This window comes from Perca flavescens, chromosome 3, assembly GCF_004354835.1.
Source record: "Perca flavescens isolate YP-PL-M2 chromosome 3, PFLA_1.0, whole genome shotgun sequence".
Classification (NCBI taxonomy): Eukaryota; Metazoa; Chordata; class Actinopteri; order Perciformes; family Percidae; genus Perca; species Perca flavescens.
The window spans coordinates 3,753,223-4,041,580 of NC_041333.1; the positions used below are offsets into that span (position 1 = coordinate 3,753,223).

General features: G+C 40.3%; 3 protein-coding genes and 1 long non-coding RNA gene across 6 annotated transcripts in view; 2 read left to right on the top strand and 2 right to left on the bottom strand.

Moving 5' to 3' along the window:
- The window catches only part of rwdd2b (RWD domain containing 2B), a 3,091-nt gene extending 1,851 nt beyond the window's left edge, over window positions 1–1,240 (top strand). The window contains exons 3-4 of the mRNA XM_028573115.1: window positions 475–843; window positions 949–1,240. Of these exons, the coding sequence (XP_028428916.1) occupies window positions 475–843; window positions 949–1,201 (622 nt within the window). The 3' untranslated portion in view covers window positions 1,202–1,240. The remainder of the gene's footprint in view (window positions 1–474; window positions 844–948) is intronic.
- A 17,017-nt stretch (window positions 1,241–18,257) lies between these two features.
- On the bottom strand, window positions 18,258–208,163 carry cadm2b (cell adhesion molecule 2b). Of its 2 annotated transcripts, none has more exons than XM_028574644.1 (9): window positions 208,069–208,163; window positions 57,299–57,448; window positions 47,066–47,218; window positions 45,980–46,117; window positions 30,640–30,798; window positions 30,259–30,349; window positions 29,892–30,070; window positions 19,790–19,912; window positions 18,258–19,692 (listed from the first exon to the last, which is right to left on the bottom strand). In XM_028574644.1, exons 1-9 carry the CDS (start codon window positions 208,133–208,135, stop codon window positions 19,574–19,576), a joined length of 1,179 nt encoding a protein of 392 aa, XP_028430445.1. In that variant the 5' UTR covers window positions 208,136–208,163; the 3' UTR covers window positions 18,258–19,573. The 2 variants fall into 2 exon arrangements, with proteins under 2 accessions (XP_028430445.1, XP_028430446.1); XM_028574645.1 differs by lacking the exon at window positions 208,069–208,163 and adding an exon at window positions 78,800–78,881.
- A 53,563-nt stretch (window positions 208,164–261,726) lies between these two features.
- Window positions 261,727–263,398, bottom strand: LOC114553179 (uncharacterized). Its single transcript, XR_003692265.1, has 2 exons — window positions 263,212–263,398; window positions 261,727–261,946 (listed from the first exon to the last, which is right to left on the bottom strand). It is a non-coding gene; the product is annotated as an uncharacterized LOC114553179 (long non-coding RNA).
- Window positions 263,399–276,765: 13,367 nt separating this feature from the next.
- The window catches only part of gbe1b (glucan (1,4-alpha-), branching enzyme 1b), a 144,215-nt gene continuing 132,622 nt past the window's right edge, over window positions 276,766–288,358 (top strand). Inside the window, exon 1 of one of the 2 annotated variants that reach the window (XM_028573736.1) lies at window positions 276,766–277,097. In XM_028573736.1, coding sequence (XP_028429537.1) covers window positions 277,000–277,097 — 98 coding nt within the window. In that variant the 5' untranslated portion in view covers window positions 276,766–276,999. The remainder of the gene's footprint in view (window positions 277,098–288,358) is intronic. The other variant, XM_028573737.1, reaches the window with a different exon arrangement.

Below are 288,358 nucleotides of genomic sequence, written 5' to 3' on the forward strand. Positions count from 1 at the left end.
ATCTGCTCATTATTAGCTGTAGACTGTATGTGATCACTTTATGGAGTTGTTAAGAAGTAACATTAATACATTTCAAAAATCATATAAAATCTGCCAAAGGGATATGGTGACACTTATCATTCTCGGTTGATAAACACATCATAAAATCAAATTTTTATAATTAAGATAAGGAAACTTAAACTAGAAATTTTGCATAGAGATCTATCAGAGAAGAGGTACAGTATCCCAATGCAACACGCTGCAGTAGCAGTAAAGAAAAAACACATCTTGTCAGTTGCTTTCAGACAATATTGTATTGGGGAGTAGTCATTCATATTGATTAGCAAGCCGATCAACCTCCTGAAGATCTGTTGTAGTTAGCTTTTTAAAGATTTCTATTCAAAGTTTTTGCTCCCAAGGATGGAAACTTCCAGCTCCAAGTGGCCTTGAATGTTCGCTGAATCCTGCTCACAGCATGTTTTATGCGTGCCCTAGGTGTGCCGGTCTCAGCAGGGCCCAGCAGACGCAGATCCACACAGATCTCAATGCATACCTCATGGAAAACTGCCAGGGGGAAGTGTGTGTGCTCTCAGCTGTGGACTGGGTGAAAGACAACCTGCAGCTCTTCATTAATAATAGCTTATCAGCAGCACCGGCTCCTAAGAAAGAGTCTTCCTCTCCACGGCCACAGGAAGTGTTCAGCCGACTGTGGATTTACAGTCATCACATCTACAACAAGACGAAGAGGAAGAACATCTTGGAGTGGTCCAAGGAGCTGGGCCTGTCAGGATTTAGCATGCCCGGGAAGCCTGGTATTGTGTGTGTGGAAGGTCCTCATTCTGCCTGCGAGGAGTTCTGGTCCAGGTATCTTGAGTGTTGTTATTTTTAGCAGCTGATGTCACAGCCAGACGCCTGCCGCTGAGGTCCCTGGTTGATTATTTCCCAAACTTTTTTTTCCCCATTTCACAGAGTGAAGGTTCTGACATGGAAGAAGATCATGATTCGACATAGAGAGGATATTCCCCTTGATCGTCAGCTAGAGGACAGCAGGGCTGTTGAAAGTATTGACTCACTGCGCAAATTCACAGGCTTTGAAGAGGCAATGTTTGACCCCCATGGGAACAGAGGTAATCACATGGACCTTGGGCAGCTCTACCAGTTCTTAAATGAGAAAGGCTGTTGTGACGTCTTTCAGATGTATTTTGGCATTGAAGGGAGGTAGTGGTCATACCAAGAGAATAAATAAAGGTATTTGACAGGTGCCTTGTCATTAAAGTCTCTCATTAAAGAAAATAAGCGTTGACTTAAAAATGAAAATGCATTCATTACTGTTTAAGTTTCCTTTGTTTCACATACAAGCACACAGATGGATTGGGAGCATGCGGTCACATGTGCCTGAAAAACTGAAATAACCTTTTTATGGATGCTGCTCAGTCGTCACAACTGGGACTTCACTGGGATAAAAAGCAGAAAGAACATTTCTGCAATTTTGAGAAACTGAAACTTAGTTTATTTAGCTAATAGGCATGTTTTTCAAAAAGAAGCATTAAAAAGATGTTTATCTGAGAGTTTTCTCAAGGACCTCAGTTATATATGCAATTTTAATACCTCTGCAAGGATCACACCTTGCCTTAGGTGTTTCTTTCCTCAAACGGCCCCACTGCGTATTACTACCAGGCTATTATAGGATTTTCAGAACTGATACCACATTAATAATTGGACAACATAGGCAACAATATGCTAGATATCTGTTTATGAAATCTGTTGATTTTCCTCTTATGAATTATAGATAACATAACCGTGGAAAGTCGCTCTCCAATTTTCTTTGAATGATTCGTTCTTAGATAGATTGTGCATAATTGTGGATTGTGGTAATTAAAACGTGTTGTTATTGAACATGGATCTTATTTCGAACCCTACCGAGACTGATATGGGTCTGGGTGTAAACATTCATGTAGATTTTTATGTGGGTTTTGTGCCTCTGGGGTTTAGTGGAAGGTTATCATATGATATATATATCATATGATATATATATATATATATATATATATATATATATATATATATATATTACATACATATATTATTAATTATGTGATTAGCAAAGAGCACTCCTTACAGGAAGCACTATGCTGTGACTTTTAAAGTCCATTATCAGTTCATTGTTGCCATAAACACTCATATATGATTACAAGACTTGTAAGACGGCGGGTAGCCTTACACAATATACTGTCGGCCTGTATCCTAATGTTGTAGAAAGATAACTGAGATAATCTCCTCAAAGGAGTTTGAACTCTGAGTAAGCATTTCAGAGTTCACACTGTTAAAAATGAAGTGATGAAACTAATATAAATCAGCATGTTGTCCTTTTCAGCACTGCCTTTTCACCAGGACTGTGGTACCAGATCAATAGATGAACTGGTAAAGTCCAACTCAACATCGATATATATATATATATATATATATATATATATATATATATATATATATATATATGATGACAGGAAATCACACCACACACTTGAAGACAAAGCTAGTTCAGTAGTTGCAGGCATTGGATTGAATTTACTTTGGCTAACATTGCCCAGCAGATGGCAGCATTATAAAATCAAAGTTGGAAAACAAGGCATCCTTAGCTGTAAACTGTGATTTCTGGATGTTAACATGTTTAAACTTAATACCCCAAAGACCTGCATTTTCCTAAAATGAAGCAAAAGTACAACAATGAAAATTGCAAAAGAATTGCAGCTGTTATTTGGATCAAATATGAATATTATGTGGCCAGGTTGGTTCAGTGGGTAGAGCAGGCGCACATGTACTTAGAGGTTTATGCCTCGACGCATAGGTCCAGGGTTTGACTCTGACCTGTGACGATTTCCTGCATGTCTTCTCTCTCTCTCTCTCTCCCTTTTCTCACCTAGCTGTCCTGTCAAAATAAAGGCAGAAAAAAGCCCAAAAAAGAATCTTATGATTTTAAAAGAATACTCTCGTTTCGCCCTCAGAGAGTACATACTCACTCCAGTCAGACCTCTAACTTGCTTCTTCAGTTTGTTTATCGAGAAGAGCTTAACTCCCAGGTGCTTCCACAACTCCAGCTTGTCCCCCAGGATTTGAACTCTAAATTAGGTTGGGCAACCTCTTACAACCCCTGATCCTGCGTTTCTGGGTCTAAGATCCCTCTCTCAGTTAGCATTTTTACAGTAAGGTCTTGAAGCTAAATCAATAGGCTGATGCCTTCATCATGAATGTAGTGTATATGGCTAAGACTAAACAGTCTTCCCTCCTCTAAATAGTCAGGGTTAATGCATCTTAAACTGGCTTTTCTGTTAATAAAAAAGAACATATCCACCATAGAGCAGGTATCTACATCGCTATAGCATGGTTGGGAAAACAGAACATCTACCCAATATTTCAAGGACTTGAAATATCAAATATTAAACAAAGATATATCAAACACAAGCATTAAAGGTTCATAAAGCATCAACTTGACACACAATCAAATTATTGAATGAATAGTTGTATATACTACAGTATGCATTACTGGATAAAAAATATATTAGCTAAGCAGTTTCTCTGCCATCGTCAAATGAGCTGGCAGGAATCACGAAGAATACGTCTTTTCCACGTTTAAATATCACCTGCCATGATTGAAGGAATGATTTACATCATTTCATAATAGCTCTGAATAGGCAATGACCAGTGGAGAATGATTTGCCAACGTTTGAAAGGAATCAGTTGTAAAGGCTCTTTATAATGAAGACAGAATTGTTTCTAGATTAGATTAGATTAGATTCAACTTGATTGTCATTTAGCAGAGTCCAGGTACAGAGCAAATGAAATGCAGTTGACATCCAACCAGAAGTGCAAAAGAAGCATTCAATACCCAAGTGCAGGTTGAGTACAGTATTCTGTGCAGTTATGTAGATGATAGAGATTAATTATGTGTAAAGTAAAAGAAAACAGTGTATAGTTGGAGTAATACAGGTTTTCCAGATTACATGTCTACAGTGACAGATAAGGAGTATAGAGGGTTATGGACAGAGAGTATAAATAGACATTCTATATAAATAATATACATAAGATACATACTGCACAGGTTTATGGGCAGGTTATTGTTAATTTGATTAATTCCATGCACATGACTTTCAAAATGCGTCACTGATTTTCTCTTTCATTGCTTTCTGCCGTGACTATACAACAGAAGACAGACTACGCAACCCTTGAGATTTACTTGAAAATGCCAAAGTGCCAATTCCAAGGAAATTAGTGGATGAATGTTTGACTTATGGCTCACTAGAAAACCTTGTAGTGCTCGTTTGCTTACTGATGCACATTGAGAATGTCCTTCATTCCTTGGGTAAGTGAACTGATGAGTAGCACTCGTGATGTTCCAGCAGATGATCTTGACATTGCCAAAAGTGACTGCCGTTCTAACGGAAGCCATGATGAATTTGTGCCTTGAGGTATACTGTAAGTGCAAAATGGCGATAATATTAATGATAATAATACGTTTATTTGATATAGCACCTTTTACAGACAAAGTCACAAAGTGCTTCCCATGATAAACATTTGTCAAAATACAGCAGGATCCGACAAAAAATAAGCAAGCAAAAATAAATAAAATACCAATGGAAATAAAAGATTAAAAACTTAAAACCCAAAGTTACAAACATGAAACAAAAGCGAGTTTTAACAAGTGCGTCTTCAGCTGCTTTTCAAAAGCATCACCAGAGACTGCAGAACATAAGACAATAGGAAGGGCGTTCCACACAGTTGGAACCACCACTTCAAAGGAACACTTACCTTTAGTTTGTAACATACCTTTTAGCCACCTGCTCCCTCCAGGAGAGGTTCATTGCGGATATGTATCTGCCAGATGTAACCATGTTGTTTCTAGTAGTTTTAACTCCATTGTCTACTGATCTTAGGCAATAGAGCAGTGTTATTGACCTGTACTGCAGCTACAGCAGTGGTGCAAATCATTAACACTACCTCTGGTCAATACACGACGACAACACCATAACAGGTCAAGTGTAGACCACTCCTAATCAGATTGATATTTTCTTCTTTGTTATTGTAACTGACCGGCAGCTTCTGTATTCTCCATCCTTAGTTACTAGATGGACATACAGTGCAGTCCATAAGAGGTATACAGTGTCACATTTATGAAATAAAACATTAACCTTCAGGGAAAGACAGAGACACAATTTCACACAACAAATGTGACTATTTTAGGTTGTGTTATTCAGGCTCATCAAGTGCGAGATGTACTGAATCAGGATGGATGTGTGGCTCAACACATTCACTATGCAATTTCCTGGGTGAAACCCTGAAAGGGCTAAGGGTTCTACAATGGATAGCCAATACAGATACAATGTATTATACATAAAAACAGCTGAGAGTCAGCACTCTAACCTGAGTCATTATTTTCTTTCTTTTCTTCTTTTCTATACTTTTTCTTTCTAGAATACAGAACCGTTATTTCGCAGACTGCGCTGTATATATTGTAACAACATTTATCATTTTGTCCTCGGGTCAAAGTTTCTATATCAGAAATGTGGGTTTCTTTACACCAAATTGCCACAAAGTAACAGGGATGGTTCCATACAACGCTTTTCGCAAGTACAATGACGGCTCGGGATCAGTACTTTCATTGAATTCTGGTTTTTTTTATTCACTTTTATAGCATTTGAAAAAAAACGGTTTAAATGGTTTTCAAACAGTATCCTGACCAAACTCTTCCTCTGATCTTAACTATTTGTCAAAATAATTCACAATATCTGCTTTTTAACTAAAAAATTAGGTATAATGTCACATAAATGAGGTTTATTGACCATGAATTAAAAAAAAATGAAAAAATCATTTTCCGTTTTGACCCCGGGAGGACAATAGAGGCCACCTACTGTAAGATGATTATCCTACCTAGGCACTATGAGTTTTGGCTACATGTCAATAAGATGGCTCAGCAGATAGAGGTTATGCTTGGAGTATTTGGAAATCTCTGGGGTGCTTTCCCCTTTCCTCTGATCAGGGGTCTCAGCGACTCTAACATCATTATCCCTAAACTGCAGGGACAAGGTGGTGCAGGTGGTCAAGGTTGGGACAATGGTGGTGTTAATTTCCTTCCACTTTCCTGCCTCACAGCGTTTAATTGTTATGTGACACATTCATATTTTTACAATAAATGAAAGCGGGCAATGGGACCGTACCTAAACGGCTAAGACTCCTGGTGAGACCATTGCGTACTTTTATTGCTTGTTAAATAACTAGGGTGACATTGAGGAGCTGGATCTTGAAAGGACTGAGGGAACAAAACACATCAGAGTCAGCTTTTAAATCAATCAACTTTTATCCTACTGACAACACTTCTGGAATCTCCTGGTTTTCATCATGAAACTCATCATCCGTATTGACTTTACTCTATTCACGCCCCTCGCTTGATGCAATGCCTATCGATCAAAACCCAAACATGTAACCTTGATTCAGTGAGCCAACCTATACAGCATAATAAGCAAAATGCTGTACATTTTTGGTATGTTTCCTCCTCTAGAGCAGTGCATGATGCATAGTTCTTTTTTATGATCAAAGGCAGCTATCTATGTAATCTACATATATGGGTTAGACTTAAAAAAAAAACACACTGTGCTGTGAACCTTTCCTGTTTTTTTTTCCCTACTTGGCCCTACAGCACATCATATTGGTAACACTCTATTTTAAGTAACCATATTTTGCATTTATAAGCATTATACAAACATTTAATTAATGACTTTTAGTTTTAACACATTATGTAGCAGATTGAAATGTTTATTAATGTATTATAAAAAGAACTTGTCCTGTGGACAGTCGTAAGTGGAGGCTGCTGTTGACATTATAGTCAAATACAGTTAATAATATAAAATATGTCTTCATAGGATAAGTGAAAATTGCTGGCAAGTGTTGTACATTAACAAAACACTTGAAATGTCCATATGTATGCTTACAATTACATTATAGTGTGTTATAAACAATTAAACATAAGTTTGTGTACTGCTATGAAGGATTAGGGGGACTTAAAGTTACAATCCCAAAGATCTCTGCTTTGTTCCCTTCGGCGACACAGCACGGCGGTATTTCTAGGTGTGTTTTTGGATCTCACTTTCACTTGTTTCATTATCTGTAATCTCTTTTCTTTCTCTTTCTCCCAACCACTTCTGGATGATGGAAAACCCATCGCTAACTGCTCTGCTTGTGATTTTTTCCCGGGACTGTCGCCACAGACACCCAGTTCATACTGTAATACTGAAAATGTATCATCAGTGGGCCATAGGCTCAGTCGCCGTCATGTTAGCTCATTTGGCGATACATAGAGACTTAATAGACATGTATTGAAATGATAATCTTTAAGATTATTATTTTAAAGTGTTACCACTGTAGTACTCTCCACTATAGGAATACCTTTGAAGATGCAAAGTATATATGATTGGTAGTTGATGCAGAGTAAATAGCTTGGCAAATGACTGCAGAAATCATATCCCTTGTTCTTGAGGCCCATTTTGGCAACTCTGTGAAAATCATTTTTACATTAAACTTCATTCACACATGATTTACTGGTATTTTTCTTTTTTTCATCATTTCAGACAATAACCCAATTCTGTAGGTCTATTGAACTGCCGATGCATATAATTGAATTAGTTTTCAACGTCATGGTGATGTATTTCAACACAGGGGTTTCATCATGTCTTTGTATAGCTGGCACTCTTTCACAGAGCCAAGCTAATATAAATAGTATTGTTTTGGATTACTTCAAGCTGCAAACACTGAACAGAAGGTTTTGACAATTTGAATTTCCAAAACTAAGGCTTAGAAATCTTCACAGTCCTGAAAAAAGATGTGCACCACAGTGGCTTGATCCCACATTGTTCTGTAGCTAACGTGAACGATATTTATTCTTCTTTGAGCTAGTTGCAAATAAGAGAAACAATCCGCAGTTCAAACTGTTCAGACTCCTGGACAAGCATTAATCATACCCAGTCTTTCTAGATGTAGCAGTACTCTATACTCCTCCACAAGTTATTTTGGAGCATTGGTTGAAAACTGTGATATAATAAATGTAGTGACATAAGCAGGTAATTATATTTATAATTAAATATAATCTCCTAGCACAGGCAATCTTGTGCACAATGTTTCACTTTATTTTTGTAAGATGCCATAAAACATGCACACATATTAAAGTTGACTGTAATTTATGCAGTGGATTGAATGTATGAGGAACGTATTCATTTATATCCACCACTTGAAGTTCAGCATTGATTTCGCTGTTAACTCTATCACAATGTCACAAGAGCTGCACAACAGAACTCCTTTTCACAGCATATCAGTCTGTTCATTCGCTATGTGATGCATTACCATTTTCAATTTAGCCAAAGTAAACTTGATAATCAAAGCAATTAAAATCACAATCAGTTGTGTTTCCAAGTGCTATGTGGAAACTTGGCCCGGCAGCTCTTTGGGATTCTGGACCTTCTCCCCTGATGACCCCTCAAGGTGAACCCTTGTATGGCTGTCCTTCCCATGAATACTAACTATGGCTGAATTAAACATTTTCACTCTTCTCACTACTATTTAATCAGTTGTCTTACGGAGCTGTCTCTCTGGAGTAATCCCTGAGGCTCACCAGCACACTGACTGGCTGGCATCATAAAGACCACTGGCATGCTACTCTGGAAGTATTCAAGCTTTAGCAATCCCACTGGTCCTTCCCTATCCTTTTCTATGCATTCTTTAACAGCTACAACCCTATCAATCAAGATAAGTTCTTCATATGTCACATGCCAATTCTCACGTATGGTTTATCTTTGCAACGTGCTTTAATACAGATTAATATTGATGATATTTTCATGTTTTAAATCAAAAATGTAAAACTGACTGTTGGGGTAAATATGCCCTGCAGTATGTAGCCTGCCAGAAATGCATTATGTGAGAAAGAGAAACTCACCTGTACAGCTACATTCCTAAACTAACCATTGGTGCATTTTTGGGGTGACCTAATAGCTCACCCAGCAAGAGCGTGCGCCCCATGTAGTCCTTTGCAGCGGCCCGGGGTTGGAATCCGACCTGCGGCCCTTTGCTGCGTAACATCCCCCCTCTCTCTAGCACCTTCCCTGTCACTACAAATAAAGGGAAAAAGCCCCCCCAAAAAAATTATCTTAAAAAAAAACAACAACCATAGGTGCATTTTTTAAGCAACAAGTGGTGTCTCTGCTCTAAACCAACTGTGTGCCTTTAGCGCCCAACTTCGAGGCCTCTGAGAATCATTCAATACTTACAGAGCTACCGGTTATGACTACCTTCTACACCATTTTTGAACAGCGAATTTAGAGGCAAGCCCAAGCTTTAAGCCTCTGAGGTGCTGTTCCACGGGTAGAGTAATTGACACACTTTTTACCTTTTTGATCAATGAAAGTCCAAGTCATATTTGCAGTTAAAACCTTTGGTTCCATTTATTTCCATGAGATATTAGTTGGGTTTCCAGACAAATCACGGCTTGTGTGTATGCCTGTGTGATGTTGTGGTGTTGTGGTGTGCGTGTGGTCAAAAACTGTATGTGCTTCCGGGTTGCACCCGAGGAACCAAAGATAAGTTCCTATTTATTTAAGGGCACTAATTGGCTCTTACAGCGAGGTTGATCATGGTATTGCGCAATTTTGTTAAACTTGAGAAACCTTGACTTAATAATAGAATATTTGATGTAAATACAATAAATAGTCATGAAATTTTAAAGCAATAAACACAAGCATCATTTGCAAGATGAATTGTGCACATGTAATATGTATGTGTAAGTGATTATTGATGCAATAGATAAAAGTGCACTGCAAACAACAGACAGTGCATCGTGCCAATGTTGTGCTACTGACGCTATTTTAAACCAGGGGCAAGTAAACCTAATGTGGTCCTATGCCATTACTAAAAGTACTGAAAAAAGAAGAGCTATCCAGCGGAGGGGGGAGAGGGGGACTTTGATGATAATGAGACTGATGCCAACGCCTGATGTCCGCCCACATCCAGACAGCTGGCATCCTGCAGGCACAGCAGTTTGTCAGAACCTTTTCAATACACTGTTTACACATTATTATTCTGTTTGCACTGGAGAGTGTTTGTTATTTGAAAATTAAATTTCTATAATAGAATACATGGGAGAAAGAACATTATGTTATGTTCATTAAATATGTAGTTATAATCAGAGGTGTCAAAAGTATTCACATTCATTACTCAAGTAGAAGTATCGATACTAGGGTTTGAAAAGACTTTTGTAGAAGTTGAAGTATCAACTCAAGCTTTTTACTTAAGTAAAAGTGTAAAAGTACTGGTTTCAAAACTACTTAAAGTATAAAAGTACAAGTAATGTAAGGCAGAGATCTTCAACAAGGGGTCCTCAAAGTCATTGCAGGGGCCCTCCAAATTATTGTAAATTTTTGAGTCTTTTTATTATCTTTGAGTCTTTTAAAATTAAAATGCCTTAACATAATTCCAACATATTATTAGCGAACATTTATTCCCACTGATGATAGGCTTACTGGCCTATAGGTAAGGTAGTCCCTAAGATATCAGCCCAAAGATACAGTTAATCCTAGATTTACTGTGCCACATACAGTATGTCACATACAGTATGTAACATTAAAATATGATTTATAAAATCATGCCAACAATTAATATTTTAATAGCTTATGAAAAAAGGGTATGTAAGAAGGCTTTAGGTTGCCCTAACAGTTATTGAAGGCCCAGTTTAATATGCAACTTAATTTCATACAATATGTAGTAGGGGGTCTCTGCTACATCTCACTTTAAGTTAAGGGGTCCTTGGTTTAAAAAACGTTGAAGACCCCTGATGTAAGGGGGAAACAATGCCATTAAGGACAACAGCTTAACCCCAAAACGTTAGGACAAAATCATATGACTATAATAATGTTATATTAAAATCATACCTGCAAACTCAGAAGAGCTGAAAAAGGTGACACATCTCTGTGTCTGTGTTTTTCAGACAACGGCAGCTACAGTCTGGTGTTACAATCCTCTCCAGTGAAATACAGACACACTTTTACACAGTTTAGCTGTCCGTTTTAACCGTGTTTACTCCAGCTGCTAGCTAACCGTAGGCTAACGTTACCTGCTACCAACTGTAGTGTTAACTAGCGTCCCGTGCGGCGATGTTTCAGTTCCCTCTAACGTCCGTTTTCGGAGCATCAGAGAGAAGCGCAGGCATTTAAGTGGCACCTAAATAAGGCACCGAAATCCACGTTGCTATTCGGTCCGGTAGATAACGGTCGTTAAGGCACCGGGTCTGTGCAGGTTTGATGGATCGCGTACAAACCAATAGGGTGTTGGAATGACTATGTTTATACTTCTCATCCAACCACAATCAAATTCACTCTATCCGGATGCAAAATTACGAATCCCACTATGGCCACGCCAAGACCCGCCCTACGAAGCAGCTCAATTGGTTGGGGTTAGGCATTTTACCTCGAGTGGTTAAGGTTAGGGTTAGGGGATTGGTCAGGGGATAGGACCTGTACATGTATGCATGGACGCCTGGCCAATAGTAGTGTGTGAACGCTATTGAAGGGCGGGTCTTGGCGTGGCCATAGTGGGATTCGTAATATCGCTATCCGGATGGAGCGATCTGGATAGGGGTTTTTGTGTGTGTTTTTTTTGAACGATGACGAGCCGGAATGAAAACTGAAATATGAGTAACGAGGCTATTTTTAAAATGTAAGGAGTAGAAAGTACAGATAATTCCGTGAAAATGTAAGGAGTAGAAGTAAAAAGTATGCTGTAAAATAATTACTCCAGTAAAGTATAGATACCCAAAATTTCTACTTAAGTAAGGTAACGAAGTATTTGTACTTCGTTACTTGACACCTCTGGTTATAATTGTTTTTTTATTATTATTATTCCTTAAATACCATTCACTTTCCTCACTACTAACAGTGTTTGGACACGTTCCAGTTGTTGGCAGCACAGTCATCTTTAATCACAAACCTGCTTCTAACTACAGTAATGAAGCAATGTTCCGAATGAATGAACATGAATGAACAGTTATGAATGTTTGAACTACAGTTTTCCGACACATGACATCTTGGAGACACTGAGGTTTTCCAACAGTACGTACAATAAAAGTGAGCCATAGTTGCTTCTGGTAAAAGGTGACAATGAGCTTGTGGAACACCATCTTTCCCAAAAATATACTGCCATTCATTAACTGGCTAATTATCCATTTAGCCACTAGCACGTCTTTTCCACATTCAACATGTCATTTCCTGTGTGAACATACATCATCATTAGCTAGAAATGGCAGACCCACCGAGGATGAATGGAAACTAGAATTTAAAAAAGCTTACAGAACTTTATTAGATTTAACGGCTACGAAAACACCACCGGTAAAAAGCATTGAAATTATATTTATTGAAATGCATTGAACATTTTCTGGTACAAGATATAAATCCTCCACACCAAACTCTCCATCTACAACAAACAATACAACAACATAATACCACAATATATTTGAATAAAATAACAATAATTTCACAAATAATCACAAGTCAGCTTTATAATGACACAGGATATTCTTTGTTGACCAGAATTTATCTAATCAATTTTTAAAAGACTTAGCTGAGTCACAAAGTGTGAAGACCTTTTGTCTATTTTCAGAGAAACATTTTAGCAGCAGTAATGTCTTATGATAGTCTTTAAAGATCCATACTTAAATAAAAGTGCAGCACTGTCTTTTTTGATCTAGAGAAACTCTGAAGAAAATCTGTTCAAATCAAAGTTATGCTAAGAGTTGTCATTTTATTGGAGGAACATTATTTTCCCACTCACTAATATTCTAACTTTAATTAAGTCTCTGGTGAGTTCCTTGGAAGAATCTCAAGTGCTCAAATCCAAACAGATGGCGCTCTATTTATTGCATACCTTATGCCACAGGTACTAGCCCCCCCCCCCCCCCCCCAAAAGACTACTCAAGATAAGGCTCCCCTTTATGTACTCTCCTGGGCCTGCGCAATTCAAAATTCAGCCAAACAATATACAAAAGTTTGTTTTAATTAGATCTAAAAATACAATATAGAATAAATCAAATGGCAGACAAACAATCCCAGGGCAGGCTATTTCAAGATGCACCACAGAGAATGTGAGTCAGTGTGGATGAATGAGTTTAAAATACAGTGGGTAGCCCTGTTTCAGTCATCAATCCACAGGCCTGCATGTGGCCTGATTCGAACAGCGGAGCCGCTGCCTCACAAAGTGGAAGCCCTCATGCAGCAAACAAGGGAATTGTATCTGACTGTACACATTCATCTGACTAATGGCATGGTGATGCATCCAAGGGGATACACAAGCTCATGTTCTTTGTTCCAGATCATTTGACTCCTTCTAACTTCCACTCTGCCCTGTCACAAGTGGAAGTGTGAGTGATCTGTTTAATCTCATCAAATATGATTAGGCAAAACACATCTCATGAAATGATCCTACAGCCCTCTGATTCAGCAGCAATACAGATGGTGTGTGAATGTTGCAGCTATAAGTCAAACTAGGCTACAGAAGGCTCAGCTGTGATCCACCTTTATTAGCTTTACAATGTAAAGAATTGAAATGTGCTGTTTTGAACATACACTCAGCGGCCCCTTTAATAGGTACACCTGTTACAACTGTTAATCTCGCATTGACGTTCCTCCACAGCGCCGTAGGAGGAAGGTCTGGCTTGTCCACATAACAATCCGGGGTTGGGAGAAAAACGTGCTCTGGTTTATTGGCATTTCTTTAAACCAATCACGATCGTCATGGGCGGCGCTAACCCCCGGACACAATGATGTTGCCTCTGCAAAATAGCCTCAGGAAGGAACTTGTTTTAGTCGTGCAACAGAAAACTCAGATTGGACAGATAGTCTAGCTAGCTGTCTGGATTTACCCTGCAGAGATCTGAGGAGCAGTTAACCATAGTCCTCACAAATCAGCCGGAGTTTAGAACGCCAACACAAAGAAAGCAGAAGGTGACGGACTACCGGCCGAAAATGAGGGACATCCAGCGGAATTTTCTGCGGCACCGGAGCAATCCCAAAGTGAAACGTTGTTGATATAGACTAACTGTTAGTTAACGCAAATATCATGTAAGGCAATCACATGGCAGAAACTCAATGCATTTAGGGCATGTAGAAATGGTCAAAATGATCTGCTGAAGTTTAAACTGAGCATCAGAAAGGGGAATAAAAGTGATTTATGTGACTTTGAACGTGGCATGGTTGTTGGTGTCGGACAGTCTGGCTTGAGTATTTCAGAAACTGCTGATCTACTGGGATTTGCACGCACAACCACCTCTAGGGTTTACAGAGAATGGGCTGAAAGAAAAGAAATATCCAGTGACTTTTACTTTCAGCAGGATAACGTGCCATGGCACAAAGCTCAGATCATCTCAAACTGGTTCCTTGCACATGACGATGAGCTCACTGCACTCAAATGGCGTCCACAGTCACCAGATCTCAATCCAATAGAGCACCTCTGGGATGTGGTGGAATCTGCACAAAATCAATCAAAATGGACCAAAAAAAATCTCTGAGGAATGTTCCCAGCACCTTGTTGAATCTATGCCACTAAAAATCTTAAAGCAGTTCTGAAGGCAAAAGGGGGTCCAACCTGGAACAAGCAAGGTGTACCTAATAAAGTGGCCGGGGAGTGTATATAAAAGTAAGAAAACATTCAACTGATCAAGCTGTGGGTATTTTGACAATTCCCTGATGTTCAAGGAGTGTACCTGCAATGCTAGTTGGCATTACCATGAGATTTTTTCTGCAACAACTCTTTTCAAAGGTAGCACCAGTGCTGTCAACATAGCATTATTATTCTACCCACTGCCCCATTAGAATGAGCTGTCAATCAAAGACAAAACCATTTACACAAACAATGCAACCCCCGGCTTCTAAGGGCAACGATAACAGACTCCCAAAACAAAGTCCTGAAAATGAAAAGGAGGATATTGAAAAATTGTGAATTTCATCTCTCGTCTGCTCTTTGCACCTCACCTTTGGGTGCAGAGCAATGATTACACGTAAACTCTTCCTAAATATTTGTCCTGCCTGGCAGGCAATATGAAAGATGACACAATATTAATGGAATAAAAAGAACATAGCTGGATAGATTTTTTTTTTTCCAGTTGGGAATGTTGTGATTATTATTGACAGAAAATACAGTGAAGACTTAAGGTTTGGATGAATCATTGGGGTACTTCACAGTGTCACTAATACCAATTAAATCTGTAATTAAAATCCAGAGGAAAAACATTTCTTCATAGCTTATGTTTAGCATACTGCATTTGCCTCGCAATCCCACTCCATCTTTAAAATCCTTTTATCCTTTTACTTCCTCAGCAAATCGCCTAGTGAATTACACATGGCAATTGACATGCTCGGATAGTGAAAACAAGTGGAATTACTGTTATTTCTGCACCAAACCACATGCTGTTAATCTTAAAGAAGGACCATTATTTGTATCTTTGCCCTTGTTGCCTTTGTAATTGTGTTGTAACTGTGTTGATAACAGTCTGGCCCAAGTTACTGTAAAATACGAAACATTTCTACCAGAGTCTTCATGTGGAGACTAGAAAAAAGGCAAACGCTTATGAAGTACCACACCCAGTCTGACTATTTAATTGTACAGGACTGGAGCTACAACTGCAAGGACTACTAGTTATAGAATTCATGTTCAACATTGCTAAATCAGAATTGTGCTGTAGAACTAATATGATAAAGTGTAATAGTGTTTTTATTTTTTTTATTTTTTAAGATATCAATTTGTCTCTGAAGGATTTTGTCAGAGACTGAGAGTCTGTTCTGCTATGATAAGAGCTTATTGTGAGCTGGAGGACTGATATGGACCATGCCTACAGGATACAGTGGGGATCAGTTTCTTCAGTTTAGTAAGACTTACAAGGCCTCCTAAGAGGTCATGCTGTGATACTTACATTGCCCAGGGTACGGTTCTCACATTTCAAGGGTAAAGAGAAAATCTATTTTCCAACTCACTATTTACGATTGCACATGAATGTTGCCCTCCTCCACATCCAATTACTAAATTATGATGGATTTTTAGCATTATTTTCTGCCAGCCATTATTCAAGACAGTCTATCTCAATTTACATAGCTTAACGAAGCACTTAGGTTTTAATAACGCCAAGGAGTGGGATAGTGGGAGCTGATGTTTATTTGAACTGGCTGGGCTTTTGGTGGTAATGATTATGAAGTGAGCATTGGGAAGCTTCTCTGTGTGGGGGGCGTTGCGTGGAGCAGGCAGATGGCTGGCTGGACAGTGTGTTGATAATGGCAACATTAGTCTGCTGGGGAAGCAACATTATGCTCAAGGTCAATGGGAGTGTCCTGGAACCAGATATCCCTTTAAGGATGTCGAGATATTTAATATGAGCTCAGTAATCTGCACAAGGCTATTATATCCATCCTCAAATTTAAAAAAACTCCATCTGTGTCACTGAAGCAGTAATAATGGACCATAAAAGGTGCTTCCTTTTTCATTCTAAATTGGTAGGGTTTATTGCACGTGTAGTATTCTGATTACTGTTAAATGGAAGATACTATAATCAAAATTTGCTTTAGTCAAATGTTTAGTTTTTATAATGCTCGTATCCAGACCATTACACTTTATGTCCATACATATGGCCCTGTGGATATAATGCACATTTGCTCACCATGTTTTTTTTTGGAATACTAGGATTTTGAATCCTCCCATATGTCCCTCATATATTCACAGTCTTTTTATAAGCACACTTCTGTTTTATGTTGTATAGACAGCATTTTTAAGCATACTAATCCCCATCTATAGAACATATTAATCCTGCAGCAATCCTTATTTCCAGTAATTAGGTAGACTAGGAATGCTAATAGGCTTACCTGTATCAATTCATCAGTGATCCATACTCGTTTTTCTATAATTCACACAATTACAAAGGCAACACGGGATATATATTTGAACTCCACAATTGTATCCAGTCTATGTTATGGTTTCACTCTTTATTTTTTTCTTATTTTGTCATCTATTTAGCACATTTAGGACATTTATTCCTTTTGTCTTTTTTCCTGTTAGATGCTACTATTTGCTACTTGAATGATCTAATTTCCCCTGAGGGATCACTAAAGTTTCATCTTGAGTGTTATCATTTCACTTCAAATTAAAGCAATCAGCTGCATCCGAACATCCTGACCATAAAGTCAAATCACAAGTGGTTTGCCTCCAGTTTTCCTCTCCCAGCCTACTTCCTCTCTTAAGTTTTTATTGAAAACAAGGGCAACAGCCTGCTGCTTTGACATCTGCGGGTAGTTTCATGAAGCCACTTCAAGCACATCGAACTCGGCTCCAGTGACACGGGGGAGGAATTCAGGGAGACTCAAGTCTTCCTTTTGTCACCCTGTATTAACGCACAAATCATGAGCTGAGAGCCTCTCTGGCAATCTTCCTGAGGAGCTTCATGGTTTTTTAATTCTTCAACACTTTGCATATATTATTAATACTAAAGGCTAGGTAATACTCAACAGTTGCATGGAATAACAATAACAGTGCAGCTTTGGTCATTGCGCTGTCCATCAATGTGCTCCCTTTTGTAGAACTGTCGAGCTGCAGACTGATATTGTGATTGTGGGTAATGGTGCCTTAATTCACGAGCTAAAAGCATTACCTTGGTTGCATTTCAAAGTACAAACCTAGTCACAACAAAATGGCAGTTTTCAAGTTGTTCATATTTTAATCCGCACTTAGTCTCTCTTTTTTCTTTTCTCTTTTTTTTTTTACAGTGGCAAAGTTGAAAAATGAATATTCAATACTGAGAAAAAAGCAAACCTCACACATCCCCCATAAAAAGCAAATTAATTACAGCGATTAAAACTTTGTACAAAATGAGTTATTTATAGCATCATACTGAACTAACAAAATAACATGTATGAGCATTGGCAATGTGGTTCAATGTCTTTGATACAGTGACTATATACAGTGAGGGCATGTCTGATTCACCAATGCCTCAACATGTCATTAGTACTGTTTGCAGCAAACTCAAAGGCCATAACGGTGATCCTTGTATTGTTTTTTTATGATAAGTGACAGAATAAAAAAATGGATAGGTTAATGTCAGACAACTACTTTAGTAATAACAGCAATAATATCAATCAATATAGTATTATATAATAAATGTCAATCAATCATAATAATAAATACATATATTTTGACCAGTTTTTTTTTCTTCTTTTTTTTTCTTTTTTACATTTTGAGCAATTTATCAGAATCCCTGTTTGAAAAAAATCTTCAAAAATGTGAAAAGGATCTCATCAAAGTGATGGGAACAGATAAGACCTGAAATGAAAAGCTAAAACCAGTGTTTTATCTTTGACTAAAATTGAATACTTACACAATATTTACATGCCGCCTGGCAAAAAACAACCTCTCAATAGATAAATGGAAAACAAATATAAGACTTGTGGAATACTTTAAATAATGCATATTCTAATATACACATTGTAATATGTCAGGGATCCCAAGATTCAACAGTATTGTTCACCAATATTCACGTTAGCAAAGTATTTTACAGCAATATCCACACATTGAGCATAGTTGTTCAATAAAATTCAACATGAATAATGAACCCCCGGAAGGTTCCACTCACTCAGTTTGGACCTTACATCAAATTGCCAACCAAAATGAAAGTTCCTCATCCACGACGTTAACTGCAAGTGTACTGAAATCTTCATCACCTGTCTGACACCATCTCTCTATCTAGAATCATATTGAATCCTGAGACAAGAAACGGTTGATGTGTTTTCCCTTCCGTGTTAGTCCTCAGACTTTGTGCTTTTAATTTTCTAACTTTTTCTCTGTTGGTACAAATCAACAACATGAGCAAAAACTGAAAGTACCGTAAATCAATGCAGAAATATACAGACAGTGCTGAGAGGGACTTGATTTCATCTAGAGACAATCACACAGATTGTGCTTCAGTTATATTTTGTTTTGTCAAAGTGTCTGGTCAGTTTTATGACTTTTTTTTGAATGTATACAGTATGGCTGTGGTGGGGTAAGCTCCAGGCAACATCCAAAACCACTATTTAATCCTGTTTGTTTGATAAAATTGATGTATTTTACATATTCTGCTCTTAAAGCAAAACATTTCGGAAAGCTAAGACTTGACTCAAACTTCTGTTGAAGCCCATTTCTTGTTGCTTCAGAATACTAATAAAAAAAAAAAAAATTTGCAAAAAGTTGTATAACAGATACAGTAAGATGGTAGAGAAAAAAAGCTAATGCAAGCGATGAAAGAAATGCAGAAAAAGAAAGCATTTAGGCACCGTAAAACTGAAACGAAAACAATCCAATTGTACATGGTTTACATTGGTTACAAAAGGAGAATTGTCAGCAAAGCAAAGCATATCCGAGCATGAGCTTTCTGGAGAAGACAAAAGAATAATAAGTAAAGTAAAACAGCACATGTTGTGATGCCGAGGCAGCTTAAAATTGCATGTCTGCTGTCAAAAATTCTCATGAAACAGAAAAAAAGGAAAAGAGTAACAGAAGTCTAAATGAAGTACTCTTTCTTTTCCTCTGCATGAACATGGTTTCCCTCAGCATTGATGATGGCTGTGTCTGCGTCTGGGGCATCCTCTGCTCCTTTGGCCTCGTGTGTTAGGTACGTCCCTGTGGACAAACAGAGCCATACAGCCAGTTATCCACCCGCTGAAACACACTAGACATTTATACATTTACTCCAAGCAAGAAAAGTGACCTCTTTTACCTTTATGTCTGGCCAGATATCGTCCGAGAACTATTATCAGACACAATGTGATGAAGACCACGACTGCAACAACACCGCCGATTAAAGCGTGGTCAGGTCCATGTTGTCCTAAAGCATTAGGATCTGACACGAGACACAGACAGAGAGAAATGGAGGGAGAAGTGGAGCGACAAAATGAACACCTGCAAGATGTTTCGCCACTGTCTAATGCAGGTTTAGACCTAGGGCTGCACAATATATATATATATATTTTTTTATCGTCATGTGATCTCAATTGGCGCAATAAACACATCGTGAAAGGCTGCGACACATCGTGAAAGACGCGTTGCGTTAGTTAAAAGTCAAGTCAATGTTTAAATTTTTTTTTTGTGGTGCCTTTTAAATGAAATTCAACAATCAATTTGTTCAATAAAAGAATGATGGAAATGATTTCCTTTCATTTGTTTTAAATTCAACAAGCAATCAGTTGTATTTTAGCCAAATACTGAAATCAGCAGAAAGGCGGAACTGAGTACACTTCAATATCTGTTTATTTATCGCAAGTAATATCATCACTGCAATATTAAACATTATCACATATCAAATATTTTCCTCATATCGTGCAGCCCTATTTAAGACCTTTATTGAAAAGCAATGAAAATAAATATATATTTTTTTTTACTCCTGCAAGTAACGTGAACAAATCCAGATGTAGCTTTAACACTTTAACACACACGAACAAAGCACAACAGTCCCAAATGAGCTCCTGTCGTAGTTGGAGCAACCTGACATCGCTGCTTTGAAGTGCTTGGATTGTGGTAAAAAGGATGTACTCATAGGAAATACCACAATTCTCTGCAAAATTCAAAAATGTGGAATTAGCTCTGAGTGATATTTAAGTTTTTTTTTTTTCGCCAAAGCCTCTACACATGCTATCTGTTGTGTTTTCCCCTTGCTCACTGCCACATTCTGCTGCTGAGGACCAGGATTTTTTTTTAAAACAAGTATTATTTAACATCAGGTGTCCTCCGGGCAGAGAGCGAGCTGAAGGTTTCCCAGGCAGGAGCATGCCTTTGTGTCTGTCCTGTAATAAACTGTAAGTGGCTGTGTCTTTACTGTGCACCTTGTGTGCTCTCATTATCTCAAGCTGATGAATGGCTATGGCTTGTGCTCAGTTTTGCAAAGTGACCCTGGGAAATGACGGCGGAGATGTACCTACAATGTTCGCTATACTCCTCTGTTAATGAAATGCAACCCTCATTTCCCTGCACCCAGTATGGGACGTTAAAAATAAAAAGAGATGGCATTGTGAAAACATGCAGTTTGTTTAACTCCATGCAGGATAGAACCACCACGATTGTTTTATCAAGGACTCACAAGCAGGCACTTCACTTTGAAGCAATAACTGTTTTGGTACAACAGTTGAATTAACTTAATTTTGGTTGCATGTCGATGGATATAATGATCTGTACGGGTGACTCCGCTGTCAACAAGGGGCATAAGCAATTTTCATATCACACTCGGCTGATGCACACTGCTCGCAGGAATGAGACAAGCTGAACTGCTCTTGCTGCACTGCAGCTGAATGTGTCATCTCAACACATCTTATTAAATATGCTTTCATCTTAAAGTGTGACAAAATGAGTATTTAAACCAGTTTTCAGCTTGTTTACTTCAGATGTAAATGCACTGATTACGTGTATGTCAATTCTGGGAAAAACTGCAGAGAGGCAACATTTAAAATCAAGATGGTTGCAAAAATTAGAACAACTTTCTTTAAAACACTAAGATTACATTAAAGAAGCTACGCACACTGTCACTAAAGGAAAACTACAGACATGACTCCATTTGCCATATTTTGTCTTATCTGGTGCAATATGTAATATATTTACCGTATTTAATAAAAAATGACCACAATGTGTCATCAGATATTAAGGAAACATGCTAAGTGCAAATACTATGTTTTCTGACAACAATGCTAAAGCCAGTAATTTCTCTATTTTGAAATAGATATTTGAAATATTCCATGATGGAATGTCTGTTTGTGTTTTGGACTGTGTGTTGGTATCAGCTACCGCCTATTTTGACAGCCGGGCCAGGTTGCCATAGCCTGGCTGACACCAGACCCTTCTCAGTTGGAACTGAGAGTGGGTCTGGGAAAGCTTCATTGAAAAAAATATTTAGACTTAGCCGGTAAAGTGATCCTGACTGGTGCTAACGCCGCCATGCTAATACACGCTAACTGCTAATGTAGGATCCATGTGTTATTATGGAACCCACGCAACTTTGAGGCAAAAACCACCATTCAATAGCATTCACACACTACTATTGGCCAGGCGTCCATGCTTACGCAAGGTAACGTAACCCGATTTGTTCAGGTTCTATCCCCTGACCAATCGGCTATCCTGACCTAACCACTCAAGGTGAATGCTTAACCCTAACCAATCAAGCTGCTATTGAAGGGCGGGACTTGCCTAGAAGTTACGTGGGATCCATAATAATGCAGGATCCATGACATATGCCAGAAAAGTTTGACTTCCTCATAATGAAAACATGCAATTTAACTTTGGCAAAACACCCCGTAACCTGAATTGTTGGATTGGGACACAGTGATCTCTACAGGTCGCTTTTGTATGGTCGCAATGTATGTAACTTTATGTTGTGTTATTGTAAATAACGTTACCATCGCCAGCTTCAACGTTATCATATGTTGGACAGTAAGATGATTCCCACTTTCTTACAAACGGGCATGCAACCATAAAGTGTAATGTTCTTACTGTACAGTGTATGGACAAGCTGTATAACGGCTCTGGAAGTAGTAGTACCGACAATCTCCCCCCCCTGCCGAAATTGTTGCCCCGGTTCTGTTCAGCGGGTGTAGCCGACAGACAGTGACTGTGCCCTGGGTACAGACAACAGTGAGGTTGCAGTCTTTTACTAGACTAGCATCAAGCTAACATTGACATTGAGACAACATGAACTGGGAATCTTGTTTCTATCATGCTTTCATTCAGTCTGGAGTAGACACAACCCTAAGTTTTAAACCTTATAATATATATATATATATATATATATATATATATATATATATATATATATATATATATATATATATTATATATCTCACAAATAAATACAATGTCAAACTAAATTGCTACAACCACATGCTATGCACAAAGATTAAATCACGAACGTACCCAGAACAATATGGCTAACAGAAATATTTTTTATGTGATCTGTGAAAGATAAAGAGTTCTGCAAAGAACTTTGGATGTCCCTTCCATTTCTACGTAATATCTTGATCTGAAATTGAAAATTTACACACTGGCACAGATACAATCTCCAGCCCAGCGCCACTCAGATAGAGACGTCTATTTCATTGTGCGGAGGCAAACCAAATCAGAAACATATTGTGTGATAACTTATGCAGCCTGTGACATGGCTGGAGAGAAAGCGGCTGGCGTCAGCAGAGTGAGCATCCATGCATGGTGATGGTTTGGCTCATGCTGTGTGGAGGCTGTGATGTGTCCTGACCCAGGTCCAGATCCACCATCACACTGTAAATCTGGCTTGCAATGATCGTCTAGTGGGATATTTACCTGTTGTAGGCCCTGGAAAGTCTTTGGCTGTTGCCATGGTTGCAGACAGTGACAGCAGTAAGGGAAGACGAGGGGAACAACACCGTGATAAAAAAAGGTGACCACAAAGTTCGTGGGAAACATGAACAATCAGCATGGTCTGTTTTTCTGAGGTTTCACTTTGTCAGCGTGCAGAAGTGACGGAAAGCGAAGCTTGCTGTCACAGCCAAATGCATGCGGAACTGGAGCTACTGGAAACGGTCACTGGGAGAGCACCACAAGATACATCGACAAGGACGAGGTGAAGATCAAAGGCGTACAGACAGAGGTTTTTGGTGTGTAATTGGCTATGTAGCATAGCCTACTTGAGGTTACAAATAAACATTTGTATTTAAATGTATGTACTGAATACTTTGAGCATCACAATTAAACTCCCCTCCATCACCATTGCTTTAGGGTGGAAGCATAGATATTAGATTATCTCAAAACCTGGGCAAATTAAACGGTAACACTTTACTTGAAGGTATCTACATAAGAGTGACATGACACTGTGATGAACACATGACACAGTCATGACACATGAACCCTAACTCTAACCCTAACCCTAACTTGTGATGACAAAAACCGAATGACACTTACTAAAAGAAGCGTTATGTCATAAACGTTTATGACTTATTTATAATGTTTATGACACATTTGTGACAGTATCATGTCACTCTTATGTAGATACCTTCAAGTAAAGTGTAACCAATAAAACCAAAACTATCTGCATGCCTACAACACAAGAGGTAAATGAGAAAATGTGTTTTTTGTACTTTGTGTGGGCCGACCCTTTAATATTGAGAGCAACCAATCCCTTAAGGACTTTTCATTTACTTAAAAACATTCAGGTATCAGGTCACCAGCACCTGAGTATTTAAGAACAGAAATCGGGCAGTCTATGATGAAGGATAGGCAAAAGTATGAAAATACGACCAAATGGCAAAGTTGCTCAGAAAAGTTAAACCACAGCTTTTAGAAGGCATGTCCTTAAAGTTTAAAGGTACCCGTGGAGTTTTTTTTTATACCACTATTAGTGCAATGGAGCATGGTTATTTTATGAGTGGACTCGTTTTGTATGCATGTGCACGTGGTTAACGCAATACATTTTCAAACTATTCCGCTGAAGGCAGTCAGTGTGACTGCAAGCTAGTAAACGGGGGTGTAAACAATACACTATTTCAAATCTTAAAACAAAATTGGCTTCTTGAGTATTTTATGAGGAGGGAAATGCATTCAACATGTTTGCTAGACTTCAAGGATACACATAATCCGTTTTGGTGAGAATCACTGAATATTAACATAACTTTTGTTTATATACAGCAAAACTCCACGGGGCACTTTAAAGGTGACATGCTGCTTTTGGATGCTTTTATATAGGCCTTAGTGGTCCCCTAATACTTTATCTGAAGTCTCTTTTATATAGACCTTAGTGGTCCCCTAATACTTTATCTGAAGTCTCTTTTATATAGACCTTAGTGGTCCCCTAATACTGTATCTGAAGTCTCTTTTATATAGGTCTTAGTGGTGTGCCATTTCTGTGTCTGTAGCTATTGAGGAGGAGTAAGGGGGGGCAAGGTGGAGGGTGGGGGTGTGGCCTTGACCAACTGCCACGCTTCGCTTGTTTGCAAGCCATGATGTCTCTCTCTCTCTCATGGGTGGGCCAAATTCTCTGGGCGGGCAAAGCAGAGAAAGGGGAGGTAACCTTGCTCCTTATGACCTCATAAGGAGAAGATTCCAGATCGGCTCATCTGAGCTTTCATTTTCTCAAAGGCAGATACCCAGGGCTCGGTTTACACCTATCACCATTTCTAGCCACTGGGGGACCATAGGCAGGCTGGGGGGCATATTAATGTTAAAAAACCTCATAAACGAATTTTTCATGCCATATAGGGCTGGTCGATATATCGATATTATATCGATATGGTGAGATGAGACTAGATATCGTCTTAGATTTTGGATATCGTAATATCGTGATATGACATAAGTGTCTTTTCCTGGTTTTAAAGGCTACATTACAGTAAAGTGATGTCATTTTCTGAACTTACCAGACTGTTGTAACTGTTCTATTATTTGCCTTTACCCACTTAGTCATTATATCCACATTACTGATGATTATTTATCAAAAATCTAAGTGTGAAGATATTTTGTATAGATATATATATAACCTGTTTATCATTTATTCATTTGATTTTGCAACTGTTCACTGAAATAGCCGGTTTCTATGAAACTACTTGTGACCTGTCATATTTGGCTTTGACTTTGACTTTGACTTTGAAAAAAAATATCGGGATATATATCGGATATCGATATTCAGCCAAAATATATCGGGATGTGACTTATGGTACATATCTCCCAGCCCTAATGCCATAGGACCTTTAAAGGTTCATGGGTTGATAATCAAAATGAAGCACAACCCAAATCTAAGTAACCTGTGTGTTTCTACCATCACAACACCGAAGCTATTTCGACTGTTAAGGCAATTAGCATGTTTTACCTGCAGAGTGCTCTCGTGGCTCAATATGGGAAAAAAGTCATACACAAACACTGCAAAACAAATTCCATTAGGTACTGAAGTAAACACATGGAGCATGATTTTGGTAAACATTATTCAAATGTAATTGCATGTGTTCTTATTGTTTGGTTGTAATTGTCGAAATCATCCAGCCAAAGAACAAAAGTATAAACACTCATGTTTTCTATTTTCTGCTTCCGCGAAGATGTAAATTTGTGCAGCAGTTTGCAAAACAGTAACTACCTGTTGTGGTGACGTACAACAAAGTCTGCATATTGCCAGCCACCAATAATAAAAACTAATCAGAAACAGTAAGAAACATGCTGGTGAGGTAGCGGCACTGTGTATAAAAAATAGAGCTGAAAGGAAATGGCAAAAATAGACAGAGTATTGAATTCATTCAGTAAAACAATGCTATTTTCTAGCTCAAAGCCTGGTTGTTACCTCATCAATCATAGACTGTGTTTTCAGTGTCATGTTTGTGAGTGCATGGAGCATTGAGGCGGGGCCAAGGAGGGGGTGCAAGAGTTCCTGCGAACGCAGCTGTGACTGCCTATGCCTGATGTGGGAATGTCGTCATTGGCGGACTGAAAGAATAGAGGCTAGAGAGGGAGGCAGGGGATGAAGATGAAGATGGAGGGATTTAGGTGATGACGTCTGCTAAATGAAAAACAGGAACAGAGGGGGAGCAAAAACCAACCTCTCTGTGGGCTCACCATGAAAAAAGTTGCAGGAAAAACAAACACAAATCAATTACTGCACGTGGCTGGTGCAGGTGATTAATTCTGGTCTATCACCTCAGTGAATACAGGCAAAAATAATGGAGAACAAATGCACAGATGATAAAATACAAATGTTGCACAAATGGCTCTGAATGGGTATAATATCTTTGGGGAAAGGATGAGTCCTACATTTCTTACATCTATTACATTTTAAAGCAATCGATGACTGGATGGTAAATGGGCCACACACCAGACAATGTAAAACTCATTGTGTCATGCTTGTTGAGGTAAGTGGTTAATGAACGAGTGGCATGTGAGGGCAAGGGGGTGAGAAGCAGGGCTGCATCTTCACAATCAGATAACGCCTTTTTTCAACTGTATTTAACCAAACTACTATCAGTTACCATCTCTCTAACATCTCACTCAGAGTAATTACCATATATGGTGTTCCTTTGCTTTAGTTAATACAGTGTGATAAGGAGCATAATTGCAGACGGGGATAAATTGCGGCGGAGCGATGACATTTACTGTTTCTCAGCTCTCCTGTCATTAGCAAATTAGGCTTAGAGGCTGAGATGATCCGAAGTGACCCGGTAAGTATTCACCCAGACACGATGTAGCTCTGAAGAATGACTGTCATCATCGGTGGAAATGAGCCCATCTCGCCCATCCTTTACCTGCTCGACTCCATTTTTTATTATTCCCACTAACCAGGACCTTTGTGTTGAGCGTGAGAGGGCTGCCGAGGGTTATAAATGTTCTACTTCCTTTGTTAATCCATCAAAAACTGAGAACCGACTCCCTGGCACATACACGTATAACTCTTAAAAACCCAGGCTAATTCAACTAATTTGAATGATTCTCTTTGAACTAATTTGAACTAACAAAAAAATCTTTCTGTCTGTGAAATGTGAGGCTCCCAGATATGACAGGATGATAGGGACTAGCCTGACATCGCTGCCTAGCCCTCAATGAGCATGCTGAAAGAAGAGACTGAGATAACAAAAGCTGAAAGGACGAATGTGTCATCCTACTTTTCCTTCCTTTTTTCCCCAATGAAGGGCTTTCTCCCCCCAAAAGCCTCTGCCTTTAAAATCGCACAAAGAAGCTGCTGTGCATCCATTAGCTGCCTGTGAGCTTGAATAAGTCCAGCGTCTGAGCTGTGATAAGTCACTCCCAAACAAACTGTGGGACTGTTTAATTGTCAAAAATGGAAACAAATAAATCCATGTTGAATTTTAATATTCTGTCCTTGTTGTTGTATTTTTTTTTAACTTGGCTGTATTTGATAAACGTTATAAACATGTGCTGCAGAGGTCTTAATGATCCGTTTCCTGCACCACGCTGTCTTTATTCTCTCTGCCGCGCCACTGTCTCAGGATTAACTTATCTCTCCTCCAGGCAGTACTCAGCAGCTAAATTCTGCATCCTTAACACTTTGTTCCCGGTTTCCTCATAGGAAGAGTCCAAAAGCTACACCTGTGTAGCAATATGTAGAGTACTGGGAGGTAAACTGGATTATCCTGCACTGTGCCAAGGCAAGATTTGCAGGTGAAATCTTGAGGAAATGGTCTGCAAACTGGTAGTCTACATCCTTGCTGTTCCACTTCCGGGATTGCTCCGCCGGATTTCACTCATTTAGACCAGATATCTGTTGCCTTGGGCTTCCTTTGTGTTGGCGTTCTAACCTCCGGTGGATTTCTGAGGACTATGGTTAACTGCTCCTCAGATCTCTGCAGGGTAAATCCAGACAGCTAGCTAGACTATCTGTCCAATCGGAGTTTTCTGTCGCACGACTTAAACAACTTTTAAACGTACACGTTCCACCAAAACAAGTTCCTTCCCAAGGCTATTTTGCAGCGGCACCGCAGCCTTTCTCCGGTGCTTAGCACCGCCCATGACGATTGTGATTGGTTTAAAGAAAAGCCAATAAACCAGAGTATGTTTTCCTCCCATCCCCGAATGCTATATGGAGAAGCCAGACCCTCCTCCACAACGCTTTGGAGGAGGGTCCGGCAATGCGAGACTAACAAACTGGTGACCTGCAGGATTAAAGATCACTGTTGTACTTAAGTGCTGGTCCTAAAAAGGTATTAGCCTTATTTTTTATTTTTTATAAATTTTAACCACTAACATATTTAACACTTAATTTACAAATAAAATAAACTTACTATCCTTATTTTCACATTTGTGGTCAGTCAGTCGAAGCCACCTTTTACTCTATTTTATCCAATCTTGCATTACCACCTGGCAAGAAATGCACTGTAGTGCTGTCCATTTACATTTTGCTAAATTTGAGCGATTTCCATTTGTTTCTTTTTTCCAGGCAGCCATTAGTTTTTTATTCATTTCTATGCAATGTATAAAAATCAATTAGTCGACTGTTTTAACTTGCTTGAGTTGTATAATTTATCACAGTGAGCATCCAGTCTTCATTCATTATTGTGAGAGTTACAAAATGTTGTGAGGTTACACAGTGGAAACTTTTAAATCTGCACTGGCAGTGCATGGTCGCACAAACATAAATAGTACTGCCAATTCTTTTTCATATTTTTAACATTGAATGGAAACCAATGGCTGCATCAAAGGGAAAAAATCTCTCACGACGCCTTCAGAAATGGTCAATAAGTCAAAATGTTAAGCGCACATGTTTTGCATGTTAAGGAGCATGAAATCTAATTAAAAAAAAAAAAAAAAAAAACTTGGCCTAAACTGAATTGGCACATGACAAATAATGCCAAAAATAACGATAAACATTATTTAGGGACTTTTTTTTTTACTATTTCCATCCATCCACCAGCTATAACCGCTCATCCTCCCCAAGTCTATGTCTGAAGTCTATGTCTGCTGAAATTCATAAATTAATCACCAATGAATGTTAAACGATTGAAGTCCAAAGTTTGTGTCCACAATCTACTTATCATACAAACATGACATTAATAAAAATGTTCCATGTTGTCATTATGATGGGCAGATTATCTAAAAGAAACATTCCAGGGGATGCTGAACTTTGTGATTCTATTGACAAATCATCCATATTTAATGTTGCTATTGCTTTGTTATTATGCTTTTTGTTTTAGAGTTTTTTATTATTATAACAGGGACTGGCTAAATATCTAGTGGTTGAAGTTGCCAGACTGACAAGTCTGCGTATCTTTGATATGCACACCAAACATCTTTGAGATTGCATGTAGTGGCCACAAAGCCTTGAGTATGAAGCAACAGCAAAACGCATCACCCATCACAAGACTAACCATTACTGTACCCACCGTATACAAAAAGTATATATTCAGCACTGCTGGTCCCCAGGTGGTTGCTGGCCTCGCAGCGGTATGTGCCATTGTCTGTTTTATTTAGTGTGGTGATGGTTAGTTCCCTGCCCTCCACAATCATACGCTCAATGTCTGGCAGCTCTCCTCCATCTTTAGACCACAGCACCGGTTCAGGTCTGGGAAAGAAAACACAAACATTTTCTTTTCATCCTGCTGCATGTGACTTTCCTCAGTGTCAATAAATAATGAATATACTGAAAAAATATTCTTGAAAAATGACAAATCCCATTTCGAGTCCAATTTCTGAATATTTCCATGCTAGTGACTGCCATCAAATTGAAGCTGTAAAGACATGCAAACTTACATTGGGTTGCCTATGGACACACACTCCAATTTGAAGTATTGCCCTTCCTGTGGAATAATCAGTGAATGTGTGATCTCCAGGTGGGGAGCATCTGCAAAGAGGGACAAAGAAATCCAATGCTATGACAGTACTGTGTGTTAGAGGCTGTAACTAAAGTACCACAGTAGTTAGTTCTTTACCCATTGGGCAGCTCTTAGCGCTGGCTCATATCCCTGTTCTGCTTTGGTACTAATCCCTTACCTGCAAACTAATCCTACACTAATCCTGGGCAAATGCAAAGTTAAACCTGCAGACATAAATGTAAACTCAATCCTTGCATTTCTTCTTAATGCTAATCTTACACATAATCCAGCTTTGCAGGGTGTGTATGACTGCACTCACAGTGGACCTCCAGGACCTCGGTTGTCATGTAGGGGTTGGACAGAGACACATGCTCCACGCTGCAGGTGTAGGCGACGCCATCGTCCCGTCTGTCCACCTGGAACTGGAGGCTACTCCTCACTGTGAAGGATTTTCCTGTGACATTCAGCTCCTTAGTGCCTGCAGAGAGTCAGAAATGGAACAGAGATGCAATGTTCTTGTGGCTTATTAATATCTATTAATATATTAATATAGCTGACGCTTTTGTGGAAGCCTCTCATGCAAAAAATATATTTTTGTTTAAAAAGAAGCAGAGAGAAACAGAATCAGCCTGTGCGTTAACTAAAGCGTGAGAAACATGAAATTTGTATTTCAATATATCGCTTTTCTGACACAGACAGCTGCGGTGTTGTTGTTGTTGTTTGTCTCCGCATCTTTCTTTGAGGGGAAGAATCCCTGGCCTTTTGAAAGTCAAGTCAAAGTGGAGCGAATAGTGAGGCGAGAGCAGTATGAGCATTGACTCGGTTGGTTGCGTGTGTTTGCTCCTCCAGGACCATCTCTCAAACATCCCAGTCAACACGAGCCGCCGACGCACACTCCCCTGGCAGCGCCGAGTGGATTTCTATAGATGTAGCCACACCTTTCATTTCTTTCCTCTCCTTTGTCTTAGTTTAATACCCAAACATTCAGCCTTCACACAACTTCAGATCGTGATTCGTGTTTGTTTTGTCCATGCCCTGTGTTGTCGTCTTCATTTAGAGACGCCTTGTAACTTACTGGAAGAATTTCTTTGTTGTTTGCTGCTGCTGCTCTCCTGTCAACGCTTTATGTGTTAGCGTCACTTTGCTCTGGAAAGAGCTATACAGGGCTACTGCATCTGAACAAGGCAAAAAAGGACAAAGGCCTTACTTGACGTCAGCCTCAGAAAGATTTTTCACTGGAGGCTGTTACCTTCCTCACCCCCTTACATCCTTCCCCATCCACCTCTTCCTCTCCCTGGACTTCCTGCCATCCAGTGCAAACCTGAGTCAATCAATACATACGTATGTACTCCACAGCTTCACTCACAAACACACGTGCAGCACACACAAATTGTTCAATCCCCTGCTCTATTAAATACTAAAAGCCCCTTGCAATGAAACCCACAACACCCATAACATTATCACTTTGGGCTGATCTGTCCCATTTGTCCTACTCCATTGATTGTCTTTGATTTTGGTATGTGAGAGGGGATTCACGATTTTATTGGACTTCCAGCAGCACTACTACTACTACTACTACTACTACTACTGTTACTACTACTGATACAATGGCTATTTCATGTATTTTTCCTGTTGCTATTGAGGTTGCCAGATTCAATCGTAATTCTTCTTTTGTACATACCACATTTGTGTGATAATAATTAGTGATAATTGTTCACAAAATCCTTACATATTTTGACAGATGATGCTTATTTTTAAATATATTTGTCTCAAAAGCTTAGAAAAGAAGGCATGATAAACCACTTATTTAGGCTTTAATTTGATTTTTTTTTTTAACTGTAAGTTACAATTACGTTAGTAATTTATGAATTTACTTCAAAATGTTAGTTACGTAAAATGGTATTTTACATTTTTGTACTTTTTAGCAATTTTTGAAACCATGTGCTTCATTCTGGATCCCGTTTGTATTAACTGCTGATGTCTTGCATATGCATGGCACAAAAAAGGTAAAACTAAAAGCAATAATAGCAAGAAGAAGATGACTACAAGAAAAGGAAGAAGAAACCCCTCCAAAAAATTGCACTTTTATTGACAAGTGCATCACAAATGAGAAACATCACATATCATTTGAACAAACTGGAAATTCAGAGACCTTGCATTTTGCCTTGAAGTACAGAGGGGGAATAGTGTGTATCTATGTAGTGTCAAACGCAAATCTCTCTAGCTTTTTCTCTCATTCATCACGTCGCCTGCAGCATCAGAGCTGCCGTAGAAGAAACTGCCAGTCTGTTTCAAGGCAGCTGCTAGCATCGCCACAGAGCATGCACAGGCAGTTTTCCTAAGAATGTGAATGTGCAGGTGCACCTGCTTTGAACCAGAACCCCAAGAGGCACGCAGATCTACATTCAGGCAACTGGGGGCTCTCCTGTAATCACCTCCTCTGCATCTGTTTTAACAAGGAGGAACCTCAGGTGCAGGATTTGATTTTTTTCAAGCATGTAGGCCTATTATAGTTTAATAAGAATATTATTAGGGTTGGTTGGGTATAGTTTGGAAGACTTAGACTTTAGCTTCCCTTCAAATTAATTACTGTTTTATGTTTGTTGGGTCAGGTTGTCCTCAGAATTGGAGCTTTTGGTTATTTCATGAAGGCACCAGAGGCATTCTCTAATTGCACATTAATTTTTTACACTTGCAGCTATTTCAGATTGCGCCAGAACCTCCTGCACAACCTACTGCCTGTTGACCAATAATTACCACCAAAAATGTTTTGAAAAATTTCGCTTTTTTCTGTGACCCAGTTAATCTGCTGAAAGCCCTTGAAGTATAAACTCACATTCAGAAGAAAATATGTGTTTGCCTCATTAAACAGTTGTTGGGCTCTTTAATTTTACATTGGAACTTGTTTATCCTTGATCTTAATGAACAATCTTGCCCATTTAGTAGTGTGGTGTTTGGTAGTTGGAGGGTAAAGAGGCCTGAGGGCTATGCCAACAACTGCTCTGCTGGGAAATCTGTGGTTGGCTTCCTGTGTGAGATAGCAAACATAGTTTGAATCAATGTGGTCTTAGGTAGTACAATGCTTAAATATGTTGACATATTAACATACAAGACTATCCATACTAAAAGGTAACAGGTAGTTATTGTTTTTTGGTACAGTACTGTTTGATATCCATTATTTTCATTTATTTATTTATTTGACAGGGACAATGCAGACAGACATAGTGTCGAAACAAAGCTTGTCACTGAAGTGCTGCATAAAAAGTTTATAGCAGATGCTAATTTTCAACTCCAGTCCCTGGTTGGGCTTTTATACACAATAAAATTTACATACTTAACTATCTCAATTCAAAATAAACAATAATAAATAATAAATAAATAACTCCAGTCCTAATACAAATACTATGAACATGATATAAAAACATGCATATTATATACAATTCTTACCTACTTACAATAATTAAAAATGAGTACACTTTTGGTTTGTTTTTAACCAGTTTTTGAGCCTAAAATCAAAAACTTTAAAGTCAGTTACAGTCTTGATGTCAGATGGTAATGAGTGCCAAAGTTTAGAGCTCTTCACAGAGAAGGTCGTCTGACCAAAACTGGTCCTGCAGTATTGTATTTAGCATTCATGATTTGTGGAACTTCTGGTGACTCTGGTGCTGCTCAGTCTCTCAACAAATGAACTTAGTGGCTCAGGTGCTAAATGATTAATGCACTTATGAATTAATTTAAGAAAACAAAAATTACTACAGCTCTCAAAATTCATTAAATTATATTTCTTAATGATGGTACAGTGATGGTAACGTATTGTTTTTTTATCCATGATTTTTATAGCTCTGCTGTATACTGAACCTATGCATTTGGTTGTAGTGGGAGCAGCTTGTGCCCATGCTGTCATGCAGTACGATATATGAGAAAAAATCATAGCAGGGCAACCTGTTTTTGTTTTTAAGATTTTCTTTATGTGCTTGTCAAATTTTAGTTGAGGATCTAAAACCAATCCTAGATATTTAAATTCTGTAACTGGATGAATTTCTTTATTTTGTATATTAATATTAAATCTACCTTTTAAATCAAGTTTTTTAATGGAAAAACACATGGAAACTGTTTTTGAGAGATTTAGAACTAACTGATTTTGGATGAGCCATTGTTGGATGTCAGACATACTGGTAGACAGTACAGCTGCAGCCTGCTCAGGTGACCTAGCGGGTGTATGGAGCTAAATCGGGGCCAAATGTTTTGTTCATTCGAAAAAAATATATATAGTTGAAAAAATAAAGCTTGAAATTGAAAATTTAAGTTTTGGTCAAAACTTGGAAAAAATAAAACCATGTATTTGAACTAAAAATAAGTGTATCAATTTTTCTTTCAGTTTGAATAAAATATAGATTCAATTCTGGAATTATTTTGAATAAATTATAAATTTTCATTTTTCACTTTTATATTTGTTTTCAGTTCCACATTTCATGTTTTCAGATTCAAAAGTTATTTTTTTACGGCTTCAAATCTTTTTTTCGGCTTCAAATCTTTTTTTTTTTTTTTTCAGATCTGTTTTTCACTTTCAGAATTTTTTTTTCGGTTTGAGACTTTTGGCCCTGATTTGGCGTGGGGGCGTGGCTTCAACTCAGAGGGGCGTGGCATTATGAGTGACAGCCTATCAAAGAAGGCAGAAGACTCCTCTGTCATGTTGACTTCAGGAAATGGTGTTACTGTGAGAACTATGACTGAATGCTTTCTATCCACTATATACATGTGATTTTTACTTAAACTGATGCCAGTGACAAAGTTCCATTTAAAAAAATGTTTTGGACAACAAATGGTACCAATTACATTATAAGAGCAATAAACTGTGCCAGATTGTGCAGTTCAGCAGGAACAATGACTTCTCCCACTTCCATGTATGACTTATAGCACCACAGTATTCACTGGCACCAGCCCACAGGTAGGACATGTGAAAGATATTAGCATTTTTGAATAGATACTTTGCGACGTTATCCCCTCAGTGGCATTTCTTTTGTGATTAACACATAAAAGGAAAATACTGTAGGTGGACAGCTGGACAAAGCTGGCAATCAAGCATCGCTAGCACTAAAGTTAGCATTAACTAACGTTAGCTTCACACTAGCTGGTGTTTTTACACTAATTTCAGTGTCCAGCTCAAGTTTTTTTTACTTTAACGTGTATTGGTCTTTGTAAACCTCGGTTTGTCAGAATGACCATAACTTGACACTGGCTGCAGTGAAGAAGGTCTCCTTTTATAGAGTAGACAAATATGACTTTACATTAATGCTCTGGCCTGATAAATTACGTTTTACACTATAACGTTACATGTAACAGCATGACAGTTATGCCTTACAAAATATGCCAAGTGGGCAAACTTTGAAGGCTTCTACCACAGCCTAACTTAAATATCAGAATACACTAACTTGTCTTTTTGTATTTGTATGTCTTACTGTCTGTTTTCTGGACCGTGTGTGTCCGTAATAAAAGCTTTGATTGATTGATTAACAAAGCGGACCAGGACAAGTTATGTTGTTTAAACTAACCATGAAAAGGTAACACTAGCAATGTTAGTTATCTATAATGTTTTACATTTATAAGGCTGTACGGCTGCAGGCAGCCACTGTCGAGTTATGGTCATTCTGACAAACAGAGGTTAACAAAGACCACTACACGTTAAAGTCAAAAACTTGAGCTGGACACTAAAATTGGTGTAAAAACACCAGCTAGTGTGAAGCTAACGTTAGTTAATGCTAACTTTTGTGCTAGCGATGCTTCATTTCCAGCTGTCCACCTATTTTCCCTTTATGTGTTAATGACAAAAAAAAATGCCACTGCGGGGATAATGTCCCAAAGTATCTATTCAAAAGGCTAATATCTTTCACATGTCCTACCTGTGGGCTGCGCCAGCAGGTTGCCTTACGGAGCGGACGCTATGCTGACTGCCGAGTGAATACTGTGGTGCTACATTCAATGTCATACATGGAAGTGGGAGAAGTCATTGTTCCTGCCGAATTGCACAATCAGTTTATTGCTCTTATAGTGTAATTGGTACCATGTGTTGTCCAATACAATTTTTAAATGGAACTTTGTCACTTGCATCAGTTTATTTAGTAAACATCACATGTATATAGTGGATAGAAAGCATTCAGTCATAGTTCTCACAGTAACACCATTTCCTGAAGTCAACATGACAGAGGAGTCTTCTGCCTTCGTTGTTAGGCTGTCACTCATAATACCACGCCCCTCTGAGTTGAAGCCACGCCCCCACGCAAAATCAGGGCCAAAAGTCTGAAACCGAAAAAAATTATCTGAAAGTGAAAAACAGATCTGAAAACGAAAAAAAAAAAAGATTTGAAACCGAAAAAAAAAAAGATTTGAAGGCGTAAAAAAAAATAAGTTTTGAATCTGAAAACATGAAATGTGGAACTGAAAACAAATATTAAAGTGAAAAATGAAAATTTATAATTTATTCAAAATAATTCCAGAATTTAATCTATATTTTATTCAAACTGAAAGAAAAATTGGTACACTTATTTTAAGTTTGAATACATGGTTTTATTTTTTCCAAGTTTTGACCAAAACTTAAATTTTCAATTTCAAGCTTTATTTTTTCAATTATATATATTTTTTTCAAATGAACAAAACATTTGGCCCTGATTTAGCTCCATACGGGTGCATAAAGTACAGCATCATCCGCATCTTTTTTTTACCCGTCTTCCCTGGATTCGTTTCAAGAATAGTTGCGTCCAAACGAATCCACTTGTAAATGACTCAATACGCTACTTCATATGCCAGGCCTATAGGCGGCGCTGTTTCTGCAACAGAAATTCACCAAAAAACGGAGAAGAAGAGCATAGTCACTTCCACTTCCCATCATAAAATGACTAGCTAGATTATAATTTTCTCTTAATACATCCGTGGACTATAATAACTTTCACCACTGCTCACTTTATAAAGGCCGCCGCAAGAAAATGTCTTTGTTTATGTCGTACAATGTGCTGTTGGATTGCTTTTTATTTTGCATGATTGCAGCGCGCTAGCAGCGCGCTAACATTAGCGCGCTAACGTTCGCTAGCTCTAACATCGGCAGTCAAACAAACATCAATGATCCATGAATGATGTCTTTTTAATAATCTATACGTTTTTTCTTGCAGTAGCCTTTCTACAATAAGCCGTGGTAAAAGTTACTATAATCCATTCAAGGAGTTGATAAGCAGACAGATTAGCTAGCTACAGAGGTGTCAAGTAACGAAGTACAAATACTTCGTTACCTTACTTAAGTAGAAATTTTGGGTATCTATACTTTACTGGAGTAATTATTTTACAGCATACTTTTTACTTCTACTCCTTACATTTTCACGCAATTATCTGTACTTTTTACTCCTTACATTTTAAAAATAGCCTCGTTACTCATATTTCAGTTCGGCTTGTTTTCATTCCAGCTCGTCAGTCATCGTTCAAAAAAACACACACACAAAAAAAAACTATCCAAATCGCTCCATCCGGAGAGAGTGAATTTGATTGTGGTTGGATGAGAAGTATAAACATAGCTATTCCGACACCCTATTGGTTTGTACGCGATCCATAACACCTGTACAGACCCGGTGCTAATACGCCACCGGTGCCTTAACGACGGTTATCTACCGGACCGAATAGCAACACGGATTTCGGTGCCTTAGGTGCTTGCGCGATGCTCCGAAAACGGACGTTAGAGGGAACTCAACATCGCCGCACGGGACGCTAGTCAACACTACAGTTGGAAGCAGGTTAGCCTAGCGTTAGCTAGAAGATGGAGTAAACATGATAAAATGCTGAGAGCTAAACGGTGTAAAAGTGTGTCTATATTTCACTGGAGAGGAGTCTAACACCAGACTGTACCTGCCGTTGTCTGAAAAACACAGAAGAGATGTAGCCTACGTGTCACCTTTTTCAGCCCTTCTGAGTTTGCAGGTATGATTTTAATATACTGTAACATTATTATAGTCATATGATTTTGTCCCCGCGTTTTAGAGTTAAGCTGTTGTCCTTAATGGTATTTCCCCCACTTGATCAGGGGTCTTGAACGTTTTTGATGGCCAAGGATCCCTTAACTTAAAGTGAGATGTAGCAGAGACCCCCTACATATTGTATGAAATTAAGTTGCATATTAAACTGGGCCTACAATAACTATTAGGGTAACCTAAAGCCTTCTTACATACCTTTTTTCATAAGCTATTAAAATATTAATTGTTGGCATGATTTTATAAATCATATTTTAATGTTACATACTGTATGTGACATACTGTATGTGGCACAGTAAATCTCGGATTAACTGTATCTTTGGGCTGATATCTTAGTGACTACCTTACCTATAGGCCAGTAAGCTTATCATCAGTGGGAATTTATATTTGCTAATAATATGTTGGAATTATGTTAAGGCATTTTATTTTTTTTAAAGACTCAAAAATGTACAATAATTCGGAGGCCCCCCTGCAATGACTCTGAGGACCCCCTGTTGAAGATCTCTGCCTTACATTACTTTTACTTTTATACTTTAAGTAGTTTTGAAACCAGTACTTTTACACTTTTACTTAAGTAAAAAGCTTTTCAAACCCTAGTATCTATACTTCTACTTGAGTAATGAATGTGAATACTTTTGACACCTCTGGCTAGCTAGTTGATAAGTTATCTACTTCCACTTTATAAACAGATAGCCATAGCAGCTAACGTTAACGTTACTTCGCTGCTGGAGCGGTCAGCTACTTCAGCGGTCAGCTACTTTAGCGGTCAGCTACTTTAGAGATGTTTAACGTTGGCTACATAACGTTAGCAATATATCTTGTGTAGAATCCAGAGGGAAGGGTCAGGGAGCAGAGACAAAGTATTTAGATGAAGTGAGCTGGTTTGACCATGGAGATGGGACATGCTCGCTTAGCTTCACCGCAGTTGTGTGCGTCAGCGGCCGTGGGAGAGGGTGTAAAAGAGGGGTGTGGCGATGACATCATCGATAAGGATCCGTATTCACCATCCATACAAAGCCAAACGAGAGCCGTTTTCGGATTTTTTCACCCTGAGACCTGGTTTAAAAAAAGTGCGTTTTCAGGCAGTGCGTTTGCAGGATTCGTCTGGACGGTCGGCCCAAACAATGCAAAACATGTGCGTTTGCACAAAAAAACGTTTCCGTGTGGACGGCCCCTGAGCAGTGCAGAGGTAAGTCATTTATAAAGAGACTAAACAGCAAAGGGCCAAGTATAGAGCCCTGAGGAATACCCATTTTTATGTCTGAGAGTGCAGTTATGTTTTGATCAACTTTAACAAACTGCACTCTAGACTGGAGATAAGACGTAAACCACAACACTGCCTCATTTGAGAAATTAAAATTTAACATTTTAGATAAAAGCAGACTATGATTGACCGTATCGAATGCCTTTTTAAGATCAATAAATACAGCTCCCACCACATTGCCCTTGTCCAGGGACCTTTTTACATTTTCAATTAAACAGCAGTTTTGCTGTTTCAGTTCAGTTTTAAGGCTTGATGTACATGTTTGTAACATACTGTTTAATTTGATGATGCAATTTAAACAGCTGTTAAACATGGCTTCTCGGTTTATCCCCCACAGGCTTATTATTTCAGTGTTTACATCAAATTAGTTACAACAGAAAAAGCACAGGAAGAATGCGTCACCATGTACAATTTGATACTAATAAAAATTAAAAACCAATAAAAACCCCAAAAATTACTTCTAATTTTGGCTGTTGATTAGTTGTAAACATTGTTGCAAAGAACACTTTTTCACAAGCTTTATCATGCTGTAATATATTAAAGTGCTCACATTATGCTCATTTTCAGGTTCATAATTGTATTTTGAGGTTATATCAGAATAGGTTTACATGGTTTAATTTTCAAAAAACACCATATATTTGTTGTACTACACATTGCTGCAGCTCCTCTTTTAACCCTGTGTGTTGAGCTCTCTGTTTTAGCTACAGAGTGAGGCATCTCACTTTTGTTCCATCTTTTTTGGGAGTCGCACATGTGCAGTACCTAGGTAAGGACTATTAGCACTGTTCAATATGTTGCAGTTTTACACACAAGAAAGTGAACAACTTAAGCTTGACGGACATGTTTTGCATCTAGCGTCTCACGTTCATCTCAGTAAGCTAGCAAGAGTACACGACAGACAACTTCTGTGTAGGCTACTTCAAAATAAAAGCACTTCCTGTGACAGTTCGCAGTAAATTACTGCGATTATAAATTACTGTTTAACAAATAAGGTTGTGTATCTTTTCACATATCAGCTGTAAATCAAGTACTGTAAATAATGTAAATAGTGAGTTTTAGTCACACTATAATTTACCATTTCACAACACCCTCATTATACACTGGTTAGCGAAAATTTGCCAAACAAAATTGTCACTCATCTGGCGAAAGCGATGTGCTTTCCTACGATGTGAAAAGAGCGTGTGAATTCAACATTAAGTTGTTATATTTAACTATTTTAGAGGCTATGGACGTTGTTTACTTCATTAATGTGTTTACTGTGTTAATGGACTGAGGATGGGAGGAGGATTCAATAGTCGGTTTCGGATTCGGCAGAATCTTAACCAGTGGATTCGGTATTCGGCCGAACCCCAAAAATCTGGATTCAGTGCATCCCTAGTTTCCAGGCCCTAAAAGTTGTTTGGTTTCTAAATGCTTTTCAACTAAGTTCTAAAGGGGTTAACCGATACAGTAGATAAGTGAGTGTACATTGTCTAAAAGTAGATCAAAACCTGTAATGTGCCTCATTTGTAAAATTCTCAGATATTTCCCAGAATATATATCTATCTTTAAAGTTAGAGAGTGGGTAAACAAAGGAGCTACAAAAAATATAAAACATTATGAGCCAGGAAGTTGTGTTTTTAGAGTTGGGTCAACAGACATATAATATACATATATAATTGAAAATTAATGTCATGGTTAAACTGTGCGCAAATATCAGGGGTTGATGCATAGACTGTATAAGTGAAGCCAAAACATCTCGATGGCTGGCTGCAGTATAGGTCACAAACCCCGCCCCCTCCATGTTAGTGGATGGGACATAGGCCAAAGTAAAAAAAAAAAGAAATGTTTTATTGTTGAGGAAACCTGTAGTGGAAAGGGGGTACACTGAAAATGCCTTCTGCTTTACCTGTTTGTGCTTGTGCATCATACTGCCTCATTTTCTTTAATAAAATGTTGGAACAAAAGTTTGGTTTTTATTAGTTATTTGATGCTACAAAAACAGTCTATCGTCAATATGTACAGCAACACAGAGATCCTGGCTGAAGGTAGGTCACGTCAGTGGTAGAACCACTCTGAGAGCCCGTATGAATGAGGCACTTGATCTAATTTTGGATCATGGCCTTAAAGAGGATGACATTATCAAACCTGAGGAAGTGAAGTAAAAGATGGACCTTCTCAGAAAAATAGGACAAAAAAATAATGGAAGTACATTTCCAGGATGGTGTAGCCAGACATCTGGCGGCAGATGTCAGGCGGCAGATGTCAGGCTTTGTCCCTCACCTTCCGCTCTCTCAAAATCACTTCGCTACGGGCTACATGTTGAAAATGGCAAATGTTGTAGAAAATGTGGATTGTGCAAAAAGGCAGGCCTGCTTGGTTCTTTCGGGGAATGACTGTAAAGATTTACAAAGAATATGTTTAGGGCATTTCCTCTCTAACTGGGATTTTTTGGGACCGATTGGTGGGATTGCTGTGTAAGTCCACACGGTGATACACTGGTAAGAGTTAGGTTAGCAAATGAGGTTTAACCATGTATCCCGCTAATTTAAATAGGTCGTGTTGCTGTATAGTGTCAACAGTAAACTTCATTTCATATTTTATGTGGAGTTTTCTTTTGAGGGGTGCAAATCTTCCACCAAAACAAGTTCCTTCCAGAGACTATTTAGCAGAGCCACCATCGCTGCGTCCGGAGCTTAGCGCCACCCACAACGATTGTGATTGGTGAAAAGAAATGCAAACAACCCAGAGCGTGATCATCTTTAGGGCTCCTGCACACTGCCTGCGTGGCGTTAGCGTGGCGGCTGTGTTTTCTGTCTTTGCACACCAGAAACGTGTCTGACGTTGACAGGTGCAATATTTGAAAATCAATAATTATTATTTGTTTTTTTAAATTACATTTATGGACTGTTCTTATTTAGCGCTTTTCTAGTCTCAACGACTACTCAAAGCGCTTTAACATTGTACAGGAACCATTCACACACATTCATACACTGTGGCCGAGTTCATACACTGTGCCGTACAAGGTGCCACCTGCTCATCAGATAATCAGTCACACACATTTACACTCTGATGCGCAGCATCGGGGGCAACTCGGGGTTCAGTGTCTTGCCCAAGGACACTTCAACATGGGACTGCAGGGCCAAGGATCGAACCACCAACAGGCAACCGCTCTACCACTGAGCCACAGCCGCCCCTATATATCTGCATTTATGTCAAAACCTAGAGATTTTCAAATATCAACATGTCATTTATTAAATGTATTTAAACATCTTTTCCTATTCTATTTTGCCTGGAAACGTTTCCAACACGTTTGCGTGTCGCGTGAAAAATCGGCGTCTGTCCTATTTCTAGCATGCACGCGTTTTTGGCGCCTGAGACGTGCGTGTCACGCAGGCAGTGTGCAAGCTCTAACCTGTTAACATGGGAGCCAAAATAAAAAAAACGGACACGCCACACAGCTGACACACTCACGCCACGCAGGCAGTTAGATTAGAGAAGCATGTAATGCAAACATGGATCAGCTGGACCAATTTGATTCTTTGGTTGTAAACATGTCTTCACATGTTCTTGGACAACATTGCTGTTTATATTGGACTAATTAAATAACTTTTTAATACAACAAAGGTAGCATGTTGGGGATACTTGATGTGAGCAATCAGCAAAGAGCAGGGAGCAAACAATGTATTCATTATGGAACTTAAAGGTGTAATATTGTTAGATAGGTAGAAGTTTGTGATATTTCATCTTTGCTCTGCTTAATCTTACAGAACAGGATGGGAGCACAATTTAAAATGAAGGAGCAAACATTTGTAACACCAAAACAATAATAACAATAATATATAAAATATATGAGTCTAGATTTAAATGCCTTTTTATCTCGCCTGAACTGAATATAAAATAATTCACCATGTTGGAGCTGTTGTGTATTTTTGGATATTTTTTTTTTTTTTTTTTTACCTCAATAGATTATAATTTGAAGCCTAGCTGCCATTCAGCGACACACGGAATTTGTGTGGCTCTGCAAACAAATAATTTGACACTGGATGACAGTTGCATTTTGAGCTTTGTAATGCTGTGTGCTTCTAATATAAATTGTTGAAAAACAAATCACCAGAGCATGAAATAAATGTGACATGTTTTGCTATTACACCTGCTGTCATTGTAGGGCTTTGGAGCCTGGTCCCCCAGTGGGGATAGATTTGACTGACAGCAGACACTGGCGGCAATGATCTACCACAGAAGAACCAATGGCAAAACATGCTGCTCCCAGCACATACTCGCTAAAGAAAGCTTTAAAGCAGCACAGACAAAAGGGTTGGATCGGGAGCACTGATTGACATTCCTCCCCTTTGACACTTTGACATGGAAATGAAGTTTTTAAGTCAAGCCCTCCAGTCTCTGCTTTGTTCTTTATCTCTTTTTGACTTGGAGATGCATTACACCGTGTCTGTTTGCCTAGGCGGCTTAACAAAACCCACCGTACCCAGGTAAAACTAATAAAAGCACATTTGTATGCAAGACACCGGTTTTGGGCAGATTGGGGCACACAACGTATTTTTGATTTTTTTTTAAAGATATGCAATTCACACATGACACATTAATGCCATTTCATACATCAAATATAAATGTAGGGAATCATTCTGTTGTCTTTATTTTACTTTATGCACTCCTTTGATGCCTGCTGACCTGGCAACGGGATGATGGTATTAATTTTTTTTTATTCACAAAGAATAGGAGGTTGAGTCATGAGTAAATTTGTGGCACCCCTTACACTGTGTTAAATGACGTTTTGGCATTTGTTTTATGTGCACACGTCTATATATGTTTTTTTGAGCTTTAAAGAATTCTTTCAAAGTATACCTCAAGACATAACGTCAAAAAAGAGATCATCTCAGTGCCTCTTGAGATGGACAGCGAGTCTGGCTGTGACGCTGTGAGCCAGCTCTCCACTGGCCTTTCAGGAATCTACGTGCATGTCATTTCAACAAGAAAACTTCATATATCGGGCCCCTCTCCCATCAATCATCATGCCATGTTGGGCAGACACAGACAGAACCACCAAGAAAAAGCTCTCTGGAGCAACTCTTCAATAAAGAGCAACTGTCACACTGAGTCTCTGCAGCAGGCTGCGTTACATTAAAGAGCTCCACACAGCTTACCTCTGGCATCAAATTGAGGAAAAAACATTCCATTCCTATTTTTTTTTTAAATGTTTTTGTCTTTTTTTGTGGAGTTTAAAAGCAGAAGTAGGACTGTGATAAAAGCTATAAAAGTACAAAGTGCAGCCCTTCAGACAGTTTGGAAAGAAGTATACAAGAAAGTGAAAGCTTGTAAAGCACACTGTTTGCAACCACGGAAAACTTCTGCTGGTTAAGTGTGATCAGCACACATTACACTGCACCATCTGCTGCCTAATGTATTGTCTCTGTCACTGTTTTTCCCGTCTGGGGGAAGCTAGTTATGTGGCCTTTCTGAATTTGCATTTTTGTGCATTCTTGTATCCTCCTAGACTCTTTTGACTAATCTAATCGCTGCCGTTTAAAAAAAAAAAAACCAAGCACCTTAGAGCCACCTGTAAAACGAATGCCCAGCAAGATCAACTCATCACATGCAAACATGGCCGAGGTAGGTCGCACAGACAATTTGAGACTGTGGGTTAAATTTACACCTGTGTGTCTTTTTAGATTGAAAAACAAAGCCTGAAGCATACAGCATGTATCAAAATGTAAGCATGCAATTCTTCTTCCTCTCTCAGACACTTTTGGAGGGATAGCCTTCCTCAAAAACATGATTCTTCACCATGGCATACTTAAGTCGATTAGTTGATCAACAGAAAATGAATGAACACAATTCCAAGTAATTTTACAAAGCACAAATGTCAATCATTTGCTGGTGTCAGCTTCTAAAATGTGAGGATTTGCAGCGTCTCTATTCTATATCATTGTAAATTGAAAACAGCAAACCCTAGAATTGACATTTCCCATATCCTTTTATTGCCTGATTGGTTTGTGTTTCTATTTATCCATCAGCTGAGTCCATCATACCATTAGTTCCACTAACAGTGAAAACAGAATGCTGTGCAGAATCTGTTGTTGATGTACACTTAAAACTTTATAATTAGAATCAATAAGAGGCACTCCTACATTATCTATCTTCACCTTGGTCAGGTAATAAAATGTGGACGGCTCTGCCACAGTCCAGCAACATTTGGACAGCGTCCAACGACAGCAGCGATGCTGGCTGTGAGCCAGGCGAATCATGGTGCTGCTAAACGCCGGCCAGTGGAACAATGCATGAATATGTACACAACGGAAGCTGAATGGTTGACAGTAATGATGTGTCCAAGAGGGTACAAGTGGTAACGGAGGATGCAATGCCCTGTGAAATCCACACCACATGCCTACCTTGGACCTCCTTGTCATTTCGGAACCACCGGATATTAGCAGCTGGTTTGCTGCCCGGTGTGCTGCACATCAGGGTGATTACGTCCCCCTCCATGGCAGGCTTGGTGAATCCTGTGATCTCTGGTCGTCCTGGCACTCCTGTGGTGCATGGAAATATAATTATAAACTAGAAGGACACTCGGAGAGCGCAGACCTCCGCTAAAAGAACGCCCTAGCTCACAATGTTTTTCCGATTATTGCGACACCACATGAATGCAGCACGAACGCCCTATCTCGCAATGTTAACAAAAGTGAAAAATACTTTGTGTATCCGCTCCAAAATTCAGATCTGCTCAAAAATGTAACAGGTTCTTCCTTGGCCCATGCTACACCCTTCCAACGGGTTTGATAAAAATGGGGCCAGTAGTTTTTTCCGTAACCCTGCTGACAGACAGACAAACCAAACTGAAAACATGACCTCCTTGGCGGAGATAATAACATACTGAATACATGTATATGAGCCATATTCCTCTGACAATAAAACATCATTAACTGATAGGGAATAATTCATTTTATTCAGATATCCATGCTTTCTTTTCTCAGCGATAAGATAAAATGTTATTTTGAAAGGCAGGACAAAAAAGGTATGATTGCAAAAATGAAATTTAACAATAAGAATTTTATGAAGCAGATGAGTAATGGGAAACTAAATCTCATTAAATAAAGTCTCCTTCAAGATGGGACATGTCTTACGGTCTGGCTGTGAGATGCCTGAGGAAGGTCATTTTACAGAGTTGACTTATATTTTTTGTGTATTTCTTTGGATTCTCCACAATACTGGTAAGTTTTTTGTGGCTGTCCTGTCTGGTGGAAAATTAAATAAAGTAACACTACTAGCTTGTAAGCTTAACTGTCATCCTTTATTCTAGTAGACAAGGGTAAAATGTAATGCAGAAATGTTATTTTCCCTACAAAGTGGACAAGTGCGTGGTAAAGAATAAGAACAGACTATAATTCAAAAAGTGCATGTAATCATGCTGTCAGAACGTGAAGAATTAGCCGCGTGTAATTGGCCTGTAGAGACTGGGCCAAAACATACATGCTCACCCAGCACAGTGAGGAAGGCCTTGGTGGTCTTGACAGGCATGGTGAAGAGCGAGCAGGTGTACTGGCCCTCGTCTGACAGGCTGACGTCACCGATTCTGATGGTGAGCTCCTGCGACGAGGCTCGCACCAGCTCGATTCTGTTGTCCCTCAGAGCTGTATATGGAAGGAGGACACAGAGAACCACAGAGTGCACAAAAAAAAGAGTGAGTGAGTTAACTTACGGGCAAATTCACACTGAATTCAGTGATGCCGATTAACTTGTACAGTAAAAGTACCATTTGTAATTCAGATGACCCTTACCAAAACAAAGCTATATGCACTGCGCTTCATTTATTTCAAATAGCTGTCAAAGGAGCACACACAAACACATGGTTTGAAAAGTTTTCTTTACATTTGCATTCTAGCCTGACTTATTCACAGTCAGTGAGAATACGAAGGCATCCGCGGGATGCGCTGAAGCGCAGCAGCAGAAAAAGCTTATATTCCTAGATTACAATATCTATTTAGGTAATGACTTGCATTCCAGGTATTGATTTACACTCACTTTAACACTTTTTAGCAACTGGCACAGTGACATTTCTCACTGTGAACATCATTGGTACACCCTGGCTTTATACAGAAGCAGTTAGTATTATTTTGAAGTTTTCAATGTAACTGTAGGCTAACAGAATATAGTACAGATAAGGGCTGAGCAAATAAAAATAAAAATTCCATATCAGGATAATTACACTGTGATTTTAAGCAAATTGTAATGAATTTCAAAATGTAATGCAACAACCATGGAACAAACTTTATTGTAATAAAATCTCAATCTGATTATTTTATATTAAAAATGCGTTTGCTGTATCGTGAGCATCAACATTGTTAAAACATTCTTGTTAATAATGTGATATTGATTCCAACCAAAATGCCCAGCCCTAGTAGCCTGGCTCCGCCTTCCTACGTAATTCTGCTCAATTTTCATTTTCCTTCAGTACTACATCTGGTTTTGCGGTATATTCTTGGGTTTTGTCCGACCAAATATTTGGCAGTCCAATCAGCAAACAGAGGGAGTTGCTAAGAACGATGACGTTGAGGTTGTGACGTGCGTTAGTTTGAGTTGTAATTCCGTAATGGCGGCGGAGAAAGATGCGGTCCATTGTGGCAACGCTGGCGAATATCCAGAAGTTAAAGCCCGAGCAAGAACAATCTCTGCTGAGTTTGGTTGGTGGCCGTGATGTTGTTGTTGTTCCTCCTCCCCACGGGGTTCGGGAACAGTTTGATTTTTCAGCTTGTTCCGTTAGTGGTGAAGGAGTTGGCTAAGGCTAACGCTAGCAATGCTAAGCCAATAGTTATTGTCGTCTCCCCTCTTGTTAGCCTGGTCCTACCAGACAGTCTGTAGGAGGGCGGAGCCAGGCTACCATGGCTCTGGGCAGATCCAATAGTTCTAAACTTCAACAGAGTACCCGCCTTCAAGGAAGTTAACACTTGTTAATGGAGAGTGGCCAGATTCTCTGTACAAATGAAATGGAGCAGAGTCTGGTAGGACCAGGCTAGTGTACTAGAGTCTGGTAGGACCAGGCTAGTGTACCAGAGTCTGGTAGGACCAGGCTAATGGACTAGAGTCTGGTAGGACCAGGCTAGTGTACCAGAGTCTGGTAGGACCAGGCTAATGGACTATAGTCTGGTAGGACCAGGCTACAGCCCTAGTGCAAACTTCAGGTAAAACACAAAACACCAATACTGCTAATTACAGTAAAAAATAATAAATAAACAGTAATAAAACAATAATTGCTACAGCTACATACAAATAAACCACTGCTATTACTGTAATACAATTCATGATCCAATAGTCATTACAATGGGCATTCTTAAAACACAACTTGTGCAGTGTTTTCTTAAGACACCTTCAGCACTACTCATTCAGATTACACCCTCATAAATCTGGGAAAACCACGCAGCGAAGCTGAAAAAGGTCATCTCGCACCTGTCATCTCCTATTCAATTTCAAATTGAGAATCAGCTGCTCCTACATGCAACCAACCACAGAGGGCAGGAAGGAAAGTGTTCTTCATTGAATAAATTACACATTCTTAATCCTCAGTCCCTTTTGGCCTGGCCAGCTCTCTCCCTGGACCCTCTTTCATCTGAAGCAATTTGAACTCTATTGGATTGTACTACGCAGGGCAAATCTGGCAAAAATGCAGCAGAAGTATGTGTTAATTAGGATTTCTTCAACATGGCAAGTGTAATATCACATCAGATAAAGATCATCATCAAAATCATTCATCAACTGCTCTGTTTTCCATTTATGTGATTTTAGCGATGAACATACAGTTAAACTAGATTGGCTGGAATGATTATTAGATTAACACAGACATAGGACATTATCAACAATGCTGTTCTGCAGCTTCAATTACACCATATCATTTGATGATCATTATCTTATAATCACACACATACTAAAAAGAAGGGGAAAAAAATGAAGATTGGCTATAGAGATACTGATGGCCCTAACAAGTTTCTAATTAGAGACGCTTTGTTACCCAAGAATAAAGAGTAAATAAAAACAATCTTCAAGCCAGAATTAAAATTTAACAGCAAGCTTTGCCATCAGAGAGCCAGCTTATTATGTGCTACGGGTCCTAATGCAAACTTTTGATAGTCTTACTGTAGCAAACCGCATCCTGAAACAAAGCTGCCTGATGTTTTTTGCAGTTAAGCATCCTCACTACAGAGCTGCCCAGAAAATGCCCAGAGGCTCTGGCAGAAAACAGCAAACCCTTTGGTGGATGGATGCATTGAAGAGGTGATGGAGTGTAAACAAACATTGTACAGGAACTCAAAAGAGATGGAAGTACAGGCTGAGAAGATCAAAGCCTTGGACAAGATGGCACACTGTACTTCCACTGCATATCCCTCTATCTCTGCATCGCACAGAGAAGACGGCGAGAAACAGACCGACTTTTCTTCTTAACCCCCGTTCCTCAAAACACCTCTGGGATGCTTGATACATGTCCTGGCTGTTTCCCAAGAGGGATTTGTTAAAGGAAAACAGACATCTTTTGGTGGAAATGATATTCCACCCAAAATCTGTAGGTGTAAATACTGAAAGATTTGTAATTTGCTTGCAAAGCTGTGATCAGGGTGAATTCATGTCTTTTGCAACAGATTTACTGTTCACAAGAAGTTCCAAAAGTAAAAACATCCCCAACATAATGTACTTCTCCTGTGTCCATCTATATGGCCAGTCTGATCCAAACAAAATATGGCTTGAGCTTCCATGTTGCACCATTGCCACCCTCAAAGCTCCATAGTAGCATATTTCACCATATTTCACCAATATTATTATGTGGAACACACTGAGTATATGGTTGGACAAAAGAGAAGTGGATTATACTGCAGTTCAGACCATTGATACTTTCAAGTGACATTTAAAGTACCAAGTAGGCTACACCTAACTGAAATAGAACTTAATCTAAATGAAATGTCAGTAGCTGAAATACTGATACGCATACAGTAGTTTGAACACAAGTAGAGTAGTGGCTGAGAAGAATCTTACAGTTAAACAAAAGATTTACCTGACTGATGCATTTTTGGCACCACACAGCATGTGAATCATTGACATATTGATAGAATGAAGGTTTGAATAACCCAAAGACAAGTGTTATCTATTACTCAAACAGCATATGGCCAGCAAACCATACTACTAGCATCAAATCCAGGCTAGAGGCCCAGATAGCAGGCAGATCTGTCACAATCAGACCCAAATGCCAGCGGCTGACAAAGCTTTTTTCCAGGTGCTTTAGGAAATCAATGTGATGAAAAGGTTCATTTCCCCGAAACCCTAGATAGCACCTACATGTTCATTTTCCTCAGGAGAAAGCATAAATCGGCACCCTGACCTTGTGTATGCTACAGCCTTGCAGCATGGCAGCTTAATGTGCAGTACATCTCCTGTGATGGAGGCCTTACCAAGGCTGTCTCAAATCAGTAAAACTGACACCCAGGTTCCCCCCTCAGGGCAAGGAATACTGTTGCTATGGCCCTTTGATGCAAAGTGATGTTTGCCTGATTTTCCTGACACTCCTTCGCACCACCGACCATGTCAGTAGAAGACCAATTTGAGGCATCCCAAGAAAACTGTAGTTTGTCAGATTCAGTTTGAACAACCTAGGTCAATTTAGCTAACATTCCTCTATATGTACTATGTCAAAAAACCTGTTTTCACATGTAAAACAGTGACTTATTAGCATACGGTGCACTGTTTTGATGTATAAGCGACGGTAACTACATTAGCTCTGTCCTCAGATCAAACTACAGGCAGAGGAACTGGAAGTGCACTTATCACATGACATTCACTTCTGCACTCCACTGAGCAGCAGACAGATGTTACCCAATGTTTCTAATCCAAAACGATGAGGTATGTCCTGACAGTCCAGATAGAAAAGGACATTTTACATCTATCCATTAGTCTTGGAAACAAGCTGATGGCTCTCGGGTTCAGCCAAAATATGTCACAACCGCAATGTCGAGTGTCTCCATTTGGCCATTTTTGCATGGCCTGTAACCACTTTGAGCCAGTCCTGGAATGTTAAAGCACTAGCTGTCCTTCAGCGAAAACAGAGGGTCCTGGCGCACCTCCCCCCGCTCTCAAGCCAGGGGCTCCACTCTTTGCAATTAGAGTGTGTTTGCTGCTGGCTGTGCTCACTCAGTAACTGTGTGGGCGATTCTGGATGTGTTCCAGGGCTAGTGGTGCAGGCAGGGGGCTCTTTCCCACCACACATGTGGCTGCAATTAAGAGAAGGAAAGGGCCTTGTTCCAGAGGGCCATTGTTACCTCCGTGCTCTCAGAGATCCCACAGAGCAGATGCTACTCAAATTGTACTCATTTTCAGCGCTTGAAGGAGGGAAAGGAAGAAGGAAGAAATTCTCCCAGCAGTGATGCTACGTCTCCTCGTCAAGTGGTGAATAATGACACTGAATATATTTTGTCTATCCATTTTTCAGCCCACTGACATTAGTGTGATTGCCCTCTGTGGGAATTTTTCTGCGTTTGAGTCCATTCTTAACTCACAAAATGTAATTTGCATTACAACGGTGCCAGTGGGGTTACATAACTCTGTTGGTTTTCACAGCAGGTTTACACATTTTGGGGTTTGTAAAGACATATTACAGTACAACACGTGGCAATGACTTAGGCCCTGTAAAATGTCTCTAAGCATTTTTTTCAGATGGGTCTCAAACTTCTACAGGAATTTAAATACAACATATTCATTATTCTAAAGATATACTATACATTATACACGAGAGTGCAGTGTGGCACACAGCTTAGTATAGTACATACAAGAGCAGCTCTTCACATTAGTGATAATAGCCGAGTGTATAGTGCCATAATGGTAGATTCACATTTTAGTGAAGCTGGAGGTAACCGAGTACACTTAAAAGCCCATTAGTCCCTGAAGAAAGACATTAGCTGTGGCCATGAGACCCTGTCTACATTTTGCTGCCAGTCATTGAAAAGTAAACAACACACTTGTAAGAACAAACTTGCGACTTCAGCGGGAGATTCATATCCCGAGATATCTAAAGAAAATGTGGGAAAGCATGACTAAGCAATTCCATTTAATAAACCAACTTCATGGTGTGTTTAACTCTAACATACCTGCCTACATTTAGTTGCTATATGTATTTGTTGCTTGTGTTTGTTGTCTACTGTATATGACTTTCCCCCTCTTTTACAGTTTCCGCTTGCTTTCCAGGTGTGTCCATAAAACAATAATGCAAAACCAAATGCCAAATAATAAAAACAACAGTGATAGCAATAATAAAAAAAAACAATAACCTGAATATGGTAGCTCAATTTCAAACTGAGGACATATTTAAACACAGATATCGGAGACCGAGCTCAGGTAAAAGTACACACTTGCTTCCGACGGACCCATCAAATGTGTGTTTACTAGAATGGACGTTAAATGTGCTTTCATTGGTGCTCACACCAGTAATTGCATCCTTGGTAATTATCCTTCATTCTCTCCAGCTAATGAATGTTTTAATGCTTGCATTAGAGCATTCATTTAGCACATAACAGCATTTTGATTACTACAAGCCAATTAAGATCAATTTTGCTTTGTGACCTTTATGATCCAAGCCGAATGTCCCAATTAAATGTCATGAATGATGAACCATAGACTTTTGAGAGATTGAATTGAGATGAGAAGTGCCGTACAATTACAAGCTACAGCATGCATGTATATGCTGTATATGTCTCCATATCGCTGCGACAAACACAAACTGTAATTCAAATGAGCAATTTGTTATCTGCCTTTGACATGCATCCTGCAGTAGCTTCCCATTAATTGCATTATTCATATTCACCGTATCTGACAAAAGATTCTGCTTCCATCCTGCATGCCTCCAGGAATGTCATTACCATTCTACAGCATCGCTACTTAGGTTTTATCCTTTTCCCACAGAAGCCATAAGTGAAGTAAATCATAATGAAGACAGCAAAGGACAGCTCTGCTCTCATTTGTCCTGCTCAGAAATATTAATTCATAACCCCGGCAACATATAAAAGGGATAATTCTACAAAAGACATATGGTCCAAATCGATTTCTTCATCGTGGCAGCCCACAACAGAGCCGCTTCCTTCAACAGTCCCCGCTAATTGGTCTAACGTATGAATGATGTGTTGGCCTGGCTATTAAAGGGATCTAATTCTGTTGTCTCAGGTCTGTGGCGGTAGTGGGAAGGAATCTGCATGCTGGTCTTTGCCATAGTGTAGTCTGAAGCCTCGAAGGTGGCAACAATCAACCAAGACTCAGATATACATAATGGATGAGGAGGAGCGTGCCAAAGAGCCAGCTGGCATGGTATAAGAGGAGGGCTGTGTTCAGCTTTAGACAAATGTGCAGAGACAGTCCAACCCATATGGATCGGCTTTGGGGATCCAGCAAGGTTAACACTCTCTTGGAGCTCCACAAGGTTTGACTGAGCCTCTTATGGGAGAGGATGAGATGGAGGTGCTTCTAATTCTTTACACTCTCACCAAAGATACATTAAGCCATTGAGCTGCTACCTGCCCACTATTTCCTTCCCACCTGCAACCACATCTCTTATCCTGACTTCACATCTGTGAAGAGACGTGACATTGCTGTGCAGACAAATTTTAGGTCACAACTTGCAGGACGCACTGCAGGGATTATTTTCTACCTACCTACCTACATACGGATTCCCAACGGGTTTATAAACTAATAGTGCACCACTGTGATCTTTCTGTTAATTTAACTGCAACATGCAACAGAAGAAGGTTAATTGGCGTAGTCTTGCCGTTAATGGAGACTGTCCTTGTCAGAGAAATGACCGCATCTGTCGTTAGTTCAAATGCTTTAAATGACCTGATGTTTGTTTTTTTGTGATGACACAACCATACAGTACAAAGTGCCTGACTTTGACACCAGACACCGCAGTTCATATTACGCTTAGTCTGCTACCAAATGTCAGTGTTGTTTCAACCATGACTATTATATTTTCCTAATCTTATCCACCAAATTTAACCAAACCTTTACCAGCGGTGGCAGATCAGAAAACGCTGTTTTGGAAGGCACAGACAAACAACCTATTCTGTCATTTTGTATTAGGACTTGCATTACTGGTACTCGTATATGAATAATGTTGGACGCAAAAGATACACATGCTTGCTTTCCTTACTGTTACACTGGAATAGACTTCGGTTATTCAGTGTCTTTAAAAAAAAATAATTTCTGGAAAGACACAAATCCCTTTTCTCCTTGGCTGTAATAGCTACTCTTTGGTGCTTTTTTCATTTTCTCATTTGTCAGACCTGAATTAAAATGGAACAAATTATAGTCAGGGCAAAGATCAGATTTTGTCTTACTTTACCCAGCAGCTGTCACACCCAATTGATATAATACGGAACTTCAGCTTCTTTACTGATGTTTCTCTTTACTCCACTATAGCTGCTCAAAGGGATTTAAAAGGTCATTTTAATACTATTTTCCCCCCTCACTATTTTATATCAAACTCCAAACACATCCAGACAAATGCCCTTATCTTTAATTCTGAGCTTGAGGGAAAGAGCGAGAGTAGATTTTAAAAAAAAGAAGAAAAAATGCCCCACAGAGCATTTTGTCTAATTTAAGACAGAACAGCAGATGTATTTTTATCATCATTACTTGTATGTGTTTAGCATCCAGAATTTCTTTTGCATTACACATGGACAATGACAAACTACCTTTGTGAGGGAAACTTGCGTGTGCATCAAACAGTAACATATGGCCATGCTGTCATGGACACCCAAGGGGATTGTTGTAAGCAGAAAGGTGGACAACAAAGACAACGGACAGAGACAAAAGGCACAGGGAAAATGAAAGATAAAAGGTAAAAAAGATAGCAAAAACCGAAACACTGATAACAAGAAAATGCAACATAGCTACATTAATCTATTCTACTGACAGCCATCTATCACCAGCTGTTCATCAGAGGGAGAGAACAGCCTGCCTCAAGCTCAGCCAGTCTCCAGTTAGTTGTTGGACAGAAAGGTAGCATAAGGTTGAATCTAACATTTTCCATTGGCTCCTACAAGAAGGCACAACAAACAGGAGAAGAAGGACAGTAGCAGCCCTCTGCCAAGCAATTAACTGGTGATTTGGCACAGTAGAGATTTCTTCCCAAGTGTCCCACCCTCTTCCTCGCATGAAGCCCGTGTTGTTCCACGCCTCCCGTTTCTCCTGATGTCCTCACAGGCATCGTATTAGTTGTGCCAATAAAGCTTTTCATTTGGCTGTTTAAAAGGAAATGGAGAGGAAGTGTTCCCAATGCTTAGCCCTGGCAACCTCTGCTGAGTGGACTACATTCATTTTGTCATCCGTATTGCTCAGGAAAAGGATTCTGTCATGCAATATAAATGGCTGCCTAAGATGGGCAAAGTGGCTCATACAGATTGTTCTCTCCAAGCTCCCCTTGCATGCTGATACCAGCAGCATTCTGGATTTACACGTGGATACAGATTATGGCTTTGTATTCACAGGAGATGAGACATGTGAACAAAGCCCAGTTGACTGGCTTCATTTAGGTCAAAAGAAATAACCAAAAGATAAGATTTGAATGATTCATCATGTGTTCTCTGTCATCTTCAAAGTACAAAGAAGTGAAGGGATCCGAGGTTTTTTTCTGATAGCATTTGGTGATTTTCAAGTGGTCAAATCTTAAAATGCTGTAACTTTTGTACACCAGAGAATACAGGAAAAATATCAATAAAAAAAGAATGGTTTCGGTTCAATGACTTTTGCTTTTGCTTGAATTCAAATCCTTTGGACACATTAACACCATTCACACAAGAGTATGTATTTAAGATTTAGTTAACTTTTGTTTAATTGTATTTGGAGGTAATTTCATCTAATAAAACACCATAGACCTCATTACTAAATCCAATATCTTGCGAGGGAGAAAGTATTTCTTCAAACCAGACTGTGACTCTCATTCTGTTGGTTCACGCCGGCGTCTCTCTCTCTCTCCCCTATCAATTGTTAGTCAAAGGGAAAGTTAATCTTCAATCACTGAACCAATGATATTGTATTAGCAGCTACAGCATAAATGAAATGGGTAATATTCTGTAAGAAACACTGAAAGATGAACAACCCAACCCTTACAAGACCAGTCCACTGTTATACTCCCTTTCACCCCAATTCCAATTTATCAACTCTAGACTTTTGTCACCTTTAAATTGGATTTGCCTGGTGAGAGCACATTATAATTCATTCTGGCTCTGGCCTTGTTTCACGAGGTTGCAACAGTGCGCTTCCATTTCAGTGACATCCAAACAGCTATACAAATGTAGGGCAGCTAAAATGCTAATTAAGCCCAATCATCTTACAATCCACAGGCGTTACTGTGTTGTAAACAACACTGCCAGTGTTGCATGATTACAAAAGTTCAATTCAAAAACAGTCTATTTCTGTTAAGTGCGTGCCCTGGGACATTGATGGAGACATAAATTCATTAAAAGTCTGCTTCGACATCACGTGTAATGCATTTCCCTCTTATCCTATCCTTTTTCCTGTATTCATTCAAATTGTGTGCTCGCAGGCAGGCAGAGACAATTTGGTAGCTACATTCTGAATGTGAAAAATTGATGAAGAAGAGTCCTGTAGTAATGTAATCTGGCTAAGACATCTTTATCATATCTCATCACTTTATCATTACAGCCATTATCCTCAGGAATATTACTCACCTTTCTTGTCCCCAAAGAATAGGGTCTGTTGTGCAGGGTTTGACCACTGGAGGGAAGTGTTATCATTGTAATCCACACGACAGGTCATGTTGGCTGCGCCCCCCTCCACCACCGTCACATTCTGAGTTATGGGGAACTGACCTTGGCTACCTGTGGGATCATGAGACAGAGTTGGAGGTCATGGCTGTGACATGAATAGATTGCTGTTTAGGACTGGTTGCTACTGTCTTTTCATTAAATCACATTAATGTACCATTCAGACTTGACACCTTTCAAAGTTAATGTTCTGTCATCATATCGCCCAATTACATTAATGTCGTCATTACATCCCAGTAAACCAAAGATAGCTTAATGAAATCCTGGTTGACATGGACTCCAGCCTTTCGACAGCTGTTGGTGCTGAAAAACAGTTTTCTTTTTTTTAACGGTGGAAGGAGACAATGGTAGGTTTTACTCTCCCAGAGCGCCTTCCTTGCTGCCTTATTGCAGGGCCCTAATTGGTAGCATGGCCTAATTAGAGCTAGTCATGTTCTGTTGTAGTCTAGAGCTGCAGCTGGGTGGTAAATCGACACATAATCCTAGACACTGTGGGCCTTCGATCCGAGCGACTGCCTTGCCCCGAAACAGCCACTCGTCACAGTGTGCCGAAGACAACCAAATGAGGCCTAATCACCCAGCCTTGCTGGATTTTACCTTCTTATTCCACATTTGTACTTGTCGTCTCAGCAAAGTCCCCTAATTACATTGCAGAAGCATTTCCGTCCTGCCTGTGTTTTATTGAACTCTGACAAGCTTCAGAAACAGATGTCTAAAACCAATACTCTTTTGCGAGGGAGTGTGGGCTAATATGAGCTTGACCAGACCGGCCCCTTTAAGGCTGACAACAGTAAACAACAACAATGTTAGAGCTCTGGAGTTCACGCTTGAAGCTGAATTTGCCTGGGAGCATTTGGCTGTCCGCTGTCCTAATCTTTGTGCATGTTTTCTCTCGATTTCACAGGTCTGCTTTGTTTTCCTCTTGTAATGTGCCTGACTATGAAGGTGACATTGTCTCTGCCTCTCCCAGGCACTGTTCACCATAGGGACATTTCAACTAAGGGAGCAGCTGTCTGCCTCATTAGTCCAGCTCAAATGGGGGAGCAGAGGAGGCCGGGACAGCCAAAGGTCTGTGGACCTTCCTTGACCTCGGTTGTCCTGATGGAGACCACTGTCAGCTGGAGGTGAAGGTGAGGCTGACTATAAATAGTAATAGGAAAAGGATTCCAACAGTGCACATTACTTATCTGCTCATTACACCCAATCACATCAACAAACACGTCTCCATTTCATCATGTCATTATTACAATAATTCAAATGCAGTTGGCTGGATGTCAGTTGGTAGTCCAGCAAAATCAGCTATGCATCCCCACATCAAATGAGTGGAGATGCATTGAGGGTAGGGGGCCATGTGGAGGTGCTGCCTGTATCCAGCGTACACTTCTTAGGGCCCCTGCACACTGCCTGCGTGGCGTGTCCGTTTATATTTTGGCTCCCATGTTAACAGGTTACGGCTTGCACACCGCCTGTGTGAATACAGAACGAAATATTCTGTAGCCTATTTTGCCGTCAATACTGCCGACATTGTCTTTGCTGTAATCAAACAAATGTACAAACACAAAAATATTGACAAAATAAAGTTGAAGAACACACTATTATTTTATTTTATCAATGGGAAACATCCATGTGTACAGACAAGGCTAGCAGCAGCGCCACGTCAGACATGTTTCTGGTGTGCAAAGACAAAGACAAAGACATAGAAAACGCCACGCAACAGAAACGCCACGCTCACGCCGCGCAGGCAGTGTGCAGGAGGACTTACTATTAAACAAATTCAAATCCAAAGTGTAAAGAATATAAGTCTCAATCCCTCAAATTCTGGTTGGGGTACGTACGATCGCTTTAGCAAAAACCTGTTGCTGAAATTCCTTTTAATTATGCCTGCGAGGCAAATTAAGTTTTGTTCACATAATCAGTAGTAAGGTCGTGTCGTAAGCGTGGCTTTCAAAAGAAGTGTCAGCCCAGGTTACTGTGCACTGCAGCGAACTGGGCTTCACCTAATACATTCATGAAATTCCAGTGCTGACATTCTGTAGCAGTCTAGAGTGTGGCAAATGCTGTCCTTTCTGTGCAAACATAATCCCCAGTGCCAACTACAGACTGTATTTCATTTTTTTTGAGATGGTGATGGGAGGGCGGTCGGCCTTCCTTCTACAGTACAGCGCCAAACAAAACTCTAGATATGCTATACTGTGCTCTGTGACCTCTACACTGAGCTCACTTTAAAGATGCTTATGTTCAGGTGTGTGTGACAAGGAGAGATTTTCCACATCATATTTAATTTAACTTGTGGCACATTTTGTACAAAAAAATGTGGTAGCACTTTATAACTCTGTAATAAGAGGATAATAAATGGTTAATATCTTGTAATGGGGTACTGCCATAATAATAACAAAAGGTAACAACCAGTTAATATCCAGTGAATGTACTGGTACACTGGGGTTTCACTTTTTTAACAGGGTAATATAGGTTAAAAAAAAAAAAAAAAACAGGACAATAATCACAAAGAAATTCTCAGTAACAATTAGGCAATAATGAGTTAAAGGCTTTACACACGCACTGTTCACCCACACGCCTTCTCACTTATTTAGCCGGATTAAAAACTGCGTGGGCAGTGCAGACCGCTTAACTGACATCTGCCTCGACCTCCTATAGGCATTTTTTACGGAAGACATTTCAGTGTCTATAATAAGATATCATCCCCTATTACCTTAGTATAACTGGGCTGTATTATAAACTGCTATAAGTTGCAAAGATGCAATACAATGTGCTCCACAAGTTAAAAAAACAAATCATTAAATAAAAGATCTACAAAGCAGATACAGTATTTCAAAACATTGAATGAAAGCCAACAGTATGTGGGATTCAAGCATTTCGGACTTATATGGCACCAATTTACATTTAGATTGTCTCATTTATTTACAAAAAAAAAAAAAAAAAATGACATCAGAATAAGAAGCTTTCAGAACTTTAACAGTAGCTGACTTATACCAAAGTCCTTTTAGGCAAGTCATGCCACTCAGCCGCCATCTTGGCAACGCCTCCGGGCAGCTATTTCGGACTAACAAGACCAGGCTCCTATCTAAATGAATGGGCAGAGAGTCAGAACTACACTTTCACTGGTCATCGGGACATAAAAACTACATGTATAGAAACAGCAGTAGAATATGATAAAAATCGCTGAAAAAGTTTGATGACTTTGCCCCAAAATAAGGTTTAAAACGCCTTTTCTCCCCACAGGTTATACTGTTACTACGCATGCGCAAGGGTTCACGACACCAGCTTCATTTATACGATAGGCTTAAATGTTTCCCGGCTTGACTGTTAAAAAGCAGATGATTGGCTTTCCAGCGGGAGGGGCGGGACATGTGCATACAACCGCCATCTTTGCCGTTACGGGTTTTCCTTATTTAGTTGTATTGAGGATTGAGGAAGTGGCATGTCTCTTCTAAATAGTCTCAGCTTATACACACTAAAGGTACGGAAAGATACAATATAAGCTTGGAGGCAAAAGTGTAGATCAAGTTGAGCCATGGCTGTGTTTTCCTATAAAAAGCCAACCCAGTGAAAGAGAACAAACAGTTCTGAGAGAAGTAATGGAAGTATGAAGGGTGTCTGCTCCACTGATGATCCCAGACGACTCAGTGAAGTACAGTGAAAAAAAAAGAGAGGAATAATTGAGGAAGCAATTTTGCAATATGCCTTCAGGGGGGATAGGCAATATCTTAAACACAAAGCATATCAGTTGTACAGGCTAAAGGTCTTCAATACTGGCCATTGCTGTATCCTTTTTCAAGCACTTAGATGTGTTATACTGAAAGGCCAGCTGCAGTTTGACAGCTTGCACATATTTACAGAAGACAGCGTGCAACCTGCGAGTGCCTGCTATGACGGTGAATAGGTGAGGTGAGAATTTTGTAACCCAAGATATCTTGATGAAAGTAGCCGGTGCCCTCTGAAACACGATTAGTGTTTGCTTTTTTCATGCTTGCAACTCTCCACATATAGCATGATGTGCTATCGTAACAGAAACATTCAATATGTGATAAGACACGTCAGTGTTTCTCTCTCCCCCTTTTTCTTTCCAACCCAGCCTCTCTACGGCTATCCACAGGGGAGGCTAAGACTAAAAACATGAAATGAAACTCATTTGTACATAAACATTTAAGTTAATCAATTAAAATCCGAGCTTTTTTATCGTTTTGTTTTTGTGTGCATGTGCTTTTCATCAAAACATTTCCAACATCAGCCTGCTTATGGGCCTGAACCTTAAAGCTATAATTGGTCCCTTGGCAGCGCTTTCCCCTTTCACAATGTTTTTTTATGACGGTCACGTGGATCTGAGAGCTGCTGTTTTTCTTCTTCTTTTTTTAGTGCTAAAGCAAAGAGCCCACTCCAGTGAAAGCTGAAACTGGCAATATCACCCTGAGCTGGGAGATTATGGTCCGCATTCAGGTGGGCCACCAGCATACTGATCATCAGTCACAATGTCAGCACAAACGAGATTAGTCAAGTTGTTTGCTGTGCTTCACACAGTCAGAATGCTGCTGACACATCTCTCCACTGTGACATTAACTTTCATACAGAATCAAGTGACACTGGCTCATAAATCAAATATTTACCTGCACAGCTAAAATTAGGTCGAAATGTAAATAGGGGGACAGAGGATAGCATCTTCCTTGTAAACACAAATATTTTATGATTAGATTTTAAAAGAGGAGCCACAGAAACAGATAGTCTGCTAAAACACAGACGAGATTTAAATGCCTTCTCTTCATGTCTGCACATTTTAGCGTGGGATGAGGTCTGTGCAGCAGGTGTCGTGTATAAATATGAATACAGATGTTCAGAATGGCTGGCTGTTGAGTGTGCATTAATGATAAACTATTTCATTTCATCCCAACCAGCCTCTCCTCATGCTGTTATCAGAATGCAGCTCAGACCATAGCCTAATGGAATCTGAGTCTGACAATATTAGAAGCCAAGAATATGATACTTAGCTTATTGATTTTGTGAGTCTTGTGGCCTGGGTGAGTATCTAAAAAATGTGAATATGGAGGGAGATAGAAATCTTTATGACTGTACTTGAAGAGAGGATTAAAGTTAGAGGAAGAGTTAGCTAATGAATGTAAACAAAGTGCTTTATTATTATTGATGATGTGGAAATCTTTTGGTTCTGTTTTCATAAGATTCTCAGGGAAAAAATCAAAGCATGCTGGGAAACCAGGTCTGAAACGCGGATAATTTGAGAACTGCGTAGCATATATAATTTCACTGATTCGTCTAATGACCACTGATCCAGGGAGTGAGGTGAAAAATACGAGGAACATCTCTGTTGAGGAGAACAGAGTTAGTGGAGGAAGAATGAGCCATACCACCCCAAAAGCCTTTCTCAGTTTCAGCTGACTGCACCAAATAATGGAAAGCAGTGCCTTGATGAATGGCTGGAGAGCAGTCAAGCACACCACTGCAGAATAAACTGTAAACTGCAGGAAGGATAAAAAAGAAAACAAATAACTCAGAAAATAGTTCAAGAAATAGCCGATGCCTCCCATTCATTACGGAATAATAACAATTATTAATTTTCATATGAAATTAATTCCAGGCAGTTTATCAAACCACAGGTTCACCTCTGGTGTTTGGTTTTGCGAAACGCTTCTTTGCAAATAGAGACGCTGAAGGTGCTGGGCTACCTTCTGCATGCTAATGAGTCATGGCAACTTCATACTGTGCCTGCCAATGACATAATGCCATACAGCAACATGTCTCTACAAATCACATACTAATAATAATAATAATACATTTATTTATGGGCGCCTTTCATAGCACCCAAGGCCACCTTACAGTTAAAACAAACAAAATACAGTTAAAAGGCAAATATAATTAAATTAAAACAAACACATTTAAAAGATTAAGATAGACAATTTAAATAAAGCAATCTATCCATTATTTTGATGGAGAGTGGAGTCATGTGGGGTAGGCTTTTCGGGAAAGGTGGGTTTTGAGGGAGGTTTTAAAGGTGGGTAGAGACTCTATGGTACGGATGGATAGCGGGAGGGAGTTCCAAAGGCGAGGAGCAGAATGGCTGAAGGCTCTAAACCCCGTTGTGGACAGGCGGGCAGAAGGAGTGAAAAACAGTGAGGAAGAGAAGGATCGGAGTGTTCGGGATGGAGCGTAGGGCTGAAGGAGTTCAGAGAGGTATGGAGGAGCGAGATTATGGAGGGCTTTGAAGGTGAGAAGAAGAATCTTAAAGTCAATACGGTATTGGACAGGGAGCCAGTGCAGCTGTTTAAGTAGAGGAGTAACGTGTTCAGTTGTTGGGCTTCTGGTGATAATATAGGCAGCTGAGTTTTGGACCAATTGGATTTTATAGATGGACTCGTAGGGTAAACCAGAGAGGAGGGAGTCACAATAATCAATACGGGAAGTGACAAGAGTGTGAATGAGAGTAGCAGTATTATTGGGTGTAAGTGATGGACGAAGGCGGTGTATAAAAGTGTATGTAAGTGAAAGTAAGCAGACCGGGTGAGATTATTGATGTGTTTTTCAAAAGAAAGTGTGCTATCGAGGATGACACCGAGGCTCTTGACCTGAGTGGAAGAGGGGACTTTGGAATTGTCGATGAAGAGTGAGAAATTGGGACATTTCGCTAGGGTGGATTTGGAGCCAACATGGACCGTTTCTGTTTTGTTACTGTTTAGTTTGAGGAAGTTATGAGTGAACCAGGTTTTAACTTCATCTAGGGCTGCACGATATTAGGAAAATATCTAATTGCGATTATTTTGACTGATATTGCGATTGCGATATGATTCACAATATTGGAGGGAATGATGATTTTTGTATCATTATTCTCATTTTCAGTGAGAAAAAAAAAATTATTGAAGTGTGATTTTTTGCGAGGATCTGTACCAAACAAAGATTTTTTCTTTAGTCTGTAGGATACAATTTGTAGGCCGGGACGTCTCTGCAGCACCACAATACTTTTTTCAGAATGGTTTGACACATATTTTTCCTTTAACAAATATTGCGCCCCCCTGCAATTTGGATATTGCACTAGTTCATATTGCGATTTTGATAGAATTGTGATTAATTGTGCAGCCCTAACTTCATCTAAACAGAGGGGGAAGATGGAGGGAGCATTGAAGTGGGTTTGGTGGACAAGTAGAGCTATTGTATGTATCCACACTGAAAACTGAATGCCTGAACAAATCCATTTGTTGGTTTACAACGTGAAGACGGCCTCTACATTAAGGTCTGCATTAATTGTACTTTTAGGTCTGCATTAAGCCGGTCAATGATTACGGCTGCGTTTTATTGGTTCAACATGCTCTCCTTCACGTCCCCTAAGCACTTGCCCTTGGGGGATTCTCCACCGCCATCTTAAGTTTCGTTAGTGAGATCGACCCCCGGAGGGCTGAGGGAGCGAGTGAACAATGATGGTCCCTCCAGAGGTGGATATCACCCACAATGCATTGCAGTTATGCATTTGGTGCAAGAAAATACATTCATGTATAAGTGGCAGTGATGTACAACTGCTAAAACTCCTGTAGCTGACCACCACAGAAGGAGAAAATGAATAAATAAAATTTCACCTTTTTAGTTTCCTCATTGATAGCTTGATATTTTACTGAAACATGTAATATAACTGTCAGTTAATATATACTTTAAACTTTTTATTGACTAGATACTAGTCACACGTGTGTATGTGTGTGTGTGACTTCTTTATTTCAACATTATCTGTAAATGCATGGAAGTAATTCAGTTTTTGCGAGATATACTCCAAGCATTAATATGATTAATCATGATACAGATCACAAACTTCCTAAATCTGAAAATCATGCAGCTGATTACCAAGCCTCGTTGAAATGAGTCTGCAGGTATTTATGATGTGTAAAAAGCAGTACTACCTTTTATAAATAATAATTGTATAGCGTCTTTCATACAAGAAATACTTTACAATAGGGAAATTGTATGCCATGAGCAGACATAAAATGAACATAAAAACGGGAATAGAAGGCGATCATTAATAGAAAATAATATCGAAAATAACTGGCGGTCGATCCGTATAGTTTCAATCCCCTGCTCCTCCCCCGCCCACTTACCCTCTGCTCTCTGCATGTTAAAACACTAATGAAACGCAGCCTACACCTGGTATTTATGAATTTGCTAAATTGTTGACGTGACAATGACATGGCAATACCTTTGAAAATAATGTCCAGGTTATTTTATTTATGGCACTAAAACTAAATGGTAAATTAAAAACGGATTAAGAATGGATGACTGAGTATTACATTTGTGACGCATTGACACGTCTTTACCAAGGAGAAGTTCTCTTGGAAACAAAGCAGTAATCTGTGATTTACATACACTTAATATTACTTTAATCTACACAAGTTTCTATTTTTTTGGACGTGGATTCAAATTTACCTGGAATTTCAAGCAGCCGAGATGTAAACTATGTAATTATGTCCATGGCTGTCTGTAAACAATTGCTAAATCTAAAAGAAAAATTTACCTTTTTTTAACAGAGAAATTAATTCTCATTCTGTGTACAAAGTAAATGCTGTGAAGCAGAAACTTGGAAGTTCGGAAAAGAAAATCAAATATCGTGCATTAATACTTACGAGATATTTAAATATACAATATACTCTTGAGTAAATAGTTAGTAATCACTGCAATTGCTGTGACTTGACAAAATTGTAATTAATTGGCTAACTCTAAACGGCGTGGCCTATTTGTCAGCACGTTGGGGGAAAAGGAAGTTGAACATCCACAGTGTATAAATATTCCATTTAATTAAAACGTGAAGCCTCTTGTGGTGTGCATTCCTTGGTGGAGAGAACAGGAAAGAATGGAGTTTGCTGCCTCCCAAGTGAAAAAATACAGACAGCTCTCAGTTCCAACTCAGTGTGAAGTTTTGTAAAAGTGTGGCTCACATTTAGCTCTCAACATCCTGTTGGATTCTCAGTGTTACTCGTCTTTTACTTGTGTTGGAATAACTTATCCTCACTTGGCTCAGTCACTTTCTCCACAATAACTAATAGACACTTTCACATATGACTCATCCAGCAGTTCAGCAGACATTATACCTACTACATTCTCAAAAGGTCACACAGGTTGTAACACCAACTACATTCTATGTTGTAAATAACTCCAGGACTAATGGTTCTGGCCCATATTTTACAATCAATAGCCTCCTCTGAAGGGTTAGGGTTGATGTTGATTCAACCCTTAAACTAAAGACCTATATACTCGTTGCTTTTTATCCCAAAGATTCTGGAGAAAATAATTTAAAAAATATATTATTCTGTAAAGATGTGTGCTTCCATACAGAACCCCTGAAAGGAAAGGATGAAAAAAATATTTTTTTGGGCATTGTGGCCAAACCCTAAGTCTCCTACGTAGGAGATAGTACCTTGTACGTACGAGATAACTTTTACTTGTTAATTAGGCGTTTTTCAGGTCAAGAAAGCCGTCTTGAAGAGCTTAGTGCATGATACAAAGGGGACATTAAAGTTCAGCCAAATGCAGCATAAACAAATGTTTACTGTAAAACATAATGGAACTGTGCGGTGCCGAGTAGGGTTAAACAGTTTAGATAGGCTATGTACGTCTAATGAAATCATTTTGTGAGGAGATTCTGTGTTTTGGTAGTTCTCGCCATAATCTCTTTTAGGCAACTGTAAACTCAGCTGCTTGCTGAGATACGTAGGAGAGATAAACGTACCAACAATGCCCTTTCAGGGTTACCGTAGCTCTTTAAAAACATATTTTTGAAAATTGACTAAGATTTTTTTCCAGCACTTCAAAATTTCATTAATTATTTTATATGAGAGCAGATACAGATGAAAGGTGGACTCTGGGAATACTCCAAATAGTTGTAAAATAAAAATGTTTGAGTTTTCTATTGGTGACCCGGATTCCTTCACCTCTTTAGCTGTATGTGCCACACCAAGGCTCAATTCTGGGACCAATTTTATTGTCATTACATCATTACAAGTCATACAGATGTTTCCTTCTAGTACTACCTCAGTGATAGGCAGCTACCGCATGTCAGTAAACCCAAGTTAGCTGTTTTATACAGCCTGTTTAGCTGGTTTCCAGCACTACTCGGAACATTTTGTCTAAGTAGAATTTCCTGTCATTTCATCTGCATGCTTTTCAGAACCGCTTATGACCTTCAATACAAGTTTAAATGTTGGGTGAAATATCTAATTTTTGTCCAGTGAAGTTTTTCTCCAACAAAGGAATCCTGCCAAGTAATACATTCATATATTTTTATATATATTTATATTTTCTTGACTTATAACTGCCACGTCTTCTATCGAGGGTCTAAGGATCGAGAATGTTGTGCGCTGTACAGATTGTAAAGCCTCTTAATGCCCATTTGTGATTGGATTTTATGAAAGTTACTGACTTCTTTATCTGTTGTAGCAAACAAGCACACTCAGTATAGAATCAGTATAGAATCCAGCCAGGCTTTTGGCCAGGACTAAGTGAAGGAGCCATATGACACACACTTTGGCAACCATTCATTTTTTCCTTTTAAACTGATGTCAAGATTTTATTGATAACTTTTATGGTTTGTCAAGGCCTTGCCCTCAGCTATGTCTCTGACCTTTTGGCCCCTCATGAGTCAGGGTGCAGCATTAACACCACAGGCAGCACTCTTGGCGGTTGCTAAGTCTAGGCTCAAGATGAAAGATGACTGGATTTTACTGTCAGGACACCTATAGGCTGTGAAATGTCCTACCAGACAAGCTCAGACTGCTAAATCAGCATCATCCTTTAAAATCACCTCTAAAAGCCTATCTGAAAAAAAAGGCCTTTACAAATTAAAAAAAAGAATAGTTTTATTGGTCGTTTGTCAGAAATAGTGGTAATACTTTTTCTAATGCTGTTGCTAGAACAATAAAGACTGTTACACAGAGTATACAATTTGGTAAAAGCAACGGTGTGAGGTAGAAAAGGTCTAGAATAAAGCCACTCTGACAATAGCAGACACTATGTCAAGGGAAATCTGAAGTTATAATGAAATCCAGGTGAATCTGTTGCAATCAAACTGGCCTCTGTCATAAAATCCTTTTTATTTTGGCACCTTGGGAGTGATAACAGTGGAAAGGTGCTGGGTTTAACCGGCCTACATGGGGATAAGGGGGTGAAACTAAACACAAAAAAATGTCTTTCTGTTTGGAGAAAATCTAACTTTACAGTTTTTTTGTTCAACTTTAAGTTGAAGCTAGTTTAAATCTGATCAAAAAGCATGAAGTGAAAATTGGCAGCTTTTCATGTTTCACAACACAATCCAGATCAATCTACTTAGGACACCCCATTTCATAATTACATAGTTGTAATGTTATGAAAGCAGTATATCATCTTAGCAGTGTTGTAGTTCGTTTTGTTATTTTGTCACCAACTGTCGAGTCTGAGTCGAGCCTCGAGTCCCCAGTGTTCGAGTCCAAGTCGAGTCAACAAAGTTGAGTCAGTGCTGAATTCCAAGACTGCCTACATTTCTCCACTCTGGCACCTTTAAAGAGCTGATATACTAATAAAAGAGGGTCTACATTAAACAAAAATGACACCATTGTCACGACTGCAAAGGGAGTTTATTTACTGACTTTTTTTCGAAACAACGAATGAAGTACTCACGATAAGGTCTCTCATAATTAATTTGTACAATACTACTTGTAAACCCATGTTAGTTTAGTAAATACACTCACCGGCCACTTCATTAGGTACACTTGTTCAACTGCTCATTAACACAAATATCGAATCAGCCAATCACGTGCAGCAACTCAATGCATTTAGGCATGTAGACATGGTCAGGACGATCTGCTGAAGTTCAAACCAAGCGTCAGAACGAGGAAGAAAAGTGTGACTTTGAACGTAGCATGGTTGTTGGTGCTGGTTTGAGTATTTCAGACACTGCTAATGGGATTTTCACGCACAGTCATCTTTGGAATGGTCCAAGAAGGAGAAAATATCCAGTGAGCAACAGTTCTCTGGGCAAAAATGCCTTATTGATGGCAGAGGTCAGGAGAAAATGGTCAGACTAGTTTGAGCTGATGAAAGGCAACAAATAACCACGAAGAAGAATCTCTGAACGCACAAACCTTCAAATCTTCAGAGCAGATGGGCTACAGCAGCAGAAGACCACACTGGGTGCCACTCCTGTCAGCTAAGAACAGGAAAACCGAGGCTACACTCTCCAAGATTGGACAATGGAAGATTGGAAAAAATTGCCTGGTCTGATGGTCTGACAAAATAAAATTTGGTTTTTATTTCACTCTGGCTTTGGCAATGTAAACGTCTGTTTCCCATTTCAATAAAGACACTTTTAATTGTATAGATTGGTAGTTTGGCTCCTTTGATCGAATTGTGTTCACCACTATGTATTTCTTTTGCCTTTGTTTTAATAGTTGTGGTATTTAATAATGTGGTGTGGCTTCATCGTCTGCTTCACGTTTACCTAGCAGTCCTAGCAGCGCAGCAGAACCATGCATTATTTATTTATATTTAGTGTCACTGGGCCCATCCTCTCATAACTCTGGGTGCCCCCCCCGCCCTGAACTTCAAAATTACTCACTGACATGAAACCAAGAAATTAACAGATCTACAGCAGATCCCCTGAGCCCTACACTTTGATTCAGCATCATTAATGGGGCACTGTCAGACGTTTGTTAGCACATGGCTGGACTGGATTCAACAGTGATAGACTCCATCTGTTCCTTAGGTATATTAAAGACTGTTAATGTAACTGTCTGCTTTTGTTTGTGTCTAAAATGATTTACTGTGACTTGTGTGATTCCTCTTACAGAAATGCACACCCGGAATAGAGACCTGGGGGCTGTTTCACAAAAGTAGAATTTATAAATCCAGGATAACCGATAAAGAGAGGCTTGACCTAGTCTAATCTGTGCATCCTGGCTTGGTGCGTTTCATGAAGGCCGAGCCAGGCTGAGGAGGAGTGACTAGGTCGAGCCGGGCTGAAGTAATTCGGATAGATGCACGTTCACGGCTTTCCTTAACACACCGCGAGGTCGATAACAGATTTACTGATGCCAAAATGGAGAATACGCATTGTTCATACTTTACAGAGTATGATAACGTGAAACACATTATTTGTAATTTTTTTAATTATTAGCTGTAATGAAACAGCGCAAGAAAGTGAGGCAGACGATGGCGGACCGACTGAATGCGTCATAATCAGACCATTCAAGGAGTTAGGCTACTAATCATTTGCACAAATTAACCGTTGTACTCTTTGCCTTAAAAGTGAGCAGAAGATAATGTTACTCAGGAAATTTACCATCAAGATCAATTTTCTACAATGCTAGAATATGATGCATAAATATTTCTTTCACTCTGTTCCTCCCTCTCTCTCATGGGCTAAAATATAAATTTCCTAAGTCATATTAACTTCCACTGCTCACTTTTAAAGTGTACAACTGTTCATTTTTGCAAATGACAAGTGGCTCATTGAATGGTTTCAGTTAAGAGCAGTAGTTCATAAATGTATATTTTTAGACTACCCTATCATTCAGTCGGTCCGCTATTATCTGCCACGATATTTTTTAAGTTTTTATTTTTATAGAGGACAAATTTCCTTCTTTACATATTATATGCTTTGCTCCCTCGTATATGGACATAGAAAAGAAAGACACTGAAGAAATTTGACTCTAAATTCTAGAAACTATAAAGATAATTAAGTGATACATTTCATGCACACTGTAAACATGAATGTAAGAGTATATTCATCAGTTATTTCCCCCCCAGCAAAATATAAGGTCAAAAACCATTGGGGTGTCCTCTGTCTGTTGTTACATGAGTAGTAGTCTAACCTATATAGTTATTGGTTCAGTGAACTAAGACTATAATTAAGGAGGATTGTACAACTAAGGAGGATTGTACAATTAGAGAATTTAGGTTTTATAATTGTACAATCCTCCCAAATTATATTCCCAGTTTACTGGACAACACAAATTGTGTGCTAAGGATGCCAATTTATTGAATCTTTAATTGTTAAAGAATACAAAAAAAATGAATCAACTAAAATAATTTAAGGTGCATTGGTCCACTATAGAAACACACATGCACAGCCCTTAGTAACTGACTTCATTTAAAACACATTTGACAACTGTATCAGCCTTTTCTAATTATCTCAACAACTGCAGTAATATATTCATCAAACTTCTAACAACAATATGAATAGCAGTCTTCATACAGCAATATAACAGTAACGATGACTGTCACATTAATAATTATAAAAAATAATGGTCACAACTTTAAATAATAACAATATGCACCTGTTGTATTTTAATGCAGGCTGATAACAATAGGTTAAAGCCACTGCTGGGTGAACAGAAAAGGATCCAGGATTAATAAATCCTGGCTGTTAGCCTGGTCAGGAGCAGGCTAGCTGTTAGCCTGATCAGGAGCAGGCTAGCTGCACAGAATAAATCTCCATGGTTACTTAGGTGCCTCTGCTTTTGTGAAACCGAGTCAAGGCTAAATTGAGCCAGGATAACTGTGAAATCCCGGCTTAATCCCTTATCTTGGTTTTGTGAAATAGCCCTCTGGGTGATTCATAATCTGTACACAAGATAGCTATTAAAAATTAGGGGTGGGAATCCCCATAGCCCCCATGATACTATTACGATACTTATGTTACGATACAATATTATTGCTATTTTAAACATGTTGCGATATTCTGCGACATGTTGCAATTTATTACCCTTTTTAACTTTGTCAACATCTGTTTTATCTAAAAACGTAAATTTCTGTTTGTTCATCTTACCATTTAACAGACCTTACGACTCTACGAAGAAACAATTCACACATCAAACAAATCTTCTATTCAGGTGAGTTGGAAAATATCACATTAGACTTGAGAAAAGCAAGATCCCGCACTTTGCTCTTGCTAAAGCAGGGATGTCAAAGTCAATTGCACTAAGGGCCAAACTGGAAAATGAGAATCACATCAAGGACATGTACATTTTATTGACATGCTTTTATTTAATGGAAAATGTCAAAAATATCTTTGACTGTATTACTGCATGTCTCATATAGCCTTCTCACTTACAATTTCCGCCAAATTCTGCTTTAAGTGTTGAGTAAATGCAGTTTGAAAAGAGTTTCCTGTCTTTTTGGTTTGGTGCGCAACTAGGAGGGCCAAAACATATTGTGAACCTAGTCTATGAACACGTGTCAAACTCAAGGCTGGACCTCTGGACCTTCGTCAAGGAAACTCTTGCTGTAGCAAGAGCAGAGTGTGGGATCTTCCTTTTTTCAAGTCTAAAATGATTCTAGTACCAAAAAGTTAAATTCTCGTGCAATTTATTTAATAATAGATTGATACTTGGTGTCCGTGTATCGACACAGTATTGCCACGAAAAATATCGCAATACTATGCCGTATGGATTTTTCCTCCAACCCCAATTAAAAATTTAATCAGAAATGGATTAAAACGGAGTAGTTCTCAACCCCAAACTTGATGCAGCAGCTCAGAACGACCCATAATCAGGCCTGAGAGTGTATGTCTCGGGCTGTCCAGATAATGGCAGCCTGTCACATGATTCTCCACAGGAGTATTGATATTATTGCTTAGTATACCATTTATGTGGTCTTCCTGCCAAAACTAACAACACCGCTCCCTCAAAGGGAGTGATGTGGATTTGATTAATGCTGACCCTTCTGTGGAGGACTACTGAAAATGAATACACACAACCCTCCATTCTAAAACGATCTAACCAGTTCACACAATGGTTCAAGAAATCTACTGCACTACAACTAATCTCTCTCTCTGTAGTTAGAGAATTCTGGGTGTATAATTCTTATAATAGGTATCATGTGTAAATTACTATAATAGTGTGTATAGTTGACAAAATGTCAAAACAACAGCAGCTTCTGCTATGAACATCAGGTCTGCTTCTAGCTTATTGGTTAGAAATAGATAGCAAAACTGAATTTTTCAACACATTAATATTCCATACTGTATGTTACTGAAGTGCACCAACTCTCTCTTTGAAGCATATCATGTAAACAACATGTTCTATTCACTAGAGTCCAAATAAGACCACGTCGCTAGATGTTGCCAGCATGCAGAACACTAATGCATGCAACCCCACACTGTCTGCCGCAATTTGAAATGATCTTGAGATTGCAGCTCAACAGCTTAGTTAATAGCTGGTACTAAATGTTTATTTGTATAGGGCATATGGTTAAGCTTGTCTGAGTAGGGCAAATGAATAAATTATGTGAAATTGACAAAATATGTCTATCTTAAATAAACAAGAATAGAAGATACAAAGACCTTTTGATCAAGTTAGCATGCGAGGCAAAACCGCAGACTTCACCTAAAAGATTAAAAAGCTACAGTACATTATAAAGTACAGTATATAAACTATATCTATGCATACAGGCACATTGAGTGTGGTATATACAGAGATGATGCAAACAGCATGATGATTCTGACTTCACGTTATTTAAATATCTGAATATAATAGGCTTGCCGGCACATTCATTAACTATCTTAAACTGTAAATGACAAAGGAAATGCTTTGAAAGTCAATGGTTATGAGAGTAGATAAGACAGGCTACTTTCTTTCATCAACTCGGCCCTGTAGTAACCCAATCATATCTGATTGTTTTCACCTCGAGTGACCTTTTCTGAACAGTCTTAAGAGGAGAAACATGGGCACAAACATATTTCAAGTGATTTATTTCCATCATACAGAAAGGTCATATCTGTCACCAAAAACAATCAGTTACGCTGACAGTGTAATTTAAGCCCTATTGGTTCAACATCAACCAAAATGCTTCTCATGGTTATGGAAAACCTGCTGATCTGAGGCACTCAATTAGCCGTGCCATTTTAAAAGCCATCAGCCTCGTTGATTGGAGAGATTTAAGCAACTATTTAAGGGCAGCGGCTAATTAGCACTAAATCTAGATCAGATCCATTAACCGCAGCTAATCTTTAAATTACCTGTCCAAAGTGATCCGTGGTTGAAAACTGTGCAACTACTGGTTCGAACTTGGTCAGCATTAGATAATGTCACCATTTAAAATCAACAGGGAACATTTGAAATCTTACTATACAGGCCTTCCAATATGCAATTCATTTAGTCATAGAAAATCCATATGTAATTATGGTAAAAGCAAAGGCTGATTACTTTTGTCCAGATTAGTAATGTACCCCCTGTCACTCTTTTTCACACCCCATTTGCATCAGACAATTAAGTAAAAAGAGAAGGAGGCTGGAGGAGACATTGTATGTGCAGGTCACTTGAGAACACTATTTTTTATTCAGATGCAATCCAGCTGTTGTTTCTATCTGAACTGCTGTTTTCATTCCAGGTGCAAATGGCTCCTGGTGTTTTTTTTTTGCTAAATCTAACATGAATCTTTCTTGCATTAAATGTGTTTGTGTGGAATCTTATCAAGACACATTTGACTGCATTGAGATTATAGTGGTTTTCTACAATGCTTCCATCAACAGTTCACAGCAGATCGTTCACAGCAGATCAGACAGACACAATGCACATGTTGCGATGACCCACCGCATGACAACTGCGTATCAGCTCTGTATTGTATTTATAGTCAGCAACGATAGTGTGATCTTAAATGATGCAGTCAGTTGATTGAGCTGTTACGGAGGCCGATGCAGCCTGTTAGAGAGGAAATAACCAAGACGGAGTGAGCTGTCTGTCAGCTTTACCCTCCATCAAAAAGGACATTTGGTGCCTGTTACTGAGTAGCACCTGAGCAAAAGTGAAGCTCCCTAGACTCAGAGGTGGTACTGAGAGCCGTCCTCCCCTGTGATTTGCCACAGTGGGGGAGGTAGAGGCAAGAGAGGCGGAGGACAATCACAGAACTGGCAATAAATATCCCTGCTGGGGGAAACTCTTAGCAGTGTTTTTTTCTTGCTGTGCAGGAACAGGAAAGTGGCAATACATCAGCTTCAGAAAGTGGGCCACAGTACTGTCTCCAGGTGAACAGGAAATTACAGGTTCAACTGGTTTTACTTACACGACTGATGTTCCTCAAATGAACGTTGGGATTTTTGTCAAATCCTTTTTTTAAGAAATCTGCTGGGTACAACGTCTACATAGTGACAAACAAGTGGCAACAAATCGATTTTCTAATATTGCACCTGTCAATACAGAACGTGCCTAGCCTATTTTGCTGCCAATACTGCCGATGTTGTCTTACCTGTAATAAAATCAGTATATATTTATGTTTAACATGGTATTTCATTTTATCAATGGGAAACATACATGTGTCTAGACAAAGCTAGCAGCAGCAGCGCCGCGTCAGACACGTTTCTGGTGTGTAAAGAAAAAAAGTAGCTGACACGCAACAGAAACACCACGCTCACACTACGCAGCCAGTGTGTACCTGGCCTTATGCACACCCCTTCAAATACAGAATGCTTTAATTAATGAGAATTCTGTGGAACATAAGCTTGAGTGTGATTCATGCGCCAAACTTGTAATTACCACAAGTATGGATTTCCTTTAAAATGTTGAGGAGCCAATGAATGAGGAGGGAATGAATGAGAGTAATTACCACATGATCTTCAAATATTACTTACAAACACTGTTTGGTGAGAGATACAATATGCATTCGTGTTCCATCTCCACAAAGCACATTGCCGAAATTTTTTAGATGTTCAATAAAACCTTATCACACTAAGAATCCTTGCCCTATCCTCTTTAAATGTATCATAACCTCTATCAGAAATGCAATTAAATTCAAACTGCTTGAATATGCCCTTCATAATGGTTACATAACACATTTGTAAAAACAACCACTGTAATTTCTGCTTCATGTCTGACCTCTGCCATATGGTTTACTACTGATAGAGTTACTGCTTTTGTTTCCTATTTGCAAAGAAATCACTACTACCTTGCTACTTCTGGCTGAAAAACATGAGTCTGGGATGGCCATGAAATGGTCATTCATGAGACAATTTACCTTCAATTTAAACAGTGCCTGTCTACACAAATAATTTGTTCTATTCTCTGTACTGGCACTGGTCAAAGCATTGCTTTATGCGGTCCTCAGAGATAAAATAAATGTATTTGTAAAGTTGGGCTGCTCGATAATGGAAAAAAACCATAATCACGATTACTTTGGTAAATATTGAAATTCCGATTATTTAAAGGTCCAATGTGTGGGAATTTCTCCCATCTAACGTTGAGATCTTATCGCAATCAAGTCTCTCGCACCATGCAGTTCAAAGTAGGTATTACAGCTACGGTAGCCTTCACGCTTCAAAAAGCCGGTCTCTTGCTCTCTTAAATATCCTTTTTCTTTTTCTGACCGAAGAAGAAGACTCCTGTTCCTGACATTCGGATTTTGAATACGTGTTGTCCTCCACGTTTCCTTCTTCAAACCTGCCGGGGCTGGGAAGCTACGATACCCATTAGCAGCATTAGCAGCACCTGGGAGTTCATCATGTGACAGAGAAAACGCCAAAGGAGGAGCAGTACGTCCTGTATCTCCCTTACCGGCTAACGTATTTCAAGATGGAGCATGAATATGGAGCGTCTACCCCAGTTCATGCAAATGCAAATGTAAAATTTCAAACCAATAGGAATACTTGGAATTGATAGTGGAGGTAAATATTCATGAAAAAGGACAAGTTTGTGAACGGCCAACACAGATTTTGATAATGAACAACTAAATACGTTACACACTGGACTTTTTAACAAGATTACTCATTGACTTTTGGAAAGATGTTGCAATTATTGAGCTTAACAAAGTTAAACAAATCAACAGTGAAAACTCCTAGAACTGTGACATTTCTTTAATACTTTTCCCGTTTGAACATTTTTGTTTTCATTCAGAACACAAGACAAAATAAGAGTTTACTTGCAAAACGAAATGTGCAAAATAATTGTTTTTCTCCATTATTCTGTTTTTGTGATCATTAGGAGCCAAAATCGTAATCACGATTAAAATTTCCGATTAAATGAACAGCCCTATTGTAAGGTGTTGCTAAATAAATCCAGAGGCATGTTTTCCATTATAATGACATCTGCCAGAATGATCTTTCTTCCTGGCTGACTAAATCTATTAATCAATATTCAAAACTGATACATGTGGTTATATTCATTATCTTCTTCGTTATTAATAAGAAGTTATTAACCGTAATTAGGGTACTGAAAGTGCTTCTCAACGTTGAACGAGATTCCAAAGGTGCGGATGCTGAATGTGTATCTTCTGTTAATTAAAAACTAGCCCCCTAATTACTTCTGTAATTAGAAAACACAGCATTTTCAAAAAGTGTGGAAAAAAAGCGAAAAACCCTCGGTGTTCATTCATGAACATTAACAACATTAATCATTGAGTTTGGTTCAAGTCATGTCTAAAAAAAAAAAAAGAACAAAAGAAACAAAAATCCCAAACAAACAAAAATACTGGCCTGAATAAAGCTTGAGCATATGATGTTAGGAAGATATGTTAGAAAGCTAGTTTTCATTTTACTGTGTAAGACAAAAAAAGACAACAATATGCTCATCAAATTTCAAACTGTCAGAATAACAAGCAAATAAATGTTTTTCATCAGTAACAACACTAAAACTGGCATCAATAACCATACAGACAGAAACTGAGACACTGGGGTATCTGTGTTAGGATGCTACAATAGTATCATCCAGCAAGAACATGAGCAATTGCAGAAAATTAATATCCAATATGAAAGGAAGAGAAACGGTCTGTGAATCATCAAATATTCTGTAGTAGGATTATTTTTTTTTTCAAAAGGTAAAAGTAATTCGTGGGTGGGCAGCAAGGAAAAAAAAAAAAACCTAGGTGCTGGATTACTCCGCTCAGTGCGTAATGAATTTGAAAGTGACAATTTATTAGGCGATAGATCAGATTAAATGGCAATGAAGTGAAATCCACCACCAAATATCAGGACAAAGCATTCCGTACTGAAGGGCAGCGGTAAAATAAAAAGTATGAGAAGCAGGCTCGTGACCAGAAGGTCTGCAGTTTGAGTGCACAGTATGTCGGGGGAAAATGTGGGCTGGTAAAGCAAATGAGAAACATTCTCCTCCCTCATCTACCGCTGAGGTGTCCTTGAACCAACAACCCCCCCAGCTGCTCCAGTGGAGCAGCACAGTGGCCAAATAGAGGGAAAGCATGACTGGGTGAGGCGGGCAGCTCCCTGGTGTGAACATGTGAATCTATACATATGTGAAGCAGGTTGTATCTGAGAAACAGCGAGCATGTTCAGCAAACCTCTCCTGGAGAAATAAAGCTTAAAAAAAATGCCCAGCGTATGTTGATGCTTCCCAGGCTCTTGGGGGAGATAAAAGGGAGATCCAAACATTGTTTATTGGGAACTGTGCGCAACATAAATCATGTAGCAAGAAAATGGAGGCAATAACTCACCTTTCGCTTTGCTTTTTGTCCCAGCCACTGATAGCATGATGGGGTAAAGCAAGGAAACAGCAGGTTAGATAGGTAGCACAGTATGAAGGAGTAACATTGATAGCGTCATGATTATTTGCCCTACCCATGGTGACAGGAAGTGTAAGAATACATGTTGGGAATAGTATTCAAATTTACCCTACTGTGTCATGACATGTCAAATGTTAAAACTAAACATCAATACAACATTACAGCCAAAACCAACATGAATACTAATATGAGTATCTGGAGCTGGTAGTCCACAGAATATGATTACAGTTATTTACACACAACTTAGTGGAAAGAGTTAACACTCCAATTGTGTATCTGCAGATTCATTCACAGGTATTCTTTAATATGACCTAAATGATACACTTTACTGGATGTGATAAAAATGGATATAATAAGTGAACGAAAAGTAGTATCTAACTATAAATCGAGGGACCACTGTGTGTGTGTGTGTGTGTGTGTGTGTGTGTGTGTGTCTTCCGCATGCGCAGGGGGTGAAAGTCTTGTGTTGTTTTACCCACCCACCACCAAACCTGCCTCCTTACACGTGGATTTTCGGTCTTTAAAGCGCCCATATTATGCTCATTTTCAGGTTCATAACTGTATTTTAAGGTTGTCCCAGAATAGGTTTACTTTTCAAAAAACACCATCTTTTTGTTGTACTGCACAGCTCTCTCTCTCACTGAGACCTCTTTTCATCTTCTTCTTCTGGACTACCTTTGATTGCACTCGCACATGCTCAGTAGCTCAGATGTAGAGCATGTCAGCTAGCTAACTCTAGAGACAGTAAAAGAAAGCCTGTTTCTCCAACTTTGGTCAGTTACAAGGCAGGATTAGCTGGGTGACTTCTAAATGAGGGCGCACATGTAAGTAGTTCTTTTGTTGATTATGGTGAACTTGTGTGTGTTGTAGCAGTGCTTTGCTATTGAGAACAACGTAGCATGCTAGCGTTAGCATTAGCGTTAGCATGCTAACGCTAGCGCTACGAGCTAACGGTTGTGGTTAACGCCGATTTTGAAGCAGGACACATTCAGAAACCGTATCGCACTCAAAACAGCATGGATGGATTTTTTTCAAAGTTTGTATGTGTGTGGAAGCACCAGAGACACAAAAGAACACCCCAAATCCCAGAAAAAGTGTTTTTTTCATAATATGGGCACTTTAATACTACTCTTTACCGTTGTTGCTCTTCAGACTACGCCATCTTACAGCGCTCAATGGTGTTTTAAGCCCCCAACGTCTCCTTCCAGGCAGCGCTGCGACCATTGACTTCAAGGCACCTAACCCTAACCTTAACCCTAACCATTGCCTAATCCTAGTGCCTTCCAAGCAGCGCTGCCTGGAAGGAGACATTGGGGGCTTAAAACACCGATAAACTTACAGCGCCGCGGTCGAGCTGCTGCTGATGCCCGGTGCGTCCAATACAGACGCTAAAGGGTGCCTTTTGTGTCGGGATCTGACGCTGAGAGCCATTGACCAAGCGTCAGTATTTGACCACTTGGGAATGAGAACGGGTTGCCCAAGCATGTCTTGGCAGTGGGCTTCTTGTGTGCCAAGAAGTGATCATTTGCCAAAAAGGGACTACTGTCTACCCTACATGCAAATGATGAAATGAATCGTACACAAAGACGTTAGATGAACGCCCAGGCTCTTTCTCCGGCAGTTCTGCGCGCTGCAGCGGCTTCCTAAGCAGGCTGAGCCGGGCTCCCTGCTTTCTCTGCCCGGTCCATATCGCTATCTGGATGTGCGACAGGCTAGACAAAGAAAAGGAGACACACTGAATCTCTAGATGAGCCGCAGCCAAGCTTGAATGAACCGTGCTTATAGTTAGATAAAGTTGTGGGAAAAGAAATACTGGGAACCAAGCAATCAACCCGTTCGGAAGAGGAGCGCTCCAAATGGGCACTGCACTAGTTTAGGCAAATAGTAAGTACTAAACTTGAGCAGGTTCCATGATACCTCAGTTCATGAATCAACTGTATACCAAGATTTAAGATTAGTTTTAGGGGCATTTTAGGCCTTTAGGACAGCTGAAGATATGAAAGGGGAAAGGGGGAAAGACAAGCAGCAAAGGGCCGCAGGTCGGAGTCAAACCAGCGGATGGAACACAATGGAAATAAGTTTGTAACTTTCTTGTGTTATCCTCAACAGTTCTGTTAAATGTACAATGTCACTGTGATGGCACCTTGTTATGCATTTATTTCTGTTACTTTCTAATAAATCAAATAACTTAACTCGGCCTGTATGCCGAGTTAATGGTAAAAACATCTTTTTGGGGCGCGAGGGCATATCCACACAGAAGAACCAGAGTTCACAGAACAGTGAAGCTGATAAATGGAATTGTATCATTGTGCTTTGATAAATTGATAACTAAAAAGTTTTTGCATTGAGCATTTGCTTGTATAAGATTACTGTGTCGTGGGTAATAATGTTAAATCTGCTTAATTTTTAGATGAAGAATACTTGATACACTACCATGTAATGTTGCATAAAGCTGAAGGAGCATGGGATATAGCAAATAATCATATTCTGTAAGTAAAAACAGCGCCTGGGAAGAATTCTACTCAATAACTTTCACCTTCCGTGCAAATTAGACGCTACCCAGGTTAACATGGCAGGTAAACTATTTCCTTTCATCATCACTTGAGAGACAGGCACTTTGGTTGTCTCCAGTGGTTACATAAAGGAAGGCGCTTTGCTGTCTTTCAGGTAGAGACACTTTGTTAGGTGTAATGAGGACAGAACATTGTTACCAAAGGCTTCAGACAAGAAGAGATTAACAGTAGATTTGCCGGTAGGATTTTGAAAAGGATTCATTACATAAACTGGAACATCAACACTGAATGCTAATTAGAAGTAGAACTGTGTGCCCAAGATAAAACAAAGCACCACACACCACACAAAAGGCCCAGTTCCAGACACGTTACCACCCTCTAACCTAAGATACTACTCCATGTCTGTGGTGGTGAAAACGCTGTTGAGATAGAAGAGTTTAAGCAATGGCTTTCTAATGTGCAAAACCTTTTCAAAGAGGTGCACTGACTTTTTTTGGCTTCTGTTCACAAGAGGCGGCTACAGTAACTTGCTCACCTGGAGCGAAGATTATAGTATTTAAAAAAAATAAATACCCAAGGATGAAATTCAACATTCATTTGGATTTCCCCAGGTCACAAGATGGGAGGAGGAGGATCAAACAGGCAACCACCCGCCTTAAAGGTGATGTGTATGTTTGTGTCTTTGTACACACTAAAGAATAAATCAAGGAAACACTATAGACTTAATGAGAAGCCTCTTGAGGAATCTAAGTGATTTATAGCGGACGTTTGCCCCAGATGTTACACAGCACACATCAGGAAAAACAGAAAACTGTATGAAGAACTCACTGCTGGTCTTCCTGCACGATTGTGCATGTGCAAGTCTATCCATGAGGTAGGACGTTATATTAATTTACAGCTCACATCCGATGACATTTTCCTGTAGTTGTGTGGTTGTTATTAGTTGTAGTGGCTCGTCCGTTTTGTTTTTAAAAAGGTTCTGATTTTCATGCATTTTTATGTTTCCATGCACTGATCTGCTGTTTTTTAATAATTTGGCAAATTTGCTAAAGGTTTTCATCCAATCTATAGGCCTAAATTACCACGATACACATTCATAGAATAAGTAGTCTCACACTGCCAGAGAAAAACGTGCTCTGGCTTATTGGCATTTCTTTAAAGCAATCACAATCGTCTTGGACAGAGCCACAGTGCCGCTGCAAATTAGCCTCGAGAGGGAACTTTTGTACGTTCAAAAGTTGTGAGCTGTGTAGTGAGTTTAGAATGCCAACACAAAGAAAGAGGAAGGGGACGGACATCCGGCCGAAATGAGGGACATCCGGCAGCACCTGAACAATCCCGGAAATGAAACGTCATCGATATAGACTATAGAATAAGTGGCCTGACATTTTCTTGATTCTGACATTTCTTTCTTATTTTCTACACTTCTTTTGATCACCCTGCATGAAGCTTCTGAAATGTTGATTACATTTTAATGGAACTGTATTTTTTTTTTAATATAATTTCACGTGAGAAATAGTTTGATTGATTGATTGACCGAGCTGTGGGTGAAGCATGACTGGAGGTTTTCCTCGCTAAGCCTTGACCAAATCTGTACTGACTGACTGCAATGTGCGGTTGACTGAAAAGAGCACTTCTTGGCTCCTCGAGAAATACACTGCCCTTGTAGTATGTACCTGTCTTCCACCTCTGGTCTACAATGCATTGTGTGCTGACACATCCTGTCTTTTATGGGAAACAGCTAACAGGCCGTCGTTCCCTTCCTGCTGGTGCTGCCGGTGACATTGTTCACACTATGCACACCTCATTTGTTTCTGTTGTTGTCAAGGATGATTTTTGGCTCCTTACCATCTTTCTGCTGCTCAAAGTTGCATCTGTATTCAAAATTCTCATCAATGCTGCACTGATGTGTTTTTCCCACTGCTGATATTTGAGATCTGCTAGGCATCCATCATAACGATAATGACATGTTTGCAGAGAAGGCTATTTGAGGGGAAAGGCTGTGTTTGTTTGTGTGTGTGTGTGTGTGTGTGTGTGTTAACATGTTGGTACCTTCGGTATTACATAAGCTGTGGCTTAAAGATCCTGCAATCTGCCTTTTTTCCTCACTTACCAGCCTCCCCAGGGCCACTTTTACACATTACACATCTTTGCATTTCTCTTACTGCCAGGCCAAACGTTCAATAAAAGTAGCAATCACGTTGCTCATTACAATGCCCATAGCTGAGGGCGGAATGAAGCCTTGTGGAAAAAAAAAGTACCATTTCTGACTTAAAAATAGGTCGGTGTTAATCTGAAGTCTGCAGAGAGGACAAAATGTGTATCTAAAAAAATAGGTCATGTCTTGGTGATCCTTGAACAAGCTCTTATCTGATGAAGAAACTGGGAAGACTTGTAAAATGTAACATCTGCCATTCTATTATCGCATGGAAAATTCATTGTTTTTGGCACTCATTAATCTTTCTGTACGCTCCCAAGCCTGCGCCTCTTCCTATTTTCTCCTTACGTGGAAGTTATTAATCTCTGACTCCCTCTAAATTTAATAGTGTTGACAAAGTCAGACACCGTGATAAGATTCTCCTTGCTGGGAACTGGAAATGTTTGCAAGCACATGGCAAGCATATCAATATATAACGCTTTAACATTCCTAAGAGGACATTCCCCGAAAATCAATAGCAGGGCACATAACAACACACTCCAATGTGGTTAACACATTTATCGCATGGTTAAATGCATAAGAGCATTCAATAAATCCAGCGCTACGTAGAAAAACTGCAAACAACTACCTGTGATTACCTGACCTGAAAATAAGTAAGTTACAGCCTTTATTATAATAAAATAAAATAAACTATGCTTTACTTTAACAACAAAAAAGAAAGAATGAGCCTAATATATTGTTATGTAAGTAACATTTCAAGGTCTCAGATATCTTCTTAATTGTAATAACTGAATCTTATAAACCGATATCAGTAACCCGAAAGACTTTGCATTGGAGCAGAATCATCTTTTTGATACACAATTGTTTTAATTAGGGCATTTCTGAAGAATGTTGTATCCTAATCAACAACATTATACTACATTAGTGACTCTGAGGCAGATTATCATATATATCAGCTTGGACAGGAAACATGTGCAGTGCTAATTAACACTCCTGAACATTGTTCATCACTTAAAACCTCCTACATATTTGTGTAGGTACAGGTTGCTTAGTGAACAATTAGTGCTAAATAATAAATAGATGACTCATAACAAAATACAAAGAAGGATACAACAATGTTTCATTGTAAGTTATGACTGAAAAAGTCTAGTCATTGGTATTGCGATGGTGGATTTCCGTTGTTTTCGTAGCAGCAATGTCCCTGTGTCTACCGTTTTTTTTCCATGCCCACCTCTAAAGTTTAGAACAGTAAAGTCTTTATTAAACAAGAACTATGCACAGAAAAGAGATGATTAATGTCGGATTTAGCTATTAGCAAATTTCCATCTGCAGTCCCAGTGCAGCAGCTACACATCACAGAACAATCACCAGTCACTAAAAACATTCATTTACATGCAACACCATTACATTGTCTCTATCACACTACCAATTATACAGACTAATCTACAAGCACACATCAACGTAGAAATACCAGCACATTAATCTAGTGTAACTATGAAATTACAGCTTTAGAAATTAGAAATCTGAATCACAGTCAAATGAATGTCGACATGACTGGTTGCGCAATATACATTTATTTGCACCGTGTGACAAAGAATGAAAGTCAGTGCAAGTTTTAAGCTCAGCTGCGTGAAAGCATATTCCAATGTCTGATGGCCATTCTTGTGATTCAGGGGCGACCCACAGTTAAGAGCTGATCGACAGGTTCTGCTCATTGGCTCAGAACGTAGAGTCAATAAAAACATCTTCAATGGCGGAGAAGAAGCATTGTAAATGATCTTAAATACCAATCGAACTTCTGAAAACAAAATTGAGATTTTCTAAACTTAAGAGGTTGTATTCGGACAATATGTTACAATTATGGTGATATATATAACGATGAAAATCTTTAAAGGCTTGTTTAAAAAGAATCTCAATTGGTTTCAGCCAGTCTTTCTGGCCTTGGACCAGCAGGATGTACAATAATGGAGATATTTTTATTTTTTATATTTTTTTGTCCATAAACACTAAGTGTACATCATTACATGTACAGGATTGTAATTTTGCCGTAGTTTAATAACATTCTGTTAATTTGCTTATTAGAAAGCAGTGCATCATTGCTGATTAGTTATGTCGGCACAAATAACTTACTCCAATAAACTAGGTTTATTAACAATGCTGCTTCTATGCCTCATCATTAGGTTTCAAAAATGCACTTGGTGTTATGACCGGAGTATGAAAAAATGGCAATGCTGGTTCAGAAAATAATTCTTGAAATAACATGAGAGCTTGCTTTCAAGATAAAATTATTCTGAAAGAATTACAAAAAGAACTAACCAGTCTCAGCAAACATACACGAGTCAAGAACAGTTTTAACATATGCCCAAATTTCACTCAATGACCAACAAATGAAGACAATTTTTATATTGATATGGATATAAAACATAACACAACCCAATACAAACAAAAAAAGCACAGGGAACAATAGCTTACAGGTCCCTTGCCTTACGCTATCTCTGCTATCTATTTTGCAAAGGCACCGTCACTGCATCCAGGGCTTACTGTGATTGGTTCAAAGAAATACAAACAAGCCTGAGTGTTTTTTTTTCTCCCCTCTATCCCAAAAGAGATAAGCGGTGTAGCCAGACCATACTCGCTGACACAGCGCTGTGAAGTAAAGCTCTGGCAATGTGAGACTAAGCTGTACCTAACAAACGTTGAGACAAAATGGAAGAAACCATGTACGGGATGAACAGGGATCCCACGCGAGATGTATGAGTGCAATATGTGCCGGAACAAAACAATAAAATGGATAATAGCATGTCAATGACAATGAGATAAGAAAGCAATAAGACAAGGAGAAACACAACGAGGCAGAAAGATGGGACTTTGGCCAGTTTGGCCACCAAAGGCTTCCATTTGGAGCAGTCAGTAAGCCTGCTTGTTAGCTGTATTTTGCATTGTGTGAGGTTCAAAGTGCGACAGAATGAAGTCCATTCGTTTATGTGTCAGACTTATTTCTGAAGTGGGGATGCAGGCCTGTAACAAAGCAATAGTGGCTGGTCCCTGTGGTGATTATTTAAGCGACCACTGAGAGGTTTGTCCACACACACACACACACACACACACACACACACACACACACACACACACACACACACACACACACACACACACACACACACACACAGTGAGAGCTGGCCTCTGTCCCTCGGCTGGCCATCACAGGGGTCACTGCACTCCCTCTGCCAGTGTCACACAACAAACCCTCCTGGGACAGCGCGGCTGTAAGTAACCCTTTGACAAGCAAGCACTTCATCATATTCAGCTCACACACATACTCACATGTGGAGTCACGATGCAGTTTAAATAGGTGCTCTGGGCATCCGTTGGTGGCTCCTAAAAGTCACCAGCTAACTGAAATGTTGGGCAAGTTTTGTGTTTAAATCTTTATTAGACCGGGTAAACCCAGCCCGAGCTGCCGGCGATTTGATTTCGCCCTGCAGCTCAGGCTGGAAACCTGTACGTTTATCTATCCTGCTTCCGTTACAAATTTGCGGGAACCAATCACAAACTGGCTTATCCACCTGGCGCGCTATTGGCAGGTTTAACCAAAGCGCAGCGACCCATTGATGCCGCTGTCGCTGCTGTTTTAAAAGATTTCAAAGGCAAGTTTTCTCTGAAAATGGAACAGAAACTTGCCCTGGAACAATTCCTAGAAAAGAAGGATGCGTTTGCCTTCCTACCGACCGTTTTTTTGGGTTTCTTTTTACTACCGACCGGCTTTCGCTCTGCAAAGTATGTCACCCGGTTCGTTGGTCTGATTGGTTGAAGGACTATCCAATTGCGTACTATCATTTCATCATTTGAACTATGCCTGTTGATCACGCCTCTTGAGCAGTAGAAAATGCAGAAGTAGAAAACTAATGGTTTAGGGCTGCACAACAAATATATATTTTTTAATCATCCATTAAGAAAAAAATAATTGATGGATTCAATTATTTTGTATTCACATTTCATAAAAATACTCATAACAATTTCCTCAGCATTTTCAAAAAATGCTTGGTTTGATTTCAACAATCAATTGCTTATCAAAAGTGTTTGTTAATGCATTTTCTGTTGATCAATTAATGAAGTAATCATTCCAGCATTATTTTGATGCTTCACTTTGTATAAAACAATTAACCAAGATTTCCATCATTTATAGCGCACCCTAGAATTTTATTTGAGCAAATATGGAGAATCTGTAGTGTCTTATTTAGAGCAATTTAACTGTTGCAGATCAGTTCATGATACAGACTTATACAGAGTAGTAGAGTATTGTTTAAGAAGAAAATATGCCATAGTGCAACTCTGGAAAACCTGCTTTTTATGTTTGTGAGGATTTCTTTAAATATTTTAGCCAATCACAATAGAGCAACACAAAGCTGTGAGTGGTAACAGAAGTAGAAACTTTGGACGTGCCATCTATTGAACAAGAGGTGACACAGCTGGTGAAGTGCAACAGCTGTAATATCCTCTCACCTGTGTCCAGAGTTCTGTGAATAATTTAGTGTTTTTTGTGAATTATTGATGAGGTTGAGCTGTAAGAAACGGTCAGTGTCTCCAGCTTTTAACAGCGATAATACGGAATGAATAACCCGATTAATAGAGCCAACTCCTCCACAAACAGCTTCGGAGCAACACAAGCATGCTGTCCTTTCCCCTGGCAGCATGCAGAAGCTTGCATCTCTGCTGCTGCTCCAATGAAAACACCACAATTTAAACACACTTCTAGGGCACTGTGAAAGGTAGTATCACAGGCACACGTCCTCAAACCAATTCCTTCTTCAATTTTCTCATCTTTCTCGTCTCTACTGTGTTTCCATCGGAGCACTTCATGTAACGAATGCCTGCGAGTGTCCCTCCGGTTAGACCAACAAACATGGGAAGGCGGGCCAGAGTAATTGAGAAAACCTGTTTTCACACTGCAGTGTCATGTTGAAGCAAATGTGTGATGAATAAGACCTGCTCATCTTTTCAAGTACACTGGTATGTGTAAAAATAAATGCAGCATACAATGCTTGTATGTAATGGAGGATGTCAGTAAAACCTGAACTGAACTGCACTGAAATCCAGACAAAAACGCACAGGTTTATTTTCCTCATTATCTTCAAATCGTTCTCTGGTATCAAAGCCTTTAAAATACCACAATACTTACTGAGATGATAATAAAAAATAAATACAAACGTGATATGTAAAACAATCGTCACGCCTTTTAACGATAAAAACAACTCCTTGTCTGTGTTACACAAAATCTACTGCTATTTTGCCAATGTCTGACAAATGCAAACTTGCAGAATGCACTGTCACATACATTTGGGTGCAGTACTGTCAGAAGGTTTTGGATATTTTTTTGTTGTATGAATATATATATATATAAAATAAGAATTTTTACTTAGTTTTTATATATATATATATATATATATATATTAGGCGCATATTCCTTGCCCTACTTTACCCATATTGCAACAGTCATACTAGATGACATGGGTCAGCATGAGCATTTAACCCAAGTTAGACCCATTCATATGAGACTTATTACAAGCTCTTTTTTTTTTTCTTAATTCATAAGCAAGTGGTATCTAGCCATTAAACACACTCAGATTGATGCCAAGGTGAAGCTCAAGCCTCTGCCATCACGTGGTGGACTGTGATGCCTATGGCTTCAGGTTTTCTTTTTGTTTTCTTCCAACTTTACCATGGCAGGTAAAAGGTTGTGCCTGAGGCAAAAACAAAGATATCATTTCAGATTTACCATTTCATCAGCTCATTTGACACAAAATTGCCTTTTTTTTGACAGAGGCTGTAATAACACGTTTTCAATACAGCCACATGAGCAGATTGATCTTATGAAGTGGCGTATGTATGACACGCCAATTTGTTATCTTGTTATATAATGTAATCTCAATGTTAATGTAAAATATATAATTGTTTCAGTTTTGGGGGTTAAATTATGGAATTAACTTAATGATGAGTTGAAAATGTGTCTTTGTTGAGTTTCAAAAAAGCTTTAAAATCTAAATTAATTAACGGTTATGAAGTAATTTGAATAAAATGTAAATTGTAAAATGTAAGTATTGAAACACCTCACTTTTTAAATTTGTATTCTTCTGGCCAGCCGCTGCCTCCCCCCTCTCCCTAATCAGGTGCTTGCAAACGCTACCTGGTGCTGATTGGCTGAAACAGTGTTGTTTGGCCCGTGCACACCTTTCCGTTTGTTTGGCATTTACACAGCCAGGGCTGTGTAAGAACACGAAACACAGAAAATAGAGAGCTCGGTGACCATGAGAAGATATCCGCTGAATTTGACCAAAAGGTGTATTAGATTAACATTGCTTACTATACCTTTAATTGAAATGTAATATGAAAAGACACAAGCTCACTTCTGTCTAGCTGTACTGCCTGCACCCTCGGAACAAAAAAAGTTGAGTTGAATTGTACAGGTATGCTCGACAATGAAACCTCTGTTTGTATGGCAGTCACGATAAGGATAACACACCACAACAAAGACAACCACAGTCCCTGCAGTTCTTCTATCACTCAGCAATACCTGCAAGATGGTTTGTGGTGTACACACCACACGGGTGCATGACACCACGCCATGAGGACACGCTTCAGTCCAGCTGAGCTGTATTTGATAAAAACTGAAATGTTTCAAAGTGATTTTGGAGTGCTCATATCTACTCCCTGCTCTACTAGAAATAAAATGTCTTTGTGTTACAGACAATTGCTGGATATTATGTGGCTGCACCAATGCCTTGCAAAAGCCCAGCGCATGCAGATGAAGTTCCCCTACAGGCAATCCAGAACTCAAACCTCCCAAGTCTTTATCTGACAACCCCCAGGATACCGACACATACACCACTCCTCTCCTCTGGCTTTAGTCTAGCGTGACATGATACTGTCAGACTTCTTATAGAACACAAGGGAAATGCATAATTCCAAACCCCAATTTTACAATCACTGTGGAAAAATAATGTTGGGAACATGATTTGTTATGTTCATCAAGTGTAAATGAACAAAACAATATTATTCCAATGATTTCTAAGATGACAAAAAAAACAATAATATTCCAATGATTTCCGAGATGAGTTTGCATTTTTCCCCTCTACAGTACAGGTAAGCACCTGAGTAAAGCAATCTTAAGAGAACTGTGATGAACAGCAGGTGGGAGTGAAACATGCAAAAATATATACTGTACTTTGCTGTATTACATCTTCACTTGTGCTGTTCAGAGAAATATAAAATATAAAAGACTAACAAAATATATATTTTTTTTAACAGTTGTCTTGCTGTGAGTGGAAGTCCATTTTGGATATATATATGCGCAGGTCTTTACATTAATTTAAAACCCTGCATGACGCCTGGCAGTTAGTTTGGGCCAAGTTCCAAGTTTTTGAGATATATTTTGCCCTGTAATGCGTTGTCATGGAAAATGTTTAAAAAGGTACAATAGAATCTTTGCCCTTGTTTTCAGCCACGAAGATTTGTAACGAAGCTGTGAAACGCTGATAATGCTGTTCACTTGAAGTGATACATGTCACATCTACTGAATAAAGTGTTTCTAGCCTAGTAAAAAAGGAGTTCTGACGCCATTTATGGAAATCGTGTTGGGTGAAGGTAAATGCATAATTGAATGAACTGTTGGGTCAAGCATTTTCACTCTGATTCGTCACTGGTCTGTCATCTCAGGCCTGCGTTCACGTCTCCTGCCTCGGAGGTAGAAAAGCCGATAGAAATGGAGGATGAAGAAGAGGTGACGTTCTCGAGGTCCTTAGATGCCGGAAAACTGGGAAAGAGCAGGTTGTCATGGGTGACAAACCCTTCCAACTAAACGTAATTCATACAAATGTCCTGTGTCGAAACTGTGGATGGTGCTATGTCATAACGTAACCGCATGTGAGGCGCACTTGCACACATGCTCACTTCATCACCCTCCTGGTATATCAGTCCCTTATCTTTGAAAACACACTCACAGTGGTGTTCCATGTCCCAGTGATGGAATTCTAAAGAAGGTCAACCTCTGGAGAGTACTTTCGGCCACAAAGATAATCCACTTTGATTAATCTGTTCACATTCTCAAAGTGTCATCCTTAAAGCCTTTTGAAGACATCGACTTCCACCTTGATATGAAAGAGATGCTTCATAAATCACCTAGGCTCGCAAACACCGTTGTGCTTTATGACACATCAGCCTGAAGTGAAAACTTGTTGAGAATGACAATACGATGCGTTGGAGATGTTACAATGAGGGGCACTTAACACTCTCGGAAGAACAAAATTCAAACTAGGGCTGCTCGATAGGAGGAGAATATGTAATTGTGATTATTTTGACTGATATTGCGATTGCGATATTATTCACGATATTGTAGGGAATAATTATTCCCATTTTCATTGAAAATATTAAAATGATTATAGTGTAATTTTTGTCAGGATTTAGTCTCTTAGATACAATTCATAGGCTGAGACGTCTCTGTAGCAACACAATACTTAATTCAGAATTTTTTGACACATATTTTGCCTTTAGCAAATTTGGATACTGCACTAGGATACTGCAACAGTGCTTTTGTTAAAATACTGTGATTTGGATACTGCACTAGTCCATACTGTGATTTCGATAAATTTGTGATTAATTGTGCAGCCCTAATTCAAACTTCAGCACTGCAGCCAAAATAGTGACTTTGTTTATTGGCATTGGCAATAAAATTTGATATGAAACAAGAGGACAGAGACATTACAATGAAAAAAACTGAAAAGTTAAAACTGAAAAGTTAAGCATTCATCAGTATCTGATGAATGCCTAGACTAGGTTTTCAGCATGCATCTTTTGCATTTACATTTCTTTTTTAAATCAGTGACAGTCTTTTTTTTTTTTTTAGTGTTTCTTCACACCCCACCCCCCGACGTTCTTCAATTTTCTGTCACTCTTGGCATGAAGAGGAGGAGTTTGAGATCAGGGGTGGAGGAAGTGATTTCCATATACTCTATATAATGACGGTGGAACATCAGTGTGGTTGACCTACTCTGCTGGTTCGTTGACTTTTACATGAAGGAAACGCTCATAATCACCACCTCTATATGACAGCACAGGTGAGCGGACATGCAAACATGGTGAAAAAGAAGGTTGTATCAATGGAGCAGTTCCCGGGTGAGTTTTCATGTAATTGTTCCCAATGAAACATTGCTTACTACTGTACCACTTTTAGTTTTGCTAGTGGAGAAGTAGCTAACGTCTTCAAACAGAAAACATTCATGAACCATGATTGCTGGGTTCTTGCAGAAATGGAGCTCAGCGCAAATTCTTTCAGGAAGACTTCTAAAACATAATCACTTTCTCTCTCCTCTAAACGAATCAGCCGTAGAGGTGTTCACTTTTTTTTTAACCAATCAGAAGCGGCCATGAAAATCACGAGCCAATCACTGCATGACATCCCTGTTTTAAACCTGTCTCTCTCTCTGCTGCTCAGTTGTCATTTCAGGATAAGAGCGCCACCCTCCTCCTCCCCTGCTCCTCCGTTCTTCGCCCCTCACGGCTCCTGGGTCCTCCTCCGGCAGGCCTCTACCGGTGGCTTTTCGGTGTTGGTCCTCAGGCTCCTCTTGCCACCATCAGTGTCTAGACTCCATCGGGGGGGTTCATATTTCAGCTTCTACCCCTTTCAAAAGTATTTTCAGATTTTTAAAATGACGGTGGAGTCTAATCTCCAAAGACTGTACTGTACATTTCACGCATATGTACTATAAATCATTGCATATCTGCAACAAAGTCTCTCCTGATGGAAATGGATTTTGACTGTTAAGGCACATTGTCACCCAGGCTCCACCATACTCAGGGCAACAGTGCTTTTGTTAAAATACTGTGCTTCTGGCTAATGCAGATGCAAACTACTGCTTCCAAGTCACTGATGTTAGGGTGCCTGTGGCAAGGGTATTGATTCTGCTACTCTCTGTGAATCTATGGGTGGGTGGTGAAATTCCCAGGTTGCCTTTGTGGAGTCCCTGTCCGAAGGCATTGTTAGTGATGAGGCCTTCATCTGGAGAATTAGTCAGCAATTGCTGGGCTTGCTAGCTTGTATGTTGTTTTTTTTTTTCCCGTAGCGAAGGGATTTTGAGAACGGCAACACACAGAGAGCAGAATGCGCCAGATGTCAGGCTTTATCCTGGAAATGTACTTCCGTTGATCTAATGATCCATACTATTTGAGGATTACCCTTCTGAGGCCCTACTCTAAACACCAGCTTTCAAGATCCCAATGCATTTTAAAATACTGGCTATCCAGGGCAAGATTGACTCAACTTTTGGGATTTTAGCACTGTAATGGAGTGCATTGTCTCCATCCTTCAGAGTTGCATTTCTGCACGAAGGACATATGTCGTCCATAACTACTAAAGGACAGCCTGAGAGCCTCCTGGAAAAGAGGTGGGCAGGTGGTAACCTGTCCAATGCAGGTACGTTCAAAAGTAGTTTTAGTTGTGCAACAGAAAACTCAGATTGGACAGATAGTCTAGTTAGCTGTCTGGATTTACCCTGCAGAGATCTGAGGACCAGTTAACCATAGTCCTCAGAAATCCACCAGAGTTTAGAACGCCAACACAAAGAAAGAGGAAGGTGACAGACATCTGGCCGGGGAAAAAAAACAACATTCGGCGGAATTTCCAGCGGCACCTGAACAATCCCGGAGGTGGAATGTCGTCGATATAGACTAATGGCAAGGAGTCGAGTACAACTTTGAAAACCCGGTTTAAATCTTCTTTGTACAAATATCATTTAATTGTGAGTGGCAGCAGGTAACCTGGGCTGTGGCAGTGGTGACAGGCATCTGTCCACAGAAAAACACATAAGATTTTATTTTCCTAGAGAGGTGACAAAGTATAAGAGTTTTTGCCAATTTTAGCATACGTGTCATTGTTAGTCTTTATATATCACTTTCAAATTCATTTTGATACATTGTTACAATTTCTAAAAACAAACGTCACAATTCAGATACTCAGTAGCCCCCATGTCATGCCAGGGATGCTGTCTCTGAAGGAAGAAGTATAAAGTAAGTATTTCTTATAAACCATGTTTCGTCTTGTTGCAAAGATCGTGCTGCTCAATGCCATCACTACAAATTAACCTGGTGAAACTAATAGCTTCATTCATGTCAATGCTTTACAGAATTAGCTTAAGTAATGCAATTAACAGCAACTGTGGCCCCAGTCTAAAATCCATTAGTCATTCTTACGGTGCAACCATCTATTATGATATTGATATAATTGAATATTACTTAACAATATTTCCATAAGCTACTTGTGAATAACAAGTATGTCAGTGAGTATAAACGCATGTGTGAAGGTACTGCATGGGCCAGAGAGTTTGAGTTGCACAATCCAGGAAAGATGCAACATTTAAAGTAATTTAGACGTGATCACTGAAGAACAGGGGCCCTTTCACACCTATAGTTCAGTAGACTTTTAGTTTAGTTCATTTAGTTCGGTTAGCATTCACACTGCTTTGTCAAGAGCGCCAAACATCGTAAATGAATATCGCACAGTCTAAACGGTCACTCGTCTGTTGGACAAAATAGCCTACCTGAGTAAAACTCTCCAACACTTCCTGGTCTTGGATGTAATGGCACAACACCGAACTTATGCAGTCTTGGGTTTTCTGGTTTTCTTTTGGTGTGTCTAATATTTTATGGGGTGCCCGCTAAAATTGTGAACATGATTAAAAGCAGCTACGAGGGAATGACTTATAGAGTTATGCATGAGGGACAACTCACTAACCAGTTTGCAATCAAGACGGGGGTTGGACAGGGCTGCCGGTTATCCCCATTCCTGTTTCTCCTAGTCATCAACTGGGTAATGAAAACTGCAACTGAAGGAAGGAAAAATGGAATCCAGTGGACATTATGGACACAACTAGAAGTTTGGCCTGGAATTTGCAGATGACTTGGCACTACTTTCACACAATCACCATCAGATACAAGAGAAGACAACTCTACTCGTACATCAGCCCAAGTGGGCCTTTACATACACAAGGGAAAGACAAAAATCATGAAGACGAATACAAATAGCGGGGAGCCAATGACACTCAAAGATACACAACTGGAAGAAGTGGAGTCCTTTACCTATTTGGGCAGCATCATCAACAAAGAGGGAGAGACAGATACAGACGTCAAAGCCAGAATAGGAAAGGCAAGGGCAGCCTTCCTACAACTGAAGAATATATGGCGCTCAAAGGAGGTACAACAACAAACAAAAATAAGAATCTTCAACTCAAACGTCAAATCAGTACTGTTGTATGGAGCTGAGACCTGAAAAACAACAAATTCCACAACCAGCAAAGTACAAACCTTCATAAACGGATGCATGAGAAGAATTCTGAAAATCCATTGGCCAGACAAGATCACAGATGAAGACCTGTGGACGAGGACAAAGCAAACACCAGCTAGAGACGAAATTGGACAAAGAAGATGGAGATGGATAAGACAGCTCTGGGAGGATGACTTTGGGGAAGCAATGAGAGAGGATCAATGGGAGGCAGCACTTGGCCTAGTACACACCTCCTCTCCTTGTGCCAGACACAGCCTAATTCAACTTAAAATCCTTCTTAGAGTACACTGGACAAGGGCTAAACTGGCCAAGATTTTCCCTAGTGCTGATCCTGCTTGTCCCCGCTGTAAAATTCAGCCAGCCGATCACATACATATGTTCTGGTCTTGCCCTTATCTCAAGACATTTTTGGCAGACATATTTCAGGCCTACTCCAAAATGTTTGGTATAGACATCCCCCAAAACCCAATATGTGCCATATTTGGCTTTACACAAGAAACTAAATCTCTTAAAGGCAGGGCTTTTGATAGCATTCACCTCTTTGCTTGCTAGACGCCAGATATTACTCCTGTGGAAGGAACAAACACCACCCACATTCAGTAGATGGATGAGAGACATTATGTTTTTCCTGAAACTGGAGAAAATTAGATACACACTGAAAGGCTCCATACAGAGCTTTGAGAGGACTTGGACCCCCTTTATGACATACTTTGAGAGCTTGTAAAGACCCTTACAGGAAACTGACTAGATGATGACACAAAAGACGAGTGAGGCGTGCGCATAATAGGTTATGGATTTCAAAGTTATCATCCGTCAAATCATATATAAGTCAGACAATAGTGTGAACTGAGACCCATGCTTCAGGTGGACCAGAGTTCGGTTGTTTGTCCACCCCAGAATTCAAATGAGCTTTCACAGCACCCCAAACCAATGGGACTACTCGACCAAACGCTCCATGGCTCAGTCAAAACAGACCAAACTGCTCAGGTGTGAAAGCGCCCTAAAACTGCATGTTTTTTTAAATAATACTTTTAATTTTATTTTAACACACAAAACATACAATTCGCAACATGAAAACATCACTCCCCCGTCATCACCACCCACCCAGACAAAAATCACAAAAAGATGACACAGTAACCACAATACTCAAGAACATTCAACAGAATAGTAACAGACAAACATATGAACATATGTACAGTATAACATACAACACCATAAGCCCATCATACACATCTCTCCCCAGTACAAAGGAAAAAAAAAACGCTGCCACCCTAGCCATCTCACAAGCCCACTCCCGGATTGACGACACCCCTTCATTCCTCCCTACAGTAGGATACAGTATACAGTACATGTAGCTGTCTTATACTCAGGTGTTTTTGTGGCACCCACTGCCTGATACTTTGTTGACGGCTTAAAGTGTAATTTTGAGTTCATGTCTGTATATTTCCTGCTGAGTGTTGTTTGGGATAAATAAGTGTTTGCTGATAAAAGTGAATCAGCATGAGCAAACAAAGCTTTTTATTTTTTTGGCTCATTGCAGGACTCAGTCACTGCTCAGTGCCAGCTGTTCTCTCTGTGCACGGACAAAAACATAAATATGATTTGGGCATTCGGCAGCCTTCTCTTGACTTTTGGGAGTGTAAAATACATTTTTACCAGTTAGTGAAAAACGTTCACTTTCATTATTATTGCGGTCAGAGGTGGACTTTTCTCTTTTTTTCTTCTTTTGGTTTCCTTTCTTTCTTTTTTCTTTATCATTATAACCTTTCTGGCCCTCTTCCCTTATATGACTGCAAATGAGCAGGTTGAGAAAAAGCAATCTAATCATGGAATAAAAACTAATATCCAGTTTTTACCCCATCATACCGATGAAACGGTTTACCGAATACAATTTACAATATTTGAAGCAGTTGTAGAGCTAAGCTAACAACAAGTGATTTGTGTAAAAATAGAATCCTTTTATTTTTTTTATTACCCCCCCTTAGTGTCACTATCAATGCGACTGTTCCTTAAGGAGACGAGCTAAGAAATCAGCTTCATTAAGAAGTAGCACTTATTGTTGTGACACTAGCTGGCACATTATCCAGCAGCATGATCAATACTTGAGTGGAATGATGACGTAATGTCACTGTTTTGATAGCATCAGAAAATGTTTTTTCCACCCCTCTTTTCAGAGTCATCAAGTAACCTCCACGCTGATACTGGCCAGTCAAGTCAAGAACAACCCAGACCTTGGTGGAGTCAGCTCAGGGATGAGTGGAAAGGACAGGGGTCGAAGCAATGGCCACCGCGACCACAGACACGCCCCGCTGTGGATCAGACAATGTGTCTGCTGGAAATGAGCCAGAAAATGCACTGGGTGTGGCGCCCAGACCGGTTGCGAGGCAGGCTATGTGCTGGGAATTCACTTTCCTTTGACACCGGGAGCACCACGGGTTCTGGCGACACACTCTTGGCCGAGAATGGGAAATCCAAGGAAACTGCTCGCCTTGCAAACATCCCCGTCGACAGGGTCACTCCCAGTAGCTCAGTTCCCAGTGCCATAATTTACTCGTAATCCCTAACAGATTCTCTCTATTCCCTTTCTAAAACAATTCATAATATCTAAGCAGAGCCAATAAGAGAGAAAACCCAAGCCTGACGTTTAGCTTTAGCAGCCCTTTTATGTTTATTGCTGGATTTAGTGCAACAAAGGACACAGTTGGAGGGAGACGGAGATAGGCAGAGGCAGAGAGAGAGACAAGAGCAGGGCACAAAAACACAAGATAGCTCAAGGAAGAGATTGTTTGGGTTCAAGCAAGGCAATACTTAACCACATTCATCCCTATGGATACGGTGGATTATTCATGACACTTTCACAGTGTAATTGTCAAAGTAGATTTTCAAATTGACAAAAGCAGAACGCAGAGCATGTACATGCACTCAGAGATGCATCCACTATGCTGTGCGAAATCTTCCACTGACACCTACACATTTCTTCTTCTTTCTTTTTTTTTCTTATTAGCATTTTAAGAAATCATAGTAATACTGGAGTTATAAAGCATATACAAATGTAAAATGAGAAGATAATAAAAAAAAAAAAAAAATTGACATTTCAGGTGAGGACAAGATTTCTTCCAAGCTTCTTTCAGATGGATCAGGTTGTTTTTATGTGTTTTGGAAGAAGTTTGATTGCACACAGCCATTACAGTATTCCATTCCATGTTTTTAAATGGGCTGGTTCACCCAAATTCCATAAGTACATTTTTCTCATTTATAGTACCTAATAGCTAACATGAAGATAGGTTGACTATTATCTGCTAATGTTATGAAATATTTTCTACCCCTCTCCCAATTCAAATAGAGTTTTCTTTCTTGTGCTTAAAGCAATAAAAATGTAGATCCTAATAAATTCAACACCGATGCATCTTTCCTGATATAATGTCCCCTTACTTTGGGTAATCCAAAGGCCTCCCAACAGTCATTATAAAAATCGTTGACAGCGTGGTCTTTGGATTATCCAAAGTAACAGAGACACTGAAACTTGCTGAGAAACACTGAGAAACTATTTCTGGACAGAGATTTTTCTGTAAAACATAAAAGGTACTTAATGTAACTTTGCAAAGCTGTGAGCGCCACAAATAAAATCCCATTCAACTATATTGTAATGGGGTGGTTGTAATTCGGGTGAACTGATCCTTTAAGAAGAAAAATAGGTTTGAGGAGAAGGACCTGTTTTATTAACTGTTTTTAAGGAGGTCTTATCTCTGGCTTCACTGCATTTCACTGCCTATGAAGCATCTTCCTCTGAGCACTGTCACATATTCTAATTAGTAAATACACAGGCTGAGTCGGCTCTTTAAAAATAGCCTCCCTGTAGATTAGCATGGAGAAGTACAGAGCAAGTACAGTATAGGTAGAAGAAAATGCTTTTTGTGAGAAAAGAAATACAGTGTCTTAACAAATGTAGGCATTTTTCGTGAGAACAAAAACTGTTAATACAAATATAATTCAACCAGAAGACAAAAGATGGCCCATTAAAATATGTGCTTTAAACAGGTGACTTAAAATGGCTTCAAGGTACTAGGAACCCCGCGATCACGCAGGAGTAGACATTTTCTCATCTGTGACAAAACTTGAGTGTGCCGCAATTTAATGGATCAGAGTTCTTTGCATGGCAACAGATGGGGGTCTAGCTGGCATAGCCCTCATTATTGAGCCTCCAAGCCCTCCTCTCTGGCATTGCCACCTGTCCAGAAGGTCTAATGGTATTCTCGCACCTGGGCAGGCCATCACAAGCTATCATCAAAGTTGTGCTCTGAGGGCATCCAGTCTTTCTGCAACATGTCACAGCAAACAGAAAGAGAAATGACACACATTCACCTTGAGAATGCACCATCCACAGATCACAGTCACTGAAAGGCCTTTGGAAGAAGTTGTAAAGCCTCGTCAGGAGGATATAGTTTCGAATGACCCATGACTGTAGAAAGTAACTGTTTTCCCTTGGCTAACCCCAAAGGGCACATTCCCTTCACATTATTTTTCTTGATAAACACAATATGTATTTATTTAAACCACATTCTCACACACTAACCTAAACATCCTTTTATCTCCCAGCAGGAGCAAAACTGTTCCAATCACGGGAAGGAGCAGCTGACGATGATTCAAACGGGCTAGAACAATGCTCTCCGAAGCAGCTGAGCGATCCATATGTATGAAGATAACCGTGGCATCAAACAGCTGAGTCCACTTGTTTACTTCTCTCCAAACAGGAAACTTATCAAGGGGCTAGCCACGTCTGTCATGCCTTCATGATTATTCCTGTATTTTGCGTAATGAACAGTTTTGGAAGTAAGTCACCAGCTAAGCATCTTTCTCTTAATATTATTATTTGCCTTTGTAGTTGTGTGTTCCTAATGCATCACTCCTGTATGGTAGTGGCATTACTGTAATAAAGGTACGTTCAACATGTTTTCGCTTTTCATATGTCAACCCATGATAAGAAGAGATTTACGGAATGAATGGATGTCAGCATTCTACTTATTAGACTTTTTGGAGGCAGCACTCAAAGTGGCAGTCGACTCTGTTCATCCATCATGTGCAATCTGTTTTCACCTAGATGGCCACAGATATCTTCAGCTAAGAACAAACACCTCATCTGTCATCAGGGCTGTGGAGCACCATTTCAGTCTGTCCACCTCAGACGATGCCAAGAGAATGAGAGGAGACATAAGTTGTTAGAATGATAGCTTTGCAAACATCTTTCACAATGTGTCGAAGCGTCATTCCTTGCCTATGGACACAGGGTATGGGTTTCTTCACTGTTTTCATTAACACATCTCTAAAGCTACTCCTCAGCAAGGTCTCGAAGTTGATTAAAAGGCATGTTTGCTTGGAGGCAGGAATAACAAAGGTTTCACAGCGCAGCGCGGGGAGCACAGTATCTGCACGGCTGCCATTAAAAACTGTAATATCGGTTTAGCCTCCCAGACCCCAGCCATCAATAAGAAGGTCTTCATGACTGACAAAGGCAAACAGCAAACAGCTCACAGGCACAATCCCACCTGATAAGGCTCATAACCTCATTCACTCTTCACTGGAGGAGTTAATCGAGTCAGGCTGACATCATGAACTGAGATAATGCCAATAAATACCATTTTCTCGCACCATGTTCGATAATTATAGCTCTCTAATCCACCACTTGCCAGGGTCCAAGGGTGAAGACACTGCTTTAAGATAAGCTCGGTGTGTTCATTATTGCAATCACATGGAAACTGTTACTTTCTTGTGCTAAAGAATTTGATCCATTGTGTATTTATAGCGACGCTCTGCTCGAGGAGCATTTCATGTTGCCACCAGGTCTTATTCCCCATGCAGCAACATTGAGGAGAAAGTGGAATTTATTTTTTTGTTTAGCCCAAGCAGCTCATACTAATGGGTCTGGCAGGGGTTGTTGTTTGTACTGAACTATTTCGCCTTTGTTCAATTATGTATTCATGGCTTTACTCTTCACTCCAGAGAAAATAGGAAATACACATACAAATAAAGCTATTGACTGCACTTCCCAGGACAAGCTTCTCCCATTCTCAATACAACAACTTCAACATGTTCTGATCTCAGCACCCTGTCCAAACAAGTGTCCCTTTCACTCGTTTCTCTGCCTCCTGTGCAATGTGTCATTTTGCACTGTCATAACTGATATCCATGACAGTCTTGCCGATAGTTCCTACATAGACTAACAATCATCCGATATGCTCGTGTTCCCACGTTGACGGAAAAACAAGAGCTTCAATTTTTATCAGCATTGTCAGTTCAGCAGTCATCGCAGTCAAGCCACACTGAATGCCCTTGACTACAGAACGCTCTCCGGTGCAGGTTATCATTCATGGGTTTGTTTACTATATGCCACAAAGAAATGGCATGCCATGGCGTTTACCTACTTTTAATAACCCACCTTGCAAACAACCGCTCCACAATTAAAATAAAATCCCCTTCGACTAATGTGCCTTGATTGCTATGTGTCTGAAGTGATGGATGCGTGGTGTGGGAAGGGACTGTTCACACACCGTTGCTGAAGAATCACTCCAGCCCCTGGAGAGAGGGCAGAGACGGGTGGGGTGTTGGCTAAGTGATATCCCTGGCTGAGCCCTCCATCACACTCCTCACAAGATGGACACAGAGAATACTTTTCCTCTGCAAAGATTGATAGGCTGTCGGGATAGATTAACCTTGTGAGCTTGGAAATGTAAGGTTCTATCTGCGACCAGTGTATTTTTGATGTATAGTATTTACATCAAAAATGTTTAATCTAATATGTAATGTAATCATTGGAATAGTTAGGTTATGAAGGCTAACATAACAAAGGTGTTAAATCTAAATCAAAGATAATTTGATTTGTGTAAATGGACTTTGACGAAAATCGAATTGAAGTTGAACAGTTTAGTTCTGAATGGTGAGAGTCTGCGCCGATGTAAAATAAATCACTGCACACTATTTTCATTTAAAACATAACATACATTTTGAAAAAAAAACACCATTTTAAACATTAGGATGGATTATTGAATAAAAAAAACATGACAATATAATGACAGTATAAAGGCTAACTTGCCTTTTAGTAGAAAATAATTGACAGTAGTAATTTCATGTAAAATATAAGGTTTCTTTTCCATGTGCATTTTTCCATGAATGTAAATCCCCTGAAATATCAGCAGCAACACTGTGACTAAACCGGTTTGCACCAGTTTATTTTGTTAGAGTCAAAGAATGGATTTAAAATATTTCTTTTAATTCTGAAGCCTTTGAGAGATTTGCTTCCTTTTGACTTCCAAATGCATATGATGAACTAAAGAACTGATGAATAGAAAATAGATAAATGCTCATTTCTAGGCACTGCATGGTACAGATCTGTGATTATTTGAACTTCAACAGACTAAAAGTTTCCTTTATCATTTGACCAAAAAACAAAGAATCAAACAGAAGCTCCTCTGTGCTATTTTTCAAATGTCACAACTGCCAATTGTCACTGAAATTCAACAGAGCATCACAAAAGTATCAAATAGAGTTTAAAAACTAATGTTGCATCAATTAAACAAGCCAAACTCCACGTGCTTGAGAGTCATATCATCTGTATCACATAATAAATACTACTTGACTATGGGTTCATTCATGATAGTCTGCATGTATTCACATCTTCAGCAGAGCAATAACTGTCAGGTCTCACCATGTGCCATCCACACACACTGCAGCTGGAAATCCCGGAGAGACAGAGCAGTTACTACTAAATGCCCTACATCAAAAGGAATTCACATAATTCTCTATTTTTATAAATTATTGATGATGCGTAATAAAGATTTTGTTAATATTTACAGTAATTTTATTTGAGTGGTAAAACTTTAAGATGTTGCAAAAAAAAAATCAATTGCTTTTACAGGCAGTTTAAGATTGGCAACGGAAATCATATCGAAAAGAATGAGTGGAAGTAATTCTTCCAATCAGCCCAGTTTGAAGCACTTGAACTGGGAAACCTCCACAGCAGGTTTACCTTAAGAAGCTCAGTCATCCGTGAGGAGCTCGGAGTAGAGCCGCTGCTCCTTCACGTCGAAAGGAGCCAGTTGAGGTGGTTCGGGCATCTGGTAAGGATGCCCCCTGGGCGCCTCCCTAGGGAGGTTTTCCAGGCACGTCTAGCTAGGAAGAGACCTCGGGGAAGACCCAGGACTAGGTGGAGGGATTATATCTCCCCCCTGGCCTGGGAACGCTTCGGGATCCCCCAGTTGGAGATGGTTAATGTGGCTCGGGAAAGGGAAGTTTGGGGCCCTCTGCTGAAGCTGCTGCCCCCGCGACCCGACCCCGGATAAGCGGACGAAGATGGATTGATATAATTTAAATAAGGCAATTCGAACTTTACTAGCAGCAGTATTGGAAAGGCGGCGAATGAACGTGAACGCCCTCCCTACTTCATCATACTACCGACCCACAATGACCGGGAAGGCAAGGGTCAAAGCCAGGCTCTCCACTTCAGCACCAGACCCTGGACGGCTAGGCAGGGCACGCGATTGGAAGCTGAGGCCAGAGGCTCTGCTTCCCAGCTGAGATCACGTCAACTAACCTCAGACCGGACCTCGTACTATGGTCTGCCTCACTCCTGGCTTACATCATCGAGCTTGCAGTGCCTCGGGAGGATGCTGTGGAGGAGGCCGTTGAGCGCAAGAAACAGATCACGGGGGTGAACCTGGGATGCCGGGATTCACCGCTGAACCCTCTGGGGGTGTCGTTGGCCTGTCAGCGAAACCTCAGTAAAAGAGGGCACCTACTTGATAACCGGAGGATGGCATCTCTTACTCGACCATCCCACAGAGTCTTTTTTAGCAGTTTTGTCTCAAGTATGCAACTAAGGGATATATGCATCTAGTTCTACAAAACAGATATCATTAAGATGATTATTCTTATAGTATAAAAAATTAATATTAGGGGAATTTTAAAAAGGAGCTGAGATTACAGAGCAATAGTATTTGAATTCTCTACAGCTGCAATGAAAGTTAGCATGAACACTTCCTTGTGCAAATGAACTCTTCCCTTTAGGCGAGAAGTTGTTTGAGTGCTGACTCATCTCTGAACAGTGAGTCAGCTAAAACTATTACCTTACCTGTTTTATTTATAGATGTTGATGACAAGAAGCTAACTACCATTTTAAGTCGTGAGTCGTTTTTATAGAATTTGTATATATAATGTTGTGGAACAAGGATGATCAAACTCTTGCTAAACTTTATGACTACCTCAACACTTTTGGTGGCTGCTTTACATCTTAATGGGCAAAGATTTTGCTTGCTGAATCAAGATGTCTGCTGCTGCTGGAATACGAGTGAATATATAAATATAATAAATGTGAGTGGTGAGATTGAACCATCCAGCAAATGTGCTGTAAAACCAAAAAAGGAGTGAGCTAAAAGAAGGGGGTATGGGGATAACTCTCTGCGAGTTGAACAGCGATCCCCTTCACATTACACAAAGTCATTTGATTCAGTGTTAATATAAAATGATTAATGGGGCTTTAACTAACCTAGCCTCCCACAAGAAATAAAGTGTAACATAAACTGTAAAGTAATGTTACTTATCCAATCTGGTCATAAATCTCCATCCATCCATCCATCCATCTTCGTCCGCTTATCCGGTGTCGGGTCGCGGGGGGAGCAGTTCCAGCAGGGGACCCCAAACTTCCCTTTCCCGAGCAACATTAACCAGCTCCGACTGGGGGATCCCGAGGCGTTCCCAGGCCAGGTTGGAGATATAATCCCTCCACCTAGTCCTGGGTCTTCCCCGAGGCCTCCTCCCAGCTGGACGTGCCTGGAACACCTCCCTAGGGAGGCGCCCAGGGGGCATCCTTACCAGATGCCCGAACCACCTCAACTGGCTCCTTTCGACGCAAAGGAGCAGCGGCTCTACTCCGAGCTCCTCACGGATGACTGAGCTTCTCACCCTATCTCTAAGGGAGACGCCAGCCACCCTCCTGAGGAAACCCATTTCGCCGCTTGTACCCTGGATCTCGTTCTTTCGGTCATGACCCAGCCTTCATGACCATAGGTGAGGGTAGGAACGAAAACTGACCGGTAGATCGAGAGCTTTGCCTTCTGGCTAAGCTCTCTTTTCGTCCTAACGGTGCGATAGATTGAATGCAATACCGCACCCGCTGCGCCCGATTCTCCGACCAATCTCCCGCCCATTGTCCCCTCACTCGCGAACACAACCCCAAGGTACTTGAACTCCTTCACTTGGGGTAAGGACTCATTCCCTACCTGGAGAAGGCATTCCATCGGTTTCCTGCTGAGAACCATGGCCTCAGATTTAGAGGTGCTGATCCTCATCCCAACCGCTTCACACTCGGTTGCGAACCGATCCAGTGAGTGCTGAAGGTCGCAGGCCGATGATGCCATCAGGACCACATCATCTGCAAAGAGCAGCGATGAGATCCCCAGCCCACCAAACTGCAAACCCTCCCCACCCCGACTACGCCTCGATATCCTGTCCATAAATACTACAAACAGGATTGGTGACAAAGCGCAGCCCTGGCGGAGGCCAACCCTCACCTGAAACGAGTCCGACTTACTACCGAGAACCCGGACACAGCTCTCGCTTTGGTTGTACAGAGATTGGATGGCCCTGAGAAGAGACCCCTCACCCCATACTCCCGCAGCACCTCCCACAGTATCTCCCGGGGACCCGGTCATACGCCTTCTCCAAATCCACAAAACACATGTAGACCCGGTTGGGCATACTCCCAGGCTCCCTCCAGGATCCTTGCGAGAGTGAAGAGCTGGTCCGTTGTTCCACGACCAGGACGGAATCCGCATTGTTCCTCCTCAACCCGAGGTTCGACTATCGGCCGAACCCTCCTTTCCAGCACCTTGGAGTAGACTTTACCAGGGAGGCTGAGAAGTGTGATACCCCTATAATTGGCACACACCCTCTGGTCCCCCTTTTAAAAAAGGGGAACCACCACCCCAGTCTGCCACTCCTTTGGCACCGTCCCAAACTTCCACGCAATGTTGAAAAGGCGTGTCAACCAGGACAGCCCCTCCACACCCAGAGCCTTGAGCATTTCTGGACGGATCTCATCAATCCCGGGGCTTTGCCACTGTGTAGTTGTTTGACTACATCAGTGACTTCCGCCTGGGAAATCGACGACAATCCCCCATTATCCTCCAGCTCTGCCTCTAACATAGAGGGCGTATTAGTCGGATTCAGGAGTTCCTCAAAGTGCTCCTTCCACCGCCCTATTACCTCCTCAGTTGAGGTCAACAGTGTCCCATCCTTACTGTACACAGCTTGGATGGTTCCCCGCCTCCCCCCTCCTGAGGTGGCGAACAGTTTTCCAGAAGCACTTTGGTGCCGACCGAAAGTCCTTCTCCATGTCTTCTCAAACTTCTCCCACACCCGCTGCTTTGCCTCTTTCACGGCAGAGGCTGCAGCCCTTCGGCCCTTCGGGTACCCTGCAACTGCCTCCGAGTCCTCCGGGATAACATATCCCGGAAAGACTCCTTCTTCAGTCGGACGGCTTCCCTGACCACCGGTGTCCACCACGGTGTTCGTGGGTTACCGCCCCTTGAGGCACCTAAGACCCTAAGACCACAGCTCCTCGCCCGCAGCTTCAGCAATGGAAACTTTGAACATTGTCCACTCGGGTTCAATGCCCCCAGCCTCCACAGGGATGCACGAAAGCTCCGCCGGAGGTGTGAGTTGAAAGTCTGTTGGACAGGGGCCTCCTCCAGACGTTCCCAATTTACCCGCACTACACGTTTGGGCTTACCAGGTCTGTCCAGAGTCTTCCCCCACCCCCTGACCCAACTCACCACCAGATGGTGATCGGTTGACAGCTCTGCCCCTCTCTTCACCCGAGTGTCCAAAACATACGGCCTCAGATCAGATGAAACGATTATGAAATCGATCATTGACCTTCGGGCGCGAGGGTGCTCTGGTACCAGGTACACTTATGAGCATCCCTATGTTCGAACATGGTGTTCGTTATAGACAATCCATGACTAGCACAGAAGTCCAACAACAAACCCCCACTCTGGTTTAGATCAGGGAGGCCGTTCCTCCCAATCACGCCTCCAGGTGTCTCCATCATTGCCCACGTGCGTTGAAGTCCCCCAGCAGAACAATGGAGTCCCCCACTGGAGCCCCATGCAGGACTCCAGTCAAGGTCTCCAAGAAGGCTGAATACTCCGAACTCCTGTTTGGTGCATATGCACAAACAACAGTCAGAGTTTTCCCCCACAACCCGCAGGCGTGGGGAGGCGACCCTCTCGTCCACACCGGGTAAACTCCAACACAGCGGCGCTCAGCCGGGGCTTGTGAGCATCCCCACACCCGCCCGGCGCCTCACACCCTGGGCAACTCCGGAGAAGAAAAGAGTCCACCCCCTATCCAGGAGTATGGTTCCAGAACCAAGACTGTGCGTAGAGGTAAGCCCCACCAGATCTAACCGGTAGCGCTCCACCTCCCGCACCAGTTCCGGCTCCTTCCCCACAGAGAGGTGACGTTCCACGTCCCCAGAGCCAGCGTCTGCCGCCCGGGTCTGGTCCGTCGAGGCCCCTGACCTTCACTGCCACCCATGTGGCATCGCACCCGACCCCAACGGTTCCTCCCACAGGTGGTGGGCCCATGGGATGGAGAGGGAGTTGCCACGTAGCTTGTTCGGGCTGTGCCCGGCGGGCTCCGTGGCAAACCCGCCACCAGGCGCCGCCGACGAGCCCGCCGTCTGGGCCTGGCTCCAGACGGGGCCCCGGCTTCCTCCGGGCAGGGTCACTCCATCTCTGCTTAGCTTTTGCATTCGGGTTTTTGAACCATTCTTTGTCTGGCCCCTCACCTGAGACCACTTTGCCTTGGGAGACCCTACCAGGAGCACAAAGCTCCAGACAACACAGCCCTCAGGTTCACAGAGACACACAAACCTCTCCACCACGATAAGGTGATGGTTCACGGTTCATAAATCTGTTTGTAAAAAAAATGAAATGAAGCATTTTTCTTTGTTGAGCGAGTGGTTTGATCTGAATCTAATCTCACATACTGAGATAGCAACATTCTCCTTGTTGAGATGAGTAACACTTTGTGAGCACCCATGATTTGGAGCTTAAGACAGGCTTATACAGTACATTTTGCCAAATGGTGAACATAGGCCTATAGTGTATATCCATTGGGAATTTTTTTATTCTGCTCTCAGCTGCTAATGAGGCTAAAAAACACCTGTGGGACAATTTAAGCTACTGCTTTTGCATTACATCAAGTACAAACACTCAGATAATTACAACGACAGAAATTCTTTGATCATGGAAATCAAATCTTTTTTTTGGGTTTCGTTTTGAAAGTGGATCTGAATCACAGTAGCAGGATGGGCTGTTCTTAGATAGGGCTGGGTACGGAATTCAATACTTTTTAGGCACTGACCGAATTGCCTCTAAAGTATCGAGTATTGAAAAAGTCTCATCATCCATCCATCCATTTTCAATACCTAAGGAGTAAATCCCATCAGCGTCAGTGAGCCAATAAGCACGCAGCATGCTTCTACCAAGATCTAATAATGCTTCCTCGTTCAGGAACCGTTATCAAAGTCCGGCTATTAGTATTGGTACCAGTATCAAACATTTCTGAACGATACCCAGCCCTAGTTATAGATAATATACCCTGATAAAGTTAAGCGTGATTTACAAGGCCACCGTTTATACCAGCCTATAATACCAACAGCTCCCGTATCTGGGCCACATTACTGACACATCTGTTATAAGATGAAGATCCCATAACAGAGCAACGAGGAGAGATTGCTCTGGTTTTACAGGGCAGCTGATATTGGACTGCAGATTGCAGCTCAAACAACATTTTACACTTAAAGTAAAAGTGAAGGTTGGAGTAGCATCAGGAGAATCAAAATAGGACCCGTGTTTATAGTGATTTGTTGACACGGGTGACGGAACATCAGTTTATCTGGCCACATGTGGTCACTGTTAGGGTGCTATACGATCGAGTAATCAAGCTCAACTTAGGTGTAAAGATGAGACTGAATTTGTCCCAATATCTCTGTGTTGTCATTTTATGATTCTGTGCTCAGGGTTGAACTGACAGAATTTGGAAATATAAGGCTGACCAAGGACAGCAAGCATAAAGTATTTCATACTCTACTATAAAGCCTGAGCGTCTACATTTCCAGCCTTTGGGGAAGAAAATTTAACTTTGATATTCCTTGGGCACATTTACACCTGTCATTGATGGGTTTGCAAATAATGTCCAATTAGGTCAGACAAAAATAGCAGAGCAAATAAATCATGTTCTCTGCTCCTGAGAAAGGAATGCACATCAAAGACTGTCAGGTGTGCACACAAAATTACACCTCCCATGGGGAATGAAGACCATGTACTTCATTATTCCTCTTTTGGAGAGAAATAAAGTGCACTCATCGCACTTTTCTTACCCATACACCTACAGTACCATTATTTCTGACACCAGCAGCTTGGCCTGACAGAACGACTATAGCATAAGCATCTGGGCCAGGATCCACAGCGAAAAAGAGAACTAATGAGTCTCTCAGCTATGCTGTAGGTAGGCTACTGGACTGGGGAAACGCCAGAGCTTGTGAGTGTCAGTGTGTGTAAGGAGGGTCAAGGCAGCTTGAAAGCCTGGTTTAAGACCTATTTAAAGAAAAAAGAAATTGTTTTTACAATTACAACATTTACATGGGGTGAAGCTACAGCATCACTTAGGCAAGCCGATGTTCTTTCATGAGTAGTAACAAATCATTTTGTTTCTACAAGCATTCTGTTCATTCGGCACACAAGAAGGAGCCAGATTGAAGAGGTTTAAAATCTCTGAAAAGAACCAATGGCTCATGACAGAAGGACGGTATCCAATTTTGGCAAGGAAGCACGGGCGGACGACAGAGGAACAAAAATCGCTAGAGTTCCAGTAGACTGTATCATCGGCTCAGCACGAACGTTCTCTTTCACTGAAACTATTGAGCCTTGGCTTCCAGGGACTCACAGCGTTGACTCACTGCAACAACTCCTCCAACTCTCCAGACATACACACCACTCAGACAACTTGCATGGTAGGGCGAGTGTGGCCCAACACTCAGACCTCCTGCTGTGTGGCTGACAGCATTTCCTGTAGGGATTGGTGATTGTTGCGATTCCTCGTCCAAATCCTTCTACTAACACGACTTCTTCAACCACAAGTGGAGAGAAACATATTGAGCTATGTTACTCATGTCAGTGGTTCTCAACCTTAGGAATGTAATATTATTAGATAATTATATTATTAGCCGATTATAACAAATTAGCATGTAAGCAGCATTCTAATCTTAAAATTTGTCAAGATGAGGCACACTTTAACTACTTTATGTAATGGTGGCTACTGTAATAAATAGCAATGCATCATATTTTACAAGGTGATATGTTTCGTATGTACAAACTGCAAAAAGACTATTTTTAGCTGTCAAATAAACATAGTGGACAAGGTGGCATAGTAAAATACAAGTATCTCAAAATTGTACCCATGCACAGCACTTTCATAAATAAATAAATGTACAGAGTTATTTTCCACCACTGCCAACCAATACTTATGTTACTAGTAATAATGTCATGATACACTTGCAACAGCAGCCATACACAACAAAAGTGAGGGAAATAGAATGAAATAATACAATAAAGAGACAAACAAGACTATTAAGGAGAAACACGTTTACCATAAGTAAGTAGGGCTGCAACTAACAGTTATTTTCATGTTGTCAGTTAATCAATTGATTATTTTCTCGATTAACCGATTAGTTGTTTGGTCTGTAAAATGTCAGAAAATGTCGATCAGCGTTTCCCAAAGCTCAATATGACGTACTCAAAGATGTTCAGTTTACTGTTACAGAAGAGTGAAGAAACTAGAATATATTCACATTTAAAAAGCTGGAATCAGAGAATTATCGATTATTAAAATAGTTGGCGATTCATTTAATAGTTGACAACTAATACATTTATCTTTGCAGCTCTGAAGGTAAGACTAAAACAGTAAGGTTTGTGAAGTGGTGTTATAGGATTTGACAAGCCTGATCGCTTCAGCAAGTCGTCCTAAAGTTTAATGGAAAATGTCTGATCCCCTTTCACAGACAAATCAGTAAATGGACTGATTGATACAAAATACCACCTAGATCTACCAAATCCACAACACGTTGTGAACATTTGAAAAACCGCAGATTGTACAGTCAATGAACCTGTGCCGACAGATCAATGTGCATCAGGTCGGCTACGGCGTGTGGCCTCACTTTAACACCTCCCTATACTCAAATCCTCCAGCTGAGTCAAGAATATCCATACGGACACACACACACACACACACACACACACACACACATACACACACACACACACCCACGATGCGTCTGTCTATTGTATGAGTGTAGTAAGCCACACTCTTAAATTAAATGGTCTACTGAAGCAGTTGGGGATAAGCTGACACTCCTAAGAATTGTCATCATTATACTGCTCAGTCAAAAATGGCTATCAGATTATCAGTGATGAGAGCGAATAGCTAACAAATCTCCCTGCAACGAAGTAGCTTGAGGAAAGCGGGATGGCAGCTGTTGCCCTATAAATCTGATCATGGTTCTGCTCCCGGAGGGGCCCGGGAGACTTCCAGAAAGAGCAACAAGAGCTGCCCAATATGTTGGCATCGAGTGTCAGTGTTCAGCTGCACCAAATTCACAGCTTCCCTTCCTTCTTTCGCTTTGACCTTAGATTTAGCTGTCATTCTCAATGCTAAATGCCTCTATTAACTGAATATATGCAAGTGATGAGATATCTAAAAACAGTAGAAACCTTGGGCTTTTCTGAAGTATAGCATTTTTATTAATGGCATGAAAACTAGTGGTTCAGCAATGCAAAAAAAAACAGCTCTGGCAACTTTACCAAAATTGCTGCTTTTGAAATGTACATACAATATCTTACAATATTTGCCTGGTCTCATAAGTGCTTAGCTGAAGAGAGAAGCACCTCTTACACTAACCTCTGTATAATCCCTCACAGAGAGCTCAGGCAGTCGCTCGCAGTGATGCGTCCATCAAAACCATTTTCTCTCCTCCCCTAATGCTATAGGCAAGGTGTTCATCCCCAGCTAGGGAGGACACACTGTAAATACTACCTGCAAACAACCTAAATATATTGAACATAGTGCATGCTGTCATTACCATGGGGGGAGATCTGCTGTGATACGTTTTGGCTTTCATCACAATCCTGCAAACACACAATTTGATATCAAAGAAAATGAAAGAGCCCGCACACTTAAAAAGACATCAGTAAACCAACAGTCTGCACTGTGAGATGCTAAAGGCTATTAAAGAAAGCCACACATTTCCACTCATTTTGAATTATGTACGTCACTGACAGACTGACCATAAAAGAAATATAGCTCTTCTGTCTGTGCAGCGCATCCTCAGGGTAAACTCGATATCACATCAGAACCACAGGCCTTTCTGTAATAACGTCCACTGCCCAGTGGTGGTCTGTGGTGCCGTGGGGTTTGCACATTGTGATCTGTGGCTCCGTGACAAAGTGCTAACAGCCAAGGGCATTATTGCATGCTGTTCCACAGGCGCATAGACTGACCCATCTTTTCTGATATATATCTAGCCCTAGGGATGATGTTCAGTTTAATTATTGATACGCGGGATATCAGTCAAAGTTAATGTTGTTCTTGTTTTACACAGCCATCCATACACGATGCCTCTGCCACGCCGCGAACATCCCCAAAGAGATTTAAAAAGGAGCGTCACAGAATCTTAGGGTCCGGAAGTAAGGAGCAAAGAAGCCAGGTGAATCTCTGAATAATTGATATGGGTCTAATTTTCAAACCAGAGCATGTCTCCAGCTGCTGTCACCTAATCATAATTTCATGGGGAAGGCATTACTGTAGAGCTTTTTTGCAGCATCGCTTAATATCAGCGGGATTTTTTTCTCTCCGCCAATACTTAGAAAAGCTCTCTGTTGGGGCAGTGATCTCAAAGTGGTTCTTATAGAGGAGCCGTGACAAGTACTGCGCTCAGCCCTCTTCTCCTGACAGTGGCCTCCGGCAACACTCATCCCTCCCCTGGTAGAGCTGCAGGCAATATGGCCATTACCTTCAGCCCTGTGGAGCTTTACTTCCCTGGGCAGCCACACACTCAGAGATGCTGATGCTCCTTTTGAAGGTTCTTCCTTATGGCAAGAATATTAAAAAATGTGGCTGGTGGTGCCCGCTTGGGAAGATGTCTTTCATTATTGTGTGAGGATGTGAGCAGACTCTTGGAGCTAATGCATAGGTATTGCTCTTTCCCTGAGCTGACACGATTAGTCTCAAAGTGTGCAGACCACTTGATGCTATTGTAAAATGCTGATTAAGACAATTTCAATTGTCTTATACAGCCACATCTAAAAAGCATGTGTTTAATTAATCCCTTCCTTTTGTTTCAAGGGAATATGCGGCTGGCCTATCATAGAGGCTTGTAAAATAACAAGCAGTGTTGATTAATTGCAACAGTTCCAGCAACAGAACAGAAGCGATTCCTCGAAAAAATATGCTGCTAATGACTGGGTGTCACCCTCCCTCTCTGTGTCTTTATGTATGCGCCCATGTGTGCATGCCAGACTGTAACCAGCCAGTCTAATGTGATAAAAGAACATGAAGATGCACAGATGGCTAAGGTCATTCCTTGATTGATTTGCATTGTGATTGTTCTTAAAACATGGACCATTACACTGAATTTGTAGAACAATAAGGGAAAAGCTAATGACTACCTTTGTATGTCTGTGCTGACACATTCCCCAATTACCTCCGCGATTTCCAAACGGATGATGAAGACTGTCAGGAGCGAAAATGCAAAGTAACTCCAACATGGAGACCGACACATGCTCTCCACTGCTGGAGCCAGAGACTTTTGGCTCCGAGTGAGAGCTTCCCAGCCAGCTCTTCTTGGCACCGCTGGCTCTCTGTCCTGGGCATACAGATTCTCATATCAGGGTTCATTTACATAATCCTGCCTGCGATTGGTCTCAGTTTAATGAAGGGTGGTAATGCATTTCTATAACAATGTTTCACCCCTCAACATGCCAACATAAACACACCAGTGTGATGACATCTGGTGAAGCACTCGCTGACTCTATAATCATTAAGAAGAATAGCCCGTCGCCGCTCAGCGCTGTCAGGGCTACGGCATTTTCGGAGACAAAGGAGACGTCAAACTTTTCCCTGGACATGTGCTGTTGGCTTCCAGTGTGGCAAACTGTGACAAGCGAGCAGATCCAACCTACAGCGGTAGTCATCAACAAAAACTCTTTCTCGTCTGTTTCTATGCTGCAACTATCGTCCAAACAATGCTGCGACTAGCACTGCAGCCAACTCTCTTACCCTCTTAAATATTGGAAAATAGTGAAAAGTAAATGGTTATTTGACTTATTAGTACTGTAAATAAGTAAGTACTGTTGCAGTTTTCCAATTTTCCAAATCATACATGTCAGAAGGGGAGCAGCAGAGCAATAGAAAGAGACAAGTAATAACTAGTAATAGTTTTACATCAAAGGAGTAAAAATAGATGTGTTACTATTTGTTACCTCCAAAACAAACACACTTTTCATAAAAAATACTTTATTTCCCTGTTATTTTGTGCTATCAATGCTCCAGTGATAAGTTAAATATCGAGGTAGCCCGAGAACAAAGACACGCGTTTTACAGATGTTACGACTGCACTGATTTGAGAACCGCCGACAGAATTCCGAGCATCATCCACAAACAAAGTCTAAAAACACAGAGAACTAAAACGACTTGGACGAAACACCTAAACAGATGGCACCTTATGTCGACTCGGTGAACTCCATGGGAAGTCGGGCTCACACCTCCAACCTCCCAACACAGGATTTACTTCTCAAACAATGCAGCCATGGTGGGGAGATTAAGTAGGCTGCCACAGGAGTGCACGATGCTTCATTAGGCCTCGCAAGGAGGGATGTCTGCACCCGGAGCAATCTGGGAGCCAGCGAAATGTCGAAAGACTTCTAATGTAATCCTGCATGCTACTCATTACTGCCCACTGTATTGACTATATTAGAGAGAGCTAGAATGATTATTCAAAGGATCAAATCAATTCTTCACATAATGCCTTCACTCAAGATCTAATCACGGGATGCTTAATGTATTTAAAGGCACTAAGGCCAGCAGTGCATAAAACCATGTATGTGAAGGTGGTGACGGTAATGACTTAGTAACTTGTGACTCTAAGGAAATCCTATAACCAGTGCTACTGGTGGAATCATATCAAGAAACTTTTCAGTGTTAATTACACTGAAGAGGACAAGCTGCAGGCTTGCTAACAGCAACTCTGTTGTCTGAATCACAAAAGTAAATGTTAAATAAATATTGTTCTATAAAATGATATGCATTCACTGCCTTTAGGGCTGGGCGATATGGCCAAAACGTAGGTCATTTCATATCTCGATAACGGTATATATCACGATATAGCAATTTTCTGGTCATTGAATAAATAGTCCACTGTATATGAAAATAACAACATGGTGAAGCCTGTTTATTGCAAAATGAACATGAAAACGTGGCAGGATCAGAACGTAAAGAGCAGGCATGAAAACGGGTCAGGGGTGAAAAAGGTGAAAAGGATATTACCTCTCTACAGAGGTGTCAAGAAACGAAGTACAAATACTTTGTTACCTTACTTAAGTAGAAATTTTGGGTATCTATACTTTACTGGAGTAATTATTTTACAGCAGACTTTTTACTTCTACTCCTTAAATTTTCACGCAATTACCTGTACTTTCTACTCCTTACATTTTAAAAATAGCCGTGTTTACTCCTATTTCAGTTCGGCTTGTTTTCATTCCAGCTCGTCATCGTTAAAAAAAAAACACACAAAAAAAACCTATCCAGATAAATCGCGCCATCCGGATAGAGTGAATATGATTGTGGTTGGATGAGAAGTATAAACATAACTACCATTCCGACACCCTATTGGTTTGTACGCGATGCATCAAACCTGCACAGACCCGGTGCTAATACGCCACCGGTGCCTTAACGCCCGTTATCTACCGGACCGAATAGCAACGTGGATTTCGGTGCCTTATTAGCTGCCACTTAAATGCCTGCGCTTCTCTCTGATGCTCTGAAAACGGACGTTCGAGGGAACTGAAACATCGCCACAAGGGACGCTAGTTAACGCTACAATCGGCAGCAGGTAACGTTAGCCTAGCGTTAGCTAGCAGCTGGAGTAAACACGGTAAAATGCTGACAGCTAACCGGTGTAAAAGTGTGTCTGTATTTCACTGGAGAGGATTGTAAAACCAGACTGTAGCTGCCGTTGTGTGAAAAACACAGACTCAGCCTGAAATAAGTTATTGTTATAAGTTATTATTACATTTTTAATAAATCATTTAATTTTGACCCTGTGGCCTTAGCAATACACAAGCCGTTCTTTAATGTCGCCTTGTGTTCCTTATTTTTTAGATCAAATTTTTATTGTTTTATATTTTTGAACAGACAAATACAATTGAACAAGGTGCTCCTTTTTTAAATAGAGAGAGAGAGAGAGAGAGAGAGAGAGAGAGAGAGAGAGAGAGAGAGAGAGGAGAAGAGATGTGTCACCTTTTTCAGAGTTTGCAGGTATGATTTTAATTTAACATTATAGTCATTATGGCCTTTAGAAAAATGTTTTTTTGTGCAGGTGGGGTAGTGCCCTATAGGCCCCTGTGGGGAGGGCTAAGCTTTTGTCCTTAATGGCATTTTTTCCCCTTACATTACTTTTACTTTTATACTTTAAGTAGTTTTCAACCCAGAGTTGATAATTCAACTTCTACAGAAGTCTGTTAAAACCCTAGTATCTATACTTCTACTTGAGTAATGAATGTGAATATTTTTGACTCCTCTGCCCCTCTAGGGGGGTCCGGGGGCATGCTCCCCTTGAAGAAAATTTTAAATATTCCATATTTTAAAGCATCAATCTGATGCATTTTGAGATGCATTTTTTGCCAACCAACAGTGTAATATTTCAGTATGCACTCAGTAAAGTTAATTTGACTGGCAAAACAGTTAAAGTCCTTCTGACATTACACAATAATAAAATAAAAGCACCATTTGTTTTAACTACTTTCTCAACTAAAGCTGTATCTACATGCTCCGAGTTTGATAAACTTTGCCTCCATTTTTTTAGCCGCGTTACCACGGAGACCACACCGGCACCGCACTCTCACATTTCGGCAAAGACCCGCCCTACTTTGCATCTGATTGGCTAGAACTCGTTACACTGGTAGGTGGAAGTTCGATGATTGGTTAAATCCAGCGCATCAAAACAAATCCCATGTGGACTTTTTAATTTATTTATTTTTCTAAAATAGTCATATGCCAGAAATCTGGCACCAGGCCCGAGTACTTAACCCCCCCTTTAAACATTTTCTCATTGAATCTACACGATTCATGTAGGTCACCTATTTTGGTTTCAAAACGGCGAATTTCGCCGAAAGGTGAGTGATTTTCATGTCTGAAAGAGTCCAAATGACGTTAACAGTGTCATAACGCAGATTGGCCGCTGGTTTTTCGACATTGCGATAGAAACGATATAGAAAAATATATACAAGACCTTTTTATATTCTTTTGAAAAGATATATCATCACATTGAGCAGCCCTACCTGCCTCCCTCTACTGTATAATGATCTTGTGAAGCATTCTGACAGCCTTCAACCTACAACATAAATGCTAGTAGAGTAGGAGGAGACATTTGAAATGATCCGTGTTCCCAAGTAACCTTCCACAAAATAGTGATTCTGTGACTGAAATGAACAACCAAAGGTTTAAAGGTCCAATGTGTGGGAATTTCTCCCATCTAGCGTTGAGATCATATATCGCAATCAACTCTCTCACGCCACGCAGTTCAAAGCAGGTATTACAGCTACGGTAGCCTTCACACCTTTTTCTGATGACGCCGGTCTCTTGCTCTTTTCAATCTCCTTTTTCTTTTTCTGGGCGAAGAAGAAGACTCCTGTTTCTGAAATTTGGATTTTGAATACATGTTGTCCTCCATGTTTCCTTCTTCAAACTTGCCGGGGCCGGGAAGCTACGATACCCATTAGCAGCATTAGCAGCACCTGGGAGTTCATCATGTGACAGCGAAAACACGAAAGGAGGAGCAGTACGTCCTGTATGTCTCTTACCAGCTAACGTATTTCAAGATGCTGCATGAATATGGAACGTCTACCCCAGTTCATGCAAACGCAAATGTAAAATTTCAAGCCAATAGGAATATTTGGAATTGATGGTGGTGGTAAATATTCATGAAAAAGACAAGTTTGTGAACGGGCAACACAGATTTTGATAATGAACAACTAAACACGTTACACACCGGACTTAAAAAATAAAAGTGTTTAATGCACTGCCTTCTTCATAGAAACCTATCCTGACACCCATGTACAAGCATTCAGGTAAGTTTGGTGTTTGCGCTCAACTTTTCAAGCTCACTGTATCTTAACTCTTAAAAAAATGTTGCAGTAAACTTTCTGTCCTTGATTATGGTGATGTAATGTAAATTCATGCAGCAGCAGTTAGAGTGCAGTCTGCCACAGAAGTGTGTGGTTTTAAAAGCTTGACATCTCTCGAGAACAGGGAAAATCCCTTAATTTTTTATGCGGCTTACAAATGGCACAATGTAGAGTAAAAACTGAAATTCTGATTTGTCACTGCACAAGTTCATATCCACACTTTGAAAATATACATTATAAGTACTGTTGAAGCTTTATATATTTTACATCTATAATATAGCCTATCATATGTTAATATGTTCAATTATTATGTTAAATTATTCACTTGTGCTAATTTAATAATCATTAATGATTTAATTTGTATTCAATATTGGATGAATATGACATTCTAGAAATGAAGGCCATATCATTAGCATGAATCCTGATGCAAGTTTGAATCAATAAAACAAGATATATAAGGAAAATATTGAAAAATCACAGTGCTTTCCTGTTTCCAAAGGGTGGATCACATTGAAACGCAATCCAGGAAAAACCATATCTTGGCATCTTCACATGAACCAGGGGCCTGAGCTTTGAATCTGGTGGGGCTTTACCAACACTGGCTCTGTCAGTCATTTTCAAACCAGCAGAAGCAAAGCAGATTAGCCTGGCTCTACACCGGCAACACTGTGGACTCAGTTGACTCGCAGATGAATACCAAATAACCTCTAATTCATTCAGAACGAGCGAACGGAGAAAAACATCGTCCGGCGAGAGGCTGGATGGAAGGTGTCGTTCCAGGATCAGCTCAGCTTTTCACCTCTGCGTGTAGGACATGAAGGGCACAGCACACGGGGCTCGGTGGGGGCCAGCTCTCGGCAGCCAGGCAGGTTGGAGGGGCTGAGCTCCGTCTCCAGGAGGACAACAGAGTGCCACTGTCACGGGGAGTATATACCCTCTCTGCCACAGAGAGCGGTCAAGTGGAAGGGGCCAGCCCTTGAGCAGTGTGTGTGTGTGTGTGTGTGTGTGTGTGTGTGAGAGACAGAGTACTTATGCAGAGGGAGCAATCTGGAGTGTGCTGGAGGCTATGGCCTCTTCGACGTGATAGATTCCCTTTGCAGCCCGCAAAGCCAGGAGGGAGCCAGTCAACATCCTGCCACATGCCCCGCTGTTTATCTTCCAAAATCTGGTGGCGGGTTGCATCCTCTGGGCCTGTCTCAGTCGCTCTCTCCTCTCCCCGTAATCACCATAACTTATGGTGACATAAATGACCACGCGCGTTCTAATGTTTTTGCTATAGATTGAAAGACCACTGCACCAAAACTGATTTCCTGCTACTGAGCCCAGAACACCGTCACCTGCAAGTGACATTTCATATGGGTATGTAAATGTTTCACCGTGCTTTAACAGATTCAAGCTGAATAGAGTTTCCCCGGGAAAAACAAGGTAGATAGCTCAGGGCTCTGAGATCATAGCCTCTTACTGAAGAGAGAAAGAGAGAGCTGGGAGGAGGGGGAAAAATTGAATTTCCAAATCTGCGGCTTCAAAAGCGGATGGAAGCTGAATGCAAATAAAGTTCTGTTTCTCTGTGTTGTGATTTATCACTGTGCCGAGCAGTAGTGCCGGGGCAGGCGGTGTATTGAACGGAATGACTCTCCTCACATATTGGAAAAGCAACTCAACAACAAAGCGCAGGAAAAATGGAGCCAGACAGATGGATGACCTTCAGTCCTCCTCGGTGGGAATAGGTAGAGGAATTTGTTTAGAGAGCTAATCGTTCACTCCGGTAAAATTATTGTCTGGAGAGCCCATCTATACTTCAAAAAAAAAAATAATCATTGGGCACAAGGTATTTCTGTAAAGTCATATAAAAACCATGAGGGGGATGAAAGTAACAAATGATAGACCATGAAAAAAAGAAATAAATGAAGCAAGAAATATGGGTATATGCCATTTTTTTTAAACTGTGTCGCTACACAATGACAACACTTTTATCTTTCATGAAAGATTGTTATTGAATAAAAGTCGCACATCAAACTCCGTATCAGTCTGGGAATGACAATACAAAAGCCTTTCTTATCAAAAGCCGCATTATGGATGCACCATAACCAAATATTAACACCGCGTTTGACATTTCTCTGTGGCACAATGCCACTGCAGCACTCCACTGCATACGGTATACCATGCACTGTTAAACAAGCCTGTTGGGGACAGCAACTGTGTACTCAGAATCCCGTTTCAGCTAAACTGCCAAATTTCTGCTGAAAGGCATCTTTTTAAGCCTGTGTTGCTTGTTTTCCACCATCTATCGAATCTAACTAGGGTTTCCAATCGACCATCGTTGGACAAAAAAGTGAAATGCATGGGGAATTTGGGCTTTGCTGTTGTTTGTTTAAGCCATTATTTTTTTGCTGGTTTGTTTGTGAACCACTGGGATGCTGTGCAATTCAGCACATCAAGCAACATTCAGTTAAAAAACAAACATCTACTGCAGAACAAACGGCAGCATTGTGAATAAAAAGCAGCTCCATGCTTTCTTTTTTACTGTACTCTGATCCTCCAATTTGGTGCTCTCTCAGAATTTCCAGTAAACAGGATTGATCGAGTAGGGGCCTTGTGTTTTCCATCTCCCTTCTCTCCATATAACTCCCCGCTGATGAGTCATGTCACCATTGCTCTGCCATGGCTGAGCCTCAATCTCCGTGCCCAATGACTGCACCAGAGAGCAATCCTTCAACGCAGCCCTGGCATCAATCTCGCTCGGAAGCAGTTGGCGATGAACCTGGCCTGCCTTGAAAAGTTCTCTGGCTGACAGCTTCCATGATCAGCCGTCACAGCTGGCTGTCTGATTCATACCTGAACGCCACATCAAGACAGAGACAGAGGGAGAGGTCACCCTTCTGCTCGGCTTCCATGTTGAGTGTTCACTATGGAGAAAAGCAGCGCTTTCAATCCCCATTCAAAAGGAGTTACATGTAAAATAAAGAATGGGGAAACCTCAGATTGGTACAACGCCCTGACTACTGTTGCTGCATACGAACGAGTGTCCTTCACCCTGCTGGATAGGTAAGATTGGTACTACTTTATACGGCAAAACTTTCTCGATATATAAATGACCTTCAGTCCCCTCCTCCTACACAATACAAGAGCTTTCTGGTTCACATTTCTAGCGCAGCCTCCTCCATATGTTTTCTCCGTTTTTGTTACAGTGGTCTTGTCTGGTGTCTATGTGGGCATATATTGTGTATGCATGCACTGATGCATGAGTTGCCCTTGCCCTGTTTGTTTAGTTTTGTGAGGAATATTTTCAAGCTTCTTATTCGACACTGGTAACCTGTACTCATGTTTAAAACTAATAAAAAGTTTCCAATCACAAAAAAAAAAAGGAGAAATCTGTTGAACAATGGATAGGCTTGGAGCAAACCCAAAAGAATAATAGTTTTACATTCACCACTCATGTCGCCAAATAACTAAGGTGCTGGCCTGCTGGGCACCATTTCATTTTCGTTTCCGTTTTAATTTCCATAAAAGGTAAACAATGAATTTAGAAAAAAACAAAGGTCAGTCAACTTTTGACCATTTCAATTTCCTATTCATAGTTACAATAAAAGCCTTATATGCTAAATAAAAGCATTTTTTAGGGGTCAGTGCACTTAAATCATAAAAAGAATGTAATGTGAGTGTAATGGAGCAAAATCTTCGGTTTCATGTACCAACGTTTTCAATATTGGTTGCGATCAATAGCTGAAAGTTCTCATGCCAAACCAATACAATGGCGGTGAATGTATTTTTGGTTGTATGCTTAAAGCATTTGAAGAATGACAATGGAATCTTAAAAGGTCCCATGACATGGTGATCTTTGGATGCTTTTATATACACCTTAGTGGTCCCCTAATACTGTATCTGAAGTCTCTTTTATATAGACCTTAGTGGTCCCCTAATACTGTATCTGAAGTCTCTTTTATATAGACCTTAGTGGTCCCCTAATACCTAATTTCCCGAAATTCAGCCTTGGTGCAGAATTACAGCCACTAGAGCCAGTCCCACAATGAGCTTTCCTTAGTCTGTAGCTATTGAGGAGGAGAGAGGGGGGGCAAGGTGGAGGGTGGGGGTGTGGCCTTGACCAACTGCCACTTTGCTTGTTTGAAAGCCATGATGTCTCTCTCTCTCATGGGTGGGCCAAAATCTCTGGGCGGGCAAAGCAGAGAAAGGGGAGGTAACCTTGCTCCTTATGACCTCATAAGGAGAAGATTCCAGATCGGTCCATCTGAGCTTTCATTTTCTGGCAGGATACCCAGGGCTCGGTTTAGACCTATCACCATTTCTAGCCACTGGGGGACCATAGGCAGGCTGGGGGAACTCATATCAATGTTAAAAAACCTCATAAAGTGAAATTTTCATGCCATGGGACCTTTAAAATCGTGTCTTGCCACAAACAATTTTAAATTTTTTTATTTAACATACTTTATTAATCCCGCAAGGGAAAATTACAATTTTTGTCACACACAACAACGTCTTATTTTAATAGTAGAGATTAGTTAGATAGCTACTAAGAACATCGTTCTTAAACAACATAAACATCTTTTGTATTTCTGTATTTCTACTGTATATGACTTGTAAGAGGAAAGAAACATATATTATGCTGCAAATACTGATGTAGACAGACAGTGTGGGCTTTGAAGAAGTCTCAAACTGAAGAAAAGTCATTGTTAAGACTTATTTAAATTAAGACTTGTTAGTCTGCAGATATACAGTACAGTATTAAGGCACATTTGTGCCAAGGTGCAGTAAAAACAGCACTTTAATCCTTTAATATTCTAAAATAAGAGTGGCAGCAGAACAGAAATGTCCTTGACTGTAACATTTGTATTAATCTACTAAGTAATCCCGAAATCTTGATCCTCAAACAAATGTTACAGCAATGTATTTTGTAAGCAAAGCCACACATCAGGACGGTGATCTCACACACGCTGCCCTGTATCTCGGTAAAAGGTGTGCAGAAACACACTGTTCACTAATCGCCACGCCATCTCCATATTTCAGCTGAGAGCTCATAGCTCCTATAATCCTCCTAGACTAATCTGGGAATATGATTGTCAATCACTCTCTCACAGGTATCCTCAATCCACACAAAGTCTTTAACAGGGGAAATCTTCTTCATGATCATGTTAAAGCCCCATTAACCCAGTTATCAGCTTTTAGTGGAGCTCAGTGTAAAAGCAATGCTACCCTGTGAGGTCTTGGAAAATTACTGTAACTCCAAAAAAAAAAAAAATGGGTGGGAACACGGCCATCTATTATCACCTACTTACACAGCCAACAAAAGAAATAAATAATTCTTTAATCTGGTAAATTACCTTATTTAGATAAAGACATATGTTTTCCCCCATTTGATTCACTGCTATTTGAACCCTATTACAAAGTGTAATGTGCACGCTCCTATATTAGTATAAGGTCATGGCTGCAATGGCTTTGGCAGCTGCATGATAATGAATTATTCTTTGGCCCACTTCCATTACTTGGAAGCGATGTTTGAGGAGCCAACATTTGGCCAAGATATACGTGACCAACAATTACCCTTCCTTTGTGTCGTCATGCTGCAGACTCTTGCTGGCTCATTCCTTGAGGAAAAGAAAAATCAATTGCTTTCGCTCATATTCCAACACTGCGTTTACATACAAGCCACAAAGAGAAAGAGAGAGAGCCTAATGTTTTGTAAGAAATACTTTGAGTGCCTGAGGTTAACTTAGACTACAAGTAAAAAGAATAAAAATTAAAACAAAGGTTAATAAATGCCTGCCATAAATACTTGTCCTGCCCATGACAGTATGTTATTCAGTTTCTACATCCATCCTCTAGGACGGTAAAGAAATAAAGTAAAGAGTAAAGAAATCAAACCCATGACAAGCTTATAAAGCGCCTCTTCTTGTGTCTTCAAGCTATTATGCATTCTTTTGCCAGCACTGCAGAGGGGAGTTGCGCTCTAATTAAACTCACCTCCAAATATCCTTGCCGACACCTCCAGAATACTCAAAAGCTTTTCAAATGTGGCTGAGATGGGAATTTGTTATGCATGTAGGCAGCATTGCTAATAAATCCCTGTTTAGACTTCAGCCAAGATTTGCGCTGCAACCTGCGGAACACATCTCCAGCGTGCCGCCGAGTCACAGAGGTCACTATTCAAATTCTTTGACACATGAAAGCCTCCCGTGATTGAACCAGTCCTCTGAGGTAACGCCAGCTGCCGGAGCGGGCCTGTGTGAACTGTTAACTACCGACGGCTGCAAAACATCTGCGTGGATAAAAAGATTTGCTACGATTCAACGTTATCAAAGCTAAGAGAAATAAATGCTCAAACGATGAGGTAGGATTCAACCCAGAAATGCTGCGGGCGGGAAAACAGTGGCGCACACAACAGTGCAACACATTTTCTGGATGTTCTGACTCTGAGGCATGGGCGTAACTTTGGGTTCAACATTGGGGGGGGCTTGAGATCTCCATTTTTGAGCAAAACTGAAATTTTGAGCGTCAAACACTTCATTTACTGCATTCTGGGGAATTTTTCTGCAACAGTTTGTGCCTTTTCTAAATCCATAGGTTTTTGGGATGGGTTGCACTGGCCAGTTTTGATTATTGTAAGGGGGGGTGAATTACACCTATGCCCTGAGGTAACATCGAATTTTAGTTTTGACTGTAAACTGTGAGGAAGATATACCCCCTGGACTAGTGAAAGCACATCATACTCTTGAGAAACCGGGGAAATATTATTCTTTCAAACAATGAATTTATATTACATAATTGGTCGTCTCATTTTAAGGCTCAATCAACCCAGCATCATTTGTGCATTGCTGCTCCGTAAAAAGAGGATTTTAGAGCAGTCGGGACCTTTGAAATGATGTCAAACAGTTGAATAAACACACCGTTGTCAGCGAGGAGAGCAGTGCGTTCGTTAACAGCTCCATCCTCGCACAAAGAAAGGAACCAACCTCTTCTGTGATAAAGGCGTATTAGCTACCTGGGGGGATTAAATCTGATCACTCGCAGCGACAGTAAATAGATGTGTTTCTACTTTCCTTTCCACTTCGTAAATCACATGCATTTTGATTCCATTACAGGCCCACATAAAATCTCTGCCTGGCGCCAATTTCTATGCCCCGTGAAAAATGACATTGCTGTCACCTTTAGAGATATACCTTCAAACATGACTGCTAATCTACTGCGTTTGCTAAGTGCTTGAGGGGAAAGGGTGAGTTATTAAGATTGAAAGTAAAGACATCCTAAACGATTAAACACATAATTAACAGCTACTGCGTGAAGGGCACGACTTGTCAAATCTCGAGGGATTCCTGATTGGCCGGCTTAAATCTCACACAAGTGATTCTTCTGCTCAAAACACAACATCAGCTGAGACTAAAGCACAGCGCCTGAAGCCAATGAAAACTTTTCTCGATCTTTCAAAGATATGCCTGCTGTTTTTCTTTTGATTATACCATCCAATCATCCCTGGAATCCAACACTAACTCATCTTTCTGCATTAGCCTTCCAGAGTACTTTAAAAACAGCACTAGAGCTACATCTGGGCTTTCTACAACAGCCACACTAACAAGTAGGCCAGAGCAGTGTTCCAGGCAGAAATCCATATCCTGCGTCCACCCCCCCCCCCCCCCCAACCAAAACAAGTTCAACAATTACATCTCTTTGAGGAGAGATAATTATTCACCGACGTGCCAAATGAACAATTTTTGTTTGTCCGTCCAAAGTACAAACCACAAGTCTTGCGTGACAATCCAGAAAATCAAGCTGAGCTTTGGCCGCTGCCCCAGAACAAGCATCTGTCAAAACAAATGGATCTTGTTTTCAAGATATATAAATAAATAAATAAGCAACTTATGATCTATGGATGAAATGAAAAATTAAAAAATTAAAAAAACGGAACTTTGACAAAGAACTGTGGAATCTCAACAGACATAACCGTGACAATCATAGCAATTTGACTTTCGGGCAAAAAAAAAGGGAAGAAAAACAGCAATGGCTGTTGGCAGAAGACATAATGGCATTATCCCAAACTGCCTACATTTTGAAGAAAACAACCTTTTAGGGATGCTGATGTTCTAGCATTGTAAACAGTGAAAACAACCTCTAATACTGAATAAAGCAATGCATTAAGTATCTTTAAATAACAATCAGCAGCGTTATTTTGTGTGTTTACATGAAAGAAATCCCTGATTACAGGTAAAGAATCAGATAAAAGGGGAAGGACTTTTACACTGGCGAAGGGAAATATGTGAATTATCAATTAATTCAGAAATTAAATGGACCCAACAAAATATTAGTGTTAGGGCTGAAACTGTTCTCTGCTTGGTGTAAAAGATCTTGGGGGTCACACCTCTATGGCCTGTTTTTCGGCATACAATTGAGATGTTTCATTTCATACCAACAACAGATGTGGCACACTATTCGACAGCTGAAGTAGGACAAAGGCCGGGCAAAACTCCCCGACCGAGGACGCATCAGACGCGGATTGAAAGGGAAGCTGCGTCATTCCCCGCGAGAACGATGCATCTTGTCCCACAACGCGCTCTAGTACTCTGTAGCGTTCAATCCGATGTGAAAATGAACGATATCAAATAAATAATTCATTCACCCCCTTATTGTTATTCAGGTTCACAGAGACAATCCCAGCACGCATTGAGCAATAGGCGGGGAAACACAACGGACAGCTCAACAGTTAATCAGAGAGCTTCGACAGACAGACAATCCTTCACCCTTACATTTATGCCTTTGGGCAATGGATGAGACTTGCATGTGCTTTCAATATACCTTGTCTGTAACAGGCAACTTATTCACAGGACATAGAAAAACACTATTTAACAACACATTTATTTGACTCTTAGGTTTATCACCTCTTTGAATGATAAACCTAAAAAAAAAAGGACTTAAAAAAAATTGCCTAAACTAAAGCATGACTAACTAAACCTGACGAATCTGAAACCTGACTACTAATTTAATAATTTCACCTTTTGCTGTATGTATTTTTTTTTTTTTCTCTTCTACTGCACAAGTATTTAGCACCTAAAACAAGAAAGATCTCTATTGTTGCCGCATGATTTTGGCTGCCGGTCTGGTATTAAAGGCAGGTATTGAGAGGCAAACCACAAAAGCGGCCACAGGAACACAATAAAAGCATCTCACAATGGCCACTTCAACTGGAAATGACACCTACTCTGTGAGCATTCAGGTTGCCTGCAAGGCCCAATAATGTCTCCTCTCAAATGTTTCACAAATGTAGCCGCCATTTCCCCCAGTTAAACACAATTCATTCATAACTAACAGCAGGCCACACAAGGTAATGTCAAACAAGGCTGTGGGTGGTTGTTAGGTGAGTGTAAGATGTGTAATTCCCACAATCCCCTGTGCTCGTAAAATGGGATAGATAGCCACTGTCAGTCAGCATCACAGCCATTGTGTGCTCCTGAAATTATTAGCCACACACGCACACGCTCACACACACACACACACACACACACACACACACACACACACCCTTCGTCACTGCTTATTTTTTTTTAGGTGCATTCTCAAGATTTACAGAGCAGGTGCAAACTGCAGCACCTCCTGTGTTATAATTGGATAACTGCAGTTGAATTACAGCTGACCTCATTTAGACGGCACATGATGGTAAATCACTTGCGAATACGAAAAAAAAAGTTGCATCAGTTCACTCCTTTGTCTGTGCTCTAGTAGAAATGTTATTGTTTGAGGATGTTCCCTTTAAAAAAGGAATTTGAGAACAATGTCTGTGGCAGGTATAGCTCAAAGGGAGGCATTAAGACACAGTAGGCCAAGCCTCCTCTACTGAACAATATTTTTTTAAAGTTTACTTTATTAAAATTTTTGCATTTTAAACCCGGGAAAACATAACAAACCAATATAAAACACATCTGTGTAAAAGTTCAGTTATATGGATGTGTATATATAGCGGCAAAGTAATAATATGATGAATATATCCTGTATTAATTTCAATAAAAAAGGGCAAAGAACAGAGTGTTAGTTGTCTGACCCCTCTGTCTCTCCCCATGTTTCCAGTCTGCTTCCACCATATATTATAAAAAATAAAGGCAATAATGCCTCCAAAGATCCTACAAACGGACAAAGGTAATATCCTTGAGTCATTTGTGCAAAGCCTATCCACATTGTCAATCTCATTCATTTTTAACGTTCTGATAGATGCATTGTAAACATGCATGTTATGTTAAGTACACTTTTCAACTTCTGAAAATTACTGCCACCACACACCAATCTATGCCTTGGCTTCTCTACCCCTTTAAAATTATTTTTAGAACAATGGAGTCTAATCTCCAAAGACACTGTACATTTCACATGATGCATATGTACAAATAAACCTATGCATATTTGCAACAAAGTCTCTCCTGATTGAATTAAAATCAGAGAGACACTTCTATTTTATTTTTGGGGGCATTTTAAGGCCTTTATTGACAGGACAGCTGAATAAATGAAAGGGGAGAGAGAGGGGGGAATCACATGCAGCAAAGGGCCGCAGGTCGGGGAGTAGACCTCCATACATGGGCGACCGCTCCACCAACCGAGCCACGTGGGCGCCCGAATCTGAGAGACACTTTACAATTACAAGGCAATGCAATTTATTTCCTCCTGTATAACTGTTCACCAGGCCGTTTACCAAGCACAACTAGAACCGCGACCCACTCTGGAGCCGTGCTCATCACCAGCCGATTGTCGAGTCCGTCTCGCGTTCCGTCAGGCTTTGTCTTCCGTCGCCCACCGTGTGTCGAGCCGGTTACACTGTACTTCCTGAATCAACAGAGCAGCTTGTCAAAACAGACTGACTTTCAGTAAATAAAAGCTAATCGCTTGGATCTCAAAACAAATGATCCATGTTACGTCGCCAGATGAGCAGAACTCCATGATGCCACCCACGGGGTTCCACAAGCTTTTATGGAGAAGGCTCCTTTTCGAAATCACTTAACAAAACTGAGCAGCAGGTTATCACCTCTTCACCAGTCTTACATTCAAACAGATGAGAAAATGTGATAGGACAGGTTTATTGTGGAGCCTTTAACCCACAACTGTCTCTGAGTTTGTCAGAAGGATCAACTGTCACTTAACACGTGTATAATTACACCTAATAGACAACCACAATAGATTCTTCTTTCCTGTATTCTGAAGCTAATTAGGTCATTTGCTTCATTGAAGACATTGTTTGGAGATTAAGTTGCTCTGACCCATCTGGCTAATGGCCTGGTAGGGTCTCAACTCCTATTAAAATATCTGCCACAGAGGACAAAGAAATATATTGAATCCTATTATTGTCCTAATCTAATTATTCAACACTAGTGGAGTATCATTTCACCCCTGACAATTCAGCCATAATTGAATAAGGAATCCAAAAGGAGTTTTAAACATACATCATTTGTGCATTTGAACTGTATTATTATATTAATTTATTGGAATAGTCTCATTTAAAACAATGGAATGAAAGTCAGGCCATGAACAAACTATATGACCTATGTTTTTCAACTGTTATTTAAGTAAATAGAGTTGCATTACAGAACAAACTAATTAAGTCAGTCATTATTTTCTACCACCTCTTCTGCTAAAAATGGTGACATCCAGTCGTAATGATCCAAAAATCAATAAGTAACAGTTATAACGTAGCACATGGCAAATGGGATAATTCACAAGTTCCCACCAATCAACCACTGGTTGCCATAATCTTCGAGTTATGACTCATTTCTCATATCACCTGCCTGAAAAAGGGCAGCAGCGATACTCTGGCCAGCTCCAGCGCTATTGTAACTGTAAACTGCCAGCCAATGGCACCAAATATATAATGGCACAGACAGATGCGGTCACTAGCATGTGTTTTAGACACTCGCAAAATATAGATAAAACAGATAATAAACTATTTAAAAGACCAGAGCCTTAAACCCTGAACTCACTGCCTTAGTAATGTCATGTTGCCAAAGTTGGTTAACTAAATTCAAAACATTAAGTGGTGTTCTGGACAGTGATTTCATCTCAAAACTGTCGGCTTCATCACTGCAGACTTCAGACTGCCAGCAAACTGTCCAGCAGGGATAGAGACCGCAGCAATATAAGATCATCTAATTACATCACTGCAAAAAACACAAAAACTAATGCATTATCAGTCGAAACAAGTAATTCTACTCATTAAAAGGCACTGCTCCAGAAAATAAGGGCATAAGGTCTTCCATGGAGCCGACATGAAAACTATTTTAGTTTTGTTCTGCTGTCTGTCAGTCCGCCTGGCAGGCAGGTTAGCCAGCTGCTGCCCACTTTGCTGCTGCCAGACGGCAGGCACATATACGGAGAATATAGAGTTACTATGGATTGGCTTTCGACATTTTGGGGGACTTTTTCAACATCTTGCATGCCGATAGTTGCTAGCCCTTACATGGTCGGACTTTCAGTTTCAGTGCTGGTTATGTTGATGATGATAGCTCAGTGAAATGTTTTTTCTGTCTATTGATTTCAGTACCATGGACAGCGCCGTGCCAAGGCCAACACACACACACACACACACACACACACACACACACACACACACACACACACACACACACACACACACACACACACACACACGTGCGCACCCCTGCCCTTACACACACAACAAACATTGCTCCGTCTGAGAATAACTCATTATCATGAATGTTGATGCATAAATGAATAATGTGGGATTATTATATTAATTATTTAATGGGCTATTCAGGATGTTTGGGCTAATGCATATATAATAATAATTTTCAAAAAAAATGAAGCATTCTAATACTGATTTGGGCGTTCATTATTATGGCAACAATCAAATCGTCAAAGCTTCAAAGCATTCGAGTAAGCCCTAATACTAATTTTACTTTACTTATTACTACATTATTACATTCATTTTCTTAAATTCCCCACATATTAGAAAATGCAAATGATTACACCTGTAAAAAACTGACCAAACGCGTTTTAACATGCTTTTTCCTTAGGCTAAGTGCACAGCTTTGTAGATACATTCAATCTATTCATAGATAAATAAAATATTTGAGTGGGAAAGTCTGAAAGCCAACTACAATACAATAATTAACGTTACACCAATGGGATGCTGTGAACAAAAAAGAAGTAAAGAGATACTGTTGATTTTAAACACATTTCATGAGACATCATTAAGTCCCAATGACTTAAATGTACACAAAGCACCATGTTATCCTGTAAATAGACAGAAACTAGAAGAACATCTCTGTCTTGTATAAGCATGTAATCACTGCATTGCTCCATTGCCCAAATTGGTTGAATTAGAAGGTACTTAGAGTTGTTTTGTAGGCTGTAATGTCCATTACCTTTATACAGTAAAGTGGTATATGCTTTAATGGAGATAAGAAAACAGAGCAGCACAACTTGTCTAACTAAAGTAATATTTCTTTCACTTCTGTTGATACAGATCTGCAATTCCACCTCAGCTGTAGAGGGGCTGCCTCCCTTAAATTGCATAAGATGTTATGCAGAGTTGTCTGAGGGTCCTCCAAGCATGATTTTCGGTGATTTTCAGGTCAAACTGCACACTTAATAGAGACAGAGCGTCCAGCTTCAACAAAAATCTAAAGTTTGCTCAATCTCCCTGATTATAATGGGTTGTTTATATAAGCCTCCCACAATCAGGTAAGACATATCTGTCGTCTGCCCCCACCGACTAATATCACTGTTGTACTCCAATCAACGACAATCATTTCTGCGATTAAATGACTGAAGCTGGTGAGGATACAGTATATGACTAGCCTGGTTGACACCAGACCCTTCTCAGCTGTAACGGAGAGTGGGTCTGGGAAAGGTTCATTTACAATTCATTTCCAGAGGGGCGTCACCAACGGACGCCACTCAAATGCCTCTGGGCGCATTGGATAGTCCTTCAACCAATCAGAGCAACGATCCGGGTGACGCTTTTCACATCCACTAAAAAAAGTGTGATTTTGGTTTTTGGTGTCGTCCCTCCAAACCCTACTTTCTCCTTGCAGGTGTTGCATTTTGCAAACTTGTTATCTTCTGCACACGCGCTGAAGAATTCCCAAACAGCTGACATGTTGCAGGTTAATTCACGACGTTCCCGACATGTGGGAGAATAGCGCGGACACGCGCTTCACACCGTGAGCGGGTACGCGCCACACACGGCGGAAAAGTTTAGAGAAAGGAAAAAGAGACTGTGCTGTGTGCGTGCGTCTTTGAGAATTGTAACTCGTATAACTTATGGTGTCAGTTAATTGTAGAGTTGACCGGTATGAAATCGGCATATGTCACACTGACCTGCAGTTCGCTGAGCACGTGAAGCACGGCTTTGGTAGCCGTCATGTTGAATGTAAACAAAAAGCTGCTCGCCGTCGCTGCGCTATCGTCGTCACGTAAAGCCCGCCTCAGCGGTTGTGATTGGTGTAAAGCCCACCTCAGCAGTTGTGATTGGTGCCTCAATTTTGTGAACATTGGAAATGGGTTTGAATCAAGGGGGTAAGCTTCGCTTCAGAACGCGAACCTCCGATGGCGCCATTTTGTTGCTACGAAGCTATCACCTCTTGTTAGCATTACATTACATTTTTTTACGTCACTTGACTGCGAATAACTTTACATCTGAAGCGTTTAAAGACTCTATTTGTCCATTGTTTATTTATAAAGAAACACGACAATGTATAAAAGGCTCCATTACCTTGTATCTCATGTTATAGCTTCGTAGCAGACGTTTTTGTAAAAATAGGCTAACGATTGTGTCATAACCACGAGACTTACTGTCGCACAGTAGAGGAATTACCGTATAGTACAGGAGAAGCTCGCAGGCAGTTTTGACTTACATTAGCTGTTTAGTTTTAATTACTAATGTTAACTAGCATGTTAGTTAGCAATAATTATCCTGTGCTTATGTTATCTCCTTACATACACCTACGCTCTCTGTCTCTGTAAGATTGGGAATGATTGAGATTTCTCTTGTCACAGCTACCAGAAGACTTAAAACTTTCAGACACGTTGCTCACGTCACATTTACGTTGTCTCTGTCAGTTGGAGGCTGCGCAGTAAAGCAAGTGATCACCGGAAAAGTGCTTCTAATAGCCTTCACTGGTCTCCGTCCAGAGCAACGGGGTCTATTGGTCCATTGTATATATGTTAATGTTTGAATGGGCTCTTCGCCAGACTGACTTGCAGAGCGAATCTCAAATTTGACGGAAGTTCGTCAGGGTTTACCCAGGCTAGTATATGACAACCTTAATCACATAAAAAACTGTTAAAGATAGTTTTTCTGAGATGAAATAGCTCTGTCAGTGTCAATACTTTATCTAATGACTGTGGAGACAAACATTACAGCCATCTGAATGGGGTTATCTAAAGTTAATAGAAGACAAACTGTGAGAACTTTCAGCAAGTGACAAACCCATAGTGGCTTAAATGTCATTTTATTATAAATTAGTATGTAATAGGCTGTTTTTTTCTGCAAGCTTTTCATTTGTATGACAACTTGATTATGTATTTACACAAAGATTAAAAGCTGAGTGCTCATGATGCTCATGGCTGCAATGCTTGCATTCAGAAAATAAACTTAATTTGCTCCAAGGAGTGCTAAGAAATAGCTTTGAAATGGGACATCAAGGCCAGGATGCCAACCCTCCCATCTCAATTATAAAGGCTAATATCTTTTCAAGGAAGACAAACATGGCCACAAGCGGTGCTTCTGCAAGCAACAGGTGGCCTCACCAAGGGCAATGTGACTGCTGATAAACCCACGAGTCAACAGCAGATTTAATCTATGCGTCCCACTTGGCACATAATGGGAGAGTTCAGACAGATTTATCTCAGTCTTAGTCTTTGCACCTACGTTCGCCCTATTTATTTTTATTTTTTTTTCATCTCATCAAGTGAATGTGGCACTGAAGAAAGTATGACAAGATTCATTTCCAGTGGGTGGTCATGACAAGCAAGCCTTAGAGCCCAACGCAACAAACAAACTTAATTAGAAAGACAGAAAGCACTGCAGTGAAGCTTCTGTTATGCCTGCAGAAACAGAGCTTTAGTATACACTCACCAGCCACTTTCAAGGGCACACCTGTTCAGCTGCTCGTTAACGCAAATATCCAAGCAGCCAATCACGTGGCAGCAACTCAACACATTTAGGGCATGCAGACATGTCGCTGTGTTCGAAACCGTTCCCTCATTTACTTACTCACTATTAGTGTTTATTAAATAGTGAACTGCTGTATATAGGGAACGACCAAACGAGATTTCGGACACTCACTGAAAACACATTGTTGCGCGACTTGCGTCAGGAGATGCGCTCGATGTTTGTGTGACGGAGGCAGGCGTGCCCAGCATCGTGTAAACAAACCGAAGCTAAAATACTTCTAATACGTCCCTGAAGGAGGATAGTAAAGTATATATGTTGCATGTTACATTTCCGCTGTTTAGAAACGAAAGGCCGCTCCATTTCCTTCACCATTCTCCTTTTCCGTTTTCGCGGTGACTTTCTGCTTCTTCTTCTACTCCGGGAAAACATGGCCGCATGGCATTGTGGTACACGGGAGTAAAATGTAGGGTACATCCTACAGTATGTACACTCAAATTAGCAGTGCATTGCGGGTATTTTAAAGTGGACTATATAGCGAATGAAATTAACCGCGGAGAATTCGAACACCACTACAAAATGGCGAACACGCTGTGTAGTGCACTATTTCCATGACAGGGAATGGTTTTGAACACAGCTATGGTGAAGACTATCTGCTGAAGTTTAAACCAAGCATCAGAACGTGGAAAAAAGGTGACTTGTGTGACTTTGTGGCATGGCTGTTGGTGGTTGTTTGTACGCACAACCATCTCTAGGGTTTACAGAGAATGGGCCTGAAAGAAAAGAAATATCCAGTGACCACTCCCTGAACTTTCAGCAAGATAACACGCCATGGCGCCACAAAGCTCAAATCGTCTCAAACTGGTTCCTTGAACATGACAATGAGTTCACCTAACTCAAATGACCTCCACAGTCACCAGATCTCAATCCAATAGAGCACCTCTGGGATGCGGTGGAACGGGAGATTTCAGGATTGCATCATGGATGTGCAGCTGACAAATCTGCAGCAACTGCCAATCAGTCAATACGGCAAAACATCTCTGAGGAATGTTCCCAGCACCTTGTTGAATCCATGTCAGCTAAGAATTAAGGCCGTTCTGAAGGCAAAAGGGGGTCCAACCTGGAACAAGCAAGGTGTACCTAATAAAGTGGACGGGGAGTGTAGAAAACTTTCAGTAAAATTGCGCCTCATCGTCGTGTGTCATATCATTTCACAATCTGATTGTCTGAATCGTGTTGTCACCCCACCGCTGATATACCCAAGGGACAAAACCTGAATCATCATTACCAGAATTTTTAAAAATAAAGCAACTAAAAGGTCATATTGTGTGAGGTTCCATTCAATCAGGGCAAACAATCTAAAGGTCCAGAAGAACTACTGTAGTCATTCCCATTCCCTCGCTAATTGCTTTTTCAACAGCCTTTTTAAATATTAAGATGATTATTTTATTATCAGTCTTATTATTTTGGTAATAATATTATCATTATAGTGGCTAAAGAGGTGGAACTAATGTGAATGTGGCAGCTCCAGGTTTGACTATCCTAATTCTTGGCTTTTTTTCCCCCCTCCTCCTCTTTTTCCTCTTACACAGACAGAAAACTAATCATTCTTAACCTACAGTATTACCGGTTCACTGCAAGGTAAATTCACAGTTAGTGAAGGACGGGTCAGACACGTGTTGTGCGACTGTGTAATTATTTGATAGTGGGTTCAGAGAGTATTATGTTGGAAAGCACATACGGAGGACAATGACCTCACTCAACCCCATCCTAGCAAACCTCTTTCCCTCATAATAAATGCCATTTGCAACTCTGCAGTGCTTTCTGTATATATTTATCGATGGAGACAAGCCCCAGCTTGCTACCAGGATGCTCTGACCTGCTCCATCAATTACGGTTCCTCGTTTCCCGGCCAACCAAGGACCAGGACACGGGCTGTGAGGCTGGCTTTGCTGCGGCTTTGTCGACCACGGTTTGAGATTACCTTGAAACAAATGTTACCAGATAATAGCTTTTTATGTTGCATAAAAACAACTGTAATAATAAGTGACACATTCTGTATGTAGTCTGTTTCATTTAGATGAAAATGCAAACATTTGCAGGCAGTGCTGCTTCGTATAGCCATTATAGGCCTAATTAAGTAACAGTCAACAATGGAGTTTTCTTTTCTTTGAGCACCCTGCGTGAGTGAAAAAAAAGCAGAAAAAGCAGAAAACCATGACCGCAGCATGTGCATAATGATATTGATAAAGGTAAAGAGGGCAGTATGACTGAATAATTAAGCAGTGATCCACTGAAAAGAAAAGCTAATCAATAAAACAGCTACAGTATAATCTAAACACGTTTCCTCCTTTTACATATACACACACACACACACACACACAGGCTACATAAACAGGTCCTCTCTACTTGCATACCAGTTCTCCCTGCTCATCCTCATGCGCCTGCCAGAGACCGCGCCTAACTCCAGGCTTCTCTGTTTGCTTAACCATGCAGTCCTGAGGTGTACACTGAGTGGGCCAGGCTAGCTGTGGGAAACAAAAGCTGATAATATGTAATCCTCTGCGTGAAGGACATATTTGTCTCCCCATCCAGTATCCAACATGTTTAATAAGCCCACAGTAGCCAGCTGAAATGTGACTGCAGCACAGCCATTCACCGGCTCTTGGAAAAACACGCTGCTTCTCATTTCATCTCATTTGAACCTATTACGTATACATCGTGTTATAGATAGAGACAATAAACAGTGAGAGGATTAACATGTTTGTGTCAGAACAAAAATGAGCTTGTCAACTGATACAAATAAGGACTAAAAACAGTGATCTTTGCTAGGGCTGTACAATATATTGTTTTTTTTTCCGTCATCGCGATATCAGCTTACGCAATAAACAAATCGCGAAATGCTGCAACATATTGCGAAAGACACTCGAAAGAAAGAAAATAGCAGTAAAAAAAAAAAGTTTAGTGGTTCCTTTTATGTTTAATTCAATCTTCAATTTGTTCAATGAAACAATGTTGGAACTGATTTCCTTTAAGTTGTTTTAAGTTCAACAGGCACGTTGTTTGTCATTTAGCAGAATGCTGAAAGCAGCAGGTATCCAGAACTAAGTCGATTTTAATATCCGTTTAATTATTGTTATCGCGATAGTCAACAACGTTATCGCATATTTTCCTCATATCGTGCGGCCCTCATTTTTGCCATGTGACATACAGTATATGTATTAACTCTGCTGGCTGATCTATAATGGATTGGACTTCATGTTGTACTGAGACAAATTCCCCCACCTTCGAGGTCAAATACAATTCTTTATGTCATTGTGCCCAAGTGTGCGAGTTGATCTCTATATCCTGGTGCGCCAGATAAGACTCCATAAGTTCATCACAGCGTGAGCCCTACAGATGAGGAGGAAGCAAGATAACTCTCTCTGCTCCTGCGTCGTGATATCACAACAACGTTACAAGAAAACTCCACCTCCGCAGTATTCTGGTGCCAAAGGAACATTTTGGGTGATCTGGCCTAACAGATCTTTTGTTTTTTTTGTTCACAAACGCAGAGTGCTTGTGGTGCTCTTACTAAAGGGTTGTTGTTCGGAATAAAAACTTAAGCAGGTTCGGTGCCAGAGCGCTCGTTATGCTGCGACTTTTCTGTTCTCATTTCAGTGTTTGCGTGGAAGTCATCTTTGCACATGCCCTGTCCAGTCTGGCCGCCATCTCCTCTGAAACCATTTCATCCTGGGGAATTGCCACCGTGCAATACTTGCATTATGCTGAACAGTCAAACTAATCGGGCCGATGCAAGTACCAGTTGCTGGAACAGAGATCACTCTTCATTTTCATAGACACGGCTTTGTTTACCTGCCGAGGGGGCTGGCTGCTGTCGTGCCGAGCTTGTATTTAGTGCAGACATTTCACTGACATATCAATCAGGGATTTATTGACTTTCTCAGACAAATCTGTGCAGTCACTTGGTCCTATTTAATGGATTTATGCTTTTTAAATAATTAACTGATGTACTAAAAAAATTATTCAGCTCTATGTAGCTGCCTTTGTTATTTATTACATTGCCGCTGTGTGATTGCCATATCTAATTGAATAACCAATGAAAGCACCTCAGAAGATTTGCCTGGTAAGCTGTGTGAACTGAAAGGGGGTTTTCTTTTTTAAAATGGGCCAGCTTCAGGCTGAGATTTCAAGCTGAACAGGGCGAACTGACTCACATAACCACAACAGCTTATTCAGCAAGTTGTCGTGTATTGTTCAGATTGTAAACTATTTTGGTGGCATTACTGCCAAGACAGGTCACCAAGAAAGCTTTTAACTCGCAGAGTCTGAAACCTTGAAATGTAGCTGCATTCAGTGAATCGTGAGGGGAGAAATGTATTTTGCCAACTTTCATACATTCTTGTCGGTGTCTGCTGTGTGTGTAATTATATCCGTCGAGGCGTGCGTTGCACTGTTGATGCGGAGTAAACAGGCCTACACATACTGATAACACAAAAGTACTGTACCTCAATTTGTCCAACAACAAGGGAGTGAGAAAAACAATGTCAGTACAAACAAAGCCTGCAGTTGTAATAATAATGAAGCAGTTTGACAAGCATTTATCAGACTGGACCACGTGCATCTGACAGTTTCTCATGTCCAATGTCTGTTTTTATATCCATCTTTTATCACGAAAAACGTTGAGGAGTCAGAAGTGATGGCGCTTCTGTCTTTTGTTTTAATTCACATCCCTGCCAGAAGTTCGGTTTGTATTTTCATAGCGTTGCTCTCTAAATTGTTCAGTATGCATCACAGGCCTCTGGCCGTAGAGTCGCGGCAGAGCAGAGCCTTCACTATGCTCCAGACAACTGCAGTCAAAGGATATTAAGCCAACACATCAGGCTTGTTATCAAGCTAACGGCCACTTGATAGAAATAGCTATTCCTAAGAGCATGCCAAGGGGTTTAGGTGTAAATAAGTGAATCAACCTATTATTATTCTTATGTTTTCCAACACTGCTCTTAAATCATGCTACACGTTTTCACTTCCACTGGATATTACAGGATATGGACTGAAAAATATCACCCAGGGGGAGTTAGGAGCAATAATGTCCTGGCAGAAAATTACCAGTACCTTTTCGTTAACTTCAACGAACATTTCTGTTGATTCAAAAAAATCAATAAACGGAAAAACACCTGTGTAAATTCGGTAACACTTTACTTGAAGGTATCTACATAAGAGTGACATGACACTATCATGACACAGTCATAAAACATGCACCCTAACTTTAAACCTAACCCTAACTTGTCATGACAAATACCGAATGACACTTACTAAAAGAAAAGTTTATGACTTGTTTATAATGTTTATGACACATTCATGACAGTGTCATGTCACTCTTAGATACCTTCGAGTAAATTGTAACCGAAAATTCTTTACAGAAAATTCCTTCATATTAACGCAGTATATGAGTCTGTATTTCTATGGACTCTTCTTACAGTGCACTGATGCAGGCTTTGACAGCAGTGAGCTCCTCTCCCTATTGGGCCCCAACAAATGAATAAGGAAGCAAAGCAAGGTCTGTTTAACTAACTAAAAGTTTCATGGCAAACGCCACATGTGATGTGTGACATCATGACGCCTGAGTCATGCTGACGGAACCGATTCTAAATGAGGTGCGGAACACAAAGTGCTCAACCATAAGGGGAGCAATATACAGTACCTGCTCCAGGGAGGTGGAGGAGGGAAAATATTGACAAGCAGGCACCACTGGAGTGTGTCGAAGCAAACTGAGCAGCTCATAATATAATGACAATTATCGCTGCTGCCTCGGCTTCATCAAGCAGTGGATTGTTTCTGATTGAAACTTGACGTACTTCACATTCAGCAGCTCAGACTGCAAACCGCACGCACACACGCACACACGCACACACGCACACACGCACACGCACACACATACACAACAGAAGTTGAATACACCCCGTCTTATCCGATTTGCTTGAAAGGAGTCCAGCTGAAGTGACAAAAAAAGGGGGTTGCAGCACACAGGCGGAGCGCCTCCACACAAGGGCTTAAAACATTAGGAGCTACATTAAAAATGGGCCGTCATGTTTCTGAACTGTGTCACCTGCAGCTGACAATAGTGCTGCAACAATGTATTGATCAACGGAAAACAAATTAAAACTCTGATTAACTCAGGTCAATTATCAAGCAAAAATGCCAAAATACTTGTTGGTTCTCAAATGCTGATGTTATCAATTTCAATTTAATATTGTTGTATTTTGGATTGTTTGTCAGAAAAAAATAATCTTTTTTTGGTTCTCTTGAAACATGTGATTTTCATCTTTTCATACGACATTTTATGGGCTAAACGATCAATCGAAAAAAAACTAATAATGAATAAAAACCTTTAAATATATACATATGCTGGTGAATCCTGCAAACCTGGAAGGTTAGCCATTTTAAATCCTTGGGAAAAAGACATACTACACTCCAAAGAAGGCCAGCCAATAAAGATATGAATTCCAGCTATCTTGGCTTGCAGATATAAAAAGAAATAAGGGGTTAGACTAAAAGGGCATAATTAAAAAAATAAATATAAAAGGTTTCTTTTACTATTGGTTTAAAGCTTGCAAAAATAGTTATATTAAGTGCTGGCGTGGATCACTTATTTTTCCTGTTACCGTGTGAACATCTTTTACAGATGCTAAAAAGAAAGTGACATGGTAAAATGTCCTCTAGGGTCCGCTATCTTTACAACTTTATATGAATACTATCCCAGTGTGAGAGGAGGCAGAGTAGCTATCAAACCGTGCCTCTGGGGTGAAGTGATAATATCATGGAATGTCTTCACTGTGACTTTATTAACATAATATACGTACAGTATCAGCTTTTAATGGTGTCCCTAAAAGGCAAAAGTGTGCTTTTCAAGGCTGCACTGCTCTCATGTAAAATTTCACTGAATGAACTTAACTTTGGCCTTTTGTGCTGCATGTGTACATTTAATAAAATATTTGCTACGGCACACTGTTAGACTATCAATGCCAGTAGCAAAATGATCGCAGGTTGTTTCTGCAATGCTGTATACAGTACGACCTTCCTTATGACCCTGAAGCTCAGTGTTTCAGATCACGTTGGGCTTCACCCTAAAACAAATTGGGGTGATGTTTCTTAAAAGGCCAGTATTGCACGTTTGTTGTTTCCTGATTCCTCTACCTGCAATTCAGCAGAGTCTTTGTGAGAAGTAGTGCTCCCATGCTCCTTCCAGGCCATGGGCTGTACAGTAATCAATGTTGATGAATGAGTAGGAAGGCTCTCTTTATTCCAGCCCTCGCTGAATAGAAAGTTTCCATTATCTCTCACAATGTATTCACTCTATCAAAGTGACAGGGTTGAGGCAAGCCACACTCCATTGCCCTCACTGTGCCCATACCTACCTTCATCTGTCTACTCAAAAGAACAGGGAAAGCCGGAAGAGACTGCTAAAATAACACTGCACAAACCTACAAAATCTATAAGACTTTAACTCTGAAGTCTCATCCATCAAAGTTGTAAGGATACAATTACATGCATGTGTTGTGCAAAAATATCCACTGTAACAGGGAATAATTCTAGAGAGGGTGGCGTTTCCTTCTTTGAACCATTTAACAAAAAGTCACTTTAGTACATTTTTAAAGAAAAATGACAGGAAAAAACTATTTACGCGCATTTTGGTGAAGCAATACCTCACATTCCTACAAAAGATTTATTTTTCAGTGCACTTTTGTACCTGGTGTGGGTCGGCTAGCAATCAACTTCTGACACTACTAATACAAAGAAATCTGTAAGACCACGGGCGGTCAAGCAGTTTTCAGTGTCTCTGTAAGGCAATAAACAAGCAAAGAAAGTGACATTATTGCTTTTCTACTGTTTAAGTGGAAGGTATTGTAATAACTAGAAACATTTTGCACAGTGTGCCTGCTACTTGGTGCACATCCCAATGCTAACATTACCAGTACTAGGGCTGGGCGATATGGAGAAAATCAAATATCACGATATTTTTGACCAAATACCTCGATATCGATACCGCAACAATATTGTAGTGTTGACTATTGGTGCTTTCACAAAATATTTACCTATATCTAGTCTCATCTAGTCTGATATCACGATATCGATATAATATCGATATATTGCCCAGCTCTAACCAGTACTAAGTAAACTGTACCCCCCCCCTGGCAGAGTGCTACAGAGCCCACTTATGCTGGATGTATACTTAAGACTGTCTGTCTTAGGCCCCGATCAAACGTTTTCAGGTGGCAAAATGTTGGGCGCTGCCTTTTTTGTTGAAGATGCCCCAATCAAAATTGTCTTTGTTATTCTTGGTGTCAACCACCAAATCACCTCATCGTCCTCAGCCAACCGTTATTTTGCTGTGAAGGTGAATGTCGTTGGGCGTTTTTTTCCAACTCGAACGTTTAGGGTGCTATTGAAAATTGTGAAAGAGTACAAGTGGCTGATCACATATTGCTGAAGACATGTTACATATTGCTCTGTACATCTGCTAATCATTCACAGTCATTTTAATAAAGAGATGCAGAGTGGGTAGCAGAGGAGCCGCGCTGGCCATAACAAGCAGCCAGTATGCACACTGGGCCCAGCTTCCTGTATCATTATGTCACTCTGCTGTGGTAGCCTTTTTAGAGGCTGAACTCATTATTTTTTCATGTTGTTGATCTTAGGACTTTACGGTCCCTTAAGAATGGGGTCATGCTCTTCTCTATTCATTCTGTTAAACAGCCTGTGCCTTGTATTGTTGCAATAATCAGTCCCTCCAGGTAGAGCTGGGCGATATTTTGGACCAAACACCTCGATATCGATACTGTAGGGTTGACTATTGCTGCTTTCACAAAATATTTTGTCATTTTTGACACTCATCAGTAACGTAGATATAATGATGAAGTGGGTAAAGGCAAATAATAAAACAGCTAGAACAGTCTGGTAAATTCAGAAAATGACATGAATTTACTGTAGTGCAGCCTTTAAAAACAGAAAAAGACAACACGTATGCCATATTACGATATGATATCCAAAATCTAAGACGATATCTAATCTTGTATCACGATATCGATATATAATCGATATATTGCCCAGCCCTACCTCTAGGATTTCGCGATCGCAACAATTCACGCAAATTCAACCAATCACCGTGAATACGGTGCGACTCGCAAGTTTGACCAATCACCGCAACTTTGACCAATAACTGGAGTTTCCCGCGACTTCAACCAATCACAGCGCTCCCATGTGCCAGACTTTCTATCAGTATGTGACTCTGAGAGCCACTGACCAAGCGGGAGTATACATTTTAACATCAAAGTCCGCTGTAACGATTTTTCACTCTAAAGTCGCTGAAAGCTGCTGCTGTTTCAATTCCTGTCGGCTCTCTGCAGCGGGCGGGGCTGCTGCTCAGTCCCCCCCCGACTGATGCCCGCACACACAGAAACACACACGGTGGATGCAGGAAAAACCGGAGATGAGACGTACATGATGACCTAAATTGAGGACAGCTACGCCCGTTATTGTAAGTGCAATGATAACTTAGTCCAATAAGTACTTTATCAAACCGTATGAATGGGTGTCCCAGGCCAGGAAATTAACTAACAATGCAACAAGCCACTGACACATTGAATGAATCAAATTTGATTCATTCAATAAATAATTTTTTTTTGTCTTAAATCCACCAGCCATTTTCATATTATACCAACATTTGTAGCATCCTGAGTTTCCTTTTATTTTTAAAGAAGTATACCAAAAAAAGAAAATACAAAAGCAACTTTTATCGCAATTTTTTACAAAAGCTCCCACAAAATCAGGCATTTTGGGCTGCAACAATCTAAAAAAAAAAGCCGCAAAATCCTGGAGTGACTGAATTGCAACACATAACCAAAATTAGCTAGTGCATAGATTATTGAGATAGAAGATAAGGATTTCTTCATACTTCATGCTGAGAGTGGGACAAAGCATTTCCTCCATGGAAATTTTAAAAAGTGACAAAATGAGCCGTTGCCTTTGTCTTTCACATCGATCATTCATTTGTTATTGCACTTCTTCACAGTGCTTGTTCTAAGTGTAGAACATTCGGTGACCTGATGTCTGTTGTGAGAGAAATTCACTACTTGTGATATTATCTAACATGACAGCGCAGGGCCCGTAGCTGTAATGATTAATATACCTGGATGAGTAATCATGAATGCTGAACAAAATCTAAATGCTGACACCTTTTTAAGTCAAGCAATGAATCTAATTATGTCTGATATCCCACCTATTCTATTTGACTTAGTGTGATCACACTACTCATCTCAGGTGCTCACTATTAAAGCCACTAAATGCCATCTTCCACCTTGCTACTTTCACTGCTTGCACCTCAACTGTGAAGTCGGAATTATAAGTTTGGAAGGTCATACACCTCAAATGTTGGATTTCAGGGTGTAAAAACATGAATTAAGTCTTTGGTGTAATTAGGAGCAAAAACTGAGACGTGGAGCGGTGAGTCTGTGGAAGCTGTCTGTGGAAACTAATTTCAGAAAGCTGTAATTATTTTCTCCTGGATTCCTTCCTGCATTGGTGAAAAGTAAGCCGTTTAGTATTTCCACACAACCAGACGTCTTTGCTCGCAATGCTAAGAAGCATTGAGACTAAACGAGATGAAGAAGCTCGGGCTGAATGCATCGGCCAATCTATCAAAAGGATCCTTAAGCTTGATGATGAAATGTCTGTATTTGCATAAGGCATTAAAAATGTAAAGCAACAATGTGCTTCACAATCAGAATAATAAACACAAAGCACAGAAAACTAAAAGAGCACATCAACAGCACTTTTAAAGCCGCTTGAAACGGCCATCCTGCAGGAGATGTATTCCTGATAAAAGTCTAATAAAAACTGAAATAAGATGAAGAGGTGCCTTGACATTTTAAATTTTAGCTATTCTTCACCAGGCTTGCATCACATAACGGGGAAAGGTTTTAACATTTGTCCTTTAGCCACCATAAAGACCGCTTATTAGCATTTTCATTTCTAAATGAACATATTTAAATGCATACTATATTCTGATTTGATGGTCAAGTCTGACCCAAGTGTACAACACAAGAGGAGTTCTATTAAACTGTGGCTGCCTCAAAGGATCCAGTTTCCAGTAGCAAAGATAAGCCTCGATCCTTCTTATTGTAAACCCTTAACACAAAAGCTGTTAGGTTTTTGGCTGCATTACTTGTAAAACTGTGGCATGTAAGCACCTTATCTGGATTGTGTCGTCTTTTTTCAGAACATCCAAACTAACATCTGAATTGAAATATGAAACACCGCATGAGCCAATATTCAGAACACTGCATGCAAGTAAATACACTCAAACAGACCAGTTTGTATTTCCTTAGTCTGGATCAACGGATAAAGCCTGACATCGCACCCGGATGTCAGCATTGGCCCCTCACCTTCCGCTCTTTATGTGTTACCGTCCAAGTTCCCTTCGATACAGGAAACAGAAAATTGGATTGTGCAATAAGGCAGGCCTGCTTGGTTCTTTTGTTGAATAATTTTAAAGATTTACAAGTAATATGTTGACGTCGTATACTCTCTAACTGGGACGTTTTGGGACTGATTGGTGGGATTGCTGTGGACGAAGTACACACGGCGATACACTGGTATGTTTAACCATGTATCCAGCTCATTTAAATAGCTCATGTTACTGTATTGTGTCAACAGGAAACTTCAATTAATATGTTGTGTTGCGTTTTCTTCTGCGGGGTGCAAATGTTCCACCAAAACAAGTTCCTTCCTGAGTTTTGCAGAGCCACCGTCCCTGTGTCCGGAGCTTAGCGCCGCCCAAGACGATTGTGATTGGTTTACTTTCTCCTCCTATCCCAGAATGTATGTGTGGTGTAGCCAGACCTTACTCCACAGCGCTGCTGAGACAGAGCTGGCAATGCAAGACTAGTATTTCCTTATATCAAGTAGCAATTAGTGCCCTTAAAAGCGGATAAGAAGCTCCTCAAACCTGCAATGTGTGCTTGGATCTTATCTACAGAGAGAGACAGATATGATGGGCATGAAAAGAGTCTATATCTGACACAGACCGGTTCCTGCTGAACTGCACTTAGCCATTGCAACGGCTTTCATCACTGATCCTCAAGAGACCAATTTCCATCTGCTTCGAATATTTATGTTACCTAAAGTGAACCTGATTGCGCCTCCTCATCAAACAAGGGTTTGTCCATCAGTGTCATTGGCTAACTGGGTTGTAAACAGTGCTCATTGTGGCTGTGGTTTGTGCCCAGGTGGATGGCTGAGCAAAATGTCAAACTGTTATTGTGATGCGACAGCTCTTTGGCATTAGGCATATAAGGCTGCAGGGATCATCGCCGCATGCTAATGCTCCTGATGGGGGAGGTCCAAAGTGCTTTCAAGGTGGCTGAAAAGCCTTGTGTGATGTCAAATTAAAATGTAATTTGTTGCAGAAAACAGGGTTGCATCAACAAGCTAATCATTTACATGTTTTTTTCTCTGCCGGAGCACTGCCGGGCAGACCAGAATGTTTTTCAACTAAATTGACATTCATTCATTGGTGGAGGTATCCTTCATCAGTGACTGGCTTTATATAGCTCAGGCAGTCTCAACACATAATATAGAATGGAAAATGGAATTGCAGGTTTTACTCAACTACATCTTAGATATTCGGTGCAGCATCCCTGTGCCTTAGATTTGAAACAAAACAAAGCACCAGTTCTACCTTTGTCGTCCCTTAAAATGGCTTCACCTTTGTTAGACAGATACACTGTAATGCTGAGCTTTAAGGTTAAGCAGTATATTTCTGTTTTTCCGCAATCTTGGAAAGCTTCTCTCATTGCAGTCTCCTCCTGCAGGATCTGTCACATGCAACTCTATCTAATGCACGCAAGACAAATGTCATCATCCGTCAACTATAGCACAAAATGAATAGAGGATGTGTCAGTAACTGTCAATTACTCTGACTAACACTTGACAGGTGCGAGAATCTGATTGTGTGTGTTGTTGATGAGCAAGCAAAGCACCTCTGTCTCTGAGAGCTTCTAACGCCTCCAAAGCCTGTTAACAGAGACAACAATAGACCAATATTTGTTTAATTTCACACAGCATTTTCAGTCTTGGCTCACATTGTTTCCTGCCACCTGTACTGTGTTTGTGCTGAGATCAGTGGGTCTACTGCACACACTCTTCTCCCGTGGTCCCTATGTGGACTTTCTAACAGACTGTTTATCAGATCCGTTTTATTCCCACAGACCAAACTACATATCTCACAGTTGGTCAATTTAGATCAAGGCCGCCCAGTTTTGGGGCCCGCGGGCCAGTTTGGCCCGTGCTCCCTTTGTTTTGGCCCACCATGGCATTTGATGTGCTCGTGTTTATTCTCCTCTTATTTTGAAAGTGCTGTAAAATCCTAACCGTAACGACTATGAACGTACATTTTGTGCAGCTAAAAAGAGTTTTACGACAACGTAAAGCACAGTGCTGGTAAACTTCCCTATTAAATGATGTACTCAAGTTTTAGCTACGATGAATTACAAGAATGACAGTATTCTTTCTCTCTCCCGCTCCCCCTCACATGCTCGGAGCTGTGTTTACGTCAACGGCTTTGAGTCAGCCAGTCAAGATGGAGCGATTAAAGCCGTGGCACACCGGTAAAAGAACATCAAGTTAGTCAGCTGGAGCCCTAATGTTGAAAGACTTTTGAGAAACAAAGACAGGCTTCATGTCTCCCACTGACATTACAAGTGATAAATGACTTTAAAAGGTCTGTGATATGGCAAGAATATGCAGATTAAAGAGCAGTGTTATTTTCAAAATTTGAATGTTAATTTTCTATAAGAATACATTTTCTCATGGCATCAACATTTATTTTTGGCCCGTGGCCTTCCATTCAGATACCTTTTTGGCCCTTCATATGAAAGACTTTGGACACCTTTGATTTAGATGGTATTATTCTTCTAACCTGACTACCTTTTACAGCGGGGCAGGCCAAACCGGACCTACAGCTTTATCACAACTTACAGTTTTAGACTACTTTTTGCCATTTTTCAAGATAATTCACTGAATCCTTCAAAACAAAATTACTGCGAAAATCCGACACTTACAAATCTCCTACCTAATCACCTCTCGCCAGGAACCCATGAGAAAGCGAAAAACAAACACAAAGTATAATGAAGCAGGCTGAACACAAAACCCAAAATAATTAGCCAATTAAAGGTGTGAAGCAACAAAGAGGAGGCGGCGTGTGCAAAGTCCAAGGTCAAACACATTTAAATGCAAATTCAAATAAGCGATCGGCGAGGAGGACATGTGGCTTAACGACCACATACAAATGAAACCATCTGCCTCCGTAGAGCCCAAGAAGCTGAATAGTTTACAGGAATGCACTTACATTGTGCAGTAAATTGGCAAATTGTCTAGATGCGCTTACAGTGCAATTACCAAACATAAAGAAGTGATATTCCACAAAAGGGACGACAAAAGCCAGCGGCGTGATGATGGATGTAATTTTAGAGTCTGCAAAAGAAGCCTGGGAGGAGAGGAAAACACCAACTACTGCTGTACTTACTTTGCTGCATCCCACATGTTTGTTGATTGATAGCATGCGCTACCACATAGCATTTAAGACATTTTTCAGGCCAGGCACCACGCAGTAGCTGGCAGGTTAAGACGAAGTGGAGGAAAAGCACATTTGAAATGCCGGAGGTGAACACGGATAACAGAATCGATACAACTAAAACCAGGCTACACAATGTCTTTGTGTCAAACTCGTTAAAAGTTTTTTTTTCTTTTTTTTCTTTCCAGAACAGACCTGTCAAATGTGTAGAAGACATATTCCACTGTCAGACACAGGCAGCTTTGGGCAAACTTGCAGAAGTTTCATTAAATTACCCCTCAGTTTATATTAATCACTTCAAAATCAGTCATTGGTTCTGAAACACAACTGACGAACCAAATCATATCCTTCCTGTAGCCTAAATCTTTATCTGACATAAACAACGTTTACCTTCGCTCAGAGTAAACTCCATCCTTGATGATGTGTCTTCGCTTGAGTGTATCACCCATTATTTTCTGCCTCCTCCGTGAAGAACTACTAAATGAATTTCAGTGGACGCAGCCATCACACACACTGACACGTGTGCATGTACAGACACGCACGCGCGCCAAACACAAACACACACACACACACACGCACACACACACACACACACACACACACACACACACACACACACACACACGGTTCACTCAAGTGCGGATTCCTCAGATTTAATTAGAAGCTAATTTTGAGTCATTATACAACTGCAAACAATATGGAAATGAGCTCATAGGTTCCAGACAGTTCAGTTGACTTTGACCAGAAAGAAGCATGACGAATGGAAGAAGAAAAAAAATCTTGTTTATTAGCGTCTAGTTAACTAACCAATTATCTGATAGCTGAGCGGGTGCATTCTAAATCGAGGGGGGGGGGGCAGGGGGGCCTTCACTGTGTCATCCGTGCAGTCAGAATAACAAATGATATCCTTCTCCAGCAGCTGTTCACAATCATATGCATTAAAGATTGATCTTCGGGAGCTCCGTTAGCATTATTTGTCTACGCCCATGTATCCACTGATGCATATCCCGGATTATTACTGAAAGTGCAATATTTTCTTGCAGTGAAATATTCAAATGGGTTTGTGGTTATTTTGCAACTCCCTGCTGGCGAGGGACTGCTTCATTTGAAATTGTTAAAACTCCCAATACACACTACTGTTCAATATTAAAGCAATGGGGGAAAAGTTTGCAAAAACTTTTCCACACTAGATGAAACTCTGTAGCCCAGAGAGTGTGTCTCCCAAACTTTTGTATAATCACAAACATGTCAAAGCAAACCCCCCCCTCCTCCATGACACACAACTTCCAAATACCTCCTGGACTCAAGGTGCTGGATGTGTAATGTAATCTCTACTGAAGCTCATTTCCTTTGGCTAATCGTTGTAATCCTCTGTGCATCCAGCCTCAGCCTGTACCTTTACTGTAAACACTGTATATACAGGAGTGTATGCAGAGCAAACACATACTGTGCAGTAAGATGGTTCTGTTGTTGTGGTTTATTTAAAGTGAGGTCTAAAGACCCTTTGTGAGCAGCTTCAACATATCTATATTCTTTTTCTTTCTTACATCACTGAAACAGAGCTTTTTTGCCCCATTTTCTTTTCACCTAAATTTATTGTGTAGGCAAAGTGAGAAAATGATCTCTTCACATCTGCTACAATAAGCACAAGGGGTTGAGGCACATATTCACATATATAAAAACACTGCTATAACCCTGCTAAGCATCTTTTTATTCACTTAGTTCAAAGTTAAACAGAAATTTGGACTTTTAATTAGGGCTAGGGTTAGCGTTCATGTGTCATAACAGTGTCATGTGTTTTCAACAGTGTCATGTCACTCTTATGTAGATACCTTCAAGTAAAGTGTCACCGAAAAACCCTTGCATAAATCACACTATACTCATTTTAATATTTATATTTTTCAATGAAAATGAGAATAATGATACAAAATTATTATCCCCTCCAATATCGTGAATTATATCGCAATGTCAGTCGTCAGAGTCGCAATTCAATATTTTCCTCATATGGTGCAGCCCTACTTTTATAGATGGTAATATATTAATGAGCAACTCAACACTGATCTAATGTTTATTCCAATGCCATAACAATATGTTTAGAGACATACAAACTTTCTTTTTAATTCAATGCTGTCAGTCATCATCACCCCCACTAAAGTTAACTTATTTTGATTACATTATGATATGTATAATGCACCGGAAGCTGTAGAAATAACACAATTTACATGAAATCAAAATGCTAATGAGACGTAATTGCACAGCAGTGTTATTTTAAGCACAAATAAGTCTAGAAAGCTCACCTGAGTTTCCCGCACTGACAAACAGTACCTCAGACACATTGATTATTTGCTTCAGACATTATATTAAAAGCAAAAAACTAAATATTTTATAACAATTAATCATTATCGTCACGTCTTTAGCCAACCTGATACTATCAGCCCGACACTGATCACAATATTACACAAAAACCTAAAACTCTTTTTATTGATGTAACTACTTCAGAGCTCAAATCTGTCAACAAAGCATACATTTGATGACAGAAATAACAGAGTTAATCCCACTCTGACATCTAAACCAGGTTTTTATCAACCGTCTTATATTGACTATGTACTGTACAGTGTGTGCGTGTGTGTGTGTGTGTGTGTGTGTGTGTGTGTGTGTGTGTGTGTGTGTGTGTGTGTGTGTGTGTGTGTGTTGCTTTGATGTTGCCAACAGTTTAGGGCCTGTAACAGGATTTGGAAGCGCACTGGTGCTCGGTGAATAGCTCCCTTTTTAATATTTGATGATGACGTCTGATTTATTGTGTAGCCTTAATGAAATGCTCTTTATTTCCAGTGTCACTGCACACATCGGATGGCAGCATTCCATGAAACAATGTACGAAAATACAAAGCACTTTGAGCTACACTCTGTATGAAAGGTGCTTTATAAATAAAGTTTTTTATTTTTTTATAATTATATCCTACCTAATATCCCACTAGGACTACGGTATGTAAACATTCCAGTCAATAGTTCCAGCACCACCCCTCACTCTAACAGGACTTTCGGACAAAAACTACAAATTCGATATTGTGTATTGTGCAGAGCAAGACTATTATTTCCAACGAAGGCCGACGCTAATGTGGGGACAATTTAACTGTATAGTAGAATAAGGGTAAATTTGTATTTTGTTCATCTCTGAATTCTGACTGTGTAGTAACTCTCCAATGGAAAAATGAGGATATTCCAGTTTAGAAAATTAATATTATGATTGGTAACCTTCTGATGTCGTCCATAGCATCCTAATTAGCTGCCATCGTTTTTCATTTTGCACACACCCTCAGGCAAACTATTCACTCTTGTACTTTGAGTAACTGCGCTTCCATTGGTGTATTCACACCATCAGCTAGTTTTGAACATTTACTTCATACGTTATATTTCATTCCCTCATTCCTTTCCAGCTGTAGAAGTTTGGAATAACAAAACCTAGGTGTACTAAAAATACTTTTTAGTATTGCGGCCGCAATGGCGCTTTGTATTGTTTGGGTAACTGAGTGATTCATCTTAAGGTCATTTACATTGCAACCCCAATTTATGCCACATCCTTTGTGTGTTTTCCCATAGTGTAAGCCAGCAGTAAAAGCAATAACAAAAAGACAAGGAAGAAAAAATAAAAGAGGAAAAAAACATGTCTGTCTTGATGACCAAAGTTAAAGATCCTCATTACTTCCAGCAGCCCAAATGAGGACTCAAGACTTCTAGGAGTATCGCTATCTCTCTCACATGAAAACACAAGAAGTGTAAACAATTTCACCCCGGAATGATTTACAATATATACATTTTTTTAACTATACAAGTCTGAAAAAATCTATTTCAAGAATATGTTTTACTTTTTGTAATAAGAAACGACTATACTGCGTGAAGATATGGAAAGAATAAGACTAGACAGTAATTAATTAACATTTAAGTCAAGTCAACTGCTGTATGTCTGGAGTTTAGTTTGGCTCAAAGACGCATTATTGTTGGTAGAAATAATACTTAATTACCTGTCTAGTTTGTTCAAAAACAGTCCTTTGCTTGAGTACGGAAGGTACTTTGCTCAAGCAACCTTCAGCACTTTCCTGTGCGAACCCCAGAGCTCACAGCCAATGCGGCATAATAGAGACAAACTCAGAGCTGAGCCAAATAAAAGCAGCCATTTGTCTGACTTTGAATCCATCAAGCTCTTAACCTTGGAAGGATAAGTATGTTTAGATGAGTGCTGAACGTGTTGAATAAGTGCAAAGAGTAGTTAGTAGTTTCTCAAGTTCTCTGAATTGTTCTTAAATCTTAATTTACCCCCACGTTCAACCGATTGCCAGGTTCGCTACAGCAGCTGCAATGTTCCTAATTGCTCAAAATGTCACATTTTTGAGATAATCATCTTTTATAATAAGAGTCTCTATGCTCAAACTGGCAAAGAATGATTGTCTTCCTGAGTTTAAGTGATTCTAACAAAGCAATGTGCAGGAGAATGCACACACAACATACTGCTGTAATGACTGAGCGTGGGAGATCAGATTGAATTGATAATCCCTCCTCTTGCGTCTTCCGACACTTTCCTTTTATCTGAGTAAGTGCGCTTCTTTGCAGAGTTGTCGTGCCACATGGGGATTTTTTTTGTGCAAATTCTGTTGGTTATCTTGTTTAGCACATTAAACTAGTTGGCAGGGCATGCAGATGTCAGCAAACAGATACTGTACATGGATAACTGTGAATATATTCCTATATACTGGTATGTACACCTCAAGTGATTTATGAATCTGCAATAGTAACAAATATTTATAGGTCAACTCACTCATATTACAAAAAAAATAAAAAATCTCAGTTATCGCCAACAATATCCTACCCCGCAGATGGTTTGGTCTGTAAAACTGAAATTGCTGCTGCCACATCAATACATTGGAGTAGAAATTAATTTTGTGTCTGCTCCTTTCAAAACAGAGGACAGAAGACGAAACCCAGCACAACTATGCATAAATGGGATTATATGTCTTTATGTTATTTGGGTTAACTGACCTATATGGAATGGCTCGGCACAGCAGTGAGTTGGTCAGTTGCACTTTTGATGACATTAGACAACAAAACTAACAAGTGCAGCGGATTTCAGGGAATTTGGAAAGAAACACAAAAATATCGTTTTAAGCCAGCCTTGAGTTTTTTCCTCGTAAATTTGTGACTTTTGTATTTTGTGATTTCCAAGTTTTTTCAAATTAATTTAGTTTTTTTTTCTCGGAATATTACCCCCCTTTTCTTCCTACGATGGCCCTAATATGCCGTTGTACCATAAGCCTTAGCAATATATTCTCTTTTTATCATTTCTGTTCATCATAAACACATTTTAAAAGGGTCTACACCTTTCACTTTCTTTGTGTTGGCGTTCTAACCTCCGTTGGATTTGTGAGGACTATGGTTAACTGCTCCTCAGATCTCTGCAGGGTAAATCCAGACAGCTAGCTAGACTATCTGCCCAATCGGAGTTTTTTGTTGCACGACTAAAACTACTTTTGAACATGCACATGTTCCACCAAAACAAGTCCCTTCCTGAGGTTATTTTGCAGAGGCACCGTTGCTCCGTCCAGCCCTTAGCACCGCCCAAGACAATTGTGATTAGGGCTGGGCGATATGGAGAAAATCAGATATCACGATATTCTTGACCAAATACCTCGATATCGATATTGCAGCGATATTCTAGGGTTGACAATTGCTGCTTTAACAAAATATCTTCACACTTAGATTATAGATAAATAATCATCAGTAATGTGGACATAATGTCTAAGTGGAGAAAAGGCAAATAATAGAACAGATAGAACAGTCTGGTAGGTTCAGAAAAGTACATCACTTTAAAACCAGTAAAAGATAACACTTATGTCATATCACGATATGACGATATCCAAAATCTAAGACAATATCTAGTCTCATATCACGATATCGATATAATATCGATATATTGCCCAGCCCTAATTGTGATTGGCTAAAAGAAATGCCAATAAACCAGAGTACGTTTTTCTCCCATCCCGGAATGCTGTGTTTGAGTGTGGACTAGCCGGACCCTCCTCCGCAGTGGAGGAAGGTCTGGCAATGCGAGACTAACTACAACACTGCTAATTCTTCAAAGTGAACATTTTGCAGTGAAACATAATCACATACAGCTTTACATTATTTGGATTATTGACTACGCTGCATAATGTACTTTGGCAATCTTCCAGATGAGAAAGAATACATTAAAATCCAGTAAATATAAGACCTTAGGTCAAAACTACAGCGGCAGTAAACTAAAGCAGACTTCTGAGCAGAAGATCACTGGTTCAAGTCCACGCATCATTTGGGGAAATCGGCTTATGATTACCTTAAAGCTGCCCTTAAGCAAGGCACGTAGCCTTCAGCTGCCAGCAGCCAGAGAAGCTGCTCAGTGATCAGTAGTATAAGACTGCAGTTGTTCTGGGCAGCTCCCAGGTGTGCTTGCGTTTGGAATCTAAGGTATAGAGCGACTGGAGGTGAGCATGTGTGGCCAGCAATCCCTGCCGGAATACATTTGGATGATGAAAAAGTGGCCTGCCAGCAGCCACCACATCAGCACTACTGTACTGTACCTAAGCTAATAGGCAGTTTAAAGAAGCGAGATGGCTGATGTCAGCACATTTAGACTGCAAATGGTCAGATGGATACTCTCTGACTACTTCAATAGAAATGCTCTCAAAGTTAGAAGTTTCATTTTCCACCAGTATGTTCACACAGCTAGCTGCAGTACTGGATGCTTTTAAGTAACAAACCCTAACATTTACATATCAACACATTTATGTTTTAAAGCTATCTGTGCTGATACAGTAGATCTAACACACAACAGTGAATCGTCATGAACAGATGAACTCTTTTTTGCGTTAACTGTGCACTCTGAGTCAGGTAGATCTTTTAAAGAAAAATCCTCTGGGATACAAGAAGATATGTTTTACATTCTAGAGGCAGAAACAATGATTGGTCTGGGATTACTACAAGAAGAACTGGCTAGTTAGCCTCAATGGTGATGGCCACTGACAAAGACAAAACAGCATGTACTGTACTGTGTAAAAACAGAAACTTCAGAGCATGAATCAAAGCACAGCTTCATTTGTTATGAAGGGGAGAAAGTTGATTTTGAAGTTTGAACATTTGTTCAGAATGTAAGGGTTACATCCGAAACGATTCACCCTCACATTAGAGTTCTTAAAAAAAATTATATTTTTTAACAAATGGCTGTCAGAGCCATTTACAAGAAAATAGTTCATCCTGGAACATTTGCCATTTTTTGTTATGAATGGGAAGATAGCATTTGTTAAAAATGAGTTGCTCACAGAGTTTGGATCTGAGATACAGATCTCAAATTTGACACTTTGAACTTTAAACATATTTTGCCTATTTCTTGCTTTATCTCGCATCACCAATCTTTTTTGTTGTTGTTGCCACAATTACCAAATCAAGGACCAAAAAGGACGATTTTGATCAAAACTATTCAAGCTATAAAAGAGTTTAAAGTTAAAGGTTTTGCAGTTTTTTAATAGACTCAAGTTTAAGAATCTAAATCAGCAAGGTCCAGGAATTTTGGACCGGGATGCATGATAACCTATGTCAGATTGCAGGAACCCAGGTTCCATTCAGCCCAATATGATTTGTTCTGGGAGAGGAGTCAATCCTAAGCAGGGGTGGATAAGCACGTAAGAAGCTGGGTCCAGACTAGTTTAATGATAGCCAGACAGATTCTTTTAAGGAGGATGGAGGTATGAAGGGGTGCCGTCAATCCGGGAGTGGGCTTGTGAGATGGCTAGGGTGGCGGCGTTTGGAAAAAGATGTCATCTAAACGGTTCGCCAGATTGGATGTCTATACTAGAAAATGGGGAAAGCACCTGAGCTTTCTAGAGGACTCCTAAGAAAGCTATGTGCTGGAGAGAGACCTGAATGATGGGCTTATGGTGTTACCATTTATACATGATTATTGTCTAAATTAAAATCGCAACATGAGTTGTTCATGTTGCGAGTTGTATGTTTTGTATTTTGATAAAAAAAAAAAAGTTAATCACAAAAAAAGAATCTAATCAGCTGACTTCATGATAAAAGTTATACCCCTGTAAAAAAGTCTTTTAAAATTCAGACCGTTGCTATACAGTAGTGAAGACTTGTCCACATAGTTGAGTACACATTGTTTGGGACTGAATCAGACTGCATTGCAAGATTTCATGTTTGTTTTGTTTTTTTTATTCATGGAATGCAGGTTTAGGAAGAAGACTTCTTCAGGCAGTCTTCCAACACAGTACTGTTTCAACAGATGAAATCAAAGCAAGACGTTCACAGAATACTACTTCTATTATGTATGACCAATGATGATCAATGTGAAGCCTTATCATCTTTAGTTATGTGTTTTCCTAGTGTGCTGGATGTTTTCTATTCTAAAAGTGTGAAACCAAAGACACCAAAATTCTCACCTACGGTGGGCGTCATTTCCTTATCACCTCGCTTTCCTATAGCACTACAGTACACAGGAGTGCAATTATTCAATCGTCACTATACGTTCACAGCTAAGGCTTGGATGCAAATAATCCTTCGAAGTGCTTATTACCTGCTGATCAGTAGGTCTTTACATCACTTAAGACCTGCAGTTGGAAACTTGGAACTCCGGTCGCCCCAGGTGGCAGCAAGAGATAGTCATTTCAATTTTTTTGAAAGTTTCAAGGTCTTCATTTCCCGTTATCTAACATGACGTCAGTAAACGGCATATTACTGTGACCTAGAATATTTCCTGTTAGTGGCTGGTGGGAGTGGAGACGGTGAAAGAGGAATATTTTAGCTGCACAGTCCAGCTTATTTTCAATAGGATTCTCACAGCTGCAGTTTGGAGTAAGATTCAATTTGATTTCTTAGTTTAAGTGAACCGGTCAAATCTTGAGGATCTAAATTGAGGTGGACGGGATCTTCATTGTCTTTCTATTTTTATCCAGTGGCAACAGTGTAATAGTGTAATGACAATTTCACTTAACTCGAATAGTATTTTGCTGGCTTTTATTGTATTTTATTTTGATGTCACATTTAAATCTGTCTCTGTGTCCTCTCTGCCACTTCTAAATACGGAAAAAAAGGGCTAACATTTACTTATATCAATTTTACATGGCTGCCACGGCACTCCTCAAATAAATAAATAAATAAATAGAAACTTTAGTACTATAGATCTTTTTTTACCATGAAAATTCACACTACAGGTTGGAACTGCAGCATTCTAATCTGAGTTATTTGAAGCATCCCTCCTCCTCTAGCACAACACATTCTCTCCTGGGTCTCTTGACTAACTATAGTAGCCTTGTACCTTTGAGAAAAGGAAAGTTTAGATGGTTATCTGGAGGTGCCCACAACAACGTGACAACCACCATGCTCGGGTTCAACTTCATTTCCTGACTGGCAGCGGAGATCGAAAGTCAGCAAATTTGGTGGACTGTAGGCTTGTTTTATCTCCGTAGCAGGCTGCCATTCCTCTGCCAGACGCCTGTAATTGCATTGACTGTCAGAGAGGATGGGAAGTGTCCTCACAGTAGATGTGTATTGACAGATGGACTGAGGATCTGCATTGACCTCCTGACAGTGACAGGCCATGATACCACACACCATGTTGGCCTGACAACAAAGGAGCCTTTCCACAGTGCAATAATCTGACGTTCTGCCCGACAAGCTGTTACTGAGCCGCTCAGATAGCAACATGCTTAGAGCATGACATACAGGACGGAAAAACTTATGTACAGATTAGGGATGTCCCGATCACGGTATCGGATCAGAGCCGATTTTTTAATCGGCATTCACCCCAATTATCTTACTCCGAGATCCTGTACATCGGCTTGTAGTGATCACCGCCTTTAATCACACACGCCCTGCGCCACAGACACGCCGCCACTCTGCCTGGATGTCGGCACTTTTAAACCAAAATGGGCGCGGCCACTCACCAGTGTCTGTCCAGAGAGAGTCTCGTAGCTTGCCAGCCCTTGGCATCAAGTGGGGCTGGGCGATAAATCGATTTTATCGATTAACTCAAATGTGTAGTTCACGTCGATGTTGTTTTAATGAAAATCGGTTTTCTCCTTAACATGCCTATCCCCTCTGGGCTCCCGTAGTTCCGAACGGCCTCAGCCCTCCCCCTGCACGTTTGCCATAGAGATACACAAACAACATGGCAGTGACAGGGACTAACATTAATTATAATATATAATAACTAGTCATTTCATTACTTACTTATCCGTAATCTCTGCCGAAATGCCCAGCAGCTCGCGGTGCTCTGTCCCCGGCTGACAGTCACCTATTCTCGGATATCTGAACCACCAACTAAAGCCTGACCTGAAGGAGCACCATGCGGAGCACCAGAGCCGGTGTTGAGGAACTCTGTTGCGGCTCAACACGTCTACTAAATGCCGCTGATACGACCGATCTGTGACGGAGGTCTGTAAACAACTAGCAATCGCCGCTCTGTAGCACGGAGCTCCTCTTCAACGTTTTTTACCGCTAGTTACTACGAAGGAGCTTGGTACAGGTGTGCTACATTTAAAGGTCCAATATGTAATATTTGTACTGTAATAAATCCAAAAATGACACCAATGCCTCATCAGATATTAAGGAAACATGTTAAACTGAAATTCTATCTTTTCTGACAACAATGCTAATGTCAGAATTTTTTCTTTTTGAAATTTATATTCCGTGACGGAATTTATGTTTATGTTTTGATCTGTGTGTTGTTATCAACGGCCCAGTTTGACAGGCAGGCCGGGTTGCCAGATATACCTGTAAAAACGTAAACCCAGCGCGCTACAGCTGTAACAGTAGTACAGCCATGAAAGCAGCAAACGAACAAACAGGATCAACGGAGATAGATTCTACATGACATAAAAAAAAGAAAACAGCATGTTTCTAACAGTTGCGTGACCAGAGACGTAACAACCCCCTGGTAAATATTGGAGATGTATTTGAAAGATGGAGACAGCTTAGAGCCCAAAAGGACGCAGAGTTGGCTTTTTTCCTCCTGAACCGGTAAGCATTAGCTTCAGGCTAATTTATCACAGCTACTAGGGATGGGCATTTTTTGCTATAGCTAGAGTACCCGAGTTGGTTACTCGCAAAAACAATTGAGACATAGCCAGTAAAGTGATCCCAACTGGTCCTGGCTAACGCCGCCATGCTAATCCTGCTAACTGCTAACGTTACCGGGAGGACCAGGCAAGCAGCCCATGGCTGTTTACAGCGTGTAGCCTCTTCAGCGACTGGAGCCGACAACGTTGAGTTATTTTAAGCCACGATAGGGGGGCTGTAAATCGGAAAGAGAGGACTGTGAGTTTGCAGTGTGTTTAGCGATTGTTGCCGTAATTCTAGCTAAGCCAATGAAGTGTGTTCCGTCGGCAAGGTAGTGGTATTTTTAGCGTTTCGTATTGTAATTCTAAGCCGAGGAAGTGTGCCTGACTGGCGTGTGGAGAGGACAGTGAGGTTGTTGTGTTTTTAGCGGTTCATACTGTCATTTTAAGCCGAAAAAGTGTGTCTGTTAGTTGGTTACAGAGCTCCGCGTGAGCACGGGCTTTTATGACTGTCAATATAGCCAACGTTACTACTCCGCTGTGCTGTGGAGTAATGTCTGGCTATGTGAGACTAGCATCTACCGTTAGCTACTCCGCTGTGCTGTGGAGTAATATCTGGCTATGTGAGAAAAGCGTCTGGCAACATTGTTGTGAATGCTGCGGTGTCAGCCTGGCAACCCCCGTGAACTTCGAGTCTGGGCAGGAGGGGGCGGGGGAGACGACTCTCCAGTATTTTGAAATGGTAGTGCAGTAACTATTTTAACCGCTAGCTGCCAGTATTACATACAATAGTACATATTGCACATCGGATATTTTGTGAAGAAATCAGGGATTTTTTTTTAGGCCATATTAGGCCATATGGCCCAGCCCTAGCATTAAGTTAAAGTCTCCAATTCTCCACACTCCTTTCCGTGATTCCATCGGTAAACACGAGAAGAAAAACAAAGATTGACAATTAAGCGCACTAAGTTTAGTTTTCGTTGGCCAGCGGGGAACTTAGAGAAATTGTTTAATTTTTGGTTAAGGGTTTGCTGGGATCTTAAAGAGAGTGCTGAGAGACTCATTTACTGCAGGAAGTTAAATGTATTAAGCTTAAGACATATTTTAGTTATTTTGTCTACTTAGTTATTTTTGTTAACAAAAACAAAAAAAGGTGTGCAGCTCTATTATCAGAGCAACTTCAAGTATCGGATCGGGACTCGGTATCGGCAGATATTCAATATTTGAAAAAAATCTGATCGGCTTTGCAGGTCAAAAAAGCTGATCGGGACATTCCTAGTACAGCTCTGCTGGCACAACAGAAAGTGGACAAACAAGAAGGAAGCCTGACAAAACTTTTGCCTCTTAGGATAACTCTACTAAAGCCTTGGTCATTGTGTCTTTCACCTTGAGAGTCTGGCCATATTAACATGCAAGGTGTGCCAAGGTCTAGGTATGCAACCTTAAAAGGTATGGCATTTAGTCGATGCAAAATACTGAATAATTTATGGGAGGACAAATAAATTCCAGGCAACAACACAACACCGAACTCTGGGGCCGATTGGTTATTAACGTGAAGTTGGTCAGGAAACTTTGGGCTGTTAAAAAGGGCAATGGCTGAATATCTTACTTGAGGAATTAGTATGGGGCTTGCCGGTGCATACAGAGGCCAAATCAATGTGTGGCAGATTTAAGCAGCGATGGGGAGTCAAATACAAATATTATGTCAGGATGACAGAACTTGATATTGCTTTTGTGTTATTACTCTCACATCTATTGTGAGTTGATACTGCATTGACAGGCATTCAATCTGACATTTCCTCCAACGTCCAGACCCTCATCACTGCCGGGATGCCTTTGAGGACATCCGCTGAACTCTTTTGAATATAGAGATTTATTTTAAGCTTATTATTTTGAGTGTGTTCGGTGTGGAAAGACAGGTATATTGTATTAAATAAAACCACACAAAACAGGGAGCATTATATTGAATTTATCATGTGAATAGTTTTTTTGGTTACTTCAGGTAATTATCAGCATCTTTCAACCATTTACAACATGCTTCATTTATACTGTGTCGTGACATCATGATACCGTTTTGCTACTGAATGTGTATTCAGTCAGGGTCACTGACATGAGCACCAGAAATTAGAGCTACAAAGATTTATCAATTAGTCAACTATTTAAAAATGTTAAACTTCTGATTCCTGCTCCTTAAATATGAATATTTTGTAGTTTCTTCACTCCTCTGTGACAGTAAACTGAATATCTTTGTGTTGTAAGACAAAACAAGACATTTGAGGAAGTCATCTTGGGCTTTGGGAAAACACTGAGCTACATTTTCCACCATTATCGGTCATTTTACAGACCAAACAAACAATAGATGTAATCGCGAAAATAAATGACTAATCCTTAGTTGCAGCTGTACCAGAAATGATTCACAACTTTTATGAGGTTAGCCCTTAAAGCAACAGTCCACAGCTGTATTACATTCACGAGATTGTGGCAACTGCATGTGCTTGATGTTGATCAGAAAGTACGGCTGTTTTTTTGTTTGTTTTTTTTACACCTTTATTTATTCAGGGAAGGTTCACTGCGAGGAAGCCTCTCTTTTGCAGCCACTGAGCAGCTCCACTGGAGCAGCTGGAGGTTACGGGCCTTGCTCAAGGGCACCTCAGTGGTGGTAACGAGGGAGGGACAAGCTTCTCTTTCCCTTTCCCCACCCAGATTTGATCCCGTCGGTCTGGGGATTGAAACAACGACCTCCCGGTCGCAAGCACGCTTCTCTAACCTTTAGGCCACCACGGCCCCATCTGATATGATAATGAAATCAAACTCAGAAAGATGTCACCCTCAGCAACGACTCCTGTGTACAGCAGCAACTCGTGTTCGTCTTCTAAAACAATTACCAGATGCCTTTAAGGGACCTTCACTGGAGGCATCTCCTTACCATCTGCTACACCACGGCTTTCACATTAATGCCCACTGTGAGAACACTGAGCCACCACATCAAAAGTATTTCACTCATAGCTATGTCGATGAGACGTAAAGCAAAAATGAAAATCAATTTAGCTCACAGAATACCGTAACCTTTCAAAATTTCCATAGTCATAATGGTGTAGAATTAGAAACACTTGTGCTTTGCTTAGGTCGAGTGACGTCTATTTATTCATGCTTTTACCGAATGTGAGATTCATTTTAAATAGTTTGGTATTTCTACATCAAATGACAGCACATCTGGTATGTAATATCGCTACAGTATAAGGTTGCATATTAACACTGCCAATTTCATCCTGGAAGAATCTGTACTACACAGACATACAGAAAAAAAAAAAAAATCTCAATTCAAATAACTGGTGAAGCAGAAAATGTTCCCTCTGTGATAAGCTCTTTGGAACTTGTGAGTGACAGATATCCGCAGCATGGGCCTTCCCGGCAGGCTTGCACACGCACGCATGCACGCACGCACGCACACGCACACGCACACGCACACATACACACACACACACACAATCACTAGTCAGACATCTGGAACACAGGACAGCAGTTATCCAACACTGAAGACACTGGTGCTCAACAACTACATCATGGTACAATGAATGCAATGGTACAAATGGAAAATAGGTCACGCTTTAAATTAGAGCTTTTAAAAGGGAGGGGCCATTTGCGATATACATCGTCATAAGGAGATAAAAATTGCTATCATATATATTATGATTTACATATATATGAAAAACCAGTGGCTGAACTGCAGTACGGCAATAGTTATGTCATTCGGATGAGCCTTTACGTTCGGATCCTTGCAAGCTATGTTCATTTTGCACTAAAGCTCTTTATGAAATTAGAAATGACTCACTAGTTTTCATTTGTCAGTTTTTTAACAGACCTGCAAACTGTAGAATAGGGAAAAATATATGAATCAAAAAGCAGGAAGGGATCAGGGTTAGCTAGTTTAGCTAACATTACATAACAGGAAGGTGGCTTTAAACAGTCATCTACGTTGTGTTGCATGTGGTTACTTCATTTAAACTATTTCTTGAATTACCAGAAAACATGCTACATTGTGATATATAAATCGCATCGACACATGAAGTTATCTAGTATATATATCGGGATATAAGATTTTGGCCATATCACCCAAAGGTTTTGTGTTCTGGTTCCTGATGTGTCAGACCGTCTTGTCATCATCTGTTTTTTCTGAAGAGAATCTAATTCTAAGTCAGTCATAACAGATGTGGAATGTGTTCAATGTGTTTTTTTTTTTATAGGCATAAATTATGATTCATGTGTGGGATCACATTCCTTAAAACAGATGCATCATGACAGACAAACAAATATCTAGCCCATAGGCCTGAAAAGTTCTGGTTTGATAGAAAAATAGTTTAGTTTCTGCATACATTCATAAGAAAATGGCAAGCACAATAAATGACAATAATTAAGACACTGACATTTTCACCCACTGAGAAGCCTATTGTTGAAAAACAGCAGAAGCCATTGAGCAGCCTTGCACTACTCTTTCTTTGACTCCTGCTGCTATACTCTCTGCTGTTACAGTATGTTTAGATATGACTTGTAGATTTTTGTAACACAATTAACAGGCCGAATACTGATATCAAGACATAATATTCCAGTGCAATATTAAAAAAAAAAAAGCATCTAAAGCAAGCTAAATCCAGGTACATGCAAAAACAAAGACGGCAGAGTGTGCTTGGTGAAAATTATGTGAATGCATCAAATTAAAGAATTAAAATGACTGAATGCATTCAGTCAAAAGAATTGCACAAGCTGAACTTTTTAACTCCAAACTTTGGAAGCTTCCAGTAATAGTGAAAGGACAAGAAGAAATGCCAAGGTCCACAGATGCCATACTGAGCCTGGAGCGCCAACAACCATGGCTGAATGTTTGAAATTAATGTGGAAGTGCCTTAAGATGCAGCTCCCTGATGGCTGCTAGATGCTGGCTCTGTATAAAACAGTTTTGAAGTGATTGGGAAAACGTCCAACTTATCTCTAGAAATACAAAGTCAACTTTTTGTGTGTGCAGAAGTTAGGCTCTGAATAGCTAATGGCACTTCTTCTAATGTGTCTCCTTTTCTGCTCAGAAGATAATGTATACAAAGTGCTATGTTTGGGCTCCTGTTGGCTTGACTGGCAGGTGTCTCATGCTATTACACTCAGCTGCCATGGTTGTTGGCTCACCTCATTACCTCTCCCTGGCCTGCCCGCTGTTGTCCAAATTCAGATTCTTTTGCTCCCTGATAAATTGCCATTAAGTTATAAATCCAATTTGAAACTTAAAAAAGAGATTCCAAAAATACAGTGCTTAGCATAAGTGAATACACCCATGCTAAAGATGACTAAAAAGAGGAATAAAAAAATTAGCTTTTGGAAATTGATCTTAATGCCTTAATTAAAAAAATGAGGAAAAATCCAACCTTTAAGGACACCAATTTTCTTTGTGAATGAATAAAGTATTGTAAATAAATAAAATGTTCTTCCTTAAAATACAGGGGGCATAAGTAAATTATTTCATGGATCCAGGATACTATGCATCCTGATAAAGTTCCCTTGGCTTTTGGAATTAAAATAGCCCCACATCATCACATACCCTTCACCATACCTAGAGATTGGCATGGTTCTATTTCAGTTAGCCTAATAGCTGGTTTGATTGACATGAACAATCGATCATGTCACAATGCTTCATGAATTTCTTTAGTCTATATGAAGAGCTTGCATGTGTCACAAAGCAGCATGAACCAGGCATATACAGTAAACCCATCAACCACTAAACCTGAAAAAAAAAATCTCAAATCTCAACGTGCTCACTCAACTTTCTGGTCAAGTGATTTGTTCGAGCAACAGTCACAGACTCGTGGGGCTATACGGAGGATGAGACACATGGCTGCCCCACCTCCTCCTGCTCAGCTCGGCAGTAAACAGCTCGAGACATCACAATCACTGGCTTGCTGCTTGCTTTACCAAAGAGTGTCTGGAAACCTGTCTGGGAGCTCACTCAGGTATAGCAGAAGGCCCAGCAGTGCCTCAATGCAAATCACCTCCGCACATTGGCAGCCCTTTTGTTGTCATCTCCTCCTGATACAGTACGTCAAGTTCATTTAGACATCTCAAAGAAGCCCGGCCAGAAAGCATTTACATTCCAGGATCCCAAAAAATGCCATTTTGGCATACGCTGATCACAGCCAGGCTTTTTGCCTTTGAGTATAAGCCTATGATTCATCACTTAAAACAGACTGCTGCTCCATTCCCCGATCAAATAATTTATTTTTAAAAAGCCAGTTTACACCCATTCTCTTTCCTGAGCAAATCTGCATGCCTTCAGACACATTTCAAGGGAATCCCTCATCACCAATACTGTGGGGACATAGTAACAGCTGCATAGCCCAGAGAGATTGCATTTGCTTGAATTTATTTACTATATTAACACGAGGCAGAAAGGAAAACATAAATCACAGCCACCCGGCCCACTTTTCAAAATCTTGGGCTAAGTTTCATTTTGAACCCGCAATACAAAAGGGTCAAATACAGAGAGATAATCCATAACTAATTTACTTGATTAATGGTCTAATTATGCCTGTTTATGTCATGCTTGATAATTCACTCTTTGATAAGTGTAAGCACCCTCTTGAAATCAGAGCCGAGGCAATAATGAGCATATAAAACGTGGGTATTGCTTGGAGCTTTTCTTTGACCCTCAGTACAGCACTGCATATGGTTTAGATCTTAGACTGTGTCTCGCACAAACACATTAACAAACATTTTGAGTTTGGTTACTAAAGAGTTGTGATAAGTCTTGGCCAACATATGTGCATATAGCGTTATGTACGTGATAGGGCTAACGTGATTGTGCAGCCCTAGTACGGGATAAGCTAATATTATATAACGATATATAATATATAATGATAACACAGGCTCTGCTGAGTCTCAGCTAGTTAAAACTCCGTTCTGTGCTCTCCAGTGTCTCCTACACCGTGTTTCATTAGAGCTAAACTCACCATTTAGTTATTCTTGTTGGTATATTTTCTGTAATTACTGTTCAGCTATTAATTAGGGGCCTGGTTTGCGTAATTTTCAAGATGCAAACTCCGATTTGCAACATGACGTCATTTCATCTTGCACTATTTTGACACATTTTACCAATCCCCCCCCCCCAAAGAAAAAAAAGCATCAAGTCCATCTGCAATTCACAAGTGGCAATCATTTGTAAGCCATTGGTTGCTATTGCTAACATTGCTGCGTGCAAGCGGAGTTTGCAAGTCTCTTTCATGAAATGGGAGCCAGATAAATAATAGGCTCGTTGGAGATGAGCCAGGTCTGCGCAGAATGGATCACCGGCGATCGCCGCCCAATGCATGCTGGTTAGATTTGTGTCCGACTTGCTCTGACGTCATGCACACGTGGGCAACAATGACCTCACGAGACCAAGGCGGCCGCAGTTCTGAGACACAGGCAGCGCAGTTGCTTTTCACCGACTGAAAGACCCAGGCGTCCGGACCCAGGGCATGCTGGGAAACGCCGGCCTCTCAGCTGATCTATCAGCTGATTGGTTCAGAATTTACTCAACATGACGTTTTATATAAACTTTTTATTGATTTTGAATTGGAGGGATTTTAACTGCTATTTGTCTATGTGTGTCACTGTGTGTCTGATAGTTACATTTAGAAATCAGAGAGATTGAATCTGTTCAGATTACCGATCATCTACACTACAATCAGCAACAGCTCGCATATAGAGCATTTTGACAGCTACTCGGTCATAATAAAAACTGGAGACTGTGTACAAGCTGATATACGGGTCTGATAACATTTTATTAAATCAGAATCAGACCACAGTGTTTCTGTGACTTCCTGTTCAGCCTGAAGTCTGCTGGAATCGGCTGAAAACTGTCCGACTTGACAGCGGATTTTTGTCACCGCCCCCTGCTGCTGCCGCCTGCCGCTCTCGTCCACTTTACAGGCGAGGCGCAGTTCATCTCCAACAAACCTAGTATGTCCATTCAAATCAATATTTTATGATTGCCATGTCCTCTGACAAAAGACACATAAATAGCTTACAGCTTCATGACAACTCCTGTATTGGTTTATGTGATCAGCTGTATTGGCATGAGTGGGTTAGAGGACACAGAAAGCTGGCATCTGAAATTAAAAACGTGAGGCGGTATTTTCAGATCGATCCATTCTGGGAAATAGAAAGCATTTTTTTAAATAAACCTCTTTTAAAAAAAAAAAGGTCTGAAGAATGCTGGCTTAGTGTAAACAACAGGCTAAAATGGAGAGAAAAGACAATTTAAAATTTAACGAGCTTGCTGTGGATGTGGTCTAAAGCTCTTTTTGGCACATAACACACTACATACAGCACAGCAACTATGAGGTGCTGGGTACTAATGTTTAGATTATACTGTATAATTAGATCCAAAAAGCACCTTTCATCAGTCTACGTCGCACAGACAAGTGGATCTGTACCGTTACTTTCTTTTTTGATACAAAGGAGTTATCAGCACTGTTACGTTTCTCCGCCATGTTTCATTCATAAAATAGTGATGCCGTGGTGGCAGGAAAGACGAGGATACAACAGAATATATAGTTTTCATACAGACTTTTGTAGACATTATATATTCTAGTGTATTATCATAATTTCTTTTTTTTTTTTTACCTCAACCTCAAACCAGATAAAGACTTGCGCCCCCCCTGTGATCTTTGCCGCCCCCCCTGGGGGTGCCCGGACCCCAGGTTGGGAACCAGTGGTCTAGGATACAATTAAGAAAGCATACAGCAGGGAAAATAAGTATTGAATGCGTCAATATTTTTTCTCAGTAAAGACATTTTCACCAGATATCAGTAACATGCCAAGTAATCCAGACATACAAAGATATCAAAATAAATAAGTCCATAAATTAAGTTGTGTGTAATAAAGTGAAATGACACAGGGAAAAAGTATTGAACACACTTGCTTGTTGGTACTGACAGCTTCTGTATGTAGAAACTAGTCGCACACATTGCTCAGCTGTGATTTTTGCCCAGTCTTCCACGCAAACGGTCTTCAAATCTTGAAGGTTCTGGGGGCATCTTCAGTTCTTTCCAGAGGTTTTCAATTGGACTCAAGTCGGGTGATTGACTGGGCCATTCTAACAGCTTGATTTTCTTTCTCTGAAACCAATTGAGAGTTTCCTTGGTTGTGTGTTTGGGATCATTGTCTTGCTGAAATGTCCACCCTCGTTTCATCTTCAGCATCCTGGTGGATGGGCAGCAGATTCTTATCAAGAATGTCACGGTACATTTCTCCATTCATCCTTCCTTCAATTATATGAAGTCTGCCAGTGCCAGATGCTGAAAAACAGCCCCACACCATGATGCTCCCACCTCCAAACTTCACTGTTGGTATGGTGTTTTTAGAGTGATGTGCAGTGCCATTTCTTCTCCAAACATGTTGTATGCTATGACAGCCAAAGAGTTTGATTTTGGTCTCATCTGACCAGATATATTCTCCCAGTATGTCATTGGCTTGTCCAGATGTTGTGCAGCAAACTTTAAACAAGCTTCCACATGCTTTTTCTTGAGCAGTGGTGCCTTGCGTGGTGTGCGTGCATAGAGGCCATGGCGGTTGAGTGCATTACTAATTGTTTTCTTTGAAAAAACTGTACCTGCTTCTTCCAGGTCTTTCTGAAGATCTCCGCGAGTGGTCTTTGGTTCTTCGACAACTCTTCTAAGTATTCTATGGACTCCTCTGTCAGAAATCTTGCGAGGAGCACCTGGTTGTGGCCGGTTAATGGTGAAATGATGTTCTTTCCACTTGCGGATAATGGACCCAACAGTGCTCACTGGAACTTTCAGAAGTTTAGATATTTGTCTGTAACCAATGGCATCCGTATGTTTTTCTACAATAAGCTTGCGAAGGTCTCGGGACAGCTCTTTGCTTTTACCCATCATGAAATGCTTCTTGAGTGTCACCTTGGTAATGAGAAACCTTTTTATAGGCAAGCAATTAGAACTAAACCAGCTGATATTAATTTGCACTAATAGGGGACAGGATTGCTTCTTAAATACCGACAGATTTCAGCTGGTTTATTGGCTTCCCATGCCTTTTTACACCCCTTTTTCTTCATGTGTTCAATATTTATTCCCATTATCATTCCACTTTATTACACATAACTTTTTTCATGGACATACATGTTTTGATTTCATTGTATGTGTGGATTACTTGGGTTGTTACTGACATCTGGTGAAAACTTCATTCCAATTGCCTAGGGCTGGGCGATAAATCGATTTTATCGATTAACTCGAATGTGTAGTTAACGTTGATTTGTTAAAATGAAAATCGATTTTCTCCTTAACATCCGCCGACGCTCCCCTCTGGGCTCCCGTAGTTCCGAACGGGCTCAGCCCCCCACCGCACGTTTGCCATAGAGATACACAAACAACATGGCAGCGACAGGGACTAACATTAGTTCTTTTCTTAAGTAGTTGTTCCATTACTTACTTATCCGTAATCTCCGCCAAAATGAGCAGCAGCTCGCGGTGCTCTGTCCCCGGCTGACAGTCACCTATTCTCGGAAAACTGAACCACCAGCTACAACTGACCTGACGGAGCACCATGCGGGGCACCAGAGGCAGTGTTGAGGGACTCTGTTGCGGCTCAACACATCTACTAAATGCCGCTGATACGACGAGCTGTGACGGATGTCTGTAGCGGCTTAAACAACTAGCAATCGCCGCTCTGTAGCAAGGAGCTCTTCTCTTGGAATCGATTTAAATCTGAAATCAAATTCTTTTGTTTTTTATCGCCCAGCCCTACAATTGCCCCATCGGAAATATATTTACTGGGAACAATGTTGAATGCGTTCAATACTTATTTTTCCCGCTGTATAACTTGATCATCACGGTCTTCGAGGGATATGCACACTTTCTTTGAGTACCTCATGACAATATTATTCGAATTATGATTGTTATTACTTTGAATCCCCACATCTAGGCCTAACTAGCATTTTTGATAGAGCTCACGTGAAAACCGGAAGCAACAGGCACCCCACTGTCAGGGACGTCACTAAGATTGAAAGACAGGGGGTATTTGTAACTTGCATTTGCAAAATCTCTGCACTCACATCTTTTGTTACTGTATTAGAGCTATACTTATGTCAACCACCAAGAAACCAAGACCTTGTCAAGAAACCAATATGTTAAAAGTGACTGACATATCCTGTTCTTTCATTTCTACTCTTTTCCTTCGGTCTTATCTTTTAAGATAAAACAAAACCCTGATGCTAATTTCATGACTTCAAAATGCAAATTGGTCACATGAAACAACATCCAAAATGTCCAAAAACAGACAAACTAACTAAGCTAATAAGTTGGTAAGTTAAACAAATATGACAAATAGCAGTACAAGAAAAAAATAGGCATCACTGCATACTTTATTATGTAAGATATTAATACGGATCCTATTTAAAGTGGCTACTGTCTGAATACAATAACCTGATGGCGGAAGGAATAAAAGATTTGGAGCAATGATGTACTGTATGTAGGATTGCTTTCATTTTATTTTCACATGTGTATCTGTGGGCATGTGCTCATCTTTAGCCTAGCCTACATTTAGGCAACATCTACATATTTATTTAATTTATCACAGCCAATGAATGCAGAAAATTAAATTGGTTAGAATATAGCTAGCATATATAATAAATATAATGAAATAATTTAGTTTAGGCTATGCATAGCACCTAGACCTGCCAACAAAAGCTTATTGTTAGAAGAAAACCAAACAATCCTTAGACCTGTAGAACACTACTGACCTCAATCAGGATCAACTGCTCTGCCAATCTCCTGCTTCTCTCTCTCTCTCTCTTTCTTTCTGCTGAAATATCTTCCAATATCCATCTCATCTGCTCAATGAATTGAAGGATACAACGGTACAATAGCATATTGTTTTAGAATAGGCCTACTATAGAGATAGGCTATATTATTGGCAATTAATAAAGAGTTGTGATTAGCTTGCTAAGTTAACTATTTCTTGTATTTCCCTCGTTCACTTTAGTTTTCCATAGCAAACCAAAATATCGCCTTTCCTTTACCTCAAGAAAACGTAGCTAAAGGTAAGCAGGTAATTAAAAACAACTTACAATTTCACTCTGTATCGCTACGTGTAATCAATCTTCCTTTCACCATTAACGTATGTATCGGTGTGTGTATGTGAGGGGGGAGGGTGCATAGCGAGTTCAGACCAAAGAGTAGCGACGAGACGAGATGAATCCCCCAGTTACTCACAACGCTCTGAAAGCTGCCAGTTCACACCGATGCAACGAGACGGCACGGTGCATCATCTTGATAGCACAACGACTCTCTGTACTTCTGTCTAACTTCCAACTTTTCGGCTATTTTTTTGTAGCTATATATATCATTTGCTGCATCTAAATATCAATGAGGATAAATCAAATTGTTATTGTTGTTCTTAATATTATTTAGGGGGGCTTAGGAACATTTTGGGGTAGCTTCAGCCCCCCTAAAATAGGCCTAACGATGTCCCTGCCCACTGTAATCTCTTGTGAACGCAGGCCAATTACTTAACTGCACACACACAAACAGACCTATAAGGCTGCTACTGTGCAGCTTTTCAGATGGAGCAAGTCAGAGCGAAAAGCACCTAAGCACCCTGGTTTTAAGAATAATGTAACAATTGTAGAAAGTGCAGCTTTCATGACCATTTCTGGGATCTGTTTGCAAGAGACTGTTTTTCCTTGCTGCATTGTTCACGGTTACACACTTAACCGTACGATAGTTCCCCAAACAAACCAATAAGAAACTAAATTTCCCTCAAGCGGCATGTGGGAGGCCAGTGTAAAAAGGAATAAAGGCGTCAGGATCAGGAAGTTATTGAAAACTTCACCAGTTTCAGTCATCAGCACTTCCAGAGGTTTTGTTTTCAGAGTCAAGCATCTACTGTGTGTGCAGATATGAGACTAGATGTACTCCAATTTCAGAATTTACATGTCTGCAAATGTCTTAACTCTTATTTGGGAAGCTATTCTTTACTCAAGTGACTCACAATCCCCTTCACAGTGACAGCTGAATCAAACAAATGAAAGTCACTGGAAAGTGCATTACTGTAAATGTATTTGAAAAAAAAAACAACGTGGGGCACTTCCAGGTAAATCAGTTTATCGTTAAAGTTTCTGATGGAGGATGGATGGAAGGAAAGGTGTAACGTGAGCACTTGCCAGGAGATTATGAAAATAAATCCTTCCTGCCAGCATCCTTAAGGATATAGTAAAAGAAATACATGCTTGATTTGATTATAGTGTAACCTGAAGAAGAATTTGAGCACCCCACATGGAAGAAGCCTACTCCTCTTACAGTGCAAGGTGCTATTCCGGTAGTGGGAAAAAGAAATGGGATTTGTTAGCTTTGATGTAAAAAGATCTTGCTTTAACCTTTAAATATAAATTAAATGCCTTGGTTATTTTATTAGCATGGTTATATAAATAATTATAAATCTATATTAAATAAAAAGTTAAACCAATTTCTTCATAGCGGAAGGACAAAAGATTGCTGGAAGCTTCTATACGGTGCAGTATGTACACATAATCAGAGCAGATGAAAGCAGCAGACGGCAGCTCTTATGGGGGTGGTATTTGGTACAGGCAGGGGAAATAAGTGTAAATTAAAGGATAATATAACAAAGAAAAAACAAGTCATAAAAAAAAAAAATAGCTTAGGGAATGAACGCAACGCCAAAAATTGATTCATTAGCAGTTTCCAACGTGGCTTGGACTTACATGCTGTCTCTCTGTGCTACCCAAACATAGTTACAGCATTTCATCTGCTAAGAGAAGAGACTTGTATTCGCTCTTGAAAAACATTCAAATGCTGCATTTTGTTTTTTTTTAAGTGTAATAAAAAACATGAATTACCGCATCACAGATTTTTGTGCCGCTGACTAAGCATTCAAGGGATTGTTTTTTAAACTCAAAGCCCTTGTTTAAACATTCAAAAACTATATCGGGAAAAGACACGCCTTTGAGGCATCTGTTAATGCACATAAAGTCCCTGATTAATTAGGGACTCTCCGTTAGCTCATTTAAAAGTGATGATCACATGAAATTTAACAAAATAGCAAGAAATACAACATCACAGCATAAAGGATGCATTGTAATGAACAGCGATGGGTATTCATGCATAATGTGTAGAGTTGTTTCCATACAGGAGTCTTTGCCCAGATCCAATAGGCCATGTCATTTAGCCCAGAAGAAAATCTACTTTAAAGTAGTTTGGTTATGTTCTTTTTCCGTTATGATTGGCTGTCAAACTAGATAATAAAAGAAAGCTCTATGGAATGTATTCTCTGTAATGCATTTGTTCATGTTTTGTCTATATCAATGATGTTCCAATTCCGGGATTGTTAAGGTGCCGAAGGAAATTCTGCCAGATATCCCTCTTTTTCGGCCGGATTTCCGTCACCTTCCACTTTCTTTGTGTTGCTGTTCTAATCTCCGGTGGATTTCTGAGGACTATGGTTAACTGCTCCTCAGATCTCTGCAGGGTAAATGCAGACAGCTAGCTAGACTATCTGTCCAATATGACTTTTCTGTTGCACGACTAAAACAACTTTTGAACGTACATCCTTCCCGAGGCTATTTTGCAGAGGCAGCGTTGCTCCGTCCGGCCCTTAGCGCCGCCCACGAAGATGGTGATTGGTTTGAAGAAATGCCAATAAACCAGAGCACGTTTTTCTCCCATCCCGGAATGCTGTGTGGACTAGCCAGACCCTCCTCCGCAGCGCTGTGGAGGAAGGTCTGGCAATGCAAGACTAGTTCATGTTTAAACGCACTGGTATCGGATTGGTACTTGGTATCGGCCGATACTCAAGTTCAGGTACCAGAGTTATATCTGGAAGGAAAAACTGGTAACGGAACATCTCTAATAATGTGGCCTTTTTCGTACAAGAAATGCATTAAATTCACACAATGTGCTACAAATTTACATAAGACCTCTAGGACCTTAATGCGATGATTAATATCATGTATAACATTAATTGTTTTGATAGCAAATGAAAAGGTTGACTGCTCGCCTCTAAATTCAGAAAGGCATGTTGTGATTAATCTAGTGCGGTATCATGATGTACAAACAAGCACCTAGCAGACCCACTGATGCTCAATATAATAAAATATACAATATAATATATATAAATTTAGGGATCTTACTTTCAGACAGCCCCAATTGGCCGTTTTTCAAGGTATAGGTACATTAAATGTAAGCAGCGATTAAACAATCAACTTAACTACATTTGCCATTATAGTCTCCTGCACCCATCACCTTCTTATACATGTAAAATGAGGAGGGAAAATCATCCTCTCTATTCTGAAGGATTTACTGCAGCTCTGTGCTTTTTGATATTATCAGCTACCTGCATACTCACTACGCCGTATATATTCAAACCTTTCAACCATTAGAGGTTCACTTTAAAGTAAAATTCATTTGAATGCAAATTAGCAGTCTAACCAGTCTTTAGAGCTCCTTACATCTCCAATTACAGAAAAACTGAATTCTGCATGCAAATTATTCAAATCAATAAGAATATAATAATAATAATAAGAATAATAAGAATTCTGTATATTGTACTCATTAAAACATTGATTGGGTCCGTATAACATGAAGGTAAGAAAATCATCAAGGCGAAATAATGGTGACGGCGAATAACTAAAGCAAACTACAGTATGTTGGTTCCAGCAGAAATGTGCTAGTGGCTAATCTCAGTTCTTTGGAGAGATCTTTTATAATGTTAAAGCATTAAGCCCATTATTGGAAACTATTCCAAGAGTTTTGCTCTTTGACTTCATGACAGCATATTGCAAGGGCTGTTTCCATGGTTTCTGTTAATTCATAGCAATAATGCATCAACTCCATTTCCCCCTTAAACCAAAACATTTGAAGGCTATTAATAATTGACAAAGGCCAAAATATGAATGCCGTACAAGCACACCTCCTGCCATGGCACTATGGGTCAAAATGAGTTGCTTTTCGTACAATACATGTAATGTTCCCTTCATAAAATGTCACATCATTACCAGGCAACAGCAGGGAGCTCTGTGTTTTGCACAATGAGATCAATACCATGATGTCGTGATGTTGTGTTCACTCTCTGCTCTGGGAAACATTTCTCATTATTGCCTGTACTGTAATGCAAGGACAATAACTTTTACTACAATAACTAACTATTTACTGTCCATAAAGCTTTGATTTATTCACTACACCAATTAAGACTTCCTACTAACATATCCCGTAACCTAACTTATCAGGTTAACCCTTGAATGCATATGATCTGATCATATGATGTTAGTTCAGTGACTCAGGACTTTATTACATCCTGTCTAATTCATTCATTTTATTCTATTTAGCACTAAACTAGAGATCCGAATAAATGTTAGGAACCTCATTTAGTTACCTCAACTGCCTTATCCTGGCTGCTATAATTGTGCGATTAGTGTTCCTGTCTAAATTTCCAACTTGGGAACCCAGAAGATCGCACAAACGACACACTATCCTGGAAAACCTTGGCCATCAGCTGGTGTGGCACAGTTTTTCACAATTTTCTGGCATTTTATAAAACAAATCTTCAACAGATTTATAGACTATGAAAATAATCGTTAGATGCAGCCCGCGTATGTAGTAGAGTTTGAATGGTAAACTTTCATTCCATGCGCCATTTTCAGTTCTGGTCTCACAGTGAAGAAATGACAGTGGGTTTAAGAACATCCCAGTGGAGCCTGTCAATCTGGGATACATTTGACAAAGCCTTTGTAGAGCTAAGAATATCTTGAAAACCCATATTTCTTATTACTTCTCCTGGGTTGCCATTGGCAAAAGTGTAAGTAATTCAGGATCAGCCCAATGCAGTGTTGGAGAAGAACATCTTAAAATATCCTGATTGTGTTTCACTGATTGTGTTTGGAAACCGAGAAAAGTAGAGTGGTTTAAAGTCAGACACAATTACAAGTATCATCAGTTACACTTGCACTGTGCACATTATTACTTTTTTCATGTGATAAATCCCAGTGATGAAACTTATTGGGTTTTTTCATTTTCTTGTTGCTCTATAGATGCATTAAAGATTTGTCGTGAAACAGACCTGAATCCTCTCAGTGTGTGCTTTTTGTCTTGGGGTCATTGTGACTGTATTGATTATAAGTGTCATGACTCACGATGGATTATTAAGGGTCCAAGCCCAAGGCTGGGGCTGGGGCTGGGCTGGGCTGAACCCTATTGTAATTGCTAAGATTTTTATTATTTTTCCGCTACTAAAAGTGTCACTGCAGCCTAAACTGTGCATGGTGGGGCTGTGCGTTTCAGGACTGGTCCAGTCCCTTGCAGGGACCTCTGACACAGAAATTGACATACGTAGGCCTTGCCCATTTCTGCGTAGAATTTATTTCCGCAAAATTGCGAAATGTGCAAAACCTACTTTTTCAAACTCCTCCTGGGGTTTTCGCCTGATCTGCGTAAAAATACTTTACGCATACCATCTTCAAATTGACCTGACAAAAAGTTATTATAAGAATTTTGCTCTGGACCAAATTTGGCAAACACTGTCCCTGAGGGGGTGCTACAAATATGAAAGGTCTGTAAAAAATTCAATAGCAATATTGCGTCATTTTCTAGTTAGTCATTTTTTAATATAAAAACATAGTGAATGGTAACCCAGTTGCCCTGTTTACCCTTAGAACTCACTTTATTTGTATCAATGCTCCATTCCTCTCTTTATAATAGTATTGTTGTTCTATTCCTTCATCTCCCATTCATACTGATGCACTCATGCAAACACACACACGCACACTGCGCAGGAGGCCCGACATCTTCAAGTTCCAACAACTCCTCTGACTCTTTGCTAACAACAAAACATTATTCTGAGACTTTATCCAACTGGTCAAGGTCATGACACAACCTAAAACAAAAGGTTCACTCAGTGTTGTGGGAATACTGTGGATTTCAGGAATGGATTTTTTGCTGAATGCCAACAAGGATGTGGATCTGCAGTGACACCTTGAAATTGGGCGCACTTACTGAATAAATCCGCCCAAAAATAGGCTGTGCCTTTGGCATAGCAGCATGGCTTCACTCGACCTTGGATGCACCATGTTAGTTTATTATCACCTAGCTGCACCTACCTTATTTGCACAAGGAGATCCAATCAAACAGCAGGCAAAAATCAAGATAAGCAGAACATTAACCGGGGAGGGGGGATGTAAAGACTTGTGATCAGATGTCGTTATCCAGATAACATATCCAGATGCAGATGTTAATACCAGGTGTGAACAAGGTCAGAGAGAGTTCAGTTGTGGTGCTGTTGCATTCTGTTTGCATTATGTTCAGCTGGTTACATCAATAATGTAAGCTTTAGTCACTGTGATGTTATCCAGGTTAATCACACATGCCAGACTACAACACACACACACACACATGTATGCGCCATAGACGGTATAATAATATATAATGGACGAATCACTAATAAATGGAAAATTGATAGTTAATTAGACTTTAGTTGTTATTTTACTCTTAACAATGATTTTGACTAATTATTAGTAATGTCATAATTATAATATCATCGGTTTAGTGTCATAAAATATATTTATAAATGTATATAGGTAATACTTTTTGTCAATGGTAAATAATGGTTTTGTAAAACATCTATTAACATTATTTGGATGGCTATTATAAAGTTGCTCATATAATAAGTTAATGTGACGTGTATGTTTATGCAAAGTCATGATGTCATGTTGATTATTTATCTCGCATCATAAAGAACTTAACGTCTTCAGGAACCAGCAAACCTTCAGACTGTAGATTGGGGATCCCTGGTTGAGTCATATCGGTGCTTCAAGATTAGCATCATCGAATTGGTTGGTGTGTACCACAAAAGACAATTGTGTCCAGAGATGTTACTGTACTTCTACATCAAGCTACCTCACAAAGTAATTGTTCAATCAGGGCTGAATCTAGAGATACAGAATAACTCCTTTAGATTGTGATTCCCTTTAGAAGGAAGAGGACCTGACTTTTTGATCATCTCAAAGCTCTGAAAATCCTGGATGGTTTTATGGTGATCAATGTGTTATTTCAAAGCAACCGTATCCTTTTTCAAAAACATCCTGAGCATCATTTCTACGGCTCACAGACCTATGGGCCATGTGGTGCTGTGTTGTCTATAAACATCACCTACAGTAGCTCCTAACAGCTCCTTTGCTACCACATTCTGGGTTTCAGAACAACTCTGTTTTGTAAGTAATGTGTTTAAACTAGAAACTTAACATTATCGGTTACACAGTGCCCATGAATTTACCCTGAACAAGGCACTTTAACACTCCACAACCAGATATTTAGTCAGTATATCTGATCATATCATTTCCTTTGGGTTGAGAACACAGTGAAAAGTGTATTACACTTTTAGAGACATCTGCCATTTGGCCATTGTAACTGAAACAAAACAAACAAAACTCTCCACAAAACACAGTCTTCACGAACCTGTGAAAATGCCAACCAAGTCTTTTTTCACAGCACAAAAGCCTCCTACAAGTACGCATCCATTTGAAAAACTGACTGTCGGCAGCTTTTCCACCCTGAGTCCATATGGTCCCTGTATTTATGGGGTGATGAGTCCTGCTCCTGGGGTTCAGAGTGGTCATTATGTGGGGGATGCTACAGCTCCAGTAGTTAAGGTCACCTGGTACACACCGGATGTCCTCACACTCATGGAGTACTGGAGGATACTAAATGTGTAATCATCTCTGAGCCCACAAAAGGAAGGGTCTATCCAGACTGGCCATTATAAGGGCTTATTGTAGGTTCCATCCTGGCTTTATATTCTGCTCTTTCAACAGCACAATCCAAAATAGCACATCTTTTCTTGTGGAATTTTGTAACGGATAGCAGATATGGTGAAGGCAGGACTCTTATTGGGCTCAAAGTTTATACTTGCAAAACTATAGCGTATGCTCTTCTTGGTCCCTGCTGTTTCCACGGTTTCCTATTCTATTTGGTATAATATTTGGTAAATTACTATGAATGAATTAGCTTTTTTTACTTTAAAGAATGTATCTATTTCAAAATTGTATCGACAGTAAATAAATGTCAAACACAATATTGATTGATTATGAGTTTTATCAAGTGAAAGGTTAAAGTTAGGGTATATTCCAAAAAAAGGAATCAACCGTTAGAGATTAAATGATTAGTTGGTTAATCAATTATTCAATCGACAGAAAAATGAATCGGCAACTACTTTGATAATCATTCAAGTCATTTTTCAAGCAACACAGGTTGATGGGCATTAGTTCGCCATTCTTTAACATTTCTTTAACTAAACAATTAATTAAATATTGAGAAAATAATCTGCAGATTAAACAATAATATAAATTCTCTTTAATTGCAGCCCTACTTTAGAAAAATGAAAATGTTTTGTAACTTTAACGACACAATGACTGTATTATACGCCTTAGCCAGCAGGGGGCAGTAACCCCAACTGATGACAGGGGTGGAGTTATAACTGATTAAATTCTTGGGCACAATGACAAAAAACTGACAAGAAAGACATAGACGTGGCGTCTATGATGTCACTATCTGGTCGCCACCATCTTTGTCAGCTACTTGGGTCAAGATTAACAGATTCTGCGGAATGGGAGGAGTTGAGTTACATTGCACTAGTCTCGCTTTGCCAGACCTTCGTCCACAGCACTGCAGAGGAGGGTCTGGCTAGTCCACACAGCATTCCGGGAAGGGAGAAAAACGTGCTCTGGTTTATTGGCATTTCTTTAAACCAATCACAATCATCATGCCGGACGGAGCCCCAGTGCCGCTTCAAAACAGCCTCGGGAAGGACCTTGTTTTGGTGGAACATGCGTACGTTCAAAGGTTGTTTTAGTCGTGCAACAGAAAACTCAGATAGGACAGACAGTCTAGCTAGCTGTCTGGATTTACCAAATCCACCAGAGGTTAGAACGCCAACAGAAAGAAAGAGGAAGGGGACGGACTACCGGCCGAAAAGAGTGAAATCTGGCGGAATTTCCGTCAGCGGTGGACAGTGTTGGGAGTAATGCGTTACAAAAGTAACGCAGTTACAATAATGTATTCTTTTTTGCTGTAACGCAGTAAAATAACACATTACTAATTAAATTTCGGTAATATTATACCCGTTACAATCTGAATAACGCATTTTAACGCAACATTTAGTGGTGTTTGTTTGTTTTGTTTTTAAGACTTCATCAACACCGCAAAACATTTCTTCAGAGGAAAAAAAAAAAAAAAAAAAAAGCTGTGAGTATTATTTCCTGTTGCTGTATTCGATGGTTGAGATGACCGCAGAGACAGATACATTTGCGAGATGGAGATTATTTTCAGGAGTTATTACGCTGCGTTGAAGCGAGCTGTCCTGTCACTGTTCCCGTGGTCAGAACCAGAACCAGAGACAGTACGGACAACATCTGTGTCCCAACAGGTGACGGTACGTCAGCGCGGACAGCAGTGTGTCCAAGCTGCTGACAGATAGAAACATGTCGGGAATTAATGTTTAGGCTTGCTACACGTAATATCATTACATTGTATCAGCCGTAGAAAGTAGCTATGCTGTACTTCAATACTTTGCATATTCATATTAATTATACAAAATATTATGAATAAACTATGATGTAGTGGATAAAGAGGAGACTTTATTGATCCGGTGGTGAAATTAACAATTGCCAATAAGATTCTGAATGGAAAGTTTACTTTAAAAAAGTTGCCAAATGGTTCCATTGACAAGACCAAAGTGATCTGTGCGTTTTGTCATTGTGAACTGAGCTATCATCGCAGCACGTCCAGTCTGAAATACCACTTGATGGCCGAGCACACAGCTGATGCCAATTCTCCCCCCCCCCTTGTCAAAGCTGGGTGACAAAAGCACAAAGCAAGCCAATCCACTTTTCTATGTTGATAAGAGCATTAAAATGAGAAACAATAATGGGACAAAAAGAAATCAAGGGACATTTAGAATAGAAAAAAATATGCGATTAATTGAGAGTTAACTATTAATGCGATTGATCGCGATTAAATATTTTAATCGTTTGACAGCACTAAATATAACTAATTACTCTCAAATGACAGTAACTAGTAATCTTTAATGTATCAAATTTTTGAAGTAACTTGCCCAAATCTGGCAATGGAGCAATCCCAGAAGTAGAACGTCGTGGATATAGACTACCTTGCATGGCAGCTGTATTCGCGTGATATCACAAAATTGCGTGAGAATTGACATATCCCACGACTAGTTCAACACGGTCCACGTTGGCACGAGTATCTAGCATCACTTGTTGTTAGCAGGTCTGACTTACACCATCCTGTGTTTTCCTTTACTCCCCTATTGGGTTTGGAACTTTTTTGGTCACTTTGAAGCTATAATTGCAACAACAACAAAGAGTAATTTGCCATGTTTTGTTTGTAAGGATAATGACCCTCCTCAAACTAGGTACACCTAGAGTTGTTACATTTAAAACAGGGTCTCTGACCTCTTAGTCTGAATAAAGACCTTATGACTAATTGATGATAATTGCCTGTTCAACAATTATACAGCAAAACCCCCTAATGGTAAAAATGTAATCCATGTGTGTGCTTAAAGCCCAACATAGTTCCCGTATGCAAACTGTCAGAGAATATGCAATTAATTAACTGCACAGCATATACGGCACACTTTAACTACAGGGGCCATTATGAATTAAACTCATCCGCACCCTTTATTCTTTATTTCAGTGCCCATAGTAAATTAAATATATCGTTATGTATAGTCTACTACACAGGGTTTTAGTCAGACCAAATGTTCCCTGAAGACCACAACGCCACTGCAGACACAATTATAGTCAGGGAAGTCACTGTTCTGCTGCAGTGAATTTTGGGGAATTGAGAAAAAAAAAAAAAGAATCCCTTCTCATATAGATGGTGATGATACTGTAAACAGACTCAAGTGGAATCGAGCCTTTTAGACTCAATGAGGAGTTCAACACCTCTGGTTTTGTGCAGGCAACATCTGCTATGTGAAATCTGCTATGTTATCTTGAAAATGCTGTTTTAGGTCACTAACTTTTCCATATTTGTATTGCTTATATTTACTATAATTAGATGTGTATGTCTTTTTTTTTTGTGTGCTCTACAAGAAAAGTCCCATCATATAAAGCTAATGTATTTATAAGTTGTATTTTTGACTGTACTGAAGACACAAACTGCGGCAGCACTGAGCCCTCGCACATTATGAAAAGTCATTTTAAAAAGACGTTTGTTACAGCTTCCAAAAACGGGCTGGGGGGGGTATGATGACTGCACCTTCTCAGAGCGCTTACTTAACACCTGCAGTTGAGGCAGGCACAGTTTATGGCTGCCAAAATAAACCAAACTGAAACAATAATGCTTAAGGGTTAGAATAAACTGCTCCAAACATCCAAACTCTCTGTCAACAGAACACAGCAGGCGGTGAAAACACTTCTCCTTAAGAAGAAAATTACCAATGCACTGTAGTCTCTGGAGAAGGTCATCTATCTTTACTAATCGTTATGCTCCTCTGAACACAGGGAACTCAGACTTTGTTTCATTTCTTTACTAATCTTAAGCTTTCTTTCCTCACACAGTACATCTGTAAAGAAAAATAGATTTTTTTCCTCTTCAATTAAAAAGTACATCTGTGGAAAGACAGTGTGCTACGTTGCCATGCAAGAAATGGTTTAACCTTTATTTTAAAACTGCATTAACCCCTTTCGTCATTCGTCTTAGCAGGTGAAAGAAATGGCAGATGTATCTTACATTACACTTACTTCTCTCTGCTTTTTACACTTTGTGTGCCTTCCTGCTATACACGCTCGCTTCCTTTCCCCTTCCTGCTCTCAGCTTAGCGGCTTTAAGGCTCTTTTTTTTTCCAGCAAAGCATGCTCTCTGGCTCTGAGCACTGGCATCTCTTGCATCGGTATGCAGCTCCCGTTCACACTGCTGATCCCTCTTTATGAGGACATGAGTTTCAATGCTTTTATCCCCCACCTTCACTTGCAAATATGCCTGCATTCAGTTTCTACACTCCAGCTTTAGAGACCCGTGGGAAGCCTTTAAAAGAGGGAGTCAATAAAAGGGCATAAACATGCATGAGCTTTAGTTTGGGCTTTTTGTGTCTTTATTCCAAAAGGTAGAATTTTGGGATGGCGATGGAGAACAAAATCATTTCCCAGTTCTTTCACTAAAGCAGAAGCTGAATTTGTTTCACATTTCTGTGTTTGCATTGCATCTATATAAACCGAATTTCTTCACTAAATTACCAAAACACTAGAAAATACATGTTCAAATAAAACTATTGCTCATTTTTTCATTAAGGACCTTTTCTGTGCAGTGAAATGAGTTGCATGTTTAATATCAATTCACCATTACCCTTGTGATGAACATTTGTAAAAGCATTAGCAGATACAATATAAAATATATACTGTACCATCAGTGAGTACAACTAATCTGCATAGTGTGTATATGCTTTAATTACACTGTGCAGACTTACCCAGCATGGATGTGTGCATTAGCCACGGGCTTTAGTCCATCTCTATACAGTATTATTATATTTAGTTACCAGGGGAGAAGTACCCTCTCTAGGCACAACTGTGTTGTTTAGGATGCCCCTGTGTGGGTCATATGTTGTTTCGGCTTGACTAACACCATTGCTAATTTCAAGCAAAACATTACTCACAGATGCAGCAGTGAACTTTTCTTAAAAACTGTCAGGGACTGGTTTTATAATGTGACTGTGATGCAGAGATTTGCATGTCCTACTGCCTTCAGACAGTGTATGCAGTGGGAATTAGTCTACTGATAACTACAAGCAAGTTTGCTCAATAAAGTTGTCAAATTTAATTGCGAGAAGAAAATAAACTGGTTGGACTGGTGCATCTTAACACAATGCTCTCAGGCACTTAAACAGTCGCTTTACTTATTTTGCAGCGATAACAAAACTTGGGAATAAAGACAAACCAAAAGCGCATGGGAATATGTCACAGAATACTGAAATACTGCCAGAGTTGAAGACACTTTTAATTAGCCTCCTCTTTGTTAAGTTTGCAGTGTGTGCTCTTTAAGTTGGCATGTTTTCCCCTCGGTCCTGTGGCTTGCCTTACAGATTTCATGACATAAAAGTCTGAAGTGGACCAGAGTGGAGATGGGCCTTTCCCATTTCCCAGTTTGTGCATCCCCGATTCCTCTCATTGATTCCCCTCCTCGACTCCGATCTCCTGTGGGCGGGGCTAAGATGCGAGGAGGGGAATCGGAAGAGCACCGAGGAGAGAGGAGTCAAGGCAACAGCCATTTAACAAACACCAGACATCTCTGCCTCCGAGCGGTCATTAAAAGTGACGTCAATTAAATATGACGAGATGCACCACTGCATCAACTGTCCATTGTTTTGTCGTACGCTGCATTTTATGAGCTCTGTCAGAGGAGCAGAACTGTCCATGACAACTTTTATATATTTACTTTGAATTCAATTCACAATGTGGATGAGAATGTACATTCTCATTTGTTGTATTTGACACACACACACACACATTTATAATAGTCTATGGCCTACATATACATATGGCTACATATGGCTATGGTTGTATGAAAAGAACTATACAAATGGCTAGTCATATATTATACACACACGATGCACTCTATCTGCGTGGATCGTCTCTTTATCTGAATAAGCGTAACATCTACCACCTTCCACCCACCTGAATGAATTATTTTCTCCGATTTAGAGACCCACATGGACGTTTAACTGGCCCTCGGCTGTCCCTGCAGGCTCCGTTGCTTTTTAAATGATGTATTATATTAATGTATCAGTGTTTTCTATAACAATTTACTTGTTACTCTTTAAAAAAAAAGTTGGGGTTTAGGAAAAGAACATTGGGAAAGGCTATAATATCATAAAAACACGGGGAAAAAAACAACAAAAACAGCAGTGACCAACGTCACACGCTGTAAATAAATAAATGCTGAAAAACGGCACACACGGGACGCGATCGCCGCTCTCCTGGGTGAAAGTCCTGTGTTTTACCCATCCTCCACCACGACCAACCTCCCTCTGCAGACTTATATCCTTTCATACTACTCGCTCCCAACGTAATGTAGGTCAATGCCGGCCGAACGGCGTTGATAAACACGCTAAAAAGCGATTATGCGTCTTGGCGTGTCATATATACGCCACTTCATGAGATCAGTCTGTAATTTGCATGATCTGACCGGCCCAGGGGAAAAGTCTTCCGCAAGGATACATCAGTGTATCCTCGATTTCAACTCCTCCAAGGAGCCTCCTCAGTGCTCGATCCTCACTCCTCGCATTTTAGGAATTGGGACGTTCTTCAACATGGCGGGCCAAGAACGATTTCCGGGTCACAAGCCGGAGGACCGAGGATTGAGGAGTCGAGGAGGTACAAATTTGGGAATTGGGAAAAGCCCACTAAATTGCCTTGAATGTTATTGCCTGTCTGTGTACGATGGCCTCTGTGACAGACAGGTGCGCCTGCCTGCTAATGCTAAATGTATGCTGGGTTATTCTACAGCTCCTTGTGACCCTGAGAGGGATTCAGCAAGTTGAAAATATGAATGTTTTCATTTTTGCCCCACCAAATGGTTACAAGCCCCTCTCTTTCTCTTCAGGATTTTCTTTTCAATAATTTTTATTTATTTTCACGGTCTTTAATTTTGTATTGTGCACAAACCACATCAAATCACATAGCCATAAAATGCAAGACATCGCCCTGTATAAATAAATTCATACATACATAAATACATACATAAATACATTCATTTGCCATGATTTGCTGCTTACAAGTCTATGAAAATGCATGACTTATTCCAGCAAGCTATCAAATTTCCAAAGATAGTGCAACAGAGTGTCCTTTATCTGGAGCTCAGGCGTCCAGCCTGACTGCTCGACTGAAGGGGCTTTATGAGCACAGCAACCCAGTGGTGCAAAATCCTACCGACTGTGTGAGACTGATGGAATTTCTGTGGCAACCCATAAAAATAGAAACATCTAAAACCAGTGGCTAGCATGTATAAACACATTCATATGCATTTTGAACACCAACGTTAAGCACATCAATATGCACTAGGGCTGCACGATACGAGGAAAATATGCGCCAACGCTGTTAAATATCACAATTGTGAAATTACTTGCGATAAATAAACCGATATTAAAGTGTACTCAAATACAACTAATTGCTTGTTGGATTTAAAACAAATGAAAGGAAATCATTTCTAACATTTTATTGAACAAATTGAACATTGAATTGAAAAGGCACCACTTAAAAAATTACATTTTAAAATGGTTTTCTACTGATATTTTCTTTCAACTAACACAATCGCAACATGATGCAGCCTTCTGCAAAGTGTTTATTTTACCAGTTTATATCGCGATGATGATAAAAAAACAATATATTGTGCTGCCCTAATATGCACCGACTCTGAATACTTGCCCCCTTTTTCCAAAGCTTGACCACAGCTGCCTTTCCACTGAGGACTTCTGTTTCTTAATACTGAAGCTTTATACTAACAAATTCACAGAAAAGACAGGTTGTGTGAATTTAGCTATGATGATTCAAATGTGCACTAAGTAAAATGTAGGCTACACAATGCTACTAAAACAAAGGCTCCCCAGCATATTCTCCATATTGCAGCTTTGTTTGTGCACTGGCAAGAAAAGACCCTGACATCACTCAAAACAAGTACGGTCACTTCTGGTCAGGCTGCCAGGTGTTTGGTTGCATAGTCAAACACTCTTTTTGGAAACCTCCCAAACATGCACAGCACAAGCAGACAATGACATATATTATGGCAAACACATAATGCGGCTCCCAATATTTCATGGTTAACATGCACTCAACACCTCTCTTACTGGCAATAGCCAACGTTTGTTTTGTTTTCTTTGCAGAATGAGGACTACTTTTTGTGAAGATGCCTTCCACTTCTGTGATAATAATCAGCAAAGCTCATGAACATGCAACAGAAAACAAAAAGGTGACATAACTTCAAGGTACGTCCGCTCTTATAAGAATGACTAAAACAGATTACAAGCCCGCCGGGTCAGCGACTGGTGTATGGCTGTCATTTCTGAACAAAAAAAAAATATATTAACTTTGTTCATAGAGAGACTGCAGCAAGAGGAGAAAATGGAGATCACACAGGCTAAATGAGATTCAGAGGCTCATCCATAGTCGGGCACAAAGCCTACTTCAACAGAGATGAGGGCCAAGAGAGATTGGCAAAGGTCAACACTGAAAACGGGCATAAAATGAAGTATAGGCTTCATTTCGGTCCACAATACTGAAACGTAGGGAATGCATAAAGCTCTCACAGTACAGATGCCTACCACAGCTGAATCTCATTCATCAAGACTTCAATGTGAAACGGTGTTTATTCCATTCTCTGCAGATTTATACTCAATACAGTTTGGGTCCATTTTTGGGCAATGTTAGGTGTTTGCAGTACATATTAAGTAGGATCAATTCTGCTGCACCTTTAAAGACTATTGTTTGAAGGACCTTTAACCCTTTAGTGGTTGACTACATATCATATTTGCACCATAAAGATAGTGAAAATGTGAAGACATTAACCCATTAGCTTTTAGTAAACAGGAAAGATGGTAGGTTCTGGACATTCAGTTGTTTTAGGTTGAATGGTGTCTGAAAAGACAAAGTATGATCTATGGGGTTCAATACAGGCATTTTCAAGCTTTGGCTCACTCCAGTTTGCACTGCCATCTAAAAAAATATTTATTTTCTATTTCCAATACTTGTCCGACAACTACAGTGTGTTTTTTTCCTCACCCCCCACCCCCACAGTTTACTAAAAAGATACAACACAGGAAGTGACAGTGCAGTGTTCTGAAATACATCAGCATATAGATCATGATCAGACAGACTCACAATGCTATTTTACTCTAATAATCCGCCTCTAATTACAGCTGGTATGGTGGTCATTGTGGTTTCAAATTAGGGCTGGGCAATATATCGATATTATATCGATATATGAGGCTAGATATCGTCCTAAAATTTTGGATATCGTAATATCCTGATATGACACAAGTGTTGTCTTTTCCTGGTTTTAAAGGCTGCATTACAGTAGAGTGATGTCATTTTCCGAACACACCAGACTGTTGTAGCTGCTCTTTTATTTGCCTTTACCCACATAGTTATTATATCAACATACTGTAACTGATGAATATTTCTGAAAAATCTCATTGTGTGCATATTTTGTGAAAGCACCAATTGTCAACCCTACAATATCGCCACATTATCGATATCGAGGTATTTGGTCAAAAATATCGTGATATTTGATTTTCTCCATATGCACTGGAGCACTATTTCAAACGATAATATAAAGGCTCACGCAGGTATAAAACCTGAAACACACCGCAGCTCTCCCTATGTTGTAAACAAAGTAGCCTAGATCGACAACGTTCCTCTTCCGGGATTGCGCCGGTGCTGCAGGAAATTCCGCTGGATGTCCCTCATTTCGGCCGGATGTCCGTCACCTTCCTCTTTCTTTGTGTTGCCGTTCTAACCTCCGGTGGATTTGTGAGGACTATGGTTAACTGCTCCTCAGATCTCTGCAGGGTAAATCCAGACAGCTAGTTAGACTATCTGTCCAATCTGAGTTTTTTGTCGCACGACTAAAACAACTTCTGAACGTGCACGCGCTCCACCAAAACAAGTTCCTTCCCGAGGCTATTTTGCAGAGGCACCGTCACTGTGTCTGGGCCTTAGCTCCGCCCAAGACGATTAATAATCTTTAATAGTGTAATTGCGTGTACAAGTGCTATGACAAAGAGCATGGCGAAGGGAGACTGGCGGCACGCAGTGTAGTTGGGGCATCGAGCAGCTAATCTTTAAGGCCGTTCCTCACTTGTCTGAGCACATTTGCCTCTGGCTCGAGGCTTATCCCTACAGATGTATATCTGTCAACAGAAAGCAAGCAGGGCAGCAGCGGCTCTTTTGGAGCACTTTTGTCCCCCTTTTTACTGGATTATTCATTTGCAGTGGGATACAGCAAAGCACCAGCCGCCAGCACTTGGCAGCTGGGAGACGCTCTGCAGGGATAAGCTAACCCTCAGCAGTGAGGAACGGGTATCCGTGACTGTAAACCACCTTCCTCTGCCATACCTTGCCTTCAGCTCCGCCAGCTTAGTCCTGCTGCCTGATTATTCCGAGCCACAGGAGATGCGCCCATGCATATATTTCACAGGCTCACTGTGTCTCACCATATGTGACATTTTGGGGTTCACTTTCGCTTGGATCCAATATGTATTAATTTCAAGAGATGTTCAATACACCCAGATCCAAGCTGAAACAGAACTCAATTTTTGCATAAAGGAATTGAGTAATGAGGCACCAACTGCCATAATACACTCAAAATGACACTTCTTCACATCTATGTCCAATGTTGGAGTACTGTGAAAGCTGCTGCTGGAATCAAGCATTTGAATGGTTGATATGGCTACCCCTTTACTGCGACCTATAATAGGCTATGTGCTTTCAGCCCCAGACAACTGTAGGCTGCACACAGAAGCTAAAAGGAGACATTTGAGCCTTGAATTTGAATCCTGAGCCTTTAAAATTCTGAAAACATAAGATTTTGTTTTTATACATAATGAATATTTTACACTATTGTTAGGCTGGTGAAAGCCGATTGGATTTTGTGACATAATACTCACAATCCTAACCAAATGCATACAGAAAAGGTGTTCAAAGTCATATAGTACATTCAGTTTATTTCGCTTATCTATTGGGATTTCCATCCTGATGAATGCAAATGAAAACATTTAAATAATGCAAAGCATTATATGATATGTATGTAATGTATACATTAATACAGTATGCGTGCATGTAGCACAGAGTAGTGCATACATATTTTTGAAAGAGCTTTGCATTGAAATTCCATGGCATCGGTGTTTCAAACACTGCCTTCCTGCTAAAACATGCCAGTAAAAAAAAAGAAAAAGCTTTGGAATAGCATTTTGGTGATTTGAAATTGTTTGATTATGATTAAATAATTTTAAAAAAATTATAAAAATGGATGGGTCTTCTCTTGGGCCAATATTTGAAGGAAATGTCAAATGTTTTACAAGGCACTTTTGCATTTTTAATGACTTGCCTCAATTGCCTCCTTAATCAGGGAAGATTATTTTACATTATGAGAGAATTATTCATCATCAAGCTCCTTGTCTCTCTTCCTCTGTAGTTTTGATGTCGGTGGTTTTGATACTAGATTAAATGCTGTAAAGAAATAAAAAAAAAATATATAAAAATGTGGAGACACTTTCATTTATCCTCCGCTTTGCCCTCATTACTGCCCCTACACGTTATGGCCAAACACACACCGACGCTCAATTGTCACCTGCAGGTTGTACTTGCCAAAATGTCTCACGAGATAAGAAATGATGAAAGGCTCCATGCTCAAAGAAAGTTCCCCTTGGCGGTATGGGAGCTTTTTGGGGCTCGGTAAGAAAGGAAAATGATGAAACACTTGAGTGGAAGGAATGTCAGACCAAACCAGAGAAGCCGTGTGACCAACAAAGAAACGCATAGATCATAAAAACTTACATTTCTGACACTAAGTTTAACCACACCACATGGCTAATTAGTATTACAAGCCTGCCTGCCACCTAACCTGTTAACTGGCTCTGACATATCTGTCAGGCGTCAGCATTAGCTGCCCTCGGTGAAATACGTTGGCATGACTCTGCTGTAGTGACGCACCAACACCTCACAGAGTGGCACAATTTCCCACTGGTGCACAAGACAGTGCCTCACATCAGAGCAGGAGCACACAATAGAGAGGAGTTGATAGATTACAGTAACTCTACACAAGAATTCATCTATTCTGTAGTCACTACAGCATATTAAACATTTAGGCAGTGCAGCACTCCATAGGCTGCAGCTATAGATAAGAGTCCGACGATGCATTTTAAAAAATACTAATAGTGTAGGCCTAGTTGTTCTAAGAAGGATGAGCCTGCATGAAATGACTCTCAGCATTACGGAGCATGAACAGAGCTGCTGAGGCTGAAGTCTTGTCTACAGTATCACTGCAGTGTGTGATGCGGCGCGCTGCAATTTAACTGTCGATTAGGCTGCGATCGCACAGAAGACGCATGAACCTTATTAGCTTTGCCGAGGAGGTTCTCTTTTCAGTCGCATTTGTTGGTTTTGGTTGTCTGTAAGCAAACACGATAGCTAATTTTTGGGTTTTACAGATTGTAATGACATTTGTTTAAAGGTTAAGCCACGGCTTAGACTAGATCTAGATGCACATCAGCATTAAATGGACTTAACACTGCAAGACAGGGAATTCTTTCCATTCTTTTTAAAACACAAACATGTGTCCAATAATACCCCACCTCTGTGTATCTTGCAGCAAATCCTGATTCCAATGCAGATTGCAGATGAAACATTTTTTGACTGTTTTAATAACAAATTTGGAGGTGTGCGCTCTCTACACAGACTTCTGGGGCACTGCCCTGGGCGCTCCTAGTTCATGTGTCTAAACTTAAGCCACATAGCATAAATATTCAATGTAGCCTTTGAATTGGGCACTACTGCATCTTAGCAGAGTTTTTGGACTAGATGATAAACTCTGCCCTATTCCCTTTGGCAAATCTGTTGCAAACTGGGCTAGTGTTCTGCTGTCCATTTTTTTTCAACACTCTTGTGTTAACTAATGATGCTAATAGTATTATAGGAACAAAAGCTTATCCTTGCAGCTTTTAAACTCTTGCTGTCCATGTTACACTATAATATATATTTATAGATGGACTCTAAAGCATGGAAATCATATCGTTTTTGCACACCCTCTTATACAGCCAAATGTTGAAACAGCATATATAATGCAACACTTTATAATGTGTACTAAAAGGCATAAAGAGGGTGAAGAGCAAAGCCATAAACTAGGTTGTCCATTGTAAGAGCAAAACAACCTTGAGTATGCAATAATGGGATACTCCAAGGGTCACGTCCCAGAACCGTCCCTTTCTCCCAGAAAACGCACGTTCGTGTACCGGGAGTACTACTGTGTTTTAATCCAAACCACAATTTTTCTTTGTTTTAATCTTAACTAGTCGTTTTGTTGCCTAAACATAACCGTCGTCGCCACGTGACGCTCACCTTTTGTCGGCAAAATTCAACTGCAACGGCCGCTTAAACGACCGGGGCCTCACGGAGCTCTGTAGCCACCTCACAGTAACCCTTTCTTGTCACATGACCGACCGGGATATCCGTAGGATATAAGGGTGTGACGAGATCTTGTTTTACGAGATCTCGCGAGATTAAAACGTGACGAGATTTCTCGTCGAGGTGAAAAGTTGTCTCGTGAGGCGATGTGATGTCAGCGTGATGGAGCGTGAAATTACTATTGAAGATCCCCCTGCCACTTTTAAATCATTTGTGTGGCAACATTTTGGTTTTCCTGCGGAAATAATAAACGGCGAAAGAGTGACAGACAAGACGAACGCAATATGTAAACATTGTTAGAAAAAAAATGCCGTATACCACGAGCACTATGCAAAAACACTTACAGCACCACCACAGCTCTCTACTAACTACTGCACCCGCGACGAAAACATTAAAAGGGCAAACAACTCTAAAAGCCTTTGCATCTCTGCCACCGGTAAGTGCAAGAGCCACGGCAATAACGAGGGACATAGAAGTTTTCATTGCAGCTGATATGAGGCCATTTTCTGTGGTGGAAAATGTTGGATTTCGGCGACTCCTCCACACACTGGAAACGAGGTACGTCATCCCATCACGCGCGCATTTAACTCGCACTGTAGTCCCAAACCTCTACAAAGCAGCCAAGGTCAGTTAAATAAAAAAACTATTTTCCATTCATATATTTCATCATTGAGGATTTCTTTAAATGTTTTTAAAAAATCTCGTCTCGTTCTCATGAACCCAATCTCGTGATGTGTCTCGTCTCGTGGAGTAAGTGTCTCGTCACACCCCTAGTAGGATATCATATGAACCCGTTCATGAGAATGTGTTGTACTTCCAACCATTTCCCAAAACATACCATTCGTTTCAACTGCTACCATTCATTACAGCATTACAATCATCCAGCAGAACTAAATTCGAGCTTTCATCGTGAACATCGTGAACCCCCGAACCCAGTAAACCTGGACACTTACTAAAACTGTAAGGCCATTTATTTCTTCTAGTGTGGTAATGTTCTGCAAAGATAGACTGTTTGGAAGTGCTCAAGGTCTGCTGCCAAACAACAACCTTTTGATGCAGTGTTACCAAATTCAAATTCTCATCCTTTTAATATCGTCGATATTTACGTTATTTGTGTGCGGCTTTCTTTACAACATACTATAGCCCATGAATGCAATTGTTATTGAAAGCCAATTATTATATCACAGACAACCAAGTCTCCTTGAATGGGAAAGGTTTTCAAAACAAGTTCCACGTATCTGCGAGTTCATTTTCATTTGATACCGACACTAACTTGAATGCCTGCCTGGATGGTAGGAAATCATTTACTGTAAAGTGCTCATATTATACTTTTCGGATTTTTCCCTTTCCTTTATTGCGTTATATATCTTTTTTTTGTGCATGGCATAGGATTACAAAGTGAAAAAGCCCAAAGTCCACCCCAAAGGGACTTACCATCTCCAACAGAAAACACTGTTCACAAACTGCTCCAAACAGCTCTGTTGTAGTCCAGCCTTTACTTCAGAGACAAACGTGGTCACTTTGGAACACACGTTATAATGCTCACCTAGCTGCTAGCGTGGCACGCCCTCATACTCTACTTCTGACTGGCTAGTAGTCCTTACCTAGCTACTGCGCATGTGCAACTCCCAACAAAGATGGAACAGAAGTGAGATGTCTCACTCTGTAGCTAAAACAGAGAGCTCAACACACAGGGTGAAAAGAGGAGCTGCAGCAACGTGCAGTACAACAAATATATGGTGTTTTTTGAAAATTAAACCACATAAACCTACTCTGGTACAGCCTCTAAATAAAATTATGAACCTGAAAATGAGCATAATATGAGCACTTTAAAAAGATATGGCGTGCTTTCCAACGTCTACACAGTTTATAGTTAATGGACTGTAATAAATGCTAAATCATGCATGATCATTTAAACCTAACCACGATCCACTCCACAGGGGAGCACTTGTTGAGAGGGCACGGCGCCAGGTGGATATGTCTGGATCTATCATCAGGTCACAGCTGGATATACTGCAACTTGATGGCATCTCAAGTTGGACATCTTATTGAAACAAATGTTTGGGATTGAAACGACTGACAAAAGCAACATACATCAAGGCAAAAAAAAAAAAATAATGTTGTAATTCAAATAAGAAATTCACAAGTCAGTCTCATAAGATTTAACACCATTAAGCTGCCTAACATTTGAGTTAAAAACAGAGCCCCGACTGTGCGTTTTCTTCAACACATAATGGTCTGACTTGGACTAAAAAAAAAAGTGTTGGACTAAGCAGCAAGAGGTGACGCTCAAAATCTGAGACTGAAATAGGACTCATCTGAGAGTTGATTTTGGATGTGACGATGCTATGTGTTAATGAAATGAGCCTTATAGGGACTCTGACTAAAGGTTTCTTACGGACTTGATGGTCTGTGTTGGTTGTGAAAGTGAGGTCTTCAAGTGGGGATCCTCAACAGAAATGTTTCTTCTTTATTTCTTCTAAATCATAATAATCAGCTTTATGGGTCACTCTCACTATCCATTAACTCCTCCCTCCTCCCTACAGTGTAGGCTACTGAATTAGTAATGACAACAACAACAAAATCTGATGTCATGTGCTGACTATATTTTGTGAAATAGTAGTCAGCAGGGATTTTCTTTTGCTTTGATTTGGGAGTTGCTGAGAGGAACCCCCCTCCGCCCTCATCACCACCACCACCACCACCCCTGCTGCAGGCGTTATGTATCTGCGCACTGGTCGCCTACAGGGCGGTGGCTGCGCAAGCATGTCCAGGAGCAGGACGGTCTGTGGGGAGTTGATGGAGTTGTCATGAGGAGACACACCTGATGTCTGGGTGCAGAGAGCCATCACATAACGCAACCTCACCTGCGGTCTCATCGCAGCAGCCCAACTTTGAATGAGCGACTGCATGGACCGCGCTGTCAGTAAACGCATGCCGACAGTCCTGGAGAATGCGTCCGAGCGCAAGCGGGCGGGCGCACAACACATACACACACACACACACACACACACACACACACACACACACACACACACACACACACACACACACACACACGCACAGTGCGCAAACTGGCCGTGCTCAACTCAAATGCGGCTAGATAGACCTCTTGCCACCTCTGATTTAAAGTCGTGTGTAAAATGACTTAAAAAAAGAGCCCAAAACGGACCCGACAGTACGACTTAAAGACGATCCACTCAATGACACGAGTCTCCCAACAAACAGGACGCGTGTCCGCAGCTGCTGTAACCTCTCCTGCATCCCCTGTGTCAGCTTCAGGGGGACACAAGTGCATATGAGCACACAAACTGGAGGCGGCTCATCTGCACAGCCACGCTGTTTCAATCTCGTTCACTTAATACGAACGGAAAGGGCAACATCCAAGTTGTCTCCTGGCGCACACAGAATAAACTTGTGTGCAGCCGCATTCTGCTATTGTGCTTTTCACTGAGCGGCACAATTCAACTTCCAAGGCATTCCATCACAGTCGGTTCCGCTCCGACAGCCGACAACGACAGGGGAGCCGTCCTGCGGCCGAAACTGCTGCGCAAACACACATCATGTTAAGGAAGAAAAAGAAAAAAAAAACTCTTTTGCTACTGAATACTTGCACTCACGTGCGCCACGATCACGTATGGTGTTTACACTTAACGCAGCCCCCGCAGCCACCGCACACCACGCCCGTCTTATATACAGCAGCATCCGCGCAGGGCTCTCACCTTTAAAGACGCTCGCACAGAGGCTGTAAAGGATGAAGATCAAGTGCTGCTTGGCAATCATATTCTTCTCGTTTCCTTCACGGTTGTTGTTTTTATTATGTCGACACTCCACTCGCGCCTGTCTCTTGTCTTCTTATTCTCTCTCTCGCTCTCTCTCTTTCTTTCTGTCCAAGCTTCTCTTCGCGATGGACTTATCCAGGTAAACGGCGCAGTTTCGGACTGACTGAGCGGAGTTACATTGATGAACTCGATCAGCCCTTTTCTCTCTCTCTCTCTCTCTCTCTCTCTCTCTCTCTCTCTGGAGAAGTCCCTGTGTATGTTCGCAGATCCGGGGCGGCAGCGAACACTGTATAGTCTTATAGCAGGACGGCAGAGATGCTCGTCGGCAAAGTGCAGCCCCTGCCTCCCTTTATTGCCTTTCTCTTTGACTCGCTGCAGAGAGCAAGAGTCCCGCCCACGCTTTTTTGACTAATGAAGACGCTTCGCCAACGGAGAACACCTAGAAATAGTTCGGATCTCTTGGAAACCGTCAAAACAATTGCACCGTGTGTCACAAAGGCGTACTTGCTTACAGCAATTTCCCGAGGGGGACATCAGCAATCTACTGATCAGTTCTAGAAAGATAATTTAGCAAATGTCACAGTAGAACAATATGCCTCTGCAGGAATATCATGATTCATAAAAACGTCATTAAAAAATAATAAGGTCATAAGGGGCCAACATGGGCCACCACCACACGCCCCCTCTAAATGCTCTAAAAGTAATCCTAATGCTCCCTACTTTTTTTTTTGACAGTGGGAGTGGTAACTGTGAGAGTGCAAAAATCCATGCCAGTGATTTAATGTAATAAAATGTGCCCACAGCTAGCAGAGTTAATTTAACATTTTTAGACAGTTTTGAACAGCCGCCCCAGAGTCATAACAGCTTTATGAGCAGACAAACAAGCCTGCAGTCAACACTAGACAACTCAAAATAAGTGTCACTGCCAAATTGACACTTATTATCGCTTGGGAAATTTTACAATGCACAATGAGTATCCTTCCTCGGAGTCTCGGAAATAAAAAAAAAGGACGGCCTGCATTAAACAAAGGAAGACCTGCATAATGTTGTGTCAAAAGGCAGTTGCTTTCGCAGAGGTTGTGACCTGGTGTCTGGGTGTGTTAGGAATCAGTGCACAGGTGCAGGGGAGGTTAATGGGCTCCTGGACATCCCCCTTCCTTCAAAGGCTCCTATGAGTGGTGCCCAGAAATGAGCGTGACCATGCCTAAAGACAGAGGTGGGAGCAAAGCCTACGGCTCCAGCCAGGGATCGTTTTCTAAGCCCATCACAAGGATTTTACACATGGTTTAACATGCTGCCGGTTGAATTTGGTTCAATTTTGCACAGTGGCCTTGCACGCCACTCCCACTTCAAATCAAACCGCTGACCTGGCCATACCACCTGAGTAAAAAAGAAGAAGCTGTGGTGCTAAAAATATATATTCCAGCCTTTTAAATCAACCCCTTTTTCTCTCAGTAGGAACACATGTAGGGCTGCACGATATTAGGAAAATATCTAATTGCGATTATTTTGACTAATATTGCAATTGCGATATGATTCACGATATTGGAGGGAATGATCATTTTTGTGTCATTGTTATCATTTTCATTAAAAAAAAAAATAGTAAAATGAAAATGACTATAGTGTGATTTTTGAGAGGATCCTCTCAAAGATCACACTATAATCAGATGTTTTCTTTAGTCTGTAGGATAGGATTTGTAGGCCGGGACGTCCCTGCAGCACCACAATACTTCATTCAGAATGGTTTGACACACATTTTGCCTTTAACAAATATTGCGCTCCCCCCGCTGCGATTAGGATATTGCACTCGTCCATATTGCGATTTCAATATAATTGCGATTAATTGTGCAGCTCTAAATACGTGTAACTGACATGTGAAGATCCGCCATTTATTATCTAAACAAGCAATCAGTTCAGGATCACTCATTTCTTATTGCCAACCAAGATATTAGTGCAGGCCCGTTTTAATCCATTACAACTTTGAAATCGGAATGGGTCGAATGGGGACTTTCTTCACTCAGACGTGCGCCGACTCACTTTTGTATGCTGATGCTGCGTTTCAGCCTTTTAAATTGGAACCGTGCACATCTCTAATCCCTGAGGAACCGTTGTTGCCTTTCTGAACTGTAAACCTTGAAGGACTGAGCGCTCTTGTGTGACATACATTCTCGATTCAACTCATTTATGATTCAGAGCAGAACTATACACCGAGCCAATTACCATGAGGATGGCGGTAAAGAATCAATCCCATGTGTCCTGAAGGTCAACTCCTCGTCATTTCATTAGATCTTTGAGACTAGAATTCTACTCATGCGCCTTTTAAACAGTGAGAATTTATTGACCATGTGGGTTCAGCAGAATAGTTTGGGGTGCTGACACAGATCTGTAATGCAGAGGAGCATGTTCCCCTCTGCATATATCTCTGGGACATTACTGTATACTCTCCATAGGGGTGAATAAGAAGAAATCGATTTATGTAAAAAATGTTTATTCCATATCAAATTATATATATATATTACATCACGAGATCTCGTAAAACGAGATCTCGTGAGATTAAAACGTGACGAGACTTCTCGTCGAGGTGAAAAGTTGTCTCGTGAGGCGATGTTATGTCAGCGTGATGGAGCGTGAAATTACTATTGAAGATCCCCCTGCCACTTTTAAATCATTTGTGTGCAAACATTTTGGTTTTCCTGCGGAAATAATAAACGGCGAAAGAGTGACAGACAAGACGAACACAATATGTAAATATTGTAAGAAAAAAATGCCGTATACCGCGGCTAACACGAGCACTATGCAAAAACACTTACAGCACCACCACAGCTCTCTACTAACTACTGCACCCGCGACGAAAACATTAAAAGGCCAAACAACCCTAAAAGCCTTTGTATCTCTGCCACCGGTAAGTGCAAGAGCCACGGCAATAACAAGGGACATAGAAGTTTTCATTGCAGCTGATATGAGGCCATTTTCTGTGGTAGAAAATGTCGGATTTCGGCAACTCCTAAATATCCTTTGCTGTCTCCACTTGCCAAAGCATACCTTTCCATCCCTGCTACCTCAGTTCCAAGTGAGTGTGTTTTTTCTACTGCAGGAGACATAGTTACTGCCCAAAGGTCTCAACTGCTGCCAGAAATAGTCGACATGCTTATATTCTTGAAAAATAACATGACCATATCTTAGACTGTTCTGTGTAGTTTATCTTATAGAAAAAAATAGCAGTACTTTGGTTATTGATACACTTACTGTTTGCATTTAAACATTTTCTGTTGTTTACACATTTATTTTATTTATACTGTTTATTTTTTTATGTTCGATTTGTGGAAACGAGTTAGATTTCACAGGGCAGAAGCCAGTTGGTAGATTTTATACAAAACATTTTGCAGTGTTTGCATGTTCTTTACTGCATATGATTCATTAAAATAGTAAAAAAAAGTTAAATAACATTCATCATTAATAGTTGATTTTAAAAGGCACCTAAATTGTTTTGCATTTTGTGATTTTTCAGTTGAATAAAAAAACTATTTTCCATTCATATATTTCATCATTGAGGATTTCTTTAAAAAAAAAATTTTTAAATCTCGTCTCGTCTCGTTCTCGTGAACCCAATCTCGTGATGTGTCTCGTCTCGTGGAGTAAGCGTCTCGTCACACCCCTAATATATATATATATATATACACAATTCTTCGGTACGGCGACTACATCATATCCGTTTCCAGCAAAACGGACCAAAAAAGAAAATACATGTTATATTCCTCTTTACAAATGAAATAAAATGTCAGACTGACTGACTGACTGACTGACATGTGCATTCTTTTTAGAAAACAATTCATTTTTAGAAATCTCTCATGATATATTGTCTCTAGAAGTGTATTATGCAACTTTGGTTTTTGTTTAAAACAAAAAAAGGAGGAAAAGAAAATTGCAAAAAACTTCTAGTAACTAATCGCAAAACTTCTAGAATCGCAATAAATGAAAATCGCAATACAAATCGAATCGGGGGGCCCACGTATCGTGAAAGAATGGAATCGTGACAAAAGCATATGGTCCCAGCCCTAATACTGCATACTGCTCTGTATCATTTAAAATGCCCAGTTGTGTGCATTGTCAGATTAAACAAGGTCAGCAGCCACAGTACACATTTGACCCTTAAATGTCATTAATAATACGTAAGTTTCCGCTGGAAATTAAAATAGGAGATTCTATGTTCAGGTCCACAAAAGAGAAACTAAACAAAGGCAAAAGACAAAAGTTTTGGGCTCAGCTGAATTGCATTAATATGCATTAACCTGTCACCGATAGCATTTAATCCTCCTTGCTGATTGAAAAACAACTCATCCAGACCCACTCGGTGCACAATCCATTCCAGGATGGGCCTGAGTGACAGCAGTCGTGCAGCCTGAATGCTTTATGTAAATGGTGAGTGATGAAGTGCTGCACACAGGATCAGGACTGGGCTGTGTCAATCGTTTTGTCACTTAAGCAATACCTACTGTACTACATTACATACTACAGAGTCCATACAAGATTCAAAATTTTTTTTTGGAGGTAACATTTAAATATTTCAACAAGATCTTGACAACAACTATGACTTTGAAATACATGTGTGAGTATTTAAATTTTTTTTTTGTCGTTTTTAAATGGAGACTTAAAAATAAAACTGCACTGCTTGTTTACAGGTTAGGGTTAGGGTTATGCAGTTTTTCAGTCTGTAAATTAAAATAAAATAATAAATTAAAATAAACTATAGAGCAACTACGGTTCCAGACTTGGGACTTAAACGTGGCTGGGGCATCGGTTATTTTCCTAAAACCCCCATCCCGTTGAAAACCTCTTCCTCTTCGGCTTGGGAACCTATGTTTAAGGTTCCCTCATTCATGTGTGGAGCGCTGCCTCGAGGAGCCGTGAAGTAGCCTCGCTGGGAGCAGGGAAATCTATTTAGAGCGCCTCATCACTTGATCTGTCACTCGGCCCTGTTGAAAAGGAGGGTCTCCCTCAATGGGCCACGAGTACAAATAAATAAATAATACAATAATAATAAATAAAGGTTTAAATTTAAATGAAATTATTATATAAATCAAAATATCCATATTTGACTTCAGCGTATCAATTATCGTATCGCACAAAGAACGACGACTTTTCACACACACACACACACACACACACACACACACACACACACACACACACACACACACACACACACACACACACACACACACACACACACACACACACACACACACACACACACACACACACACACACACACACACACACACACACACACACACACACACACACACACCCCTTTCAGCCGTTGTGAGCAGGCAAACAGACAAAGGTGCCAAACCGGTTAGTCTGAGAATTCAGCTCGCAAAATATCTTTGACTAAACATGATTATATAAACGAGGCATAATTAATAAGTCAGAATAATCAGTATAATGTCAGCACTCAGTATTTTCAACTTGCATGCAAAAAAGTAACAGAATAAATGTTCGTGCAGGTGCAACAGACGTCCTGGCCAGCTAGAAGCCTCTATCAAGTAGATAATACCTACAGTACTTTATCAATTTAACCATTATTGAAAACATATATAAAACCATAGGTAAACTCTAGTGCCAATATTGACCCATTATTCTGCTTTACCCTCACACCACCTGTGGAATTACACTTTGTATGAGTGAGTATTGTATTACACAGCATTACTCTCAGAGGGAATTTATTTTAGGTCCATATGGCTCTCACACACACACACACACACACACACACACACACACACACACACACACACACACACACACACACACACACACACACACACACACACACACACACAGTATTGGTTGAAGGCTAACATCTTCTGTCCACATATCTCCTCATCAGCTAGAGCACTGAACAAGCAGAGCTTAAACCACCTCAGTTGGATTGTGCTGTTACACATTCCCATTCAAATTTGCCTTTAACCAGAGAAAGGTGAACCAATTATACATGAAAAGTTGAGAAACTATCGGGTTTAGGTTTACTAAGCTCTGCATGGACAACTTGTACCCGACAAAGGTCACTTTAAATCCACCCGCTTTCAACAAGGTGTATAAAACTCTGCATTAAGTAATCACAGAAGAGTCATGCTCATAATTAAAAATGCCGTATTAAACAATGTGTTCCCAGTATGCGTGTGTTGTCATGTTTCAGAAATAGGACAAAGCACTGATATTAAAATGTTAGGTTTCATACTAATGAGCTCCCAAACCCCCCTTAAATAATGAATTCATAAGATTCTATTAGAAGTCACTCGCAAAAGCACTGCAGTTTGATTCTCAACTGGGAGGGTATTACAGTTATGTTTTTGACACATCAGGAATACAAAGACTAACACTGTGAAAGCAGAGCCAACCTCCCGCCCCCTTGTAACAACCTACTAAATACATCATGCAAATGTTTTCACTGAGATTACAACTTGTAATCCTATTTTTCTTCAGACACGTTATCAAGCACTTCTGTCTCCCTCGGTTTAAAGTTGTAAGTTATTTATTTCCGGGCATATTGGACTGTTCTGAGATGTAGTTTAGTGGCAGGACCTTTTCATGACCCATTGATTGACACATTACAGAAAACTGGAACAGACATATACATAATCATTTCCCTGAGAATATACAAAAGTGTGGCATGTCATTTGTGGACGATATATCCCTTCATTTTCCACCTCATCGGTTCCTGATCATGTCATAAAGTAGCAAATGGTTAAGAAAGACAGAATATCTTAATTACCCCTAAGATACTTTATCACAATGAGATAAGCACTAATATTTCTGTCCACACTAAGATCATTGTCATTATTCTGCATCATGGCTCTGCGTAATGATGTGCAGCATGCACTGCAATGTGCTGCTGAAGACACTGGCAGGCAGAGATGAAGAGGAGCATTAAGAGTTAATGCTATTTCTCTGAATGATGTGTGTATATCATGGCTTTCCTTCATCAGCACTTTCTTAGAATCAACTCAATTGTGCCTATTGGACAATTTAGAAATCTGGTTTTAAACCCTTCTACTTGTAACTGCTTTACATAGTTGTACATTCTTTTGCATCCTTATTACCCTCATTTAGTTATCAAATCATTTTCCAATTCCGAATGTTTTATTGTCTTTCGATATTTCTTATGATTGTATTTTCTGTGTTGTTGTTCTGTTGTTGTCTTTGTTATCGGACTCGATGACATTGATAATGAGGGTCGTCCCTCAATGAATCGTGAATGAATCACAGCCAATTATTTGGAAATGCAGGCTAATATTGTGTCAAACTAACTATTAAGAGTTTCACCATCTGCAAAAGCAATACTTTAAAGAATACTTTGAAAGACGTAGCACGTAGCAACAGTAATACCAACAATTCCTCCAAACCATACAACAACACGGGTCATTTATTCCATCTGCGTTTCCCGTCCTCATATCTAAACCAGAAAATGTAACGTTCATTTTGAACGGGAGATGAACCTCGGTCTCCTAGGTGAAAGTCCTGTGTTTGTTTGACCCCTCCATCACCCCAACCTCCCTCCTTATGAGGAACTTGGCACGGTTGTACTTTGCGACATTACTTCCTGCTTTGCTTCGTCATAATTACTATACGGCCACTAGAGGGCGCTGCCACTAGAAACGCAGAGATGATCAACAAACATCCTATGGGAGTGTTTTTTGGGGAGTATAGTCTCAGTAATACTGCTGTTCATGGATTTATGGTGCCTTTCCACCACTGAGCTGAGGGTTAAAACCCTTTATATACAGGTTATGGTTAAAACTGAGATGACAACAGTAGCACAACACTTCTACTACTCTCCGCAGGAGCCCGTTATAATCCAGTGTGTCTAACACATACATGTTTTATAATGGCAGTTTGCCATTGGGAAATAACACCTGCTCTCTAAAGCTTTGCACAGCTTGAACTTTAACACCATGTTATAATGAGAGGTTTATGTACTTTCCGCATCGCTGTAAGAATATTGGCTATTGACGGCTGGTGGGAATACAATTCCATCTGTTTATTGCCTTATTAATGGGACATTGGGAACCGCTACATTTGGTTATAGATTTTCTGTACCGAAGAACATGCAAGTCAGCACTCTATGTATGTCATTATATGCGGACAAAATTATTAATCCCTCAAATATGTTTTCCAGATATGATGTATGTACCACACGTAATTGTGTGCCATGTAATGATTGTTGCATCCATGCAGGTTCTGAAGACAGTTTTTTCAATAACAGTGCAAACATATGTTTGTCTAATCTGATTAGCTATCTAAAGTAAAAAGACGCATTCTTTAGATCAGCCACATGCTGCCAACAAGCTGAAGCATCAGTCAGCTGGATGAGTGACAATCTGATCAAAAGTGATTCAGCTTTGTGTGGCAATGTCACAGACCGAAAGGAAACCGATGCCTCTTTGGTAACATTTGACCTTTAACGGTCATTACACAAAGAGACTTTACATTAGCTTCATTAGATGTGCATGAAAACCATTTGCACATTTTTCATGAAATAAATTCCCCCGAGTGAAATTACATTTTGAAAAGGTTTATCTATTTGACCCAACAAGTCCTCCAAACTAGGGATGGGCATGATTACTTGACGATCGATAATTGATTATTAAGAATTTCGTTGACGTTAATTTGTTGTCGATTAAACTAATGCTGGTTGCGTTGCGTAGCGTGAGTCTTGAAGCAATGAAATTAATTTCACAGTGTGGCAGCAATTAAACATTTTACCACTCGGGGTCAATATTTGACTCCATACTCAGTTACCTGGCTGCCAGTTTCCGTTTTGATTTCAAAAGTAATCATGAAGAAGACCAAGGGGGTAAGCTTCGCTTCAGAACTCGAGCCATCATGGCGCCATTTTGTAGCTAACTGGCCATCACCTCCTGTTAGCATTCCGTTGACTGCCATTTTTTTTTTACGTCACTTGACTGCGAATAACTTTACATCTGAAGCGTTTAAAGACTCTATTTGTCCGTTGTTTAGTTCCAAAGAAACACGACAATGTATAAAAGGCTTCATTACCTTGTACCTCACGTTATGGCTCCGTAACAGACGTTTTTGTAAAAATAAGCTAACGATTGTGTCATAACCAAGTGACTTACTGTCGCATAGTAGAGGAATTACCGTATAGTACAGGAGAAGCTCGCAGGCAGTTTCGACTTACATGAGATGTTTAGGTTTAATTACTAATGTTAACTAGCATGTTAGTGATCAATAATTAGCCTGTGCCCATGTTATCTCCTTACATACACCTACAGTCTCCGTATCTGTAAGATTGGGAATGATTGAGATTTCTCTCGGCACAGCTACCAGAAGACTTCACACTTTCAGACACGTTGCTCACGTCACATTCTCTCAGTTGGAGGCTGCGCAGTAAAGCTGGCCATCACCGGAAAAGTGCTTCTAATAGCCTTCACTGGTCTCCGTCCAGAGCAACGGGGTCTATTGGTCCATTATATACTGTCTATGAAGAAGACACGGCTGACTGTGGCTGTGGTTTTTTTAAACGACTTAGTTCACTGCAAACAATGAGATGCTATGTATAAGTACAACACGACCACGACTCACATGATGTAGCCCAACACTAAACAAAGTGTATCCGAGCCTGGTTAATGTTGGTGGCGGCCGCGGTGCATCCTGCTCTCAGTCTCAACCTAGCATAAACTCGGCGTTAGCACGGAGGAGCTACGATGCACAACGAGCAGAGAAAATTACCCAAGGGACCTGCAAGTTCATTGAGATGGATATTGGAACCAGCATATCACATTTTGTCACGACGTACCATCACCAGACTGGTAGAAACTCACCACGAAGAAGAACGAATAATGTTCCCCGGGCTGGCCAAGTTAGCGCGGAGGTAGGAGACCTGTGCATCCCGGCAACGCGGCTGTTTTCGGCGGCTGGACTGACAGTCACCAGGTAGCGGTCGCGTCTGACCCCAGATCATGTCAACATACTTTGTCAACTGATCTTTCTCAACAAAGATCAGTAGACTGGTGCAGAAGTTGTATCTGAGTTAGCCTACTGGTTATTTTTCATTAAGCTTTGTCCCGTGCCTTGGATAGTTTTGAGTTACATTTTGTTTAAGAACGCCGGCTCGCAGCTGCAGGTTCTGCTGCTTCAGAGCGCCGCACCGCAGCGCATCTATAATCTATATCTATAATCTATATCTATAATCTATATCTATAATCTATATCTATAATCTATATCTATAATCTATATCTATAACCTCCAGTTTAACTGCCACAAATTGTTCTTCTTGTGATTAAGATCTCATCAAGAAAAAACACTGTATTTTTGTATTTTCATTGCATTTTTAATTTATAAAAAGTTAAATAAATAATGAATTTTAATATAAAAATATTAATGATTAATCGATAGTCGATCTTTAATTCTCCCGACGATCAAAGAAAATTTAATTGAATGCCCATCCCTACTCCGAAACCATAGGACGATATCGGTCATTTATTCCTACCCTCTAATACGACCCACAGGAGCATTTCATAAATTAGCGCTCCTGGCGGTGGCTAATATCTAAACCATAGAAGGAACCAGTCTTGGTTTTAAACACGGTGTTAACGTTGTGAAATGGTCTCAGTTTGGTTAGATTTACGAACAAAAGTACTTGCTTATGTTTAGGCACCAGCGCTGACTAGTTAAGTTTGGAAAAAAAGTTATGGTTTGGGTTAAAATCAGACGCTACTTTACTTCCGGTTAAGCATGTGACGTCGCTCCATTATTTCCGTAAAGTAAAAAAAAGAAGAAAAAACAATACTTGTCATTTACTTTTATTTTCAACCGGGACTCCAACCCCAGTCTCCTGGCTAAAAGTCCTGTGTTTGTGTGAGGCCTTCCACCTCCCCAACATACCACGTTAAGCGGAAATTTGGCGCTCTTATACTATAACGTGCATAAATGTGACGTCATGGGAGCGCCGTAACTATTTATACTCGTGCATGGTGGTCGCGAGCTGCAGTCTTCTCCTGAACAGAGGTGGCGCTAACAAGCAAAGGCTACCGACGTTGCTCTTTTTACAGACTAGAAGAAGAAGAAAAAGGTAAACAATGGCAGAACTGGCAGCAGTAGTAGTGCCGTCAATGCTTCGATTTGATTCGATGACCTACTTCATGGGATCAAGCCTTTCATTCACCATAAAAGAACTCATCTTAACCCAGTAAGTTTACAAGAGAGACTTGCAGTCACTCTGAGAGTCCTGCCATCCGGTTGTCCGCGAACTCGTCCACACACCAGAGTGGTGCGCTCCTTCTGCTCGCGCACTTAAAATCCTGGCGCGCCAGCAACATCTACGTCATTTTGACGTCACATTGGCGCGCGCCAGCTCGGCTTCGGCGACTGTAAAACGGCTTTTACGTCTTGCTTTGTTCTGTTCATAACTACTACGGCCACTAGAGGGCGACGTCCTTATAAACCTAAATAAAAGTCGGAATTGCTGCTTGAGCAAAGGACTTATGTGGGTGTTTTTAGAGGTGGGGGCAGTCTCAGTTGACCTATTGCATTACTAAAATTCCTTGTATAGTAGCTAGTGTGAGTGAACATACAGCAGCTAAAGAGGGGCTAAATTGAATCTACGTTTCAGTATATACTAATGCAACGGTATATACAATGCAAAACTTTACAAGGTTTAGGTTTAGGTTTTACAAAAAGTATAATTTGTTTTAAGATAAGATATACTTTGTCCCACATGGAAATTTGTCTTGGGTTCCAAGCCGCTGCGTCACACAATACGCTTGCCAACAACATCACAATGCAAAATCATCATATGATTATACATATGCATAGTAAACATGCTTAAATTCACAAAAGTCTCACGCTCAACAAATGTTACAAAAAAATACAGTAGTAATGAACTGGACTGTGCCCCTACTAAACATGGACTGTGATCGTACACCCCACACACACACACACACACAAAAACAAACATACACTCACACATGGACTATACCACCCACACAACAGCGACTGTGATCATAACGATCATAAATAATATGGCATGTTTGGATCTAGGATGTTTGTGTGCATGCTGTGGGACAGCTGCATCAGATGTTGTTTATATTGTATCATGTCTTTTTGATGATTGCTGGAGGGTGACCTTACAAATGTTTTTGCTGTTTTGTGTTATTCTGTCGATAGTTTGAAGCATGTGAGGCAAGACAAATCTTTGCGTGAACTGACAATAAAGTTTTGTCTTATGTTTTGTAGGGATGTAACCGTTTAACCCTTAACCGGCAAAAAATATTTTGACCGATTAATACTGCTTAGTTTCAGTTCAGTTTAACAGTTGAAAACAATAGCCAAATATAAAAATAGACTATACAATCTAATTTGTTTTACATTTTTTTGTCATCTAGCAGTATGTGAAATGTGTGTATTGGATTTAAACATTAGTTTCACAATAGGAAAACATTTCTGGCCCGACTGTAAACATCTGTGACATCACAAAATACATTTGAAGATGCAATCCACTGCTGAAAAACAAAATCAATATAAATATAACAATTACATTTCCTAACCCTAACCTGATAGCCAGACTATATTGATACAGTATTGCCACGGAAAATATTGCTGTACTATGCTGTAGGGCTGCAGCTATTGATTTTTTTTGTAATCGATTAATCTAGCACTTTATCGATCGATTAATCGGATCATTTTTTTTTTGGCATTTTTAAACAACCCAAACTAGGGAAAAAAAGCAACATTTTCGGAAAAAAGCAACATTTGTATTGCCTACATTGCTTACAATATCATCTCTCAAAAAACTAAACATATTAAGTGCATTTAAGTGTCATATTACATTGTTTTTAAAGAATTTCTTTTTCAAATGATATCAACCTCAAACTAAGGCATACATTAAACATACACAAACATTACATTAAGTTGTGCAACTTAACTTTCAGAACTACAAGTTTCAACCTGAGACTGATCTGTATATACAGTAGGCCTATATGTAAATATTAGTTATACTCAACCTATATTTATTTATATATTTGATTATGTCATAAAGCTCTGTTACACTTAGGCTATTAGGTCGTTGATCAGCTGTTTCTCCGTAGATAGAGAGAGAGAGAGAGAGAGAGAGAGAGCAACAATCAGCTGTTTTTCCGAAGGGATAGTCAACACATCAGCTCTTTAGATCATATCGTGATCACCACTACGTATTTTCTTGTCTTTGATTTTGGTAGTTGTTGTGTTTGGTGTAGTTACATCGTCCATACGACTCTGTGATGTACTTTAGTCGGTCCTCTTCGTGGAATGGATGATTAAGTTAGACTCCATGTTTTCTGTTGAGATGCTAAAGCACTGACATTGTGCTATTATCATGGTAAGCTAGTTTGATTTTGCAGTAGTCACACTGTACAGAGTTTTTGTTTTAATTACGTTTGAACTGATTCCAAACTTTGGACACTTTGTCGTTTTCTCCAGCCTGTCTCTTAGCCCCTCGCTATTTACGCTCTGGCATGTGTCGCCAGCATAGACAGACCAATAGACCAGTATATAATGGACCAATTTAGACCCTCCAACTGAGAGAATGTGCTCTGGAAAGTTGGAAGGGTAGACCAATCATTCCCAATCTTACAGAAGGCTATTGTATGAAGGAGATAACATTTTCCGCTGATGGCCATGCTTTAACATTAGTAATTAAACCTAAACATCTCATGCCTCCAACTGACTATACGAGAATGTAAGTCGTGGTTATGACACAATCGTGTCTGAAAGTTGGGTAAAGGTCTTCTTGGTTTCTTTGGAACTGTGCCAACGGAAAATAGAGTCTCAATCATTCCCAATCTTAAAAAAAAATGGCGGTCAGCGGAATGCTAACAGGAGGTGAGACTGTATGGTGTATTCTAAGGAGATAACATGGGCACAGGCTAATTAGGCTCCGTGCGGAAACACCGTGATCACTAACATTGCTTTAACGTTAACATTTTGCAGTAATTTTTGTAAACCTAAACATCTTTTTTGTAATTGAATTAAAACCCCCTATGCTGTAGCCCCCCCACCCCTAGTGCAGAGTCACAAGTGGGTCAAGGAGAACTACTGTATGTGATTACATTAGATTGTAGTGTTGCTGTTGTGTACCCCATGTGGTTCCGTACTTTGTTGCATTGCAGGGAACTAAGCGGAATACATTTCCAGGAGGAGGATGGCTGGATAGTCCACAGGTGGTCAAGACCAGAACTAAGGCCAAAACATGATTACTTTGCTGAGTAACTCTCTCTTTCTCGAACATGGACTGACATAAAGGCACCTGTTCTGGGTGATTTAGTAAGTTGAAAAAGGCCCAAGGACACCCATGTTCTCTATTCATTCACAATACACTGCAGCTCAATATTATTAAAAATATAACTTCACAAACTACAAGGCAAAGACAAATCCTCGAACAGTATTTTTATATATCAGGGTTCAACGGTAAGTGGTTTTTTTTTTCGTTTTTGTTCTTTAATTCTACGTGCCCGGGATAAATTTTTCCTGGTCCCTATACAAATAGTTTTTTTTATTACTGGTTATCAAATAATGGCAAAGACTCTAGTAAATTGTTATATTTGATCTTCATTTACAATACTCCAACTTGCGGCAAACTTTGCAAAACATAGTTTGTAGTTGTTTCATCGACATCCCCTACCGCCACCCAAGAAAACTCCTTCATCGTGGCCGGGTTGGCTCAATGGGTAGAGCAGGCGCACATAGAAGTTTATGCCTTGACGCAGAGGTTGAATCTGACCTGTGACGATTTCCTGCATGTCTTTCCCCTTTCTCACCTACAGCTGTCCTGTTGAATAAAGGTGGAAAAACCCCGCTTGAAACAATCTCTTTAGCTCGGAAACATCATCTTCCACCAGTCACGCGTCACTAGCGCCAACTCAATTCTTCATTGGCCAACGGCACATGCAAATCAAATAATTCAACAAGCAAGGGGAGGGGGGCAAGAGAACGATAATGTAATTTTTGATACGGTGATCTGAAAAAGATATTTTTTAAAACAGGCAAGTGGGTAATTATACTGTATTTACTAGCCCCCAGCCATCGGGCAGAAAACCCTTATTGTAGAACCCTGTAATGTAATGAAAGTTGAGACTGATTTATTTATTTTTAAGATTCTTTTATGGGGAATGACATGCAGCGTCGAGAAGTAAACCAATATGGGCTCTACCAGGTGAGCTACCCAGGCGCCCGCATTCTAAGCGCATGCTAGTGTACATATTTATTTGCACAATAATCCCTAAAAGCCCTCAGTTTTCAAGTAATCTGACATATATTACAGCTCCGGCTGTGAGAGTGTTTGCGCTGCAGTAAGATATATCACCACCATTTAATTTACAAGTGCTTACAAAAATTCCCAGCACAGTGCCACAGTGCACTGTTGTATTACTCACATCACAGAACTACGGGGCAGAACCTTTGTAGGGCTCATTAATTGCAAATGAAATGTTAAATAAACACTGTAACACAACAGAACCCTCCACCTTATTTTCTACTGAAACTACTATTGAAAGACTGTGTGCCAGCAGAGGTGCATGCTAATGGCCGTATTGTTACTGCACAGTTCCAGGAGCGGGGGAGCTGTAATAATTCAATCAATACTGGCCTTTTGTCTTACAGTAACTTCACAAACCAAGCATCTCTTCAAGGGCACACGCCGCCCCCGCGGGACCAGTATGGAGGCAGATTCAAGCGCACGCTCCTCTCTCCACCTCTCCATCCTTGCTGATCCAAACAAAACCTAGTGCCCTGGTTATGCAGAGGGAAGTGCTTTATGTTAGGGCTCACGTCCACCACAGCCCACAGCAGCTGGTGTTCTCACAGACCACTGCATGGAAAATGGGCTGAATTCAGGATTTAGATGCCCTTGGTGCATTTCTCACTCTGTGCTTATTGGGGCCAGAATCACGTTGATATGGACTGTCATTATGCTTCTCTGACAAAGGATGCCTCATTGTCATTTGGTTATTTCATATTTGCATGTGAACTGAAGATTCCATCTCAGATGTTATGATAGTAGGGCCGGGTTAAAATAATCGATTCTTGGACGCCCGGAGCTGGTAGAGCGGGCGCCCGCTCTACCAGCTCCGACAGACAGGTTTACTCCTCGACGCAGCGGGCCCGGGTTCGACTCTGACCTTTGCTGCATGTCAATCCCCCCTCTCTCTCCCATTTCCTGTCTTCTGCTGTCCTAATATAAATATAGGCTGAAAAATGCCCCAAAAATGATCTTAAATAAATAAATAAATAATCGATTCTCCAATTAAAAAAAAAAAAAAGTCTTTGTTTGAGTGATCTGTTATTGATTACTGAAATCTTTTAATATATGACACCCCTTTCTGGGGGTTCATTCTAAATGTAAACATTAACCTGTTGCATTGAAAAAAATAGTTGAGGGTTGCTTTTTGTTAGAACATTTTACAGCAGAAGTTTTTTTATATGCACGCTGAATCGGTATTGTAACAGCAATTTCCCTAATCTAATCAATATTGAATTAAATCGGAAATTGAATCGGGACCTTGTGAATCGGAATCGAATCAGGAAACCATTGTCAATACCCTAATGAAACGTTGGATGTCTGGAAGAAAATACCATTCCACTTCAGACCTCAAGTTCATTGCATGCCATTTGTCAGTAAAGAAAGACAACATTTAGCAACATAAAAAGAGATAATGTTGCTGATATTATATCCGTCAAATATATTGATGTATTACATCCAAATATGTGAAACTTAAACAGCTCCTTCAATCACAAAGAATAATAAAAAAAGCACCACATCTGGAGTCTATGAGCTTTAATCATTAGATACTAAATGAGAAACAATGAGTAACAAGTTTGAGAAGCACTGCACGACTTCTTCAGCAGGTTGACACGGCAATTGTTACCCCGAAAGTTTGGATACTGTGTTATACGCAGAATTATGATGCCAGTGTCTCATAGCTCATTAGCACTCTCGGCACCTCCTTTGCTTATCTTTGCATAACTACACATCCTGGTCATGTTTCCTTTCTCCTCCTGACCATCTGTTCCCTGCTGCCAATCTTCTGAGCGTGCCAGCTTCTGCCTCTACATCCTCCCTCCCTACTGAGTCAATCTTAGTATTGATATCATATTCTCCCTCTCTCCATTTCTGTCATCACACACACACACACACACACACACACACACACACACACACACACACACACACACACACACACACACACACACACACACACACACACACACGTGTAATAGAGCTGCAAAACAGAAGTCTTGATAAGTATGGCAGTATGGCATACGCAATTTGTAACTTGTGTCACACAACCTTTTAGAAATTGCCATCTGGCTATATAATGAAATGACAATAGGGGTGCTACGCTGGTACACAAAAATCACGGTTCGGTTCATTTTCGGTACAGTAATGGAAAAAAATTCCAACAAGTAAAGTAAAGAAGCAACACAGGTGCTTGTTGTTAATTATTAATATTCCTAGGATTGTCTGTTGTGACAAGAATTGTAGTTCCTGGCCTCTCCAACTTCCACGCCAACACTGCCTCCTGAAGTCCCTCTACCAGATTTGTGCTTGTGTGTTGTTCATAAAGGGTGAGGCTTAGGGTTTAATCCTGGGAGACAGGATTCCTGGGAAATCTGATCAAGACTATTTCCCGATTCCCAGGAAAGGTTATGACGGGAAACGAGAAATAAAAATAAAAACGGAAGAGGTTGTCATACGGCAGAGGTGTCAAAAGTATTCACATTCATTACTCAGGTAGAAGTAGATACTAGGGTTTAAAAAGACTTCTGTAGAAGATGAAGTATCAACTCAAGCTTTTTACTAAAGTAAAAGTGTAAAAGTACTGGTTTCAAAACTACTTAAAAGGTCCCATGACATGGTGCACTTTGGAGGCTTTTATATAGACCTTAGTGGTCCCCTAATACTGTATCTGAAGTCTAGACCTTAGTGGTACCCTAATACTGTATCTGAAGTCTCTTTTATATAGACCTTAGTGGTCCGCTAATACTGTATCTGAAGTCTCTTTTATATAGACCTTAGTGGTCCCCTAATACTGTATCTGAAGTCTCTTTTATATAGACCTTAGTGGTCCCCTAATACTGTATCTGAAGTCTCTTTTATATAGGCCTTAGTGGTCCCCTAATACTGTATCTGAAGTCTCTTTTATATAGACCTTAGTGGTCCCCTAATACTGTATCTGAAGTCTCTTTTATATAGGCCTTAGTGGTCCCCTAATACTGTATCTGAAGTCTCTTTTATATAGACCTTAGTGGTCCCCTAATACTGTATCTGAAGTCTCTTTCCCAAAAGCCAGCCTTGGTGCAGAATTACAGCCACTAGAGCCAGTCCCACCATGAGCTTTCCTTAGGATGTGCCATTTCTGTGTCTGTAGCTATTGAGGACGACGAAGGGGTGACGGGGGGGCAAGGTGGAGGGTGGGGGTGTGGCCTTGACCAACTGCCACTTTGCTCGTTTGAAAGCCATGATGTCTCTCTCTCATGGGTGGGCCAAATTCTCTGGGCGGGCAAAGCAGAGAAAGGGGAGGTAACCTTGCTCCTTATGACCTCATAAGGAGAAGATTCCAGATCGCCCCATCTGAGCTTTCATTTTCTCAAAGGCAGAGCAGGATACCCAGGGCTCGGTGTACACCTATTGCCATTTCTAGCCACTGGGGGATCATAGGCAGGCTGGGGGAACACATATTAATGTAAGGGGAAAAAATAATATCAATATGCTTTTTCAAATTAGATGGCGAGTTTTGGAAACAATTAGCTCGTGGTAATTGGGTGCGCAGAGCTTGCAGCGCATTCGAAAGGAGTTGTTTTTCCATCCTACCATTTCCAAAAAAAATTCCAGGTACGGCCAGGGATGTAGAAGGGTTGGCTGGTCTTCCTAGCCACCAGCCTCCTCGCTGGTGCTTGGTCGGGACATTTGCTTGAGTTCTCTTGAGTCTCTACCACGGACATCTTCGTACTAGTACTAGGCTACATACGTCTGCTGTTTCCTTGCTGGAGTGTGACGTGATTTGTGTCATGTGCAGGTGCGATGGATCGCGTACAAACCAATAGGCTGTCAGAATGGTATATGTTTATACTTCTCATCCAACCACAATCAAATTCACTCTATCCAGATGGCGCGATTTATCTGGATAGGTTTTTGGCTTTTTTGGTGTGTTTTCTTTTTTAACGATGACAAGCCGGAATGAAAACAAGCCAAACTGAAATTGGAGTAACGAGGCTATTAAAATGTAAGGAGTAGAAAGTACAGATAATTGCGTGAAAATGTAAGGAGTAGAAGTAAAAAGTCTGCTGTAAAATAATTACTCCAGTAAAGTATAGATACCCAAAATTTTTACTTTAAGTAAGTAAGTTAACAAAGTATTTGTACGTTACTTAACACCTCTGTCATACGGTAACGTTGATGCAGGCGACGGTGCCGTACCGTAGCTACGGTGATACAGGCTCACTAAATTTATTACGCAGCAGTAGGCTACTATTCAGGCTACATCCGTGGAGGCGGAGAGAGCGTTTTTCTATCTTTGGCCAATTTGTCACGAAAATCCGAAACCGCCTGAGCGCAGAGTCTATCGATGCTCTCTGCTTCTTGAAAGCACACTTCCAGAAGAAAAAGAGAGAAGGGCAGGGTGAGAACGCATTGTAAACTAAAAGAAATATGTAGCCTAAGTTGTCACGCAATGCTGATATTGGGGCAGTGTTTAGGCTTTTTTATTTATATCAATTCAGTTTTACATAGGCCTATGGCCCTGTCTTTTTGCAGTGCACAGTTGTACATTTCTGTGGGTTGTTTTCTTTAATTTAATTGAACTTGTATGTGTTTAAAAGAGAAATATGCCTGCCCTGCTTGGGAATAATCACTCAGTTATTATTGGTTAACTTCGAGTGATTATTCCCATTTGCAGCCGCTTACAAATCTCAACAGCCACGATTTCGTTAACAGAATGGTTTAGGAATCATCCAATGGTTTACTTTAGCAGATATTGTTAGTTTTTATAATGGAAAATGTTGGTTTTATAAGGGTTGCCTAGATTTTCAGAAGACAAGTCACAGACATTCCACCTGGCATTTCATAATTAGCGCTGCAGCACGCAGCTCACTTGATCACGCATCAGAATTGATCATTGCGAACTGTGTTGATGATGGACATAAACTGTGTTCTTTTGCCCTAATAATGATACAAATTATATTCAGGGCTCATATGCATTTTAACCAATACTTTTCCATGACTTTTTCATGACTTTTCGGCAAATTTCGATGACTATGTGTTCCTGAAAATGTCAGTTGACATTATACAATAAGAATACAAATCTGTGTTAAAGTTTACCCTCAGAGGTTTAACTATAAAATGAATGACAATTTATGTGGTTCATATTGGGATTCGTAATATCGCTCTACAAATAGAATGTTGAGGTTAAGACGATGTGAAAATACATTTATTAATGACATTATTATGCTGTGTTAAAAGAAATTCCATGACTTTTCCAAAACCTTCTGGGTCTTTTTATGTTTCCAAAACCTTTCCAGGCCTGGAATTTGCATTTTTCAAATTCCATAACTTTTCCAGTTTTTTTCAAAACATATGAACCCTGAATATTTAAAAAATTACTTGGGCTAAAAGAAATTAAAAGCAGCTATTTCCCAGGATTCCCAGGATCATCTTTTCCCGGGAGCTGATTTATCTAATTTTCGGGAAAAATATTCAACCCTAGTGAGGCTTCTTTGCACCCCTGGTGCAATTAGAAGTGAATGCTATTCGTACCCCGGTGCACACAGCAATGTGTTCTATTAATACCCTGTCTGGTACAAATATCAATATATGCTATTTGCACCCCTGTGCATTTACCCTGGCATAATGATCCCACAATGTAATTAAAAAACGTAATTAAAAAAACTACTGGGAAAATGTGGAAATCTCTCAACCATTTTTCTTTATGACATAATACTGCACTACTACGTTTTAATCACATATTTGTGACCGTACTCCCAGGGGCCCAGCAGCTGATCACATATTTGTGACCGTACTCAACAGGTTAAAGAAGCATTGTAAAACGCACTGATTTAAAATCTCACACTTGTCCTGTTCTGATGCTTATCAAAGTGCATGGGTTCATTTATCAGCTGTACAGTAATTTAGTTTTTCACAGTTTAACAGCTGTATCGCCATCTATGGGCTACTATTAGGCTAATGCGTGGTCATGTGGTAGCTTGATCAAAGGCAGGCTAGTTCCAAGGGTTGTTTTCTGTAGAGGAGCCAGCTACAGCTGCGCAGAGACACGCATTTCTCTCCATAACAAGTCATGTAGCAATCACAATATCGAAGCTTGTTATTGTTGACATTACCTTTTCATGAGTTACAACATGATGACGTCATAAGTTGCTTGGCTTCCACCCATAGATGGTGCATGTTACAAAATAACCTATTACAGCACCTACTTATTTTACCATAATTTTAATGGAAAATCAATGGAAATTGTCTCTTTGATGATACACACCATTCTCATTGATGGAGTCATGATCTACTTATTATAAGACATTTTCTACATGAACTTGTAGAAGCTTTCTACTCAAAACTGCGCCTTTTGCTGGCATGTCATAATGAGAAAAATTTCAATTCTTCAACCAAACTATTATGTTAAAATCACTATTAAATTCAACCATGACATTTGAAACATGTACTTAAAAGCACAAAAATAAATTATTTTTATATTTATATGTAAAAGCGTCTGTCCACCAATTTTACACACAGTTATCCATACTACTCATGTATTACACCTTTTTGGAAAATTGCTCTGTGGCTTACATAAAATCGTTGCAGCGTCCAATATTTTGCACACTTCAGAGAGACGTTGATACTAGGGATGCACCGAACCCAGAGTTCGGTTCGGAATTCGGCAGAACTTTGGGCTTTTTGACGGAGTTCTGGTACTGCCGAAATTTTTTCCGACCGAATGTACCAAAGAGAAGTAACAAGAGGCGAAACTCGAGAAAAAGAGGCGAACATTGTGTTGAGTTTCTGCTCTTGCCAAAGAGTGTAGAAGTAACAACAGACAAAACTCAATAGAACGTTCCATTGCAAACAAACGCACCCATGACAGAGCTGCAGCTCCGCCATCTTGGACTGAACTATCTTGTTACTTCACTACTCTTTGTAGAGTTACGTGGTTGACGTAATGACGTAGTTGGAGCTAGACGGAATGCAGTCGCAACCTAGCAACGACAGTAGGCTGTGAGAAAGTGAAAATGGAACTTGTGAGCAGAAAAGGTGTTGTTTGGCAGTACTTTCAGTCAAAAGAAGGCAATTCAAGTCGAGCTACATGTTCAATTTGCAATGCCGATATGTCTCGTGGTGGCAAGGACCCTTGACAATACACAACATCGCCGCTGTTAAGACATTTGCGTATGAAACATCCAAAAGAATACGAGTTGTGCATGGAGGAATCTACAGACAGCAGCCAAAATACAGCAACTTCGGCAAAGGAAGGACAGCCACAGCTAAAAACTGGTGCTAACCAGACAGTGCCTCTCCCGGGCTGTCAGTTGGGTGTTCATTTGGTAGCATCAAAATGGCGGTTCGAGTTCTGAAGCGAAGCTTACCCCCCTTGGTACTAACTAACAAACTAACGGTTGTATGCTTTCACTGAAGACAGAAAGCGCAACTGTAGTATCCATTTTCCGCTAGAAATTCAATTGTTATAAACTTTAGAGACAAAACTTTCTTAATATGCCAGTTTCTGCTGTCAAGGAAGACAAATGTCGGCCATGATTTTGGTGCACGCGAGCAACGTGTTTTTGTTGTTACGTCACAGGGTGTGAATAGCTCAGCTGTGTGGCCGAGGCTATTCGTACCGGGGGTGCAAATAGACAACTCTGGTTCATAAATGGGCTGAGTTTTAGAACATGGCTTACCATGTTCCACTCAGGGGTGATGTAATGAGCAGTCACTGTTAAGTAGCTCTCAGTAGCTCTGGATGTCCATCCATCAGTCGTGAGTGCTACAGCAGATGCCTTAGACAAGTCATGGACAACAGCAATTTTTGCTTTGTTCATAAAGGGCTGGAATGACTTTCTGGCTGAAATGTGGGCAAGAAGGAATTTCATACCAGGGCTCAATCACCTTCACCATGTGTTTAAAACCTGCGTTTTCAACAACCGAATATGGTCGTAGATCCGCTGCTATAAAAACACCAATGGCAGTTGTTTGTCTGTTTAAATGCCGAGGGGAGCTACGTTTGCACTACGCTCGTTTTTTTCCTTGTGGCGGCGATATACACATTTCCGTGATGTCGTTTTAAATGAGTTAGCAAGACTGACGTGTTCCCAGAAACATACCCGATCACTAATGAGCAATGTCAGCACACTACTTTCATTGTATCCATTTGTTTTTGTCCGTTGTTGTATTTCACCGGGAAACCGAAGTGTTCCCAAACAGGAGACCTTAATGACAACAGAGAGGCTTCAACCTCTGGCTTTTCTACATTGGCCATGACGCTAGCTAGCTAACGAGAGCCTTGGCTGGTATAAGCGTACCGTGTGTAAGCGCCATGGATGTATTAAGAGAAGTGGATACAGTGTTCGGCAGGAAGCCCCTTACATTCCAATGAGAGTGCTCAAAAGCGCAAAAAGCAAACATGGAGCTTGGATCTTCCGCGTTGACTGGCCCATGACGTCACGATGGACATGCGCACTAGCAACAGTTTGTTTGTGTTGTCGTAGCAACATGCTCGTTCATGAGCTCCTCTCGTGTCTCTTACAAGTGGCGAACTCATGAACTCGCCGTTTCATTGTATAAAATATTCACTAACGTTAAACATTGTGTTTTCGTTGTTTCTGATCGTTTACATGCTTATCTAAATAAACGATGGAGATGTAGCTAATCATTAGGCTAGCGCTAGCTACTAAGGTTAGCCTGCAGTTTGGTGAACAGAGCTTCTCTTAATAACATCCATGGTTTCATCTCTCATCCACGTTCAGGCTTTACAGCATATATAGGGCCCTATGAAATCAGTTTTATTTTTTTTTTTTCAAATTTTCGGATTTATTTTTTGCTGTTTCGGATTTGCTTGTTTTCTTTTCTCTTCTAAGCAGTATTGACCTTTTAAAAACTCTGTGACACAAATTCTCACAATTTAGCTTTCTTATTTAAACTGTTAATATATTCAGCAAAACATTCAAAATTACCTAAATAAAAGCTAATTGGATGCTCAACTATAACAATATTGAGGACACTGCAATCTTGGTTGTCAGAGGCTTTGTCGACAACAACAAAGATTTTCTTTCCACGGATCTCTTGCAGCACTTTTTGCACATGTTGGTCATAGACCCGCGGTAGGTGGCTGCTGGCGTTTTCTGGAAGCGCGCCTCCCAGCACACATTGCAACAAAATCTTCCACAAACTCACGCCTTGCATCTATTGATTTTGTCATTGCCTCAATGGTAACCTGGAGGGATTTGCCAGCTGTAGATTTAGCTTTGTTCTTGAGATGAGCTTTTGATTTCAAATGGTCGTTACGTGTGTCTTTGTGGGGCCAGTCAACAGTATGTTGACAAAACTTACAAAACAGTTGTCGTCCAGATTCATAGTGGTCGTTGAGGTATTGTTGAGCCCGGTATTTAGCAGTTAATTCAGAGTTTCTTAATTTTTTTTTTTGCCACCGTTGTCTTATCAGGAGGCGCCACTCGCCACCCTGGACATTCTTTCCCTCACAACAAAATCAACGTGAACGTGATGACGTATGGTTACTAGGCAACAGGCTGTGCCATTTGGCCACGGTTTAGGTAGAGACCTGTCTCTGCTTGTTGTTGAGACCTTTCTCCGCTTGTTGTTTTAAACTGAAAAATGAGAAAGAAGTAAAAAAAATTATTTAATATGTCAACAAAATAAATGCAAATTTCGTGCGATTCCGCGTGTATAACAGAATTCCATTTTCATGTGTATATTCCGCAATTCCGTCCGTTTTTTCCACATCGCGGAAGTCATAGGGCCCTACATACAGTACAGGCCAAAAGTTTGGACACACCTTCTCATTCAATGCGTTTCTTTTTTATTTTCATGACTATTTAAATAAAGTAAATAGTCATGAAAATAAAGAAACCCATTGAATGAGAAGGTGTGTCCAAACTTTTGGCCTGTACTGTATATACCATGGATGTATTAGAACACATGGTAAATTACAAGTGAACCATCACCTTATCGTGGTGGAGAGGTTTGTGTGTCTCTGTGAACCTGAGGGCTGTGTTGTCTGGAGCTTTGTGCTCCTGGTAGGGTCTCCCAAGGCAAAGTGGTCTCAGGTGAGGGGCCAGACAAAGAATGGTTCAAAAACCGAATGCAAAAGCTAAGCAGAGATGGAGTGACCCTGCCCGGAGGAAGCCCGGGGCCCCCGCTGGAGCCAGGCCCAGACGGCGGGCTCGGCGGCGAAGCGCCTGGTGGCCGGGTTTGCCACGGAGCCCGGCCGGGCACAGCCCGAACAAGCTACGTGGCAACTCCCTCTCCATCCCATGGGCCCACCACCTGTGGGAGGAACCGTTGGGGTCGGGTGCGATGCCACATGGGTGGCAGTGAAGGTCAGGGGCCTCGACGGACCAGACCCGGGCGGCAGACGCTGGCTCTGGGGGCGTGGAACGTCACCTCTCTGTGGGGGAAGGAGCCGGAACTGGTGCGGGAGGTGGAGCGCTACCGGTTAGATCTGGTGGGGCTTACCTCTACGCACAGTCTTGGTTCTGGAACCATACTCCTGGATAGGGGGTGGACTCTTTTCTTCTCCGGAGTTGCCCAGGGTGTGAGGCGCCGGGCGGGTGTGGGGATACTCACAAGCCCCCGGCTGAGCGGCGCTGTGTTGGAGTTTACCCCGGTGGACGAGAGGGTCGCCTCCCTACGCCTGCGGGTTGTGGGGGGGAAAACTCTGACTGTTGTTTGTGCATATGCACCAAACAGGAGTTCGGAGTATTCAGCCTTCTTGGAGACCTTGACTGGAGTCCTGCATGGGGCTCCAGTGGGGGACTCCATTGTTCTGCTGGGGGACTTCAACGCACACGTGGGCAATGATGGAGACACCTGGAGAGGCGTGATTGGGAGGAACGGCCTCCCTGATCTAAACCAGAGTGGGTGTTTGTTGTTGGACTTCTGTGCTAGTCATGGATTGTCTATAACGAACACCATGTTCGAACATAGGGATGCTCATAAGTGTACCTGGTACCAGAGCACCCTAGGCCGAAGGTCAATGATCGATTTCATAATCGTTTCATCTGATCTGAGGCCGTATGTTTTGGACACTCGGGTGAAGAGAGGGGCAGAGCTGTCAACCGATCACCATCTGGTGATGAGTTGGGTCAGAGGGTGGGGGAAGACTCTGGACAGACCTGGTAAGCCCAAACGTGTAGTGCGGGTAAATTGGGAACGTCTGGAGGAGGCCCTGTCCAACAGACTTTCAACTCACACCTCCGGGCGGAGCTTTTCGTGCATCCCTGTGGAGGCTGGGGGCATTGAACCCGAGTGGACAATGTTCAAAGTTTCCATTGCTGAAGCTGCGGCGAGGAGCTGTGGTCTTAGGGTCTTAGGTGCCTCAAGGGGCGGTAACCCACGAACACCGTGGTGGACACCGGTGGTCAGGGAAGCCGTCCGACTGAAGAAGGAGTCTTTCCGGGATATGTTATCCCGGAGGACTCGGAGGCAGTTGCAGGGTACCGGCGGGCCCGCGGGGCTGCAGCCTCTGCCGTGAAAGAGGCAAAGCAGCGGGTGTGGGAGAAGTTTGGAGAAGACATGGAGAAGGACTTTCGGTCGGCACCAAAGTGCTTCTGGAAAACTGTTCGCCACCTCAGGAGGGGGAAGGGGAACCATCCAAGCTGTGTACAGTAAGGATGGGACACTGTTGACCTCAACTGAGGAGGTAATAGGGCGGTGGAAGGAGCACTTTGAGGAACTCCTGAATCCGACTAATACGCCCTCTATGTTAGAGGCAGAGCTGGAGGATAATGGGGATTGTCGTCGATTTCCCAGGCGGAAGTCACTGATGTAGTCAAACAACTACACAGTGGCAAAGCCCCGGGATTGATGAGATCCGTCCAGAAATGCTCAAGGCTCTGGGTGTGGAGGGGCTGTCCTGGTTGACACGCCTTTTCAACATTGCGTGGAAGTTTGGGACGGTGCCAAAGGAGTGGCAGACTGGGGTGGTGGTTCCCCTTTTTAAAAGGGGGGACCAGAGGGTGTGTGCCAATTATAGGGGTATCACACTTCTCAGCCTCCCTGGTAAAGTCTACTCCAAGGTGCTGGAAAGGAGGGTTCGGCCGATAGTCGAACCTCGGGTTGAGGAGGAACAATGCGGATTCCGTCCTGGTCGTGGAACAACGGACCAGCTCTTCACTCTCGCAAAGGATCCTGGAGGGAGCCTGGGAGTATGCCCAACCGGTCTACATGTGTTTTGTGGATTTGGAGAAGGCGTATGACCGGGTCCCCCGGAGATACTGTGGGAGGTGCTGCGGGAGTATGGGGTGAGGGGGTCTCTTCTCAGGGCCATCCAATCTCTGTACAACCAAAGCGAGAGCTGTGTCCGGGTTCTCGGTAGTAAGTCGGACTCGTTTCAGGTGAGGGTTGGCCTCCGCCAGGGCTGCGCTTTGTCACCAATCCTGTTTGTAGTATTTATGGACAGGATATCGAGGCGTAGTCGGGGTGGGGAGGGTTTGCAGTTTGGTGGGCTGGGGATCTCATCGCTGCTCTTTTGCAGATGATGTGGTCCTGATGGCATCATCGGCCTGCGACCTTCAGCACTCACTGGATCGGTTCGCAACCGAGTGTGAAGCGGTTGGGATGAGGATCAGCACCTCTAAATCTGAGGCCATGGTTCTCAGCAGGAAACCGATGGAATGCCTTCTCCAGGTAGGGAATGAGTCCTTACCCCAAGTGAAGGAGTTCAAGTACCTTGGGGTTGTGTGTTCGAGTGAGGGGACAATGGAGCGGGAGATTGGTCGGAGAATCGGGCGCAGCGGGTGCGGTATTGCATTCAATCTATCGCACCGCTAGACGAAAAGAGAGCTTAGCCAGAAGGCAAAGCTCTCGATCTACCGGTCAGTTTTCGCTCCTACCCTCACCTATGGTCATGAAGGCTGGGTCATGACCGAAAGAACGAGATCCAGGGTACAAGCGGCGAAATGGGTTTCCTCAGGAGGGTGGCTGGCGTCTCCCTTAGAGATAGGGTGAGAAGCTCAGTCATCCGTGAGGAGCTCGGAGAGAGCCGCTGCTCCTTTGCGTCGAAAGGAGCCAGTTGAGGTGGTTCGGGCATCTGGTAAGGATGCCCCCTGGGCGCCTCCCTAGGGAGGTGTTCCAGGCACGTCCAGCTGGGAGGAGGCCTCGGGGAAGACCCAGGACTAGGTGGAGGGATTATATCTCCAACCTGGCCTGGGAACGCCTCGGGATCCCCCAGTCGGAGCTGGTTAATGTTGCTCGGGAAAGGGAAGTTTGGGGTCCCCTGCTGGAACTGCTCCCCCCGCGACCCGACACCGGATAAGCGGACGAAGATGGATGGATGGATGGATGGATGGTAAATTACAACCATTAGCGTTATCCATTATCCATTGTTACAGCCACAGGACCTCGGCAGTCTGCTCGCGTCCATATTATGTGCGTTCATCATGCCTAGTTTAACTATGGATTCGGTTACTAGTAAATGTTAAAAATGTTAAAAACGTGACGTTTTAAACAAGGACCCTTTAAGTGTTCAGGCTGGTAAGTTGATGTACCCCAAAAAAAATAATTATCCGCTGAAATATGGAACTTTCTTTCGCCATGCAAAGTCTATGTGAAAAGTCTTTCTGGGCCGTAGGGTGCAGTTCCACCCTTATCCGCTAAGCCCATGGTGGCTTTAAGACATTGCTGTCTTCCTGGGGGATTGGTAAGCGCTCAAAGTGCAGGACGGAGACTAAACAAACTTTTGGTCCACCACTTAATATGTTCGTTTGGGAACTCTGAATTTAAATATGTTCCACACGCAAAACAAGCCTAATAATTTCTGTTAAAGATTGCATTCTGTGTACTGTTCTGAAAATCCTGTTCCAAAATGGTCCGGTACGAGTACAATGTACCGTTACACTCCTTTTTTCTTTTTTATTTAAAGATTATTTTTGGGGGGGCATTTTAGGCCTTTATTTCCACTCCTAAATTATTTCCACTCCTAAATGACAACTAACATTCTTTGACATAAGGAATAAACATGGTTTGGACTATAAAACTATGATTTATTAGCATTTAAAAAAAAAACAGAAACACGCTGTTCCGAATGTGTTACATTCCATTCTGTAAAAACTCTGAACAAAGCCTCTCTCATCTGTTTTAATTGGTGTCATACATTTGTATAATTTATTGCTACACTTTTTTACTTTCTGAAGATTTTTCGGTGTAAGCCTACCTTGAACCAATCTTCCTTTTCTATCCATCTACTCTCGTCATCTAAGTGAACGGAGCGATTGTTAGAAAAAGCATATATCCTTGTGTGTCTCATTAAACTTTTAGAACATTGCAGAACTGAACTCTCTCTTCGTGTCGCTTTGTTCACCCAGATCTTTGTTCACCCAGATCTTTGTTCTCCCAGATCTCGTAACTGCTTTCAGAATCAACACACAGAGGTCACGCCAGTAGATGATAGGACACCACAAAACAATAGGGATCCAATTTTTTCACAACACACAACTACCTTCTCTTACTTCAATGAGTGAATCATAAATTATATTTTCAGTTTTGTTAAACTTCTCTTGTTTTGGTTGTGTGGAATGGTAAAAAGAAAAATTACCATGCAGGTAACAGTTAGCCTAGTCTATATCCACAACGTTCCACTTCCGCTATTGGTCCGGTGCCGCCAGAAATTCCGCCAGATGTCCCTCATTTTCAACCAGATGTCTGTTAACTTCCACTTTCTTTGTGTTGGCGTTCTAAACTCCGGTGGATTTCAATTATCCACACAGCTAGCTACACTATCTGTCCAATCAGTTTTCTGTTGCACGACTAAAACAACATTTGAGCCTGCACAATAAATCGTTATAAAATCGCAATCTCGATTCACCCTGTTCACGATTACATTTTTAAATGACTTTGATTTAAAAAAAGAAAAAAGAAATAAATTTGCTGATAGGACAGCTCTCACAAAGTTCAGGGCTTCCCCCTCAGCCAATGACAAAGCGCCTTTTAGTCACGTGTTTCACTCGATGAGCGAGCGCGGTAGTTTGGAAATAAACCAAATGGATATTGATGAAAACCCAGGTAGGCTACTATTGACGAGCATCAGCCAACCACTCAAACCGAACTCGTTCCGAAAAAAGGCTTGCATTCGTTGGTGTGGAAGTATTTTTGATTCAAGCAAGATGACAAGGCAGAGGGTCAGTCTGATGTGATTTGCAAGGCATGCTTTGCCCTCGTTGCAGCACCGCAAGGTAACACCACAAACCTTTACCAGCACCTCAAACGTCACCACAAAGTGCAATATGATGAAGCCGTACGAAGCACGAGGTCTGAAAGACGTTTCAATTAGCCCATTTAGAGCCATGTTCAGGGCCATATTCAGCGCAGTGCGTTAAACTTCTGTTTTTGGTAACCTACTTGAATGGCCAGTTGAATGTTAATTATATAAAAGGCAAGCAGTTAAAAAGTGTGCTAAGAAATCATTCTGTTTTTGATACTGTACTTAAATTGGCAATTGACAAACTCCATTTCTCTAGAGACTGAAGCTGTAGCATGTTGATTGACATGTTTTAATTATGTAAAGACGTTCAAGAGTTCAGATAGAGCCTGTATCAGGGCCATATTTAGTTCAATGTGTTATATGTCACTATTTTTGGTAGCCTACTGTACTTAAATGGCCAGTATGTACTTTATTTTCTTTATTCATTGAAGCCTATAGGTTTACAGGCTTTTGGTGATGCAAAATTAATCTATGTTTGGTACTGCCAAATTGTTTTGCTTTGTCATGGTTCATGTGTGCAATAAACATTAGACTTTGTGAGAAAGGAATCGTGGCAGAGAATCTTGATATTAATTCTAAGCTAAAAAAAATTGTTATTCATATTTTTCCCCGAATCGTGCAGGCCTAATTTGAACGTACACATGTTCCACCAAAACAAGTTCCTTCTGGGTGCCCGGATACCGCAGCTGGTAGAGCGGGCGCCCATATATATAGAGGTTTACTCCTCGACGCAGCAGGCCTGGGTTCGACTCCCACCTGCGGCCCTTTGGTGCATGTCATTCCCCTTTTCTCTCCCCTTTCATGTCTTCAGCTGTCCTATCAAAATAAAGTTCCTTCCCGAGGCTATTTTGCAGCGGCACAATGGCTCTGTCTGGCCCTTAGCACCGCCCATGACAATTGTGATTGGTTTAAAGAAATGGCAATCAACCAGAGCACATTTTTCTCCCATCCCAGAATGCTGTATGGACTAGCCAGACCCTCGTACGCAGCGCTGTGGAGGAAGGTCTGGCAATGCGAGACTACTGTTAGCCTGTCAGTCAGAGTTACGTGGTAAATCAATGACACTGATGCTGGCTAAGATGTTGACTATACTGCAGCTAAATTAGTTAATGCTTCGGTTACAGACTGCAGCAGCTGTTGGTTATGGCAGTATTGATGAACTCCAGATTAAGACATACTTTATTGATCGTGCATGGTAAAAAGGTAATTTTTTTCACTCTGTTGTTAGTTATTACACACATGCCCAAAACAGCCAAGGACTTGCTCAAGACGAAGGGGCACCTCCCCAGCTACCAGTCCACACTCCCTACTTGGTCCACACGGGGACGACGACGGCGACGACCCTCTGGTTCCCAAGCCAAGTCCCTACAGACTGAGCTACTGCCACCCCCCAATGGCACAAGTGGGAGTTTTCTAATAGAAATATGTACAATATTTGCAGATTGCAGATAGGGCTGCACGATGAGGAAAATATTCAATAACGTTGTTGAAAATCGCGATAACTATATTACTTTTGATAAATAAAGAAATTAAAACGTTTTCAGTTCTGCATTTCTGCTGCTTTCAGTATTCTGTTAAAATACAACAAATTGCTTGTTCAATTTAAAACAAATGAAAGGAAATCATTTCCAACATTGTTTTATTAAACAACAAACATTTAATTAAACATAAAAGGCACCACTAAAATAAGAACTAACATTTTAGTGCAGTTTTCTGCTAATATTTTATTTCAACTAACACAAAAAATCTCTGAGTGTCTTTCGCAATGTGTTTATTGCGCCAGTTGATATTGCAATGACGATATATTGTGCAGCCCTAACTGCAGCAGCTATTCTTCCTGAGGTCCTTACAACTACCTTTACAATCGTACGATGCAATAATGAAAGTCAACATACACATTACAATCGTAATGATACACATTGTAAACAATACAAAATAGCACATCCTCAGACAAAGACTTAACACGGACTATAGCATCGTTTGACAACACGACACATATGATAATGACAAAATAGGCAGAGAAGACAAAGACTGACACATAGGCAGCTCCACCAGAGCAGTCAAAGAGCAACCGTCTGTTTCACTCAGTGTCTACATGTGAAAATATATACAGTACAGGCCAAAAGTTTGGACACACCTTCTCATTCAATGTGTTTCCTTTATTTTCATGACTATTTACATTGTAGATTCTCACTGAAGGCATCAAAACTATGAACACGTAGAATTATGTACTTAACAAAAAAGTGTGAAATAACTGAAAACGTCTTATATTCTAGTTTCTTAAAAGTAGCCACCCTTTGCTCCGATTACTGCTTTGCACACTCTTGGTATTCTCTTGATGAGCTTCAAGAGGTAGTCACCTGAAATGGTTTTCCAACAGTCTTGAAGGAGTTCCCAGAGATGCTTAGCACTTGTTGGCCCTTTTGCCTTCACTCTGTGGTCCAGCTCACCCCAAACCATCTCGATTGGGTTCAGGTCCGGTGACTGTGGAGGCCAGCTCATCTGGCGCAGCACTCCATCACTCTCCTTCTTGGTCAAATAGCCCTTACACAGCCTGGAGGTGTGTTTGGGGTCATTGTCCTGTTGAAAAATAAATGATGGTCCAACAAAACGCAAACCGGATGGGATGGCATGATTGCATTCAATTTTAAATAAATCCCCAACAGCGTCACCAGCAAAGCACCCCCACACCATCACACCTCCTCCTCCATGCTTCACGGTGGGAACCAGGCATGTAGAATCCATCCGTTCACCTTTTCTGCGTCGCACAAAGACACGGCGGTTGGAACCAAAGATCTCAAATTTGGACTCATCAGACCAAAGCACAGATTTCCACTGGTCTAATGTCCATTCCTTGTGTTTCTTGGCCCAAACAAATCTCTTCTGCTTGTTGCCTCTCCTTAGCAGTGGTTTCCTAGCAGCTACTTGACCATGAAGGCCTGATTCGCGCAGTCTCCTCTTAACAGTTGTTCTAGAGATGTGTCTGCTGCTAGAACTCTGTGTGGCATTCATCTGGTCTCTAATCTGAGCTGCTGATTTCTGAGGCTGGTGACTCGGATGAACTTATCCTCAGCAGCAGAGGTGACTCTTGGTCTTCCTTTCCTGGGGCGGTCCTCATGTGAGCCAGTTTCGTTGTAGCGCTTGATGGTTTTTGCGACCGCACTTAGGGACACATTCAAAGTTTTTGCAATTTTCCGGACTGACTGACCTTCATTTGTTAAAGTAATGATGGCCACTCGTTTCTTTTTACTTAGCTGATTGGTTCTTGCCATAATATGAATTCTAACAGTTGTCCAATAGGGTTGTCGGCTGTGTATCAACCTGACTTCTGCACGACACAACTGATGGTCCCAACCCCATTAATAAGGGAAGAAATTCCACTAATTAACCCTGACAAGGCACACCTGTGAAGTGAAAACCATTTCAGGTGACTACTTCATGAAGCTCATTGAGAGAACACCAAGGGTTTGTAGCGCAAAAAAGCAAAGGGTGTCTACTTTGAGGAATGTAAAATATAAGACATGTTTTCAGTTATTTCACACTTTTTTGTTAAGTACATAATTCCATATGTGTTCATTCATCATTTTGATGCCTTCAGTGAGAATCTACAATGTAAATAGTCATGAAAATAAAGAAAACGCATTGAATGAGAAGGTGTGTCCAAACTTTTGGCCTGTACTGTATAAAACTAAATCCAAACTTCTGATATGGCCTTTCCCATCATTCTTCAAATACAATACTCTAATTCAGACCTTTTCATATCGTTGTCACACATTTCTTTCAATACAACAATCTAAATCATAATATGGTCCATTGATTACCGTAGTGGAAAATCAAGCATAAGTATGTTCAATGTTCCACTCAAGTCTTACAATATCAAAGCATATAAATGACTGCAGTCAAACATAGAAATAGTCTAAATGCTTTCAATTTCCGTTTTTGCCAACATCATAATCAAAAATATAGTAACACCATATAGAATACCACATGACCACTTGAATGTTAACAAAAGTGAAAAAGATTATTTGTGTGGGCACCTGGGTAGCTCATGTGGTAGAGCGGGCGCCCATATATAGAGGTTTACTCCTTGACACAGCGGCCGCAGGTTCAACTCTGCCCTGCAGCCCTTTGCTTAATGTCATTCCCCCTCTCTCTCCCATTTCAGGTCTTAAGCTGTCCTGTATGAATAAAGCCTGAAATAACCATTTAGGATGGAATCATGTTAACCCTTAGTAAACGGACCTCCCGCTGGCGGTCACGGGAGGTCCTTGACAACATGATCCTCTTTAAATCTATCTAAAATAAAAACCATATAACAGCTAGAGCATTTATTCTTTTTGCAGCAGAAAGCTAAGGCTTCAGTCTTTCGCGGCATCACATTGTATGCCTGTGATGACATTACCACGTTATGTGACGTCCGGTGCAAAACAGCATGACACAATTCTATTGCAGATCAAAACGCCTTAAACGTTTAAATAAATGGTTGAGTGTGAATATTTTGTCCGTTTCGACATTTAGAAACCTTTTGGATTAATATGTTGTGTGTCTTTATTTAGTAAAAACTGATGAAAACACATTTGTGCATTTTTTTATTTATGACAATTTTAATACTTTAATTAATTACTAGGGCTGCACAATATATATATATATTTGTTTAATCATCGCAACATCAACTAGTGCAATATACATACAGTATCGTGAAAGGCTGCAACATATCGCGATAAACAATTAGAGATTTTGTGTTAGTTGAAAGAAAATGTCAAAAACTGCAAATTAAAATGTAACTTCTTTTTTTAGTGGCGCCTTTTATGTTCAATTCAATGTTCAATAAAAGATTGTTATAAATGATTTCCTCTCATTTGTTTTAAATAAACAAGCAATTTGTTGTATTTTAGCAGAATACTGAAAGCAGCACAAAGTAGTGGTGTCAACAATAATCGATTCGGCGATGCATCGCAATGCGGGGCATGCACGATTCAGCATCGATGCGGCAAAGTGCCATAATCGATTATGTCACTGTTTATTTTCTGGCCTTGAGTGGACAATAAAGTTGTGAAGTTTCAATTACTTCTGGGGGCATAACAACAACAATCAAGATGGCTGAGCGGAGGGAGATGACCGTGATAGACGGGTAATTAAAAACGCACCCAAAGCTTGGAAAGCGGACATCTGGGCACATTTCGGATTCTACGAAGTTAATGGGAAACTAGACAAGACTTACACGGTGTGTAAAACCTGCAACACTAAAAGGAAGCACGCTGTCAATACAACTAACTTCACGAACCATGTTGATCGTTGGCATCCTGAGTTGGCTTCAACAACAACAACAACAACACAAAAAGTCGACACATCCCAGCCAAGAATTGACGAGTCGCTAGTGTCAACGTTGCCGCACATCTCCGAGAGAGCACAGAGAATCACACGATCGGTGGCATGTTTCATAGCGAAGGATCTACGACCCTATTCTGTGGTAGAAAATGCGGGGTTTTGCCACATGCTTAAAACAATTGAGCCCCGGTATAAGCTACCGACAAGAGCTACCTTCACTGATTCTGCGCTTCCCGCATTGTACAAAGAAACCAAAGCAAAGGTAATGGAATCAATGTGTAAAGCCAGTCGTGTTGCCATTACAAGTGACGCCTGGACTTCAGTTGCAACAGAGTCCTATGTAACCATAACGGCACATTATATTAGCGAGGATTGGCAGATTGTATCACATGTGCTGCTATTTTACGGTGTGTAAAAAAACACTTATGGTCACTGCTGGAAAAAGTTGGCTGTTATTGCTCTATTTAATTTCAAATGGTTCTAAAGCAGAGAGAAGAGAAACATTTCTCATTCAAAGCACTGAAAGCAGTGATTTATGTTTTCTTTTTCAGGTTTGAAAATGCCATATCCAATACCCTGTACCATTCAATTTTATTTTATTTAATGACATTTATGTCAAATATACAGGAGAGTGATAATACACACATAGCAGCCAATAAAATCTGTTGTTCAATATCTGACTGCTCGTATTGCCTCATGACTGATGAAAAATTTGCCTTGTGTGCAGTAGAATTTTGATGCATCGCAATGCATCATAGAATCGAACTGAATCAAATCGTTACCTGGTGAATCGTAATCGAATCGAATTGTGAGGGCAGTGACAATGCACACCCCTAGCAGAAAGGCAGAACTGAGCACACTTAATATCTGTTTATTTCTCGTAACAATATCGTTATCGCAATATTCAACAACATTATAGCATATGGCACATTTTCCTCATATCGTGCAGCCCTATTAATTCCTATGGTTTATTGACTTACTTTACATTTTTAGCTTATGTCACACAGATTTTAGGAATATGAAGCATTTTAAAATACTCACAAAATGACATCACAATAAGCAAAAACACCAATATAGGTACTGGTGGACCATTTCTATTGCATTAAAGGTGCATTAGGTAAACATATATATATATATATATATATATATATATATATATATATATATATATATATATATATTTATTTATTTATTTATTTTATATATATATATATATATATTTTATTTATTTATTTTATATATATATATATATATATATATATATATATATATATATATATATATATATATATATATAAATAAATAAAACTAACTTTCTGTCATATTTGCTGAAACTGACCCTATGTTCCAGTAGAACTACATGAAGCAGGTCATTTAATCTGGCTCCTCTGGCACCACATACAGCCTGTAATGGGGAGGGCTGGGGGGTAAACGATTATTCATTAAACGATTAATCGGGCGATTATTTCATTGATTAGTCGACTAATCTAACAACTAATTGGACGATTAATATAACGATTATTTTTCTGTTGCTCGATTAATAAAAACCATAATGTATCTCGAATAAATACCAAAACATTCTTAATATACTTTATTAAACAACAGTTTTGCACAGAAAAAAATCTTCTGCTTTACACAAAATAAAATTATTTTACTGTTATACAAAATGGAAGGCCAGCCTGTTTACTCTTTTACAGTACCAACATAACTCTCTTCTTCAAAAAATTTAAAAGTTGTAGTGCAATAAAAACAAGTGCACAGTATAGACATTCCTGAGTGTTTAACACAATATAAAATTCCTGTGTTCAGTTTTACAGTCCCAACATAAATCTCTCCTGTACAAAGCTACTTTGGTTAGCTCTCTGTGCACTTTGTTCGTGCTAGGTTAGTATACTAATGTTCACGTTAGCTAACTTTAGCTACTATAGATAGCTGTGTTCTGCAGCCGTAAGCTAGCTACCATTCAAGCAAACATTAGATGATAACTAACGTTAGCTAAACACAGCTGTCTAGGCGCCAGTAGCTAGCTAACGTTAACGTTAGCTACTAACCTAGCACGAACAAACTGCAAGGAGAGCTAAAATAGTTAGCTAGCACCACCGAAGTGCACAGAGCTCAAGCTACACAACACACTTACAGAAACATGAAATTAATTTAGCCAACGTCAGTACTACTTGTTATTGTCTCCTTCACGAGTGACAATGGGGTGCCTCCGTTTCAGATGCTACCACATTGCTGTTGTGCTGGTGTGGTATGCCAACTCCATTTGGCAAAGAGCACAAATAATGACACCTTTACGTTTGGGACTAAATTTGAAGTATTCCCATACCTTTGATGATTTAGGGCGAGCTGTTTTTTTAAGACTTTTTCTTTTATTGGGGCTTTTATTGGGGCATTGTTTGGAATTCTGTGAGGAGGTTGCCGTTTCGTCCTCCATTCTGCAATGTTTTGGTGTCCCACGTGTGTGTGGCGAGCTGTGGCGAAGCGTCGATGCAAAAATATGACGTCAACGTAATTTTGACGTTGACGTCATCGACGCGTCGCTACAGGCCTAGTAATGGGATTTGCAAAAATCCACCACTCCCTGTTCAGATGCACCAATCAGGGCCAGGGGGGGTGTCTAACTGCGTGTCAATCACTGCTCATGCACACACATTCATTCTCCCTTGTGGGGGGAGGGGCTTAGGAGACAGTTTTGGGATTTAGCGGAAAGGGGGGAGGGACTGAAAGTTGTCGATGTTCAAATCTTTTGGCCAAGTCCTGGATCTTAACAATCCTACCTAAAGCACCTTTAATAAGGGTTAAAAATAGTATCCTATCATCATGATCAAAAAGTAGATAAACATGAATAGTGAATATCACACAGCTCCATTTACCTTGAACGGGACATGCTTTAGCGAAGCGTGTCTGTTGTCACTGGAAATAAACAGCTGAATAGATGAAAGATCAATCTGCAACAAAGTATGAAAAGATTCAGCCAACAGGTTCCTTTAGAAAAACGTAGTACTTAATTGTACGACTGAGCAGTCTAATGCAGGGAAAGGAAATTATGGTGCCAGCACTAATACTAAGTGCTGCTTTCTCTCAACTTCTTTGTAAAAACCAAAATTCGATCCAAAGCTTGTTCTCGTAATTGGACTACGAGCCATTAGCAAGTTCTGATGCGTGTCAACTCGACACCATGTAGACAGTTGAGGACAGATTTCTCTCTCTGCAGGCAAAACAGTCATCTTGTGTGTGCCAAAGAAGATTGTGTGTTGCCTAATTTAAAACAACCTTATTTTCTCCCATAGCACATTACTGAAGATGTTTCTTTGACAGGCCTCTACACTCACCCCTTCCCCCCCGGAGTCGGTGACTGGCATCCTTTCCTACGTATTAACAACTCTACTGTCTGCTTGCCTTGGGCTTTTAAAATCAATGATTAACACACTCTTTACAAAGCCCTGAAAGACTGCTGTAAAACATCTCAACCTAAACAGAGGGATGCATATGGGTGGGGTAATGCACTGTGGTCAACACATTCAACAGAGAGATCTGCCTGTTCCGCAACAATCAGATTAGTAGTGTGTGCAAATATTATGGTATTGGGAAAAGGCTTCCTTTAAGTTTGCTAAATAAAAAGCATCAGACATATGGAAGTTACCGCCGAGTGAAATTGAAGGAAAACATATTGCTTTCATAAGTTTTGTTTCGGGGAAAATGTGGGATTTCATCAGTGCATTATGCATTACTAATACATAATTCAAACATGAAAATTTCGTCAGGGAAAGATGATGACTGAGGAACATGCAATTACAAGCTTTGCTCACATCAAAGTGAAATAAACTGATATAAATAAGTGATGGTACGTAAAGAAACATGCAAACAGGATAAGTTGTATAATGATGTTTTCATGGTCAAGCAAACTACCCCACTGTCAAATTAATACAGCACGGATCAGTCTGCTGATGGTCAGATTTTTACACTCACCCGGAAATTCGAAAGTGCAATCACTTTTAGCTGGTTTTAAACTTTAAAATGGGTCTCCCAAACATCTTGTCAGGCCACGGCAGGGTGATTAGAGTGTGCTGTGTGTGTGTAACCATGGCTCTGTTTACAGACCTGACAGGTGTCACGCCAGGGCCATTAGGATGCATTTGCACCTCTCCCCTAAAGAGAGTATTTCGATATGTCCTCTTTGGTGAAAACAAAGCTGCCAGGGTGGCAATGCCAGAGCCCTAGAGGACAAGGTGGCGTTCTGCCAGGCAAAAAGCCCCACTGAGTGAATTATCAAGTGGAAGAAATCCTCTGGACTACAAATTTCAAAGTCTAACTTTATCTATTTTATGTCCGCTTTAAAGATATAAACCTTTATCACATTTTGGTACTGAATATAATACATCTTCTCAAATGTGAGGTATTTTACAGTGGCTGTACTACACCACTGTACGCTTAGTTTGGTCCAATCAACACAATTTTCTCTCAGCCCTTCTCTCAGTGTTCCATTTACACACTCACTTTTTCCACCCTCACAAAGACATCTGGTTTAGAGGTGAATTAGCCATTTTTCAGCTAATGGCTAATTCACCTCCAGAGTCGATTAGTAGGGTGCACTACCTGCTGTTTCTCAAACTGTGCTGCTAGATTTAGATGACTCTCTAGCCGCTGCACGTGTAAAAACAAGGTGAACCACAAAAACAAAAGCACACTTAACATAAAGCCTGTGTTTCGGTGCTACACACAGACAACGCGGGCATTGTTAATGTCACGTACGGTCGATCAAAACAGATTTTCCAATATGTGATTTTCTTACAGTTAAATGTCTCACATTAAAGCACCAGAAAACACAACTAGCCTTGCAGATAATACTAATTTCCCTTGGGTATGAGGCTACCTCTCACTGACAGTGCAAGAAAAAAATGATCTTGATTAGTTCTCCAGTGATTTGTGTGGTGCTCCGATATATCTCATTTACTTGATAAATATTCCAAAACCATTCCCATAATAACTTTTGATTCCAGTTTCATTTGACACATTTCATGCACCCTTTTTGCCTGTACATTTTGATTGATTTCTCCAAATGAAATGTCAACATGTCAGGGATCAAACCAATTTCCCGATGTTCCTATTGCTGCCTGGGAAATTGGGAAGGAATTCACCTGACAAAAGGAATGTATTTTTGTGCATGGGGTGAGGCAATACATCAAAATGCAGCGATTCTTTTGCCAGACAGAAAGCAAACACTGATGTTGCTTTCAGCATACGCAGCATTTCATTTCGCCAAGGAATTTGTCAATTATCTCGATACACTCTCTCGGTCTGTGCATGCAGGGTTAGATTCATGGTCCCGAGACTATTATGAGCCAGAAATCTGTTGTTTTTTTGTGAGGTACATAGCAATGAGCCATTTCCAACTGTGCTTAAGTTTTTCAGATTTAGCCCTAGGAAATGAAATGCACTGTATCGCTTTGAATGCCTCACATTTGAAATGATGAATTCCTCAGATGCTATAAACTATAATAAATCTAATAGTCTCATGCAGCACTGTGGCGGGGAGGGGGGAGCTGGTTACAGCAGCTAACTCTGCTGCTCTTTCCCCAATCAATTAGATCTGTGAAATCCATTTCTCTTTGCATGTTTGCTCTTGTTTGCAATAATTACAACCTCCACCTCAAACAGGCATGATAAACACCCGGTGATTTAGAAGTGTTTGTTCAGATCGGAGGGACCTGCTGCTTGTCTTGCTGTTTATAAACCGTGGAAATCTACGGGGATTACACAGGCTCATCACCATCTGTGGCATTACTCCAAAACAGGTCTGCACAGAGAAGAGCCCCATCAGGGCGCCGAGAGGAGGAGGCAAAGTCAGACTGACATATAATGGGCTGCTCTCACCCCGTCTGCAGAACAATGTCATCACCATTAATTGGGCTGTTAGCAGTCATTCTCTCTCTCTCTCTCTCTCTCTCTCTCTCTCTCTCTCTCTCTCTCTCTCTCTCTATTCAAGGTTGCAATATTAGCATGACTGTAGGTACAGTGTTACCAAAGCACAAGCAAAACAGCGTAACTTTTTTTTACAGTAACAATTAGAACATTGACAGCATTAAAAATTGACACCATATTATTCATGTGGATTTGTTATTTTATCATTCTGTTTATGATGTAGGCCTATGTGTATATTCTGTGTGATGTCTTTAAGCTACTGGGTTCTTGAATTTCCTCTTGGGGATTAATAAAGTATCTATCTATCTATCTATCTATCTATCTATCCCTATACGTGTGTAGACAGTAATACTTTTTAGGCCTGTAACAATTAATACATAATTGTCTAATAGTGAAATATTTTTACATAATCGCGGTTTCTTTGTTTAACCGCAATTAATTGCAAACGTTAGGGTATGACTACTAATTGTTGATTTTGTTATATGTCAAATTGTAATTATATAAGTGTTTATTGGTCGGATATTTGTATCATTATTTCAATTGTTAGTTGTTGGCACATGAACCTATACACGTTCATAGCAACAAGAATTCCAAGGGGGTGGATACAGTCAGAATTATTTTTTATGAATAATAATTATATCGTTAATCGCAATTATTTCTGAGATGATGAATTGTACAGCAAAATTTGGGATCGTTACAGCTCTAGTACTGTTATACTGTTTTGACCACAGAGTGTTGCCGTAGTTAATGGAAGTCTCACGAGATCTTGTTTCGTTAGGTAGCGTTTGGTACATGACGCTCTCGTTTGTCTCCTCACATGGTTGTCGTTAAACATGAATATGAACGTTCACCACGACTCCTCGTCAATGAAACTACAATGTGGATATGTATTCTACAGATTTGGATTGATTTTAACTCATAGCTGTACATTTAGAAAAGCTCGTTTTATTCTGGGTCGACTAAGACTGTAGTCGACTAGTCAGGTGTGTTGCTGAAAATATCGGTGTTTGCTTTTTTGCTGAATAACTTATTTCCAAGAAACTTATGAGCACATCTCTGCTACACACGAGGTTTAAAGTGGTGATTTTGCGTGATTCTTTGTGGAGAAACTCATCTGTCAATTAAATCAACTAATCGATTCGTCCAGTCGAGTGTTAGTCGACTTAGAATTTCTTTAATCAAGGACAACCCTGACATTTGGAAACCACCATTACATTTAATTTCATACTTATTTGAAATGAAACACATTTGACCTACCGCCTATCACATACCATACTGTGAAGTCGTTCACAGCATTTAGAAAATCTAAACTGTGCTGTAAAGGCTGATGGCATCCTGTTCTGAGACATTTTTACATTTAGTACACATTGCAGTCAGACGTTCTATTGTTAGCAAGGATAAAAATAACATTGGAAATGTTTGGAAACCCTATTGTCTAGTTGATCAAAACCAACTGTTCAGTTGGAACAACTGTGACCCGTGCAGGAATTTGACAAACAAAACGCAACGTACAACAACTGCAACTCTTCAGGATACTTCCTGCATCACAATGTATCATCTTTAACTTGATTGATGGATGATTGACAAAAGCTGTCAACGCATCAGACAGAAACAAATTTGGTGGCATGTGGAAAAATACTGACAATAATAGAACATTTTGCAACAACAGTGCTCAACTCAGGTACGGTATCAAATTTAGACATCAGGGTATCAAAATCAACGTCTAGCTCATTTTTAGGACTTACAAACTGATTAACTTGATTTATAGATATGTGCATGCACGCATGCATTTGTATACAGTACAACCTGCATATCAATTGGATGGAAATGTATCTTAAAGGAGAACTCCGGGCAATTTTTACGTTAATCTTCATCGCTATATGTATAAGAGTACTGTTGATAGCAAAAAAAATGAGCCGAATCGGTGCTAGCAACACGGAGCTGCTGCAGCTAATGCCGAGAGCTCCCACTCAGTTAAAACGGCAGTTATGGGGGCATAAGATAAAGAGTGCCTTTGTGCCTCTTAACAGACACAAAATGCAATTAAAATGTCTGTGCAACATGAACAGTGCCCTTACATGACAACTACCCAGCCAGCAATGACATGTGGGGCCCAGATGAGGGCTTCATAGGCGGCAAATGTGGGCCCCATTATGGGCTTGCACCCGGGATCCACATTGGGGCAAGCCGTGGAAGCCCAGACATACTAAAAGTGGGACCTGTAAGGGTACTGCATGGGTCTTAATTGGGCACTTCATGTCAGACCCATTTGGGCCCCACCTGCCCAAATGGGTCTAAAGTGGGCTTGCACCCGGGATCCAACCATGGCTACCCAGATGGGCTTTAAATGGGCTCTGTAAGAGTCTTATGTGGGTCCTAACTGGGCAATTCATGCCAGACCCATTGGGGCCCCACCTGCCCAAAGGGGTTTAAAGTGGGTTTGCACCCAGGATCCAGCCATGGATGCCCAGATGGGCTTTAAAAGGGACCTGTAAGGGTGTCATGTGGGATCTTAACCTGGCAATTCATGACAGACCCATTTGGGCCCCACCTGCTTAAAGGGCGTTTAAAACGGGCTTGCACCCAGGATCCACACGGGGGCCAGCCGTGGATGCCCAGATGGGTTTTAAGTGGGACCTGTAAGGGTCTTATGTTTTCTTAACTGGGTAATTCATGTCAGACCCATTTGGGCCACACCTGACTAAAGGGGTTTAAAGTGGGCTTGCACCAGGATTCAACCGTGAATGCCCCTATGGGCTTAAAGTGGGCTCTGTTAGGATCTTATGTGGGTCCTAACTGGGCAATTCATGCAAGGCCTATCTAAGCCCAACCATGCCAAATGGTTTAAGGAAGCAATCTAAGAAAAACGAAGAATGAATATAAGTCCAAGATAAATAAAAGACACTTGACGCTTTGAACTGCAAGAAATATATTGTTAAATTGAACAACAAAAATGATCTTTAAAAAGCAATTTAAATGTCACAACACACCGTTAAACAAATCAAAAATATATTTAAAAAAAATCTCACCTCTCCAAAAAATACATTAATACAAAATACACTCATGGCGTCTGTGTGGTGGACGCTCCTTTTTCTCTTTGGGCTCTTGCAGCCCTCTCCCCTCCACGGTCACGTGCGCCGGTAAACCACTTCAACAGCGCCATTTCCACTTCTTTGCGGTTCACATTTTGAGTCATTGCATTACTCTTCAGTGCACCTAAAAACAAAAGGAGCATAAGTCAATTTAGCAAGGTTCTTTTTTGTTCCAACAAGTGCATGTTCTGCTCTTTCAATGGGTTGTCTCAGTCCGTTTAGCGCTAACAGTCACGGAGATATTCAAGCAGTTTAGCACTGTGATGGCCACAGCCGTGGCCACACAGCCATCTTAAAAGGCGGTAACCTCATACTCTCACATTTATCTTAGTTCATGCTGTTTTCCTTAAGATTGGTTTCTATATCTTTTCAGACACATTATATATTTTGTTGTAAACATTTATTTAGTTTTAAATAACTTACAGGGCACTGGATTTGGTTTACATATATACTTTATTAGTTTTGGATTGGTTTTCTAATATAACTGTTTTCTTTGAGTTTACCAGTGTTGCGGATTCCACACCCTGGAGTGAGGCATGCAGGCTGCAGGGACAAAGTGGTGGCGTCTGGAACTACAGCAGCTTTATAGGGGTGGTGGCTAAATTGGACTCTACCACTACTTGTTATGTCAGGGGGGAGTTAGCTTTATTTGTCCTCAAGATATTTGAGTTTTGATTTGTATTGTCTTTAGTACATTTATTCAGTTAATGTTAATTAAGATTACATTTCTTTTGGAGTAAGTGTTTAGTTGTTTTCTTTTGTTATTTGTAATTTACAGTGTTATTGTTAGTCTCCCCCTGGGTGTCAAACCTGGTCTGATCACCCAGTATATAAGTCCCCTTTGTTTCTTGTATAGGTCAGTTGTATTTTTGAGTTTATGTTCAGAGCTTAAGTTCAGTTTGTTTGTTTGACCTCTTTTAAGGGCCAAAACTTTATCTTTATTTGTTAGAATTTTTTGTGGGTAAAATAAAAACCCCTTTTTTGAAATCTCCTTGCGACTCCTCATGCCTAACTGCTTGGTCCCTGACAAGCACCCTGGATTTCTTTTCCAGTTAGTGCTCACCTTTCTTTGAAAAGAAGTCAGTTACCAATTGTTTCCCCTCATTCTGTTTTCTCTCCTCCTCCTGTCTTTCCTTTCTTTTTGGTAGCATGATTTGGCTTTCTTTGAGAAAAGACATTTCTACAGCAGAAGTTTGCGCTCCACCAGACGCTCAACTGAACTAGCTAACGTAATGCATGCAGGTGGACTAAACCATTTGGCACATTAGCAAGGGGGGGGGTGAGACCTTTTTGTATACAAAATAGTCAGTCAATCAACCAAGTTATTCTGCCAATACACTAACTTTACATTTCATCTGATATGAATTATGAAATGTTATTAGGAAATAAAAATATAAAATAAAACTTTTCAAGGGCCCTCTCTCCCCTTGGGCCCTGGTAATCAGTATTGGTTTTACCCCCGGTCCGATGCCCCTGGTGTCTGTGCTGCTGTTCGTCTTTATCCAGAGAGAGCAAACACTAAGCGGCGCACAGGTCTGCTTCAGAGCTCCGTCTATCGTGATATATTAATTATTGTCCAACCTCTCCCGCTGTTTTTCCTTTTGGTTAGATTCTACATCACAAACCAAAAATACAGACCACTGTACAATCTGCAGTGTTATTTTTCTGGCAAAATAATATTTCAACTTACCTCAATTTGTGAATGTCTGATAGAAGTTCTCCTTGAAGTCACAGCTAGCAGCAGTGCTTTCTGAATGGACTGCTAACGTTTTGAGCGCGAAACAAGGCCTTTGCACACAGGCCCCTTATAGATGTCCTAAGAACTGCCTGACCAAATAACAATTAAATACAGTAAAATTCGTAAATTGAGAAAATGAACAAACGTTAACTGCTCCGCTGGCTTCATTATGAATGAGCCTAATTAGGTGTTGTGTGCATAACAGGCGGAAAGAGTACTGAAAATCTGTACTCAAGTACAAGTACTGTTACATTGCTAAAATATTACTCTGTTACAAGTAAAAGTACTGGTGTTAGAGAAATACTCAAGTAAAAGTACAATTTGTAAAAAAAAAAAAAAAAACTACTCAGATTATTAGTTACTTTTAACCACCGTCACTTCTCCAGACTAGGGCTGGATGTGTGTTTTCCTTTACCAAAAGTTAAAATGCCAACAATCTATTAATCATTAATAATCAATAATTATTGATTGATAAGTGTTTTTCCCTCATTTTTTTCTCAAACAGATCTACTGTACCTTTTACAGCCAACACATCAGTCATTGTTGGTGTATGAGCTATACCTTGATAGAAACACATGCTACTCCTTGGTCCAAGGACATCTATCAACACAGAAGTGGAAGACAGATTGATGATGAGGCCTCCTGCAAGTCCTTTTCTAACAAATATTGAATTACAATTTCCTAAGAGGTAATAAATGCATCATATTCATGTCCATAAAGGGACTAGCTGTCTGTGAGCTATTTGGCCTCATCTTCAAAAATGAAGTACCGTAAAACTTCGAATAGGATCCCAGAGTTTTATTTGATAAAATAGACCATTGGGACAGGCATCTATGGGATGTGGATAACTGTATGGGGTTATTTGTAGGGATGCTTGACATTGATTTTGTACCGATATCCGATATACCAATATTGTCCAATGCTTAATTTCCGATACCGATATTAGCTGATACAGATACCGAAACATATGATCGTTTATAGGCTTACTGCCCACTGTTCCATGACTCCCTTGATACTGGGGATTTGAATGTTTTGAAGGACTAGCCAGCAACCGGTAGGTTAACTGGGGTGCGGTGCTTACTACCCCTTCGAGAGAAGATGCCAACTGAACATTTCTTTGACTGAGGTAAACTGAAAACAAATATCCACACAAGAACAAAAATTCAACTCATTCCTCTCATTGGGGCTTAGATCTGCCCTGCTCAAGAATTTATTTACTCTACAAACCCTGTGTGTATGCTGGTTGGCCAACAACCTACACCCGAATTTTGTCTGCATTCACTTTGAGAGGAAACAAGCTTTCCAATAAGGTATAAAATGACATACTTTAGTCATTTTAAACCATTTCAAAAACCGATACCAATATTTACCGATATTGAATTTTAAAGCCCATATCGGCCGATAATATCGAGCATAGTTATTTGTCTAAATATGTGTTTCTGCCCCAAGGGACAGGCGTCTGGGACTGGGCTATTATTTGAAGTGTTACGGTAGGCCTGCAACCTTTCTGAGAGTCCACTAATCAGCATAATTCAACACACCGTAAACTTTGACATATTTTGATGTTTTTTACATTTTTGGGAAGTTACATTTTTCATTTTCTGCACGACTAACAAAAATGACTGATGGATTGTTTTGGCGAAAGATCTACATGTATGCAATGTTTGTTCTTTGGTGACTAGCGTGACTTGAAATGTATTGAGTTACAATTACTAAATCTCAACATGCTTGATTAGCCTAAATGTAGAGTTACTACAAGTTACAAAAAATTGTACAGTAAGTAATTACATAACTCAATAGGCCTACATAGTTACTTTGCGCCTCTGCCATGCAGGACCCATATGTGTTCCCAGATTAAACCCATTCCCACTCGGCACATAAATATGTCATGCAAGACCCATATATGTGTTCCCTGATCAAACCCATGCCCACATGGCCCATAAAAATTCTATGCAGGACCCATATATGTTTTCCCAGTTCAAACCCATGCCCACTCGGCCCATAAAAATGACATGCAGGACCCATATATGCTTTCCCAGTTCAAACCCATGCCCACTCGTCCCATAAATGTGCCATTCAAGACCCATATATGTGTTCCCAGTTCAAACCCATGCCCACTTGGACCATAAATATGCCATTCAAGACCCATATATGTGTTCCCAGATCAAACCCATGCCCACTTGGCCCATAAATATGCTATGCAGGACCCATATATGTGTTCTCAGTTCAAACCCATGCCCACTTGGCCCATAAATATGCTATGCAGGACCCATATATGTGTTCTCAGTTCAAACCCATGCCCACTTGGCCCATAAATATGCTATGCAGGACCCATATATGTGTGTTCTCAGTTCAAACCCATGCCCAATTGGCCCATGCCTGTCCCTTATGGGGCCCATGTAATCAGCTCATATGGGCTTCCTATGTGCGACTCATACTACAAAACCTACATGGGACCCGCTGATTTCACCCAGCCAAAGCCCATGCCCACACAGCAACCATGGAACCCGTACTTAACCCATCTTGGCCCCACATGTCATTGCTGGCTGGGTAGATGCAATTAGCAACTTAACCATTGTTTAAATTCACCTATCCTCTTAGCTGCTGTCTGGGATGAGTGAGTGTGTTCAGCCAGTCTCCGGTAATAATCATCACGCAGCAGTTCCATGTGTATTTGTAGCATATATATCCATTTTGTGTGCTGCCCGGAGTTCTCCTTTAAGCATACCTCAGAGACCACAAATGAAATATATCCACCAGCAGGTGGCGCCATTATACAGGTGAGAGCATTTTTGGCCAGTAACCAGACATGGGGGACTCGAGTCACATGACTTGACTCGAGTTATTTAAATATATAAATTGTAGGACTTGAGACTTGCTTGATAAACATTCATAAAAAGACTCGACTTGACTTTGACTTGATATTCATGACTTGAGACATGACTTAGACTTGAGTCAAATGACTTGAAATGACTTGACTGTTTATTTCTGACATTGAGGAGGAGTTAACTTTACGATTTTAAAAAATCCATCACAGAAGAGAAAATCTGATTAGGTGGTCTGATAGGGTGCTGTTGCATGCGCGGGAACCCACTGACAATATTACCAAGTGACGCGGCAGACCTGCAGTAAACGAGACTGGCTATGGCCAGTAACTTAACGTCATGGATCCCTCTACACCGAAGATAATAAAGTTTGGCTATAAGTAGGGCTGGGCATCGAACATCGATACTTTTATGGCACTATGAGTATTGAAAAATTATTTATCTTTCGGTGCCAAATTTCGGTTCCAAAAGTGTCTAAGCGCGTAAGTGCAAGCTTATCTGTCCTCTCTGCATATTGACAGAGAGCAGAGCTCTGACCGACACACACACAAACAACAAACACAGGTGCGGACGGAGTAAACTACGTCAACCTTTGAGTCATATCAGCCTCCAAACTCCCAATTTATTATTTATCACTTTTTATCAATAATGGACAGCAAGTACTCCCCTGTAAGTCGAAGAACGATTACGTCAAAGCTAGACGATGTAGTGGAAGAAAGGCGGACAAAGTTAAAGTGACTTGGCCAAGGTAGACAACGTGTCAGTGACAGTACACTTCTAGAATTTCTAGGTGTCACAGCTCACTGGCTCAGCAGTAGGGAAGATGACAGTCTGCAATTGAAATCCCAGTTGCTTGCGTGCAACCGCTTAAAAAAAAGAAAGAAGGTTCCCATACAGGAAGAGTTTGAGCAAATATGTGAAGACTTCCAGATCCAGAGAAAGGTTGAACAAGTCATCTGCGACAATGCAGCGAACATGAAAAAAGCATTCAGTACGTGTTTTCCAGGTCAAGAAGAGGCAGAAGATGACTTTGATGATTCTGACATTTGGTCAGAATTGTCAGTTGAAGAGGAAAAATCACTCTGTTCCAAATCCCAGACACGACTCCAATGTTTTGCATACACACACTTCAATTGGTTGTAGGAGATGGCCTCAAAGAGACCAAATTAGTTAGTGCAGCCCTTGCCAAAGCCTCCAGGTTGAGCACCCTGCTCCACACAAGCACCTCTTTCAAGGAGAACTTTGAGAATGAGTTTGAGTTGAACTGAAAGCGGTGCTTAGCTGCGACCACCTAAAAAACTTTCTACACTTCTTGCAAATGTGGGACACAAGGGGACAGTTTTCACAGCTAGAGAGTGGAATCACACACAGGAACTTGTACGAGTCCTTCAGCCTTTTGCAGAAGCCAGAGATCTCACACAAGGAGAGTCCTTTCTCTAAATCACCACCTAGAGAATCAAAAACAGGAAGTGTGCTACTTGGGTGGCTTGATCTGTACTTGCAAAGATTCCTTAAAAGGAGATTCAGAGGGATCTTCGTGAATGTGAGGATGGCAGTTGGACAGGATGATGGGCCATCAGAGCCTTTTTCTGACCCTCTTTACCTAAAAGCTGCTCGGCTGGATCCTTCATTTGGCAACATGTGGTTGACCCATGACGTTTTGGTCCCTGAAGATATCAAGGAGTCTGTCTCTAGGATGATCAAAGGTATGTTATATTTTTGATAGTAAATACAGTGTTTCCTTTATGTTGACTTTGTAGTGGTGACCCACCATGGCAAAATTTTTGCCACCACGGTATCAGAAATAGGGCATAATGCACCCCCGTTGGCTGCCGCTCACATTGCAATTTAACAACAAGTAGAACTATTCAGAGGTTATTGGGCCCGTCCAGTTTAATTCCACATACTGTTGTGTTGATGTAGTTTATTGTCAAAACTTTCGCTTTCTTCCGAGTCGACTATTAAACAAACAGCTCCACCAAAAACGTCACCTGTCTGTTGTTCGGACAGACCTGCCCCCACTGCTAAAAAAAAAATCCTAAAGGAAACACTGAAATACAATTTAGGCTAATGTCAACTAGGCTTAAAAATAAAATGTCAGTACATGGTTACAGATTGTCATTATGTGGTTGCGCAATCTAGCTGTGTGTTATGACGGTTCACTGTTACTCTATATTTCAAACCTGCATGCATTTTATGATCACTGTTTTTGCATTTCAGACTTGATTCTCAAAGAGGCAGACAAGGACAACACACGCCCATGAGCAGGAGGATGGTGACCAGAGGTTAAATTGGGCCGGAGCGCACCGGAGCTCAGGTACACAACACACCCTGCCGGAGCTCAGCTCCGTCTCCTTCAGCATCAAACATTTTGCCGTATATGTGTCCATTCTCACTGTAAAAAGCTGTGCAGCTTCAGGTTCATGGACGCGCTCTGTTGTCAACATGCTGCGGCTGATGTTTCGCGTTTTTGCTCCGTGCATTTCTGCCATAAGTTTCGGGTTTCCACCTCCGATGTAGGTCTGAGATCTACCGTATCAGCAGAGCAATCACATAATGCACAGCAGACTATGGTGCAGGTAGATTATTTTCTGAAATATAGTGACTTTATTCTTGTAGGCTAATAGCCTATTATAACTTTATTTTTCACAAAATATTACGACTCCTTCAAATCTCAGAGAGCACAGATGGGATGAGTTATATTTTGAATGTGCACAAAGTTTTGGACATGAGCAGAAATCTTGCTCAAACATCTGAAATATTAAAGTCCAGGGGTTTATTAATAAATTAAATGAATAATGTATCACTGAGGTGAATAATTGTCATATGCACATTTACAGAGGTTAAAGAAATTCCTCACGCTACGGAGACTACGGAGGTTACAGTGAGTGTCTATCTACGGCTACTAGGGCTGCAACAACGAATCAATAAAATCGATAAAATTCATTTACTAAAAAAGTTGGCAACGAATTTAATTATCGATTCGTTGTGTCGCGCAACTATTACGCCACCTAGTTGTGGAGATAAAAGAGACCCGTAACGTTGTTCTGAAACACTCGGCGGAGGCAGAGAAATCAGTACGACCTAATATAAGTCATCCAAGGTGTGGGAGCATTTCACACTAAATCAATCAAAAACGTGTTAATTGCAAGATAAGCAAAAGCGACACGGCATGGCACGGGCGCATCACGGTGATGAGTCAGCACCTAAAACGTAAAAATGTCCTTGATGAGGAGGACGGGAGTTCAACAGCAGGGTAAAGTCACTACACTATCCTACTTCTGTTCCGTTCTCAAGTGAGGAACGTACCGACCCTCCAGTAGCTCTTCTGGTGCTGCTGTTTACTCGTTATCCAGCTGACTAGCAGTGAATTTGAGTCACGGCTCCGCACCATGGAATCAGAATCATATGCTTCCGTAGCTAGGCAGCACCATGTAGTTAATGCGGACCACCATGCTGTAGCTTCTCTAGCTTCTTTAGCTTCTGCTAGCTGTCCCCCGGGCGAGTGGGTGACTGTCCGAGGGAAGCGTAGCGTTAGAGGGAAGCGTAGCGTTAGATCTAGACCAGGGAGTGCACATGATGACGGTCGCTTTAAACCGGAGCGTCTTTGCCTCTCTAATAGGTTCTCCCTACTCAGTGATACACCCGCTGAGAAGCCAATTCTGGTTATTGGGAGCTCTATACTGCGATATGTGAAGCCGGCGGCTACAGTACCTACAGTACCTACAGTCATTTGTGTCCCCGGGGCTAGAGCGGGCGATATAGAAACCCACCTAGAGCTGCTGGCCAAAAAGAACAGTAAATACAGTAAGATCATACTTCACGTAGGGGGTAATGGTCGTAAATCAGAGATCACTAAATTGAATGTTGAGTCACTTTGTGCATACGCAAAGACAATGTCGGACTCAGTAGTTTTCTCTGGACCCCTGCCAAACCTGACCAATGATGAAATGTACAGCCGTACGTCATCCTTCCACCGCTGGTTGTCGGGGTGATGCCCAGCTAACAATGTGGGCTATGTGAATAACTGGGGGGCGTTCTGGGGAAAGCCTGGTCTGATGGAGAGAGACGGCATTCATCCCACCTGGGACGGAGCCGCTCTCATATCAAAAAATCTGACCGAGTTTATCAGACATAAACCATGACAACCCAAGTTTGATATTAGTAATCAGGGGTGCAGTACTACGCGCCCCTCGGTGCTTCCGTTGGAGCAGTCACCCACTCATAGTCTAATAAGTACGGTGTCTGTTCCCCGACTCAGATCGGTTAAATCAAAGGTAAACAAAAGATGCGCTATACTTAACAACCTAATTGGAATTAAAACGACTGCAATGATTGAACAAAATAGGAAAATTAGATGTGGACTATTAAATATTAGATCTCTGTCTTCTAAAGCATTATTGGTTAACGAGTTGATATCAGATAACAACATTGATTTATTTTGTCTTACTGAAACCTGGCTGGGCCATGAAGACTATGTCAGTCTAAATGAAGCCACTCCTCCCAGTCATACTAATACTCAAATTCCTAGAGGCTCAGGCCGAGGAGGGGGAGTTGCAGCCATCTTTGATGCAAGCCTGTTAATTACTCCTAAACTTAAACTAAATTATAACTCCTTTGAAAGTCTTGTTCTTAATCTTCAACATCCAAAATGGAAAACATTACAGCCAATTACATTTGTTGTTATTTACAGGGCTCCAGGTCCGTATTCTGAATTTTTATCTGAATTCTCAGAGTTTTTATCATGTTTAGTCCATAAATCAGACCAAGTACTTATTGTAGGTGATTTTAATATCCATGTGGACGTTGACAATGATAGCCTTAGTACTGCTTTCAACTCATTACTGGATTCAATCGGTTTCAGTCAGAGTGTGCACAAGGCGACGCACTGTTTTAACCACACCCTCGACCTTGTGCTGGCATATGGTATTGAAATTGAGGATTTAATAATATTTCCGCAGAATTCGGTATTATCAGATCATTCTTTAATCACTTTCGAATTCTTACTACCTGACTATATTAAATTAGATAAAAGCTTCTACACCAGATGCCTATCTGACAGTGCTATAGCTAAATTTAAGGAAGATATTCCAACAGTATTCGACTCTGTCATGCCTTAACATAACAGAGGACCTCTATGTTAACCTCAGTCCCTCTCAAATTGATACATTTGTAGACGGTGCTACGACTTGCCTACGGACGACCTTAGACTCCGTTGCTCCCCTGAAAAAGAAGATGATGAAGCAAAGGAAATTAGCACCTTGGTATAACTCCCAAACTCGCAAATTAAAACAAATCTCCAAAGTGGAAGAATCCCGTTTGGATTGGCAAGAAAGTCTGAAAACCTATAGGAAGGCCCTAAGAAAGGCCAGATCAGACTATTACTCATCACTAATAGAAGAAAACAAGAACAACCCAAGGTTTCTTTTCAGCACTGTAGCCAGGCTGACAGATAGCCACAGCTCTACTGAGCCATCTATTCCTCTAGCTCTGAGTAGTGATGACTTCATGATCTTCTTTAATGATAAAATTACAACAATTAGAGATAAAACTCATCACCTTTTGCCCTCAACTTCTAACGGTTCACCTTTAAACGCAGAGTCACTAGAAATAACGACTAGTCTCGACATATACTTAGACTGCTTTTATCCTATAGACCTTCAACAATTAATGTTAAAGATATCCTCAGCTAAGCCATCTACCTGTCTCTTAGACAGCTTCAGCTGGGTTAGCTTCAGATTACTCAAAGAAGTGTTACCCTTGGTAAACACTTCATTACTAGATATGATCAATATGTCCTTATTAACAGGTTATGTACCACAGTCATTTAAAGTAGCTGTGATAAAACCTCTTCTGAAAAAACCCACCCTCGATCCTGAGGTCTTAGCAAACTATAGACCTATATCTAACCTTCCCTTTCTCTCCAAGATCCTTGAGAAGGTGGTTGCTAATCAGTTATGTGATTTTCTACATAGCAATAGTTTATTTGATGACTTTCAATCAGGATTTAGAAAGCATCATAGCACAGAGACGGCACTGGTGAAAATTACTAACGACCTTTTAACTGCTGCAGACAAAGGACTTGACTCCATTCTTGTTTTACTAGATCTTAGTGCTGCTTTTGACACTATTGACCATTCAATCCTGTTACAGAGATTGGAACACTTGGTTGGCATTAAAGGAATTGCTCGGAGCTGGTTTAGGTCCTATTTCTCTGATCGATCTCAATTTGTTAATGTTAATGATAAATCCTCCAAGTACGCGAAAGTTAGCCAAGGGGTTCCTCAAGGCTCAGTGCTTGGACCAATTCTATTCTCCCTATATATGCTTCCTCTAGGCAATATTATTAGGAAACACTCAATTAACTTTCACTGTTATGCGGATGACACCCAATTATACTTGTCAATCAAACCAGACGAAACTAGTCAGCTAGCTAAATTTCAAGCGTGCATTAAAGATATAAAATCCTGGATGACCTATAATTTTCTGATGTTAAACCCTAACAAAACTGAAGTTATTGTACTGGGACCTAAACACCTCAGAACCTCATTATCTAAAGACATAGCTACTCTGGATGGTATTGCCCTGGCCTCCAGCACTACTGTCAGAAATTTAGGAGTCATTTTTGATCAGGATATATCCTTTAATGCCAATCTAAAACAAACCTCAAGAACAGCCTTTTTTCATCTTCGTAACATTGCCAAAATTAGGAATATCCTGTCTCAAAATGATGCTGAAAAACTAGTCCATGCATTTGTTACTTCCAGGCTGGACTATTGTAATTCCCTACTGTCAGGTTGCTCAAATAAGTCCCTTAAGACTCTCCAGCTGATCCAGAATGCTGCAGCGCGTGTTCTCACAAGAACTAAGAAAAGATATCATATTTCTCCTGTATTAGCTTCTCTGCACTCGCTTCCTGTTGAATCCAGGATTGAGTTTTAAATCCTTCTATTGACCTACAAAGCTCTAAATGGTCTAGCACCATTATATCTAGAAGAGCTCCTAATACCCTATTGTCCCACTAGAGCACTGCGCTCCCAGAATGCAGAGTTACTGGTGGTACCTAGAGTCTCTAAAAGTAGAATGGGAGCAAGAGCCTTCAGTTATCAGGCTCCTCTCCTATGGAACCAGCTCCCGATCTAGGTTCGGGGGGCAGAAACTGTAATCGCTTTCAAGAATGAACTTAAAACTCTATTTGATAAAGGTTATAGTTAGGGAGTGAGGAGTTGCAGTGTTCACCTAACTGGCCCACCTGCTTCTCTTCATAATTGTTAGATTAATAATACATAACAAAGTAGAGGGAGGCAGGCCAGCCAAGCCCGATCCGGCAGGGGAGAGTTCTAAGCCCGAAAAAGCTACCTCTCCTTATGACCTGTCTCTCTTAGTTACGCTGTTATAGTTACGCTGTTATAGTTCTAGACTGCCGGGGGACTTCCTTCCTTTGACACACTGAGCTGCTCTCTCCTCTCCCTTTCTATTACTGTTACTATTTGTGTGTATCCAGTCCCAGAAATGCTTGTTACTAATCCTAGCTTCTGGGGAGTTTACTCCCCGGAGTCCTTATGTTTTTTCCCCCAGCGTATTTCCTTGGAGAACGTTGGCACCAAGATCCTGGTTCCAGCTCTCGCCGTGGTCCTGCTGCACTCCCTGCTGAGCTCAGCGGCTTCCCGCTACATCTAGTCACTGTTCCATTATTAATGTGACTATTATCGCCACTGTTCATCACATCCCCAACCGGCCCGTCAGACACCGCCTACCAAGAGCCTGGGTCTGTCCGAGGTTTCTTCCCAAGAGGGAGTTTTTCCTCACCACTGTCGCACTGCTTGCTCTTGAGGGAATTACTGTAATTGTTGGGGCTTTGTAAATTATAGAGTGTGGTCTAGACCTACTCTATCTGTAAAGTGTCTCGAGATAACTCTTGTTATGATTTGATACTATAAATAAAATTGAATTGAATTGAATAAATAAAATGTATAAAAATATAAATTTAAGATATGAAACTTAAAGGGTTAAATACGAGTGTTGCCAACAGGGACGTTGTAGAGCGCCCTCTGGTGGACAAACTATGCAACGGCAACACTCATAACGTGGTTGAAGGGTGTTTCATCAGTTTTTTAAAATTTTTTAAATATTCATTTATCGGCCATTATAAATGCCGATATCGACAGTTTGGAAAATGCCTAATATCAGCCAATAATATCCCGCTGATATATCGGATGGGCTCTAATCCTGGCAAATGTGATTTATAATCAATGAGTGGCTAATTTCTAAACACACTTTAGGTGTTGCCGTTTGATTTTGTAATTATACATGCACTGTGTGATATTTGTTTGAAGTCTTGGATCACATTTTTTTTAGGTGCTTCAGCTTCATTTTACATTTATTACTGAATCGAAAACTCTTTGCACCTTTGTGAGTCTTTTTTCTATTTCTATTCTTTTATTCGGTAAAAAAGGACAATACAATAAGAAGAGATGTCATTATGATCCGTTTCAACCTTTGGTCCAGATACTGTTATATCAGAGGATATTTGTGAATGTGAATACAAAGCAATATGCAACGTGGTACTGCTTCACTTGACCCCGAAAATTATGCACCTACCCACGGTCACATATTTTATTTTTAGCTGGACTTCTGTGATATATTCTCAGAAGTCTTTATGGCTAGTCTCAGTACTATTACTATTGAGGCAAATGAACACCACAATGAGGACATGCATACAGTACTTCTAGTCCATTTTTGTGACCTTGTTTCTCTTCTCAAAACATAAAAAAGACTAAAATCTTTCCACTGCTGTCTAAAGGCACTTGACCATTAAAGTCCCCCTCCTGTGACCTCATCAACCATTCAAAATTGTTCAAAGAGACCTTGCAAGCAAGCCATTGGTTCAGAGAGCGAAGAGGGAATGAACTAATTCACCTTCTGCAAACCTAAACTTGAGACTTGTGGGGATAATACTAATTTAATTTAATTTATACTGTTTATTGATCCCCAGTGGGGAAATTACAATACTATGTCACCCTTTGTAATGGACCTCTTTTAAAGCAACCAAGCAAATTTGAATGGTAGGATAAGGCCACACAGGGAGGTCTTTCAAGTGCGAGTGCAAAAGCTGAACTTAAATGGAGGGTTACTAAAGTGCCTTTTATGGCAAAACCAAAGACTTGTCATAATTCTAGAGTCCTGTTGAGTGAATAGTTAACCGCTGTGCTGGTTATGGTGCTGAGGGCTCCCTGTACTTTTTAATACATTTTTTTAAAACATGAGATTCTTCGTCCTGACCAAAGTATTACAGTGTTTCCCACTTATTTTCGTAACAATCAAGTATCAAAAACTGAGGAGGACACGCTGTTGGATGCTGTCCTCCTCTCCTACTTCAATGCCTAACGAATCTATCTCTTTCACTGGTTGAAGCCTGAAAATATTGTAAACAAATTAATAACATAATTAATTACACTGGTCAGACTGTTGAGCTCTGTTTCAGACGGATACCTCCGGTGCAGGCTGGTCCTCATCCTCAACACGTGCATCTTTCAGTCGCGGAAAATACTTTTCAATACTCATCTGGATTGAAGCAGCAAACATTCAGTGTAAGAGTAAAAAAATGACATAACATTATTTATAATAATAGGCCTACGTTTTATGATTCACAGCTGCGACATATAGTGTTTTGATCTTGACAACCCAACTGCATTTTAACGCAAACTAAAATCAGGACTAACAACGGATCGATTTGCCTTTACAAGTCAAAGAAATAAAGTTACAACTGAGCTTAGAAAGGCCAAAGCTAGTTTTTTTCTTGAAATTATTAGAAATGCACAAGGTTATAGTAGAATAATATGGAAAACTATTGATAAATTGATTGGAAAAGAAAAGTCAAAATGTGAGAATATTCGTCTCAATATTAATGGAAAAATTATTGATGATTCTTTTGCAATAGCAACAGATTTTAATGAATATTTTTTAAACAGTGTTCAAAAACTGGCTCAGAATTTTCAAATTGCTCATCCATCTCTTATAATCAGTGATAAATCTGATTTTAATCTTAGCTTAATAACTACAACTAAAGTTGAAAAAAATATTACTGTGTTAAACAGCAGCAAAGCAAAAGATATTTATGGATTTGATACTTCTTTTTTGAAACAACATAAGGACATCTTCTCTGATCCGTTGACAACAATGATCAATCAATTGATTAGTGAGGGTATTTTTCCAGCAGCCCTAAAACCTGCGATTGTCACCCCTATATTTAAGTCTGGAAACAAACAAGACATGAATAATTATCGTCCAATAAGCATCCTCCCAGCTGTGTCAAAAGTGCTCAAGAAGACTGTGGTGGAGCAACTTACCGCCCACTTTAACTCTCAATCTCTCTTAAATCCAATGCAATTTGGTTTTATAAAACTGTTTCAATGTTTTTTTCAAATAAACGTAAATTACAACTAACTCAAGAAATTCAAGTAAATGGACTAAAAATTAAAAATGTAAATGAAACAAAATATTTAGGTCTAGTACTTGATTCGAACCTTGGTTTTAAAAGTCACATAAAACAAATTGGTAATAAATTGAAATTTAATTTGATGAATTATAAACATATTAGAAATTCATTTAACTACTGAAGCCTCACATATATACCTCAATACTATGATTGTTCCACATCTTCTGTATTGGATGTCTAGTTGGTCTCAGGCGTGTAAAACATTGTTAAAATTATCTGAATCATTATATAAAAGGGCCATAAAAATTCATGATAATAAGTCTCACCAGTATCATCACTGTAAAGTTCAAAATAAATATAACATTTTGAGTTTTGAAAACCTTATTAAATATAATCACATTTCTGCTCTATTTAAAATTATTCATAATATCGCTGCTCCCCCTTTGAGAAAATTTGTCACATTGAATTCGGAGAGAATCTCTAGAGCCCCACGGTCAACAGTCAGAGGAGAGTGCAGCGTTCCAAGACGTAGAACCACATATGGTCAACAATCATTTTCTTATAAAGCAGCAAGCCTTTGGAACACTCTTCCAAACGAAATTTCACGCACAAATTATAGTACTTTTACACGCCTGACCAAACAGTGGTTATTATCAAAGCAAATTTGTACGCACTGAATGACTGTGATATAAATGATGTAAACTGTGAGTGAGTGAGTGATAGATTCCTGAAGTGGAGAGTGTTTTTATGATGTGAGTGAAGTAATGCTTTCATGTATTATTGTGCATATATTTTATGAATTTTTATAAGTATAACATCAACCTGTCCAGGGACTGCGGGTGGAAATTAGCGTTTTCTGCTATAACCTGGCACATGACATCTCTTCTTTTATAGCCTGGTTGTTACCCTTGTGCGTGGCAGTCTCATCCACTCCTATAACGGAGCTAACTGGAGCTAACCACTAACGGAGCTAACCGCTAACGGAGCTAACCGCTAACAGAGCTAATCGTTGCTAACAGAGCCTTCAGTTCTCCGTGCCTGTATCCATTAACTGTATCTATGGACTCGAGCATGAATAAAACCCTTCATTTTATTAAATTGGCTGGACGAGTTTTAAATTAGTTTTGATCCTAATGTGTGCAACAGGACATGTAACAGTAGGATCCCCAAAACACAGATACAACACTTCAACAAATGAACAATGATCTAACAAACAAGATGAACAAGAATTGACTTTAGATAACCCTAGTCTGATTTGATTCAACAGGAGTTAGGAGGAAATAGTGTTGAGATTAATAATAACATGCCACTTTCTGTGAAGACGTGCAGATTTGTATTCTCAGAAGTTTAATAAATGCTGCTAAGTGCACTAAACTTTATTTTTTCATTTACAAGTTTATTTGACAAAGTTTATTTTCTTCTTACCTGTTTCGTTTATTTAATATATTTTTCATATATTATTTACACAATATACAGTATGTTTTTAAATTATACATTTTTAATTGAAGCATACAAGTGTAGATTGGTGAAGTGTTCAATAAATGTTTTTGTTGCGAAATTCTGTGTATATTAGTGTTACATTTTATCTTTCAAATAGAGGTTTAAAAACAAGCACATGTCGGCCAAATATCGGGCAAAAAAAATCGGGAGCATTTATCGGCCATCCGCTGACCTTGATTTCTAAAGATCGGCATCGGCCAGAGAAAACCCATATCGGTCGACCTCTATGTGTGTGTGTGTGTTTGTGTGTGCGTGCGTGTGTGTGTGAGCGAGACGCAAGTGATAGAAAGAGACGGAGGAGAGCAAGTTAAGGATGCAGATGAATGCGTTTTAAATAGCATTTAAAAAAATAATAACGAAACGCAATGTGCGGCGGCTGGGGTTGATAGTGAAGCACACCGCCACGGGAAACACTGCATTATATCTATATTTAGTAGGCAATTCTTTTTTTCAGGTATTTGGGCCCAAATCCCAAAAACAGTTTTCAAAGTAGAGTGTATCATATAGAATAGCCTATAATGTTGACATCTTGGACTCAGATGCTAAAGCCTTCTACATTTGTTTCAACTTCTTCTGTAGAGCACTTTGCTGTCCAGGGTTAACAACCCTCTAGATCCTATAGTTTTCAGAAATACAGCTACTATGTCTAGATCCCATCGTGTTCAGAAATACAGCTACTATGTCTAGATCCCAAAGTTTTCAGAAATAGAGCTATTTTATCTCCTTTGCCATTTATTTTTGTTTAAGAAATATTTTAGGCCAGTTGGTCTTTTTTAGAAATATATCAATATTTTCTTAAAACTCCAATGTGATTTTAAAGTACTACATAGCACTGAGACAGGCCTTCTGAAAGCAACAAATAACCTTCTTTTAACAGTGTATGCTGGGGAGGGTTCGATCTTAATCCTTTTAGACCTCAGTAAGCCTTTTGATACTGTAGATCATGCAATTTTAATTGACTGCCTCAAGCACTGGGTGGGTGTCAGAGATACAGCACTGTGCTGGCTCAGCTACTACATTTCCCATAGAACCTTTTCTTTCACTGCAGGCAATTTATCATCCTCCTTGCCAGACACAACTTGTGGGGTCCCGCAGGTTTAAAATCTAGGTCCCATCTTCTTTTTCCTTGTATATATTCACACATAACATCCATAAAGTCATTTTTTTACCTGATATAACTTAGGGTTTCCTGATTGTTCTTCCCGCTTTATAGCATGTTGTCTCTCTTCTGTTTTGTTTTTTTACTAAAAAAGCTAATGTTATTATCCCTCCAATCTTCACAAATCCTATGAGGATTAAGGAAGTTTGATTTTAAAGGACAGACTTCACTTGTGACAGCGACGTTTGCTTTTACCTTGACCCACAACAGTGATTTATGTGTGGAATTTACACTGGATTGTAAAAGGTGAACTACATTATTTAATTGATCACTTTAAACAAAATGTTAAAAATATTGCCAGTGTTGTTTGTGGTTTAAGTAGTTTTTGTTAAAGTTAATGCCCATTTCAATGTGAAATAAAGGTCTTTCTAAAGCTACATTTGTTGTTTTTCTGAAGTAACTATAGGAACATACAGTATTGTAGTCATACAAGACATTTGTAATTGATTAAAAGTTTTTATTTGGGCTTTAATCAACATAAATGATTTCTTAAATGTTACCATACTTACATGAATGTTGACAAAGGATCAGCAAAATGTAGTTTGTGCTTTTCTGTGTGTCTTCATGTACTTGTCAATTTATGATTATTTAATCCCCATGAAAACACTTCACCAAAATCCTTTTAGATTAATTTATAGGAATATATTTGAAATACGCAGTCAAGTGTTTAGTAGGTAATTGAAAATGCACTAGGTGCTGTTTAATCTGTGTAGGGTTATTGTAAATTCATTATAACAAAAGTATGATCACAAATTGCAAAGAAAAAATAAACAACTTATTCAATGTAATAATTAAATCAATGTACCTTATATTTACTGCACTGACATTTTTAAAGTATGAAAACTAAAAACCATACAAGGACATGCAATGTCAATATCTAATTCTAACAGTTTAATCCTATACATAAAATATCTCAATTATATGCCTAATACATATTTCTAAAGTGCTAACTTTTAGGTTTGAATGGTGAACAGAACCCAAATGCAGACAGAATGCAGAGCCACAAGTGTGAATTAACAGGTTTTATTTAAAGTACTCAAGTATCGAGTCCAGGTTTCTGAGGGGGAAAAGGAAGTCCAAGTTTCCAGGATGGAGAACGGGTCCGGTGGTTTCTGGGAAGGAGAGGGTCCGTCAGAGGAAGATAGTAGGCCGGCTAGTGGTGGTGGCATGACTGCTCCGTTGGATGGCAGGAGTGAAGCGGTAGCAGGAGTCAGGTTCCAATGGCAGCTGAGGCACAAGAGAAAGGATAAGGACAGGCAAATGTTTGTAATAGACAAACATGTAGTTAAGGCATGGTAGATCACAATGAATTATATTAATATTTTATTAATATATTAAAACAGTTGAGGACATGCAGTATTAAGTAAACATATTCCTACATGTCAAATTTATCTTAGACAATGTGTATTGTACGCAACACTTTTTTAATGATATGTACATTTTGGTAATAAACAGCACTTGTAAATATAGATTGTAACATGTATGTGACTCATCTTAAAACAGACTAATGTGCTGACAGAAGGTTTTCAAATAGATTAGCAGACACAACTACAGTAAGTGGAAGAAATACATCAGCGTAACAGCATCAACAACAGTGGTTAATAACTACTGCAACAGCATGCTTGTACATTAACAGTCTGAAATAATGAATTTAGAATTTTTACTTTTTACTTACATAGTGACGGTCCAATATTGAACCTGGTGCTTTATACAATACATTTGGCTGCAGAACTGAAGATTTTTCAAGATAGAACACTAATGTAACTTACACAATATATATATATATATTTTTTCATGTGCGACATTTTATCGCAAAAACGCATATTCTGGCCCACTGCCCCGCCCAGAGACCTCCGTCTCGGAGTCTACGCGTTCCCCCCGCGGCTTTGTCCGAGGGTGAGGGTGACGGTGATGCTTTGTGGGTGCCGCCGCGGCGGGGATGATATTATGTGCCTGTCCTTCGGGCACCTCCAGGTAGCGTTGCCCAACTCTCGGGCAGGAACATATATTTCAGTATATTCAAGTAAAAGCAGTCTCTGCTTGTCCTGTGCGAATGCGCCACACAAAACTCAGATGTGAGGGGGTAATTTCTAAATCACACGCAGTCCCTAAATTATTTTAATCCCGTGCGAATATAGGGTTTAATATGACTTTGCACCATAGCATTAGCTAGATCAGGCTTTGATTTTAAGCTAACATTAGCTACCATTACATGAAATGGTAGTGTTAGCTTGCGGGTTAGGGAGGCATGCGCATCGATTAGCAATAACACCACATATGGTTAAAAATAGATTGCCGGCGAGACCATTGTGCATATCTACTGTATACGACTGTAACGTTAAATATATATTTGAATCCGTTTATAAGGTCTGCATAACGTTAGCCCGCTAGCTTGGTTAGCAAGGTGCAATCTAGCTAGCAAACTGATATTAATTGGGATGCTAACGTTGGGTAACAAAAAACAGTATTTAAAAAAAATTAACGTTACTTACCAGAAAAACTGAACTGCCGAGTCCTTTGAGTGTCTTGTCGTCCAACCAAACGCTGAACAAGACATTATTAGGCGACAAGTGTCACAGTCACTACGAAGAAAGCTGGTCAAACTCCAAAATGAAGTTGACGTGCCTTGGATAAGCTTTGCTAAACCTCTGTCATGATTGACAGGCCGCTAGCTGTCAATCACATCATAGCCACGCCCTAAAACACCCTCTGCTTTATCGCCGATTTTAAAATCAACAAGACCATAATTAAAAAAATTAACATCATTCTGTGTTGCAGAATACTTAAAACTAGCGATTGAGACCATAAACTCATTATGAAGAGGTTTACGGAGGTAATAAATCAAGTGAGAAGTGGGTCACTTTCTCATAGACTTCTACAGAAACCAACCTCCTTTTGCAACCGCACGTGTCGCCCCCTGCTGGAATTCAGATAGAATGCAGGTTTAAGGCACTTAAACCCTATGCTTAAACCTGCATTCTATCTGAATTCCGGATGCGCTGTCCACAAATAATATACAGTCTATGGTAGAAAAAGGGTAGGCCTACAGTCATGTTTCTTTCTTTTAGCCAAAATAACCTCTGCAATAAGCAGATATGCTATCAATGCTTTTCTCTCAGGATTTGAATGCGGCGCTCAACAATGACAAATCATCAGAGCATATTTTCACTACCTTTAGGAGCTTATTCTTGAACTCATCACCACCACCACTTGAAGCAGAAGACTGACAAAATGATCAACTCCATAAATGCGTACTGAAATCACAAAGCTGCAGAGACAGTCTATTTTCATGAAGTTAAAGTGTGTAGTTTTGACAAGCAGCAGATGACCATCAGTAGGCTCAATGTCAGCAATGAGTAAAACTGAGTGCAGCAGCAGTATAAAACACAAACAGGTGCTCAGCAGTTTAGATGCATTTATGATATGAAGAACATTAAAAGCAGACTGTCACATAAACCTATTGGCTTTGAGAGCAATATTTCTAATGCTTTGCTGAATACGAAAAGGTGTGGACAAAATGTGACTAACAGCCATATGAGTTCCCCATAAAGCCAATATTAAATCATGTGAATTGGCTCTTTGCATGACAACAGACATGTTTACTGCACACCTTTAAAGCTAATATAAAATACAATATTACCCGCTTCCAGCAGAAATCCTACAGCATAATGCAGGTGCACCTAACAGCCATTACCAGAAAGCACAGCAGCAGTGGCAGCAAAAACTGTCCTGTCCTGTTAGTAGTGTCCTGAGGAGTGTCCCGGCACAGTCAGACACTGTCCTGTGACTCCCAGACACTGTCCTGTGACTATCATTGGAGTGTATAGGACATGTGTCTGGGAGTCACAGGACAGTGTACAGGACAGTGTCTGACTGTCCTGGGACAGTCATGGGAGTCACAGGGCAGTGTCTGACTGTCCCGGGACGGTCAAGCAATCCACATCATAGCCTAGCAATGCAAAAGCTGCACATTAGCAGCCAGCAAACTTCATAGAACAACTTACAGTGCAGTTAGCCTGTTTACTAATATTGCAACGCAACAGATCTAAAAATATAACGTTACCGACACACAGAGTTCAGATGAGCACAAGCACTTACCTTGTTGAAGTGAAGCATCTGGCAGCAGGCCGCACTTCAGCTACTGGACAGAATTAAGTTTATCTTTGTGGCTCACAGACGTCATACAGTCGATGAACGGATTTAAAATCAGCAATAAGACTTCATTTTCCCAAAAGACTTCCTGAAGCAAAGTGTAATATCCTTATGACGCGACTGTCCTCAGGCGAGCTAACGTTAGCATGTTAGCATGTAAAACGCAACAGTAGCACAAACGGTGACGTTAGCAGGCTAGCAGCATTACAAGGGCTTCAGCAACAGCTTTTCTAAATACATCCATATATTTGCACAGGTTTTTTTCTATACTTCCATGAAAGTGACACAGCGAAAGTTTAAATAGCCCGCCATTTGCAAAAGGTGGACTAGCTAGATATCAGAGTCATGGGTGCTGCTGCTGCCACTGATGGCTGGAGGCTGGCTCAATAAATAGACCTTTACATGTCATACTGGAAAAGCACAGGTGTTCAAAACCATTATAGTCCAGTCATTTTAAGCCAAAATGGGGGTCAACCTAGAACAAATTGCAACAGAAGCAAACTCAACTGATTTTGTATCCCGAGTAAGGGGAAAAAAAGCTCAGAAGAATCCCATTAGGGGAAAGATTCGAAAAAGAGCCAAATATAGCCTATTTCATACGCCTATTCATTCTTTTTCCCACATGAATAGGGTAAAAATGTTAACCTTTAGATATCACCATGACAATTACTGAATTGATTACTTACATCAACACAAACAAAAAATGTATTACAAGTTTTTTTTTTTTTATTGTATGTTAACATGGGCATAATCTAATGTTAGTATTAATCTAATGTGGTATTTATTTGCATAAATACCACAACAGATCTAAACATTGGGTATAGCCAGGTGGAAATGTCTTGTTGAATCTTGTTGACATATAACAGTAAAATACTTCCATGTTAAGGTCTGAATGGAACCCATTTAGGCTACCCATGAGCATAAGCATGAGCATGCAGATGGCCTGTGACTAGAATGAAGATGAGATTCTCTAGTGATGCATTGTGTAGGTAATTTGATTGTTTGATCCAGCCACTTTTTTATTTTATCTACCTTTTTTCTTCTGCATTCACATTACCCTTGTCTCCTTTTTTTCCTTCAGACTCAACCCCCAGAAACAGTCCCAGGGACCCAGCCCCAAACCCCATCTCTGCAATAATAATTAATAAAGGCTGGTACTAGTACTTCTTCCTGCATCTATGCTCATGGGTAGCCTAAATGGGTTCCATTCAGACCTTAACATGAAGTATTTTACGGTTATATTATGATTAGATTATGCACCATTTTCCCGTGTTAACAAACAATTTCAAAAATCTTGTAATACATTTTTTGTTTGTCTTGATGTAAGTAATCAACTCAGTAACTGTCATGGTGATATCTAAAGGTTAACATTTTTTACCCTATTCACGTGAGAAAAAGGCGTATGAATAGGCTATATTTGGCTCTTTTTCGAAACTTTCCCCTAATGGGATTCTTCAGGGCTTTTCTTTTCCTTACTCCTTACTTTTGAGGATACAAAATCAGTTGAGTTTGCTTCTCTTGCAATTTGTTCTACCTTTTTTCATAAAATGACTGGACTATTATTAATGATGGCTGCATTCCACTTAGAAGAGGCCCTGGTATTGGGCATGCTGACTCACTGAAATAGCTTACTGGGACACTTGATGGAACTGAGCCATCGTTAAGGTTATCAATTTCAGCTGTGCTTTTCCTATTATGACAAGTCAAAATGTCTGCTGTGGAAAAGGTCCATAGGCTGCATTCATACACTGTAAATATTAGGCTGCTTTTAAACATTACTTGTTGTTGTTGGACAACTATCAATCAGCAATGAAATATAAAGATCAAACATTTAAGTCTAACCAAGAATTAAAACAAGATTTATTTTGTAAATTTCTGGTTTTCTTGGGATTGTATGCACATCAGTGCTCTTAAAATTAAAAAGGTCTGGCATTAATAACTGTGAATATCTTATTTGGGTAAAACAATCATTTTCCCTTTTTTGTCTTCCATTATAATGCCCATTACTTGCTTCACAGTAGGCCTACTGTAAAACAGGCCAGCGTTAGTCTAATCTGTAAATGATTCCAAGTCCTTCTATTGTAAGTATAAGTAAAATAAATACTGTAGTATTTCAATATCACTGTCACATAAGATATGGTAGCTTTAATTCAAATGAAAAAAACAACATTACGTGAACAAATACAATTGTATATCAATGGCCAGCAGCTGACACTTTGTACACAGATCAACATAACAGATGAGTTCAAACTATACAGTCTTTTATTTGTGCAAAATTAATTTAAAAAGCACAAATGAGTTCTCCATTGTCATATGCTAAATATATCAGTTCTGAGAAAATATTATGTTATTTAGAGGAGAATCAGCACAGATTTTTAATGTGCATTAAACATTAGACTCATTTCAACAGTCCTCATTAAAACTGATTGATACCTCTTCAAAAATAAAACAAGCTTTTTTTCTTTTGGTAATTGCCTTTAATAATACATCCAATCTGTTAATACCAACATTTTCTCCTTCTGTGACAGGTGTCAGGTGAAATGAAATATTGCAATGTAAAGGCAGCCTTTTAATGGAAGTAATATTTTCTGAGTCGGGAACAGTTGGCCTTGACTAAACAGGTTATGAAGCACCGTGTGCATTAATGGATGTGTTCAGTCAAATTATGGTCCACTTACTGAACTCAATGAATTCAGATCTTCAAGGCAGTCATGCATCCATTGAGGCTAATGGACATTATGTGCCTCTTGAGTTAATTATTTGAATGCAAATGTCCACTGGTTCAAACTGATCACTGTTTCAGGCTTAAAGACTTAAAAAAGAAACTTAAAAATGGAGAAAAGCCTAACAATTTTATGTTATTATCGCATTACAGTTAAAACATATTTTCAAAGACAATGTAATGACCAGAAGGCTGCAAAATCTCATGTAAGTAACCTCACAAACATTTATGTTTCTGGAGCTCTTTGACTTTTTTCACTAATGTTTTTAATTATTTTAGTGTGCCCTTTTTCTGTCTGAATAACAACATCTGGCTAAAATTGAATTTATTGGATCCACTTTTGTTTCTTGTCCTTGAGAATTATTGTTTTTGTTCTGTGACTTGATCTTAAAGTGCTCATATTATGCTTTTTTGGCTTTTTCCCTTTCCTTTATTGTGTTATATATTTTTTTTGTGCACGTTATAGGTTTACAAAGTGAAAAAGCCCAAAGTCCACCAGACTTACCATCTCCAACAGAAAACACTGTTCACAAACTGCTCCAAACAGCTCTGTTGTAGTCCAGCCTTTACTTCAGAGACAAACGCTCGTCACTTTGTAACACATATACGTATAATGCTCGCCTGCTAGCTGCTAGCGTGGCACGCCCTCATACTCTGCTTCTGACTGGCTAGTAGTCCTTACCTAGGTACTGTCAGGGCTCGCCCTCATACTCTGCTTCTGACTGGCTAGTAGTCCTTACCTAGGTACTGTCAGGGCTCGCCCTCATACTCTGCTTCTGACTGGCTAGTAGTCCTTACCTAGCTACTGCGCATGTACGACTCCCAACAAAGATGGAACAGAAGTGAGATGTCTCACTCTGTAGCTAAAACAGAGAGCTCACCACACAGGGTGAAAAGAGGAGCTGCAGTAATGTGCAGTACAACAAAATATATGGTGTTTTTTGAAAATTAAACCACGTAAACATATTCTGATATAACCTCTAAATACAATTATGAACCTGAAAATGAGCTTAATATGAGTACTTTAAAATGTTTTGGAGACACAAACTCAACTGTGAACCAAATGTAAATACAGTACATTCAGGCATTGTTTCAAAGCCTCTTTTATCTTTGCAACAAAACAGAAATTGTATGATCAAATACACTTTTGTTTCAAGGTTTAAGGTCTGAGTGGTAGTAAAACATATGCGTTGAGCCGAATCTCATCTAATCTCCCTTGTCCCTTTTTACTGTTTCAGGAGATGAACTGATTCTCTCAAATCAAACCTTTTTTGTTTGCAACATATTCAGGCAGCGTACTCTCTCACTCAACTTTTAGACCCAGTAGGATTGCATTTGTCAAGAGACTGAAGACAAGAGGGAAATAATATTCTCATAGTGCGCCATTCAAGTCAATAATGACCACAGCATGCACTGAATTAGCCATCAGGATATTCATTATATTTAATATTGAGAGGCCAGTGTAATTATTTTTCTCTAACCTTATTTGACAATTGTCTCCTTGTTTCTGTTAAAGAAGGCTTGACTTCCTCTCACTGAGGCCCAGCTATAATTCGGCCTCTTCACCCTCTTTCTTTGACGGCGTCCCCTGAGTCCCCGCCGCTTGATTTAAACCATTTGGCTTGTTATATTGTGAGGTCAGGTGTTAACAATCCACTTCTTCTGAAGGGGCTGACTGGTCTGAAATTCATAAATTAGTTTTGCAGAAAACCCCTGAGTGTGGCGTTACAGCCTCCTCGTGTCCTCAACCTACATCAGCAACCACACGACGTCGACCGTAGGAAACCACTTTGAATCAGACATTAGACACTCTGTTGCATTCACTGCCCATAGCCACCATACGTTTGGGAATCATTCAGAAAGAGGACACACCAGTGACCAAAATAAGAGTCTGAGTTGAGTCCGAGTCGTGCCTGAGTCGTGTCCGAGTTGTGTCCAAGTCCAGTCCAAGTTGAGTCCCCGAGTCCAGTCTAAGTCCAGTCCCCATTACCTGAGTTTGAGTCCTAGTCCAGTCACGCGTCCAGATAATAACGACTCGAGTCCTAGTCGAGTCACAAGTCCAGAGAATAGTGACTTGAGTCCGACTCGAGTTTGAGTCCAGGACTTGATTACTCCATCACTATCCGTTTTCATAAATTCCAAGTCCAAGTCATCAAGTCCAAGTCATCAGTGCACGAGTCCAAGCCGAGTCACTAGTCTAGAAAATAGAGACTCGAGTCAGACTGAAGTCCGAGTACAGGACTCCATCAATGGCACACACATAAGAGTCATGAGAGAGCTGATTTGACATTTCATATAGAGGTCTCAACTCAGATGGATTCATGTACGTGGTGGGCTCCATCAGCACATGCTTTGTGTTCTGCCTCGCACACGCACGCCGCTCCTGCCGCTCCCGCCTTCTCTAATGTCTCTCATTAAAGATCTCTTTCCTCTTGTCAGTCTCTTGTCCTTTCCCAGATCCCAGCTCCTCCATCCTTGAAATTGAAGGCTGGAGTGAATCTTATCACCTCTCATTAGCTTCATTCCCATTCTGGCTCCCTTTATTGCTCAGTGTTAACCTTCTCACTTGGTAGCATTCATGGAGAACTGGTGCCCTTCTGGAGGAATTATATGAATTGCAATATTTCAACACACTTATCCCTGACACATCATTTGAGCCCCAACAAAAAAAGAGGTTGCCTGTATAGTGCCTGAAACATGTTGCTATACCTAATTTAATTTATTTGAATTATCATGCATTTCCATTTTGTCTTACTGACACCTGTTACAATAGGAAGGTTGGAGCATGTTCATTTATATAGATCCAATTTAGAGGGAAAATGCATATTTTTAGGTGTTCATGGACTGTAAACCACAAAACTGTCTGAACCTTATTGCGTGATGAGGGATTAGGTAATATGCAGTTCCACAGACTCTGAAATCAGCAGCAATTTAAGACAGAGAAAATGTTTACTAATTATGGTGTTGGATGGATTTTTTTTTTTTATCCAATTCACAAACAGAAGAGCTGACTCCGCTCCTGTCTGACAGCTAGAGATGGGAGATGTCTGTTGTTTTGAAAAGCTGAAAATATCTTTCCTCAGTAGACTGCTGTGATGCAGTGTCCACACACACACACACACACACACACACACACACACACACACACACTCAGTCGCAAAAAAACAATTGTTCCCCGACCACAAATTCATCTTAATCTAAATGAAGTAGTGTGCATATAGAATCAGAGTTGCAATCCTCAGATACTGTGCTTGTATGAAAATTGGCTGCAAATATGAAATAAATATGAGAGACTGTGGTGTCCATTCTTCATCTATATTGATGTTTCATTGATCCATCCTCTTTGCCTAACCATTTGGCCATGACATCTAAAAAATATATATATATATATTTTTGTTTTTGCTACAACAACTGACGGTTCTCAATTATATTTTGAACTTTAACATTTTTACGCATAAATATCTGCTCACAAATGTCAGGGGTCTTACAGTACAGCTGTTAGTTATCTCATTCTTCAATCATTTGGAGTTGTTCTGTCTTCTTTGTATTTTCTCTGCTCATTTACTTGGCTAATATAGTTTCCTCGTAGGAAACATTGCACATGATTTAGCATTTCATTTCCACATCAAACTGTCAACTTCTCAGTGGCGAAGATATTTTGAAAAGCAGTTTGCTTATATGTGAATAGAGCCATTTTCTGTGAATAATACAGAAATGGCTTCTTTTTTTTTTGTTAATCAAACATTTCTCTTGCTGACTTTTACAAAAACAGAAATATGGAACAAAGGGTCGCAGCAACTTTTTCATGCCAAAAGTTCAACATTTTCTCAAACATCTATTGCATTTCTCCACAAACGTGTACAATTATAGTACTTTAGAAGAATAAGTTGTTTTTTTTGGTTTTTTTATTTGAATTCCTGTGGAGTTTGCCATTGGACTGATTGCATGCAGTCATACTGTATGTTGGAGCCACCGTAATTAGGACAAAGTGATCCAACTCAAAGCTTTGATTTGCAAAGAGATGATGCTAAGATACATGCACCACGTTGTTTTTCATCATGTTTAATTCTTTAATGAATGGCTGCAGCTTCTGTCCATTCATTTATGTTTCTTATTACAACATTTAGAGTTACAGTTTTAGTATTCACTGACTTCCCTGCTCTATCTTCTCCAGCTGTAATTCTTTTTGCCTTCGAGGTGTCTTATGGAGACTGAACAATCTGGGAAGTCATTCTCTCAGCTTGGATGCATTATAATTCTTTGATAAATAATTACAGGTATTGAAAGACTAATTGTATTTTTTCATTACACACGATATCGGTGTAGCATGCTTGTATACTCACATCAATTTAGTTGAATGAGAAGCTTTTTGTGCCGGCTTCAATTAAGAGTCACACTGGCAGTCGAAACTGGCATTTCAATTTTGTTTTGCATCTGTCATAGTCTTTTTCAACTGAAATCACATTCTGCAGTGGGAAGTACGGTTCAGTACCACAGGGAGGGAATGCTCAAAGCTTCATCATCATCATCTGAATTATTCTGAATGAATACATTACAGCCACCCAGGGTTGTAAGTGTCTTGGGAAAAGGAAACGCAGAAAAGGAAAATTCTGTTGGGGTGAAATTCGGGTGAACTGGGTGGGAGGAATGGAGACACGCTTTGCACAGAAATCTTGTAATTATTAATATTTGCATAATGTTTTCCTGAAAAAAAAAAAACAATAATTCTGCCATTTTCCGTTTGATTCTGTCTCTGTATCAAGATACTTTCCTAAAGCCAAATGGCGTGTTATCTGTACGCATTTTGAGCTATCCATGTGTATGTCTACGCTGTATACAGCGTAGACATACACACCACATGTATGTAAACAGAAACATGTTGGCGTTATTTTGTCACTTATTGGGAGCAGTAGGCTAGTTGTGAATAAAACAAAGTCCCAATAAGTCGGCGCGTTCCTTTAAAGGTGTCTACACACCAACCAGACGGCCGACTCTCGGCAGAAAAGCCAGTCGAAATGATCGGTCTCCCCGTGTTGGTCTAAAAAGTGCCACAGAACACACCAAAAAGACAAGACGAGACGAGACGTAATACATCTCTATAACAGCAGGCCGCGCTAATCTGTATTGTTGCCCAAGAAATGAAAACCGGCAGCTTACACACACACACACACACACACACACACACCAGATATTTCGTCAGATGTCCCTCACCTTGCAAAACTCCCTTTGTTTCAGGAAACGACAAACTTCTAGCTAACAAGCTACATGCTGAAAATGGCAAGTTTTGAAGAACATTTTCTGCATCTGGAGTAGTAGTAGTAGTATGTCGATATCGATATATGAGGCTAGATATTGTCTAAAATTTTGAATATCATAATATCGCAATGTAACTCAAGTGTTGTCTTTTCCTGGTTATAAAGGCTACATTACAGTAAAGTGATGTCATTTTCTAAACTCACCAGACGGTTCTAGCTGTTCCATATTTGCCTTAACCGCAGGGCTTGACATTAACTTTTTGAGGCACTTGTCCTTCAGACAAGTACATTTACGTTTCACTTGTCCATGCATAAAAGTCACTTGTCTGGGTAAAGATTCATCATTTTATAAAAAAAATTGTGTTTTGCTAATGCAGAATTTGAACAAACCATTGAAAGCATCCAAACACTATCAACATTAATACAATTCTGTTGAAACAGTAGAAACAAACGTGCCCCAACAATAGATTTCCCCTTCAACAAGAAAAAAGGATCTCCAGACTCCATAATACAAAGTAATATGTTGCACGCCGGTGTGCAGAAGTTAATATATTGAGATTCTAATTCAAGTCATTACTTTCAGATTCCTAGTCAATATTCTAAGTTACTTAGTCAATATATTGAGATACTAAGTCGATACTTTGAGATATTGAGTCAATATATTGAGATTGTAAGTCAATATTTTAAATGTTCCTATTGGTTTAAGATTCTTTGTCAATATTCTGAGTTACTAAGTCAATATATTGAGATACTAAGTCAATATTTTGAGTTAAATCAATATAATGAGATATTAAGTCAATATATTGAGATACTAAGTCAATATTTTGAGATAAGTCAATATATTTAGATACTAAGTCAATATTTTGAGATAAATCAATATATTGAGATACTGAACAATATAGTGAGATATTAAGTCAATATTGAGTTACTAAGCCAATATATTGAGATTCTAAGTCAATATTTGACATTTTCTCATTACTTTGAGATTCTTAGTTTATATTCTGAGATACTAAATCAATATTTTGACCAGAGGTAGTGGTGACTTGAACTTCTACTATATCTAAAATAATTTTGTAGACATAACAATGGAATTTGCCACTAAATGTTGGTGTTAACTTTTTTTATACAATTTCACAAATTTCTACCCGGCAGAGGCCGATTTACCGAAAGGATCCTTTTAAAAAGGTGTAGCTCCTTGGTTTTCGCCATATCGCCTAGCTCTTGTCCGGAGCTTAGCACCGCCCAAGACGATTGTGATTGGTTTAAAGAAATGAAAACAACCCAGAGGGTTTGTTCTCCTATCGAGGAATGAATGTATGTGTGGTGTAGCCAGACCTTACTCCACAGCGCTGTGGAGATAGAGCTGTCAATGCCAGACTGTGTTGCTGCTAAAGCAGGATGCGACAAGATTAAATGAACTGTACTGTTTAAACAGGCCACGGGAAATAAAGGTTCTGTCTGTGATCTCTGGTGGGAAAACAAATATTGCTTTTCTATTGCAATTTCACATGTAGAATATATGTTGTCCATTACAGCTGAGAAAATTGTTTAACTGAATCAAACAGATTGCCTGTTGTAGGTAATATAGGCTAAATTGTGCTGCTCATTTTGTCACTTTGCTCACAGATAAAATCAATCAACCTCTTCCTTCAGCTTATCAAGTCAATATCCTTCAGATAAAATCTGATATTTTTGTCCGCTGTTGTGATTGGGTCCTGTGTCTTTCCACACGGCCCTGTAAATATTTGTTATTTAGCTGTGAATCACAGAGACAACATTTATTGGCATAACCTTCTGGGGGGGAACAGTAACACACTTGTTTCATCTATTACCAACAGATGGCTCTTTAGAATGACACTCCCTTTGTGCCCTTTAGCTGGGAGACAGTTTTATTTTGTGACAAGGACAACACTTTCAAGCGCCACACTATTTCTGTAGTCCGCGTGCATATTTATCAGCCTTCTCCGAGAGGGATTTAATCTAAACTATAGCAAGGTTATCCTACTCGAGTCCATGGAATTAGTTCTGCCACTTCGGTGAAGTAGTTTGTGGTAAAACTTATAGAGGCCAGAGACAATGGGATCAAAGCGTCGAATTGTAGAAAGATAGAAAGACATGCAGATTAAAAGGAAAGAAGTTGCCACACACACACACACACACACACACACACACACACACACATTCAGCGTGTATCTGGGCAGCCTTATCCAGTTCTGTGACAACAGGCCTTGACATTAAACAAACTTTGTCTAAATTAAACTTTGCCCAAATCAATGTAATCTTGCTTCATGACGTCTGTCTCAGTTCATGTACTATACCAAAGTACTACTTTTACTGAATAACATGCTACTGAAGTCAATGCAGTTTGTTCATATTACGTTTTAGTTTTCCCATCGAACATGAAGCACACAAGAAATGTTTCCATAAAGCACATTCATTCATTTATTTATGTTCAAGTATACTGTAAAAGGAGTTTACATTTAACTGTGAGGCTGTAGTTTTGTGGAAAGCCACGTATTTTTTTTTTCAACTGACCTTGAATAAATCATTAATTTGATTAGGAATTGAAATTATTCTTTCTGGAGGCTTAACAGTAGATGGGATGAAAAAATGTCCCGAGGGGAGCACCAGATGAACAGCTAATCCAAAGGGTGCATCCCCCCCCCCCAGGAGAGTGCAGTTGCAGCCAGTTGAACTGTAATCTGTCCAGTGCATAGTGAGGAGTCTTGTGTCTGTGGGTGAAGTTGACATTTTGGCTGGAAGGTGGAAAGACTCACAATGAGATGTCTGCAATGAGAAGGGACCGTCCTCTCAGTAGAGAATAAATGTGGCCAGCAACATTCACAATAAATAAATACATAATTTAAGTTTTTTTTTTACCCCGACAGCAGCACTGGAAAAGGGACTGGGGAACCATCAAACGTTTTTGCATTTACCAGGAATGTTTGTACCTAAATTCATGCAAAAGCGGCCAGTAGTTTTTGTCAGGGGTGGAAAGTATCTTAAGTACTCAAGTATTGTACTTAAGCACAAGTTTGAGGTACTTGTACAGTACTTGAGTATTTCTATTTTCTGCTACTTATTACTTCTACTCCACTACATTTCAGAGGCAAATATTGCACTTTTTACTCCACTGCATTTATTTGACAACTTTAGTTATCAGTTACTTAGATTAATACTACAAAGTATAATCAACAAATACATTATTATACATATTATTATTATAGGTTAAGATAAAATTCGTAGCTACCCAACAGTATAGAAAGTAATTAATATTCACCCTACCTGTATCAGGTGCAATATTAAAGTAATGGAGCCTACATATATGAATGCAACAATAATCTAAACCCAGTAATATACATTATACTGAAAAGGGCCATTCCACATAATGAGTAGCTAACTTTAATTGTTGATACTTCAAGTAGGCTATATTCTGATGCTAATACTTTTGAAGGCTACTTTTAGGTCATATTTTGAATGCTGGGCTTTTACTGGTGACATTATTTCTACACTGTGCTATTGCTACTTTTACTCAAGTAAAAGATCTGAGTAGTAGTTCTTCCACCACTGGTTGTGGTCGCTATCCTTCACACTGACTGTATTTTTACAGTCTATGATCACATGTTAGTTCGACCTGACTCAACTACTGTTGCTAAAATAAAGGCCATATAGGGGTGGGTCAGCAAAATCCTTCGAAATAATCAGTTATCACAATGAATATTCAGACAAACTGCACTGATAATATGGTCGGTATTTGTTGAGATATCTCGGCAAAAGTGACAATCCTTCAAGGCCAACATTGAGCACCAGAGACATGGACATTTTCCATGCCCTTGCATCTGTATTAGCCTACAAAGCTGCACATCTACATACACATCCGAGTCATCTTCCTCTGACGCGCCTGATACTGTCATCTTAAAGTTGCACTGTATCACGCTGTATCCCAGCACGGCCTGGCTCGCTTATCTCTGACCCGCTGGGAAAACAGAGCGTGCTGGGATGGGACGGGCTTGGCAGAAAAAGCAGTCTGATTCGCTGTTTTTCTCCGGATGCTAAACAAGTCGCACACATGAGCCTGACATTGCTCTTTTCTGTTCATCTGGCAGTTAGAAGTCCTAGTCGGTGCTCGATTGGTTTGGTCTGCAGAAACCATGGCAGACCGAGAGGATACTGTTGCAATTCCTGAGTTCAGATGCCTTCTCCAAATGGACCCTAACCTCAAAACCTACGAGAGGGACTTCAAGAGGAGGTAAAAACACGGCTTAAACGACGCTTTTGTGCACGGCTTGTCGCCAAAAACGAGTCCCCGATGAAGCGAGCGGAAGCCGCGTTCACGCTGGCGTTCTTGTCTTGAAATAAAAACACGGATAAAACCGATAAAAAGCGATGTTTGCAACACAGCAGACCAGTTGCCCTCTGTGTTCAGGTTCGACATGGGACATGTGTGGGCAGAGGTCGCACAGATAGAGCGGCGTTTCTCTCTCAACTTCCCGTGTTTGACAGTTCATGAGTCGGCATGTGTGTTTTTGCAGTCAGGTGGTGACGTCCACGTTGAGTAGTCGGGTGAGGGGGGGTATTGTTTTGGGGTGAAATGCTGTCAAATCCTCTCCTCAGTCGCACTTGGTGTGTTTTAAAGCGGTTTTTAAGCCAAGGACCCCTTAACTGAAAGAGAGACGGAGCCAACCCTAGTACATTGTATAAAATTAAATTAGCCTACATATTAAACTGGGCCTACAATAAGGCAGCCTAAAGCCGTTATACATAGCTTTTTTTTTCATAATACTAAGCTGTTATAATACTCATTGTTGGCATGATTTCATAAATCATGTTTTAGGTGTACTGCAGTTTAGTGTCCCAAATTCCCCATACAAACTTATTAATTATGAACCTGCTAAACCAGCTCTGCCACCCTAATCCTAACCCTAACCTGTCTCAAATAAGACCCTCATCATTTGGGACACTCAGTTTTTGGAAAATAATTTGAGACAAAACTGCACGTACACCCATGTTTTATTGTTAAACATACATGTGGCACAGTGAATCCTTAGGATGAACTGTATCTGTGAATGGCTATCTTTTGGCATTTTAGGCCTATCTTAGTGACTACCTTACTACCAGTAACCCTATCATCAGTGTAACTCTGCAGTAGCTCTGATGACCCCCTGTTGAAGATCTCTTTTTTTTTTTTTTTTTTTTTTTTTAAAGCATGGCTGTGGTCCAGCAGCATCACAACAGCCTTTGCTTTCTGCAGGCCCACTGGTCCTCATAATAATGAGTTTTCCTTCCCATTGTGTCTGGTTGTTATCGAGGCATCGGTTATCCTAAAATGTGTTTTTAAAATTGGATTGAAATCCAGAGTTGGACGCTTCCAACTCGGAGCACATACCGTAGGCTACAGTAGCTGATTGGTTTGTGTGTGTGTGTGTGTGTGTGTGTGTGTGTGTGTGTGTGTGTGTGTGTGTGTGTGTGTGTGTGTGTGTGTGTGTGTGTGTTTTTGCAGTGGGAAAGGCTCTGCAACACAAATAACCTCTCAGACATTAATTTACATTATGCTGCACTCATAATGCTGCATGATTTCCCCCTTCAGCCTCGATTTGGCCTCCATACAAATTAATTATTAGGGTGGAAGTCTTAAGTAGCTGAATGTGTGTGCTAGTAGTGATTGTGCAGTGTTTGTGGCCTTGTGCATTTATTAATGTGGGATTATGTCTAGCACAAATTCCAATCACATTTTTTGTGCAGTTGCCAAAGTATGACGGTTGATGGTATCAAACCACATGTAGAAGTAGGCTCCCAAGATTTTATTAGCAGACTTTTTCCATGATGCATCTTCCTAATGTGTGTCGTATATTTATGCCAGTAATGCACATACCAGAGCGGAAAGTTCTGATAAATAATATAACCGCCTCGTTTTTATTGTCAGTGAGAGTCGGCCAACGTCTGAATGGACCAGAGTCCTACTTTAGATAATAACCTTGAGATCAAAACATTTCTTGGACTATAAAGTACCTGATGTAATACAAATGTATATTCAGATTAGGGCTGGGCAATATATCGATATTACATTGATATCGATATATGAGGCTACATATCGTCTCAAATTTTGAATATCGTAACATTGCAGTATGACAATATGAGTGTTGTCTTTTCCTGGTTTTAAAGGCTGCATTACTGTAAAGTGATGTCATTTTCTGAACTTCGGAATCGGTTATTTGCTTTTACCCACTTAGTCATTGTATTCACATTACTGATGATTATTTATCTAAAATGTCATTGTGTAAATATTTTGTGAGCACCTATAGTCAACCCTACAATATAACTGCAATAAAAAAAATAAAAAACTTAGTTGCTCTTTCATATGGCTCTTTGTAGTTTGGCTAAAGGCCCTGAACTGGCATCACGTTACCCTCGAGCTCATTCAGGTTTCCTGTTTCCGCTTGTGTCGGGCGCCGCTGAAAAAATAAGAGTGGTGCACACTTAAAATCTTTGTGCGACATCTACATCATTTTGACGTCACATTGGCGCGCGCCAGCTCGGCTACGGCGACTGTAAAACGGCCTTTAATCTGGCTGATTGGGCCTCTTCCCAGGACTGTGTGGGTGTGTCTAGACTGACTGATTGATTGACATCTTCTTGAGTCTCTTGTTAGCTCTGTTGCACCTGTTAGGGAAGGACAAATGATACGAATATGAATACGAAAAACTTTATTCGCAGATGTGAAAAGTTGTCTTCGGTTTCCCCAAGAATACAAGAGAGACAAGACATTACTAACAGTACATAGCCAAGATGGCAAGACGGACAAAACAGACAATACGTTTCATGAAAAGTGGCATTACAAAGGTTACATTTATAAAAGTAAATAAAATATAGCCTTCTAAAAATGCTTGCCGTGCATAAAACCTGCCTCGCCCTACATTCCATTCTTAAGTACGGTTCCCAGTGTTATTTAGCACCTTCACAGCACTGGGGACGAAGGATTTCTTAAAGATGTTTCTGTTTGCCGTTGGCACTCTAAGGCTGTGTTTAGACGGAAACCATCTGAAGAGAAAACACAAAAGTGGCGTTGCGTTCTCACTTTTTTTTCTGCGTTTAGACGAGCGTTATGGGTGGGGTGGGGTAATCTGCGTGCATATGGTGACGCAAAAGTGTGTGAAATGCGATCCACCAAGTCCGCGCGCCTGCGTAGAACCTTCCTTCTACTTGTCTCCCTCTCCTCCTCCTCCTTCTCTCTCCCTCTCCTCTCCCTAGTAGCGCGAGGCGAACAACAACACTTTGTCCAGACAGACGAGGAGGTGGAGTTATTGCTCCAAACAATGCACACATAGCGGCACACGCACACACATGCGGTGCACACATGCACACATGCAGCACACACACACACACACACACACACGGCACACACACATACACACACACATAATCTCGCACACAGTGCGTTTTTACCCTTTAGACGGGAACACGACGGTGGAGAATTTTTAAGATTTTACTTTTTTGTGTTTTTAAGCCCCAAAAACGGCATCTAAACGAAAGGCACATCAGATAAAATATTTTGTGGTTTTCACCCGCGAGCGTATTCGTGTGAACAGGGCCTAAAACGCCTCCCTGAGAGTAGGAGTTCAAATTCGCCGTGTAATGGATGGGACAAGTCACTAATAATTTTCTCAGCTTTGTTTGTAATGTGTTCCTCATAAATACTGCTTAAGTGCCTTTGTGGCTTCCCTATAGTTTTTGAGGCCATGCTGACTATTCTCTGCAGATGTTTAGGTTACCATACCACATGATCATGTTAAAAGATTCCACTAAGCTTTTATATACAGTTTCCAGGATATTTACTTAATCAATAGCATTATCATTCTTATGGGTAGAAAAGATTTGTGACCTAATAAATTCTCTTCTAAGCTCCAACCCACCTTCAGCCTGAGCAGAAGTCTAATCGGACAGAGTAACAGAAAGCACCTGTGTGGGTGTTCAGAGGCTTTAAAGCTAACTCCGGACAGCAGCAAGTAAGTTCAAGTAACTTACTTCTTGCTGTCTGGAGTTTGTACCTTCAAGGTTGAAAGCACTTGAAGGACAATTCTGGCGCAAAATGAACCTAGGGTTAATAACATATGTGTACCCAGTGTACACGCAGCAAAGGGCCGCAGGTCGGATTCAAACCCGGGCCGCTGCAGGACTCAGCCAACATGGGGCGAACGCTCTTACTGGGTGAGCCAGAGGCCGCCCCTACATCTGAAGCGTTTAAAGACTTTATTTGTCCATTGTTTATTTCTAAAGAAACACAACAATGTATAAAAGGCTTCATTACCTTGTATCTCACGTTATGGCTCCGTAGCCGACGTTTTTGTAAAAATAGGTTAACGATTGTGTCATAACCACGAGACTTACTGTCACACAGTAGAGGAATTACCGTACAGTACAGGAGAAGCTCGCAGGCAGTTTTGACTTACATTAGCTGTTTAAGTTTAATTACTAATGTTAACTAGCATTTTAGTGATCAATAATTAGCCTGTGCCTATGTTATCTCCTTACATATACCTACGCTCTCCGTCTCTGTAAGATTGGGAATGATTGAGATTTCTCTCGGCACAGCTACCAGAAGACTTCACACTTTCAGACACGTTGCTCACGTCACATCTACGTCTTCAAGCTCAGTTGGAGGCTGCTCAGTAACGCTCAGCCATCATTGCAAAAGTGACTTCTAATATCCTTCACTGGTCTCCGTGGAAATGCGCGGCGTCACATTGTCCATTTCTTTTACTGTCTAGGATTTAAACAACGAACTCTACGGTCTTAATAAACTTTCTGTACACTTACAAAGTTCTCAATGCTTCGGTTTACATGTAGGGACCCTCATTATGATACCGTTTAAGTGTGGTTCTATTTTGAGCCTTTTTAGTAGTATAGAAATAGAGATTTACCAATTCCCCCGAAAGCTAGCGTTAGCAGCTAACCACCGGTTTTGCGGTAGGTTGTTTAAAGCTAGAGACCCATTCGATTAGCACGAGAATATCACAGAGAACGGTCGACTCGGTACACATATGTTATTAACCTCTGGGTTCATTTTGCGCCAGAATTGTCTATTTTAATTGGAAGTCATTTTGGATAAAAGCATCAGCGAAATGACATGCAATGTAATATTGATGTATTTGGTCACAATGATCGTGATATTTGATTTTCTCCGTATCACCCAGCTCTGGTTTGGATCGGTCATTTACATTTGTAGCTCCTTGTAACATGATTCTGAGAGCAGTACAGAGATGTTGGCTCACCAAAACATAGCCACATGCTATGATTATGTTTTAAAAATAGCACCCAGGAGAGACAAAACATACACAACCTTTTATTAGAATCAAGTTCAATTAACTGAACTTGAAGTTCATAAACATCTGTTTTGCTAATTAGTCAACTCAGCGACCCTTAGGCCTGTTTATTCCCTGTCACTTTTCTCACCAACATAATACTGGGACTATTTACGGGAAATTATAGAGTGAATATCTGCTTACTGGGAACACTGAAACACATTTTAAAAACAGAAATAAGTGCAGCACCTACAGAGACCTGAAAAGACCTGACATGTGTCCTTCAGTGGTGAATGCATTGCCCTTGTGTCTACACTAATCTCTCAAAGTAAACAGACACTCTCTGTCAATAGGCTGTGCAGTTTTTTTTAAACTTCATTTCATGTTCATGGTTTTGGTCATTGTGTCTTTTTAATTGCCTGAGTTCTGTTTTTTTATCCTGATAAACAGACTGGACTAAATTGAAGCAAAGGTGTGCTTAAAAAACTATATATAATTGCATAATGACTGAATAGCAACAAATTGTTCCAGTTGATAATGACGCAATGTTGATTTCATAATCATTTATTTTTCTTTGAGAGTATCCTGTAGGCTCATTTCTGGATGGGAGGCCATATTTTTCAAATGAGATAAAGTCCGCACAACTGTTAAATTCTCCGAAAAAGATATATTTAATAGTGCAGAACACCTGAGGAAGGCCACATTTTGGGCCGAAACATTGTGTGCCTGGTTCTGCACTATTAAATATATTTTTTCGGAGCATTTAACTGTTGTGCGGACTTTACCCTATTTGAACATTTACTTTTTTTGTCCTGCACCAGCAACTACATGGATGTGCACAACATTGTCTTTTTTTAAACCAGGCCACATTTCTCACACAATCACTGTTGTGTATTTAGCTTAGTTCCTCACCTCCCGTTTCATTAGCCTAACCTTCCTTTGAAAGAAAACAAGTTTTATTTGTTTTTTACTTACATGCAGACTGGGATATTATGAGCTACAGCTCACATTGCTACGGTATCTGATTAGTGAGTATGTTTACATGCATAGAGAGGGGATGACATGCAGCAAAGGGCCACAGGTCGGATTTGAACCCGGGCCGCAGCAAAGGACTCAACCTACATGCGGCGCACCCTCTTAGTGGGTGAGGTAGAGGTCGCCCCGCCTCTTGCCTGTTTACGGCTTAAGCGTGATTTATGCTTCTGCGTTAAATCTACGCCGTGGGTATGTATGTAGGTACGTGGAAATACCGAGCCTACGCCGGACCCTACGCCGTAGCCTGACGTGGCCCTCTTGAAAAATGTAACTAGGCGTCGCGGCGAAGCACGTCGCTTGGCCGTGGCTGGGCAGCGTTGCATTTCCCCCGACTCATTTCCAGGTTCTCCTTCATAAACATGATATCAAGGAGAGGGTTAACTTTTCCTGCTCCAGATTTCCCACCATGGTCAGAAAGAACAGGGGAGACATTTTGTTTCTCTCACTATGACTCTAGAGTCGCTACTCCGAAGCTAATCACAGTCCCTCTCACTCACTCTACCACACACTGCCCATGCACGCGCACACACATACACACACACACACACACGCCGGCCCTGCTAAGGGATCGATGCACACACCAACGTACAAGTATAGACATCAGATCACTTACGTAGGCTACAGCGAAAGCTCTGTGTGGAGCCTCCGCACAACCATTAATCACACTCTACTGTCAGCTCCGTTGTGTTGCTATGGTTGTGGTACACAAACCAACTAGCCAACAATTTGCACGGCTGCGGTAGAGATGCATGACCAAAAGAAAAGACCACATCTCTGGTCGGAAGGAGAAACACACATTACGAAAGACTTGGATAGCAACAGGTTGTTGGATATGTGCAAACATTGCAACGCCGACATTTTGTAAAAGGTGGTTGAAGCAATGAAAGAGGGAGGCTGTGTTCACACGGTCCAACAAGTCCGCCACCTGTGAAAAACATCTGCATGTAAACAGGAATATTAATGAATTATTCATTTTCATTAGCCATGCAAACAGCTCAGTCGGAATATTGTCTTTTTCTGAATAAGGGCAAAACCCGGAATATTAGGTGCATCATGTAAATGTAATCATTGTTGGGTCGTCCGCAAAACTAGCCCTAAAATCAGCTTAGGGGCCATATAGTTTATTCCATTTTCATTAGCGTGTCAGATCTTGTCTGCAATGTGGCAGAAGAGGGACCACCTGCTTTGTATTTGCAGCATGTGAGCAGGGCTCTAGTCTTGCAGAGAAATGAGCGTGTCCGTTCCATCCCAGAAACAGCTTGGGATTGCAGGGCTTCGCAGAGCCCTAGACGTGTCTCAGACACCTGTCACGCTGATGAAAGTTGCACATAAATTATTTTACATATAGGAGCACTGCTGTGTGAAGGTTAATTCTTGATAAGCCCGTGGTGTCCATAAGGCCCCGAGCCCAAACACTACACCGTGAACACAGGCGTAGAAATCAAGAGCTTTCTCAGGCTGCGGCGTCACGCTGAGCCCCCTCGCTGGGCTGCACAGAACTGAGAATTCAGCCGGCTTATCAGAAAGAGGCCTATGACCACACAAACTGATTCTTTAGATTTCACCATGTCATGGCTCAAGGCTGCCCACATCTTTGTTGAACTTTGGTTCACACCAGATACAGGCATTATGCAATGTTCAATTTTTTTTGCAGGCCTCCCCATTCTAATGAGTTATTCCGGGGTTGTAGGCAGCTCTTATTTTATTTCTACAGGATGCTAGTTTCAGATTGAATGTGAAAACAACTGTCAATGCTGCAGGTTACAGCCCCAGTGAGCAGTTTTCTGTTGATATGCTTCATTATTTACCCTTCCTGTTGCGCAAGTCTCCAGGAAGTGCTGCTAGGATTTTGCAGCTTGTGGCGCCACGCATCTCCTAAATTGGACCAAATGAAAGTAGGGAGCATTGGGGCTGCTGCTTATTATGGCAATCACAACTCATTTCAAAGTGAAAATACAGCAATAAGTCAGAGTCTTATGCTTGGGATGGTGATGCAATATATTTAAAGCAAAACTGATTATTGGCTTTGAAGTGATGACTACCAATGCATGTGCTCTGACTGAAAAGCAACAAGAGAAAAAAAAAGAATTAAAGAAGAGTGGAAAAAAGCAACTTACCATTCCTTAATAGTTAATTGGAATTATTAGAATTATTGGATCACATTTTCTGAAATGACGTGTTGTATTTAGAGCTGCAAAGATGAATCGATTTAGGTTAATCGATTAGTTGTCAACTTTTTAATTAATCTTCACTTCTACACTGATCCACATTCACCATTTTCTTTTTAAGATCAAATTTGTATTGTTTTTTATATTTTTGAACATACAGGACAGAAAACGCAATTGAACAAGAACAACAACCCTGTCCCACCCCCCCACCCTCTGCGGTCTTGAGGAAAGAAAAACAAATAAACAAAAATAGAAATCAGGACTCACACCTTGCCTAGTACCTCTCCTCTACTTCTTGTGATGCTGAGGTCATTAGGACTGATACTTGTGCTGCTGCGTTTCTCCATAGGTCTATCTATAGTCGACGACTTGGCTTTGTTAATCCTTGCTGTAGAGAGCTCAAGCTTAACTATGTCCAGAAAATACGCCAACCACTGTTATATACAAAGCAAGTGGGGTGGGGGAGCCAGCGCTGAGCTATCATTTTCTTGGTCGCGGTTGGTCCAACCTTTCTTCTGTCTCCCAAGTAGGTGTAATTTAGAGTCATCATTAAGTAACAAAACAATCGGGTCAGTAGGAATTCAACATCCTATCACATCAGATATTATTGATGTTTAGGGCTGGACCCGAATATTCGTTTGGTGGGTTGGTATTCGATTTTAAAATTTGACATTCGAATATTCATTTTTTTTTATTTTTTATTTTGGTTTATTTATTTTCTGCATTTATCTCTCATTCACACTCCAGTCCAGTTGGTGGCGGTAATGCACATTTAAGTTGGTTTGCCAAGCGCCAATAAACTACAAAGAAGAAGAAGATACTGTGGGTACACGATTGACACCCACTTCGAGCATTTAGCAAGCTGGGCAGAGAAGCTAGCGGCGATACCAAGTGCGGAAATGGAAATCTGTTTCGCGTTTTTTCCGTTGTGATTCGGCCAGAAACTTCAACATTGTGAGGCAAAGAGATCATTTTGGAATATAAAGCTTCGATATTACATTTCCTTGGACTCTTGGGGATTTATGAAAATCAAGTTTTGGTCCACTTTGTACCACTTTGTTGCTGAAAGGACAACGAAAACAGGTATGCATGCACTCTTGGCTGCGCAGATTACGGCTAAATTGTTTTATTTTCTTTTACTTTGTAACAGTTGTGTACATGGCTTTATATTTTAAAGATTTAATGCTTTAAAGTTATAAAAACGCTCATGAGTGGAAGTTTTATCGAGGTTACAGCGACGCCCCCAGTCACAAAGTGTCCCGTTGACGAGACGGTGATCCTTGAGAGGTTAAAAGTTTATTAATTCTGAACGCGTCTGGCCTGTCTATTTATATTGCACCAAATACGACACTGCTGCACTCCCTTGTGAAGTCGTTTGGATGAAAGGTTCTCAAAATAATCAAAATGCAAACAAACAGACAGACACATAGAGATTCCTGCCTTTATTAGAGATAATAATATGTTCCGAAGCTTTGAATATTTGATGCTCATTACTACCGAAGCTTCGAAGCTCAAAAAATGGTATTCGGACCAGCCCTATTGATGTTGTTTTATTCCAAAACTCATGCACCCAGACCATGTGCAAGAAAGTTCCAGTTTGTTCAGGTTGGCAAAACGTGCAATAGGGAGTAGGAATGGCTTTAGAGACATATCTCTTCTGAGGAGTCCAGTATGTTCTATGGCATATGTTGAAGTGAATCTGGTGGTGATTTGTTTCCCAATTAATTACATTAACTGTTTCCCAATTAATTACATTCCCCTCCGGGCTCAACTCTCGCTCCCATTTCTTTAGTATTGGGAGTTGTCCTACAAATACTTGCATCAGTTTAGCATAACTCCTGGACACTAATCCTCTCACCGGAGAATCAACAAGCCATTTAATGATTGGGTGCATCTCAAGACTGTTTGCCCATGGTACTCCATAACATTTTAGGGCAGATCTTAAGCGAAGATAAAGGAAGAAGGGTGTCCTAGGGACCTCAAAGCTAGCTCTCAAGTTTTCAAAACATAACATAGCTTCATCATTGAATAGCTGGTATAGAGTATAAATACCTCTGTCACTCCACTGGTTATGAACAAAAGGTTTGTTACCAGACATTAAGTGTATGTTGTGCCAAATTGTGGTGTTCAAATGCCACTTATTGGTGTAGCGTAGTTGCTCCTCGACCTGTTTAAAGTTGGTCAATGTGTTGGTGGTAATTGGGCCATAGGGCTAGCATACACTTTTTTTGGACACACACCTGTAAAGGTGAGGTCTTGCAGACTTAGACTTCCAGTGAGGTTTTGCTCTATTTCTCTCCGTGGGACTGTAGATGAGGGGTTCACTCACTCTAAGGGCCCGTAGCTGAAAGGCTCTATGGTACACTTTAAGGTTGAGGAGGGCCAGGCCTCTCGTGTTTGTGGTACGTTACAGGGTAGAGTATTTTAGCCTAGGTTGTTTATTATTCCAAATGTACTGCTGGATTACGGTATCAAGTTTCTTCCAGAAATGTATTGGTGGGGGTAAGGGGATCATTGTACTTAAGAAATTCACACAAGGAACTATGTTCATTTTAACGACAGTAATCCTGGACTAAAGTGATGCTGGCAGTGCAGCTCAATTGGCCAGATCTCTTTGAACGCTACTTAGTATAGTTTCATAGTTGTCCTGGACAACTCGATGTAGCTATGTGTGAATGGTGATGCCCAAATATTTAATTTTGCTTTGGGTTGGTATTTTATCATTTATAGCTGATGTCACCTGTCCGTTGTTCAACAGAAAAAGATTAGATTTATTCCAGTTAATTTTATAGCCGGAGATTGAGCCAAATTCGTTAAAGATCTTAGGACCGAGTCCTCAAGGTCAGAGATGTACAGCAAAACATCATCTGCAAATAACAATATTGAGTTGTTATTGGATTTAATCTGGACATTACATATGTTATTTTGCCTTATGTCTTGGGCTAACAGTTCAAGAGAGATCGCAAATAGCATGCAAGATAGCGGGCATCCCTGTCTTGAGCCCCGCG

Excerpts from the sequence above, each read along its gene's own strand:
- cadm2b (XM_028574644.1), bottom strand. The coding sequence starts at position 208,135 with ATGCACAGGTCTCCTACCTCCGCGCTAACTTGGCCAGCCCGGGGAACA. Across the intron at positions 19,913-29,891 it reads ATATATACTTTTTGTATACG|ATCCTAATGCTTTAGGACAA; the intron begins GTGGGTACAGTA and ends GTCTCGTGTCAG. Across the intron at positions 19,693-19,789 it reads ATATCTGGCCAGACATAAAG|GGACGTACCTAACACACGAG; the intron begins GTAAAAGAGGTC and ends GTTTGTCCACAG.